Source organism: Schistocerca piceifrons, chromosome X (assembly GCF_021461385.2).
Source record: "Schistocerca piceifrons isolate TAMUIC-IGC-003096 chromosome X, iqSchPice1.1, whole genome shotgun sequence".
NCBI lineage: Eukaryota > Metazoa > Arthropoda > Insecta > Orthoptera > Acrididae > Schistocerca > Schistocerca piceifrons.
The window spans coordinates 598,319,157-598,607,514 of NC_060149.1; the positions used below are offsets into that span (position 1 = coordinate 598,319,157).

Consider the following 288,358-nt stretch of genomic DNA (forward strand, 5'->3'; position numbering starts at 1 on the left):
ACATTGCTCAAAAGATGATGTTGCAGTTCGACTGGTTTTGTCGCAAAAGAGTAACTTTTGTACGTCTGACAGTATGTCAAAAGATGCACAATCTTTATTTTGTTTCTTCAACTGGTCTCTCAATATGATCAAAGCATTAATTGCCTTTAACGATAATCTGTTATGTTGTTTAGTTTTTATAATGTTCATAGAACTGAATACTCTTTTCACTTCTGCATTTGAATGCGGTAGGCATAGAACACTCATTGCTAGTTGTGAAATCAAAGAAAAAGGATTCTCACCTGCGGCATTTTTATACTGCAAAACCTCAATCCAAAATCGAACAGTGTTAGCAGTGTTATTCCACCTAATGAAGTTGATATTATGCCATTCTTGCAGCATACAGTCTATGAAATCGCCACTAAAACCTAATTCTTTGGCTACATCCGCTACAGCATTATTTTTATTCACTTTTAGTGTTTCTTCAACATTCAGCATTGACATTTTTTTCAGGATCATAACGTTACTTGGCAGTCTTTGTCGAATTTGTTTTGTGAGTTTCAGACTAAACTGAATGCATCTTTTCTTCAAATACACTTCACTTTCTTCAGACAAACTTGACTCAGACAATTTCTGTTCAAACATAAAGCCAAGGTTCGGATTTGCGTTCATACATTCGCTTGGAACTGGTTTTGTCAACAAATCAACAGTTGGAAAAACTATGCTTTATCCGAGCGACTGCATGAGAAATACAAGTGTATGTAGTAATTTAGTGGGGTCATTGTCTTCTTCTTCAAAAGCTTTTATTGCTATTTGTACGTCTTTTAAAGCATGTTTAAGGTAAAACATGTAAAGATGATTTGAGTTGTCATAATACATCTTGTACAAAAGATCGGCAGTGTAACAATTGTCTTGAACCATGGCAAGTGAAAAATGTAGCCTTAGTTCTCCCCAGTGTTCCAGAATTCTTCTTATTGCTGGTTCAATTGAAAGCCAACGTGTTGCACAGACCTTCAAAATTTGTAGTGGCTGTTTTCCACTATTTATTGTCTCATAAACCTTTTCATATTCCTCTTGTCTTTTGGGTGAAATGGAGAACCAATTGTAGCTTTTCCGTGCAAGAAACTATGTTTCTAGGTATGTTATTCACTGAGGCGTGCGAAACAGCAACCTGAAGAGAGTGAGAAATGCAACGGATCAATACCAAATGCTTCAAAACATATTCTCTCTTGAGTTGTTCGAAAAGCCAATTGTTTATTCCAACCATTGCATTATCTGTGCCAATTCCTCCTGTATTAGCGATTGGAAGTTTGAGATCTATCAAAGAATTCACAAGAACAGCAGCCAGATTTCTTGCATCTCCAGTTTCTACTACAGAGAGTTTGAAAAATGCTGGTCTAATGGTTTGTTTGTTTACACTATAGTACCGTATAACGATACCTAGCATTTTAGATATTGATACATCTGTGGAATTATCTATTAGTACACTGTATTTTTGGTTACCTGTATCTTCAACCAATGATTGTGTAAAATATGGAGCCAAAACTTCAGTTATAATGTTAGTGCACTTCGTACGATGTAATTGCATGTTTTTAGCGCCCTCATCAGCGGAAAACACCTTCTTGCACAGTATTCCTAAATGATCTACAGCTAAAATAGAAGAATGTTCAGCAATAAATAAAGAAAAGGCGCCTTCCACTCTGCTTGCTATTCCAACTGTAGTTTTCGGAACAATTTCGCAGATAAGGTGGTTTGTGTTTTTTTTTTCATCAATTTTTTGTTTATGCTTAATAGTTTTCGAATGCTTTCTAATATCACACAATTTAGCATAAATCTCTGTTGCACATACTTGACATCTTGCCTTGGATAAGTCTCCAACTCTGGCTTCAGCCACCCATTGAATTCAGGTTCTGCTTCCCACGCATCCTGATATTTCTGAGCGTACTGCTTCTTCTTCTGCAGTACATCCAATATGTAAGTCACCACAACATAAGTTTCATCAATTTATAATCACTGAAAATATATCAAAACTCAGGCGAACTAGAAGTCATGAAACAATCTACTCACTCGGTAACTCGATATCAGTCCTATTGTTCATTGTTGAAAATGTAATAATGTCTGAGGTACCCCCACCGAATTGTTCTTGCGTTACCACTGTGCATGTGGTAATAATTTCACTGCTAGTTAACATTTCGAAAAATTTGAGGTTGCTGGACAGAAATGTATTTTATTATGCTTAATATTACGTATGTTTTTTGTCAATTTGAAAAATAAAAGGAGTTCAAAAGTTGAAGAACTATAGATCTACATGCTATCGATGATAACAGGCTAGTATGTAATGATTATTGTATTGTTCTATAGTCAGGGTTTTCTTACTCTGTAGGCAATTCCCACATTCAGGTTTACTAAATGTGGAACAATGCTACATGATCTGCTAAGAGCTTAATTTAACTTAAATCTAGAACAAAGTCAGTGTAGTACCCACTCTATAGTCAAAATCTCAGTTTTGTTAATGAAAATACTGGCCCAAAATAGTTTTGATTTGTACTTCAAAAGTCTTTAGTAGTCCAAAAGTCGCCAGATAAGTCGCTAAATAATTTTTGTCGCTAAGACAAGGCAAAAGTCGCCATTTCTAGCGACAAAGTCGCTAAATTGGCAACACTGTACGGAAACACAGAACGACACCAGCGCTACTTGTGGCCTTGCTGTGAACTTCAATACGAAAAAAATATGGCGCGAAAATCTCTTATGTTTATTTCTAAATACGCGAATTAGAGGACAATATTTTTCATTTAATCTTTGAATGTGGGACGCATAGTGCAGTAATAAAGGTTTTTGAGATCTTGCAAAGTAATATATAAAAGAAATCACAATCAAAAACAAACATTAACTACTCGTAGCTGCAGTTTACATTGTGAAAATTTTCGTAAATTACGACGTCACCTTTTGACTGTGAAATTTTTTTGTAAAACTCAATATTGCGATTTAAGCCGTGTGGCCATTATCATGTGGAAATAAATGAGCTTTAGCACGTGGCAGACAAAAATAATCTGACATTGCATGCATATATAAATGATTTTTACGTTTCCACATATCCTAAAGCACACTCGCATGATCGAAAGTGGAATAGTAGGTTACACAAATAAATAACAACACAGCTAATGGATAACCAAGAGGTCATTTACAAAAAAATCTGTGCTACAAACCAAGGATGTACTGTAAAGTCTACAAAATCCGATTTATTATTTTTTGTGTTGATTGTTATTTATGGATATTCAGTCATCTGAAATTGAACTTCTGCACAGTTCAAATAAATTTATGAAACACACAAAATATTGCTTTACAAAACTGAAAAACAAATTGGGAGCAGAGCAGGTAGACACTCCATGAATGTAGCCAAAATGTTTTTGCCAATGAGACATACAAAGAAAATGAACTGCAACACAACTTTTTTTCTTTCTTCCCTATCTTGGTTGTTATTTTGGCAACACCCATCATGTTTAAATAATGAAAGAAGACACTGGTACAACATTTATTTTTAACATTTTTATTTATTTACTTCCTCTTTGAAAACACTGTTTGGTACATTACTGAAAATGAACACAAATTCCCCTTGACAACACTTTATTCATTATACTTTTAGAATCCAATCACCACATCTAGAAAGCGTTAAGTTATGTGCCTGCTGAATTACCAGATTTTGTCATAACAAGTCAAAGGCATGATTTTGATACAAGAACATTTGTATATGTATAGGGAGCTTACTCTCATTGTACACATAATAAACAAAATGCAAAGTCTTTTAACATGATTTGAACTTCTTTTTAAGTTGTTGCATACACAATTTCCTCTTGTTTGTAAATTTCTTTTCTTTCACATACTCCCGGAAATTGAAATAAGAACACCGTGAATTCATTGTCCCAGGAAGGGGAAACTTTATTGACACATTCCTGGGGTCAGATACATCACATGATCACACTGACAGAACCACAGGCACATAGACACAGGCAACAGAGCATGCGCAATGTCGGCACTAGTACAGTGTATATCCACCTTTCGCAGCAATGCAGGCTGCTATTCTCCCATGGAGACGAACGTAGAGATGCTGGATGTAGTCCTGTGGAACGGCTTGCCATGCCATTTCCACCTGGCGCCTCAGTTGGACCAACGTTCGTGCTGGACGTGCAGACCGCGTGAGACGACGCTTCATCCAGTCCCAAACATGCTCAATGGGGGACAGATCCGGAGATCTTGCTGCCCAGGGTAGTTGACTTACACCTTCTAGAGCACGTTGGGTGGCACGGGATACATGCGGACGTGCATTGTCCTGTTGGAACAGCAAGTTCCCTTGCCGGTCTAGGAATGGTAGAACGATGGGTTCGATGACGGTTTGGATGTACCGTGCACTATTCAGTGTCCCCTCGACGATCACCAGTGGTGTACGGCCAGTGTAGGAGATCGCTCCCCACACCATGATGCCGGGTGTTGGCCCTGTGTGCCTCGGTCGTATGCAGTCCTGATTGTGGCGCTCACCTGCACGGCGCCAAACATGCATACGACCATCATTGGCACCAAGGCAGAAGCGACTCTCATCGCTGAAGACGACACGTCTCCATTCGTCCCTCCATTCACGCCTGTCGCGACACCACTGGATGCGGGCTGCACGATGTTGGGGCGTGAGCGGAATACGGCCTAACGGTGTGCGGGACCATAGCCCAGCTTCATGGAGACGGTTGCGAATGGTCCTCGCCGATACCCCAGGAGCAACAGTGTCCCTAATTTGCTGGGAAGTGGCGGTGCAGTCCCCTATGGCACTGCGTAGGATCCTACGGTCTTGGCGTGCATCCGTGCGTCGCTGTGGTCCGGTCCCAGGTCGACGGGCACGTGCACCTTCCGCCGACCACTGGCGACAACATCGATGTACTGTGGAGACCTCACGCCCCACGTGTTGAGCAATTCGGCGGTACGTCCACCCGGCCTCCCGCATGCCCACTATACGCCCCCGCTCAAAGTCCGTCAACTGCACATACGGTTCACGTCCACGCTGTCGCGGCATGCTACCAGTGTTAAAGACTGCGATGGAGCTCCGTATGCCACGGCAAACTGGCTGACACTGACGGCGGCGGTGCACAAATGCTGCACAGCTAGCGCCATTCGACGGCCAACACCGCGGTTCCTGGTGTGTCCGCTGTGCCGTGCGTGTGATCATTGCTTGTACAGCCCTCTCGCAGTGTCCGGAGCAAGTATGGTGGGTCTGACACACCGGTGTCAATGTGTTCTTTTTTCCATTTCCAGGAGTGTAAATGGAATACTTGTCTTCAGAAGTCTCTCTTCAATGTCATGTTTATTACAAATTGTTGTATGAGACAGAACAAATGTTTTTTTTTAAAATTATCATGTAGTTTTGTTGTGTGACCATGACTATTTAGATAATCATACAGCTGATCATGGAGTGCCCTTAGTAAAATCACGACTCTTTCACTTGCATATTTCAAATGAGAATGCTCCTCACTATTCTCTTTAAATGAGGTAAACAAATGATTTTCAGTCACAACAGAGGAGTAGAGACTGGTATTACATGTTTCACAATCATCTGGTACATCTATGGCTTTTAGTACATATCCTGCTTACATAGGCTAAGGATTGTTGATCTTCTATAGACTCGATGATACCATCTGAGTAAGAATAGATTTACTCAGGTGTATCAGTGTCTTTCATCTCACATTCACTTAAATGTTCACTCCTACCACTAGCTGTCAAAAAGTGACACAAACTGCTCAAGGGAGTGTAATCATCATTTTCACAGTTACTTACACTCATGGCTTTGAAAGGCAAAGTCATACGTTTGACAACGCAAGTCTTCAGAACTTGTACAAACTGAAAACAAGTTGGGTTTGTATTAGCAATACCATGTTGTCTTATACAACAAAAGAAATTTTCTAAAGCATCTTGATTGAACGCCTTCAAATTTAAGTACTTAAAGCCAACCACTTCCAAGGTCTTCCACAAGAAAATAATAGACTGTAATGTAATCTGCCAACCTTTTATTAAGCTATACATATTAGTCTTGTTTCTTCCCGTTTTTAAATCTATTATTTGCCAGCTGCCTATTTCCCTCAATATGTTATACCACATTTCTAAATGTGGCGAATTTTCTGATAAAGCACACTTAAATTGTTTTCCATCCCTGGGATATTGCTCATTACTGTTGAGTGAATCAAAGAGATTATCTACCTTTCCCACAAACTCAGCTGTGTGTATAGCTTCAGATGGTAATGTGTGAGTAGAAACATATGTTTCAATTGCAGCTGCAACAGTATGGCTCATTTGTGCAGCAGCAACTTTTACCTTCGTTTTGACATGGGAATCAGAAAAGTTAAAGTGTTGTGCTTTTAATTTGGGCAGAGTTTTGAACCTTTTTTTTTATCCAAAAAGAACACTGTACTGATGTACTCAAACTTTGCTGCTTTGTGAGGTTCAAATTTATTGTCTATCAAAGCATTTCTAGTGTTTTTGAGCAGATGTGGTACATCATAATTGGTAACAATTGGTTGATTATTGACGACAAAATGAAATACACTAGGCTTCAACAAATTTGCGTCACACAGTTGCTTAAGGGCCTTTTGGTTTGTTGCATTCTGGTCACATACAGTACAAACCACTTTGAACCCAATATTCTGTAGTTCACTTATGATGTGAACAATGAGTGATTTCAAATGGGTGTAGTGGAAAGTGGTTGCAGTAAAGTAATATGCTAGAACTTGTTTCCAAGTTCTGTGCATGCCTTTCAGCATAAAAACCAATGCTTGACTAGCAGCTACAGGTGAACGTCCTAAATGACCCAAGTCCTGATACCCATAGATTAGCTGTTTGTGTGCATCATAGTACATACCATCATCCAGAGACATTTCATCAAAAAGTAGGGCACAATACTTGTCTTTTCATGCATATTACTTACTTCCCTTGCTAAAAAGTTTAATAAAGCTGGATTAAGTCCTGTATCAAATGGTATGTGGGAGAGCACTCCCTTGAGCAGCCTGACAGATGGAAGGGAGAAGTATGTGGCCAAATATCTGTACAACCGTGGACTACGCTTATAAATAGATAAAGCAAATGCCTTATCTTGTATAGACCACCGTACTGCTGTGGGCTGCATATTGGCATTTCTTAACTGACTATTAATAAAAGTTTTAGTCACATCATTCAACTCTTCTTCAATTAACTGAAATTTCCTGTCATCATACAACTCTTTTAGAATTTTCAATTTATTCCTCTCATTCTGTAGCTGTTTTCTCAATTTACACACTCTGGAAACTGTAATTCTATGCAATTTATACATTTTGTGTTTTCTTGGAGTTAAATCACGTTTAGAAACGCCAGATCCCATTACACCTGCACTACTTTCACCATCATAAACAGGTGAGGATAAAAAGCTGTACTCACCATCATCTGTGCTCTGTAAATGGGGACTGCTTCGTTGTATTACTGTAGATTTTGCATTGTGACCTGTCTCGTGCACACTTATATTTGCACCCGATGTGGTGAAACTGCCACCACCACCACCAGTGTAACACAGATGGGTGGGGGGAGGATGATACAACACCAATTCCATGTGCTTTGGTATAACACCAGGATTTAGCCTGTGTCTAGTAAAGATCACAAAATCTGCTTCATAAAAATGATCCTCACACACATAATAATAACTACAGTTGACACCTTCATCTGTATTACAGATCAATTTCCACTTCTTTAAAGTCTCACTTTTTGATGCAGCTGGAAATTTATAGAAATGTTTATTCTTGTGTTTGGAATTTATGTTTACATAATAACTACTCCTGCATCCAGGAAACTTGCATGACTATTTCAATTTCAATCTCAAACTGGGTTCTTCTCTTCCTGTATGATCCATCCTCATGTGTCTGAAATGTTATTCAAACCAAAAGTTAGGAACGAGAAAAAATATCAGGTATGGTTTACATTGATTAATGTTAAAGAAAACTCAATGTGAAATTAATTTCACTATCAAAAATCATATTAGCTTATGTCTAAATGCAGCTATCCTGTACTGAAGTATTGATAACTGCTATCATGGCTTGTAATATGATGTGTTATTGCTACAAAATAGTGAAAAAACGAAACAAATTCTCATTTCTACTACGGATATGCACATCACTCTATATATAACTGCGTGGGCGTAGTTGCACTATATTCTATATTCAACACTACTTCGTTAAACAGTGCTATCAGGTGGTAGAAACACTGCTTATTGTACCATTTCAGTATATTTCAGCATCTAGATACCATGGTGATACCAAATTCAACTGTACATTATCAGTAACAGTTACAGCTGTAATTCTGTATTACATTGTGTTGAGCATTAAAGTGCGAGAAGATTTCTACTGCATTGGATATTGCCACAATAATACGTGTAAATGTTCAACTGCTTGAAGGACCTGCTTTGTCAGACTTCGAAACAAATGAGAACACAACCTATGTCGATACAACAGCAACAAACACTTTTTACCTGGATAGAGTGTGTAACGTCTATTAGCAAAAGACATAGTTTGTAGAAAGAGAAAATATTGTGTATCATGTTTTGTTATCGTATGGAATTATGTATTTTTTTATTATTATTTATTTTAGATGATATCTGTGACGGCGAGTACTGAAACCGCACAGACGATAAATATCATACAAAGATGAAAAAATACCACTAGTATAAATAATACAGAACGAACATTAATTTCTCTGTCTTCTTCTTGGAGTTGTACGAGTAAGATAGCCTGTGACGTTGCAGTAAATGCTAATGTAGTCTTCTTTTGTCATGGTCAACAGATGTACGACATTACGTAATCATTGTAAAAGGTGTGTATTAGTTAACATATTTTAATGTTTTGAATAGAGTTATTTAATGAAACCTTGCATTATTATTTCTAGTGGCTTGCTTGGTATATTATCCCATCCTTTTAAGAAATTTTCAGTTATTTAAATATTATCCGTGGTGCAGAGCTGCGCTACGAACGAACGAGCCGCTGCCGCGGCACATTCAAACTGCATTAAAAGACATCGATCAAACCGCAAAGAAGTGGGAAGGTAATAGTGAAATAAAATCATCTTTTTCAGCTTCCGGACTTGCAGAGCAGCGCAGCAGATTTTATGATGTGTTTTGCAGGTTGACGCGGGCTGCTGATAATATATTGCTAATAGTACAAAAAAGATAATTTACCTTCGTAACACAATAGGAATTTTGCTGTGCTTAGTTCTGGTCTGGCAAACCTTATAGTAAAAACGTATTTTTCTCCGACAATAGTCTCATGTTCTTGTGCTGGTCGTGGTAATTATTGGTGTTTTACTCTTAACAAAAATCCACTGCAAAATTTTGATGTTGAACAATCTTCGTGAACTGTAACATCAGTATTTCATAACAAAGTAATTTTCATTTTCAATAACGATAAAGTAGGGAAGATATGCTGACTTTTATAGTGAGTTACAGTAACGGAAAATGTTCCTTTAATAGAAAGCCAGATACAGAACAATAAGAATCCAATATATTCTGTTTTGTTGAAAATTAATGATTATAAAGAAATTCATGGCACAGCATTACTAAAAGGTATTTCGCGGCTCTTTTCGTATACGCGTTATTACGCGAGCAATGATAAAGCAAATAATAGAAAAGAGTTTTTACGAAAAGTGAAACTGACGCGAAAAGTGTTACGTACTGTACAGAATATTTACTGTCGAAAACGGGAAATAGAACACACTCAAGCCATTACGAATCAATTGTAACACGTCCAATATTTGGTATGTAGTAAACGGCACAATAAATGATACTTATTATGTCACTAAGAGTACTTCGTGGCAAAAAGGAAGATGAATCAAAGCCAGAATTACATTCCATTACAGGATTCGGGGAAATACGGAAGCGTCCGATCCCACCCGTCTGCTTTGACCCATGACGTCATAAATATGGCGGAAACAAAAACAAACACACACGCTTTCCACAAGAAGCCTAATGACACTAACGGGACAAGCGCGGGAAATGGGGTGTTTTGGGTGGGGGACAAACTAAATATAAACAAATTTAGACGCCTTGCGTAGCTACAACGTGTAAGTGAAGACAGCCATGCATGAATACCCACCCACCTCCCCAGGGGTCGTAACCCATGCAACCCATAGAAGATAAAGATGCTTCAGTAGCTGACTGGTGTTTTTTGTCTTTTTAAAAAAAAATCTCACGGGAGAGAACGAAAAGATCAGAACGATAAATATAATAAACTAAAACAGAAATTCGAGGAAACAGATAATTAAAATAAGTAATAAGTGTTTTTAAATTTTAAAAAAATCTCACGAGATAGAACGAACAGATCAGAAAAGTAAATAAAATAAGATAAAACAAAACTGGAGACAGCCACACTCAAACCAAACTCCGCGCCGTCATGACGTCACACACGACAACACCCTTACGTCACGGGTCAAAGCCGACGCGTGGGATCGGACGCTTCTGTCGACCCGGATTCGGAAACTTGAATACAAACTATGTCAAAAGCTGCTAGCATGGGATTCTCTATGAAATACAAGGAAATATTAACAGAAATAAGAAATATACTTACTCTTTAAGTAAACTGAGCAACGGAAATTGTATTTCTTTGTAGGAACAAATATACAAGAGTCCACAGAACTTAATGTGATGATACAACCTCGTGTTTTATATGAAACAAAAGTAAAAAAGTAAATACTGAATCATCACACCATCAAATATTACGAACGCATCCAAAAATTAAGCAGAATAACAGCAACATACTTACACTGCAACATAAACGAAACATCACGATCACGTTACTACGATACCAAAACAATTATGGAAGACTACGTCATCCAATAGGAACACGAGACTACAAATTGCTAAACTTGCAGCGCTCCAAGTGGCCTGGGACCAAACCAACGTCGTGTTACCGGAAATCCCTATATGAGTTTCACCCCCCTGTTTCGCAGCTCCCACCCGATTCGTGGTGAATTTTTCTTTTACGCCTCAAATCATTTACTGTCACATAAATGTTTAATAAACGTTAGAAATCAATTTCAGGTCGATTCGCGCCGAACGTTTTCATTGGTTGGTGGTGCCTCCATCCTCATTGGGTGACTGCACTTTAGAGACTCTCTGGCATGGAGTATATCCACAACCTATTAATTAGAGGTGGGCCAAACGGTTATTCTGATCCCTCCAAAACCCAGGCGATCATTGTAGGCAAAACCACCCCCTCCTTCCGCCTCCTTGATTTCTATCTCACCGTCTATGGCCATCCTATCGCCCTCACTCCCACCCTTAAGTACCTTGGCGTCACCCTCGACCGTCGCCTCTCCTGGACTCCCCATCTCCGGACAATCCAAGCCAAGGCACGTTCCCGCCTCCGTCTCCTCAAGCTCCTTTCCGGCCGTACGTGGGGTCTGGACCCCTCCACAATCCTCCACACCTATAAATCCCTCATCCGCCCTATCCTTTGTTACGCCCATCCAGCCTGGATCTCCGCCCCCCCTACCTTTTATCAATCCCTGCAAATCCTTGAACGCCATGCTCTCCGCCTTGCCTATCGCATCCGTCTCCCCTCCCCCACGCGGATCCTGTATGATCTCATCCCCTTCCCCCACCTCCTCCTTTTCCTTGAAAGGGTACGGATCCTGTACACCTCCCGTAAACTTGATCCTCCTCACCCGCTCGTGTCCCCGATCCTCCCCCACCCACGCCCGCTGCCGCGCCTGTATTCCCACATCCCACCCGGTCTCCATCTCTCCACCCTCCTTACCCTCTCCCAAGGTGGCTTCCGCCAGCTCCCCCTCCCTGATGATGTCCTCGTCCCCTCCATCTACCCCTCCTATCAACTTTGACCCTGACCCACCCCCCCCTTCCGGTGTCCTTTCCTTTTGGCACCCTCCCTCCCTTCCCTTCTTTTTCCTTTTCCCCCATCCCCTCCCTCCACCCCTCTTCCCCCGGGCTTCCCCTCCCCCTTTTTCCCTCCTCCCCTATCTCCCCTGCCCGTGGCATCTCTGCTCTCCCATCTCGCTCTCCCACTCCCCTTCCTCCTCCTCCTCTCTTGGCAGGTCCCCGGACTCGCACACGCTAAGTGGACATTCGCGCGCCAGAGATCACCGCCATCAGTGTTTCGTGTGTGCTGTCGTGTTTAGTGCTCAGTGTTCACCGTCACACTCCATCATTTCACCAGTGCCGTCGTCATCTTCAGTGTTTGTGTGTCGTCTCATCAGTTCGCAGTGTGGATTATCGACGAGTGTGAACGGCTCCGTGTTTGTCTCTATGTGTGTCTCCTGTTTTATTGCCCACCGTTCTGTCACTTATGTGTCTTCTCACTGTTTTTGCCCATTGTCTATTCTATGGCTGAAGAGCAGCATAGTGTGCTGCTGACAGCCTGCCTGTTGTACAGGCTTAAAATAACAATAAAGTAAAAAAAAAAAAATGGTTATTCTGGAGTAACCGTTATCGTTAACCGTTATTAATAACTGCCAAGTTATTTTTCGCTAGCGAATACCGAATACTCCCACAGTTAAATAACAACATAGTTGGAATCCATCAGTTTAGTTACCAGTATAACTGCGAGTAGTGTGAAATAGCAGGAATGTCGTATGAATCGTGTCATAACCTTAGCTTATTAACTCCGGGTACATTTTAGTTGATGTTAGAACGATTATTAGTGTTTCATATTATATGTTTGTAGGTTATCGGTCGCTATTAGAAATATTATCTTCGCAGCTGCGACAGAGAGTACGCGGAACTTCGCCAAAGCACTGTTTAAGTAAAATGTTAACAACGTGCGTTTTTAAGTATGAAGTAATATGAAAACTGAGTACTGTAGGTTAAATTCGAAGCTTAATTTCTTGTGCTGCTCACATAATAGAATAAAGTGTACAGCCTTGTAATACAACAAAAAATATACGTAATGTGACAGATTCGTTTACTCCTGTGCTGTAAAAGCTAGTGCTACTGGGGAAAGTGTGAGTATGCCTAATCCAAGCTTTATGTCAGATTTGGAAACTGCTCGATTTCTCCAGCGACAGCATGTTTATAACATATGAAGACATGCAGATCGAAAAGGTTGACAGTGTTACATTTCTGGGACAACAACTCGATAATAAATTCAGTTGGGAAGGGCATACCACATTTTTTCATTCTATTATTTCATAAGGGAGCATATTCTGTGGTAACTTATCAAACGTAGCAAAAGTTTTTCGCATGTAAAAGCGTGTAATAAAAATCGTTTGTGGTATCAATTCAAGAACATCGTGTAGGAACCTGTTCAAGGAACTTTTTATTCTAACCACTGCTTCCTAGTATATTTATTCCTTAATGAAATTTGTTACAAGTATTTCCAACCAATAGTTTAATACATAATATCAGTACTAGAAATGGGAACAGCAATCTACATAAAGACCTAAAATTACTTACCTTGGTCCAAAAGGGGTCTAATATTCAGGAACATGCATTTTCGATAAACTGCCAGCAAGTCAGCAACCATTAAAAACTTGGTTTCAGATAAGGCACGGTTTACAGTGTGTTTGAAAGTCTATTTGATACAGAAGTGTCTGAGTCCACTCGTCATCAATATGCCGGAAATGGCTATTTTAAGTGTGTCTATGACGTCACTACATACACATGGCAACAAACACGAAGATACATATAAATAATACAATAACATTTCCCACCAAAAATACAATCAAACCAACGGGACAACTGCGGGAAGTTGGGGGTTTTAAGATGAGGACAAGCTAGTAAAAAAAAACACAAACTGAAGAACAAAAAGAAAAACAGCATTCTGCTACACCAACAAAAATCTACAGGAATCGGACAATTCCCTTGAACAATATAGGTCAACTATAGGTGACCATACCAAAACACCAATACCCACAACTAAAAGTACGAAAATTGGAATCGGACATTTCCCTTGACCTATATAGGTCAACCTCAGATGACGATATTAAAACATCAACACACACAACTATGAAAATGGGAATCGGTCATTTCCGGTGACCTATATAGGTCCACCACAGCTACTGATGCCAAAAAACGAACACCTACAACTGCGAAAAATAAAACCACAATCCCAAAAGTCCACAAATCAATCATCCCTACATAAATTAAATCACATTCAATACTTCATAAATACACAAAACATCACAGCTATAAAAAAAAAATAATAATTACCACCAGCAAATTCCGGCACTGCAACCTAGATCGACAGCCCCCCCCCCCCACACACTCACACACACAAAAACCAACTCATAAATACCGTGCCATAATGACATTCACACACCACAAGACCTTTACGTCGAAGCAGACGGGTGGAATCAGACGCTTCCATTGACCCCTCCTTCTACTCTGTAGATGAATATCGTGACAGAGACTGATAGACCAGCTTAGGTAAAAATTCTGCTATATTTCAGTTTTGACAGCACTTGGTTGCAACAGTCAAGATCGGGTATTCTGTGTACGATAAATTTATTAAAAGTACGTAACTGTGTTTTATTCTGTCAGTGTACCAATTCTGTAAATATTAGCAGTTACTGTGATATATTCACATATTTTGAAAATCTCCTGACAAATGATGAGGATAATAATTATTATATTCCACTGTATTGTGTTATACTTTCTGACATGTTATTTGTCATTCGCGATGGCCAGCGGCTATTTCCGAAGAAGTACGTAAATATTTGTTCGCTCCAGTAACTATCGTCTCTGTAATATCACCGGGGTCTAAGACTGGAGTCACTGTATCAGGAACACAGACACACAGTTATTCCGTTACCAACTTCCAGGTTACCTGTAATGGTAGCCCGATAACTGCCAGAGAGCGAGAACTGTGAGCCAATAACGATAACTGCCAGAGGAAAATACCGATCTCTGACAGTTATTTCCATAGTCGCTCGAATTCCTTATGGTACCTCTCTTTATACAACCCGTCCAAGCTAAATTGACACATGAGGCGGTGGTTTAAGGGAACGACCGTACTTGTTAATGCCTGTACTGCAGCTCCTAACAGCCACCGCTTGGACATTAACTTTATTTAATTGTTTCTGCTAAAAGTAACGAAGGCGCACGATATAGTACACAGTTCTTATCAACAGATGGCGCGCAGTCTCACAGTTATTCCCATGGCCTATAGAACGCCTTCCAAATGGTCTACCCTCTCCTTAGTTCCTAGCCAGATCTCCGATTTGTTGACGGGAAAGCGTAGTACGATCTTCGGTCAACAGATGGCGCGAGGCACTGTTGACATTAGACAGTTATTGAAATAACTGCCTGTATCAGAGGAACGGTTATCGCAGTAACCGTTACTTTTCAGTAACCGGTTATTTCTATCAGTTACGTTATTTTTTGCCACCTCTACTATTAATATTTATGGCCGATTCTACAGTTAGTCCGGTATTACACTATCAAATTTCTTTGTCAAAAATCTTTGTCAAAGAAATTTGATGGTGTAATAGGGAACTTTGTCAAATACCGTCCAATATTTGATCAAATCTAGGGCCTCACTGTAGATTTGATCAAAGAAGTCGCTTGTCTTCTGTTCAATGCAATGTGATATGTTACCACATGGAGCGCTAGCATCGCTGCAGCATTCTGTCGTCTATAGTGTTTTTATGTGTGACGACAACTACAAAATTAATAGAGATGTTTGGAGCTGATGTGGCGCTTTACAACGTGAGGCACGCTGAATACAAAAATAGGTTAAGAAGACTGGAGACCTAACCTAATCCAACCCTCTCCTGTAGCAAGGAATCGGAGTGTTACAGTGAGCCCGTCTTCTGCAGACGTAGCAGTTGTTAAGTGAATATTGTGCTTTGTGATATGAGGATACACTTCATTGAGCACATACGGAACTGTTTGCTCATCCATTCTTAAGTAATTGATGTACGATTTGACGTCCTCCACTATAAACTCACTTAACAAGTTTTGTTGAATGCTTTTATCGTGTCGTAAAACCCACGGCTAATGAGGAGGGGAGGTAGTAATAACGCCCTTGTCAGAGAATATACTTTCAAATTTTTATTCATACGAAAGTTGGAACTTTCTCAAAGAATTTCTTTTGGTTTGAGAAGCTTCACCGGAGAACTTTCTCTTTTCTGTTCATAAGACCGGCAGGGCAATTCACAACTTCCTTCACGAAAGTCGATGACAGCTCTCGGAATTTTCGGTGCTTCGATACAGCAGATGACATCCGAAAGGTGCCACTTTTGCATCAGCTGTTGAGTTTAAGACATAACGCTTGAGTGTGTTAGTGTGGGATTGTGGGGGCGTCGGAGAGGAAATTTTCGGTACATACGTGTACGAGTTTAATGAGATGACAGAAAACTTCGTTCACCATAATATTCACTGATTGTGTGTCACCATCTGTCATATGATTAACTTCGATGAACCACCGCTGTTCAGTTCCTAATAAAGTTCGACCACAATTTAACACTTACACCCTGTTATCAGGGTAAAACTTTTCATTCAACGATGTGTAAAGTAAATCGTTAGTTGAGTATACAGTACGAGACAATCGTTTCTATCAATTCCCTGTCAGGTGTGTGATTAGAGCTTACCGTTAGCGAGAAAGTGCAAACAGCTGTTATGTATTCATAGTTTGTTTTGATGACAGCCTTGAGAGTATTTAGCGATAAGAGAGTTAATTTCGACCAGTAGCGTAACCCAACGCATATATTCCGTGTATCTCTGTAGGAATATTCGCACTGTTGCAGAAGGTAATAAATTTAATTTGAACGATGCACTTTAAAGAATGTGTTTCTAAACAGCGTTCATTATTTTAAGTTGTTTCCAGTTTGTTACTAGTATTGTGACTTGAATGTTTTATTAACCTAGATGTTACGTGACTTCACTAATCTTAAGTTGCGACGAAAGTTTGTGCTTTATTGAAAGACAATTTGATAACACTAGTTGGCATGTACGTCGTTAGATCCTTATTCATTTTTAGCAAAATAAATAATTTCATTGGAGTGAAATATGGTCCAGAATTTGCTTAGAGGTAATGTGGCATCGCGTTCGTGCAAGACATTTGTGGCGTAAGAGATGTAAGTTTGACTGCTAATCGACAAATGAAACATTACTAATCAAATATGTGTGAAACGTTTGATGACACCTCTTTTGGAACACGTTCTTTATTATGTATTTGTGGTGTCCAGTGGAGAAAACAAACGTAAATTATAAAGAACGAATCTTGTGAAATCGGTTTTAGCCCAAAGTTAAAGTATCTCGTGCACGGGTGAGAGTTGCACGGTGGACATAATCCACCCCGATTGTATTTTTCACAGTTGATATACTTTATATGTGCATAATATGCATCAGGATGCTCGTCAGAGAGGTGTAAATTCCGTAACATACGTTTCCCGAATTTACCTTGCAGTTTCAGTTTTATGATAAAAAGTGCTCAAAAATTTGGCAAAGTGCGTTTAAATATGGCCCTAACATTAACATAAGGCGACGCCACAGGTTAACCTGACACCAGGACCCTTTTTTGGCATTTGCACAGCACTCTAGCTTTGTCGTAGAAAAGAGCGTGAGCATGTTTTGGGCATTTACGCTTGCGATGAACTATACGAGGAAGTTGTGTTCATTACACAGGTCTAAACACTTGCAAATGACTTTTATAAGATGTGCAAGCCTGTATAGAGAGATACAGTAAAGTTTAGAAGGAAGAAACTGGTTAGTGGGCTGTAGATGTATTAAATAAAAAGGAAAAAAAACCAAAATGTTTTGCAAATAGAGCAACATACGAGAGCATTTGCATTTTATTACTGTATTCACTGTCAAATTTGTTGTAGAACATTCCCGCTCAAGGCGGTAACTGGCAAGTTAAACTCAGGTGAAGTCTGCGTTGTCAAGCTGAAGAAATCAGTTCTGACTCTTTTTCCTTTGGATATTACTCAGATGATGTTATCTTGGAACAAAAATGTTATCTTAATTTTAAATATTTTCTATTGCCTTGCAGAGTGATTTATGCTATGATGCACAAAAGATAGTACATATATTTGCGGTGAAAAAAAGTTACGGTAATGAATATTTCAGAGTTGAGCTCTACAGTAAATGAAATTAAAAAAGCAGCCCTTTGATGACCTATAAGAGAGACATGTAGAGCAAAGTGCATAAAGCTCTTTGTGCACAGTGTGTGTCCTTGGCTGTTGTTCAGAGTTAGGTATTTGGCAGGAAACTGGAAACCCACATGACTTCAGGGATAATTTAGTTTGCCTTTTCTCTGTGAATAACATGACATTTAGGATTGTAGATGCCTTTCACATTGTGTACCATGTTTTTACAAAATCTATAGTCAAGGAATGCTAATCCAAATGCAACTTCAATTTCTTTCCCACATATGCAAGAGCGGTTGTGAGAAGGTTCTGCTGCTAGGTGTGTCTCCTTATGTGATGGTTTAAATTGGCTAATATGCCATTACCTATATGGAAGTGATAAGCCAGTATTTTTGTTTGTTTACTCATTTATTATCTTGTATGCTCTCTGTGCACACCTTCAGAGCAGAGCCTGGAACTTCATCTAAGCCTACTGACTGACTTTTTAATTTCTGTATTGTCTTCCTGGCTTCATACTTTGTTGTGGGAAACATCGTTGTGCTTGCTGTGTATGTCATTGTGGGTGATATGTGTGTTTAAAGAAGTTTTATTGCAACGCCACTCCATTACCAGAGAAACAATCAGTTACAGAATTTGCTAATTCCTGAGGATGATCTATTATTCTACCACCATCTTTCCTTTGTATGTTGTTATACTAGTGTCTGCCTTTTTCTGTTTATTGTTTTACAACTTCCCATACCACTTTGCTTTTATATTATTTTGTCGTAGAATAGTTTTTTTGCAGCAAGCTGAAGCCCTTCGTATATCTCTTTATATCTGTGATAGTAATCTAGTATCTATGGAACAGAGTAGTGCTTTCACAAAGACTGGGGCATTTAACTGTCTGGGAACACATTCTAATATTCACAGTTATCCTTCTGTTTTCTTTAGATGCTACTGTAGAAATGGCTACTTTTCCAAACGTCTCCTCAAAAATTAATGTAAACAGTGTGCTGAATTTAGAGAACTTCGAATGTACATTTTTTTCCATATACACTTTATCCCAGGTTTGATTTCCCAGAGCCCTAAAAGAAGTAAAAGTGCTCAAAAATGCTTAGAAAGTTATTACTAATTTCACTCCTTAACACTTGTATTGATATTCATGTCTTCAAATGTTATGTTAGTTTTGGGGATGGAGGCTCTTTCCAGAACTTCAGTTCATTTGTTAAAGAAAGTGTCTACATTACCACTAGGTGAGTGGGACACACACAGAATGACTAACTTGACTTGTATTTCGTTGAGGGAATAATGGACAAAATTACATATAGTTATATTGAAGGCACAAATATGAAAAAGTATCTTTGGATTGGAAACAGTGATCCATCTGCATCCAAACTGTTGCAAACTAATGTGAAGTGCATGACAAAGGGTACTATCCATTGTACCAATTATTTTGGTTTATTCTCATTCCATTCATGAATGGAGTATGGGAGGGATGGCTGTGTCTATGTGTAACGTAATTGATTTAAACATGCCCTCATGTTCGCTATGGTAGTGATGTGTAGGAAGTTGTAGTATATTCGTAGATTGATATTTAAAGCTGGTTCTTGAAACTTTGTAAGTAAGCTTTCTTGGGATTGATTGACTCACATATCTGGAGGCCAATAAGAAATATGATTGTCTACATCCTACATGTATGATGATGACATATGCTACAGCTATGACTTCATTATCCTCTCTAGCAAAAGTACCATTGCCCCGGTGTCTTCTATGCCGGGCCCTTGGGGGCCGCTTAACTACAGTACTCCCCCAATGGGTGGGGGCTGCCCTCCTATTGCTTCCCCCACACCCTCATTGGGATGTGTCAACTTGTCATCTGCCAGAGATTTGTCAGCAACCCACAGCCACAGCAGCAGCTCCCTCCTCTGGCATCTCTTGCCCTTTGGACACTCCCTTCTCAGGAATCTGCTGCTCTGCAACCAATGGAAGGAGGTGCCGCAGCTTGAGTGTCATTGGACTTCACATTCCTTGTCTGTCCCAGAATCTGGTTCTGAACCAAGGTGTGTTGAGGCTATATCCTTGCAACTGGTGACAGCTGGTGGCCTTGAGGCATGACCTGCCTCCTCGGTCCCTTTTAGCCCTCATGGTATACTGATAGTATGATCCTCCAAAGGAACTTTAGTATTTTTTTCAGCCAGCTGGCTGAGCTACAAAAAGCTCTTATGCATTTCCCCTTCCTTTTGCATTGCCCTCCAGGGAACTTAGTTCCCAGCAATGTGGAAACCTACTCTCTATGGCCATTGGGGCTATTTGAAGAATTATGCTGGCTATGAGAGAGTATCAGGTGGTGTTTGCATGTATGTTCTGGGGTTAGTCTACAGGGAACACATGCCATACATTATGACTATGGAGGCTGTGGCTGTTCATGTGAGGCCATCTTTGGAATTTACCATCTGTAATATGTATCTCCCTTCAGATGATCAGATGTCCCAGAATGCATTGTCTCCACTGTTTTCTCAGCCCCCCCCCCCCCCCTCCCCTTCCTAATATTGGGTGACTTCAATGCCCAAAACTGTTTGTGAGGTGGAACTACGGCCACTGGCCTTGGTTATGCTGTCTAAAACTCATATGCAGACTTGCAGGGATTAAACTTCACCTCTTGAACACTGGTGTTTCCACTTACTTCAGTGTGGCATATGGGTCTTATATGGCCACTGATCTTTCCATTTGCAGCCAAGGTCTTCTCCCCTCTTTCCATTGGAGAGTCCATGGTGTCACTTGCTGTCCTCTCAGATAGGCTCTCAACAAAGTTGCCCGGGGTGCCATTGCCCTTAGCACCCCACCCCATGGAGGTAACAATGCAGCAGTCGAGAGCACAACTACAGACATTCTACTGGCAGCTGACTTAGCGGTCCCTTATTTCCCAGCAGTCCCCTATTCCTTGGTACCTCCCCTTCAGAAGACAGTACCTTGATGGATCCCAAAATCATCATGGCTATTAGAGATTGCAGATGGGCTCTCCAATGTCGTAAGTCACATCCTTCCATGGAGCACTTCATTGCCTTTAAATGACTCCATACCTGGTTCCACCACCTCGTAAAACTACAGAAACAAGAATGCTGGGAATGTAATGTCACTACCATTGGGTTGTGTATCCCTTCCTTACAGAGTTGGGCAAAGATTCAATGACTCTGTGGACACCAGTCTCCCACAGGTGTACCTAGTATCTCTCTGAAAGGTGTTGTCTGTACTGATCCAGGCACTGTCACTGAACATTTTGCTTTGTCTGAGAATTATCAGCCTGCATTTTGTATCCTCAAACAGCAGAGGGAGAGAATTCACTTACTTTTCACTACATGTCACATGGAGCCATAAAATGTTCTGCTCAGTGAGTGGGAAGAACCCTACCCCTTTGCGCCGACACATCTCCAGAGACAGACCACATGCACAGTCAAATACTCAAACACTTATTGGTGGATTGACAGCATCATGTCCTTGCCATTTTCAGCTATATCTGGGGCAAGGGTGACTTCCATCTCAGTGATGAGAAAGAATTAGTGTCGTGATACTGAAAATGGGCAAACCCCCTTGAGATGGGCAGCTATTGCCCAATTAATCTCACTAATGTTCTCTGCAAGCTGCTCCACATATGGTGAACCAGTGGCTATGTTGGTACCTGGAGTCGCGGGACATTTTGGCTCTTTCACCGGCTGGTTTTTGCCAAGGTTGTTCTGCTGTTGACAATTTGGTCTACCTGGAGTCTGCTGTCTGGTCAGCTGTTGCCAGGTGTCAGCGACTTATTGCTGTCTTCTTCAACTTGCAAAAGGCTTATGACATGACATGACATGACATCACCACATTCTCATTACCCCACATGAATTGGTTCTCCAGGGCCCACTCTTGAATTTTGCCCTGAACTTCTTGCCACACTGTATAGTCTGGGTTTAAGGTGGTGCTTCCCACAGTACCCAACATGTACAAGAGAATGGGATCCCTTCTCGCTGTTCCCAGGACCCTCTCTGTGGTGACTGTGGAGGTCCACTCCATGAGGGGAGTCCCTGTGTTCCCCCTCCTGTATGTGTAAATTGTCATGGTAGTCATTCTCCACGTTCAGCAGATTGCCCAGTCTATAAGAAAGAAAAAAAGATACAGGAGTATAAGTCCCTTGATCGTTTAAGCTACACAGAGGCCCGTAAGAAATATGCACGATTGCACCCTGTGTCCATGACATCTAGTTACGCCTTGGTTACATCTTCATCCCTTCCTCCCCCTTCCTTACCCCCATCCCGGACCCCTCCCCTTCCCCCCCTCCCCTGCAGCTCCCACACCTTCTCCTCTGGGCGCTGCTCCCCCTCCCCAGCCGGAGAAGTGTCCCACTCCTTCGGCGTCTGCCGGTCAAGGGCGCCTCTCCCGGGATGCCCCTTCCCGGCACCTTCCAGGTCAAAGGTCTGCTGCAGCGCGGCAACCGCGAGAGCCGCGGTCTCTCGGCCCCCAGGTCGCCCGGTCTCTTTCTGTTCCTGATCTTGCTGCAGCTGGCTCCTTAATGCCACACAGCCCTCCTCGATCTCAGCCTGAAAAGAAGAAGAAACATAAGTCCCGGGACAAAGAGCCTCTGGTGTCACCGGAGGTCCCTTCCCCGACTTCACAACCGGATTCTGACCTGTCGTTTATGGATGTCGCCCCCTCCTTGTCGGTGACGGGTGGGGACCCGGCGGTATGACTGGATTTAGCGTGTTCAGCCCTCATTTAAACCATCGTTCTGTGGTTCTCCAATGGAATTGTAATGGCTACTATCGTCACCTTCCGGAATTGAAATCCCTTCTTTCGTCCTACTCAGCAGCTTGTGTGGTTCTCCAGGAATCTCATTTTACTGATGCTCACTCACCGACCCTCCGTGGGTTCTGTGTTTTCTGTCGAAATCGGGTCGGACCCTTGCGAGCTTCTGGTGGCGTTTGTACGTTGGTCCGTACAGACATTGCTAGCACGTGGATTCCTCTCCAAACTACATTGGAAGCGGTTGCTGTTAGGGTCCACTTAGACTCTGCAGTCACAGTTTGCAATCTTTATCTCTCTCCTGACAGCACTCTTACACCTGCTGCCTTAACCACCCTTCTTCAGCAACTTCCTCCTCCCTTCCTCCTCCTTGGGGATTTTAATGCTCATCATCCTTTGTGGGGCAGTGCCTTTCCATCTAGACGAGGTCTTCTTATAGACCAATTTATTGCAGACCACGACCTGTGCCTTCTTAATGATGGCTCCCCTACTCATTTCAGTGCTGGTCATGGTACCTTTTCTGCCATTGATCTTTCTCTTTCTTCTCCCTCTCTCCTCCCTTCATTACACTGGTCGCCACACGACGACCTTTGTGATAGTGACCATTTCCCGTTGATTATCACACTCCCTTCCCGCTCCCCGATGGACAGGTTACCTCGTTGGTCTTTCCACCGTGCCGATTGGCCTCTATACACTGCACAGGTCGAGTTTTCTCCCTCTTTGTCGGGTTGTATTGATGACGTCCTACGTGATGTGTCTGACGCGATTGTTCGCGCTGCTAACTTTGCTGTCCTGCGCTCATCTGGACAATTTTGTCGTCGGCAAGTCCCGTGGTGGAGTACGGCCATTGCCATTGCCATCCGTGATCGCCGTCGAGCTTTGCAACACTTTAAGAGGCACCCATCCGTAGCCAGCCTTTCTACCTTTAAGCGCCTTCGCGCTAAAGCCCGTTATTTAATCAAACAGAGCAAGCGGATATGTTGGGAACGATTCGTTTCTTCCCTTGGTTCCACTGTCCCTCTGTCGCAGGTATGGGCTACACTTCGCTCTCTCCAAGGTTGCCATCGGCAGTCCACCCTCCCAGGCCTTCACCTCCCAGATGGCATTTGTACGGACCCATTAGTTCTCGCAGAACATCTTGCGACCCATTTTGCAGTGGCATCAGCGTCGGCCTCCTATCCAGCTGCTTTCCTTCATCAAAAACAGCAGGCTGAAGCTGTCACCTTATGTTTCACCACTTGTGAATCAGAATCTTACAACGAACCTTTCACTGAATGGGAATTTCTTTCTGCTCTATCTTCTTCTCATGATACGGCCCCTGGCCCAGATTCCATTCATAACCAGCTGCTTCAACATCTCAGTGCTCCACAACGGCACCATCTTCTTCGGGTGTTTAACTGTATCTGGCTCCAGGGTGACTTCCCTTCTCAGTGGAGGGATAGCATTGTGGTTCCTGTCCTTAAGCCTGGTCAGAACCCCCTATCTGTTGACAGCTATCGGCCAATTAGTTTGACCAATGTTGTTTGTAAGTTACTTGAACGGCTGGTAGCCCGTCGGCTCACTTGGGTCCTCGAATCTCGGGATCTATTGTCCCCTTACCAGTGTGGCTTTCGAGAGGGACGATCTCCAATCAATCATTTACTTCGCTTGGAATCCGCAGTTCGGCAGGCTTTTTCCCAGCGCCGCCATTTGGTTGCAGTGTTTTTTGACCTTCGCAAGGCCTATGACACGGCCTGGCGCCATCACATCACATCTTACTAACCCTTCATCAGTGGGGTCTTCGGGGCCCACTCCCGATTTTTATCCGCCAGTTCCTGATCCGTCGGTCATTCAGAGTTCGAGTTGGTACTGCTTTTAGTTCTCCACGGACCCAGGAAACGGGCATCCCACAGGGTTCTGTCTTGAGTGTCCTTCTTTTCCTCATTGCTATCGATGGACTTGTGGCCTCTGTCGGTCCCTTGGTCGCCCCTGCCCTGTATGTGGATGATTTCTGCATTTGGGTTAGTTCCTCCTCAATGCCATCTGCAGAACGGCAGCTCCAGGTGGCTATGCGGCGTGCCTCTGCATGGACGCTCTCACACGGGTTTCAATTCTCTCCTTTAAAATCGCGTGTGGTCCACTTCTGTCGCCGTACTACGGTCCACCCTGATCCAGAGCTCTATCTCGCTGCACAAAGATTGCCTGTGGTTCCACAGTTTCGTTTCCTGGGTCTTCTTTTTGACAACAAGCTCACTTGGCTGCCCCATATCAGACTCCTGAAGGTAGGATGCTTCCGTAAACTCAATATCCTTCGCTTCCTTGCCCACTCCTCTTGGGGTGCGGACTGTTCCCTCCTCCTCCGTCTTTATCGTGCTCTAGTTCTGTCACGTTTGGACTATGGTTGTCAAGTTTATGGTTCAGCTGCTCCTTCCACACTGCACTTGCTGGATCCAGTCCACCATCGTGGTATCCGTTTGGCCGCCGGTGCCTTCCCTACTAGCCCTGTTGATAGTCTCCTGGTTGAAGCTGGGATCCCCCCCCCCCCCTTTCTGTTCGGCGGTCCCAGCTTCTGGTGTCTTATGCCCTTACTATCCATTCTTCTCCCACTCATCCTTCCTATTCTATCCTATTCCCAGACCATGGACGTCGCCCGCCCGACTCCCGCCCTCGGGCGGGTTTACCGGTTGGGCTGTGCCTTGCGTCTCTTAACCGTGATTTTCAGCTTCCTTCTTTGTCCTGTCTTCCTCGCTCCCTCCCCTCCACCCCTCCTTGGTTAGTTCCTCGGCCTCGAATTCGGATGGATCTCCGCCGCGGTCCGAAAGATTCCATCCCCCCGGTGGTGTTCCGTTCCTTTTTCCGCCACATTTTATGGGAGTTTCGGGATGCTGTTGTTTTTTACACTGATGGCTCTAAATCTGCTGATCATGTTGGGTATGCCTTCACGTCCTTTGTTGGAACGGAAAATCATCTGCTGCCACCCTCATGTGGGGTGTTTACTGCGGAATTGATGGCAATTTCCCGGGCTCTTACCTTTATTAAACAATCCCAACACAACCGCGTTTTGTTATGTACGGACTTGATGAGTGGCCTTCTTGCTATTGACCGGTGTTTTTCGCGCCATCCCTTGGTCTCTGCCATCCATGACCATCTCGCTGATCTTCACCGTGCTGCTTGTTCCATTGACTTCCTATGGGTCCCGGGCCACGTGGGTATCCCGGGTAATGAGCTCGCTGATCGTTTGGCTGGGGGAGCAGTTACTTACCCCCCGTTTTCTGTAACCCCTCCTGCAGCGGATTTACGGCTTCACATCAAATCCCACTTTGCACAGTCATGGGCCAATTCTTGGGAGGCTACTCCACTGTCTAATAAACTTCGTGCAATTAAGGTGAATCCAGGCCCATGGCGTTCTTCCTTTCGCCTCTCCCGCAAGGACTCGACCACACTGTGTCGTCTCCGCATTGGCCATACCAGGCTGACCCATGGTTTCCTTTTGCGTGATGAGCCACCCCCGCTATGTGGTTGTGGAGCCTTCCAGTCAGTGGCCCACATTTTGGTTGAATGCCCCTTCTTTTGGCTCTGCGTGCTAAGTACAGACTCCCCCACACTTTACCTTTGATGTTGGCTGACGATTCCCGGATGGTCTCTCTGGTTCTAGGTTTCCTCCGGGAGAGTGGTTTTTATTCTCAGTTTTAAAGTTTTTAATCTCCTTCTGGTGTTGGGGCAGGGCGGTGAGTGTTTGGGTGTCTCCCACTGTAGGCAGTGTTCAGAGATTCCCGATTCACCTCCCTGACCGGAATCCTCTTTTCTTCCCCTTTAACTCTGTTTTTACCCCTTCTTTTTAAGGCTTGGTTAGTTTTTCTATTCCCATACGTACTTTCTGCATTATAGCAGTTGTACCTTTTAAGTCACAGGTGGTCTTGCCTATGCTGCTTCAGCATAGTGTTGGGTTCGTTCTCTTGCCAACTTCCCTCATTTGTTTTTACTAATGACAACGTGACTGCCCTTTTACGTTTCCCCTTTTTCCGTTTTATTGTTCTGACTTTTCTGAGATGTCCCGTTAGCAGAATGGAGTCTATTTGAAACAAGGGACTGATGACCTTGCTGTTTGGTCCCTTTAACCTCAAACAACCAACCAACCAACCTACATCTTCAGCAACTTACGCAAACATTCTGGTCACACATTAATACTCATTGCTGCCTTGGTAACACCAGCTGGGGTGCAGACCACTCTACACTCTTGCAGCTGTACAAAGCTTTGACCTTCACCTGTCTTCATTACGGGAGTCTGGCATATCACTCAGCATCACCTTCAGCATTGCTAATGGTGGACCTGATACACCATTGTAGGGTCTGAGTTGCAACAGATGTCTTTTGTGCCAGCCCTGTGAACAACCTACTCATCCTTCTCCTCCATCCTCCACCTGCTGGTCAGATGACAAAAACTGCTGCTCATCTAAGCATCTGAACTATGGTGTCCATTTTCCTGGTAGGAAGATCCACTTCACATGACAGAGGCCCAAGGCTGGGATCGTGATTGCAGTTCACATATAGTGTCGCTGCTTTGAACTCCAGCTACCCCTTATGTCACTTCTTATTAGGTTGCAATCATGTACGCTCCCATGGTATGCGCTCCATCATCAGATCCGTCTCTGTGTATCCTTTGGACCGAAAGACTGTTGATCCCGTGGTTTTTCACTGCCTGTTCTTGGCCATGCTGGATGCATTTCTGGGTTCAGAACCAATATACACCAATGGCTGTATGATTGATAGACAAACCAGTTTTGCCTACACACAATGCAGGATGCAGTAAACTACACTGTTTGCTTAACAGATGCAGTGTATTCCCTGCAGAATTGATGGGGATTTATCAAGCCCTCAGCCATGCTGGTTCTTACACAGGTGTGAAATTCTTAATCAGCAGTGACCCCCTGAGTGGTCTTCAGGCTATCAACCAGTGCTACCCTCTACATCCTTTGGTTGTGACAATCCTGAATTTCCTTTGTGACCTCCACAAGCTGGACAGTCAGCCATCTTTGTCTGGACCCAAGGTCATGTTGGGATCCCAGGGAACAAATATGATGACCAGTTGGCTTCCAGGATGCGAACTTTTGGAGATGAGGATACTGCAATCAAACATTCGCTCACCTACATCGTCAACTGTTGGAGGCTTGGAACATGGATTGTTATGCTCTGGTTCCTCCGAATAAACTCCGAACCATAAAGGGAACCACGACCGTATGGCTGTCTTCCATTTGTGCTTCTTGCAGGGAATCTAATGTTCTCTGTCGGCTTCACATTGGCTACACTTGACTGACACATGGCTGCATCCTCTGAAATGAGGATCCACCCCACTGTCGGTGCAGTGCCTGTCTGGTGGTGTCCCACATCCTACTGGATTGCCTTAATTTGGCCACCTTATGGCGAAACTGTAAACATGCTGACATGCTACCTCTGGTACTAGGAGACAGCACTATATCACTTGGTCTGATTTTACATTTTACTCATGAAAGTGGTTTCTACTCCTCTGTGACATAGGGCACATTAGCCTCAATGGCCACTTGAAGAACTGGAGGGCGTGCCCTCATTGCCTGCTCCAACCCAGAGGGCCCATGGCTGCTCTTGCCTGGTGGTCTGACCTGGCTCCTGCTCTTTCCACCTTTTTAATTCTTATCCTTTTACATCTTTCATTGCTTTACTGTTTCATCATTGTCATTCTCTTTTCTGAGATTTTATAAACTTATAAGCAAGACACACAAAGCATTGAGGGACTGATGATCTTGTAGTTTGGTCCCTTTAACCCCATCAAGCTAGTCATCCATCCATCCATCCTTCTGACTGAATATTTGTTCACCTTTCTTCAGACAGTACTTCATTATAAATAACTGCAGCATGTGTGAAAAGTTTGAGGTTTCTATTTATATTCCATGCAAGGTAATGAATATTCAACACAAATAGCAAGAGTTCCAACACACTATCCTGGGACACAGTTAAAGTTACTTTTACATATGCTGGTGACTCTCCATCTGAGATAACATGGCCCTGTGAAGTACTTTGAACCACCCATCATATGATGGCTTCTTGAATGTGTCTGTAGATGAAAACAGTATTATTGTCCAACAGGGCAATGATGCTAAGAATACTACCACAAATTCTATAAGGTGGTTCCTGTACAACACTACAAAACACTTCACAACACTCTAGTTTCCAGATATACATATGTTGAAAATTTATGGAACATCTTAGGAACCCACATTAAAAACAGATGTATTACAAATAAAACGTATAAGATGGAGCTACTTCTAGGAGCCCGGAGAAAATATTGGCAGTGGAGACCTTGAAAGTGAAGAATAAATAAACAAATGCTCTAACAGTATTTTTGCAGAAGAAAGAAGGCATCTATTTACAGTGGATCTTGGTATGACACAATATGTAGTCATTTTTAAGCTTTCTGTGTCTTTTATATAAATAAGTCACAATTTCAGATTTGTAGCCTTTTCTGTATTTTTATACTTTTGCAGTAATTCATACTCACATACTGTCAATTTGTTTTTATACCAGAACACTTTTTTAGGTTTCCAGATACAACTGTTCAAATTTAACACTAGATTTGGGCCACAGGAACTATGAAGAGAAAAGCCTAAATGTCTGAATACTTGATATGCTACTAAAATGAGTCGCTTCTTAAAGCTGTGTTTTATTTGACACAATGTTTTTTTTGTATGTAAAATAAATGCTAGAGCATCAGGCATCTGTGGTTTACATTGTTGTTAACACTGATTAAACTAAAGCCAAAATATGTGTGTGTCTGACAGCATTCTGCACTTAGCCAGTTGACTTCCATGAGGCCACCAGTGGACACAGCAGCACTATCATCATGTTACCACTGGTGGCTACAATCTTTACTCTGTTTAGTACAGTATATCTGTTCTTGGTGTGGAAAAAAACTATATACTGCAATAAAAACAGTGAAGTGGGGGGCCATCAGTGGGCCCACAGCATCGGGCATGAACGCGTACTGTGTGTGTCGGCGGCCTAGTGCACTCAATGTGTTTGTGTATTTAAAACTAGAGCAGAGTGTAATAAGTAAGGAAGTAATTACATAAGGATACTATAAAGAAAAACCAATACAATGGATTGTTACTATTTGTATGGTGACAGACTGAACAAATTTTATCCCTAAATCACATATTAAAAAAATTGACTCCTAGAAAGTGGTTAACACTGTGTTTATAGTCATACCTTCACTAGAAACTTACAAAGAAGAGCAGCTAGTTGATGCCTCACTGCTGAGAAATATCTCACAATTCTTCAAGTAGCATATGTGCCCTTTTATTTTGGTGTCTGGAACAAGTATACTGTGAACAATATGACATTGCATTTAATTTTCTGGAACTTCCCTGAAACACCCTCTGTCCTACAATTTCCTTTTTGCTGTGATCAGTATGCACTAAAACTTCTGAGTTTAAACTCTTCTATTCATAATAAACAAATGAAATGACCAAAATTTCCTTGTATGCTGTTTGTCATTGCAGGTCTACCATATTGCACATATGCGATTCACTATGAAAAGAAAACCACACCCCTGTTTATTACTTGGGCTAACCTATCATTCTGTAATAGTCTGAACCTGTTGTTGTCCTCAGACCGTCAAAAGCAAAGCTCTGTGTTCTGGCCCTAATTGGCCAATCGGAACTGACTGACTGACTACTAGGTCATCCTCTGCCAATGCCCTCACTGGGTGTGATTGGAGGAGCATGGGGCTGGTGAAAGAAAAATAAATTTAAAAAGTCTTGTGAGCAGTGTACCAAAGAATTCAGTACACCAGTGTTCCTACAGAAAGGAAACTGGTGAACTAACACTCAGAAACTAAAAAAAACAAAAGTCCAAAGCCCTTTGACCATACATCAGTAGTGCTGTCAGACAAAACTGAAGACAGCTCATCTACAGAAGCAGAGAGTATGAAGCCAGCTGGAGGAAAACAACCAGCCCCTGTCCAAACCTCCGAAGATTGTACAGTTCCAGTATTGGCAGCAAGAAGCAGGAGTGTTAGTATAACTACTTCATTGATAAAGGGCTTCCATATTCCAATAGAATATCACTGGTACCAGGATGCACCTGGAGGAACCATATCTCTTGGCACAGATGAGGCCAGAGTCTGTCCCTCCAGAGACTACTCAGAAAATCACCAGTGCCCCCTGGTCTTTGGTGTCACAGATTCTACAGGAAAGGCAACCTCGGTGAGGAGAAGGCCAAAGAAGGTTTAGCGATATTCTTCAGTTGTGTATACCACATCTCCAGTCTTCCCTCCTCAACAGCTTGCAAGCAGTTGCTGCAGTAGTGCTTCTATCATATAGGGTCCTCATACATGCTCTAGCGCTCTATACTTGCTCCCTAATGCACCTCTATACAACAAGACTTTTCAGCACTCAAATGTTACTGTTCGTGCCGTCTATTCGGCATTGTGCCCCAAGCCTTCTCGTGCAATGATCAGTGGGAAATGGATGATGATCTGTGCTCCAGTGACCACTTCCCAATCTAGATACATCCAAAATAAAACAGCCCAGTTGCGGTTCAGTAAGGCAAACTGGTGGCAGCGTCACCAGCTGTTTTGACATAGAGACTGTGTCCGAAGCTGTGTAGGTCACACCACCAAAATAATCCACTATGCATCTGATGCATTCTCACCAGAGGTACTGGGACAGCAGGAAGTTATAAATGCCATTTCACAACTGGATAAAGGCTTATGGATGTGTGAAGGTTCCAGTGCAGACCACCTTATGTGAATCTCACAGCCTTTTTAGTGTTCAGTACTGTATCTGGGCCATATCATGTTGTCAACAGAGAGAGTTCTAACATCTGAAGAACTAAACCAAACAGAAGCCAGAATGCTAGCAATGAATGAAATGTGAGAAGAAAGCCAACTGTGAAAGAGAGGTCCCAAAACTCGCAAATGTCTAAATGTGGCAGAATATCTGCAGGTTAGGCTTCGAAGTTAGCAAACACACAACTGACGTGAGTCGGCAACCACTTTAACTTTGTACCTCTGAAATCAGAGGCTCTTTCCAGTACACATGACACAGGTGTGCCATGTTGACAGCTGCCATAACCAGTTCACTGGCCACTGGTTCTGCAACATGTGTTGCTATGGCATTATTGGCAAGCATGGATGCAAAATCCCCCCCCCTTAATGGTCACATAAGGGCGTAAGTGCCAAGGTCTATGCCTTAAATGTCTGGAGGGGGAGGGGGAAATACTAATTTCGCCCATACAGTTTGAGGCCCTTGGAGCTGGCTCCTGAGGTGGTGACTGGGTATGCTCATGTTGTGACCATAATTGGTTCCTGTGTTTCATGCACTAATTGTCTCTGACCGCAACCTCAAAAAGTTGCCAATCCCTGTGCTGGACTATACCCCTTCTGTCCACCCCCAGCTAATGCCCAAATCTGCAGACTCAAGCCAACACACCCTTCTAGAAATGGGATGTAAAAAGTGGCTGCTGGTATTGGAGGGTGCAAGAGATCCAACAATGTACTGGGGCATCATCCATGCAGGATTTCCACCAGACTATGCCCATTTACCAGGAGGTGTGGTACGTGGCTAAGAAATGTCAAAGAGCTTCCTCTTCCAGCATAGTTTGTACAACCTTCCCCATTCAGGTCTTTAATGTCCTGATCATCTACTCCACCTGCAAGTTGGGTGCTGGATGGAAGGGAATGGTGGTCAGATGCTGCATACCATTGTGGCCAAAGAACACCTGAAACTCTAATGCCGTAAACTGGGGGCTATTATCAGAGACCAATGTGGCTGGTACACCCTCCATTGCAAATATAGTTATGAGCACCATGTAGGTGGATCTTTCTTGTGGTGGACATCAATGCTGTAGAGGGGAAGTTGTACATGGCATCCACCAGTATCAGCTACATTTCCCCAATAAGAGGACCAACGAAATCCACGTGTACTCTATCCCATGGCTGAGGCAGTTGAGGCCACAGCAAAAATTTTGGGTCCAGGGGGGGGAGAGGGGGGGGTGGTACTTGGATCTTCAAACAGGCACAACACTGCCTCACTGCACGCTCGATATGGCTGTTTATTGCAGGCCAAAATATATGCCATTCAGCTAACACCTTCAAACGAGACATCCACTAGTGGGAAGAATGCAGCAACTGGAGGATATGTGGATGGAGTGAAGGCAGAACTACAATGCGGCAGTTGTCACCCTGTGTTGTAAGCAGCAACATTCCCTTAGGTACCTCGAACCACTTTTTCTTACTGAAATAAGGTTGAAAATCAGGATGGGCATCCTTAGGAAGGTGCAGGCCACCCTCTGTCAAACTCTGTATTGGGACTTATGGGCAACCTGGACAGCACATCAACATTCACACACTGTGCAGTGGGCCAAAAATGGATATCATAATATTAAACTTCCTGGCAGATTAAAACTGTGTGCCCGACCGAGACTCGAACTCGGGACCTTTGCCTTTCGCGGGCAAGTGCTCTACCAACTGAGCTACCGAAGCACGACTCACGCTTGGTACTCACAGCTTTACTTCTGCCAGTACCTCGTCTCCTAATTAATTGCTAAGAAATAATGCATGATGCTCCAGTCTCTGAGCTGTCTTGTCAGGGAGTCTGGCCTTAGGATTAAACGACGACACCAATGGTTTATGATTCATGACTAAGTGGAATTTGGAGCCTTATAGAAAAACACAAAACATTTTAACACCATAGACTATTCCCAGAACCTCTTTCTCTCTGTAGGAGTAATTCTTTTGGATGATTGAGAGGGTTTTAGGTATGTAAACAGTCAGTTGTTCTGATCCATCTGGATTTCTGTGGGACAGTACAGTACCAATCCCACACTGTGGCCAACCGAGGTGGCGTACTGGTTGGCACACTGGACTTGCATTCAGGAAGACGATGGTTCAAACTCATGTCCGGCCATCCTGATTTAGGTTTTCCTTGATTTCCCTAAATCGCTCCAGGCAAATGCCGGGATGGTTCCTTTCAAAGGGCATGACCGACTTCCTTCCCTAATCCGATGGGACCGATGACCTCACTGTTAGGTCCCCTCCCCGAATCAACCAACCAACCCATACTGTGATGTGTCAGCAGCCAGTATTAAGATTTTCTTTGGGTTACAGGTAGCAGGGCAAGGAGCAGCGCATTAACAATGTTTCAGATACATGAAAGCTCTATGAAAAGCATCTGACCAAACATATGTCACACCTTTCTTATGAAGCTGGTTGAGAGAATTTGAACCCTCTGAAGCATTTGGTATGAATATGTTGTTGTTGTTTTCATTCTCAACTAACGACTGCTGAGTCCTTCAGGTTCCAAGGGACTGGCAACATATAGTTGCGACATGGTCATCAAGAGGTTTAATGCCCTCATTACTTAAGAAATGCTCTAAATATTTGGACACACGGATCAAAAACGTATATTTTTAAAATTTACAGTGCAGATCACTGTCCTCCAGTTCCTGCAAACACTTCCTGTAAGTTTTGGAAATGTTCTTCCCTGGTGACACCTGCAACAAATCATTCAGATAAGTTGCGCATTTCAAACATTCTGCCCAATAAAACACCTAAAAATTACTGGGGCTGACACAACACCAAAAGGTAACCTGGTAAACTTTTAGAGACCAGACAGAGTATTAATGATGAGTAACTGCTGTGACTCAGCATCAAGGAGCAACTGCAGATAGGCATCTTACAAACTGGTCTTTGAAAAATAGTGTCCAGTAACTCCTTGGTGTGAAGGAATAGGTACATTTCCACCTCACTGTGGGTGTTAATTGTGGATTTAAAATCACCACACAATTGAATTGCTCCACTGGGTTTTTTCAACCACCTCTTGACTCAATGCTACAGTCAAAATAACCCTTAGTTTCCTGTAGTCCTGTGTAATTCAATTTTAACGACTTCTTGCATAACAAATGAAACTTAAGAGTTGCAGATGGCTTAAGCTGAACGTGGGCCAGAAAATCCCTTGCTCTACCTGACTCTGGCTGAAGAAACTACCGAATGCTGAGGTAGCGCAGCCATTACTGTCTGCTGTACTGGACCAGGAATTGTGATGGCCACTATGCCTTTTGTGTGCAGGCCAGTCCAGTGGTGGAGGAAACTGATTCTTGTTATCTTCCTTATTAAATTGCTTTAACAAGGTGGGAGTGAGAAAGCCTTTTAGCAACTAAGGATGACACAAACATGTCTCAAGCTAGGGAACAAGACCCTACTGTTTTGTCTGACAAGGTATTACTGGAACAACTGCAGTCCATTTACGCCATGTGACACTCATGTGCAAAGGCTTCCTAGGCCACTGAAGACAGCTCATATGACCATGCTAACTGTGCCTCATCAGCTAGTGATGGATCAGACGACTCTAAGGCTTTCGCTTGAAATGATTTAGCAGCAGCTCATCGAATAATTACATCACTGACAATGGAATCTGCATAAGATACACCACACTGACTACAATCAAAACTTAAAATATCTAGATAAAATTTGTAACTCCACTATTCATTCTGCACATGACTTGTTAACATGCTTTTGTTGTTGATTTATGTTAAGGTGCTACCACAATGTGTGATTTACACTGAAAAGGTGCACCCAACACTGAACACAATTCATCAAGTTTCAACAAAGTGTGGTCCATGTGAGAACTAAGCTTTAGCACCAAATTATAAAGAAGGAATTAGAACAAAGGGGGAGCCTACTCATATCTACAGAATCAGGAATTTTTCTTACCCTACAGCAGAGCAAGAATCATTTTCAGGTAGTTGTCCCACTTCTCTCTACCTACATCAGAAAGTCCAAAAGCTGGGGGGGGGGGGGGGGGGGGGGGGGGGCTGGGGGTCAGTGGTAACCTGTTTGCTGTGGTTCTTCTTGGGTTGCAAAACTTTCAGAAGATCAACAGGTTATGGATGTAGTTGCTGCTGCTGGTGCCATAATTCCATAAACTGATCACCAAAGATGATGCAACGTGACCGATGCACACGTGAGAGACACTCATCATCACTTTACTGTATCCAAGTCATACCATGCTGCCAACAGTGAGAGTTCAAATGTCCAAAGAGCTAACAGAGTAGAAACCAAATGCAAGCCAGAATGTCAGCAGTGCATGTAATATGACAAGATAGCAAACTGAGAAAGAGCTATTCGTAGACATACAAACGTTAGTGTGTGGCAGATTAATGACAGGTCAGGCTTCTAAGCTAGCGCGCGCACACACACACACACACACACACACACACACACACACACACACACACACACGACATGAGTCTGTGGCCACCTTAACCTCACAGCTCAGAAACGAGGGGCTCTTTCCAGTACACACAGTACACACATGCCCCGTCAGTGGCTGTCAAAACCGGTTCGCTGGCTTCCATTACCACTGGTTCTAGGTCCTCCCATTGCCATGGCATTATCAGCAGGCATGGATACCAAATTGAGGCAAAAAGTCATTGTGTAATTTAGAAGTGCAACAAGATATTGTGGAAACAGTTAGTGAACTTTATCAAGTGCTCCACTAAACCAGCCCATATATAAGAAGTCATTAGGAGCATTTCAGAGAGAAATGAGAGATGACACAGTAATGCTGTAATGAAGAGTGAGAATCTCCTCACCAGCAATAGAGATGTGCAAACCATGGGGGAGTAGACCTATGATTGTTTATTGGGTTACAGTATGGTGGCTGCTAAGGAGCTTGGCAAGGTACAGAGATTGGCCTGCTTAGCCGTAACAGGCAGAATATGCCCCCATTACACCTCTAGGTTACATTTGAGGCAGGGGCATACAGGTTAAAAACTGGAACTAACTGGATTCCCGTAGGATACCCGGAATCTCAAGCCAATATTGTGAGTATGGTAAATTTAGGAATGGTTGAGGAAGTGCTGGCTGACCATACAGTAACTTCCAGGTGCTTCAATAACCTATCAATGCAACAATTGGAAGAAGGGAGCATTGAAAGAACAGAACACGATACTGTTTAAGGAGACAGTCTGGATTCCTATGGCTCATAAACAGATGGAGGTGCTGAGGCCAGAGTATACGGGTTGCAGCCTATACTAAAAAATAGCATTCTCTCTAGGGATGCTGGCCTCAGTACTACATGAGGAAATTATCTGCCATCAGAGTGTGCGCAAGGGAATTTGTGTATGTGCTACAAGGACAGTAGTATCTACATTTATTCAGACAACCAAGCAGCTGTGAAATCTCTCTCAGCCCCTGCAGTGAGATCAAAGTTCATTGCAGACTGCCATGAAGGCCCTGGGAGACTAAGTGAGAGCTGTAGGGTAAACCTGCTGTGGGTACCCGATCGATCACTCAGGAATTAGTGACTATGAACAAGCTGATAGATTGGCCAGGACAGGCATGGTGACTCCACTTATTGGACTGGAACCTATTCTAACCATCACTAAGGTAAAATTAAAACTCTGTAGCTGGATCAGGAAGCAGCGTGTAGCATATTGGAATATGATCCAAAAACAAAAACGTGGCAAGCTAATGATCCCGAAGCCAAGTTTTGAGAGAAGGTCTGTATTTTTGAACTAGATCAGGAAACAGATTAAACTTGTGGTAGGACTTACGACTAGCAATGGAAACTTTAAGAAATGCCTACACACAGTGGGTATATAGGAAGAAGCCCGTAAGTGTAGACCATGTGGTGAACAGGATGACACCCCACCCCATCCCATCCAGTCTTCCAACACAAAGCTCTGGAAGGCAAAAGACACCGAATATTCAGGTCATTAGAGCTTGAAGAAATTGTGTCTAACAAGGAACTACTAAAGGGTCTCCTACTACTTCTTAAGGGTACCAGTTGACTTAATTAGAAACACAGGGAGTGAAACCGCACAATAAATTCAGTTTTGGCATGGGCAACATTGGGCTAAGAACACTGCTTATTTTTGTCTCCCTGCATTAATCAAATATATGGAGGAGAACTTTGTTCAAGTTGTCGTCATTGCCAGCCAAGATTCGCCTTATTCATTACTGGGTGACAACAGAAAAGGGTAATTAGGACTTCATATCCATTGATGATTATGTTTACAACTACTTCCATCTCTATGTTGGTGCTGGCTTCAGAATTACCGGCAGCATGTGACATGGCCCTAGATAACAATAAAAATTATTATAGCATGTTGTAACAGGTGACTTGGAAAGTTAAGGAAGGCCTTGACATTTTAACTGTATATGACAAACAGAACAGATTCCTGACTCATGGAAAGAAGTTGTTTTAACTGTCCTCCTTAAGTCAGAGAAGGATTAGAAATTCCCATATAGCTGTCATAGTCTTGTCTTCAACAGCTGCTTGGGAAAGATCTGAGAGTTGATTGTCCACCTCAACCTTATCTGCATCATAGAATCTAGGCTGTTTCTTAAGCACTTTCAGCAAGAATTTGGAGGCGTCATTCAAATATTGATTACATGACCCTGTTGAAGAAGGCAACTATACAGTTAGATTTCCTGAATACGACACTCTCCCCCTCCCCCCCCCCCCATATCTATCCTAATCCCTCCCTCCCTCCCTCCCCTCCCTCCCCTCCCTCCCTCCCTCCCTCCCTCCCTCCCTCTCTCCCTCTCTCCCTCCCTCTCTCCCTCCCTCTCTCCCTCTCTCCTCCCTCCCTCCCTCCCTCCCTCCCTCTCTCCCTCCCTCCCTCCCACCACCCTTTTCATAATATTGTTAAATCCAGGCTTTGTTAGACCTGTGAATAACTTAAAATTATGTAGTAATATTCACATTCTCTTTCATCTTCTCTACAATTTCCACACTGACTGTCTTTTTCTTCTTCATTTACTCTGTCACATGGTACACCCATAACTGCTCAAAACTTAGGGGTGACACACTTGGTCAGTATCTAATCGACTGGAAGTTAAGGTGGGGAGATAGTTTTCCATCAGTTATAGACACAGGCTATACAAGCAAGGACCAGAATCAAGATGGCAGCAGAAGACAACATTCCTATTACCATGAACCTGCAGTGGTACCTGCTGTGGTATCGCTGAATATGTTGTAACATCTGTTCCACACTAATGCACCCCTTCGATGTGGCTATAAGCTCATCAAGAGAATGGAGCATAGTGGGATTCAGGGTATTATTCAGGAAGGTCAGATTCTTAGCTGGCATTATTTCTAGAGTATAAACGGGCAAGTACAGCAGTGAATACATTAGATTCAAAGCCATGCCCCCATTATTGTTGCCAGAAGTTGAAGTGTCAGTCTTGAGATATCACACTTTAACACTTTGTATTGCCCAGTAGTGTCTCACTGTCCTTGGTTCTAAGCATTCTGTCTCCTTTGGATGCCCCTGATTGTAGCAAGTGGTGATAGCTAAGACTGCCCTGTATACTGAGTATACCAAGTGTGGTTGTATCTTCTGAAAATGAGGTTGTGTTGTGAGAATGTGTCATGGTCATCCTTCCACATCTCCCCCCCCCCCCCCCCCAAAATACAATTCTGTCTCACACATCCCAGTTACAGTTTTAACCATGATGACCTCTGTAATGCTGCAATATGTACCAACTGTCAGTTTCTTCCTCTCCCAATTCTGTATCAAAATCTGCAACCTGAGAATACTCCTAGCCATACTTTGCTTAAACTATTTTCATCTCCTCCTCCCTTAAGTTCACTGCAGTGTGAAAACAAATCCCCAGATTAAAAAAAAAAAAAAAAAAAAAAAAAAAAAAAAAAAAAAAAAAAAAAAAAAAACCGAAAAAACGCACATAAACTGAAATAACAGTCCAAATAATATCCTCCAATGAACTGTTAATGTATCACAAGAATGAAGTCCGTCATCACATTATAACCTCCAAATTAGTTATCTGAAAACTTCTCCTGCCCCTCAGTCTGGCACCATACAATAGTATGGAAATGCTCCAAGACACTGGTACCCTCTCAAGAAAAACACTCATATAAAAAAAACTTCATCATTGGTACATTATTCAGTCAGGTATTCTCATTACCATGGTGTACAACATGAGATTAAGAAAAACCAAATAAAATGCCAAACATTTTTAATGTACTCTCTCTTCCCCTATGCATTGGCTTAACGCCAGGTTGTAACACATATGGCAATGAACTAGTAGATTGCACAGGAGCGATCTGCTTTATTTTGTGTGTTGCCTTCCCTTTCCTACCTCTTCCTTCTTCTTCTTTTTTTTTGGGGGGGGGGGGGGGGGGGGGGTGGGGGTTGAGTGACTGTCACCAGTAATGACAGTAAATAGTTAAACCTATCCTGAAAGGGATGGATACATATACCCAACATGGATGACATTAGTACAAGTAGAAAGTTGTAGCTTCACATTCACTGGTGAAGTCATATCAATCAGTTGATATGGGTCTTGATAATGAGTGAAGAAATTTTTTGTCTTTCTCCTTGAGGTGTAGGGGCTTATTAACATTATCCACTGTCTCACCCACTATTCGGGCAGGCAGTGTTCAGAGATTCCCGATTCACCTCCCTGACCGGAATCCTCTTTTCTTTCCCTTTTACTCTGTTTTTACCCCTTCTTTTTAAGGCTTGGTTAGTTTTTCTATTCCCATACGTACTTTCTGCATTATAGCAGTTGTACCTTTAAAGTCACAGGTGGTCTTGCCTATGCTGTTTCAGCATAGTGTTGGGTTCGTTCTCTTGCCAACTTCCCTCATTTGTTTTTACTAATGACAACGTGACTGCCCTTTTACGTTTCCCCTTTATCCGTTTTATTTTTCTGACTATACTGAGATGTCCCGTTAGCAGAATGGAGTCTATTTGAAACAAGGGACTGATGACCTTGCTGTTTGGTCCCTTTAACCTCAAACAACCAACCAACCACCCAACCAACTATTCGGGCAACATAACACTCCAACACCCCATCTGCTCTTGATGTTCCAGTGCCTTTGTGTTTCCTCATTGTACTTGACTCTGTATTTTCTGTAACATTACCAAGTGTCCATTCTTCCCTACTTTGAACTTCTCTACCTCTAGTGGTGATAGCATTCTTTGGCCTTATATTACCTCCTACAATGGTGGACCCATACTTTAGTGAAGCTTAGAATTATATGTCGACAACAGCATGGCCCAATTGTTATGATGACTATTTACGTAATGGCTGAACATATTCCCTATTGCCTGATGAACTCTCTCTGTTCTCCTGTTTGCTTGTGAATGTAACACATTTGTTCTTAACTTAGGAATACACAATAAATGGCAAAGTTGCTTTATTAACTCTGACGTAAAATTGGTGCCCTGATTAATAATTAACATCTATCGAGCACCAAAGGTCAACAGTTATTTACCGTGGCCTGAGCCACTGTGTCAGCTTGCTGATTTGGGATAGTTGCCATTTCCATGTAGTATGAAAAGTAACCTATTATTGTTAGTACATAGTGATTCCCTGCTAGCATTTGCTTAAAAGGACCTAGGAAGCCCTTACCAATAATTTGAAATTGCTTACTAGCCTCAAGTAATATTTGCAGTGGAAGGTTCCAATGGCTCAGTTCAGACCACTGTGCATGCAGTACAGAGTTCTTCGCATACTGTTTCAGCTCCTGATTACACCACCAGTACTGTTCAGCCACATGCCATCCCATGGTTCTTCGACCCCCATGGCCTGCTAACACTTGTAATGTGCCTGTCTTTATACTTCCTTGTGCAGTGTGAATGAACCACAGCACAACGTCCAAGTTTTGTTTTCTTGCATAGCACTCTGTCACACACAATGCTGACAGTCTTTGTCAGGTGCTTGCACTTTCTTCCAATCTGCAACACTGTGACCTACCCTTCACAACACACCAACCTTCATAGTGAGGCCATCTGCATTCCCACACTTGTTGCCCGGTCGATGCATTACCCCAAAATCAAACTCACTAAGCTTCAGTGCCCAACGCATTAATCTGCTTGATTGATATTTCAAGCCTAACAGCCATTTTTATGCTACATGATCCATTATTGCTTTTGATTTCCTAACAAATATGTACCATTACAATATTCTTTATTCTGTAAGACACTTGCGCAGAGGATGGTGATGGTGGCTCAGTGGGATGCATAGTCTCTCAGGAAGTAGTTGCTACCTCACCATAGCATGCACCATGGTGCTTGACTTGTGGCAGTGCAAATACACAGGGGTAGTTGTGTGCCATCTTAGTGAAGTAGCAGTGGCTGGTGTAGCCTTGCAGATGCAAGACTGACATTAAGTGGAGGCACCCCCATTCAGTCCTCATTATGTGCCTAATGTATGATGACAAGCAGATAGAAGAAGTGGACAGTGTTAAATTCTTGGGATTACAGCTTGATAATAAATTCAACTGGGAGGAGCACACCACAGAACTGCTGAAGTGTGTAAACAAATCTCTGTGTGCAATGTGAGTTCTGTCAGGCATAGGGGATATAAAAATGAAAAAGCTGGCATACTATGCTTACTTTTACTCCATAATGTCATATGGAATTTTTTTTGGGGTAATTCATCAAGCCAAGCCAAAGTTTTCGAGGCACAAAAATGTGTGATAAGAGTTATATGTGGTGTAAACTCAAGAACATCCTGCAGAGGCCTGTTTAGGGAACTAGAGATACTAACTACTGCTTCCCAATATATTTATTCCTTAATGAAATTTGTCATTAAAAATATATCACTTTTTCAAATCAACAGATCAATTCATGGAATCAATACTAGAAATAAGAATAATCTTCACAAGAATATAAAGTCACTTACTCTTGTACGAAAAGGTGTGCATATTCAGGAACACACATTTTCAATAATTTGCCAGCAGCCATAGAAAGCTATGAAATTAAGTTTAAGAGAAACCTAAAGGATTTATTGGTAGCCAACTCCTTCTACTCCATTGATTAATTTCTCAGTAGAACCAACTGAGTTTGTGTGTGTGTAAAAAAAAAAATAAAAAAAATAAAATAAAATAAAAAAAAATAAAATAAAAAGATGATCATTCCAGTTGGGACCTGTGGAAGGTACATTAGCTTATTTGTTTTAATTGTAAATATTTGTCATATATTATTGTTTTCCTGACATGTTCTACATCCTGGAGGACCTTCTCACTATGGATCAGTTGGAATGGAAGTAAATCAAATCTATTCTAATGTAATTCACAATGAGAGAAATATTCATTTATTTAACATAGTCTAGGAGACACTTGTGGAAATGTATCTTTCCTTCCAATTTGATGCAGCCATATTTTGCATCTTTCCATATTTCTTTCACCTTATGGAATTCAGAAAAATGCACTAACACTCTCTGCTTTTGAATAGAAATTTCTGCATGGCACTCCAGTAACCTTGTTGACAGAAAATTTGACACATTTTGTTAGGCTCTTAGTTTAATACCAAATTAGTCTCTAAGTTTTATACACTGATAAGCCAAAACATTATGACCACTGTCCACTGTGATGCTGGATGCAGCCTGGTGGCATTGCAGGCACGTGACGTGATAACAAAAGTATGTAAGCAGAGCAGACATGGATGGGGGGATCATCCTAGCAATGACATGGACAGCAAATGGGGGAAATCCACTGAGATAAGTGACTTTGACTGCTTTTGATGTAAGCAGTATCTCTAAAATAGTGAAGCTGATAGAATGTCCTCAAGCTACTGTCTCAAGCATCTATGGAAAGAGGAAGGAGGACAGTGAAACTACCACTAGTCACTAAATGGTTGGATGTCCACGACTCTTCACAGAACACGGTATTCAGAGGCTTGTGTGCTCTGCAAATTAGGATAGATGGTGATCTGTAGCATCTCTGCCAAAAGATTACAATGCTGGTGCACACTCAAATGTTTCAGAGCACGCTGTTCATTGGTCATTGTTGAATGTGGAACTCTGCAGCAGACCACTACTGTGTGTTCACATGTTGACCCAATGACATCATTAATTATAATTCCAGCAGGCACAAGACCATCAGGATTTGACAGTTGATCAATGGAAATGTGGCAGCTCTTTGGGTGAATCTCATTTTTGCTATACTAGGTCACTGGCCATCTCTCTAAACATCACCATCGAGGTGAATGGCAGCTCAAAATGTGCAGCATGCCACAGACACAGGCTGGTAGGGAGCAGTATTATCCTATGGGGAACATCCTCCTGTGCCTGCATGGCATCTGTGCTAGTAACTGAAGACAAGCTGACAGCTGTGAACAACCTGCATCCCTTCATGCTTGATGTCTTCCCCGACGGCAATGTTGTCTTTCAGCAGTTTAATTTTCCAAGTCTTTGAGCCAGAAACATGCTACAGTGGCTTGAGGAGCATTATAGTGAACTCACATTAATGTTTCAGTGACCAAATTCACCTGATGTAAATCCTATGAAACCCATCTGGGTCACTATTGGGTGCCATCATGTGCACAAATCAGTGGCCTGTTATTTACTTGAATTACATGACCTGTGTATAGACATCTAATGCCACATACCTCCACAAACTTATCAACTAACTGTCGGATTCCTGCTATTTAGAACCAGTGATGTATTTTGTTCCAAAGATGGACAACTAGCCATTAGGCAGGTAGTCATAATGTTTTGGCTCATCAGTGTATACTAAGATAATCATTAATTAGATGAGTTCTCCCACTAACTCTCATGTACTACTTGGGTCCAAAATGGCTACCTTTTACCATATGAAGTTCAGCTGACCAGTGGCAGAGTTTAACTGTTGACAGTCCAGAGATGAAAGGTTGTTGCTACTTTCTTTACTCGGGGCTTTAAATGTTACCGTATTCTACTGTTCTCTAGTGACACATTTACAAATTTATTCCTGCAGTAGAGAGAACTGTCAATGATGGAAAGAAAACCACTGTCTAAAACACTATCAAAGCATTAATACTAAGTGTCAATAAAAGACACATGAAAACATACAAGAGATATGCAGAGACAGGGATTTGACAGTGAAGTTTCAGCCGGTCTGTTGGTTCCCTTTTGATGTAAGCAGTGGAACGTGTAAATCTTGCTAGTGGAGCCTTCAGGTGACCTGTAAGTGCTGTACTCTGTAGAAGCCTCACCCCAAGCCTCTACCATATAGAGCTAATGGGCATTTCAGGTGCAGCCCTAAGACTAGCTACTAAGTGTTCAAAAAACATCAATCCGTATTAACTGTTTGAAAAATGTTGACAGGCATTATATGAATCACTTCTGATTATTTAAATTCAGTAATATATTATTTAGAAATATATTTCAGAACATATCTGTGCCTGGTTTAACAAATCAGTGGTCACCTGGCCAGGGCTACCTGCATATTCTGTCTATAGTCTTCACAAATGCCAGCTGCCCACATGTTGAAGCATTATTGAAATACTTCAGGATAGCTGGCCATAGAAAACAAGCAAACATTTCCACTACCTTCAATCACAGTTCCTCTTATACACTGTTCCATTCATTGAATGAAATTCTCCTTTAATCAGGTCCTCCTCCTTCAAGACTTCTACGGTTTTCAGCAGTGCTGGATCTCCTTCTGTTCAGTAGCAGTGTCATTTAATACAGTTTTGACCAGGATTTCATCCATGCTACTCTGTTCTATCAGAGGGTTCCTTGAAAGGCAGCCAGTATCATCGTGTTTGTGTCCACTTTTGTATACCACTATGACCTTGGGCCTCAGCCCTCATCTTGTCAGTCGACCCAATGAATCCTTCAGGCTATTCAGCCATCATAAAAAGGTGATCTGTCACAATGGTGAATGGTTTGCTAAAGAAATGCAGTCGATCCTATTGATGGCTCAAACTACTTCAGGGTGCTCTTTCTTGGCTGTAGAGTAGTTCATCTCGGACTTACAGAGTACTCTGCAAGCATAAGCTGTCACCTTTTCGGCACCTTTATGAATTTGTACTAAAAATGCACCTGTTTGACAACATTAACATCAGTGTGGAGTCCTGTCTCAGCATGTTTGTCACAGAATCCCAGCACTGCAGAGGATTTAAGCAACTCTGTAAGAAAAAGGAAACATCTTTCTTGTGCTTTGTTCCAGGCAAATTTGGCATCTCCTCACAGTAATTCTTTTAAGGAATGTGTCTTGATACAGAAGTTCCTTATGAGTTGCCAGTACTATGAGCACTTTTGGAGAAAACTTCTCACATCACAGATGTGTTGAGGAGTCGGGAAATATGTGACTGTTTGTATGTTCTGTGGACTGGGATGGGCAACAAAGAGGAACTTTCACAGATTTAGGAGAAGGCTCGTAGTCTGAACACACTTCAGCATGGTTATCAGGTAGCTTAGATGTTCCTCAAATGCCATAAAAAAGACCGTGTCATTCAGATAGCAATGATGCTACCATGTAAGATGTCAAAGCAAGTTGTCAATCATATGTTTCAAGGTGGCTGGAGCATTACACAGTCCAAATGGCATAATTCTGAATCTGTAGAGGCCATCAGGAGTTATGAAGGCAGTTGTCTCCTGGTCAGCCTCATCAGCCTTGATTTGACAGTAGCCTGTCTGCAGATCCGTAGATGAGAAATACTTTGCTCCTTTCAAGTGCTCTAGAGTGTCATCAGGATGTAGCAATCTTTCTTCATGATTTTGTTCACTCATTGGTATTCAATGCAGAAATGCCTTATGCCAGACTCCTTCTCCACAAAGACCACAGGAAAAGACCAAGTCTCTCTCTTAAGGTTAAATTATATGATCTTGCAGCATCTTATCCCCTTTGTCCTGGATTATCCAGTTGATGATGTTCTGTATGTGCACTGGCTAATTGGTGGTTGATCCACAGTGTTGGTACAGTGTTTTATCATAGGCCACTTGGTCTGTCTTTTCTCCACTTCCAATGTGAAACAATCCAAAAATTGGCAAATAATGGGTAACACTCGATGATGCGGTTCCGTGGTGAAGGCAGATCCCATTGGCATATTAATAGTAGGGTCCTCCACTGCATCATCCTTTGGGGTAGAGGAGCACAATTCTTAATGGATAGCACTAAGATGGCCATCCTGGACTGGTTTGGCTGATCCTGTGCACATACCTTTGGAGATGAGTTGTGGCTGCTCATGATAATTAGTGATCCAGAGTTCACCTTGGTTACATATAATGCATATGAGTGTTGCTGGTATGTAGATTTATTTCTTGATCCTGAGTAGCTTATTGTAATTGAAAAAAGCTTCACAATTTAGCTGAACATCTAGATTGATGACTGGAAATCCTCTTGTCGATGTCAATGGGATAACAGTGTCTTAAATGGCAAATGATAGTCCAGAGCAGTCTTTGTTATGTGTGGCTTGTTGGAATATCTTCATCAGTCTGGAGCTCTGATCTTCCCAGCCTATGAAAACTTGTGTGCCTGCAATAAGTCCCATCTGAGAATAAAATTGTGACTGTAATCTGCTAAAATAAGAAATTCAAAGGGTCGTGTTCTGTCAGTGAAAGTTATTCTTGCGATATGTATTCCTGTCATCTAGACGTATTTCCCATTTGTGGCCTTCAGCGGAATTGTTTTTGTATCACAGAACATAGTCTTCTTGAGCTTGTGACAATAATAATTCAACATTACAGAAAAATAAGGCTATGAATTGACTAGTGCCCAGACCTGTTGACCACTGATGATGACATCAGAGAGATTTGCTGACATTTTGGTAACTGCCATCCAAGGAGGATTTTCGTATGTGACAGCCTCAGATGGTCAACTTGCTTAGTTTTCCTGAATTCAGCAGTTAAGTGAGTGGCTGGTACCTTTGTATGGTAAATTGAAGGAGATCACTGCTGTCAGCTGCAGTGAGACATCACGCGGAATCAGTGACAATGAGTGAAAATGTGTACCAAACTGGGATTTGAACCCAGGATCTCCTGCTTATCACGCAAGTGTGTTAACTGCTGCACCATCCAGGAGACACCATTATTGCAACTGTGTGGAATATCTTAGCATGCCTTATGGCCGACCCACATTCTCAGTGAGTGCCACCTATCTGTAGTTCCTGCCCATTGACTCCTCTTTTGAACATGTCCAAGAGAACAGACACCAAACATTCATATAAGCTCTGTACAGTGTCAGGGAACAGCTACAGCTTATTGGCAGGCAACCTCATCCAAGAAGTGGTGACTGGCTTCATCCCACAAGTCAGCTATAATCGTCTGCAGGTGACTGGCATTAATAAGTTTGCTATGGTGGTTGGTGTCTTGCATTGGAGTAGTGATCTAAAACTCATCTTCTTTATCTGTAATAGCATATAGTATCAAGGACATCCACAGTAAGGATGTAATGGCATGTTGTCCTCCAGCCTCCAAATGTCTCTTCTTCTGCAGGGTGTTACGCTTGGTGGAGGCATTGGTTGTACCCAGTTGGTCAGATGCTGGGTCATCATTTGATGGCTGGCACATTAGTTGATGGCCGAGTCTGTTCTTCATGGCGCTTTCTAATGGTGGTGGAGATTTGAGTTAAAGATCAATACAACTGTTCTCCATCAGTCTCTCTTACCTCCCGACATATGGGGTAAACATTCATGGCTGCTATCTCGTGCTAACTCAGTATGACAGTTATGGCTACCATAAACTTCTGAATTTCTTTGCTTACTATCTGGTAAGTGAGGGAGGTGAGATCGTGGTTGTCTTCCACAGTTGACATAGGGACCCCAAATGGGAGTCACTGATACTTCTTTTATCTGATTACTTTCTTTTCCATTTCCTCAATGTGCTGGCACCACATGATGAATTCCCGAGTTGTTGTGACATCCTTTACCAGAAGAGCTTGACACTTGTCTTCTGCAATTCCTTTCATCAAGTTCTGAGATGTTATTGGCTTTTGTCATATTTGGATTCACAATGTTCGTAGGGCTAAAACATTTTTTATATATCATTTCCGCATGACATTGTTCTTACACTGGGCAGAATGCCTGCTGATTGTCACCAAATGTTTTCTACAGTTTGGATTGGAATTCGCTTCGGATGAGGAGCTTTTCTTTATTATTTTCAATCCACAGCTGGCCTGTCCACACAAAGAGACTTTTGCCAAACACATCATGTCATCTCACCTGTTGTATTTGGCAACTTAGTTGAATCCTTTCAGCCATTTCATCGGGTCCTGACCTGCATCCATGTACAACACTGATGAGTGCCTGATATGCAGCTGACTTATTGCTGTTGTGGAATCCATTGGTTTCCTGAATGTATAGACCTTGGGAATTATGCACAGTTTGTTTTCTGGTTTCTATTTGTTTAGACAATGGTCCTTTACATTGCCTTATTAGGGCCACAATGATGTGAATGTTTTGCAGTACCCAGCATCTCCACCAAACAGTGTCACCTCTTAACCACAATCAAGTCCAGATACAAAAGCAGTGTCATCCATGAAATACAACACAGCACTGGAAGCACATTTATTGTAACACCAATGTACAGATAGATGAAGCTTGCTGCTATGTATACAGTCATCAAATATTACAGAATACTCAAACATTACAAACATACTTTGAGAACCTTCCACTAATGGGAAATATTAAATAACAAATAATTCCAGTGGTTGGCTCTGAACTGGCCATCTGCAGTATGCCAGCCAACAATGCTAACTGCTATGCCACATTGCATGCAGCACAGTTCGCATAATTACTACCATGCTTGGACTAGGGAAGCCTGATTATGGGTTGGCAAACCCACTGTCGTTAACCCTTTGAGATCCGGTTTATCACTGTGGGATCAAACTCGCAACCAGCATGTTGTAAAAGAGCCTTGTAGATAGCATCACGACAGAGGTGTGGATACTGATCTTACATATTTGAGGTCTCCAACTATTACTTGACTTTGCTGACAATGTACATAGTATCCCAGACCATATAAAACATGATATTCTTTTCACAGATACAGGAATGCAATCTCCATAAGAACTACCTTGGTCCGTTGTCTCGATGTTGTCCCATCTTCATTCCGTCTTCTCTGAACTACAGTCCACAGCTCGTAGTCTCGTTCTCGTTTACCAAGCACAGGGTCCCGGGTTCGATTCCCGGCGGGGTCAGGGATTTTTCACCTGCCTCGAGATGACTGGGTGTTTGTGTTGTCCTCATCATTTCATCATCATTCATGCATGTGGCAAGATTGGACTGAGAAAAGTTTGGGAATTTGTACGGGCACTGATAACTGCGGAGTTGAGCGACCCACAATCCAAACATCATCATCATCATCTGAACTACATTTGGCCTATCTGAGGTTTCTCTCATGATCATTCTCATGAACACCTTCTGGAGGGTCCCTTACCCACAACTTCACCTAGGTCTGACCTGTAGGCCAAACAACATAACAAACCCATCTGTTTTATAGTGTTTCAAAATTCCCCACCACAGGAATGTAGTGTCTTTACTGTAGAATTAGTTGCTATTATGCAAGCTCTTAGATATAACAGTACCTGCCCAAGTGGCTAATTTGTAGTGATTGGGCAATTTTTAAGCCAAAACTCACTCCAACCCCTAACAATAAATCGTGTTTGAGCTCCAAAATATTGGAAAGCCAATCACATTTTTGTGTACTCCTAGCTCCTTTGAAAACTTGGGAAACAAACTCAAAGATCTTTTGGTTAAGGAAGTTACCAAAAAAGTACACTCTACAATAAAAAATATAAGTTCCTGACTTATGGAAGATCCTATCCCAGCAACTACTAGCACCATGGAGCAGAGAATGACATGCTTACCTGCTACTAACAAGCTACTCACTTTAAAAGATTCTACAGTTGCATGTCTCCATGCAGGTTGTTCTTTAGAGAATCTACAATTCTTTGCCAACTCCTCATTGGCCACACTAGACCATCCCATGAATGTATTCTTAAATAAGCCTGTTACCTTAAGACAGTTATACTCCTTTATCAGTGAGTCACATTTTAATAGAGTACCATGCCATTACTGTAATGGGACAACCCCTGAAGCTAGCTGACTCATTACCCACAGTTTTAGAGGATTACCTCTAAACTGCAAATCTAGTTTTACACTTTTTCTCACTATGTAACTTGTAGGGGTGGTCGAGCGGTTCTAGGCGCTACAGTCTGGAACCGCACGACCGCTACGGTCGCAGGTTCAAATCCTGCCTCGGGCATGGATGTGTGTGATGTCCTTAGGTTAGTTAGGTTTAAGTAGTTCTAAGTTCTAGGGGACTGATGACCTTAGAAGTTAAGTCCCATAGTCCTCAGAGCCATTTGAACCATTTTTTGTAACTTGTATAATGTTATTTAAAGGTCAGGCAACATGGGCTTATTGGCTTCTGGGTGGGGATGGCTGGCTGTCACCTACTGCAGTCTCAGCCCCTAGAGGGTGTCTGGATGCCCCTGGCTCGTGGTTTAGATTAACTTGACCTTTTTAATCTTTTATACTTATATGTTGCGCATTTTTTTAATATAAAATTATTACCTTATTTAGCCTACCATTTTATTTAACTGATTATTGCACCACTCTTTTATAATGATCAAGGGCCTGCCTGTAAATCACAGAGGGTATATCTCTCACCATAGACATTCCCTGGTGGAGCCGTTTTGGTTGTTTTTGGCTGGCATACTTCCATCACCTTATGGTACTGTACCTTTCTTTTATAGCTGATGATGTCCTCTCCCTATACTTTAACTATTCAAGACAATCATACTAATGGTCATTTTGGCTGTCCATCTTGTTCCTTTTTGAAAAATTTTATTGACACTCAAGGATGGAGGGACTAATGACATAGAAATTTGGTCTTTTAAATCCTTCAATATAATCTATCCAAACTAGAGATGGGTTGTTCACGAACTAACGGGTCCAAGGGAATGGTTCACCAACATTAACAGAATGAGCAAGGAACAAATTCTAAGGAATGGTCTTTCACAGTTCACTTCAGTCACGGCTTTCTATTTATAGCTCCTGGGAATGGGAAACGGTCAGTCTCGTTCCCGCAAAGGCACATCAGCCGGTCTCATTCCAGCCTCAGTCCCGTTCCCATCTGTGTCGGCCTTGGTTGCGGCTTTCTACTTACAGTTCCCGGGAATGGGAAACGGTTGGTCTAGTTCACGAATGGCACATTGGTCGGCCTCATTCCAGCCTCGGTTCCGTTCCCGTATGTCTCGGTCTCGGTCTCGGTCTCGGTCTCCTCAGTCTCCTCGGTCTCCTCGGTCTCCTTCGTGTGGCCACTCGTCGTAGTTCCACTCTCAACTGCTCATAGTTAGTTCAGTATCGAGTTGGTGTTCATTTCGTTCGCTTCGCACGCCAATTCTAGATCTGTTTCAAACCTTTTTTGAACTCTGAACTTCTGGTTCTCTTTGTATTCTATTCAGCGTCCACGACTGCTAGTTAAAATGTATTTTATAATTACATAAAGTACATAAAAATTATGTGGTATGTAATACATACATCTTTTCTGGTAACAAAATGGCGTATTAGCTTACTTCACTATTTCGATAACCTGCAGAAGAAATACTTGTAAAAATGCAAGATTTTTTTTTGTTATACACATGCATAGGACATCGGCACGGCACACACGAGTGGCCATTTTCTGTCATTTTTGGATCCAAGGTAAAAGAGCATGTTTGTTCTTATGGAAGGCAGACTGACTTACAACCAAATGAAGCCCTGCTTTGTAATCGAGTGTATGGTGTCACATTTTGTGAAGAGAATATGATAACTCCTACAATATTATTTCAGTGACACAGGGTCGCACATGAAAAATCGGCTTCGAGTACTAGACTGCTCATTGTCGCTTACCAATCATCATCTGTTGTTTCAAAGATGTTTAGATTAGCTTATTTGTTATTTCTTCACTGCCTAATTAGTACATGTTTGTTTATTCTGCTCATAGTGGTCAACAAATTGTGCATAATTGGTGAGCAGTCTGTACTTGAGGCTGGTTTTTCATGCACCACCTTATATTATTTCACTGCGATCAGCCACATAACGCTACAGTTGGCTAAATGAGATGTTTTGCAGAACTGGGAAAATTACAAGTGTGTGAGAATTCTGTTATGAATAAAAACTCTGTACTCCAGGGGGGAGGCAAGTCCCCCTCTTGGCGCCTTCCATCTTCAGTCACCTATGCTACTAATTTTCAGTTTTTCATAAGAACGACATACCAAGCACAATGAACAGTGAACGAGTAAAAATGAACAGTTCCCAAAAAAGAGCAATCACCAGTGAACTAGTTTCCAAGGATGAATGACTTTGCCCATCTCTAATCCAAACCCATCAATAGAATCCATCCAAAGAACAAAAGTAATGATACTACTTCCTCAGTATAAATACTGGCTGTTTTACATGATGCCAGTAAATGATTAAACAACATTATACACACATTCATACATACTTATTTCATTAAAGTTTTAAGATCAATTTTTCATGTACATTCCCCATTTACTATACCAGTTATTCCTGTAGCATGGAAACTGTTTATTGTCAAGTAACAATAACTTGGAACAAATATGAATGTTTTGATATATTTGCAATAGCACACATGTTGCTTTTGTTGTTAAAATCTGTGTTTTGACTATTTGACAGCAAGGTTTTCAGCTAAATCTATTCTCTGATGTACTGAGTGAAGTGACGCAGTGATTAGCACACTGGACTCACATTCGGGATGACAACAGTTCAATTCCGCATCCAGCCAGCCCAGTTTAGATTTTGGTGATTTTCCTAAATTGCTCCAGGCAAATTCTGGGATGGTTCCTTTAAAAGGGTGTGGCTTATTTCCTTCCCCATCCTTGACACAATCTGAGCTTGTGCTTGTCTCTAATGACCTCAATGTTGACAGGATGTTCAGCCCTTCCTTCCTTTTCGTCTGTGATGTGCATAAAATGTCACATCAGTGTATTCTTTATGCAATATTGAAAACTTTGATTTAAAAGTGAATTTATATATCCTAGGGACCATTCAAGTTATTAACCAGAGCCTTGAATAGTGCTATCTTATTGTAAAAACAGACATAATGTCTGATGGGATACCGCAATCACTGGTTGTACAATGTTACTTATAATCCTTGTTGATTGCAAAAATGTTTATTCACATGACCAGTTTTGGTTCCTCTAGAACCATCTTCAGATCTGAAATGATAATGAGACTAATTCATTATTTCATAAATGAAAACCCTTTTTATCCTATCTGATCAGCATCAAATGTACCAGAACGTACCTGCAATTTTGATTACAAGAGTAACCCATCCACACACAGCAACCTTCACATGCTGCATCACATAAAATTGGTTGGCAGAATGCACATCATTTATATTAATTATAAAACTATTACTGACAGGTGGCGTCTGGTACATTTGTAAATTACATTGCACATACTGTATTAAGTAGATTTTTGTAATTTACTTTTATCTCTAAAAATACTTAATTAAAATCTGTAGACATCGAGGTTAAAATCTGTACTTGTCAAAATTAAAATACACAATAAAATTATCATTTTTGTATGATGTAAAACAAAGGGCATTTCTATATCCATGGCACTGGTGTAGACTTGTTTTCCTCCATGGTCTGCTTCCATGGTTCCCACTATTTCGGTGTCGTGCCACGTGCTGTTTAGTCGTCTGATGTCCATCACCGTGGGTAAGAGGGCCATGCAGGAGGGCCCTGTCAATGACGTTAGGCGCTGCACGCATCTTCCAGCTTTTTCATCGTGCACCATCTCTCATCCTCCAGCTTGGACTTCTCTATACACAACAGTGATCATCTCAGTAAGTTGTCATAAATACTAAAATAGGTGTTACGATTAAACTTGCTTTGCTCTTTAAGGATTAAATCTGGATCTTTCTTTTTGTGGGTGTATATTTCAACTTCTTTCAAAATGTTAAGAAACCATCCCTTATGAGCTCTATGTAGGATGTCTAAATTTTGTTCAACGTTTGTGACTGAGTGCTTTAAGGCAGCCATATGTGCCCCAAATGCTGTTTTGTTTTGAGAGTAGGTGTGCTACCTGAATCTGATTTCAAAGTTCCTTCCAGTCTGCCCTATGTATACTTAATACCGTATCTGCATATGTAATGTAACAAATGTGCCAGATGCCACCTGTCGGTAATAGTTTTATAATTAATATAAATGATGTGCATTCTGCCAACCAGTTTTATGTGACACAGCATGTGAAGGTTGCTGTGTGTGGACAGGTTACTCCTGTAATCGAAATTGCAGGTACGTTCTGGAACATTTGATGTTGATTGGGTAGGATGAAAAAGGTTTGCATTTGTGAAATAGTAAATTAGCATCATTATTGTTTCAGATCTGAAGATGGTTCTAGAGGAACCAAAACTGGCCATGTGAATAAACATTTTTGCAATCAAGAAGGATTATAAGCAACGTTGTCCAACCAGTGATTGCGGTATCCCATCAGACATTACGTCTGTTTTTACAATAAGATAGCACTATTCAAGTCTCTGGTTAATAACTTGAATGGTCCCTAGGATATATAAATTCACTTTTAAATCAAAGTTTTCAATATTGCATAAAGAATACACTGATATGACATTGTATGCACATCACAGAAGAAAAGGAAGGAAGGGCTGAACATCCTGTCAACATCGAGGTGATTAGAGACGAGCACGAGCTCAGATTGTGTCAAGGATGGGGAAGGAAATCAGCCACACCCTTTTAAAGGAACCAAATATTTTCACACTCGGAGGGGAACACTGGACATTGAAATTTCGTGAAAAGATCTTGCTGCAATGAAAAACGCTTTTGTTTTAATGATTGTGACCCCAACTTGCATATCAAATCCATGACACACTCTCCGCTGTTTTGTGATAGTACAAAATGAGCTGATTTTCTTTGAACTTTTTTTATGTCCTCTGTCAATCCTACCTAGTAAGGATCCCATACTGCACTGCAGTACTCTAACAGAGGACAAACAAACATAGCAAAGGTTCTCTGTGATAGACCTGTTGCATCTCCTAAGTTTTCTGTCAATAAAACACAGTATTTGGTTTGCCTTTCCTGCAACATTGTTCTATGTGATTGATCCAGTTTGAGATGCTCATAATTGCAATTCCTAGGCATTTAGTTAAAATGACCGCCTTTAAATTTGTATGGTTTATCATGTAAACAAAATTTAATGAATTCCTTTTAGTACTCATGCAGATGATCATACACTTTTCATTATTTAGAGTCAGTCCTCACTTTTTGCATCATACGGGTAACTTGTTTAAATCATTTTGCAATTGTTTTTGATCTTTTAATGACGTTGCTAGATGGTATATGACAGCATCATCTGCAAACAATCTAAGAATGTTACTCAAATTGTCTCCACAATCATTTATATAGATTAAGAACAGCAGAGAGTATGTCACTCTGGGGGTCTATTGCCAATTCTGAACCTAAAATAGCACCCAGAAATGAAGCATTGCATTAAAATTGGAAGAAAATTCTTGATGCCCCATTCAACAGTTAGTGTGTAGAGTAATACTGACAGAAACCACACTGGATTCAATTGAGAAGCATTCAGACTTTGAGAGTTTATACTAAGCAGCTTTTGACCACTCAGTCTAATGCCTCCTCTATAGAGCTGGTCAGTGCTACACTGCAATAACTATTTGGACTGGTGTGGTCTTTCCTGAGTCTCAGGAGGGGGATCATGATTGCTTCCCTCCAAGGACCATTGTGTTGCCACTCAGACTACATTATCTTGAAAGACAGGAGAAGATAACTATTGGACTTAATATTGAAATGCAGCAACATATCATAGTCCTGGCATGTGTTCCTATTGATCCTTCTCATCAATTACCATGAGTTTTTTTGGTGGTGCAAAACATTTAAGGAATCTTAAGAAGAATTCAGAACTGCATTTTGCTTCCTCTGGTAATACAGCAAGCTTTTTTCTGAGCAATGTGAAGGGCTGCAAGATTGTAAGTAGATGGATTAAGATGGAACTTTAGCAGTGCTGCCCTTTTGTCACTGATAGTTAAGTGACATTCTCTGCTCCATCAAGGGACTGGCTGCCTGCCAGGTTCAACGAATGACTTCAGGAAAGTGACAAGTTCTACATGTCTCAGACTGGTGCTCAGATATAGCCAGATTGCTGTAAACCATGTAGCTGGCTCTCTTCAACATTCTTTAGATGGCTTGATGACAGGTGCTGATGTGTCTGGCAGGTAAATGCAAATGGGAAAGTGGTCCCTGGAATACAAGTCCTCTGGCGCTTCCCAAAGGGCAGTTTTAGCTAGTGCAGGAAAGCAAAGTGACAGGTCAATAGCTGAGAATGGTCCATTTGCAGTACATAATGTCTAATATTCCCTGTACTGAAGATCATTTGACAAGAGGAATGTCTTCACTTCTTGACCCCTAGTGTATGTAGAGCTTGTGGCCTAGTGATATTAATCACTCATTATAAGCCATACATATGGAGAAATGGGAGCTTGCATGGAAAAATTTAAGTGTTTCTTTTTCCCACAAACTGTTTGACAGTGGAGTAGTAGAGAAATAGCTTGAAGGTGGTTCAATGAACCCTTTGTCAGGCACTTAAGTTTGCATTGCAGAGTAGTCATGTACATATCATGTAGATGGAATAGACCCAGGAGAATAGTATATCTCAGGGGACCATGTTAAGTGTTACCCTTTTTGCAGCAGCCATTAAAAATATTGTGTCCACTATCAGGATCTGTATCTAGTGCTCTCTTTTTGTGGACAATTTTGCAATCTTTTGTTCATCCTTTTGTCTCAAGGATGATTGCTTGACACCTGCAACTAGCATTCAGAAATCTAGAATTATGAGCTGAAATCACAGACCTCAGATTTTCATATAAAAGTATTTTTGTCAATTTTAATAAAATACTTCATGTTTTTAACAATCCAAACTGGATACTATTCTTAGTGTCAAAGAATCAAAAAGTTCCTAGACCTCAGCTATGACAAGAAACTCACTAGGTTGCCACATCTGAAGCATCCCTGGGCAAGAACTCTCTTCTTAAAGTGCCTGTATTAGATACTAAGGGACAGAAATATCCTCCCTTTTCATATTTTACAAAACCTTTGTTTGGTTACATCTGGACTATTGCTGTACAGTATATGATTCTGTAGGACCATCCTAACCATAAAGCCCTTGTACTCTGTTCACCACAAAAGCATTAGACTAGCAACGGGAGCCTTTAGGGGAAGCCCCATACACCATCTCTGTACTGAGACTGGAGAACCACCTGTAATCATCTGACAGAAAAACAGGGTTGTAGCAGGTGTCCTCACTGCCTAGTAGTGAGGCCAAGACTTGTGTGGTTACTGTACCATTCACATATGATGTGCAGGAAGAATGTATAAACACCTCTGTGTGCGCTGTAATTAGTCTAATTTCGTCTTTGAAAACTGTTGGAAGGGATACACAGAGGTTGTACTATATTCCTGGATTCTTCTTTTAAAGCTGGTTCTTGAAACTTTTAAGTAAACTCCTGTGGAATAGTTAATATCAATCTGCAAGTGTCTACCAGGTCAGTTTTTACTGCTCCTTTGTGATGCTCTCCCATAGTTTGAATAAACCTGTGGCCATTCATACTGATGTTCTTTGTATGTGTACTGTTAGTCCTATTTTGTATGAGTCCAACATATCTCATAAATATTATAGGGTAGGTAGCATGAGTATTTTGTAAGCAATCCTGTTTGTAGACTGATTACATTTTTACTAGTTTACTACCAATGTACTGAAGTCTACCACTTGCTTTCCCTATAATGAAACCTATCTGGTATACAATTTCATATCTCTATAAACGGTTATACCCAGGTATTTGTATGAGTTGACATTACATTTGTGTCTCATTGTTATTGTAGAAGTTGGATACTACATTGTTACATTTTTTGAAGTATGCAGTTTTACATTTCTGAACACCTAAAGCAAGTTACCATCTGTGCACCACTTTGAAATTTTGTCAAGATCTCGCTGCATATCTGTGCAGCTTTTTTCAGATACTCCTTTGTTATAGATGACTGGTTCATCAGCAAAAAGTTTGAGATAAGTATTTATATTGTCTGAAAGGTCATGAATATAGAACATTAGTAGCAAGTATCACAAAACGTTTCACTATGGTACACTTCGACATGGACCGTTTAAGGAATTTTGGGGTCCCTGTGAAGTCTGATTTTGCACTCCATTCCCCCGCCCTCCCCTTTTCTTTTCTTATTTCTTTTCTTTTTTTTTCAAGAATGTGCTTTTATTTACACTTTGTGTATATGATTTTTATGATTATATACACTGAGGTGACAAAAGTCATGGGATACCTCCTAATATCATGTCAGACCTCCTACTGCCCAGTGGCATGGACTCATTGTGTCACTAGAAGTCCCCTACAGAAATATTGAGCCATTCTGCCACTATAGCTGTCCATAATTGTGAAAATGTTGCTGGAGCAGGATTTTGTGCACAAACTGAACTCTCAATTATGGCCCATAAATGTTTGATGAGATTCATGTCAGGCAGTCTGGGTGGAATTTTTATGAAACCAATCAGGAACAACTGTGGCCCAGTGACATGCCGCATTGTCATCCATAAAAATTCCATCAGAGTTTGGGAACATGAAGTCTATGAATGGCTGCATATAGTCTCCAAGTAGCCAAACATAACCATTTAAAGTCAATGATCAGTTCAGTTGGACCAGAGGACTCCAGTCAACTCCATGTTAACACAGCTCACACCATTATGGAGCCATCAGCAGCTAGCACAGTGCCTTGTTGACAACTTGGGTCCACGGCTTCATGGGGTCTGCACCATCCTTGAACCCTACCATCAGCTCTTAACAAATGAAACTGGGACTCACCTGACCCGGTCATGTTTTCCAGCTGTCAAGGACCCAACCCGATATGGTCATGAGCACAGGAAATGCACTGCAGATGACGTCATGTGTCGGTCATCTGCTACCATAGCACATTAGCACCATATTTCACTGCACTGTCCTAATGGATATGTTCGTTGTACATCCCACATTGATTTCTTCTGCAGTTATTCAATGCAATGTTGCATGTCTGTTAACACTGACAATTACGCAAATGCCACTGCTCTCAGTCATTAAGTGAAGGCCGTTGGCCACTGCATTGTCCATGGTGCGAGGTAATGCCTGAAATTTTGTATTCCCAGCACACTCTTGACACTGTGGATTTCAGAATACTGAATTCCGTAACAATTTCCGAAATGAAATGACCTATGTATCTAGCTCCAACTAGCATTCCACATTCAAAGTCTGTTAGTTCCCATTGTGTGGCGATAATCACAGCAGAAACCTTTTCATATGAATAACCTGAGCAAAAATGACAGCTCTGCCAATGCACCACTCTTTCATACCTTCTGTATAAGTGTGTTTTGCTATGCGCGGAGACATTTGTCACCTCAGTGTATGATAGCTTACCTGTGACTTCACATGGGCGTAGGAGTTGTTGGTAAAAACACATTTTAATTTAATAATTTTTTTTAAATATAGAGTGTAATGTGCTAAAGTTTGAGTTGTGCAAATGCTATATCATCTCTCTTTTTTATTTATTTTTTATTTTTTTATTTTTATGGGAATGTGACAGGGCTGCTGCCCTGGTAAGATTGTCAGTTGGCTTTGCTGTGTTAGATGCATGCATTAAAATATGTACAACAGTACCAGAAATATTTGAAAACTGCTTCCCCAAGAAAATAGTTAAATATACTCGTAAGAAACCTTGTAACAAACCATGGCTTACTAAGGGTATAAAAATATCTTGTAACCGGAAAAGGGAAATGTATCTGACAGCAAGAAAGAGTAGTGACCCAGAAACTATCAAAAATTATAAAAACTACTGTGTTATATTAAGAAAAGTTATTAAAAAATCCAGGAGTATGTGTATCATGTCTGAAATCAGCAACTCTGATAATAAACTTAAAACAATTTGGAATATTATTAAAAGAGAAACAGGTCAACCAAGAGCAGAGGAAGACAGTATTACCATCAAACTGAATGAAAACTTTACGAACAAAAAGTCAGAAGTTGAAAATATTTTTAATAATCATTTTCTAAATGTTGTGGATATAGTAGGATCCAGGTGTTCTTTAGAAGATGCTAGGCTGTTAATGGAAGAGGCCATACCTATGCAATTTGATACAATTGAAATCTCACCCACTTCTCCCTCTGAAATTAGGAAAATAATAAACTTGCTTAAAAGCAAAAACTCACATGGAATTCATGGCATTTCCAGAAAAATACTAAAAGCTTGTTCTCAACAGATAAGTAAGATTCTCAGCCACCTGTGTGATAGCTCTCTGGAACAGGGCATTTTCCCTGATAGACTGAAATATGCTATTGTTATACCTTTGCATAAAAAGGGGGATAGATCTGATGTCAACAATTACCGTCCAATCTCCCTTCTAACAGCTTTATCCAAAATTTTTGAGAAAGTAATGTATTCAAGAGTAGCTTCACATATCTGTAAAAATGAAGTACTAACAAAATGTCAGTTTGGTTTCCAGAAAGGTTTTTCAACAGAAAATGCTATATATGCTTTCACCAGTCAAATTTTGAATGATCTGAATAACCGAACACCTCCCATTGGGATTTTTTGTGATCTCTCAAAGGCTTTTGATTGTGTAAATCATGAAATTCTGCTAGACAAGCTCAAGTATTGTGGCATGAGTGGGACAGTGCACAAATGGTTTAATTCGTACCTAACTGGAAGAGTGCAGAAAGTTGAAATAAGTAGTTCTCGTAACATGCAAAGATCAGCACATTCCTCAAACTGGGGAACTATCAAGAATGGGGTTCCACAAGGGTCAGTCTTGGGTCCTTTGTTGTTCTTATTATATATTAATGACTTGCCATTCTATATTCATGAAGAGGCAAAGTTAGTTCTCTTTGCTGATGATACAAGTATAGTAATCACACCTGAGAAACAAGAATTAACTGATGAAATTGTCAATACTGTCTTTCAGAAAATTACTAAGTGGTTCCTTGTAAACGGATTCTCACTGAATTTTGATAAGACACAGTACATACAGTTCCGTACAGTGAATGGTATGACGCCATTAATAAATATAGACCTTAATCAGAAGCATATAGCTAAGGTAGAATATTCCAAATTTTTAGGTATGTCCATTGATGAGAGATTAAATTGGAAGAAACACATTGATGATCTGCTGAAACGTTTGAGTTCAGCTACTTATGCAATAAGGGTCATTGCAAATTTTGGTGATAAACATCTTAGTAAAATAGCTTACTACACCTATTTTCACTCATTGCTTTCATATGGCATCATATTTTGGGGTAATTCATCACTGAGGAATAAAGTATTTATTGCACAGAAGCGTGTAATCAGAATAATAGCTGGAGTCCACCCAAGATCATCCTGCAGACATTTATTTAAGGATCTAGGGATATTCACAGTAGCTTCTCAGTATATATACTCTCAGGAACCTGATGCGGCGGATGTAGCAAAGACATCAAGGTGCGATGAGGGCGACCGTGAAGCAACTCAGCCGGCGAGCGACCATCTCGGGGCTGAGAGCAATACGAGGACAAAAAGAGCAATAACGCGTCCTCCCGAGAATGCGACTCTTTCAACTTCAACATCTGTGACTTGAAAGTCCTGACCAATCATTCAGCGGCACCGTTTGACTGGCAAAAACGGTGCGGACGTCAGATGTTGAATACCATTGGCCTTGCAGAATGACTGAAATTCTGCGGACATGAATTGTGGGCAATTGTCGGAAACAATAGTCTGTGGAAGACCTTCAATGCAAAAGATAGCGGATAACGCTTGGATGGTGGCAGATAATGACGTGGAAGACATCCGGACAAAAAAAGGAAAATTACTGAATGAATTTACCACAACCAACCATCGAGCATTCCAGAATGGACCAGAAAAATTGATGTGTAAGCGTTGCCAAGGGGAAGTGGCTTTTGGCCATGCAAAGAATTTCTGCAGTGGTGGTGATTGTTGTTCGGCACACACCATGCAAGAAGAGCACATATTCGTAATCGCGGCATCGATTCCGAACCAAGTACAGTGCTGACGAGGAAGTTGTTTCGTTCTCACTATACCCCAATGTCCTTGGTGGAGAGGCTGTAAGACAGAGGACTGTAACGAATGTGGGACCACGACCCTGGACTGATCATTATTAGAACGCAACAGCAAAACACCACGTTGTACAAAAAGTCTCTCCTTGTGAGCAAAAAATCGGCGAACCAACGGATCCCCAATCCGTGACTTTGACAAGGGCCATTGCGTAGCAATGAAATGCAGAACGGTAGTAAGGACAGGGTCAGCAGCTGTGACTGTAGCTACATGACGAAAATCAATCGGAAATGATTCGACCACGTCATCGGTTTCCGAATCAATGAACATGCAAGCAAGTTCGGAGGAATCGAATGCTCTATCCTCAGCAACAGGCAAACTGGACAACGCATCGGCGTTCCCGTGCTTAGCAGTGGACCGATACAAGATATCGTAGTGATACTGCAAGAGGAAAATAGACCAGCGAATGAATTTCTGCGCTGTACGTGGAGGTACAGGCTTGGTCGGATGAAAAAGCAATGTCAAAGGTTTGTGGTCTGTGATGATGGTAAAGTGACGACCATACAAGAAATCATGAAACTTTGTAACACCAAATACGAGAGCCAATACTTCTTTCTTGATCTGTGAATAATTTCTTTGCACAGACGAGAGCAATTTGGACGCAAAGGCAATAGGGCGATCGTGCGAACCATCTTTGTGCACAAGCACAGCACCAATCCCAAAATCCGATGCATCCACCATCAACAAAAGGGGCTTCTGGGGATCGAATGGCATAAGGCAAGTATTGGAAAGCAACGCCGATTTCAACTGGTGAAAGGCGCGTTCGCATTCCGTCGTCCAGACGAACGGAACACCTTTACGGTGTAAGCGATGAAGCGGAGCTGAAATGGAAGGGGCCTGTGGAACATATTTGTTATGGTAATTTATTTTTCCCAGCACACTCTGTAACTGCTTCAAATTCTGCGGCAAAGGCAAGTCTTGTATGGCACAGAGGTGCTCTGGACTGGGATGTATGCCTTGGGCATTGAGTACATGTCCCAGATAGGGTAAGTCACGAGCAAAAAACACACATTTGTCCTTCCGCAAGCGAAGACCATTTTGTCACAAGACCTGAAATAATGTTCTGAGATTGGCTAAATGTTCTTCTTCCGTCTTTCCGGAGATCACAATATCGTCCAGATAGTTTGCTGCAGTAGGGACCAACGCACAAACAGTTTGTAGATATTGCTGAAACAATGCAGGGGTGGATGCACACCCGAATGGAAATCGTTTGAATCGATACAAACCAAGATGTGTGTTAACCACCAAAACACGCTGGGATTCTTCGTCCACCAGTATTTGCAAGTACGCATCTGCGAGGTCCAACTTCGAAAAATATTTACCCAGGCACAGTTTGTCAAAAAGATCTTCCGGGCGGGGTAAAGGAAAAGTTGCAGTCACTAGTTGTGGATTCACTGTTGCCTTGAAGTCCACACAAAGTCTCAATTTTCCCGAAGGTTTTGGCAAAATTACTAAGGGTGATTCCCAGAAAGAATCCTGCACACGTTCAATTACACCTTGTGATTCCAAATCGTGTAATGTTTTTGCGACCTCATCACGCAATGCGTGGGGAACATTGCGCGCTCTGAAAAATTTCGGTTGCACGTTTACTTTCAGTTCCAAATGTGCTTTATAGTTCTTAGCGCAACCGAGGCCCAGTGCAAAAATGTCTGCAAATTCGTCACATAGACGAGAAACACGGTCTGAAGACACAGTCTGGTTCACTGATTGGACCCGATTTACTAGAGACAAGTTAAACAACTGAAACAAATCGAAACCAAACAAGTTCACTGCAGAAGAAGAACGAAGGACGTAAAATGACACAAGTTTTTTTTGTCCCTTGTATGTTGCAAGAAGGCTGCACTGTCCTAACACAGGGATCTTGTGAGCCGAATAGCTAGTTAACTTAACAGTTGCGGCACGCAATGGAGGTGTGCCCAGCAGTTTGTAAGTGTCCTGATTGATCAGTGAAACTGCAGCCCTGGTATCACTTTGCCATTAATGTCCAAGTCCACAAAAAGTTTACTGTCCTGCTGACGACAAGAGCGACCGTCTCGTGCAGCATGAACTGACACTGGTACAAAATCACTTGCGACTTGACGGGAGTTCCGGCGATGTCGACGCACACTATTTGTGGGACAAACACAGTCACTGTTAGAGAGAGTGGCACTGGGCGGAGTGGCATGAACTATATGAATTTCCATGGGCGAAGTGTCTCTAGCCTGAGTATCCTTGGTTCGATTCCGATTCCGGCGCAAAGCAAAGGGCCTGGAATGGTTTTGAGCTTCCGATCTGAGCTTTTTCTGGCAAACACTTTGAACATGTCCTTTTTTATTACAGAAAAAGCAAATAGCTTGGCGTGACGGGCAATTCTCACGCGAATGTCTAGTAGCACACCACGGGTACGATTTTAGCACTGCATTTACTTGCCGGCGCGGTACACGTGACTGAGAGCCTGTCGGCAGCGGCGCGGCCGGGCGCGAGGACTGTTTACTGTTCCGTGCAGCTCGCCCAGCGGGCCGGTTAACCTGACACACGGGTGGTGAAGTTTCAAATGATTCCTGAGCAAAGTCAAGTGTGTCCTGCCGATCCAATATGTCCATCACTTGTTGAAGGGAGGGACTGACTAGTTTCAAAATCTGTTTCCTTATACGAACATCAGAAACGTTCTGTGCAATTGCATCACACACCATAGTATCTGAATAAGGGAGTACACATTGACACTCCAAAGCACAATCCCTAGTAAGGCCTTGCAAGGTTGCAACCCACTCCCGATTAGTCTTACCTGCCGTACATTTTGTACGAAAGAAGGTATACTGTTTGGCAACTACATTGACTGCTTCTTTGAAATATGCATCTAATGCAGACAAAATTTCGTCGTAGGACAGAGTTGCTACGTCGCATCGGGGAAATAATTTGACTATCACACGGTACGTGTGCACCCCGATGGAGGACAATAAAAAAGGCTGCCGCTCGTTACCTTGAATTCTGTAGGCGGCGAGATGGAATCCAAATTGGCATGACCACTCCGTCCAACTTTCCATTGCAGCATCAAAAGGACGAAAAGTTGGTGCAACTGCATGTTGTGGCTGCGTTAGCGGTGGAGCAGCGGCTGCCCGCATCGTTTTGCATTGCACGTTGACCCTGGACGAGCTGTCCAAGGGCATCCAGTTAGGCCTGCGTCTGCTGATTCTGTAAGCAATAAAATTCGGACAGTACATCTGGAGATGGTGGCGAAGCCATTACACAAGTAAATCAGGGCAGTATAGTTACGAACGCGGTGTTGCCTCATTGCCAATGTTGTGGGTTGGCAGGAGAGCCAACACCAGGTACTAGAGGAAGCCGAAAGGCACGCATTTTAGCTCACGCAGGCTGGCGCAAGGTCTGGAACAGGACAAAGAATTAAGACTTTAGAAAAACAGATGTAGCTGGTGGAATACTTAATTTTAATCCATTAATGATGAACGTCGCTCTTGACGGTACATGATTCAGTATCAATAGTAACTGGTAATGGCGCCTTGCTAGGTCATAGCAAATGACGTAGCTGAAGGCTATGCTAACTATCGTCTCGGCAAATGAGAGCGTATTTTGTCAGTGAACCATCGCTAACAAAGTCGGTTGTCCAACTGGGGCGAGTGCTAGGAAGTCTCTCTAGACCTGCCGTGTGGTGGCGCTCAGTCTGCAATCACTGATAGTGCCGACACGCGGGTCCGACGTATACTAACGGACCGCAGCCGATTTAAAGGTTACCACCTAGCAAGTGGGGTGTCTGGCGGTGACACCACATCCAGTCCATGGATTGGCAGTGGTAATGCTAAACCACAAGACAGCCATAAGGGTTGGGGGCTGTCACTGCAGGCTACCTGTCAATCTCAGCCTTCACACCACACTTTACACAGCATTGTAGACAAAAAGCTGTACACCACTGGTTGATGATATCAAATATTTCTGGTATTTTTCCACAAGCTGGTGGCTGATTGGGAGAGAATGGAAATCTGTACTGTCGTAGGCTCACATGGAGAATGTCTACCATGGTATTCATCAAAGCTATCCTGTTCAAGGAAAATTAGAATGAACAATGAAGGTGCGCTTGACAGTGGAACTAGTCTGAATGGAGCCTATTAACATTCTAAATTTGAAGAATTTGTTTATTTTTTTTTTTAACAGGAAACCAGACTATAGGTTAAGTAAGGACAGATTTTGACACATTATGGCAGGGCTCTATCAAGCTTGGGACTCCCCATGATGGTGGTTCTTATGGTAGCCTTAAACCAGCCATGCACCTGAAGTTACTTCTACATCTGTCAAGGACTCTCGATCCAAAATAACATGCTATGTCTTCCTTGACTAAAAAGTCCTCAATGTAGTCATAAATTTCATTTGATACCCCATATTACCAGATTTTCAGTAATAAGTGCAGGTGTGGTACTGAATCACATGCTATTCAAAAGTCAAGAAATACTGCATTTTCCTGACTGCCTCGGTCACTAGGTTTCACAGTGTCATGTGAGAAACGCAAGACTTGGGTTTTGCATAACCAATGTTTTCTGAATCTGTGTTCATTGGCATAGAGGAAGGAATTCTGCTTGAGATACCTCATTATATTTGAACTCAGAATATTTTTTTTTAATATTCTGCTACAAATGATGTCAGAGAGACTGGATGGTAGTTTTGCAGATCTCTTCTGCTACCCTTCATATAGGTGAGTCTGACCTGTGCTTTCTTCCAACCACTGAGCATGGTGTTTTACTTATAGGATCTATGGTAGATTATGATAAAAAGAGAGGCTAATTCATCAGAATACCATTGGGCACTGGAGCTTTGTTCAGTTTTAGTTATTACAGCGGTTTCTCAACACCACTGACAGTAATATCTATATTACTCATTTTTGCAGTGATGTGAAAATTAAACTGGAATAATATTAATAATTTTCCTTTGTAAAGGAACATTTGAAAATGGAATTTAGTATTTCTGTTTTTGCTTTGCTACCCCCAATTACATTTTCTGTCTTGTCCATGAGTGTCTAGACATTAACTTTGGTACCAATAATAGCCATAAGTATGGTCAGGATTTCTGTGGGTTTTTTGAGAGGAATTCTGGGAAGATCCTGCAAAGGTAGTAATTGAAGGATTAATGCATGGACATTTTGGGAGCCAAATGTGTTCCATTCAGTATCTCTGGATCATTAGTCCTATGCTTTGTTTTACACCTACTATGTAGTAGTCTCTGTTTATTTAGAAGTTGCTTTACAGTACCTGTATATCGTCCCTCCCATGATATGTGTCTACTAGGTACACATCTGTCCAGTCCATAGGCAACTATACTTTTAAACTTGAACCACACATGTTCTATATGCTCCTTTCCAGAGCTATACATTCCAAGTTTCACAAAGGGATATGACACTACTGCTTTGTTATATAGTTTTCAGAACATTTAAATTGTTCTACTTCTTTTAGTTGATCTTTGCACTTTGGTAATCATTGCTACTACAACATCTCCTTGATCACTGATATCAGTTTCATTGTGGCCACCGAGCGAGGTGGCGCAGTGGTTAGCACACTGGACTCACATTCGGGAGGACGATGGTTCAATCCCGTCTCCAGCCATCCTGATTTAGGTTTTCCGTGATTTCCCTAAATCATTTCAGGCAAATGCCGGGATGGTTCCTTTGAAAGGGCACAGCTGATTTCCTTCCCAATCCTTCCCTAACCCGAGCTTGCGCTCCGTCTCTAATGACCTCGTTGTCGACGGGACGTTAAACACTAACCACCACCACCACCATTGTGGACAACCACGAAGAGACATCATTGCCCACCACTTTACAAAACTGTAGTTATCCCAGTTGATTGTTGTATGATAAAAAGTCTGCCTTGATGATGACAGTATGATTGGAAAACTTGTGTAACAGCCAATTGAGATTTTCTGTGCAGTTTTGGGTTACACGTGGGGGTGAGTATGGTGGTTGATAGAAAGATCCAATTATATATTTATTGTTGTGGCCTGGAAAAAGTATTTTCTTCTTGCTGTGACTGTGGTTCTTTGATTGCTGTGGGAAAAGTCTCATCAAACTAGAAAACATGGAATATTAGTTCACTTTATTACAGATATTAATGAAAGATTTACTTGACTTTGACACAGTTGCTCTTGACCTCAGCGTGAAGGTGCTGCTATACTGAGAGAGAAGGAGTATCTTTGGAAGTGTTTCCCATAGGTTGTTGCAGATTGCGGTGAACCCTCACTAATGTCTGCAGTATCAATTTGCGTTGCCAACTTTGGTGTGGCACTGCGATCTCTAGATGATACCACATTCCTCCTCCTCCTCCTCCTCCTCCTCCTTCCCCTCCCCCTCCCCCTCCCCCTCCCCCTCCCCCTCCTCCCCCCCCCAAACCACCTGCATGGGGGTGCAGGTGATGAGGGGCAGGGAGGGGTAACTATGGCTGATGGTGGCTCTCTGCTCATACCCCGGTATCTAGTGTGCAGGAATCCTGGAACATCAGATGCAGGGTGCACGCCTGCATCCTGAAACACAAGCATTGTGGTCGGCTGGACAGTGAGGGGATGTCCTGAGGTGGTGTGGATGACATTCTAGGGATGTCATGTCCCTGGGCATTGGTATGGGCAGTTGGGCTGGAGCTGGCACTGGTGCCGTCAGTGGCGGCGGCGTGTCGATCTCCATGGGTACCACCATGAAAGGTGCCAGCCATGACTGGCACAGAGACAGCTGCAGTTGCAAATGAGGATCCCAGCAATGTGCTGAGTCTTCAGACAAAGATTCTGTGGGAGAATGACTGTCATACTCGTATGCATGGCACAGTTGGTTTTGTTGGCTCCACAGTAGCCCAGCAGACCCATGGACAGCATAAGACAAATGTCCAATATCTTTGGTAATGACTCCACACTTCCAATGCTGTTGCATGCCAAAGACTTTCTAAAATACTTCATTCTACGGCTGAAACTTTGTCTGACATTGTGGAGTGACTTGTTTCTGTAGCATCTGCAGGAGATGTGACAGGATACAGCATTTACAGCTGTGTAACAGTTCTGACGGCAACTTCCCGTCATGTGGCAAAGAGTGGTAAGAGGACAGAAAAATTTTCAGTACCTGCTCCCATGTGTGGGGGCAACAAAGTTTCTCCATATGACCTTTGAACTTTTGGACAAACCATTCAGCTTCACCATTAGACTGTGAGTGAAATGGTGCTGTGTGTGCCACTGGTGGCACAGAACAGTTGGAAATCAACTGATGTGATTTGTGGTCCATTATCAGAGATAATGACCTCAGGAAGACCTTAAAGACAAAAAATAGAAGACAAAGCCAATACTGTACCTGCAGTAGTGGTGAATGTCATGGGGACAACAAAAGGAAACTTACCTACCACTAAAGGCCATGTCACCTAGGACAGCACTTCCATGCATAGAGGTGGAGCAGAAAGGAGGCATGGGGGGGGATGAGAACTATGCATGCATGGCAGCAGAGAGGGGGCAAACAAAGTCCATGTTGCCGAACTGCATTGCTGCGGACAACAGTCAGGCTTGTTTGTCTACGGTATATTGTATTGTATGTTCAACTCTATGAGGGGAATGATAAATATTAAAAACAATTTCAATCAATGTCAGGCTTGTTTGCCTATGGTACGTTGTATAATACGTTCAGATCTATGAGGGGAATAATAAATATTAAAACCAAAAGTCTACATTGTAATACCACGTCACTTCTATATGAGTCTGTTTCCGAGTAATCTGATTGTAAATTTACAATCATAGGTTCAAAGCTTATATCCATCATCACTTCCCTGTCAACTTCTTCTTTCTGAAGCTCTTTAGCATCTGCACAGACTGTGCCCACACTAAAGTTGGGATGTCATCTATTGCCTCGTGCACAAACGATTCAATGTATGTCATAGCCTTAAAACCCTCTGCCCAGCTTAATTCCATGGGGCTACACTGGCAGTGATGTGAGGGTAAATGCAAAACTATGTGACCCCATTCACATGCAAGGTAGTAAAGTTTGTATGTCCTGTCAGGTGACTTGTATAAATTAACAAGCTGTAGGAGATCGGCACTAGTCTGGGTTATATTTGCTTAATATTTTTATTTTTAAGCCAGGGAAAAAAATCCACTTTTCTGGTGTTTACTCTGTAACAGTTGAATTATAACTGGCAATGACCGACTTCGAAGTAAAGGTATGACAAGAATTGTGAATCACGTCACGAAACTGACAGCGTCCATTTCCGAATGGTAGTCACTGCTGTTTTTCTTACACATAAATACAAGTTTATTCCCAGAAACAAAACCAGAAGAAGAGTCAGCATGCAGAATAATTATATGAGGACCAATTCCTATGAGAACTTTAAAACTGCCAGTACTCATTTTCCAGCAGATCTTCCTGGAATGATTCCAACTGACCCATGTTTCATCACGGTAATACACTATTGAACTACCTCCTTCTCTTGTATTGTGAATCCTTATGTGGGATATAGTTTGTGCTGCACCTATGGCACTTCTTTGAACTAAAGACTCTCTTCTTAACATATCTGGGACCAACGTCCTTTAAAATTCTTCACATTGACAAAGCTCTTACCATTGAAGCCTGCATAACTGTAACATGTTTTTGTGATGTTGGCCATTCATCATTCACATGGAGCACTTTTTTAAGTCGTCGTTAAAACTATCCATTTATGTTACAGGTTCCTTGCGATTTTGATACTTTCAAGGCGACACAAAACCAACTTTTTCTATGGTTCCTACAGCTCTGACACTTTCGTTTACAGTTCTCTTGCTGACACCACATGGTTCTGGAGTCTGCTCATGTGTTTTCAGATATCAACAGAAAGAAATCTGCTTTCAAATTCACATTTGAAGAAGTTATAAATACGGTAAATAATGCCCCTTGCCTGGTTGTGAAGCACTTCACATTTATTGCCGTCACCTGACTTTACTTTTAATCACACTTAAACTTTTACATCTACACATACACAGCTATACTGCTGCAAGAAAAAAAAGGAAACAAACAAAAAAAAGAAAACTGACAGTTGACTGAAAAATTTGGTTGTTGCGAAGTGTGGCAACAGTGCAGCATGTAGGAGCGAGAGTCTCACACTCTCGCTGTAACTCTCTGTTAGCCACTCGGAAAGGGAATGTATATTATTGGCTACCAGTGGCTAGTGGAGGGGTATGTGCAGAATGGCTGAAAATCGAGCCGCCGCCTTACATGACGTGAACAATAACAACCATCACATGTTCCAGAATTGATCCACAAAATATATGAATGTGCTGCCACAGTCCATACAGATGTGGCCACTCAAAATAGAGTTGCAACAGAGCTGACGTATTTTCTGCACAAACTTCTCAACAAGTGGTCATTAGCTGAATCTGAGCATCCATGCCCTGCCATGTACAATGATGGTACGCGAGTTGATTCGTGTGAACTGTGCCACAATGACCTTTGTGCAATAAAGAAAGAACTTCCTGCTGTAGGGATGGGTGAATCACAACCCATGTGTCATGATTCTGCATATGCAATAGCAGAACACCTGATCATGTGAAAAGTGTGTGAAGGTGTGAAAAATCGTATAGCACCACTGGGCAGGGAATTTCTTTCAAACAGTGTGGCCACCCATGGCACATGTATTGCAAAAGAATTTGAAGAGCTCTGTCAGAACCAGTTGCCATTGCACCACACCAAATGTCGACAGGAAAATTCTGAAGACCTTCAGTATCCTGAGAATCAATTTGAAAACATGATTCCTCATACGAATCAAATGCTGTGTCAGTACTGACCAGTAATGAACACAACACATCAACCTTGAATGGCATGCAGTGGTTCTGTACGACAACTCATACTGATAATTAGACAATATCAGAGCTCAGACTGCAGTTTTTGTGCTGTCCAAGGTGGGACAGGCTTGGCAGAATTGAACAAGACCATCAGAGGCTGATGATATGCCAGCAGATTGAACGTCTGGTGAAGTTTTGTAATACCATAGATGACAGCAAGTGCCTCTTTTGCAAGTTGACTTTAGCTACACTGCACTTTGCTAAGAGTTTTTGAGGCAAAAGCAATTAAGTGAATCAAACATCTATAACATAACAGTGCCACTTTCGATTGTTGAAATGCAGACTGGCATTCCTTGGACAACACAAAAGGAACATTTTTCTGGTGCAGCTGGTTAAGCAGAGCAGCAATTTGAACAATATTAGGAATAATTTTTGTGTAATAGGTGAGCTTTGCCTTGAGTTATTGGGGCTCCTTAATGTTATGGGGTGCTGGCAGAAGCCAAGGACAATGTACTGGGTGTGTACCCTGTGCATTTATTATATGACCTAAATAATTCAGTTCTTCCTGGAAGAAGGAGCACTTTTCCTTGTTGCACTTTAAGCCAGCAGCAGAAAGAACTTGACACAAATAGTGTAAATTTGGTAAATGTTTAGCAGGAGTAACGTCCAGACAGTTACTATGAGAAGGGACTTTTGCTATTAACTGTTCCAGGAACCTCTGAAAAAGTGCAGGAGCTGGAACACTTCCAGATGATAATCTTCAAAACTGAAACAAACCTGAGTGAGTGTTTATCACAAAGTATTGCTTGGACTGTTCGTCCAGCAGTAACTGTACATATGCCTCTCGCAAATCTGTTTTTGAAAAATGCCTGCCCTGTCCCAGTCTCTCCATCAGTTCCTCCAGACATGGAAGAGGAAAAGAATCCATGACAGTTTGTGGGTTTACTGTTGCCTTAAAATCACCACACAAAGATAAACCATCTGAAGGCTTTTTCACAATAATCAAGGGTGCTGTCCATTACCTAGCTGAAATTGATTGGACAACCCCATTGCCATGCATGTTTGCAATTCATGACCAACTTGCTCACGTAATGAATAGGAAACAGGTCTTATGTGAAAAAATCATGGCTGTGCATTGTCCTTCACAGTGATGTGCACTTCAAAGCATTTTTCCCTTCATTTACCTGGTTCAAAGAGTTCCTTGTACTTACTACACAAGTCAGAAACATTAGTGTGAGCCACACATCATTTTTAGTGCATAAGTTGAAAAAATCGAATAAATGTAACCCAATATGTTTGCACTATTTTTAGACTTGAGTAAATGAAAAGAAACACACTTTGTCACTCTCTAGAAAGTTTATGGTGAACTACACAAGCCAGGGATTGGAATTTCTTGTCCGTTGTAGGCAGACAAAATAGAAGTAGACTGCTGTAGCAGTGGGCTATGGATTCTGTCGTGTGTTTTTATTTCTCAGGGAAACAGAAGCACCAGTGTCCAACTGCAACTTAATTGTCTTATGTTCCACTTTTAAATGAACAAAACGTTTGTTCACTCAGCTGTGTATTGCAGTGGAAGAATTGTGTGATGCAGAAGTGCTTGGTTTGGCTCATGCCTTAGTGAAAGGTGTCACCTGCACTGTGAACACTTGCTGATAGTGAAGCTGTGGCCACCACTCATTACCACAACGGTGGCTGTCGGCCTTGCCCTGCCTGCTTCATAAACATACAATTTGAATGTGACCTTCACATCCACAATGAAAGCAACTAGCATTACAACACAATCTTTCTGATCACGCAGTGAAAAACACTGAGAATACAAGAATACAATTTTCTCCCAGAGTTTTGTAACACTTGTTATCTACTATGAGACTGAAAGTTTTTACTTCTGCTGTGCTTACTGTTTGTCTTATCACTATTCTTAATTACTTCAACATTATTCTGTACATGAGACTCAATGTCTGATGCACTACGAACAAAAGAAATATGTGGAGGCTCAGAATCAACCTCAGTTGAGTCCGCATTTTATTTGAATTCGATTATGAACAGAAATGTTTTTAAATCAGGGTCTGATAGTTTGAGAATTGCAGTGCAAATGAATGTGTCTAACACATTCTGAGTAATAGCACCATGTAACATGATGTCACTATAATTAATTCCACATGAGCACTTAAACTTGAAGTGTCTGGTAAGACCTCCGAGTTCCTCTATCCACTAATTGTCTGAGCAGGCTGCTGCTTCAGAAGAAAAGATTTAAACAGTGCAGCAGGCATAATACTCATCTTGCAGTTTCACAAGATCATTGTATGTGAATGTCCACCTGCTTAGTTAAGCTTTTGTACCATGCAGCAGGTCCGGGTTCGATTCCCGGCCAGGTTCGAGAATTTCTCCACTTATGGATTGGGTACTGTGTTGTCCTCATCATCTCATCACCACCGATATGCAAGTCACCCAATGTGGCATCACCTGAAATAAAACTTTCAGTCCTGCAGCCAAACTTCCCCAGATGGGGCCTCCCGGCCAGCAACGCCACACAACCATTTCATTTTTTTCATTGTGTATGACTTACGCAGGAACAGTTTCGGCTCACAGTTTCACTCAGAGTTGATAAACCATGGGACCAAATGGTGGACAATAAGTAAGCATTGCACTCCATCACTCCATACCTGTTACTTTGTAGGCGATGAAGTACACCTCTAATTGTTCCTTGTAGTCTGACTATTCTTCATCTTGGCTGTGGTATGGACAGAATTTTGGAACAGTTACTAACAACAGTGATGCTTCTTTCTGTACTAAGGGTGTCAGTTGTCGAACAGTGAGCAGCAGGCTTTCTATCTGCCATGCCTGAAACTGTGCAAGTTTGGTTAAAGACATATCCTGTGACATCTCAAACATGTTGAAAACTAGTACCCACACAGATACAAGAGAGTACAATAGGGACAACAATAAAAATATGCACAACTCACACACAGGCAGGAAGATGGAGCAGATTAAGCCCAAATTATCATTGCCATTTGTTGTGAACTGATGAAACTACTTTCATCTGGCCATAACTGTGAGTTCTTTGATTGCTCTGGGAGAATGCTCATCAAACTAGAACAAACGAAATATTAGCTCACTTCATTACATTGATGAATAAAAGATTTACTTAACTTTGACACGGTTCTTTGCCACAAGATTGCTGGATAATTTACAACTATCATTGACTATGAAAGCATCACCTGATGTACAGATCAGTGAACTGTTCTCTTGCAGTAAAAAAAATGCAACATTTGCAAAATTACATTTCATCAGAAACTTTAACTGTCACTGCTCCGGAGCCGCGCTGCTGCTACGGTCGCAGGTTCGAATCCTGCCTCGGGCATGGGTGTGTGTGATGTCCTTAGATTAGTTAGGTTTAAGTAGTTCTAAGTTCTAGGGGACTAATGACCACAGCAGTTGAGTCCCATAGTGCTCAGAGCCATTTTGTCACTGTTCTAGATGATGACTGCTGTAGCTGAGGTTTTGAACTGGCAGAGCGCTTGCATGCTTGACACTACGCTGACTTCAGTGCAAGGGTGCTGCTATACTGAGAGGGAGGGTATGTCTTCTGGAGTGCCTCCTGTTGGCTGTTGTGGATTGCAGCAAGCCCTCAGTAATATCTGTGGTATCGATTTGCATTGCCAACTTCGGTGTGCCACTGCAATCTCTGGACAATACCAGTATATGCCCACCTTTGATACAGAGTCCTGCCCAAACTGTCTCCCGTTAAGCTTCAGTTTCAATCTCAGTCGACCAGAGTTTTTTATCTGCTACAACAAATACATCACCTCCATTTTCCATTAGCCCATTTTTTTTATATGTGCTTCAATTTTCCAGCAAAATCTTACTGCTAGAAATTTCAGGTTCTAACCAGCTTTCCATTCCTAGTATTGTGTGAGCATTTCTGCTTTTTTGGTGTGCATTAAACACTGGCTTTTGTTGCTACTGCTTTGGCAGTTGATCTCTATGATTTTAATGCTTTTGTCTGTGAGGGATGTTTGTTTGGATCTTACTCAGATACTTCGGTATCCCGTACAGGAGCATTATCTGGACCAGACTGAGGGGCACTTAATCTAAAAAAATGCTTTTGTGCACCCCACATACAGTCAACTATGTGGGTAACAGCCTCTATGTATAGCACAACCTGATGCATTAAACACTGGAATTTTGCTGCAAATGCTTTGGCAGTTGATCTCTATGATTTTAATGATTTTGTCTGTGAGTGATGTTTGTTTGGATCTTACACAGATATTTTGGTATCCAGAGCAAATTTGATGTAAAAGGAGATTAATTAGTGTGTAATGACAGCCAGAAAAACTTTTCTGTTGGTCATGCTTATTTTTTCAGAACAATGCCAAAAATCCTATCAAGCTATGAGGCACATTCACACATCTTTTTTCTGAAAACAGATTGGTTTTATTCGGGATTCCAGTACACCATGTTATTCCCCACTCTTTTGTTTACAAAACCCTATTTTTCAACATAATCTCTGTTCAATGTGAGAGCCTTATGCCACTTTACTGGTAGATCTGGTATGCCCTCAAGGTACTGCTCTACTGGTCGATGTTGGAGCCAAAGTCATGCTGCATCAATAAGTTCTCCATCATCCATGTACTGCTTCCTGTGGAGTGCAGCCTTCATTGGACCAAACAAATGGAAGTCTGAAGGTGCGAGATCTGGGCTGTAGAGTGGATGAGGAAGAATAGTTCAATGAAGTTTTGTGAACTCTCAAGTTCGCTGACTTGTGTGAGACCTTGGATTATCATGGAGGAGGAGTTCATTTGCATGTTTGTGGTAATGAACACACTAAAGTCCTTTCTTCAATTTCCTGAGGGTAGCACAATATACTTCAGAGTTGAACATTGCACCATAAGGTAGGACATCAAACAGAATAACCACTTCAGAGTCCCAGAAGATTATCACCATGACTTTACTGGCTGAGAGCAATGGCTTTGAACTTTTTCTTTAGAGGATAGGTGATGTGGCACCACACCATGTATTGCCGATTTGTTTCCAGTTCGAAGTCATGAACCCACGTTTCATCACCAGTGATGATGTTTGACAAGAAATTGTCACAATCAGGCTCATAACCTGCAAGCAATTCTGCATATGTGGTCTTTCATTGGTCTTTATGATCTTCCATTAAGCAGCGAGAAACCCAGTGGGCACACATTTTTGAGTACCCCAACTGGTGGATGAGTGTGTCAGTACTAGTAACAGAGATGTTCAGTTGAGCAGTGAGGCGTTTGACTGTGATCTGTTGATCACCTTGAATGAGAGTATCTGCACATTCCAATACTGCGGGAGTCACAGCTGTCTGTGGCGAGCTGGCATGTGGGAGATTGGCCAGGTTTGCATGACCTTGGTGCAATGTTGACAGATGCCTCATCCAAAGACTCGCCGTGCTTTTGTTCACTCCCAGATCTATGGCTGTGAATATATATGATACTCTGGTTTTCTCATACAATGAAGGCTTTCACGACTGGATGTTCCAGCTGCCAAGAATTCTTCTGGGTTGCATGACCGTGGTCCATGGAACTCTTCTATCCCTGATGTTTCATCCAAAGGTACATTGGACATCTTCAGAGGTGGTCCTGGTTATGCTGAGTCTTGCTGACTGATGAGTCAGACATCGAAGAAATACCATGGCAAGTGGGCGTGGTCTGGATTTTGCGTGATAGCAGAGATAAACCTTGTCAAGGCTAAAATATAACTATCGATCATAGTATGTCAAGGATAACAACTTCTCATCGATTCTGTAGCGCCACTACTGAGTTTCATAGCTTCTTCTTTTCTTTTAAAATTATCCCCATGTTTCTATATTTTGATGGCTTCTTTGTATAGCCATGGATAATAGTTCATCATAGTACATAAAACTTCAGTTTTTGAAAATTTCACTACGTGACCACCCAACTAAAGAGTATGTTGTGCAACATCTGACTTATCTGTTTTCCCTAGTTGGCAAAGACATTTATGTTCCTTCAACCGTGTATTCATACTTCTCTCTGTAGTTCCAATGTAGACCCTACCATATATACACTGAATCGTCCACAACAGAAAAGAGGTGTAATTAAAAGTCTAGTGGACAGAGCCAAAAGTATTTGTGCGCCAGAATACCTGGACACTGAGTTAAAACATCTAAAGCAGGCTTTTGAGAAGAATGGGTACTCTAGTAAGGAAATTGATAGAGTTTTGCGACTGAATAACAGGAGGCCTAAGGACAGTGATAGGACACAGCGATGGAAGATCATGGTTTCTGTACCCTTCATCAAATTGACAAGATTTTAAGGAAACATAACATTCGACCTATGTTCAGACCAACTAAGAAAATAGGCGAAGCACATCGTTCCGTTAAAGATAAATGTCCCCCTCTGTCTGCAAGTGGTAGGGTTGACATTGGAACTTGAAAGAGAAGTGTGAATACACAGCTGAAGGAACATAAAAATCTTTGCCGAGTAGGGAAAACAGACAAGTCAGCCAGGGCGGAACATGCTCTTCAGTCGGGTGACCACGTAGTGAAATTTTCGGAAACTGAAGTTTTATGTACAATGATGAACTATTATCCACGGCTATATAGAGAAGCCATCGAAGTTTAGAAACGTGGGGATAATTTTAACAGAAAAGAAGCAGCTATGAAACTCAGCAATATATGGACAGTGGCGCTACAGAATCAATGAGAAGTTTTTATTCTGGACATACTATGATCAATAGTTATATTTTATCCTTGACAAGGTTTATCTCTGTTATCACATGAAATCCAGACCACACCCACTTGCTACGGTATTTAGGCTGTTCTTTGATGTCTGACCCGTCAGTTGGCAAGACTCAGCACAACCAGGAGCACCTCCGAAGATGTCCAACGTAGCTTTGGACAAAATGAAGATTTCCATGGACCACTGCTCCGGTTTTCTGCTAAAAAAATTCAATGACAACTTTCTGCTTGGAATGCACTTCTGTTACAGACCCTATTTTGAAGGTTATGTATAGCGCTGCCACATATAAAAACTTCATGAAACCATAGGGGCTAATTTCAACTGAAATTGGATGAAAAAAAACTGTGTTGCATTACTTACTGGATGCCTCTTGTAGGTTAGCTAAACTAGATAAAGGATTTGACTTCATGAAAACAACTTGGAAAGATCTATACTCTACTATTTCCTATCAGGAGAATAGTTTGTTGCATAAAAATAATTATTTGGCATGATGATGTTTTTAGCAAAGCCTAGTAGGTAACAGTGTGCATCCTACTTTCCAGAAAATATTGCTGAAAGAAAGAGACTTTTTATGTAAACTGTTAAAAAGAATTTTAGATATTAGTATCATTTTAGCATCATGAAATTAGTCTTGTATGGGAAATAGCCACCAGTTATGAGAGCCAGATAGTGGTACCTTCATGGGGTTAATTCGGTTATTGGCTAAATATGACCCATTCTTAAGAGAATAGACAATTTATGCTAAAAGTGTTCTGAGAAACATGAAAAGATAGTGCATTATTTATCTCAGAGAGCACAGAATGAGCTTTTATCTTTGTGTGAGGATAAATATCAGAGGAAAAGTTAGAAGAAAGTCAGACAGCTCTGTTATTTTTTTCATCTTTTTTCCCCCCTCATTTGTCAGTGACACTACTCCAGATGTGTCTAAGACCAAACAGAATATTTCAATTTTTTGGTATGTTTTTTCAATAAAGAGGAAAATGTAAGGGGCAATAAAAAAGTTTCCATTTGAGGCCATTGCTGCAGTGTGTATGCAAAGTAGCATGACTCCATTGTGGATATATAAGCACCAACTTGTAGGTATTGGATTAGTGTGACATTTGTGTCTTTCTGACATGCATGTGGTAACTGTTGAAACATGAACTATGGTGGTGTTATTGCCAAATGCATTCAGACAGAACCAACATGCTGTTATTCCTTTCTTGGTTGCCAAAGGACAAACATTGGTAGACATTAATTGGAGATGGGAGAATGTGTATGGGGCAGCAAGTCTGTTACAAACCACCATTGTGAAATGGTGCATCAAGTTCTGTGCTGATCAATTATTTTTCCAAGTTTGAAACAGATTTTAGAGGGACATTTTAGACCTTATAAATGTAAGAAGTTTGATTCTACAGTCAAAAGTTTTTCCCTTGACACTGAAATGAGAAATATTAAAGCTTTTTTGATTGCCATAGGTAAGGGTGTAAGAACTCTCCGGCCTGAGTTCTTAAGCAGAGCTAAAAAAATGGATTCTGAAATTGGGATTCAGGTACCACTGCAGGTTCATGGTAATAGGAATGTTGTCTTCTGCTGCCATCTTAATTCTGGTCCTTGCTTGTATAGCCTGTGTCTATAACTGATGGAAAACTATCTCCCCACCTTAACTTCCATTTTAGACCTTATAAATGTAAAAAGTTTGATTCTACAGTCAAAAGTTTTTTCCCTTGACACTGAAATGAGAAATATTAAAGCTTTTTTGATTGCCATAGGTAAGGGTGTAAGAAATCTCCGGCCTGAATTCTTAAGCAGAGCTAAAAAAATGGATTCTGAAATTGGGATTCAGGCATCTTTTTCAAAAAGAGAGAGGAACAGAAAGGAAGGTTTTCTTTGATGAATCTCATAGGATAGTAGAGGAGGAGCTGCCACACTCCCACAAGAAACTGAAGAACAACAATTTTAAAAAGTGGTTTATGACATAATTATAGACATGATTGTTCTCAGGTGGATTGTGGATATGAGGAAATGAGATACATTTGTGCAAACTGTGAAGCCATTCTCAGAATAAATACAACTTAAGATGATGGTGACATGTTAAAGAAATTAATTAGAACTTTTCCTGATGGTCTGAGTGATAATGCTATCAAAAAAATGTGAATTTTAAGTGAGTGAGTGTAGCTACTTTTCTGGATTTGACAAAGACAACAGAAAAACAAAGGGCTTTCATCTCTTCTTATAAATGAAATTTATAAGTTGAAGTTTCCTGAACTCTGTGTTGCACTCAGGATTTTCAGTACCCTACCAGTGACTGTTGCTTTATGTGAGAGAGCATTAAGTAAATTAGCATTGATTAAAAATCATTATAGGCCAACTAAATCATCTGGCACTGTTATCAATAGAACATAAACTTGTTTCTAAAATGAGATTAGGTGATGTGGTGGATAACTTCATCAACTGCAAGAATAGAAGATTCAGTGTTCCACCTACAGTTGTCTATAATTGTTCAGCTGACACTGAGAATTTCAGCCAGGCTTTTTAAATCAAGATAATGAAGTATGCTGCAGAGGTTTATCACTAAATGTTAGGTATTTTTCGTTTAGTAGCTGTTATTATTGTGTGTACTAATATTTGTATCTGTTCAGATTTGGTACATTCAGTTGATAAAGAAATTATTGACAATGCATTGTACAGGCAGCATTTATTTACTGATTAAATGTAAAACAACATAAGGAGAATCAATATTTGTGATAATTAACTCCTATGGGCTGAGGCGGCTTGGAGAGCTCTCAAAAACCGTTATCTAGGGGCCCACAAAACCTATGGGTGGCCCTGCATCCAGAATTATGGATGTGAAAGTATATGCTCTTAGATCCTTTGTTCTTGAATGTGGAATGTGGCTTGGTGATATTTCTGGTTCTTAAGTATCAGTAAGGGGGGCGGGGGGCAGAACTGGTGCAAAGGAGTACGAGATTGGAATAATAGAGAATTGTGAAGGTGGTTCGATGAATCCTCTGTCGGGCACTTAAATGTGATTTGCAGAGTATCCATGTAGATGTAGATGTGACACAGTTGCAGACATGTGCATCAGGAATTGCCCCCCTCCCCTCCAGCCTCCACTGCCCCCCCCCCCCCCCCTCCCTTCCACAAAGTACCATAAAGGAGGACCAATGATACGCATGGTGGTAGCATCTCCATGTCTGGATCACTGCTGATTGTGATGGTGCACCACCAGCCCTTGACTAGTGTGCACCATACAGAAGTGGTGACCTCAGCAGCTGTATACTGTAGCAGGAATCATATTTGGTGGCTCAACCCCCAAGGCTAGACCGCAGAACCAGGACTGATCAGCACTGAGGGCTGCGCCAACTGATGTTGATGGGACAGCCTGAGCAGAAGCAGGAGAGTACATAGCTTGTGACCAAGGAGCATTTCGGCCAGACTGCAATCCCTGAGGGAATTCAAAAAGCACTTCAAGGCATCTTCCTCAGAATAGTCCATGTCATACTTCTTCATTTGAACATTGAACTTGCAGAAGAGCCATTCCGCCTCTCCTTTAGGTTGGGAGTGGAACAGAGGAGCAGTGACATGATGAATGCCTTGATGAGAACGGAAATAATGGAAGATCTGAGTCACAAACTGTGGACTGTTGTCCATCACAAGTCATAAGGCAATCCTTCAATAGAAAAATTTTGGAGAGGGCCTGAATCGTAGCTGCAGCTGACATGGGAGGACAATGTATAATGTACAGAAACTGCAAGAAAGCATCAACAACCAACAACCAGTAAGAATTTAGGAAGGGAACCATGAAATCAACATGGATGCCTTCCCAGGACACTGTGGTGCAGGCTATAGACAGAGTGTCATCCATGATGCTGCACCAACCATTCTGAACAACCTGATGCATAACCTGATCAACAGATGTGATCCAGGAGCCCATAACAGGAAACCCTTCCATAGTATGTTGTGCCTCAAGTGAAAACAAAGGAGCTCATCCTGATCAAAAGAATGATCTGGTCCCATCAGAAGCCGGGACATCAAATTGGTGTTGGCATGCTGTGCAGTAGGAGAAATCATAGGGGAAAAATTTAGCATGGAGAAACCAGGTCACTGTCAATGCCACACCAAAACACATGTTGATGAGCCAATGACTTGGCATGAGAGATCCCCAAGCACCTCCCACTGTAGTGTGGCTGCAATCACAATCCTGGATGACAGCCCATCCACAGCTAAGAGTCCACCACCATCAAATACTGAAAAGTGCTGACAGATTATGTAAAGGATCAGAAGCACTCCCTGGATGCCTCCCTCACCAACCATTCTGAACAACCTGATGCAAAACCTGATCAACAGATGTGATCCTGGAGCCCATAACAGGAAACCCTTCCATAGTATGTTGTGCCTCAAGTGAAAACGAAGGAGCTCATCCTGATCAAAAGAATGATCTGGTCCCATCAGAAGCCGGGACATCAAATTGGTGTTGGCATGCTGTGCAGTAGGAGAAATCATAGGGGAAAAATTTATTTCATAGTTCTAGTGAGACAGAAACAATACCCAGTGCAGGAGAGGATTAAAAAATGAAACCAAGGGCTTGTGGTGAGTAATGCGGTGGAACTTAGATCCATACAAGAACACATGACTCTTTTTGAAGGCATAGACGATAGCAAACACTTCCTTTCTAACTTGGCAGTAGTGCTCTTCAGCAGAGTGTAACATTTTTTATGCGTAAGATACAAACATTTGGAACTATCGCCATAGTGATGTGTAGGGACAACCCTGAGCCCATACTTAGAGGCATTTGTAGCCAAGACTAGACCAGGTGGTGACAAGATGGAAGGTAGCCAAACAAGGAGAAGAATGTAATTTGGATTTCAGATGTGTAAATGTGTGCTTGCAGGCCAGTGAGCACAGAAAAGCACCATTATTGTGGAGCAACTTGTGGAGGGTATGGGCCAAAAGGGCCTGACCTGTTATAAATTTGTGATGGTAGGTAATTTTCCCTAAAAACACTTGGAGTTCTCAGACATTGTAAGGGCAAGGCAGAGCTGTGACAGTGATGACATGATGACGTAAAGGTCCAAATACACAATGGATGGCTGAAAAAAGTGGGCTTGGCGAAGATGCACTTCAGTTCTTCAGTAGGTAAGACCGTGAACAAAGAGAGTAAGTTGCTTAAATGCTCTTCCATGGGTGCACCTGTCATGATGATGTCATTGAGATAGTTGATGCACCCCAGAATGTTCATTGTCAGTTCTTCTAGGAAATACTGAAAAATTGCACAGATGCTAGCCACACTGAGCGGGAACCACTGATATTGGTACGACCCAACGAGCATGTTAATCACAAGAGGCCTTTTTGAATCCTCAGCCAACAGAAATGTAAATAGGCTTCAGATACATCAGTTTTAGAGAAAATCTGGTCCCTGTAAAGTCTGGCCAACAACTTGTCCTGACGGAAAAGAGTAGATGCCAATGATAGATTGAGCATAAACAGAAACTTTTAGGTTGTTGCGGGGTTGAAAACCCCTGCCAGGTTTTACTCCTGGGACATAGACTCAGCCAGAAGTTGGAAATGGTGTGAAGCAAGACTCATCTGACCAAATGGCTTTCTTTCATTGCTCCTTAGTCCAGGTTTTATGGCACCAAACTTCACTGCTGTAGGCATTTGGATAACTGATGAATGGTTTTGGGATTCCAACTCGCACTGCAATTCCCAGCTTGTTTTGTTTTGGTGCTGACAGTGTTCGTGAGTGCAAAATTTAGTTCTGCTGTGACTTCTGGAGCTGACATCATCTCATTTTTCATCACAATCATTTTCAAAGACCATCTGTCATGATTACTCAACACACACTTTCATCCATGCTATGAATGAGTGCATGATGCTTTTCTGTTTCCCCTGTGTGTGGCACAAATCTGTAATGCAATGCCTCTTGAAACACCAAACACTTAATCTCTCTTGGTTAAGGAAGCGCCCACCATATGAGCACCAACTGTCTGCCCACATTTGAGTTCAATTACCTCTGATGTAATGCAATCACAGCTGTACAAAACACTGTTCTGTGTGCGGCCCCTCCTGCTGGAGGTTTGAGTCCTCCCTCAGGCGTGGGTGTTTGTGTTGTTCTTCATAATTTAGTCTAAGTTAGTTTAAGTAGTGTGTAAGTCCAGGGACCGAAGACCTCAGCAGTTTGGTCCCTTAAGAATTCACACACACACACACACACACACACACACACACACACACACACACACACACACACGCATGCACCACAACACAATGTTTAAATAGTTCACAGCACATCATTGAAGTACTGAGAATTTTTAGGAGGCAGCACATTTTGTTAAATTGATGTTTACACAACTGTTCATTAGTTTTATTATTCAGATGCAGTCTGTGTGCATCGTGGGAGCTGGGGCTGCTGGTCTGTGTGCAGCAAGACTTTTGAGTGCCGTTCATGGCTTCAACATAGTGGTTTTTGAGCAGTCTACAACAGTTGGTGGCACTTGGCGATACACCGATGACCCAGCTGTGGATCCACATTCCAGTATGTACTGCAACCTAAGGTAATAATCTTAGAAATCTTTGGGAACAAGATCATTATTTGCTCTCTCTCTCTCTCTCTCTCTCTCTCTCTGTGTGTGTGTGTGTGTGTGTGTGTGTGTGTGTGTGTGTGTGTGTGTGTGTGTGTGTGTGAGGGGGGGGGGGGGGGGGGGGAAATCATCTATTTCAACATGTGACATTCATTAATAATAACTTGCTTTGAGGAATAAGAAGCAGAGTCCTCAACATAAAATATCTGATACTTGCTGCAACTTTGTGTTGTGGTGGTGTTGACATTCACTTGGGAACTGAAAATCAGTTATCTTAGTTTTCTGACATACCATTCCTATGTTATTTTTACTCCCTTGAATTCTTCAAGACAGCCAGCAACTTACGAGTAGTGAATAACAATACCAAGTTTTCCTTTTCTGCCAGAACTCTAGAATTTAGGATTCACCTGATGTAACATCTTACTTGTCCTAGAGTAACATCTCTCAGTTTCCTCACTGCTTCAATTTACAGTGAATCTGTGACAATTCAGACGGCCTATATTCTCTCCTTTCATCTTCTGACTGTCAATGTCTCACAGTATATTTTCTTATTTATCCATCCATCCATACTTACATACATACATTCAAACATACATAAATCTATATATCCATTCATCCAATCCATCCATCCATCCATCCATCCATCCATCATATTAGGTAGACTCCATGAAGACAGATAACAATCAGGAATGTGGTATGAGTCCAGATACACATTAATAGATAGAGAAGCAAGTCTTAGAAAATTGATCTGTACGCTTTATTAACAATAAACTATCACTGTATTGCATTTACAACAGTTAAATATAACCTAATAAATGAGGAGGAATGTCACTACTTTTAAATAAGCTGCTACTTCCCTCATTATGTTAAACAGCTACTGTTTATATTCTGTTGTTATTTTAATATTTACTTGATTACATTAGTATTTTTCAAAGACAAAGTGATCTTCAACTATTACAACAAAGGCCTCGTTACAATATACTACTAGTTGTCATGCAGCTTTGCAATGAACAGTGCTACTCACTACGTAACAGAAATGTTCAGTCCTTGAAGTTAGATGATCATATGATTTGTACGATTTGCTGAGTGGGTACATTTAAATTTTTTTGAATTGATATGTATTTGACTTTTTTTGTTTTATTTTTGATGAGAACATGTTTAAGGCTTTTATACCTATGTACATGACTCCACTCAGAACCCTAGACAAAAAGGTGTAAAATCTACATGAAAATTGTTTATGTGTACAATGGTTGTGCAAATTACAAATCAGCTGAAACTAATTTTTATCATGAGCAAACAAAATCATTAAATATGAGTTCAAATGTCAGAACTGTGAAGTGCCATTTGCTGACTTATTAATATGTGATGTAGGAGTTCAAAACATACTTGACTTTAACAGGTGTTAGTTAACAGGCCCATCGCTGGAAGAAATGCTGAAAATATTTAAGGCACATGGTCTAGCAAAAGCATCAGGTACTCAGTTGCAAAAAAAAGTTATAATTTCAGGAGAATGCTCACCAAGAGTCACTATTGTCAGAATCAGAATTGTCAGTATTTGCTGCTGCTTCCAAGCCAGCAAGGGCCATATAAGGAAAACAGCCACTCTTATCATAATGTTGCAGCATGTCCTGTGCCCCTGACTGTTTATTTCTATGCCTTATTATATATTAGTTTTTGACTAATTGCAATATATATGGGTGGTACTAAACAGGAGACTCCATTGGCTGCACTGTGGCATTTCCTGAATACATCCTCAAATTATGCCCTCTTCTTTTGATACCAGAAAGCTACATATGATTTCATTTAGCAAGCAGAAGGTTCCAATCAAACATATGTTTGTTATTGAAGCAATGTACAAACAAGTATTGTGCACAAACTTAATGGTGGCAATACTGGTAGTAATAAGTAAATTTAGGGATGGCACTTTTTCTATTTTGGGGTTTACAATTTGAGATACAGTAAATTTCACAAGATACACCTTTCAAAACCTTAAACAGCTTGTACACTGAATTTCTCACACTGTTTATGGCAGGTCAAGGATGAGCTAATAGTTTTGAAGCCCATATTAACTTAAAACCAACAGAAGCATCTAAATATCATAGAGCCAGATAGTTAACATTTTGAAAAATGAATGAAACAGAGAGTCCAGTAACTAATAATTTTCAGTAGTTGGGCACAGTACTGGTGATAATTACAAATAAAAACCTCAATGAGTTTTTAAGACATTGTGTCAACTTTAAGGCAATTGTATATTCTCAGTTACTAATACAAACAAATCAATATCAAGACCAGACAGGCTCAAAGTACAATCAACAAATATGAACTCTTCTAAAAGAAGTCATTTACTTATGGCATGGGCTAAGTGTTTGCAGCACTGAATCACTTAAAAAAGCTTGTAGCAGCAGTTTATCAGCTTCCTTGTCCTGGAAATGTTACAGAATAATGACCATTTGTAAGAAAATTTATTTGAAAGTCTGTGGACACATTAACACCTGTTCATTTATTAAGCCCAAAGGTGTAAAATTTGACCATTCATCATTATACAAGCAGACTTTCCAGATACACTTGGGGAAATTCTGCTTAGAACCTTGTTTAGCACACTACATCTGGAACATCCTTGATTGTGACAGAAGATAAATCACAATATTGAACAGTTAAGGGTATTTCACACATAAATCCAGATGGTGCATAGCAACCATCATCATTCACATCAAAGATTCTCAGTGAAACACAATGTAATTACTCACAAGTAGTAAAAGAGGTATAGACAATAATATATGCAATTTAGAAGTTTCATGTGTATTTATACAGCGACAAGTTCACTTTGACCACAGGTTAAAGTAACCAGAGAAGACAGGTCAACATCTACATCTATGTACTCCACAAGCAACCATACAACGTGTGGCACACGACACCCTGTACCACTACTGCTGATTTCCTTTCCTGTTCCACTCACAAATAGGGCAAATGAAAAAAGGCTGCCTATTTGCCTCAGTGTGAGCCCTAATTTCTTATATCTTCATGGTCCTTATGCAAAATGTAAGTTGGTGACAGTAGAATCATTTTGCGGTCACCTTTAGATGCCAGTTCTCTAAACTTTGTCAATAGTGCTCCTCAAAAAGAACATTTCCTTCCATCCATGGATTCCCATTTAAGTTCCTGAAGCATCTCTGTAACACTTACATGTTGTTTGAACCCAGTGGTAACAAATCTAGCAACCCACCTCTGAATTGTTTCATTGTCTTCTCTTACTCTGACCTGGTATGGATCCCAAACACTTGAGCAGTACTCAAGAATCGGTCACACCAGTGTCCTATATGTGGTCCTGTACAAATGGACCACACCCTCCTAAATCCTTCCATTAAACTGAAGTCAACTATTCACCTTCCCTACCACAGTCTTCGCACGCTTGTTCCATCACATATCGCTTTGCAATGTTACACTCAGGTATTTAAATAACATGACCATGTCAAGCAGGACACTACTAATGCTTTATCTGAAAATTATGGGTTTGTTTTAGCCACTCATCCACATTAACTTAAATTTTTCTGCATTTAGAGCTAGCTACCATTCATCACATCAACTAGAAATTCTGTCGAAGCCATTTTGTATCCTCCTCAGACACCTTACCATACACCACAGCAAACAACTACAGATTACTGCTCACCCTGTCTACCAAATCATTTATGTATATAGAGAACAACTGCAATCCTATCACACTTCCTGCGGGCACTCCTGATGATATCTTGGTCTGTAATCAACACTCACCATCGAGGACAATGTACTGTGTTCTATAACTTAAGAAGTCTTCAAGCCACTCATATATCTGTGAACCTATTCCATATGCTCATACCTTCATTAAGAGCCTGCAATGGGGCACCGTGTCAAATGCTTTCTGGAAATCTGGAAATATGGAATCTGCCTGTTGTCCTTCACCCATAGTTTGCAGTCCATCTTATGATGAAAGGGAAAGGTGAGTTTCACACACATTATGCTTTCTAAAACCATGCTGATTCATGGACATAAGCCCCTCAGTCTCAAGAAAATTTATTGTATTTGAACTGAGAATGAGTTCAAGGATTCTACAGCAAACTGAAATTAGAAATATTGGTCTGTAATTTTGTGGATCCATTCTTTTAGCCTTCTTTTATATAGTAGTCACCTGGGCTTTTTTCCAGTGGCTTGGGACTTTGCACTGGGCAAGAGATCTGCAATAAATGCAAGCTATGTAAGGGGCCAATGCTGTAGAATACTCTTTGTAAAGTTGAACTGGGATTCCATCTGGACCTGGTGACTTACTTGCTTTCAGATCTTTCAGTTGTTTCTCTATGCCAAGAATGCTTATTACTATGCGTTCATATGGGTGTCTGTTTGATGGTCAAATGATGGTATGTTTGTATGGTTGACCTGCATGAACAATTTCTTCCTGCATGAACAATTTCTTGGACGTGAAATTTAAATCTTCAAGTTTTGTTTTGCTATCTTCAACTGCAACATCAGGCACTGGACAGAAACTCAGACCCCTGTAGCAATTTTACATAGCACCCTCGGGTTCTCTGCCTGATCTTTTGCTGAGGTATGATAGTGGTAGTTGTTGTATGCTTTGCACATAAATCTTTTCACGGATGCGTGAATCTCTTCTAACCTTTGCTTGTTGTCATTTGTACATTCTCTTTTGAAATGCTTTTACTCAGTTAATACTCGGCAGAAATCAAACCTGCATTTGGATCGGACTTCCTTAACTCTTGTGAAGAGAGGTGTGCAGTATGCTGATACATCCATTTTCAATAAGATGCCACTCGAATTCAAAAATCTTAGCAGTAATCCCCGTGCTTTCAAATCAAAACTGAAGAGTTTCCTCATGGGTCACTCCTTCTATTCTGTCAAGGAGTTGCATTAAAAATTAAGCTGATTCTTGTATTGTTGATAGCATTTACTTAAGCTTATGGATTGACTTTTTTCGGGTTCATAAACATTTAATTTTATCTGTTATTACTTTTATGCTGTAATTTCATGTACTGACATGTTCCATGACCTTGGCAATTTGCTCCTCAATTTGGTCCTACAGAACTTGACATGTAAATAAATAAATAAAAAGAAAGTGCTTGCTCAGCATTTTCCAATTTTTTTTATTAAACCAAGGTGGGTCTTTTGCATCCTTAATACACTTACTAGGCACCTATCCCTCCAGGACACTATTTACAATCTGCTTAAACTTTGCCCATAATTCCTCTATGTCCATCTTATTGGAACTAAGTGATGTCAGTTCACTGTCGAAGTGAGATGCTAACAACTGCTTATCAGCTCTTTCTAGCAGAAACAGTCTTGTAGTCTTCTTGATTGGTTTATTAACTTTTGTAATCATAGTTGCTATAATGATGCCATGATCACTAATCTCCTTTTATATGCTGACATTGTTGATAAGGGCTAGCCTATTTGTATCTACATATTATAAGATATTTCCATTGCATGTGGGCTGCCAAGCTAGCTGCTCAAGCCAGTTTTCAGAATGCATGTTCAAAAGTGCTTCGCATGACGGTCTGTCTGTACCTCCAGCGATGAACCCGTAGACATCTCATTCTGTAGTCAGTAGGTTGAAGTAGCCTCCAATTAGTATTGGATGATGTGGGCATTTACACACTATTGACAGTAGAATTTCTTTGAATGACCCTAGAACTGTCACAGTGGAATCAGGTGGCTGGTAAAAGCGTCCAACAGTTAACTATGTTTCACCTACACTTGTTATATGTGACGAGATAACTTCACTATCACATTCAGCTTTGACCTCAATAGAGACAATATTTTTGTTAAACTGCAATGAACACTCCCCATCCTATGACCTCTAATCTACCTTTCCGATATATGTTCCATGACTTGCTAAATATCTCAGAGCTTTTGACTTTGGGTTTCAGCTAGCTCTCAGTCCCAAGAATAATTTTAGCATGAAAACTTTCCTGGATGGCAGTAAATTCAGGAACTTCATTACAAATACTTGAACAATTTACTGATAAAATTTTCACTGTCAATGTGTCTTTACTCTGAATGCAGTCTAACTTCCCTTGCTATGTACCAACTGGCGAATGTTCATGAGAGTATCTCAAATTACTGCTTAGCCAAAAGAACCCTCATGTGCATTCCACAAGTACTCTGCTAGCCCAGTAGCTGCTTCCTTTGTGTAGTGCACCCCTGACCTATCAAGGGGTGTCCTACAAATCCCCACCCGATAACACAGGTCTAGAAATATGCAGCCAAGACAATCAGTGAGTCAATGAAGCCTTGGCTGAGACTCTCTACTTGGCTCCAAACCAACAGACCCCAATCAACTCTGGGAACAATGTTGCAAACTGCAAGCTCTGCTTGCACCCCGCACACAAGGCCAGTACCTTTCGCCACCTCCACCAGCTGTCCGTATGAACTGTGGATGGTCTCTGAACCCATGCAACAGACGTTGTTGGTGCTGATGTGGGTCACAACTTGCAGATGACTGCACCCTACATTGTTGATAGCCACAGGCAGGGCCACCTCCACATCTAAGATGTTTCCATCCTTGGCCTGGAAGTCAATGATAATGCTCTTTTGGATGTCAGATAAATCACTCCATTTCCACATTATGACAATGACTGCACTGTTTTCTGCATCCTCCTGACATGCTTTCTTTACCATCCACTGCTAGTGCTGCCACCTGCTGTCTGTGAGTGGTTATTTTATGCTGAAGTTGAAGTCGAAGAATGGTATATGTCAATGTTTCTCAAATTTCACCTGCCTCATAGCAAAAAGTGATAACAGAACCATCATTGACAGTAACTGCTCCATCTTACCCCAGAAGGAGCATCTTAAGAAGGAAATATTAAGAAGAAATCAAAGATGAAACAGCTGACTTGCAGATACCTTGGCAATGGTGTACTATAATGAATGTATGAGTAGATGCATGTGAAAATGAACCAACTAGTCATAGTGCAACTACCCTGCCCCATCACCTTCTTCCATGTAACTCATCTAAACTTCATAATAAAACATACTGAGAATACATATGGAGGAAATGAAACTTCTTAGACAGGTGGGACATGTCTGTGCATGTTTTAAAATATGATGAATGTCCCCATTTTGTGAGGCTATGATCTCATTAAAAAGGATGGTGTATGTAATTTCTTAGCTAAAGATAAAGTGGATGTACTTGTATTTCTATCTCCTTTACAGCTTTTTAAAACAAAAAAGCCGTGAAACAAAATACCCTGTCAAGATAATGGTGTTGTCTATGGAAACTTGAGAGCATAAGAATTTGTCAAAGTTGCAGTTTGAACTATTTGTCATCGTATATATGAGCAAATCACATTACAGAATGGGAAGTACTCCTCATGAAGTAGATAATGCTTTCAAATGTATTTATGATTCAAAGAGTTTACACTTTCTTCATACTCAGTATGAATGATCCTCAAGAACTCTGCATTACCTACTTCTTCAAATGACAGACCTGGAAATGGCATTTACTTGATGAGGTAAAGTCAAGGGCATAATAGCGGCAAGGACTACCTGAATGATGATGGAGTAGCCAGAGGGTTAGCCAACAGACTGGAAGGTGACTGGATGACGAGTGTTTCATTGGAATCCCATATTACACTTTTTTTTTTTTTTGCATTAATTTATTTCACCTGTATAAAACATGAAATTAATAGAGTTGTTATTATTAGGATACCTTGGCTCTTCAAAAGGTCACAGCATATGGTTTCTTCACTACTAACTATCTCATGCAAAGGACTTCAACTTCAATGATTATACGGACTCTGCGAGGAAAGAAATTTATCAGATCGACAGTAAATGGATCATTTTGTATTTCCCTCTCTTCATGGAGCCAGGGTGGCCATCTTAGATTGTTGGCACCAGGTTAGGCCAGTCTAGGTGCATTGTCCATTTTGGAATTACTCATCTGTTCTCAGTAGAGATGAAGTCTGGAACATGAGAAGTTCACTAGAGAAGAGCAGTCTTATTCTATTCAGTAAATAATGTTTGCAACACGGCTGATATGTGAGTTGGACACTGGCCCTGCTGCAAATAAATTACTTCCTCAGAATATAGTTCACATACTGGTATCATAATATTATTCATCATTTTTGTAATTGTTTTTCAGTCCCTTTCTTAGTGTTTTGATTTAATAACATGCTGGAAACTAAATGAGGGTTTGTAATAGTAATATTTTATTTACTGAAAGAGTTGTTAATGATAAGAAAGTGGAATGTAAAACCTACATGCTTAACTTAATAGAGCATCTCAGTTTGCCTAAATTTGTGTAATATGTTTCCAACTGTATGGAGTTTATGAACTGAAGAAACTAGCAAATTCTGCATGCTTCCGGTCAATAATGATTTGTTTTTCTGCTATGTAGGAGGGAGAGTTATTTATGGAGTTAACAATTTCATAAAATAGAATTTTGATATAAAAATATTATTATTTATTGTCTTTGTATCTGCCTGGCATAACAAGGTTGTGAAATCAACCTGTAATTGCAAATGTAGCTACTCCACCTGACAGTGGCTCTGGCGTGACTACAGAAGCCAGGGAGTTGGATCCCAGAGCGGAAAACAAACTCAACATGCGGGTCAGTCTATGAGGAGCAGAGAGTTCAACTGCTACATAGAGATGGGCATGGAGGAAAGCACGAAACACGACCAGTGTGAATGACTGAGCTGTTATCACATGGCACTAAGAGCATAGCATGGTGTGAAGGCTAAGTCTGAGTTGGCTGATGGGATGGGCCCAGCCTACCACCTCTGACAAGTAAACACATGGATCAGTGGTTCTGCACATACAATGCTCCATGATAGCTTGACACTATTCTTCTGGGAGACTCTCACCAGCTCATCTCCATCCATATTTACTGGGCAGGGTAGGGCAGAGGGTAGCACAGTGGACTCACATTCAGGAGGATGATGGTTCAAATCTGCGTCCAGCCATCGTGATTTAGGTTTTCCGTGATTTCCCTAAATTGTTTCAGGCAATTCCAGGATTGTTCCCCTGAAAGGGCACGATTGATTTCCTTCCTCATTCTGAGCTTGCACTCCATCTCTAATGATCTCATTGTTGACAGGACATTAAACACGAATCTCCTCCTCCTTCATCCATCTTTGTCTCCACTGGCAGGGATACTAAATCCCTTCCACCTGAACAGGCCAAGTAGATCTGAAAATGGCCATGTTTCTGCCACAACCTCTGTTGCAAAACTGGAGAAGGAGCAAGAGTTCACAGCAGTGGGACCGTCAGAGTAGGCAATGCCAATTGACTGGTTCTGCCAGTATGACAGTAAATTATGGAGGGTGGCATAATCACTGGCCTGTTGGCATCAGCTGGGTGTGAGGACTCATCCATGGGCTAGTGGGGAAAAGAGGGCACTGGTTGCAAGTCCATTGGCTCTGCATCAGGAAACTGCAGGTACCCAGTTTTATGGGGTGAAAGGAGGACAGCAGAGAGTGTGGTGGGGCTGGTAGCAGATGTGCATGCTACCGCCATTGGAAGCCTCCTACTGGGAAAATACCATGGCTGACCCCTGTTGCCTGACTGCTGCAGAGATGGTGGCATTGTGGATCCAACAGGTCACAGGTGCAGCTGATTAGAATAATGGGTTAGCTGCTCCAGACTGACATCCATCATATGCAGATGCTGATATTTATGGCCCACCACAATTCATGGCAGCCAATTCTGCTGCAGACTGAAAGATGAGGCCAAAACAGCAGCTCCCCAAGTGATATGTGATGGCCTGTGATGATCTGAGGCATTTGACTTGTGGTGCAGAAAATCTAAGAGATCTTGTTAAAGCAGTGAACATGTTGTAAATACTTTATAAATTGCATGACACACAAACACTAACTTTATACTTTATTCTGACTGATTTTGGTCACAAACTACATTCATGGTCCTGCGTGAAACAAAATCAAAAATCATTCAAAATCCAGAGGAAAATGACTTACAATGTCACAAGATTATTTAAAATGTGACAACAGAAAGGTAACTTTCATTGAAAAATTAATACGCAGCCAACATTACACACCAAAACCAAAAGTATCATTCATTTTGAACTTCATAAGTATATTTGTATGAAGAGCAACTAACTGAAGACAACCAACATGAGACATATACTGGCATTAATACTGAACAGGATATAAAATCTGTTAAATCTGAGCTTAAGAGGGTAATCAATAAGCCAAAAATTGATTATTTTAGGACACTCCTCAGAGACATTCACTAGACTGATGTTTACTGTGCTCATGGCATGAATGAAATATATAACACTTTTGCTAATAAACTGCTTACCTTATTCGAACACTGTTTTCCCCCAAAACTTACCAAGGTTAGAGCAAAGTCTACAAAAAAGCCGTGGATTACTCAAGGAATAGGGGTATCTTGTAAAACAAAAAGAAAACTGTATCTGTCAATCCGAAACAGTTCCGATGTTGATGCTATAGCACATTACAAGAAATACTGCAAAATATTAAAGACTGTAATACGGATGTCAAAGCAAATATATTACAAGGAAAAGATAGTCATATCAGATAACAAAATAAAGACAATATGGGATATAGTGAAGGAGGAGACTGGTAGAACCAGACATGAAGAGGAACAAATAGCATTAAGAGTAAATGATATATTGGTGACAGATGTGTATAGTGTTGCAGAACTTTTTAATAAACATTTTATAACTGTTACTGAAAAGATGGGGTTGGCAGGTTTGGTAGATGCTGCTATGGAATACCTCAGACCAGAAATTTCAAGCAACTTCCATAATATGAATTTGACTTTCACTATCCCAACAGAAATAATGTCCATCATAAAATCTTTAAAATCAGAAACATCTAGTGGGTATGATGAAATATGAACAAAGTTAATTAAAGAACGTGATTCTGAGCTAAGTAACATATTAAGCTATCTGTGTAACCAGTCATTTATCAGTGGAATATTTCCTGACTGGCTGAAATATGCTGAAGTTAAGCCACTGTTTAAGAAGGGAGATAAAGAAATAGCATCAAATTTCCGTCCAATTTCACTGTTGCCAGCATTCTCAAAAATTTTCGAAACAGTAATGTACAGTCGGCTTTATAACCATCTTATCTCAAATAACATACTGTCAAAGTCACAGTTTGGATTTCTAAAAGGTTCTGGTATTGAGAACGCTATCTACACTTACAGTGAAAATGTGCTTAATTCATTAGACACAAAATTGCAGGCAACTGGTATATTTTGTGATCTGTCAAAGGCATTTGACTGTGTAAATCACAATATCCTTTTAAGTAAATTAGAGTATTATAGTGTAACAGGAAATGCTGAAAAATGGTTCAAATCTTATATCTCTGGCAGGAAAAAAAAGGGTGTTATTAGGAAAGAGACATGTATCAAGCTATCAGGCATCATCCAACTGGGAACTAATTACATGTGGGGTCCCACATGGTTCCATTTTGGGGCCCTTACTTTTTCTTGTGTATATCAATGACCTTTCATCAGTAACATTACCAGATGCCAAGTTTGTTTTGTTTGCCAATGGTACAAACATTGCAATAAATAGCAAATCAAGTTTAGTCTCAGAAAGATCAGCCAATAAAATATTTGTGGACATTAATCACTGGTTCCTAGCCAATTCTTTGTCACTAAACTTTGAAAAAACACACTACATGCAGTTCAGAACTTGTAAGGGATGTCCCACGAGTATATGTCTAACATACAATGACAAGAAGATAGAAGAAGTGGACAGTGTTAAATTCTTGGGATTACAGCTTGATAATAAATTCAACTGGGAGGAGCACGCCACAGAACTGCTGAAGTGTCTTAACAAATCTCTGTTTGCAATGCGAATTTTGTCAGACATAGGTGATATAAAAATGAAAAAGCTGGCATACTACGCTTACTTCCACTCAATAATGTCATATGGTATTATTTTTTGGGGTAATTCATCAAGCCAAGCTAAAGTTTTCCGGGCACAAAAATATGCAGTAAGAGTTATATGTGGTGTGAACTCAAGAACATCCTGCAGAAGCCTGTTTAGGGAACTAGGTATACTAACTACTGCTTCCCAATATATTTATTCCTTAATGAAATTTGTCATTAAAAATATATCACTTTTTCAAACCAACAGCTCAATTCATGGAATCAATACTAGAAACAAGAATAATCTTCACAAGGATTTAAAGTCACTTAGTCTTGTACAAAAAGCTGTGCATAATTCAGGAACACACATTTTCAATAACTTGCCAGCAGCCATAAAAAGCTTAACAACCTATGAAATTCAGTTTAAGAGAAGCCTAAAGGATTTATTGGTGGCCAACTCCTTCTACTCCATTGATGAATTTCTCAGTAAAACCAATTGATTTCTGTGTATATATGTATAAGTACAATATAACTTCTGCACAATTTCAGTGCAGTAATGTGTTCATTGTAAATAAGTATTATAGTAGTTGTATTACATGTTTATTACCTTATAAATAAATAAAAAACTTTTTTATTTTAAATTCAGTGCATTAGTATTTGTAAAATGACTTTCATATATTGTTCATTAAAAAATGACGATCATTCCACTTGGGACCTGTGGAATGGTACATTAGCTTATTCGTTTTAGTTGTAAATATTTGTCATGTATTGTTGTTTTTCTGACATATTCCACATGCTGGAGGACCTCCTCAATACGGATCAATTGGAATAAAGTAAATCTAATCTAATCTAATTACAGGGCCAGAACTCATAGTAAACAGTTCAAAGATCAAGGACTAAGATGAAATTACATTCGTATCTAAGATGAAGATGACATTAATCATACATCTCATAACAAAATTGTACTCCAACCAAACATTTTTCAGAAAGACAAAATAATAAACATTAAAAACTACATTACTTAACTTTTTTACATACTTCATTACTCTACTGTAATAATATTCTTTGTCATCATCATGGCATCTTTACAATAAAACATAACAATGTTGTCAGAATGGGGTAAACACCATACTGTAAATATCCAGTTCATGCTAACATACACAACTGAAAAGGTTTAACTCAATTTAAAGATCTTTTTTGGAAAAAAGTACTGTCCAGTGACACAATAACTATTAAACTCAGTATGTGAAACATATTGATTGAAGGTAATCAGAAATTATTGTAGTCACAATGATGTGGAACAGTAAGAATAAGTATAACCCATTAGGTGGGTAACTCATGTCATAAATGGGATCATAATCCTTCAGAAGTGATATACTAATAGCATACCAATTTAACAAAGAGTATACATTACCATAAACATAAAAAGATATTTGAAGGTTACAAACAATTGTCATAATAGTTGTGTCAAGAGTGCCATACTAACAATGCCATTTGTTACCAGAAATGTACAAAAACGAAGAACAAATACGCACTGCTAAAGGAAAACATAGAAATACACTGAAGAGCCAGATAAACTGCTACACCTGCCTAATATCATGTAGTGCCCCCATAACTATGCCGAAGTGTCACAACATGACATGGCATGGACTCGACTAAAGTCTGAAGTAGTGCTAGAGGGAATTGATATCATGAATCATGCAGAGCTGTCCATAAATCCATAAGAATACGAGGAGGTGGAGATCTCTTCTGAACAGCATGTTGCAAGGCATCAATAATGCCCATGCCTAGGGAATTTGGTGGCCAACAAAAGTGTTTAAACTCAGAAGAGTGTTCCTGGAGCAACTTCGTAGCATTCTGGATGTGTGGGGTGTGGGGTGCCGCATTGTCCAGTTGGAAATGCCAAAGTCTGTCAAAATACACAATGGACATGAATGGATGCAGTTATTAGATAGGTTGCTTACATACATGTCAACTGTTAGGAGTCGTATCTAGATGTATCAGAGGTCCCATATCACTCCAGCTGCACATGCCTCACACCATTACAGAGGTTCCACCAGCCTGAACAGTCCCCTGCTGACATGCAGGGTCCATGGATTCATGAGGTTGTCTCCATACCCGTACACTTCCATTTGCTTGATACAATTTGAAATGAGACTTGTCCAACCAGGCAACATGTTTTCAGTCATCAACAGTCCAATGTTGGTGTTGATGGGTCCAGGTGAGGTGTAAAGCTTTGTGTTGTGCAGTCACCAAGGGTACAAGAGTGGGCCTTCAACTCTGAAAGCCCATATCGATGATGTTTCGTTGAATGGTTCGTATGTTGACACTTGTTGATGGCCCAGCATTGAAATCTGCAGCAATTTGTGGAAGGGCTGCACTTCTGTCACATTGAATGTTTCTCTTCAGTCGCCATTGGTCCTGATCTTGCAGGATCTTTTTGCAGCCGTAGCAATGTCAGAGATTTGATGGTTTACCAGATTCCTAATATTCACAGTACACTCGTGAAATGGTCATACAGGAAAATCTGCACTTCATTGCCACATTGGAGATGCTGTGTGCCAGTGCGCCAACTACAACACAATGTTCAAACTCACTTAAATCTTGATAACCTGCCATTGTCGCAGCAGTAAACAATGTAACAACTGTGCCAGACACTTGTTCTCTTATACAGGCATTGAAAACTGCAGCGGCATATTCTGCCTATTTACATATCTCTGTATTTAAATATGCATCCCTATACTAGTTTCTGTGGTGCTTCAGTGTATTAGCAAAATATAGTCAGTGAATGTAGGGCAGTCACATAGTATAATTAATCAATTCATGCTGACCTGCACAATGTGATCAAAAGTATCTGGACACCCCCAAAAACATATGTTTTTCATATTAGATGCATTGTCCTGCCACCTACTGCAGGTACTCCATATCAACAACCTCAGTAGTCATTAGACATCATAAGAGAGCAGAATGGGGCACTCTGTGGAATTCACAGACTTTGAACGTGGTCAGACGATTGGGGGTCACTTGTGTCATACATCTGTAAGCGAGATTTCAACACTCCTAAACATCCCTAGATCCACTGTTTCCGATGTGATAGTGAAGTGGAAATGGGAAGGGACCTGTACAGCACAAAAGCCTACAGGCTGACCTCATCTGCTGACTGACAGAGACCGCCGACATTTGAAGAGGATCGTAATGTGTAATAAACTGACATCTATCAAGACCATCACACAGGTATTCCAGACTGCATCAGGATCCACTGCAAATAGTACGACAGTTGGATGGGAGGTGAGAAAACTTGGATTTCATGGTCAAGCGGCTGCCCATACGCCACACATCACGCCGGTAAATGCCAAATGACACCTCACTTGGTGTAAAGAGGGTGAGCATTGGAGAATTGAACAGTGTAAAAACATTGTGTGGGGTGATGAGCCACGGTGCACAATGTGGTGATTCAATGGCAGGAGGTGGGTATTGCGAATGCCCAGTGAACGTCATCTGGCTGTGTATGTAGTGCCAACAGTAAAATTTGGGGCGGGGGTGTTATGGTGTGGTTATGTTTTTCGTGGAGGGGGCTTGCACCCCTTGCTGTTTTTCGTGGCACTATCACAGCACAGGCCTACATTTATGTTTTAAGCACCTTCTTGCTTCCGACTGTTGTAGAGGAATTTGGGGATGACGATTGCACCTTTCAACATGATCGAGCACCTTGTTATAATGCACAGACTGTGGTGGGGTGGTTACACGACAATAACATCCCTGTAATGGACTGGCCTGCACAGAGTTCTGACCTGAATCCTATAGAACACTTTGAGATGTTTTGGAACGCCGACTTCATGCCAGGCCTCACCGACCGATATCAATACCTCTCCTCAGTGCTGCACTCCATGAAGAATGGGCTGCCATTCCCCAAGAAATCTTCCAGCACCTGACTGAACTTATGCCTGTGAGAGTGGAAGCTGTCATCAAGGCTAAGGGTGGGCCAACACCATATTGAATTCCAGCGTTGCTGATGGAGGGTGCCATGAGCTTGTAAGTCATTTTCAACCAGGTGTCCGGATACTTTTGATCACATAATATACAAAGCCAGAAAGTAGAAGACATACTCTTAGATCAACAAAAAGTTAAGTGACCTCAGTCATCCTATTTGTCACTTAATCAGAAACTGAATATACCTTCGTCTAAGGTAATCAGACAGTATCACATTCATTAATCGCATGAGGATCAATAATAAGACATGACCATAAGGGAGGTTAACCAGTTGAGAACCAGCATCATAAGCATATTAGCTGTGATGTACCTTATAACATACCATCAAACAAAATATATAACATACGTATAAAATAATAGGGATTATAAGCAATTTCTGTAGTGCTTACAACACAACATCATGAATACAATGTCTCCTGTCATCCACGAGTGGCTCAGTTGTTATTCCACCCACGTAAATCGAGTTAGTACCGTTTAACTATGCATGTTAGGATGAATCGGATATTTGCAGCATATTATTTATGCTATTCAGATAACTTTTGTTCTATTCTGATAACTTTGTTATATTTTATTGTAAAGATGTCACACTTTAGTCTTTATGATGGCAAGGATGTTATTATTGTAGAGTAATATTGAGTATGTGAGAAACCTGTATGTAATGTAATTTTAAATGTTGATTACTTTGTCTTCTTAAAACTATTGGGTTGGAATACAATTTTGTCACTAGATGTATGATTAACATTATCTTCATCTTAGACATGAATGTAATACCTTGGTAGTCCTTGATCTTTGAATTGTTTAACATGAGTTCTGGCCTTGTAATGCCAGTGTATCTCTCCTGTTGATTCTCTTCATTTAGTTGCTTTTCACACAGATATCATACTTGTAATGTTCAAAATGAATGATACTTTTAGTTTTTATGTGTAATGTTGGCTACAGATTAATTTTTCAATTTAGTAATTTCTCTGTTGTTATAATTGGAAATTATCTTGTGACCTTTTAGGTAATTTCCTTTCTGCATTTTGATATGATTTTTGTTTTGTGTATTATATAGGGCCATGAACATAGTTTATGACTGAAACTGGTCAGAATAAAGTACAAATAATGTTATCATTCATGTCTCATGCATCTTATAAAATCTAAGAGACCATGAGGCTAGTGCCCATGCACATATTCTATTGGATTGTATCCATTAATCAGCTTTGCCCAGTGTATAGTTAGAAAACTAGACAGCACATCATCATGGGATGAGGCACACAAGACTTCTTCATCTGGGTATTAAAAGTTTGCATGACGTGCTCTACCTCTGATTTAGAAGCCGGATGAAATGGGTCAATAGTCAGATGCAGTATACCAGCGTGATTGCAAAAATTCTCAAAGTCCCATGACACAAATTGCCAACTGTTATCAGACACAAGGTTCTGGATGAACCATTGACAGCAAAAATGACTGGCAATGTGTAAACAGTTGCCATCAAAGTTGTGGAAGAGGGTTTGGCAACATATAGGAAATTGGACCATGCATCCACTATGAACAAGCACATGCTTCCCATAAAGGGGCTAGCAATTTTGGTGTGCACCCTGTCCCAAGGAAGCTCTGGGATCAGCCAAGGGGACAACAGATGTGGCTGCACAGTCTGGTTCTGTGAACAGGTCATGCAAGCCCCCATGAGATGTTCAATTACACGGCCAGTTGACACATGGCTAGCAGACATGCTGCCATGCCAAAGCCTTCATACGAGACATTCTGCATTGCAATGCATGCAGCAGCTGGAATATGTGAGGATTCTGTGTGAGAGGGATGACCACATAATAGCTTTGCAGCTTTGCTCCTCAGTGACAACTTGTAGTGGGGCACATAGTAGGGGTAACATACACCACACCAAACCCACTCCCAAAGTAGTGTGCTCAGCCCACCCTGTCTGGACTGCTGAAACAATTTTCTGAAAAAGCAGATCAGTGGCTGTGTTGGCCACAATGTACAGTGCCATTAAAGCAAAATTCTGCAGTGTCTGCTGCAAGGTATCATCCAATGTGAAAATGAGAGCCTCCTGTTGAACAGACTCCAGGCTGGCTCACACCTGCAATTGCGATAGCATCCTGGATTTTAGACTGCTAATGAATGTCATAGCAGTAATTCTGAGAAAGAGTGCCTGGCTCTGCAATAGGTGGGCAATCCTCTCTGGTAGCATAAAACAAGAGCCTGATAATTAAATCATAAGTATGTGATTGGTGATGAGTAGGAAATTTGCTCCACATAGAAAAACATAAAAATTTTTAATGCACAAAATGGTAGGCAGCACCTCCCTTTCCATCAGTGAACTGTTATGGTGTGGTGCTGAAAGCATCTTCTATGCATCAGTGAGGAGCTACTCAGTGCCATTTGGGTTTTGATGTCACAGGACCACACCTATGCCATACTGGGATGTGTCAGTGGTCAGGGTTAATGGTTTACATGGTGTAAAAGGAGCCAAACAAGGATTGGAGCACAAACACTGCTGTAGGAACTAATGCCTCTTGACAGACAATATAAATTCGGCTCCCTTTTGGTGAAATCAGTTAAGATGATGGTAGATGTACATAGTCCGGGGAGTGAATGTAGCATAAGAATAAATCTTGCCCTGTAAAGTACTGGAGCTCTGTCAGGTTCTTGGGTTCTGGTAGGTTGACGATGGCTGTGACTTGCTTGTCTGCATGGCCAAGGCCATCTTTGCTAAGCACATGTCCCAAAAAAAAAGCACTTTTGGGGAAAAATACTAAATTTTTCTAGTTTGCAAAAGAAAGCAGTTCTCCAGAAGGCAATGCAAGATTGCTTGCAGATTCTGCAAGTCATCGTCTCATGTGGAGCCCATGACCCAAATTTCATCAAGGTACCTGACAAAACAAGGTATGTCCTTAATCAAGTGCTCCAAATATCTTTGATAAATTTCTGAGGCAACAAAAGCCCAAAGGGCAAGTGATTAAACTAGTGAAGTCCGAAGGCACTGTTGGGTGCTAAGAAATGCTGAAAAACATTGTCCAGTGGCAACTGCAGGTATGTGTTGCACAGGTTGATGCAGGAAGAAACTAACCCGCTGACAACTTTGCAAACATCTCCTTCAGATACAGAATGGGATATGAATCTGCAATACATTTTGCATTGACTATCTGCTTCAAATTGCTGCAACAGCACACAGTTCTGTTTGGCTTCTATATCATCACCAAAGGGATGGCTCACTGACTGGATGAAATAATGACTTGCTGCCAGTGCTGCAGCTCAGCTTTAACCTTGTTACCCATGGTGACGGGAGTAGGGTGGGGGTGACAACATTTAGTTATTTGTGATGGCTAAAGGAAGACCTGTGCAGCAAAATGTTCTGCCTGACCAAAGGTATTCTCAAACAGCTGACTGTACAACTGTAATAGAGTCCATATCTTGAAAGGGAACTGTTTGGGTTACTAAATTGACTTCATAAATGATTAGGAAGTGAAAAACAGAAGTAGTGTAGCTCAAAGATATTCTGTGCTAACTGTGAATTAACCACTAACAACGTAACCCAAGACCCTGTAAGTGTCCAAGTAAATTAGGCTGATCATTACCCCTAAGTCTGTCTAAAACTCAACAGGTCACTCATCCATGACCAACACCCCTGCATCTGCAGGTGTTGCTGTCACTGCTGTGAGTGCTGCCACAAGACACACCTACTGTGCCAGCCCATCTGTGCCATGGTTTTCATTTAAAGCTGGCAGCTGTAATCCACCTCCTCCTTTTTTGTTGTTGCTACTATCCACTATGGTAAAGTCTTTTCAGAAAATTCAAGAGGAGTACAATTTACAATATACTTCTTGATTATCTTTTCTTGCGCAGTTGGCTCCAGTTCTTCATGTCTAGGAGCCTGATTCTTCAAGCTGAAATTTTCACATTTTAGGTTCTCATGGTTCAATTGATCTAAATAATTTTTGCTTTTACTTTAATTTATTGTCACATTTTACTATATCACATTTTCTTGTGAATTTTCATATTTACAGAAGTTCTAATTACATTGTTTGCCCAAAATACAGAAATACATCCAATCACATCAGAGGTATGCTTACTACTACTTCACTCTGTGGTAATAACAATATTCCAAATGGTCTACTGTTTTTCTTGATAAATGAATTTCTATTAGTTTCGATTATTATTTTATAAATGATTCCAGTAGTAAACATAATAAACAGTACTAGATTGCATAATTAATAATAGAAATTTTAAGTGTGCCAAATATTTTGTAATCTCAAATGTTTCTAAAAAAACAAAAACAAACAAAAAAACAAAATAAACAATTGTAACTGTACATTCAGAGGTAATACATATTGATTGTAACAACAAAAATAAAGTAATTCCTTTTCATAGATTTTAACTTGAAATATAACATATTGTGTATAAAATTATATGAAATTTTTCAGAAAAATGGCTGAGATGATATTGACCTTTGCAAAATTTGAAAAATATTACTGGTATTGACTACTACTGTTGAGGACATGTAATGCTGGAGGAGGATGTCCCTTTACAATATCCCCCTCACACTATATGGAAATAATGTGTTTACAATATTTTGTGACCTACTATAAGGTTTGCCAAATGGTGTACAAAATGATGCCAAAAGATAGAATATAGAGGTATGGGGTACCTGATACATAACATATTACAGAAAACGTAAGAAAAATATCTACCATAGAAGTCACAATTTATACATATCTGAGGACATAGTATTCAGATTTTAAGATCTGTGGAACATTCTGTCACAAGGCAAATGATACAAAGTCAAAACTATAACATTACAACACTAAACTATAGAAATAATTGCAGAGAGAATGTAAATTACTAGACTTATAAATTGCAAGTTTACATCTATAAAGTCACACCTTCAAAATCATCAAAAGGGAAGGAAAAAATTCAGAGCCTAAGTGTACGTGAGCCGACTCAAAAATTCACAACGATGCGTACAAACCAGAAGAATATACTCAATCATGAGTGGGAGTATAGCACAAAAGCAATCAGCTACATAAACCAGAGTACGTACAGATAATAAAATAATGAAAAAATAAAATAATGAAAAAATATTAGGACCTAAGCTTACGATGTGGGGACTGACTCATGAATCCAAACCACGCTGGGTATACAGCAGCAGAAATGTTTCGACACAACAAAATAAATAAAGTTCCCAATCACATATCAGTAAGTTCACTTTGAATGATGACATAATCAAGTAGATTGAGGACCAAAATCAATGTGTGAAATGAGAAATGTACACATCTTGTTATACAGTCTATACTCGTAAATGTCTTCTACACTATTTGCTAACTGTTCATACAAAATAACCTTCACACATAGAAGCCTAGAAGATTCATTTACAGTAGATGAACAAAAATACATACTGGGTGTTGAGATAAGAAAATTCATTGAAAAGTATGACTACTGAACTAATAGTGATTAATTGTATCAGATTCTGATAATTATTTACAACATGGTTTAAAGAATGCACTTTTGAACTTCTTAAGTTTTCACACAGCATTATTAAAGCTACATAATGTATTGGGATGTTAATCCCCCACTTGAAAAATCATACATTTACATGAAATAACACTGTCCATAGCAGTGACTACTTTAACAAATAGTTCCACAAATTCATCATATAGGATAATTTCTTGGCTAACAATTTACAAATTTCTGTCACAACACTGATGTAGTTGACAGATGCTCGAGTACATTACCCATCACCTATGATCCCTTGTATGTCGAGTGGAGCAGCAAGGGTGTAGCCATGCAGGAGTGTGGGAGTGGACCCACCCACATCTTCCAGTTTTCTACCTAGATTTTTCATCACATGCTCCAGTGGATAGGTAACTTCCTGTCTAGCTCTCACATCAAATCCTGAAACATTGTTTTGTGTACTAAGTATATTGTTCAGTACCTCACTCACATCACATAGTATATCTTTTGCCTATCTATATTGAAAAAATAAGTATACAGTGTTTACCTAAGTACACAAGGTTTACATCAGAGTGGATTAAAAAGTGTTCACATATGAAACTTTAATAAACAGAGCTAAATGCAATGAAAAAATGAACTAATGCGATATACACAGATATACTACGATACTATTCCTAATTTTTACAGTACATATGAATAAAACGAGTCTTCACTCAATTTACCACAATACCCTGGACTTTACCCAAAAAGAGTTCATGACAAATTTCATTATTCTCTGCAGAGTACATACGAATAATAATAATATTTAATACTAATAGTATTCTAAGATAAGAAAATTTATTACTAGATATTTAATGGCATTGTCCCATTTCAAAATTGTAAAAGGATATACTCATTTAGTCTCATGGCATATATGTATCAAATTCTAAAGAACAAATCTATTACAGAACATATTTATTTAATAAAACTGCAGCCAAATAGCCATATACAGTTAGTTTGCTTAACATTTTACATTTACATTTTACATTTTTGCATATTCATTTATAGATTTCACTCTTTTACTGCACAATTCTATGTGATGTTGTTCACATGCTTCATTACACATTTCACACATACATATTGGGTCACGATAAGTTTTGTTTTTGCAGATTAGATGATGAAAGCCATGTATAGATAATCTAGTTACAATATGTCGCAGTTCAAAGTTTGGTGCTGTCCATGAGTGGTTTGTCATGCTACGGTGCCATAGAACTCTGCCCATACTCTTTCTTGTTTATCCTCCATGATCTTCAGTTGATTTCTGGAAGCCCTGGTGTGTAGCATCATATCTCAAAGTTTGATGTCTTCAATTAGGAATGTCTCTCTCACTAGCAGGTACACTAGTCTAGATCTTGTTGTCTTTGAGAGACCTAGTGCTCTTTTTAGATAAGTCGATTTTACCTTTTCTAGTGCTTCCAGATTTTTTTCTGTCGGGTGGTCCCATATAACCTCCATCCCATAGGCAAGGATTGGCAAGATTTTTGCGTTGAATAATTTCATGGTTGTTTCTAGACTGAGTAGGCAGATGTTTTTGATGTCCTGTACTGCTATTATTGCTTGGGCTGCACGTTCTGTTGTATGTTTTGTGAAGCATTTGGCTGTTGGTTGCAATGTCCCCCTAGGAAATTAAAGTCTGATGAGATTTTTATTTTTTGTCCTCTGATGTTGATTTCCGCTTTCTTGTGTGTTTTGCCTTGTTGACTGAAAATCACCATTTCTGTCTTTGTTATGTTTATGTGTAGTTTGTGTTCACTGCATCATTTATCTATTTTCTCAATGATTTTCTGGAGCTTCTGTATAATTGTTGATCCTACAGCTATGTTGTCAGCGTGCGCATATATGTATACATCTTCTTCATTTTCTCCAATTTGCAGTACTTCTTCAGTGGCAAGAATGTACAGCAAATGGATCATTGGGTCACCCTGTATGACTCCGTTCGATTGCAGAATGAGGTTCGAAAAAGGGAGGGTGTCTGATATTATGATTAAGTTGTATTCGAGTGTTGACTTGATTATTCTTGGACATATGCTATTTTCTCCCATTGTGTTTCCCAGTTTTCGGACTATGAGATCTCTTTCCAGTAGGTCAAAGGCTTTGGTAAAGTCTATGAACACTGTGTAGAACATTTGTTTCTTTTGTAGCGCTTCGTTGAAGTTGTTTAGAAGAAGCCTGACTGCCGTTAAGTGTTGATCTTCTAGATCTGAAGCCCATTTGTCATTCTGGGAGGTGACTGTCCACACAGGCTTTGATTTTTTGTGTAATTATCTTTGAGAACATCTTGAACTGGGTATTTTCCAGGGCTATGCCTCTGTATTTGTTTGTGTCCATTGGGTCTCCTCTACCTTTGTAGAGACCTTTTATTATCGAGTGTCTCCATTGGGTTGGAATTCTTCCAAGTCCCAGGCATTCGTTGAATAGTTTGATCCATACATGTTGGAGAGCCTCTTTTGCATCTTCTATGTGTTTATTATATATATTATTAGGTCCTGCTGTTTTCTTGTTCTTCAGTGTTTTTGTTACTTCTTTTACATCTTCGTCATTTAGAGGTTCCCGTACATTGTCTTTTTCCTTTGTTTGAGGTTGTTTCTCTTTCTTTGAGGGTGTTTTGATTCCTTGTTCATTCAGTATCTTACTGAAGTGGTCTTCCTATTCCTTCATGTCTACATTTGGTGTATGAGCCAGTCTTCTTGGTCTTGGTGCTATGTATGGGTTTTTCTCTGCTTCATCTGCTTCTCTTTTTGCCTCTCTTTCTATGTATTCTTTTCTCTTCTCTTCTATTAGTTTTTTGTAGATTTTCCTCTCTCTTGTATATAGCTTGCATCTTTCCTTGCTGTGTTGGTTTCTTAATCTGTGGAGCGTTTTTAGGATAGTGTTCCTTTTGGTGTAACATTCAGCATCAAATCATCTTTTTGCTGTCCTTCTTTTTCTGTTTGTTTGTATCACTGAATTTTTTAGGAGGACTTCTATTTTGTCTGTTGCTTTTTCAAGGTCTCCTTCCTCAATTAAAGTTTCTATTTGTGTTATTTGTACTTGCTGGTTTGTTAATTTTTCTTTATCTATTTTTCTTTGTGTGATTTGGTGGGTCTTTCTTGCTGGTGGTGACATGGCATTATTTATTTTTATCTTCATTGGAATGTGCTTTCATATAGGAGTGATGAAGTCATGCCATATTGGTTGAATACTTCCTTTTGTTTCTCCTCTTGTTAATGCGATATTGATGTTCCCATTGTGGCATATATATGTAGGTATCTGTCTATCATTCAGTAGGGTGAAACCATCTTCTTCTAGGGTTTCAATGACTAGTCTTGTTTTATAGTTTTCCATGTCTATTCTGCAGTTGAGATCGCCTGCAATAATGGTGGTTTGCTGTCGCATTGTTTGATGTGTGTGACTATTTTGTCAATTATTTCTACAGAATTTGTGTGTGGTTGGAAATAGGCTGCAATTATATTAATGTCTGATGCTTCTACTAGCATACTATTTTCTTGTTTTATGATTTTTTTGATGGGGGGTCATCCAAGGTTTCAGTAGGATAGATATTCCTCCCATGGGTCATCCTCTTTCTCCCTTCTTTGCCATTAGGTGAAAATTGTAGAAATCTTTATGTTACCAGCTGTCTATCAGGAAGGTTTCTGTTAGAATTGCAAGATCCAAGTTTTGCAGAATGTCTGTTGGTGTTAGGTTAAGAGCACTTTTTATTCCCTCTCTATTCCACAAGACTGCTTTTATTTCTTGTTCTTCTGGTTTTCTTCTTAGTTTAGTTGAGCTCTGCTCCCTCTTCCATTGATCATCTTGGAAAACAAAATCTGCATACTTTTATGTTTTCAGGCCAGAATTCTGGTTCTTGTGTGATTTGTAGATCTTCAAATGGAATGCCTACTTTGAAAGCTTTTTTGTTGCCCAGTGTGTGCAGTTCTTCACCTTCTAGTTGTCCCAGTATTCCATTCTTGTTGAGGTATTTCACTACTGTATCAGTTATGGTGGTTCTCGGGAAACATTCCACGTGGGAAAAATATATCTAAAAACAAAGATAATGAGACTTACCAAACAAAAGCACTGGCAGGTCGATAGACACACAAACAAACACAAACATACACACAAAATTCTAGCTTTCGCAACCAAAGGTTGCTTCATCAGGAAAGAGGGAAGGAGAGGGAAAGACAAAAGGATGTGGGTTTTAAGGGAGAGGGTAAGGAGTCATTCCAATCCCGGGAGCGGAAAGACTTACCTTAGGGGGGGAAAAAAGGACAGGTATACACTCATATGTCTGCTTACAAAGGTCTGCTTGTGTCTGTGTATGTGCGGATGGATATGTGTGTGTATGTGAGTGTCAGTAAAACCAATTGATTTCTGTGTATATATGTATAAGTACAATATAACTTCTGCGCAATTTCAGTGCAGTAATGTGTTCATTGTAAATGTGTGTGTGTAAGTACAATCTAACTTCTGCACCATTTCAGTGCAGTAATGTGTTCATTGTAAATAAGTATTATAGTAGTTGTATTACATGTTTATTACCCTATAAATAAATAAAAAAATTATTTTAAATTCAGTGCATTATTATGTGTAAAATGACTTTCATATAGTGTTCATTAAAAAATGATGATCATTCCACTTGGGACCTGTGGAATGGTACATTAGCTTATTTGTTTTAGTTGTAAATATTTGTCATGAATTGTTGTTTTTCTGACATGTTCCACATCCTGGAGGACCTCCTCACTACGGATCAATTGGAATGAAAGTAAATCTAATCTAATCTAATCTATTCCTAGTATTGATATTATGTACTAAGCTATTGGTTGGAAATGGAGATGTGTTACTTGCAAAAAAATTCATTAAGGAATAGATATACTGAGAAGCACTGGTTAGAATACAAAGTTCCTTGAACAGGTTCCTACAAGATGTTCATGACTTTACACCACAAATTCTTATTATCACACACTTATGCTCCATAAAAACTTTTGCTCGGTTTGATGAGCTCCCCATAATATGATCCAATATGACATAACAGAATGGTTTAAGAAATGAAAGAGGAACCCACCTGTTAGAATTGTGCACAGAGCATAACTTAATCGTAGGTAACACTTGATTCAAGAATCATGAAAAAAGACTGTATACATGGAAGAGGCCTGGAGATACTGGAAGGTTTCAGATTGATTATGTAATGGTAAGACATAGATTTAGGAACCAGGTTTTAAATTGTAAGACATTTCCAGGGGCAGATGTGGATTCTGACCACAATCTGTTGGTTATGAACTGTAGATTAAAACTGAAGGAACTGCAAAAGCTGGGAATTTAAGGAGATGGGACCTGGATAAACTGGCAGAACCAGAGGTTGTAGAGAGTTTCATGGGGAAAGCATTAGGGAATGATTGACAGGAATGGAGGAAAGAAATACAGTAGAAGAAGAATGGGTAGCTTTCAGGGATGAAATAATGAAGGCAGCAGAGGATCAAGTAGGTAAAAAGACGAGTGGTAGAAGAAATCCTTGGGTAAAAGAAGATATATTGAATTTAATTAATGAAAGGAGAAAATATAAAAATGCAGTAAATGAAACAGGCAAAGAGGAATACAAACTTCTCAAAAATGAGATCGACAGGAAGGGCAAAATGGCTAAGCAATGATGACTAGAGGACAAATGTAAGGATGTAGAGGCATATCTCATTATGGTAAGATAGATACTGCCTACTAGAAAAGTAGAGAGACCTTTGGAGAAAAGAGAACCACATGTATGAATATCAAGAGCTCAGATGGAAACCAAGTTCTAAGCAAAGAAGGCAAAGCAGAAAGGTGGAAGGACTGTATAGAGTGTCTATACAAGGGCGATGTACTTGAGGACAATATTATGGAAATTGAAGAGGATGTAGATGAAGATGAAATGGGAGATATGATACTGCGTGAAGAGTTTGATGGAGCACTGAAAGACCTAAGTCGGAACAAGGCCTCAGCAGTAGACAACATTCCATTAGAACCACTCACAGCCTTGGAAGAGCCAGCCCTAACAAAACTCTACCATCTGGTGAGCAAGACGTATGAGACAGGCGAAATATCCTCAGACTTCAAGAAGAATATAATAATTCCAATCCCAAAGAATGTAGGTGTTGACAGATGTGAATCTTTCCGAACTCTTAATTTAATAAGTCACGACTGCAAAATAATAACTCAAATTCTTTACAGACGAATGGAAAAACTGGTAGAAGCAGACCTCGGGGAAGATCAGTTTGGATTCCGTAGAAATATTGGAACACGTGAGGCAGTATTGATCCTACAACTTATCTTAGAAGATAGATTAAGGAAAGGCAAACCTACATTTCTAGCATTTGTAGACTTAGAGAAAGCTTTTGACAATGTTGACTGGAATACTCTCTTTCAAATTCTCAAGGTAACAGGGGTAAAATACAGGGAGCGAAAGGCTATTTACAATTTGTACAGAAAGCAGATGGCAGTTATAAGAGTCGAGGGACATGAAAGGGAAGCAGTGGTTGGGAAGGGAGTGAGACAGGGTTGTAGCCTCTCCCCGATGCTATTCAATCTATATATTGAGCAAGCAGTAAAGGAAACAAAAGAAAAGTTTGGAGTAGGTATTAAAATTCATGGAGAAGAAATAAAAACTTTGAGGTTCGCTGATGACATTGTAATTCTGTCAGAGACAGCAAAGGACTTGGAAGAGCAGTTGAACGGAATGGACAGTGTCTTGAAAGGAGGGCATAAGATGAACATCAACAAAAGCAAAACAAGGATAATGGAATGTAGTCGAATTACGTCGGGTGATGCTGAGGGGATTAGATTAGGAAATGAGATACTTAAGGGAGTAAAGGAGTTTTGCTATTTAGGGAGTAAAATAACTGATGATGGTCGAAGTAGAGAGGATATAAAATGTAGACTGGCAATGGCAAGGACAGCATTTCTGAGGAAGAGAAATTTGTTAACATCGAGTATCAGGAAGTCATTTCTGAAAGTATTTGTATGGAGTGTAGCCATGTATGGAAGTGAAACATGGACGATAAATAGTTTGGGCAAGAAGAGAATAGAAGCTTTTGAAATGTGGTGCTACAGAAGAATGCTGAAGATTAGATGGGTAGATCACATAACTAATGATAAAGTATTGAATAGAATTGGGGAGAAGAGGAATTTGTGGCACAACTTTACTAGAAGAAGGGGTCGGTTAGTAGGACATGTTCTGAGGCATCAAGGGATCACCAATTTAGTATTGGAGGGCAGTGTGGAGGGTAAAAATCGTAGAGGGAGACCAAGAGATGAATACACTAAGCAGATTCAGAAGGATGTAGGCTGCAGTAGGTACTTCGAGATGAAGAAGCTTGCACAGATTGGGGTAGCATGAAGAGCTGCATCATACCAGTCTCTGGACCGAAGACCACCACCACCATAACAACAACAACAATAACAACAACATAATAGAATGAAAGTAAGCAAAGTATGCAAGTTTCTTTTAGTTTATATCCCCTACATCTGACATCATTCTCATGGCAAATACAGACTTGTTTAGGCGCTTAAGCAATTCTGTGGTACGCCCTTCCCAACTGGATTTATTATTGAGTTGTAATCCCAGAAGTTTAACACTGTCAACCTCTTTGATCTGCATGTCTTCATATGTTATACTCATGCTAGAAGGAAATATCTTACAGGTTCTGAACTGCATATAGTGGACCTTCTCAAAGTTTAATGACAGTGAATTAGCTTTAAACCACTTATTAATGTCAGTGCAAATTTGATTAGCAGCAATTTCTGAATCTGTTCTTGACTTGCTAATTATTGCAATGTTTATATCAGCTGCAAACAAAACAAACTTAGCATCTGGCAATGTAACAGACGAGAGGTCATTAATGTACACAAGTTATGGACCCGAAATGCAACCTTCAGGAACACCACATGTGATTAATTCCCAGTCAGATGAAGACTGACTGCTTACTGCACAGGTATTTCGTAACCATGAACCATGGACCTTGCCGTTGGTGGGGAGGCTTGCGTGCCTCAGCGATACAGATAGCCGTACCGTAGGTGCAACCACAACGGAGGGGTATCTGTTGAGAGGCCAGACAAACGTGTGGTTCCTGAAGAGGGGCAGCAGCCTTTTCAGTAGTTGCAAGGGCAACAGTCTGGATGATTGACTGATCTGGCCTTGTAACAATAACCAAAACGGCCTTGCTGTGCTGGTACTGCGAACGGCTGAAAGCAAGGGGAAACTACAGCCGTAATTTTTCCCGAGGGCATGCAGCTTTACTGGAGAGCTGCATCAAACCAGTCTCAGGACTGAAGACCACAACAACAACAACAACAACAACCCTTTGTTTCCTGTTAGATAGATAAGGCTCAAAGCATTTTGCAGCATTGCCAGTGACACCATAATATTCTAATTTACTTAAGGGAATGTTGTGATTCAAACAGTCAAAAACTTTTGACATGTCACAGAAAATGCCAGTAGCCTGTAATTTATTGTCTAATGTATTTAAGTACATGCTCACTGTAAGTGTAAATAGCTTTCTCTATGTCAGAACCCTTAAGAAATGCAAATTGTGACTTGGACAATATATTATTTGCAGTTAGGTATTTAAGGAGACGCTTGAGCACAACCTTTTCAAATATTTTTGATAAAACCAGCAGAAGTGAAATTGGTCGATATTTTGATGGTATCTCTTTATCCCCCTTCTTGTAAAGAGGCTTAACTTCAGCATATTTTAGGTAGTCTGGAAATTTTCCACTGATAAGAGATTGATTACACAAATAATTTAAGGTAGATCTCAACTCCCATGAGCACTCTTAGATTAACTTTGTTCATATGTTATCATACCCACTGAAATACTTAGATTTTAAGGATTTTATGATGGATGCTATGATAGGACACACAGTCATCCTCTCAGGTCTTGTCATAACGTAAACAATAATAACTTTACAATGCAATATGTACACATTTTACAAAACGTAAGTCACAGTAATTTTACAATACAATACATACACATTTTACACAAACAGTGCAGTTATCTTTTATATCCGTACAGCATCTGAAAAAAATTAAGGTATGCCTACACTCACACCGGCTATATGCCATGATACTCCCCAGTCCTAGGGAATCACAGTCAGCCTTTTCTTTCTTTCAATAGACGTGACATTCAGCAGTAATAAACTATTTTACACTGATCATAATACTGCACCTACAACTAAACCTCCCAAACTGCCATACACATCGTCAAATACGGGAAGACTCTTACTCATTTACACTGTTATCCCACTGAGGACAGGAGCTCAATATTAGTGTGCGAAACTGATCTCCAACCAGGTAATGTATCACCACCTATTGTGTCGACGTAGTAAACATACAATTCATATCCTCCACGACACAAAATCATCCCTTTTAGATTATTCGTACATATACTCCAAAGACGGACAGCACGATATATATCGTCCTCTCAGCACCAGGGCATCTATGCCCGACGTATGCCCCCAGCACCTCAGAACTGTTTTACAAATTCGGGATCGTTTCGTCTCGCCACAAACGTGTTACTCTTTATGCTTCCTTGTTTGCTCGCTTTTCTATGGGGATTACAAGAACACATGTATTTACTCCATAATACTATACTTTGAAAGTGATTTGGCTAAGGAATATGGTATGTAATCAGTATTTGCGACTCCCTCACACCGCCCCAACTAGATAACTCTATAGTATTTGTAGCGCATTCTCTCTCAATACCAGATCAGAGGTTCTGCGGTATATCGACTGAAAAATGGTTCAAATGGCTCTGAGCACTATGGGACTCAACTGCTGTGGTCATAAGTCCCCTAGAACTTAGAACTACTTAAACCTAACTAACCTAAGGACATCACACACATCCATGCCTGAGGCAGGATTTGAACCTGCGACCGTAGCGGTCATGTGGTTCCAGACTGTAGCGACTTTAACCGCTCGGCCACTCCGGCCGGCCATATCGACTGAGTTATAGGCGATGACTGATAGAGAAGGTACACAAACAGTAGTAGTAGATGGTGTGTCGATTGAGGTCGTAAGAAGAAAAATGTCCACTAACTTCTCAGATCTCTAGTGTGACACTATCCGCTAGAAATGATGTCAATGATTTGGAATCAGGTCTCTCTATTCAAGCACATACTTCCATCGGATCATACCCACAAGTGAATCATATTGCTCGCACTCCCATATCTCGAAACGAGTCACGTTTCCTGAGCCTAGCTGCTACAGTAAAATTACATCATGGTTTTAGTCACTCCCTATGCATCTTGCAACTGATCCCATTTCTACTGCTTTCCACATGTGATCGGTCCAATTTAAGTCAGAACTGAGCAGAAGTCGGAGAAAGACATATCCAACACCTTCTGTAACCCGTGTAGAAACAGAACGACCTGAATTACTGCAGCAGGACCGTGGTTTGACCATTTGGCGGAAATGTGCGCAATGTGGTACATCCTCAAACTATATACAAGTACTACAGCTCCGCGTCCATTCAAATCAGTCAGCCCAACATATCATAGTTATTGTCTACCCCCCCCCAACAGGGAAAAATTATGAACTATAAAAGCTCATACGAATTAGAAGTCACCTAGAGACCCATGTGGGCGCAATGACGCAAAGCTGCGGTAGGCCTCCATCGTAGAGAAGAGAAGCAGATTTCCCAATACTTCCCAGAATGGTGTAGCGTGCAGCTATCAAAGTATTCCTAACCGTATACACCATCCCTCACCGAATTTACATATCAAACTGCTGCTACTACTGCTGCTTCCTGTATCACATGATCCTATTAAATACACAGACATGGCAGAGGCTACTTTAAAGTTTGATCATCTATACTCTAAGCGAATGATCATATCCTATGGAGCATACTAAACTGCATGAGATGCTTCCTCTGCTCCTGCTTCAAACGCTGTTTTCTAACACGCTTTTGTACAATGCCAAACATTTCGTTTTTCTGCCACGACTTCGAGGCTTGTGTCAGGTTCTAAACTGACATTAAGAAGTTCTGATCCATGGCCTTTCGCAGGAAACTAGATGTTGCATGGTGTAAATCATATTCTTATGGCAGAGAGCATAACATACCACACATCGGTTGATTTTAAATAAAAGACAGTTACAACATAAGCAAACTGAGAGAGTTTTACAGCGTTGGCATAGGTTTCCAAACTACAGTCCAAAGGTGATTCACGAGTTCTACATTTAGACTCATCTCTCACACTGATGGAATAGCTGATTTCTTGGCATTCCCTTTCGACCGATTTCTCATATTGCACTCATGTACGCGATCACTGTTTCACTGCTAGCAACTCGCAGAAGTTGTCACTCATAAACAAAACTCATCCCCCAACTCAAACACACGTTATCAGTCAATCATTATGTGGTAACCAATAGTGCACCAGAGCACGCATGGGATGGAAAAGACACCGCCGATGTACTGTAATAATAAGCAACACAGTTGATAGCGCGAAGAGTTTTAGCAATTTCACAGTAACACCAACACTGGCCAATGATGTGGCAGCATGTCTCTCCAGTTTCAGTATCATTGCTAAACCACCCCATCTCTACTTGGCGAGTATTATTGCAAACATGCATAGATGACTGCTCAGTACGTTCATTCAGTGTTAACTCTCGAACACATAAATCATCAAAGCATACCAGACAGCGCTCAACATATTTCTGACACCTCGAGCATAGTGCTTAATTTACGATCCATCTCTCTGCTTATGGGAGTCGCAGAGCATTGGCGCTGTCTAGGTAAAATTAGAGAGTGAAAGACCATTCTCACACTGTCATTGACCAACCTGCCCTGCAGCACTGTTACTGAATTAATCTGCAACCGCTCAGAAGAAGAAGACTGCTACACTCCACGTCTCGTGAATGAATGGAGCTTTCCGATTCCTAACATGTCCAAGTGCACTAGATTTCTCGAGATGCGACCATGTCGAGGAGATTAGCACTCCTTATCGATGTATAGTAACAGATTCCAAAGTGCCGTGATGTAATAATAGACAGTTAAGAAGAACAAGAAAGGAATGATTTTTATACGCAGTCGAGCTCTAGATGGATGGAGTTCGACGCATTTTTACGTAAATCAACCAAGCTAACAACTCTAAAGTATTGTTCTAGAGTCTAGGATCGGCACCTGCAAGGTATTGGTAAGAAAGAGAACATAAACACATGCACTCCTAAGGCTACACCGTTCTGTACTTAAAACGGGCCTATAATATTAGATCGCCTGCATTTCCGGCCTGTCAGTCGTATAGAATGTAGCATTGTTAATATTCCATTGTGAGAAATATATTTCAAGTGCATGACACACATCCTTCTTCCCAGTTTCTCTACGATGAACTAGCTTATCGAACCGTAAAACGAAAAAGAAAAAACTTCCATAAAACACGTGCTCTGTGTGATACGAGCACAATATAGCTTCGCGGAGACGTATAGTGTCCACTCTTCACGTCCAATCACGGTTCAGAAATTATACTATGCCTGCGTCAGGCCTGTATAAAACTATCGTTAGTAGCGGGGCATGCTTCCTACAAGAAAACAGATAAACGCATAGCAGCAGCGTCCAACATGTGAAAATTACAAGTCATTCCATCCCAAACTCTTTAAACAGCACATCTATCGGGCAAATGTATATACAGGGATTGCAGCGCCTCACAAGCTACTACCCCTAACCTAGTTATGACGCTGAAGTCTCGATTTTACACCCAAGATGCGATAGGGGGGATCACACAAATGAAAGTTCGTTTAGAGGAATGTGTCAAATTTAATCACGCATGAGATGAAAGTCCTCTGATGACCGACAGGTTTACCGTTAACGATAGCAAGTAGACAGTGCTTTAAAACACATACAGAACACATGGCTGTATACGAGTAGAATACAGGCTATGTCACGCGACTGATGCATCCGGACAGAACACTGGAAAAAAAATTGACCTGTACCAACTTCTCCTTCTCTAGAATGAGTCAGTCAACCATTAAATCGTACCTAGTTGCAGCACTGTCTCAGTCGATCACCCAGTCCACTCTCTGTTATCATTTAGCGCAGATACAAGTAAGTTTAGAGGTGAATGGTTCTCTGTCCTCCTGAAAGCATCAAATACAGTAGTCAACTCGCGTGTATCACTGGTACCTAAATAGACGTACAGTATAATGCTGCCTCAACGGGAAAAAATTGACTGCCTCCCTGATTCCCTTCATTTCGATGTCGACATACTTATTCCCATGTACAAACTGTTCGGCGCGAATCAGAAGATATGCATGTACTTCCTCAATTTCCCTGCATTTCAGTGTATATTCAATCAATTTATACCTATTCCCCCATCATTATTTCGCAATTCTATCGATTTTATGTCAGATCTGTCCATGCGATCATGACATAACCGCTTGTTCTGTGTTCTAAAGTTGCTTGTAAATGTAGCACAACTGCCAACACCTATCCCAGATGCACTGATCGGGAGGCATAATATAGCACTGTACTCGACTGTATGCAGTCACCTCCACATTCGGAGAGCATTTGCTCTGTTTTCTGTATGTCTGTGTATATGCACCTCTGATCTGGTATCAAGAGAGAATGTGCTACAAATACTATAGAATTATCTAGTTGGGGCGGTGTGAGGGAGTCGCAAATACTGTTACATACCACGTTCTTTAGCTGAATCACTTTCAAAGTTCAGTAATTTTATCACAAAGTTGCATCGTGGGCAGATAATACACATTTGTAAGATCACTGTCACGGTATTTGTCCGGAAAAAAACCCACCTCATTCAGAGGTCATGATGTACCTCTAGTTGCTGCGATCTGTTTTTTCTTTAACATCTTTCTTTAACGTCTCTCTTTCTGGTACACAGAGGTAGGACTTGCAAGAAAAACCTAAGAGGCATGCACACCCAAATTTGATTTTCGGTCATTAATATTTCGTATCGTAGGCACTCAGTAATTGACGGAGTATTATACTTAGTAGTAAGGCATGCGTCATATGTTCGCATTTGAGCATCAGGTTTTATAAAGTACGTGTTTGTGGAAAGGAAATGACTAAGTCCTGTCGTACAGAGGGTATGCATTTGTCTTTGAATACTGTGGTAGCAAAGGGAAGAGTATGTCAGGTCATAAGATAGGTAGTGATATTTCTATATCCAGAGCCACTGCCGACAACAGTGTGTATTTCTGATACTTCGCTCATTGTCGAATGCCATTCAATTGAGACCGAGATCGTAACATTTGATTGTAAGTATAATGATAAAACATATATGTGAGTGGTTTTCTGGAATGATTCCGTTTATGGATAGCCTGTGGTGGGAATGATTCTCCTTTCCCGTTAACGACAGCAACCATCCAAATGCATAGGCCTGTTGAGTGAAGGAATGTATCTGAGTTAACTTTACCATCCTCTAGACGACCGAGTAGCGAACTAATACTTAGTATGTGTTGGGTTGATTTTGTGATCATGTGGAAATTTGAGAAGATTGTCTATGGAGGTGCATTTGCGCTGGACTGTTATTCCCTCCCATGTAAATTGTTCAGTTGACTGCTTCTGCACATTTAGTGCCTTTATTTATTTGCCCTAGTGCTAAGAGGAGTATATATACAGTGCTGTCTGTCTTCAGGGTATATGTACGAATGATGTAATAGGGATGGTTTTGTATGGCGGGGGATATGAATTGTATGTTTACTACATCGACACGGTAGGCGGTGATATATTCCCTGGTTGGAGATCGGTTTTACAGACTAATATTGAAGCTCCTGTCCTCGGTGGAATAACAGCGTAAATGAGTAAGTCTTCCCGTATTTAACGATATGTATTGCACTTTGGGAGGTTTAGTTGTCAGTGCAATATGGTGATGAGTGTAAAATAGTTTATTACCACTGAATGTAGCGTCTGTAGAAAGAAAGAAAAGGCTGACTGTGCTTCCCTAGAACTGAGGAGCATCGTGACATATAGTCGGTGTGAGTGTAGGCATACCATAATTTTTCCAGGTGCTGTACAGATATAAAAGATAACTGCACCGTTTGTGTACAATGTGTGTATATTGTATTGTAAAGTTACTGTGGCTTATGTTTTGTAAAATGTGTATATATAGCATTGTAAAGTTATTATTGTTTACGTTATGCCATGACTAGAGAAGATGACTGTGTGTCCTATCGTGAGGGACGTATAGATAGATCGATAACGGCTAGGGTATGAGAGAGATTTCTTACGTGGAAAATTATATGCGCTATAGGTATTGAGATTCGTGCCGGAAGCACAGTTGTATACAGGAGACATTAACTGTACATTGATCGGTGTCAGACTGTAGCAGCAGTCATAATATTTAATTGTGGTTATGCTGGTAAATATCTTCCTGGCTTCCAATATTCTTATGATTCTCGTATTTAGTTGATAATCTGTAGACAACTTTGCGGGTTTAACTGTCAATGCAATTTAGCGGTCTGTACAAAATAATTTTACCTCTGAAAACCCCAGAAAGAAAAGGTGGATGGTGTTTCGATAACGGCGGGATCAGTAATTCGGCGGGTAAATTCGATAAGAGCCAATCAGAATGCTCGATTCATTCACATCGTTTGTGCTCTACGTAGCGGAGGGAACGTTTGTGTATGTTGAGAGAAGGAAGGGTATCACGTTAGGAGCGCTGGGATGAGTGCATTCGATGTAATTTTCGTAAACAGAGTCTGTTAGGGTACGAATTTCCGTGCATACAAGCTGAGAGATCTAGAAAGCAAGGTTAACTCTTTCTGGGACACTATACAATTCCCGAGAGGTAGACTTGGGTCATATTTTTTTTGCAAGGCCATATGACGTAACAATAACATTGAGAACATCTTAGATTGCGAGTCGCCACGCTGACATTTTGCGGCGAGGCTATAGCCACGTTGGGTAGTTTGGTATGGTTAAACGCGTGTGTCGTGTCATGCTAGGAGCAATGCGCCCTGTGCTATTCTGTCATCAGCGGTAAAGACATGTGCTACTCGGAGGTGTCTCGTGTGAGCAGGCCTTGGAATTCTGTGATGTCAGTATAACCGTGACTGTATAACCGAAAACAGAGGCAGGCAACTTGCACCTGCATTCGGCAGCGGCACGCGGCTGCCCTCCCGCATGTTCATGTTGGCCGTGGTGTCTAGGTGAACACTTATTTAGATAGGAATTTCTCAGGTAACAAGTATGAATGAAATGTCGCCACCTCATGCTTGCGGGACCCGAGCAGGGGCCTGTGCGTGGCTTGACAGCTAATGGTCGCGTCACTTTGTTGGGGTTTCCTGTGCACTCTGCTGGACAGGAGGTGGAGGAGGGTGTTTGCACGTGCTGATTACATTATTTTGCGAATCTGTAGGCTGTGCTATGCATTATTTGGACAGTTTACAATTACTGAACATGTCTACACATCACTGTGCTGCACTGTTTAGGAGAAGTCTGCAAGTGTGTACTGAAATTATTTCGGTAAATTAGGAGTTGTTTGTGTGTCTGGAGAGCGTTATTTAGAAGTAGTTTACAGGTCTGTCCGCTGTGTGAGATGGCCCCAAGCATGTCAGAGCGTGTGTTTTGTGTCAGTGTGATAAATATACTCCATCCCTAATTAAATTATTTCAAAATAAATAGAGTGCACTCCTTCCTTACTCTATACAGCAGCCCAGAGCAGGCTGAGTCATTTTCGCTCCATTTCCCCCCTCCAGACTACCATCTTGGGTTACATCACATGAGGCAAGACACAGCATCTGGTGGCAATACTGTGCACTAGGTCAGTTGGACTCTAGATCAAGTGGTGGAGAGGCTCCCTGCAAAATAAAGACTTGTGTCCAGAGTCGTTTTCCCGCCATTTGCCCCCAACCACCTTGGATTACGTCACAGGATGGATGATGGCACCCACTGGTGGCAGTATTGTGCACTATGTCAATTGGAGACTAGATCTCATGGTGGAGACACTGCCTGCAAAATAAAAGCTTGTGTTCAGAGTCGTTTTCCCGCCATTTCCCCCACCATCTTGAATTACATCACGAAGTGGACAACAGCGCCCTCTGCTGGTGGTACTGAGTAGTAGTTCCAGACCTTGTGGTGAACACACTGTTTGATGCCATATTGGATAACTGTACTTGCATCATCACCTGACGTCACAGTAGGGCCCTCTTGCAGTGGCGATGTGTAATAAGTCAGGTGGAGTCCAGACCTCATGGTGAACACACCTGCATGAAATTGTTTAAATAAAGACTTATTCCCAAGTCCTTTTTTCCCATGAACCTTATGAGGAGGTGGCGGTCGAGCGACTGAGGTTAGTACAAGTGTCCTTTCGTTCGCGCCATTTTCTTAGCTTAGCAGTGAAACCCCAAGTGACATTTGTCGATCGTCAAAATTCAAACTTGGCGCCAACTCATAGGAGGAAGAGGGGGTTGGGTGGCTTTGGTTAGCGAAGGTAGGCCAAGTGAGCTATATTCGCGCAATTTTCTTTGCTTAGTAGAGATAACTGTAGTGTGATGCATTATCCTGTTGGAATTTGAACGTGCTGCCATATTTCTGGGGTAGGGGGGCGTGGCACTTTCCAGCCAAAATTCAAACTTGCCGCAAAAATCCGCCATCTTTAATGACGTCACAGCCGACATCTTGGATGATGTCATGTGCTGTTTCCATGTCTAAACACTGCCATCTCGGATGACATCATCCCTGCCATCTTGGATACATCTGGCAACAATGCAGATTGGCCTTGTCCCAATACTCGTGTGGTCCAGTGGTTAAAGTTTCTGGCTCATAATGCTGAGGTCTCACATCGATTCCTGCTTTTGACCTCAAATTTTTCTGTTGTGGTAAGTTTTGGAAGGAGGTGCAGTCAGCCTTGTTAGACCAGCTTAAAAGCTTCTTGAATATAAAAGCAGGGAAACTGACTTCTAAGTCGCTGAAGGAACGAACGCCGAAAGGCTTGAGACATGCAGCAAAAGAATCAGCCGTTATTTTTCCATGTTAGAGAGTCAGGTGCTTGACGTGTTATGACTACAGATGTTACTCTTTTCGAAGTTCCAGACCACTCCTATATGATTTAGATCTAGATCAACGTCAGTCACAGTGCACAAAACTGCATTTGAACATGTGCTGTGCGAGTCCCCCCTGAGCTTCGGCCTGTCTCAGCTTGGCCCGGTTCTTCTCAGAAATATTCAGTACATATCCTTTAGCATGAAATATATTTGCAGTTATGAATACGAGCAACAAACAGCTGTACAAGTGAATGACGACAATGAAAATTTGTGCCGGACCGGGACTCGAACCCACATTTCCCACTTCATGTGAATGGTCACCTTAACCACTGTGGCTCTCTGCACATGTCTCACAGCTCTTGTCCGCAGCTCGTGGTCCAGTGGCTAGCATTGCTGTCTCTGGATCAAGGGATTCTGGGTTTTATTCGCGGCCGGGTTGGGGATTTTCTATGCCCGGGAACTGGGTGTTTCTGTTGTCATCATCATTTCATCATCATTCGTGACAGTGGTTAGCCTGGACTGTGTAACAAATTGGACTTTGTAAAAATTGGGACTTTGTTTGGGCGCTGATGTCAGCACAGTTGAGCGTCCCACATAACAATCATCATCATGTCTCACAGCCCGACTCAATGTTCCATGTGTCGTCGTTCTTCCATCAGGACTGTACATGTACACACATTATGTAATTCCCATACAGGGGAGGTACGGCAAGAAAAAAGGAATAAAAGTGAGATAGTGTTAATACTTTCATCCTTCTTTACCTCCTCTGCATTACTGCAGATGACATGTCACTAAGCATATTTGTCTGTGCATGCAGTCACACGTGAGGTGCCTAGTTGTTTCCACTGCCCTGTGTGGAATACATAAGTTCTTGTACACTTCACTAACCTGCTGTGTTCATGATGATGATGTCCCCAGCGCAGAAAACAGCACGCAGGTCGTCGATTCTTTTTCTGAAATTAACTTTGCGAGGAACTGCTGCTACGAATAAACTATAACTCATTTGGGATGCCACTCGCGTTTTTATTGATATAGACACGATAAACTATTCTTGATCACAACGTATTGAACATATCTTTCCACAGTCATTATATCTGCCTAAAATAACATGAAATATATCCTGCCACAGACAACATGTCTGTCTACTGGAACCGTCAGAACTGGAGATTAAAATCACATTAATCCAATACTACTATTACAGACAACATGTCTGTACCTAGCGACGGTAAATAAAATTGCATGAAACAAATACTGCTATAACAGACAACACGTCTGTCTACCGGAACAGTCAGAACTGGAGAGCCGGACTGTCCGAGACACTTCGCGCGCCAAGCCAGCAAGGCGTGACCCGAACGCCACCGAAGTGCATCGGCAGTAATATGGTCAGTCTTTTGTTTTAGTAATACTTTGATTTTAATAATTTTGAAATGACTGATTGATAGCTGGCTGTTGAGAGATGTTTATTTAAAAAAATGAAGTAATTTGGATGACAGGTTTAATTAATAATAGCAACTAAAGTTTAACGTTTTGGCGCCCTACCGCCGAACACAGCAGCCAATCATAGAGCAGCAGCATCATGCTCGCGGTCTTTCTCACGGGAATGGTACCGAATCTAACATCTGTCACCGGTACCTCATCTCACATTGCATCATCTCTCTGCTTCTTGCATCTCCACTGTCCTGGGAATAGCTTCCTGGAGCCTAATATGATGGCTGAATAAGCCAGAAACATTACAGAGGGCATTTTAATTGAATGTCGCTGTCCAGTATCGGCATATAAATACGAAATTGCAGTGCCTGTGTTGTTAAGAATAACGATGCAATGTTGCTTCGAACATGCATGCATGTCCAAAGGAACATTGAATCGTTCCTCTTTGTGTGTATGTCTGAAGTGCATCGTACTTCGTAACAACACAGGCACTGCAGTATCGTATTTCATTTAGCACTGCATCGGTCAGCACTGCATTCTTCAGTTCGACAGAATCGTAGTCTCAGCACTGCCTGCCCTTCGCTGTTTGTTCGTGGTATAAAGAGAGTTGAGAGGTCCAGTGGCTGTTTGCACAAAGCCTCTGTAAATGAACAGGAATGACAGAAGAGGAGGATGACAATTCTCAATATATATTATGTAGTCGCATAATCGACGGGTACTGCAAGTTTCCTGTGGGATGACATTACAACACCATGCTGAAAGAATTTAAAAACTTAGTTGATGATGAAAGAGAAAAAATTACAAAGATCAACAGACAGGATTCATTGTTATGTACATCAAGAAGAACTTCGTGCTAAATTTGCAGCCACGATGAAACTGGTGATACGAATAATAATAAGTTTTCTGAAGTCGCGCGCGTTATTCCACTGTGTGTTGCAACAGTTTTTGATGGAATTGAACGGAGGGTATGGGGACTTTATATATTACTGCAAAGTACGTTGGTTTAGTGAAAGAGCATGCAAGAATTGATTTTTCGATTGAAAACCCGCTGTTGTTGAATTTATGAAGAAAAAAGGAAAAAAAGCGAAAATCAGAACGTTCAGGATGGAGTATACTGACCTCGCATTGTAAGTGGACTTGATTGCACACTGCCCACAGTAAGAAATTGCAAGATAGGAAACAACTTATTTCTCACTTGATGGGGGTACATTTAAAACGAAAATTCCATTTTGGAATGGACAAATTCTGAAAAAAACCACCGTCCATTCCTCAAAGCTCCCTGACATTAAAGAAAACACGAGGTTTGAAGAATTCATTATGGCCGTAAAGAATTGGAAGGGTAGGTCAGACAAAAGAGCTCCTGTGCAAGTGCAGATGGAACTGATTGACCAGCAATGTAAATCCAGTTTAAAAGACAAATTCTTTTACATTAAAACTGTCCTGAATGTGTACGTTGTTTTCTGCAGGAAGGGTACCAATGTCTCCAGAACGATGTTACAAACGTGAAAAACTATTTCGGTCAACAGATGTGAGTGAAAGGCTGTTTTCGATTATGAGACTAAATAAGTCTCGATTACATGGCAACATGAGTGCGAAATTCTGTGACATTGTTTGCGCCTGTTCATATGCCATCGATCTGTACCAGATAAAAATTATATGTCTTCATTGCGCCAAACACAATAAAATAGTGTTGAAAATTTGTTCAGTTTATCATACATGTTGTTGAGAAAAATGAAATATGAAAACAAGTCATATTGAGTGCCATCTATATGCGGCGCTTTTGTAGTTTACCCATATTTCGTCTCCTCGCGCTCTGACAGCGTGGCGTGATGGTGGGTAAGTGTTCCGACCAGGCGAGAGAGCTATGCACGCGTGCAAGAGCACTGCTTGCATGCCAAATTCTTGCCTGTCCCTGGCCTAGATCGTACGTTGGCAGTAGGTAGTGAACAATTTTCTTGTAAAATTTGGTTGATGGATTGTAGAGGAAAGGGCTTCTTAATTAATGACGAAAGTTCGGTTTTCCTTATCTCTATGTACTTCTGATTGTTTCTGTTAACAATCCGAAGTTTTGCTGCTAGAGGCTCTACGAGAAATGAACACGAATCGAAACTCTGCGTACACAACAATGAAATTCTGACTGGCACTGCTGCTTGACAAATCCTTCACACACAGTCACTTTGAAATATTTATTCACAGTGTTGTGGGTGTGAATACACGGTCTGTCTAAACAATCTACTGGTCGCCTTAATTCTGTTGCTTCATTGCTTCCTAAGAAATCTTCGTAAAAATGTATGGTTTCTCGTCGGCAAACAATTAATATTTTACTGTTGAAGCTCTTTAAAATCTTATCCGCTAAATGGATTAGTTTTTCTGACAGTATCTTTGCTACCCAGGAAGATCAGTTCAGTGTGACAAAAGCTGTGGATTATTTGCAAACATTGTATTTCCTTATATTGTACATAAAAGAACAGAAATTTGCTGTCCTATAACACGTTTATGATCAATAAGAACTGTGCGCATTTTACTTGTTCGGCTTTTGGGTAGATCCTTGAATACTGCTCCACTTGGCATCATGCTCCTTCTTCTGTAATTTCCACACCATTGACGTACTTAACTTTTGCCTGTCAACACTTGCTTACAAATACCGTCACCTCCACCCTCGGCACTGTCATAGCTTTTTCGATCTGTCAGTAAAATTATTGACGTTATTAAGAAGTTGTCATGGCTACCCACGAATGTATCTTCCACGACCACTTTTGATCACCACTTTTCATGCTCCCACAGTGAAGTAATAATGCATGCTACTTTGAATTGCAATGGCCAAGTAACCAGTTCGCCTTGCCAGAGTTATTCGTGAGACTGGATGCCGCTTTCCATCGACGACATTCGCTAAGTAGCGGTCTTAGCTAAGCCTGGAGAAGTAAGATGGCTCCTCAGTTGTGGTCCTCTTTCACGTGCTTCGCTTCTGAAACTTTTAGTGCATTTACCAGCCGATGTATGGATTTCATGGATGTACGGACTTCCTAGTAACGTGGGCTGAAAACTTCTCACTCTGATCACATTCTCTTGTAGTGGTTCTCAGTCCGAAGACGGGTTTCATTCTGAATAACTATAGCAACCTACATCGTTTTGAACTTGCTTAAACACATGGGTCAGCGGTTTTGCCCACACTGTGTTCTGCAGGCATAGTCTGTGACGGATTGCAGCACATATCTGCTGCAAGACCCCCACCAGCTCAACTGTGTCCATATCGATGTCCGCTCCCAAAACCGCTTTTTGTAAACGGATTTCCCGATACCCCTTACGGACGGTCACGTAAACGCTTCAAAATCCGCATCTGGTAGTTGATTTTCAAGTTGTGCAATCGATTTTCGCTCCCACGTGAAACCAACCGGTTTTGAAGAGTGCTTGGGCTGTGAGGTTTCGTTTGTTTTCAAAAATTTGTGGCCAGAGTGACTTTTTGTGCCGGTCGTTGTGGCCGAGCGGTTCTAGGCGCTTCAGTCCAGAACCGCGCTGCTGCTACGTCGCAGGTTCGAATCTTGCCTCGGGCATGGATGTGTGAGTTAGGTTTAAGTAGTTCTAAGTCTAGGGGACTGATGACCTCAGATGTTAAGTCCCATAGCGATTATAGCCATTTGAACCATGTGCAGTGAAGGATAAGTAGAAATATTAGACTGAAAGTGTTACACCTCGTCTATTTGAAGAGAAATAGCAATTGTGCTGACTAAATCATAAACTGTTTTCCAGACGACTTATTTAACAGGGATAACAACCCACTTCAAATCTTAACAGTGAAAAAATGTTTCCGAAATTCGGTTTTCGTCTTCTGGAAAATGAGTCGTATGTATTATTCCCACAAACAAAGTTGACACTCGGTGCAGTGGCTGATGGGAGCGACTGTAAATGGGAAATGCCTTTACGGTCGCTCCCATCAGCCACCACGGCAAGTGCCATCTTTGTGCGTATAACGCAGTGAGTGACATCTTCCAAAACCTGCTTTAAAAGGTTAATATTTTGGATACTGTTTCACAACAGATACACTCGTTAATGACCATTGTTATTACCAATATGTTTCTTGTGTCAAGAAACAGAACAAAATATGATCATAAAATGGAAGGAATAAGAAAAATATACTAAGACTTCAAGTGTTGAACATTAGTTAATAAAGGAGTCAAATACTTAGCTACACATTTTCCAAAGACTTGCCTGGGCACATGAAATTTCTGTGGAAAATGTAGTTGATTTTGAGATTAAACCAACTCTTCCACTGAGGAGTATCTTCACAGGAATTCTTAAAACTAATATCTAAAAATGAAGTCTGTTGCATTGTTTTTGTTATAATATGATCTACATTAGTTATTTTATATCATATTGCTTCATAATTGTCTTTCAATTTTATTGTGCATTAACAATATTCATTGATGTGTTACATAATCTAATTGTATGTACATTTATGTACTCTGTTTCATTTCAGAACTAATTTGCCAAAGGAAATAATGGGATTTCCAGACTACCCATTCCCTGAATCAGGTGAATCTTTCGTGCATCACACTAAGGTTTTAAAATATTTGGAACATTATGCCATCCACTATGAGCTTCTCAAATACATAAAAGTAAGAAACTTTTGTATAAATCATGATTTCTAGAGTTTTAATGAATCAGACTGTAATTCTGGTTAGTTTGCAGGTGCCTTTTTCTGTTATTGTGGAAATAATTTTCAGTTCCTTTTCTTTGATATGTGTATGGTGCCATTAAAACAGATAATGCATCAGCTTTTTATGTTAATGATAAGTGCATTTCCTTCTAAATAAATACAGTTTTTAAATTAAATATATGCACCACTCCATAGAATAGTGTCACATTCTTCTGGTTTGATAATCAGTTCAAGGATATTTCCAGATAATGAGAGCAAAGGACAAAAAATTATGAATAATTTCAGCAGTGACCATGTACAGTGTGTGTGTCACTGTAATTTCAATCATTACTATTGCAGCACTAGTCAGTCTCTGCTGGAAATAAAAGTTCTTATACCCTTAAACTATCATACCAGTTAATTTGAGACCATTTTTTCGACCAGGCAAATAAAAATACAGTTTAAGCAACATTTTGTGTGCAATAGAAGGAGAAACATTACTTCCTTTGGCACTGGATGTCATGTGAATGGGAAATCTTTTATATTGTCTGATGCCACACAAATATTGCAAAAGTAAATTTGAAAATAGCTTCTGACAGGCATCTAATGACTTTTAAGGCTTGGTATAATTGCCAGTCAACATAGTCAAATTAAATTTATGTGCCACCCCATAGAGCAGTGTCAAATTTATGTGGTTTCGTAGTCACTTCCGAGATATTTCTGGACAATGACAACAAAACACTAAAAAGTATTAATATTTGTAGCAATGGCATCGTAAGGTGTCTTTGGTACTGCACTGTCATTTCAGTTTTGTAACACTACACAACATTACTCAGAGACTGACAACCTGAGAGCCACAAATGGGCTATACCTAAATTTTGTCCATTGTACTGGAGTAACAGCAACTGCTTCAACATGATGGTGTAGTTATAATTATAGTGGAAATTTACGAGTCTCAAACCGGGAAGCTCTTTTTGTATAATTATCAAAATTAAATTCAGCATGCACAACCAAAAGATGTAGGAACTTCAGTCAAGAAAATGTGGAGGTATATATTAAAATAACCAAGTCTTGCCATGCAATCAGTCAGCAAACATACTTCAATCACAACTGCAATAACTTTTCAACTAAAGTCATGAGTAATTTGAATGAATACTTCCTTTTTGTAACAGTACTTGAATGAGTCTCACAAATACAGATCATGGTAACAAAAGGAATCAAAATGTCTAGCATTAACAACAGCAAACTGCATATGGATGCAAAAGTTAATTGAAAACCCAAATTGCTTAAATATGTAAGCATATACACATACAAAAAAGTGGTTAAAATAGCAGAGTTTACTACAGACAGTAGATTCATTTCAACTATGGAAAAAATCAAAAGCTGTTTGGTCTGTTATGCCCCTCGAAACTAGTGATAATGGTAGAACTGCTACAGATCCCAGTACCATATGTGAATCCTTGAATGACTTCATTATAATTTGCAATAAAATGGGTGACTGATCACCACTGCGTGCAAATTATTATATTCTGCTTGGACAAATACAAGGATTTTTTGGGATTGTGCCCATATTTTACACTTCCTCTCATAATTTTGTGTGAAAAATTACAAACAATAAAGGTAGAAAAATTATGTAGCTTGTATCCGATACATATAAATTTTATTTGTAGAAATGAAAGTATTCTACTCTTCTGAAAGGAATTCCTTAATACTACAAAAATATTTTTTTTTTATAAGAAACTTTTCAAGGCCATTTCAAAGCAGCTTCTGCTTGAGCTTTTTAATGTTTTGGAACCCTGTTATAGGATTCAATCTGTATGTAAAAGAGGCTGTTGTCTGCTCTTTTGGTGTTTTGTCTTTCCAGGTAACAATCATATTCTTTCCTAGTATTGTAAATGTGCATACCTCTATTTAGACTATTATATTGTTTGTACTTCAAAATTAGTTGAACAGTGTTATAAACATGCAGGGTCTTTCACAGGTAATGACACACTTCTAGAGGTTGTAGTGTGGATTTAGTAGATAACATTTTACGTAAGAACCCATCTCCGGAAATGGTTCATTCCCATGTTACATGGAAAACAAGAGCTACTCAGTTCCACACTAGATGTCTCTTATGCAGTGTGCCTGTTATGGTAGGCTACCTACATTCATGAGTGGTATGATAGCATGATGTCACATGATGTCCTTTGTTTCCATCTGCCTTGTTTTCATGCTTCCTTGCGATGCGTCAGTTGACATTATGGTGACTAGGACCACAGTAACAGGATGCCCAAGTACAAGTTCACAAAGTACACTGATGTGCTGTTAATTTACAGTGAAATACACTGTAACGGAAGAGAAGCTCAATGTCTGTACCATGAGCACTTTCCAAATTGTGTGAATCAATTTCATCCCATGTTTTCCAGAGTTGAACAATGATATGGGAAAGAGGGAAATTCACAAACGACAGAGAAAACGATGGTGCTTTAAGAAGGCAGCACTACTTCATCAAGTTAAAGAGAACCGGTTGACAAGTACTCAAGCCATTGCATATGCCTTGCATGTGTCACTCATCTGTCTAGCATGTTGTGTTTGAACAGCAACTCCTCCCGTATCGCCCTCAGAAAGTACACGCAGATTTTGTGCCACTTGTTAATTTCTGTGCTTTGTTTTAACACCATTGTGTGGGTTTTACTCAGTTTCCAAGGGTGTAATTTTGATCACTGACAAAGCAATTTCAAGAGGGAAGTTGTTTTGAACATTCAAAATACCCACATTTGGGATCAAGAAAATCCCAAACCCATATGTACACAAAGATTTCAGCACACCTTCAGTATCGATGTCTGGGCAGGTATCTGTGATGGGTGTGTGATTGGGCCATGCATCTGTCCTCCCCACCTAATGGGTGCCAGGTACTTGGCATTCCTGTAACAAGTGCTGGCGGAGTTTTTGGAAGAGGTGCCATCAGACGTTCAGCACAAATTATGGTTCCGGCATGCTGGTACAGCAATACATTTTGCAGGTTACATCCAAGACTATCTGAACAAAACCTATGGGGACAGGTGGATCAATCGAGGTGGACCACATGCTTGGCCACCAAGTTCCCCAGATTTAACCCGTTTGGACTTTTTCTTGTGGGGGCACATGAAGAGTCTTGTTTCAAATGGTTCAGATGGCTCTGAGCACTATGGGACTTAACATCTGTGGTCATCAGTTCCCTAGAACTTAGAACTAATTAAACATAACTAACCTAAGGAAATCACACACATCCATACCCGAGGCAGGATTTGAACCTGCGACCGTAGCAACTGCGCAGTTCCGGACTGCGCGCCTAGAACCGCTAGACCACCGCGGCCAGCCAAGAGTCTTGTTTATGAAACCCTTGTTTATTAGAGTAAGATATGGTTGCACTGATCATGACTGTGGCAGGAGTGAGTACACTGATCATGGCTGTGGCAGAAGTGAGTAACCATACACCACACATGTTGGACAGAGTTTATGTAACCTTACTGTGCAGATACACTGTGTGCACCAAACATGGTGGTTGTCATATTGAACAGTTGTTGTAATATCACAGTAAATAGGAGTGAAATCTGTACATCTTGTTATCCTTGTAACATGAAGATGAACTGATCCTGGACATGGGTTCCTACAAGGGTCACTCCAAAAGAAATGCACACTATTTTTGTAAAAATACAGTTTTCATTCTGCATGTGTGAAAGTTTTACAGTGTGTAGATACATCCTTCCCACTTGTTTTCAAACTTAGTTCAACCTGTTCCCGAGAGTGGCGCCGTCACAGCATGACTTCAAGATGGCTGCTACACTTAACATTCATCAGAAGCACCGTGCTGTCATAGAATTCCTGTGCTGTGAAATGAGACAGTGGGAAACATCCACGAGAGGTTGAAAAAGGTGTATGGAGATGCTGCTGTCGATCACAGTACAGGTAGTCAGTGGGCAAGCAGGTTATGTGATGAAAGCGGGCACGGCGATATTGAGAATTGTCCTCGCAGTGGCAGGCCTTGTACTGCACACACTCCAGACAATGTGCAGAGAGTTAACAAATTGGTGACTGCTGACAGATGCATCACAGTGGACGAATTGTCACGCTATGTTGGGATAGGGGAAGGAAGTGTTTGCAGAATAGTGAAAGTGTTGGTATTAAAAAAGGCTTGTGCCAGGTGGGTTCCCAGGATGTTGATAGTGGCTCACAAAGAAACAAGAAAAATGGTATGCAGCGAACTTTTGGAACAGTACGAGAATGGTGGAGATGAATTTCTTGGAAGAATTGTGACAGGTGATGAAACATGGTTCCATCATTTTTCACCAGAGACGAAGAGGCAATCAATGGAGTGCCATCGTGCAAATTCACCCAAGGAAAAAAAAATTCAAAATCACACCTTCTGCTGGAAAAGTTATGGCTATGGTGTTTTTCGATTGCGAAGGACTCTTGCTTGTGGACTTCATGCCAAGTGGAACCATCATAAATTCTGATGCATATGTTATGACAGTGAAGAAACTTCAAGCTCGACTGAGTCGTGTCGACCACATCAGCAAAAGCAGGATGTTTGGCTGTTGCACGACAATGCACGGCCACATGTCAGTCAAAAAACCATGGAAGCGATCACAAAACTCGGATGGACAACACTGAAACACCCACCTTACAGTCCTGACCTGGCTCCATGTGACTATCATCTCTTTGGGAAACTGAAAGACTCTCTTCGTGGAACAAGATTTAAAGATGATGACTCCGTTGTGCACACTGCCAAACAGTGGCTCCAACAGGTTGGTCCAGAATTTTACTATGCAGGTGTACAGGCGCTGGTTCCAAGATGGCATAAGGCAGTTGAGAGGGATGGAAATTATGTGGAGAAATGAAAATAATATTCCTAAAGGATGTAGCTACACACTGTAAAACTTTCAAACATATAGAATAAAAGATGGATTAAAAAAAATAAATAGTGTGCATTTCTTTTGGAGTGACACTCGTATGTAAAACTTGACCTACAAAAGCCCCTCTAAAACTTCTAAAAGTGTGTAGCATGAATCGTGAAACATCCTGTATAATGCTGATGGTGTTAGCAGATTCTTACCTTTGAGAATCCTTTTTCTTTTTTTTTTTTTTTAAAAAAAAGGGGGATGAATACCCTATTTACTTGCTTGTGAACAGCACACTTCCATACGTCCATTCCATACGTGAGCTGTGGATATACTAAAGCACAGTAGATAATGCCTATTTGCTCATAATTAGGAAATTGCACCATTATCCTCATTGCATGAATTGGTTTTTATAATTTTTGGCAAAAGAAATCAATATGATGCTCCCAAGGAAAGCCTCTTTTTATCATCCAATTTTATTTCTGTACTGTCACCAGACAAAACACTCCATTGCACTTCATGTAGCCTGTGGTGTATTTGAAAGTCTATTAGACTTGTTTTACTGTTTTTTTAAGCTTAAATGATTGTTTTGGAACTAATTTTTCAATTGAAGTAAGATGCCAGAACAATTTTGGGCCAGGTCATTCATGCTGGATCCCCAGTTAGTAGCTATAGTTCACCCACATAGTTAAGTACCTTGCTGTTTCGTTCTGTGGGCAGACTGTTAATATATAATGTGAATAATAAAGGACGGCAATAGAGGGTCAGTTTTGATCCTTAGGGCACACCACACTTTACTATAGCTGGACTGGACCTGTACTGCTTAATAATGTTGCCTACTTTGGTTGTGACTTGTGTGACCTGATATCTGTCTTGTAGGCATGACTGTAAGAGGTCTTTGGCTATTCCTCTGATACCATAAGTTTCCAGTTTATAAATAGCAGCTTGTGAGATACTGTGGTAAATGCACATGATAGATTTAGGAACAAATGTGCCACCCTTTATTTCTGATCTAACTTTATAAATATTGCTGTTGTGTAGACTTTCCTAAAACCATGTTGGGTTTCTCTTAGCACTTTTTCTTTTACATGAAAGTTTTCTAATCTTATTGCAATAACCTCTCCTAACACTTCACTCACAACTGGAGTTAAGCTGATGGGTCACTAGTTCTCGTTGTCACTACTATCTTTTTTGTGCAGTCACTTGACTATTGTACATTTTAATTCAGATGAAAACACAACTTTAGTCAGACTTTCATTGTAGAGGTGGACAACAATTGTACTATTGTTATAGAACTCGATAAGATCATCAAAACATGAGATAAAGAAATACCTGTAATATATATTTGAACAAAAGATAAACAAATCAACATTAAGTGCCTTGCTTTTGATGATGGCCTAGCAATAATTACCCGGATTGCTGAGGAAGTCAGCTATGCCATCAAGAAGATTCATGAGACCTCCATCAAGACTGGATTCCAAATCTCTTACAAAAGAACAATAGCTAGATTCGAAGAGCTCAAACCTGGGATCACTTGCAACCAAGTATGGCAGCACACGAGTTAAACCTTTATGTTGGTGAAATTATTGAAAATTCTAGCAATGAAAGACTATCTAACAAACTATGTACAGTAAAATTGTATAAAGACTACACAGTTACCTCACAAGAAATATCTATCCATCAAAGTGGAACCACACAGTCTTTATTACAGAACCACTGTAAGCAATGGAGACTTCGTCATTAACTGCCAATGTCAAAGATATCAAGAAAATAGAATGACAAATACTGAGAAAAATATTTGGACCCAACATTCAAGATGGTATCTGGAGGCACAAAAGCTCAGAAGAACTATATTTGCTGAATGAGCATTTCACCTCACTTGCACAGAGAATACATATGAAATACTGTGGTCATACAGCACAATTGGATGACTCTTGCTTGACTCAGAAACTCTTCCACAATATCAGTGGAACCCAATAAACCAGACAGCATTGTATGGAGGGGGGATGGGGAGAGGGGAGTTTGCTGCCAGCTGAAAGAGATCTGCATGCATGTGAGAGCTCTGCACAAGTGCAGAGTTGTTGGTTGTTGCTATTATATAATATCACTGATTTATTTGCAAGAGAATGACTTCTGTATATGTTTGCATTTTTGTTCCAATCATTAGGGATAGTATATGTATAATTATTGGGAGTGCCAAGAAACTTATCTACTTAAAGCTTTTAGTTTACAGAAAAAGGTCATTGGAGCCATGGCGGGAGATAAAAAGAAACAATGCTATTGACCTTACTTTGAAAATCTAAATCTAATGTCCATTCCAGCCATGTATGTTTATGAGACTCTCATTTTCACAAAGTGAAACCCACAACTGTTTTGGGCTATTGCTTCTTGAATCAACATGAGATTAGACACAGAGAAAGTTTCACATTACCTAGCCACAGACTAAAACAATATGAACGAACTCCACATTACAGACATGTAATATATAAATAAAATATGTAGGTAGAAATGTGACCCAAATCTAAACAGTCCTGAGGCAGACCTGGAAAAATACATGGAAAGTAAATTTTACTTATTTATTCATTCATCTAGCAATCATTTCACAATGATATAGGATTTGTTGTCATAATACAGTGAAAATAAATAGCTCCAATATACACCCGTATGGTAAGTACAAGGTGGTTTTGCTAAATGAGCGCAAACTGCAGGAAACTGCTGGTCCCTGAGAGGATAAGCAGCAAAATAGGTCATATCAATGTATGGCCAGAAATGCATGTCATGATAGGTACACCCACTTGCAGGTGGAGGTAAAGGATCTTCACCAGTGTAAGTTTCAATCATCAAAGGCACACATGAGAACAGACCAGGTAAATGAGGATGTTTTGTCTGTACTAGTGTATTAGCTTCACACTCAATAGGGAAGCAAACTGGAGGACCATCTTGTAGTAGCCACATTACCCTTCATACAACTAAAGGCATATCAACCAGCAGGGAAGCCTGGGTCACCCGCAAAAAAATGCGGGCCTCATCTACAAAACGTTTTGGAAGGATGCTTGGTCCCACAAGGTGGTTGCCAATAATTCCAGTCCACACATTGAGGCTGAACCTGTGCTGCTGGTTCACTGTCACCATATCATGTCTTCTGTAGCCTACAGGCGAGTGGTTAGAAGGCTGACAATACTGCCCCTCATAAAGGTAGACTCAGCTGTGAATAGGATGGATGACAGAAATTCCAGTACCATGATGGCCTGTGCAACAAACCAGCAACAAAATGTCACTGTGGAGGAAATCCATATGTAATAGCACTTGCACATGCTGTAAGTGATATGGATAGGGGCAGTTGCAGAGAATGTTCCACATGATTGTTGGGCTTAGCCTGTGCTGGCTGGCTACTTGCCAGATGCTTATACTTGTCTCACTAGAAAAAGCATATTTTATCTTCACCTTCAGTTGGGTGTACCTCCATTGGAACACAATTCTCGTCAAGTGCCATATGACCTCTCATGCTGCTTATCCGTTCAGGGATCGTTTCCTGTAGTTAGTCCCATTTAGCAAAATCACCCTGTGCAAGTACGCTTGTGATGATGGAACAGGTGGTTGGTCTTGGCCGTGCTGAAGGAACCATGCCAGCATTTGCCTGAAATGATTTAGCAAAACCATGGTAAACCTAAATCTGTATGACCATACATAACAAACTCCATCCTCCCAGATATGAAGTCACTGTGTTAAAAACTGCACTTCCTTGTTCAGATCGTCCCTGCTCTTCAGTATTCTATTGATTATACACAATTTATACCAGATATCTTACAATAGAAACATTGTTTTGCACTGTACCACTTGACATATTGTGGATACCTCCTGGTGACTCCAAGACCCAAATGTGTACAACTCCATGTCCTCCCTGCAGTACATCTGCAAAACTGAGTCAGCACCCTCCCAGATGAGTGAGGTGTTGAGCTAAGGAGAATGACAAGGCATTACTATCATGCACCAGAGATCTTGCCATATTTGCTTGTAAAAGCATTACATTGTAATTATGTATGATAATATGAAAGGGTGTTGTTGTTGTCCCTTTTTGTTATTAACTCCTACTTTGAGTCCTTTAAGTAATCTTTAATTAACTAATTTTAATTACTTATGAATTGTTTTTTAGCTGCCTTTTTAAATAAATGTACTTTACTAACTTGTTAATACCTTTTGAGAATTTGCTATACAGTTTTATTCACTGGCGAAAATTGCTGTTTTAAGTTTTTTGTTTGGTTTTTCTTGGTAAATGCAAGTCCAAACTGGCTCTTCTTCAATGATTATGTATTGAATCATTAACAAAATACTTATAACAAAACATTCTCAGCTGTAAATAAGCAATTTTGATGGAACTTTGTGGGTATGTAAATGTGTCAAAATAAGGCAATATGTATTTTTTTGTTTTTGCCCAATTTCACTTTTAAGTGATGAAGCACACTCCAAAATGATATTTAGCATATTAGGTTTAGAGGGAATATCTTTGAAACCATGACATATAAAAACGTGTTTCATACCAAAGTTGAAATCAAATGAAAATTTTTGATAACTGTGCAATCCACGTTTGTAATAATTTGAAATTTTGAAAAATACCCCACCATAATTAATTAATTTTGAAGAATGAAACATTTTCTTACAACATAAAGTAAAGTAGCTTTCATGCCACATACATCCATGTGTAACAAAAGCTGAATTCTGAAATACAGTTTTTGGAAAATAGACTGTACACAATGTGCTGTCAGAGTATTTTCAAGATACCTAATTAAAATAGCTAAATGCTCATTATTATTCTAATGATTTGTTTTAATTATTGTTGTTTGATTATTATTGTTTACATTTTGAATTGTTATTTTAAAATTTAAATTTATGTTTCTTGTTTTTTAATTTAATTTAATTTAATTTTATTTTATTTTTAATTTTGATAACTGAAAATAATAAATAACTCATTATTATGATACAAAATCATTACAGTAATAATTACTTTTAAAGAAATAAATGAAACAGAAGGTTTTTATACAGCATATTACTAAAGTGAACAATTTGTTTACATAATAGACACAATGGATAACACAATATAAAATAAAATTCTGCAGTATTTAAAATTGTCACGGGTGATCCTCTTAATAACCTCATTTGTCTCAGGCATATTTCAGTACATTGGTAATCCCTGGCAAGGATAATTGATTACATACTAGTGACTGTAGCTTGATTATATTGTTTCTCAAGTGGAGACATCATAATCATTCAGCAAAATTATATTTGAGAATTTTCTCACAAAGTTCGTCCAACATCGAACACCTTATATGGCTCATGATTGTACCTGTCCCATGAGGCTTTCTGCGATCACCAGATGAACAGGTTCCTTGTTCTCATTTATAATGCTCAAAATCTTTGTTTTTCACACTGACCACACCCCTCTTCGTAACTTAAAAAAAAAGAAAAAAAAGACTAATAGAGAGTTTGGACCAAGAATTCCAGGACCTGTTTCGAAGCCCCAAGCGTTCTTGTGATGACATCAAAATCTGGTAAAATAATAACTGAGCACGTCATTAGAAATTTGACAGAAGTTTTCTTTCTCAGTGTGTGAGAAAAATATGTATTATTGTTAGATGCTGTGGATGGTCACTAAGAAAAATCTGTTTTGGCATCATACATGGGGACAAGGAAATTGTCCGTCTGGCGATCCCAAAGGCTCGATGGGACAGATACAGCTATTGGACGTATAAGTCATACAATGTTTGAAGAACTTCCAATTGAGAAACAATATAATCAAGCTGCAGTCAGTAGTACATAATCAATTCTCTTTGCCAAGGTTTTCTAGTGTACTGAAATATGCTTGATACAAATCAGGATATTCAGAGGATTGCCTGTCACAATTTTCAAATCCTATTGAATTTTGTTTTATATTGTGCTGTCTGTCCAGTGGCGGATACAGAAAAACCTCAAGGATGGAACACTAAAGATATCTTGAGCTACCTTAACTTTTACCGTAGTAAAAAATAATCAACTCACATGAAAAGTTTAAGAAAGTTCTATTTAAACTGATTATACACATATACAAGACAGTGCCATCTTGTGGTATAAAAAAGTTAGAATTGTGGTTCTCTTCCTTGAATGACAGACAGAGTAATGTATTGAGATCACTAGAATGGCCACAACTTCTCTCGTAGGTATGTGTTAGCAGATTGGCCGCAACTTCTCTCGTAGGTATGTGTTAGCTATCCATGTGCCAGACAGAAATGTATAAAATACGATGAAGCAGATGCATGTGCTACATAGGAAAGTGCTGCTACTTGATAACTTGATTCATTGGAGTCGACTGACAAAAGACTGGTGGGAGTGGTGTGGGTGGCAATGCGTGCAGCAGCCCCACAAGGAAGGGGGGGGGGGGGCAGCCCCATATGTATCCGCCACTGTGTCTGTCGTGTGTATTATGTGAAGAAATTTCGTTTATGTTATGTGTGTGGTGTAAAAAAAGTGTTATGTTTCAAGTATTTCTTTGTAGATAATCATTATTGTAATGATTTTGTAAAACAATGGCGAATTACTGTTATTTATTATTTTCAGTTACCTAAATACATGTATGTGAAATGATAAACTAATTTAAAAAAAGAAAAAAACCACATAGGTTTACAATGTAAAATAACAGTTTAAAACATAAAAGAAAAATAATTAAAACAAATAATTAGAATAATAATGCATGTTTAGATATTTTAGTTATGTATGTTGAAAATACTCCAACAGCACATGGTGTACATCTTATTTTCCAAAACTGGTATTTCATAAACCACATGGATGGATGTGGCATGATAGTTTCTTTAACTTTTGTTGTAACAATAGTTTTCATTTTTCAAAATTAGTTAATGGTGGAGCAGTATTTGCAAAATTTCAAATTATTACAAAAGTTGATTATAGAGTTTTCAAGAATGTTAATTACTTTTCATCTTTTATATGAAGCACCTGTTTTATATGTCACGGTTGTGAAGATATTCCCTCTAAACGTATTATGCCAATTACCATTTGGGGTGTGTTACCCCTTAAAAATGAAACTGAGTAGAATCAAAATTATATGTATTGCATTATTTTGACCCCTGTACATATCCTCCAAGTTTCATCAAGCCTATTTATTTACACTGGGGAATGTTCCCTTGTTAGTAACGTTTTCCCTTATATAGATTGACAGATGTACTTACTTTCCCTGATATAGATTGATAGATGTACCTATTTGTTACAATAATGATACACTGGTTTTTAAATAGTCCTTTACAGTGAGCATGACTTATTTTTAGTTATTATTCTTATGGCTCTTTCCTGCAGTTTGAGAACTGTGTCCCTGTTTTGTGCCTTTGATCCCTACAAAGAATTCCATAGCTAAAAGTCGAGTGTATGCATGAATAGTATATCACTCAATACATTGGCTGTAACAAACCCTGCTAGAACCCAAAGAGCACAATGGGCTGATAACACTCTTTTTGCCATTATCTCTGTGTGTTCATTCCATGTTGATTGACTATCAGTGTTCATACTTAAACTATGTGTGTTTGTTACACAATCTATATGTATATCATGAATGCTCAATGCGACATGTATATCATCAATGCTCAATGCGACAGAGTTGTATTCCTTCCTTGTGCTGAAGTGTATACTATTTGTTTTCTTTTTGTTCTGTGTTAATTTATTACATATCACCAACTTGTGATTTGTCTTCTCTGTTAGCAGTGCTTATGTTGTATCAGTGACTATGATGTTGCCGACATTAGCAATGAGAACTTTCTCTTTGTGTCTCTTATTAATTGAAAAGTCAATGATATATATCAAGAACAGAATTATGCCCAAATACACTACTCTGATGCACACCTATATTTACACTCATGCTCATAAATTAAGAATAATGCTGATACATGATCAAACAATGCTCTGGTGGGTGGTTTGTGGGTTTAAATCACCTCAGGGTATGACCATGGGGTGCATTTGAGCTGCGGTCATCGCATGGAGGCACTGGCAGCCATCCACATATGCAGAGGTGTGTTGCTGCAAGTCAGAGTACGGTGCAGTGACTTAAGTGTGCAGACGTGCTAATGATGACTGTGTGCTGAAAATGGGTCAAAGAACACATATTGATGACGTTGTAAGGGGTAGAATACTAGGGCGACTGGAGGCTGGTCAAACACAGCAGGTTGTTGCACAGGCCCTCGGTGTGCCACAAAGTGTGGTCTCAAGATTATGGCAACGATTCCAGCAGACAGAAAGGTGTCCAGGCGATACAGTATGCAATGTCCACAGTACAACACCACAAGAAGATCGATATCTCACCATCAGTGCCCATAGACGGCCACGGAGTACTGCAGGTAGCCTTGCTTGGGACCTTACCGCAGCCACTGGAACAGTTGTCTCCAGCCACACGGTCTACAGACGACTGAACAGGCATGGCTTATTCACCCAGAGACCCGCAAGGTGCATTCTACTGACCCCTGGTCACAGGAGAGCCCATAAAGCCTGGTGTCAAGAACACAGTACATGGTCATTCAAACAGTGGTCCCAGGTTATGTTTATGGACAAGTCCAGGTATGGTCTCAACAATGATTCTTACCGGGTTTTCATCTGGCGTGAACCAGGAACCAGATACCAGCCCCTTAATGTCCTTGAAATGGATCTGTATGGAGGTCGTGGTTTGATGGTGTGGGGTGGGATTATTATTGGTACACATACACCCCTGCATGTCTTTGACAGAGGAACTATTACAGGTCAGGTGTATCGGGACGTCACTTTGCACCAGTATGTCTGTCTTTTCAGGGGTGCAGTGGGTCCCACCTTCCTCCTGATGGATGATAACGAATGGCTCCACTGAGCTGCCATCATGGAGGAGTACCTTGAAACAGAAGATATCAGGCAAATGGAGTGGCCTGCCTGTTCTCCAGAAATAAACTCCATCGAACATGTCTGGGATGGTCTCGGTCGACGTATTGCTGCACGCCTTCAAACCCTTAGGACACTTCAGGAGCTCCGACAGGTACTGGTGTGAGAATAGGAGGCTATACCCCAGCAGCTGCTCGACCACCTCATCCAGAGTATGCCAAGCCATTGTGCGGCCTGTGTACGTGTGCATGGTGATCATATCCCATATTGACGTCGGGGTACATGTGCAGGAAACAGTGGCATTTTGTAGCACATGTGTATGGGGATGGTTTTCTCAATTTATCACCAATACCGTGGACTTACAGATATGTGTCATGTGTGTTCCCTATGTACCTTTGCTATTAGTGCCAGTTTTGTGTAGTGCCACGTTGTGTGGCACCAAATTCTGCAATTATCCTTACTTTATGAGCATGAGTGTATATATTTTATGTTTGACAATTGTGTTATTAAAAGTTTATCATCAGTAGATATGTGAACTATCTCTACCCTCTGCACCCTGTTTTCCAAATAAGACTGGAACCATTCATTCACTGTTCCTGTTACACCTAGTGTTTTTAGCTTGTTTAGCAGTATTTTATGATCAAAAGTACAGGGTGTACATTAAGTCTGGTAATACTTTCAATTGTTTATTCCACAAGAACCAAAAATTGTACAGATATCATACATATGTCATTTTGAAGAGAAACCCTGGAAGTTTTTTTTTCATGTATACCGTCATAGCGTAGTTTGGTAATTTGCCGATAGTCAGCACTAGTCACAAACATGGCAAGTTCAGGTGCGGAGTGAGCTGCACTACAGAAGGGGACAGCTGTTTCATGAAATGGCCTCCCCAATCACCAGATTTCACTCTGTGTGACTTAAAGATCTGGTGTATGTACCGCCTCCACCATGTGATGTAGTAGATATCCGGAAGAGAATACGGGAAGTGACTGCCACAGTCGACGATCCCATGCTAGGATGGGTATGGCAAGAATTAATTTACTGTGTTGACGGGTCACTCATGGTTTGCATATCGAATGTTTGTAAAGAAAACTTTCAGAGTTTCTCTTCAAAATACACTATGTATGACATCTGTAAATGTTTAGTTCTTGTGCAATAAATAATTGAAAGTGTTTCGGACTTTATGCACACCCTGTATGAAGACCTTCACAAGGCTAAAAATATGCCAGTGGCACAGTCACCCTTGTCAAGGACTTCAAGTACAATCTTTTTTAACTCTGTTATGGTTGTAAGTGTACTTCTCCTATTTTACAAACTGTACTGTGCCTCATTATGAAGATTGTATTTATTTGTGTAACTTATTAGTCTGTCTCTCATTACCGAATGACTCAGTTATTTTTGAGAATGCAGACAGCAGTGAAACTGGCCTGCTGTTTTCTATACACTCTGGATTATCTTTCTTTAGTAAGGGCACCTTCCCTATGAACCATGGACCTTGCCGTTGGTGGGGAGGCTTGCATGCCTCAGCAATACAGATGGCTGTACTGAAGGTGTAACTACAACGGAGGGGTATCTGTTGAGGCCAGACAAACGTGTGGTTCCTGAAGAGGGGCAGCAGCCTTTTCAGTAGTTGCAGGGCAACAGTCTGGATGATTGACTGACCTGGCCTTGCAACATTAACCAAAATGGCCTTGCTGTGCTGGTACTGCGAACAGTTGAAAGCAAGGGGAAACTATGGCTGTAATTTTTCCCGAGGGCATGCAGCTTTACTGTATGGATAAATGATGATGGCGTCCTCTTGGATAAAATATTCCGAAGGTAAAATAGTCCCCCATTCGGATCTCTGGGCAGGACCTACTCAAGAGGATGTCGTTATCAGGAAAAAGAAAACTGGCGTTCTATGGATCAGAGCGTGGAATGTCAGATCCCTTAACCGGGCAGGTAGATTAGAAAATTTAAAAATGGAAATGGATAGGTTAAAGTTAGATATAGTGGGAATTAGTGAAGTTCAGTGGCAAGAGGAACAAGACTTTTGGTCAGGTGAATATAGGGTTATAAACACAAAATAAGGAGTGCGGGTTAGCTACTACAAACAGCATAGTGAACGCATTATTGTGGCCAAGGTAGACACAAAGCCCATGCCTACTACAGTAGTACAAGTTTATATGCCAACTAGCTCTGCAGATGATGAAGAAATAGATGAAATGTATGACGAGATAAAAGAAATTATTCAGGTAGTGAAGGGAGACGAAAATTTAATAGTCATGGGTGACTGGGATTCGTCAGTAGGAAAAGGGAGAGAAGGAAACATAGTAGGTGAATATGGATTGGGGGGAAGAAATGAAAGAGGAAGCCGCCTTGTAGAATTTTGCACAGAGCATAACTTAATCATAGCTAACACTTGGTTCAAGAATCATAAAAGAAGGTTGTATACCTGGAAGAATCCTGGAGATACTAAAAGGTATCAGATAGATTATATAATGGTAAGACAGAGATTTAGGAACCAGGTTTTAAATTGTAAGACATTTTCAGGGGCAGATGTGGATTCTGACCACAATCTATTGGTTATGAACGGCAGATTGAAACTGAAGAAACTGCAAAAAGGTGGGAATTTAAGGAGATGGGACCTGGATAAACTGAAAGAACCAGAGGTTGTAGAGAGTTTGAGGGAGAGCATAAGGGAACAATTGACAGGAATGGGGGAAAGAAATACAGTAGAAGAAGAATGGGTAGCTCTGAGGGATGAAGTAGTGAAGGCAGCAGAGGATCAAGTAGGTAAAAAGACGAGGGCTAATAGAAATCCTTGGGTAACAGAAGAAATATTGAATTTAATTGATGAAAGGAGAAAATATAAAAATGCAGTAAATGAAGCAGGCAAAAAGGAATACAAACGTCTCAAAAATGAGATCGACAGGAAGTGCAAAATGGCTAAGCAGGGATGGCTAGAGGACAAATGTAAGGATGTAGAGGCTTGTCTCACTAGGGGTAAGATAGATACTGCCTACAGGAAAATTAAAGAGACCTTTGGAGAGAAGAGAACCACTTGTATGAATATCAAGAGCTCAGATGGAAACCCAGTTCTAAGCAAAGAAGGGAAGGCAGAAAGGTGGAAGGAGTATATAGAGGGTTTATACAAGAGCGATGTACTTGAGGACAATATTATGGAAATGGAAGAGGATGTAGATGAAGATGAAATGGGAGATAAGATACTGCATGAAGAGTTTGACAGAGCACTGAAAGACCTGAGTCAAAACAAGGCCCCGGGAGTAGACAACATTCCATTAGAACTACTGATGGCCTTGGGAGGGCCAGTCATGACAGAACTCTACCATCTGGTGAGCAAGATGTATGAGACAGGCGAAATACCCACAGACTTCAAGAAGAATATAATAATTCCAATCCCAAAGAAAGCAGGTGTTGACAGATGTGAAAATTACCGAACTATCAGTTTAATAAGTCACAGCTGCAAAATACTAATGCGAATTCTTTACAGACGAATGGAAAAACTGGTAGAAGCAGACCTCGGGGAAGATCAGTTTGGATTCCGTAGAAATGTTGGAACACGTGAGGCAATACTAACCTTACGACTTATCTTAGAAGAAAGATTAAGAAAAGGCAAACCTACGTTACTAGCATTTGTAGACTTAGAGAAAGCTTTTGACAACGTTAACTGGAATACTCTCTTTCAAATTCTGAAGGTGGCAGGGGTAAAATACAAGGAGCGAAAGGCTATTTACAATTTGTACAGAAACCAGATGGCAGTTATAAGAGTCGAGGGGCATGAAAGGGAAGCAGTGGTTGGGAAAGGAGTGAGACAGGGTTGTAGCCTGTCCCAATGTTATTCAATCTGTATATTGAGCAAGCAGTAAAGGAAACAAAAGAAAAATTCGGAGTAGGTATTAAAATTCATGGAGAAGTAGTAAAAACTTTGAGGTTCGCCGATGACATTGTAATTCTGTCAGAGACAGCAAAGGACTTGGAAGAGCAGTTGAACTGAATGGACAGTGTCTTGAAAGGAGGATATAAGATGAACACCAACCATAGCAAAACGAGGATAATGGAATGTAGTCAAATTAAATCGAGTGATGCTGAGGGGATTAGATTAGGAAATGAGACACTTAAGGGAGTAAAGGAGTTTTGCTATTTTGGGAGTAAAATAACTGATGATGGTCAAAGTAGAGAGGATATAAAATATAGACTGGCAATGGCAAGGAAATCGTTTCTGAAGAAGAGAAATTTGTTAACATCTAGTATAGATTTAAGTGTCAGGAATGCGTTTCTGAAAATATTTGTATGGAGTGTAGCCATGTATGGAAGTGAAACATGGACGATAACCAGTTTGGACAAGAAGAGAATAGAAGCTTTCGAAATGTGGTGCTACAGAAGAATGCTGAAGATAAGGTGGGTAGATCACGTAACTAATGAGGAGGTATTGAATGGGATTGGGGAGAAGAGAAGTTTGTGGCACAACTTGACTAGAAGAAGGGATTGGTTGGTGGGACATGTTTTGAGGCATCAAGGGATCACAAATTTAACATTGGAGGGCAGCGTGGAGGGTAAAAATCGTAGAGGGAGACCAAGAGATCAATACACTAATCAGATTCAGAAGGATGTAGGTTGCAGTAGGTACTGGGAGATGAGGAAGCTTGCACAGGATAGAGTAGCATGGAGAGCTGCATCAAACCAGTCTCAGGACTGAAGACCACAACAACAACAACCTACAAAAGTAATAGGTCCATTCAGTAGCTCTTCTTGTGCTATATTATTTGGAGTCATAGTAAATGTGTCCACAGTCTTGTAGACAGGCATTCTTGATCTTCTTGTGTATCTTCTCCTCGTCCAAACTATCAACCTGTTCCTAACATGTAACTAGTGGTTTTTTTTCAAATTGTAGCATAACAACCATATATGGGGATATTAACGTGAGTCTAAGCAGTGTATTGCAGCAACACTGCTGGCATGGGAAAGCTGGATGTTGTCACTGTAATGATTCAGCAGTCTTGGGAGGCAGGTTAGCGTACTGAAAAATAAATTTGCCAGTACTGCACAGACTAGTAAAGCAAGGGGTAAGGCAGATTTACACACCGACAGTTGGAGAGGTGTTTTAGGATGCATGATTGGTAGGGGCACATTTGCATAACAAGCATGCTGCTGCTGACTGTAAGTACTGGACATTTCTGTAACATGATTATTCTTAGTCTTACAGCCATACCAGGACAATGGGGCTGTGCTGGGTGAGGCTGTCACATGGACCTGCCAGTAGAAATCACCAGTTCAAGGCTAAGGCAGGGCAACAGCTCCATGCGCTAACTCCTTCCATGGACTTAGAGCCATAGTGCAGCTGGGCATCCCAGGTCAACCCCAGCAACATGGCCAACTCCTGCCCATGGGGCAGTGGGTTGCTCCATGTACATCCCAGCCATCAACTGCCTTTGCGGGATAGACATCTCCTCATGGTGGGCATCCACCACTGTAACACAGCTGGGCATCAGCCAAAGCCATAGTTGATATACTGTCATGGAGTATACAAGCTGCTGGCACAGAAATTGCATGGCCGTCTTATGTAATGATGCCATCGGTGCTGAATGGAGGATCTGCATCAGCATTACAGGGTATGCAAGCAGCCAGCCCAAGTGACCATCCAGCCACTGACCTAGTGTATCAAGCAGTTCAGATGCTTCAATGAAGAACTTGTTACATTTGCAGCTGCCTTTCTCTGGAGCCTCCTGGGCCCCCACCTTGCTGTCAGCAACCACTCACACCAGCCTGGCTCATAACCACCCCAACCTGCACTGGAGGCACTATAAAATAAAAGGAATGGAAGCACCATTTCAACAATCGAGTTAATCATCTATCCTCTGAGGCATTCCAAGTCCATGGGAACACATCCACCCCTAAAGCCACAGATAAATGACTGTTGCAAGATGACTTATGAATACATTTGATGCTGAAACAGACATCTTGTGATCAATATAGTAGTTCTAGAGAATAATTTTCTGTGGGAAAAAAATACCGATTTGCCACTATGTCTCATTAGTCATGATTGCTATTGTCCTCAGTGAATGCTAGTCAGTAGAGTCAATGTATATCATAGAGACTACTTGATGGCTGCACTCAGGGATACCTTACTATGCTTCAGTTTCATATATTATCAAACCCCTACCTTCACAAGAGCAATGATGCAACCACAAATTGCCTGTTGATGACGCACGATTGGATCAAAATTGCGGTGGTGCAGATGTCGGACCTTGAATCGTGTTCTGTTATTGACTGTTGTGCAAATGATGCACTCGCAAACATAGCTCACTACATTAAACTGTATGCCTGTCCAACAACATACGTCTGCCAAATGCAGGATAATGTCTAATGAGGTAGGCTATTTTATAAGAAAGTTATTCCAGAATGACATTTTACTTCAGATAAGGACAATTAGATTTTAACATGCCATCAACAGCTCTGTCATTAAAGATGAAGCACAAGTTCGAATTACAAAATGATGGGGAATAAAATAGGTGATGTGTTTTTGAAGGTAACCATCTCAGCATTTGCCTTGAGCAATTTAGGGAAATCATGTAAAACTTAAATCTGGAAGAGGATGCAGAAGGCAATGGAAACCACTGCATTAAAGATATGTAACGTGTATCCACAGGACATGTGGCCTATATTTGAAGAAGTGTCATGATGATCTCTCCATTGGCAAAAGATTCTGGAATAGTCCTCCATTTGGATCTCCGGGAGGGGACTGCCAAGTGGGAGGTTACCATGAGAAAAAGATTGAATAATCAACAAAAGGATAGCGTTCTACGAGTCGGGGCGTGGAATGTCAGAAGCTTGAACGTGGTAGGGAAACTAGAAAATCTGAAAAGGGAAATGCAAAGGCTCAATCTAGATATAGTAGGGGTCAGTGAAGTGAAGTGGAAGGAAGACAAGGATTTCTGGTCAGATGAGTATCGGGTAATATCAACAGCAGCAGAAAATGGTATAACAGGTGTAGGATTCGTTATGAATAGGAAGGTAGGGCAGAGGGTGTGTTACTGTGAACAGTTCAGTGACCGGGTTGTTCTAATCAGAATTGACAGCAGACCAACACCGACAACGATAGTTCAGGTATACATCGCAAGCTGAAGATGGACAGATAGAGAAAGTGTATGAGGATATTGAAAGGGTAATGCAGTATGTAAAGAGGGCGAAAATCTAATAGTCGTGGGCGACTGGAATGCAGTTGTAGGGGAAGGAGTAGAAGAAAAGGTTACAGGAGAATATGGGCTTGGAACAAGGAATGAAAGAGGAGAAAGACTAATTGAGTTCTGTAACAAGTTTCAGCTAGTAATAGCGAATACCTTTTCAAGAATCACAAGAGGAGGAGGTATACTTGGAAAAGGCCGGGAGATACGGGAAGATTTCAATTAGATTACATCATGGTCAGAGAGAGATTCCGAAATCAGATACTGGATTGTAAGGCATACCCAGGAGCAGATATAGACTCAGATCACAATATAGTAGTGATGAAGAGTAGGCTGAAGTTCAAGACATTAGTCAGGAAGAATCAATACGCAAAGAAGTGGGATACGGAAGTACTAAGGAATGACGAGATACGTTTGAAGTTCTCTACCGCTATAGATACAGCAATAAGGAATAGCGCAGTAGGCAGTACAGTTGAAGAGGAATGGACATCTCTAAAAAGGGCCATCACAGAAGTTGGGAAGGAAAACATAGGTACAAAGAAGGTAGCTGCGAAGAAACGATGGGTAACAGAAGAAATACTTCAGTTGATTGAAGAAAGGAGGAGGTACAAACATGTTCCGGGAAAATCAGGAATACAGAAATACAAGTCACTGAGGAATGAAATAAATAGGAAGTGCAGGGAAGCTAAGATGAAATGGCTGCAGGAAAAATGTGAAGACATCGAAAAAGATATGATTGTCGGAAGGACAGACTCAGCATACAGGAAAGTCAAAACAACCTTTGGTGACATTAAAAGCAACGTTGGTAACATTAAGAGTGCAACGGGAATTCCATTGTTAAATGCAGAGGAGAGAGAAGATAGGTGGAAAGAATACATTGAAATCCTCTATGAGGGTGAAGATTTGTCTGATGTGATAGAAGAAGAAACAGGAGTCGATTTAGAAGAGATAGGGGATCCAGTATTAGAATCGGAATTTAAAAGAGCTTTGGAGGACTTACAGTCAAATAAGGCAGAAGGGATAGATAACATTCCATCAGAATTTCTAAAATCATTGGGGGAAGTGGCAACAAAACGACTATTCACGTTGGTGTGTAGAATATATGAGTCTGGCGATATACCATCTGACTTTCGGAAAAGCATTATCCACACAATTCCGAAGACGGCAAGAGCTGACAAGTGCGAGAATTATCGCACAATCAGCTTAACAGCTCATGGATCGAAGCTGCTTACAAGAATAACATACAGAAGAATGGAAAAGAAAATTGAGAATGCGCTAGGTGACCATCAGTTTGGCTTTAGGAAAAATAAAGGGACGAGAGAGGCAATTCTGACGTTACGGCTAATAATGGAAGCAAGGGTAAAGAAAAATCAAGACACTTTCATAGGATTTGTCGACCTGGAAAAAGCATTCAACAATATAAAATGGTGCAAGCTGTTCAAGATTCTGAAAAAAGTAGGGGTGAGCTATAGGGAGAGATGGGTCATATACAATATGTACAACAACCAAGAGGGAATAATAAGAATGGACGATCAAGAACGAAGTGCTCGTATTAAGAAGGGTGTAAGACAAGGCTGTAGCCTTTTGCCCCTACTCTTCAATCTGTACATCGAGGAAGCAATGATGGAAATAAAAGAAAGGTTCAGGAGTGGAATTAAAATACAAGGTGAAAGGATATGAATGATACGATTTGCTGATGACATTGCTATCCTGAATGAAAGTGAAGAAGAATTAAATGATCTGCTGAACGGAATGAACAGTCTAATGAGTACACAGTATGGTTTGAGAGTAAATCGGAGAAAGACGAAGGTAATGAGAAGTAGTAGAAATGAGAACAGCGAGAAACTTAACGTCAGGATTGATGATCACGAAGTCAATGAAGTTAAGGAATTCTGCTACCTAGGCAGTAAAATAACCAATGACGGATGGAGCAAGGAGGATATCGAAAGCAGACTCGCTATGGCAAAAAAGGCATTTCTGGCCAAGAGAAGTCTACTAATATCAAATACCGGCGTTAATTTGAGGAAGAAATTTCTGAGGCTGTATGTCTGTAGTACAGCATTGTATGGTAGTGAAACATGGACTGTGGGAAAACCGGAACAGAAGAGAATCGAAGCATCTGAGATGTGGTGCTATAGACGAATGTTGAAAATTAGGTGGACTGATAAGGTAAGGAATGAGGAGGTTCTACGCAGAATCGGAGAGGAAAGGAATATGTGGAAAACACTGATAAGGAGAAGGGACAGGATGATAGATCATCTGCTAAGACATGAGGGAATGACTTCCATGGTACTAGAGGGTGCTGTAGAGGGCAAAAACTGTAGAGCTTCATGAAACTACCATAAAGAGTTCTCAGGTCTTCAGTAATAATTCTTCATTTATTTTGCAGAAGTTAGGAGTGGCACAAGTAACACATAAACCTGTGCCCGCCCCCCTCCTTTTTTTTAAAAAAAATTGCTTGGCTGGTAATACTAGTAGTTAAAGAAGTTTCGGAAATAATAAGTAAATAATCGTCACTAAGTGGTCAACTATGTGTTGCTCTTTTTGGAACTGTGAATCTGCACCTGAAATTTCTTCAAAAAGCAAGGAAAAGTCATTGTTAGCTGAACTTATAACCACTTAATGGATACAAGTACTAATGTTAGTAATTGACCATATGCAGCCTAGTGCTTGGGGGAGGGGGGGCAGTCAAAAATTGTAGAGGGAGACCAAGAGATGAATACAGTATGCAAACTCAGAAGGATATACATTGCAGTAAATATTTGGAGATTGAGAGGGTTGCAGAGGATACAGTAGCATGGAGAGCTGCATCAAACCCGTCTTCAGGCTGAAGAACACAACAAAAGCCCCAATGGTTGTAGAAGTTGGGGAATTCGGTAGCTTTACTAAAGTGTACACTGCCTAGATAAGATTCAAATGAAAATTGCATGTTAATAGTAAAGATTATAAAAAGAAACTGAAGAATGTGTTTGGAAATCGAACATGGCTTCAACAGTCTCCAGCCATATGCCTTGATCGCTACATCCGCAGCACTTTCATTGACTAGCATTTACCGCTGTTTTCAGTTACAGTCAAGGCTGATCATAACAATGTTGAAGGGGCTGACAGTTTACGGAAGTTGTAGCCAGTGGTGTACCAACTATTTCTTTAGAGGGGGGCAAAGAAACCCATTTACTGATTTTGTCTTTCAGCAAAACTGTTAAGAATACATGTACATGGATACCGATAGAGTGGGAATGAGTGTTAGGTAATCAGCACTATGTTTCCAGAATGAGATTTTCACTCTGCAGCGGCAAAGGTCCCGAGTTCGAGTCTCGGTCGGGCACACAGTTTTAATCTGCCAGGAAGTTTCATATCAGCACTATGTTGTTCTACAGAGAGAAACAACAGATCAATATTAATATGGATCCAGTTTTATAGGTCATGCTCTTGAAAACAATTTCATTGCTTTAATTTTTAAAAAGACGCCATTTGTCTGGGAAGACACTGATTCTACTTTGTTTTGAGATTATTTACGAAAAGGAGTTCATATTTGCTATAGACTGCAGTATGAACCAGCCAGAGAGAAACCTTGTGTTGTTATTACTATTTTACAAATTCCGTGCATCACATCTTAGTGAGAAAGAGAAAAACATAATTTATTTGAAAAAGAAGAAGGCATTTATTTTGTTTTTATTTAGACTAAAAAATTTTATGTACAATTTCCAAATGTAGTTTTCCTTTTGACAGTTTGGGAAGCAAATTCTTTCATGACGTCCATAAGATTAATTTTTCAAGCCCTGTCTTGATGGACATGAAGGAAGAGTAGGTGGGCAAGTCTTGACTGAGTCACTGTTGATCTGAGGCTAGTTTTAAGTCATCTCAAGGCGCTAAATGACTGTATGTGGGGGTCATTAATATACAACATGAACAGAAAGGGTCCTAACACACATCCTTGGGGCACACCTGATATTACTTCTATCTGTCAATGACTGTCAACCCAAGGTAATGTGATGTGCCCTCCCTGCCAAGAAATCCTAAAGCCTGTGACAAATTTTGCTTGATAACCCATACAATCATAGTTTCAGTAATAATCATAGGTGTGGCACTGACTCAAATGCTTGTCAGAAATCAAGAAATATTGCATCTGCCTGACTGCATTGATCCATGGCTTTCAGAATGTTGTGAGAAAAGTAAGAGTTACAATTCAAATGATTGATTTTTTTGGAATCTGCACTGGTTGACATGGAAGAGGTCAATATGTTCAAAATCTCACATTGTGTTTGAGCTGAGAACGTTTTCAAAGACTGTAGCACAAATGGGTTTCGGGGAATATTGGACAGTAGTTTTGTGGATCACTTCTGCTACCCTTCTTGTAGATAGGTGTGACATTTGCTTTCTTATAATAACTGGACATGCTTTTTAGTTTGATGCATCTCGATAGATTATAGTTAAGAGAGCTGCAAATTCAGTATAGAATCTGACAGGAATTGCATCAGGATCTGGAGCCTTGTTCAGTTGTGGTGATTACAGCTGTTTATCAATACAGTTGACAATAATATCTATATCCCTCATCTTTGCAGTAGTGCAAGAATTAAACTGGGAATGGCCATAAATTTCCTTCATAAAGAAATATTTGACAACAGAGTTTAGCATTCTGCTTTTGCTTTGCTACCTTCAATTTCAGTTCCTGTCTCACCTGTGAGTATCTGAACACTAATTATGACACCACTAATAGCCTTTAAATATGCCCAAATTTTTTTGGATTTTGTGAGAGCTCTTTCATTAATATTCTGCTATGGTCATCATTGAAGCTTCAACACACTGTGCTCTTAATAGACAAACACGTTTCATTCAGCATAATCCTATCTATAAACCTATACTTTGTTTTACATCTATTATACAATAGTCTCTGTTTCTCCTCACATCATGAACTGTTCTGCTAGGCATCTATCAAGAGAATGGTCAGCTTTCTTCTAAACCTAAGCCACAGTTCTTCTACATGCTCTTCTCCAGAGTTTAGTGTTTCAAGTTCCTTACTTAGATATGGCACTATATTGCTTCTTTATCTAGTTAACTAAACATATAAATCATTCTATTTGTTTTAGTTGCCTTTTGTACTGTGGTAATCACTGCTGCAACAGGTACTTCATGTTCTCTGATACCAATTTCAGTGTGACCATCCTCAAAGAAGTGAGGTCTGTTTGTTGCTATTATATCCAATATATTTCCATCATGAATACATAACTGAACAATCTGTTCTAGACAGCGCTCAAGAAGGTATTTAGTAATCCTTCATAGGGTGTCTTGTGATTCCAGCTACTTACAAAACTGTGATTTTCACAATTGATTATTGGATGATTAAAGTCTCTTCCAATGATGACATTGTGATTGGGGAACTTATATACTAGGGAACTTATGTTTCTCTAAAGTTTTTGGTTATGCCTGGAGGGGTGTTTGGTAGTTGATAGAAGCATCTGATTATAGGTATATGCTCACCCTGATACTGAGTCTTACACAGAAAATCTCACAAGCAATTTCAGTTTCTACCTCGGTGAATTTGAGTTCTTATTTACTGTGATAGTGACACCACCTCCATTTACCATCAGTCTGTCCTTTTGATACACACTTAAATTTTCGCCTAAAATCCCACTATAATCCATTTCAGGTTTTAGCCAACCTTCTGTACCAAATATTATGTGAGCTGCACTGCTTTTTAGGAATGCTTCCAATTTTGGAACTTTGTTTCAAATGCTTTAGCAGTTAGTCACTAGGATATTAGTACTCTCACATGCATGGGCGTCCCTTTGGATCTTATACTGACACTTCCACATCTTTACCAGCTTGTTGCCATCTGGGCTGGATGAAGTACTGTCTAATCTTTAAATACCCTTGTGTGTACCCCACACAGCCAGCTACCTGGGTAGGAGCCTGTCATGTGTAGTGTACACCTGGCCCATTTAGGGGGATCCTAAGTTCTCAACCATATGACATGAGTTCAGGAATTCACAGCCTAGCCTGCCGCAAAACCTTCAAAGTCTCTGACGTTTTGTTTGTAGGGCACTAAACTGCATGATCATCAGCACTCATAAAAGGTCCCAACTTTTTTACACAGTCCAATTTTTTTCACAGCCCATCTAGCCACTGTCACAAATGATGATGATGATGATGAAATTATGAGGACAACACAAACACCCAGTCCCCAGGCAGAGAAATTCAAAGTCTCTGATTTAGTTATACCATCCATCCTGTAACCCAGAACCATGGGTCATGATCAGTTCTGGTTACCATGCTCTGTGCTGTAAGCTTTGTTGAAAGTCCATAAGCAAGGCTAGGCTTCTCAAACTTTATTGCCAGTCACTGGAATGATCCAAGAATGATATCACATCCTAGATGAAAGGTGTCATTGCTTCCAATTTCTGTCACAATTTGCAGTTGGTTGCACCCTGCTCCCTGAATGGCTGCCAGAATAGCCTCTTTGACATGTTGTATGATTCCCTCAGACATACACGGGTGCATGTGGTGTTACTTCTCATGCTTTGCTGCCATTTCCATAAGGGATACCATTTTTCACCATATGTTTGAACTGCCAACGATTATTGAACCTGTACCCTTCTTACATTTGCCTCCTCTTGACACAGGACAACAGGTTTTCCAACTGGTGAAGTGAGTTTCAATGGATCAGTTTTGTTTCAGTGGAAGACAGCACCTCAGACTTCTTGATTAGGGGAATGGGGGTAAGACTCCAAGTTTCCCTTGTTGATACAAGAATTCTTAGCTCATTAAATAAAGACCTGCTTGATGTTATTCTGTTATCACCCTCTATGGTCAAAATGGCTAGCTTTGTGCTGAAAATACTGTTAGTCTCTGTAAATATTATCCAGTATGATGTCATGAAATAAATTTCAATAAAATAAACAAGTTTCAGTATGCTTCTGGTACTGTCTGTGAATGTCATTCTAGTGAGAAAGGTAACTGGATTCAGCTTTTGCAAGCAGTCATAAATATGTGCTTTCCAGAAGAGGTGCAGCCAAAAGCACCATTGTAAAAGTCTCTACAAGAAGTAGGTTCACAGTTATGGGGCATTGTTTGATATTTTCTATCTATGCCATAATGGGGTTATTATATGGCAGCTGAAAACAAAAAGTCATTGTGTTTACTTTAAGTTCTGTTCCACAGAAGAAATATAACTACAATGAAACAGCTCTCCTGTGAAGGTTTCTTGTCATGTTAACACTTGAATACATCATTAGTGCAGTAAAATTTGGTGTTTGAAGAGGTTAATGATTTGACTTATTATTTATAAGATAATTGATTGGGTTTACCTTATTTATTATTTTTCAGAGTTTCTCAAATATGTGACATACTGGTTTTCTTTCGGAAGTGATTATTTATCTTTGAACTTACTTGCAGTTCAAGACCAGAGTAAAACATGTGACACCGAAACATCCTCAGGATAACAGGACAGCTTGGATAGTAACAGTGGAGGACTTAAGAACGTGTACCGAAGAAACGTCCATATTTGATGCAGTATTTATATGCAATGGGTAATTTTTGGTACTCTTTTGCACTTTGCACAGCATTTGCTCTGCTCTGAGTGACTACTGTTGCCTTTTTCTGTCATATCTGTGTACAGTGCTTTAAATACTAGCTGCATTTCAAAAATGTTATGTTTTTGAAGTGAACACTTTCTCTGAAGAAAATTATTTACATGCAATGTTTGTATAACTTTAACAGCTGTGTTTAACATTTTACCCAAGTATATGTGGTGTTCACCTACATTTATGAGTGTATACTCTCCGTACCATAGTAGGGGACATTTTTGGATACATTTTCATATGAAGAGTTTGAAAAACTATGGTTCTGACTGCAAGAGACATACACTTTTAATACATGTAAGATGAAACTGTGTTAAACATTCAGGCCTCTTGTATCACAGTCAGTTGAATTAAAATGATTAGCTGATGCACCACCCTTCTTTTAAATGAACTATAGACATTAAGGTATCAAAGAAATCCAACATAAAAATTCTAATTAGATAAAATAATATCAATTGTTTGACATACAGTAAGTTTTATGTACTTCTTACAAATTTAGTTCTTAAGACATGATGTTTTTTAATCTCACACAATCAACATCAAACTGGCAGTTCTGAAATCTTTACCCTGCAGGAAAAATATTTGTGTTCATCTTCAATACCTAGATCATTATGAAGTTGTTTCTGCTAAATAGTTATTGTTATATTGTGTGGATCATAATTGTGATCTCTTGCTGTGATAGGAAATGATCGAGTTTTACTATTATATTCCATCTTGTCATTGGAAAATATGGCAATATGCTGACCATTCAAATGACTTCTTAGATTTCTTTTTATTTGAATGATGCACGCACACACACACACACACACACACACACACACACACACACACACACACAATGTGTCCAAAGTCAATTTTATTATACACTAAATTCTTCGCTTCACTGGGTACGTGATGTGGTAAAGATTTTTATGGCTGAGTACATCACTCCTTTCTATGCTACACCAAGGCCGAGTGACAGTGTAAATCTTGTATATTTCTGCTGTTTATGAAGATTACTGTTGTTTTCAAACTGTGATTGATTTTTGACAACCAACTTCATAGGTAGAAAATGTTCTGTAAGGCTGTTGTAAATCTGCTGAACTGTTTACAGAGTTGTCAATAAGAGGTTCTAGAGCCAACACCACATGTTTTCATATTACAAATTTCTGTGCAGCTCACACTTTCTTCCTTAATGATGAGGTTCCCAGAATATGATGCCATAAGGTAGTAGAGTAAGAAAGTAGGAAAAACAAGTCAATTTTTTGACATTTTCACCTCCAAAATCTCAAGTTGACCATAACACAAGAGTAACAGAGCTTAGACATTTAAGATCTACAACATGAGAATTCCAGTTCAGATTCTTAGCAATTTAAACACTTAATAATTTAGAATATTCTCTTTCATTTGTTGATTTACCCTCATGAATTATTTCTGATGGTGTCACTGTGCCTTGTGCATCACTGATTAGATTAGATTAGATTAGAGTAGTACTTGTTCCATAGATCATGAATACAACACTTCGTAATGATGTGAAATATGTCGGGTTAATAAAAGGTGTCTATACAAGATACTACATTACACAAAATATTACATGACCTTTTTTTTTTTTTGTGCGGGTTGCGGCAATTACCTACTTACTATATCCAAAAATTCATCTAGTGAGTAGAAGGAGTTGCCATTAAGAAATTCTTTTAATTTTCTTTTAAATGCTATACAGCTATCTGTCAGACGTTTGTTGCTATTAGGTAAGTGACGAAAGACTTTTGTGGCAGCATAATTTACCCCCGTCTGAGCCAAAGTTAGATTTAACCTGAAGTAGTGAAGATCATCCTTTCTCCTAGTGTTGTAGCCATGTACACTGCTATTACTTTTGAATTTGTTTGGATTGTTAATAACAAATTTCGTAAGTGAATATATATATATTGTGAGGCTACAGTGACGATCTGTAGCTCTTTAAATAAGTGTCTGCAGGATGATCTTGGATGAGCTCCAGCAATTATTCTGATTACACGCTTTTGTGCAATGAACACTCTTTTACCCAATGATGAGTTACCCCAGAATATGACACCATACAAAAGCAGAGAATGAGAACAGGCATGGTAAGCTAATTTACCGAGATGTATATTGCCAAAATTTGCAATAACCCTAATAGAATAATTAGCTGAACTGAAATGTTTCAGCAGATGTTCAGTGTGTTTTTTCCAGTTCAACCCCTCATCAAGCATTCCATGACTTACACAATCAGAGGCCTTTGAGAGATCACAAAAAATCCCAACGGGTGACTTACAGTTACTCAGAGCATTTAATATTTCATTAGTGAAAGTATATATAGCATTTTTGATTGAAAAACCTTTCTGGAAACCAAACTGACATTTTGTTAAAACTTTATTTTTACAAAGGTGTTAAGCTACTCTTCAATACATTGCTTTTTCAAGAATTTGGGATAAGGCAGTCAGAAGAGAGATTGGGTGGTAGTTGTTGACATCAGACGTATCCCCTTTTTTATGCGGTGGTTTAACAATGGCACACTTCAGTCTAACTGGGAAAATGCCCTGCTTCAGAGAGCTATTACATATGTGGCTACTGTGTTTTATGTAATTTCAGTCACAGGGAATCAGTTATTAATTTTTAGGAACATGTCATTTATATTTTCTAATGTTGAAGTTACTCCATTAGGCTCAGTTGCAATATTTGGAGTGTCACAAAGAGAACTATTTCTGAGTCTTGGATGTATAATGGAAGATCATTTACATATTACAAGAACAAGAGTGGGTGTATACTGAGTCCTGTGGAATGCCTGTAGTGATTATTCCTCATTGTGAAGATGATGTTTCATTGTGTACACTCTGAGGGTTTCTTAATACAACACTCTATGGCCTTTTAGTTGGATGGGATGAAAATCATATACCAATAAGATCTCTTTTACCATAATCTTTGAGCTCCATTAGGAGGATACTATGAATTGCACAATGAGCTGCATTTGGCAAGTCACAGATAATACCAGTTGGCAGTTTTTGTCATTTACATTTTGTGTAATCTGATTTGTGATTTGGAAAAAATGTCTGTTCATTGGAGAGCCCCTCTTGAAATTCTAGTTGAGACTGACTAAGTGTCTTATTTCAAAGTGGTAGGTTATGGTTCTTGCATACATAATTTTTTCCACTAAAAGTACTCTCAAGAAGGAGGCAAGTATTCTGATTGGTTGGTTATTATTAATATCTGTCATGTTCGATGCCATGAGAATGGTTGTGCCCCATCACTGATGTAATCCAGAACTGAAAAATGGTCAGTATTGGTCATAATATCATCTGTCTGTTACAATGCAAATCTAGAGTTGAGCTAACAGTGCAGCTATAATCAGTACATTATAGTTAGTCGTGTAGGCTCTCTGTAATTATTCAAGGTTCATAGACTACTTGTACATGCATAATTTTGATTGGAATATGTTGTAATTACATTGAGTCTACATGACTGTCGGTAATGCAGTGATGATAGCTGCACTGTTAGCTGGCTGACATTCTTTCTGTCCTGGATTAATATCTGTGTTATTATCTTTTTTGTAAAGGGGTCTGACGAGAGAATGTTTGAGCCTGCCACAGTAAGTGATATGTTGTAGATGTGACTGAATACATCACATATATGTGAAGAACAGGAGGCAAGTACATTACTTCAGATATTGTCAAAATCATGAGAGTTTTTCATTTTGGGGGAGGTAATTACATTCCTTTTCAAATCCAGTTTTTTAATGTCTTATTAGTGCAATACTGGACGGTATTCTTGGGAAAACAGCTGTTAAAGGTTGTTAGAAACCGTTATGTAAATATATTAAATTTTGAACTGATATCTGTCACATTATACACATCCCTCCAGACAGCTCCCTGTAAGGCTGCCTTGAAACTTTCAGTTGCCTGTTCATTAATTTTTCTGTTTTGTATAGTACCACTTCATTGTAATTAAATACATTATTTAGTATGGCCAGTTGCAATCATTGTTAGAGAGACCATTCACAGCTGCATAAAGTTTTATATCACTGATTAAATGCACCTATGAAAATATTGTCAGTTAATGTAGTTATTTCCTGTGTCATTCTGGTGGGAACATTAATGACAGAACACATCTTACAAGTGTTAACTAACACTTTCAAATTGTTCCTTTTATCTGCATCTTTCAGAAAATTAGTATTACACTCTTCACAGACTGTTGTTTGCTTTCTTCTGTCTGCTAGGTGGTGTAGTAATGACTCAGATTTATGCAAGCAGCTTTTGAGAGTGCAAATTCAGAACAAGCAAATCTGACAGAAACTTGTATCCATACTCCAAACTTAATGGCACTTCAAAGGTACCAAAAGCAAGATATAGCAATTCAATGTTTGGTACTGCTAGTAGGTAGTGCTTACATTGTCTGTATGTCATTGTCAGAATGCCTATGTGAAACATATATACTACAGTAAATGTCATGCACATATAATTGCAACGCATAATTAATGCAAATGTATTGTTCAGAGCACTTTTGACTTATCAATGGAAGTGCATCTGTGCTGTGTTAACAGCTTTGCCCCTGAAAACATTAAACAGCAGACATTAGCCAGTGTTATGTTAATGTACTTCCCTATTTAGAATATCTTGAATTTTGTTGTGAAAACAACTTTGCTGTATTTTAAAATGTATTTGCTTTAATGTCTCAGCAAATGAAATGTGTGCTGTCATGCTATCATTATCTAAAACCTTATTATGAAATCTACAGCTGTTTATTGCATATTATGACTGTTCAATTTACAGTGACCTCAGTGACATCTTTGTGTGACATCTTTCTAAAAACAGTATAGTGTGATTAATGTGTCTGCTTCCATCAATGCTGATCTCTTTTTCTTTCTATTCATTGTAAAATTTCAAACAAAGCAATAGGCTCATGAAATTAGTGTCTTATGTTTAACTGTGCTCTGTTGTTTTATTACAGACTAAGTATGTAACTCATTGTGAGACTAAGATGAAGTGAAACAATAATTTATACATTCTTTATCCTTTAAGAGAAGCATTGCATTTCATATTTTGCTGTGTGTGACTGGGGTAAGGTGGTAATTCTGTGAGAATTTTTTAAATCTGTACTATTTTAACTTTTGCCTTAATGCTTGGTAACTTGAACTCTTGGTGCAAATTAAAGGTAAGGGTTTCTCCCCAGGTGCAGGGTGGCCAAAAGCAAACTGGGCCAGAAAATGTTTTTGAATCTGTCTCGAAATGTTAACATAGTTAGCATAGAAGATAAATGCTCTTTATAGAATAAGCATGCCTAGTTGTATCTGCATTTACATCTACTTAAATAATGTGCAAGCCACTGTACAATGCATGGTGGACAACACATAAACTAAAATTCCGCTCGAACAGGCCTTGGAAGGCTCAACGTTTCCTACCAGCTGCCATGTCATCCTTAGCCCACAGGCATCCCTGGATGCGGATACAGAGGGGCATGTGGTCAGAGACCGGAGCCACTACTTCTCAACCAAGTAGCTCCTCAGTTTGCCTGACAAGGCCTGAGTGTGCCCCGCTTGCCAACAGCGCTCAGCAGTCTAGATAGTCACCCATCCAAGTGCTGAGCCCAGCCTGATGGTGCTTAACTTCAGTGATCTGATGGGAACCTGTGTTACCACTGTGGCAAGGCTGTTGGCTGGACAATACATAGTACCAATATTTTAAGTTTTCTTGCCTATTTCTGTAGTGTATTGTAGAAGGTAAAATGACTGCCTAACTGCCTCCTTGGACACACTAATCTCTCTTTTTTTCCCTCATATAATCATTGGCAGCATAATGGTTACATAGTGACCTTAGAATACTGGATCTATTTTGCAAATAGTTATGTTCCATGATCATTTCTACACTTTTTTCTGAGCTATATCACCCTGTTTCAATCCTAACAACCCAACTCTGAATTCATTCAATGTCTGTTATCATGCCCACTTTTTAACAAGTCCAAACTCTGGAACAGTCACTTATAATTTGTTGCACTAATGTCTTGTATGTGACTGCCTTTGTGGATGCACTGAACTTTGCTAAAACCCTTCTAGCATCTCTGAGTCTTCCATTCACCTTCTTTAATACTGATTTTACATGATGTCACCATTTCATATTGCTTCTTAACATGACTTGCAAATACTTATATGATGTGATGTGTTCAAGATGTTCACCACTAATCTTGTAATCAGATACTTTCTCTGTGTTATAGCTATTATGTTACATTTATCTACATTTAAAGAGACCTTCCATTCATTACATGAAGTGGAAATTTTGTCCAGGCCTTTCTGCGATTCTTCAGGATCATTTACTGATGATACGTGCTTTACAGAACTGTATAGTATTGCTGATCAAATCTGATAAACTTTTTATATACAGGATGTCACAGAAGGAATGGTCAATATTCAGGGATGTGACAGAAACAATCATTCGAAGTAGAAACGTGTAGCAAACATGGACTCAAAAATGCATACATTAAGAGCTATGAGCACGTATTCATCTTTGTTACTGTGAAACACATCTATTCTACTGGCCAAGTGCTCATTGCTCTTAAGGTGTGCATTTTAGTGAACATATGTGCTGGACAATTTTTTACTGATACCTGTCATGTTTCTGAATAGTGACCATTCCTTCTGGAACACCATGTATACATTGAAAGTATTAAAAAATTTCATTACACTTCTCTGTCACACATCTGCTGCTATTTTCATTTCTGTGGAACAGTCACCATTTATTGTAACATATTGGGTTCTGCAAGTCAGCTATTCCTTGAGCCAATCACATCACATTTTTTCCAAGAGAGTCTGTGTATCTTGTTTAGTTGGTACAGCACTGAATGCCATATAAAAGTGTTCACTTGTATCCAATGTTTGCAATGTGTCATGCATGAAAGAAACTAGGTGTGTCTCACTCAAAGGTTTTTTGTTCTGGATCCTTGCTCATCCTTTGAGAGAATCTTGATTTCCTCTTGGAACATCATAATTTTTAAGGTAAGAATGTGTACTATGAGCCTGAAACAGACAAACATTAGCAATACTGATCTGTAGTTATGTGTGTTCAATCCACTAGCCTTCTTATGAACATGAATGACCTGTGCTCTTTCCCTGTCACAAGGGTCTGTTCACTACAGAAATTGGCTCTGAGCACTATGGGACTCAACTTCTGAGATCATTAGTCCCCTAGAACTTAGAACTAGTTAAACCTAACCAACCTAAGGACATCACACACATCCATGCCCGAGGCAGGATTCGAACCTGCGACCATAGCGGCCCCGGTTGCAGAGTGTAGCACCTAGAACCGCACGGCCACTTTGGCCGGCTCACTACAGAAGTTATTCTTGATAAATATGATCTAGGAAAGGAGTTAATTCCATTGTGATTTCAATGTAAAATCTAACTGGAATTCTGGGGGGCCAGTGCCTTATTCACTTTGAGTAGTTTCAACTGTTTTGCACTACTGGTGGTGCTAATAATGATATCATTCATTTGTGTCTGTGTGGCAGTCTGACACTGGTAAGGAAGTATCCTCTTTTGTGAATTCATTTTTAAATGCAGAATTAAAAATTTATGCTTTCTATATGCTGCAATCAGATTCAGGACCATATGGATCCACAAGAGACTGAATGTAAGGTTCAGTTCCTTTCATTGACTGCATATACGACGTGACCTTCGTAGGATTTTCTGATAAATCTTTCACCAGTATTTGATTATGAAAGTTGTTGCAGGTTTTGCACATGAACCTTCTTACAGATGCATGAGTTGCTATAAACTTTTCTCTATCAGACTCTCTGCAACCACTTTTTTCAGTGAGAGTATAGTAATCACTTTTTCAGTTTAAAATTATCTCTTTGCTTTTTGGGTTACATTGTAATGAAATGGTGCAAACATTTGGAAGTTATGGAAATTTGTATTGTGAATAGATCACAGCCTTTAGCTATTCATTCTGTCAACTATCTGTTCTTTCTAGAGTTGACTGTTGTTGTTGTTGTTGTTGTGGTCTTCAGTCCTGAGGCTGGTTTGATGCAGCTCTCCATGCTACTCTATCCTGTGCAAGCTTCTTCATCTCCCAGTACCTACTGCAACCTACATCCTTCTGAATCTGCTTAGTGTATTGATCTCTTGGTCTCCCTCTACGATTTTTACCCTCCACGCTGCCCTCCAATACTAAACTGGTGATCCCTTGATGCCTCAGAACATGTCCTACCAACCGATCCCTTCTTCTAGTCAAGTTGTGCCACAAACTTCTCTTCTCCGCAATCCTATTCAATACTTCCTCATTAATTGTGTGATCTACCCATATAATCTTCAGCATTCTTCTGTAGCACCACGTTTCGAAAGCTTCTGTTCTGTTCTTGTCCAAACTATTTATTGTCCATGTTTCACTTCCATACATGGCTACACTCCATACAAATACTTTCAGAAATGACTTCCTGACACTTAAACCTATACTTGATGTTAACAAATTTCTCTTCTTCAGAAATGCTGTCCTTGCCATTGCCAGTCTACATTTTATATCCTCTCTACTTCGACCATCATCAGTTATTTTGCTCCCCAAATAGCAAAACTCCTTTACTACTTTAAGTGTCTCATTTCCTAAACTAATTCCCTCAGCATCACCCAATTTAATTCGTCTACATTCCATTATCCTCGTTTTGCTTTCGTTGATGTTCATCTTATTTCCTCCTTTCAAGACACCATCCATTCCATTCAACTGCTCTTCCAAGTCCTTTGCTGTCTCTGATAGAATTACAATGTCATCGGCGAACCTCAATGTTTTTATTTCTTCTCCATGGATTTTAATACCTACTCCGAATTTTTCTTTTGTTTCCTTTACTGCTTGCTCAATATACAAGTTGAATAACATCGGGGAGAGGCTACAACCCTGTCTCATTCCCTTCCCAACCGCTGCTTCCCTTTCATGTCCCTCGACTCTTATAACTGCCATCTGGTTTCTGTGCAAATTGTAAATAGCTTTTTGCTCCCTGTATTTTAACCCTGCCACCTTCAGAACAAATGTATATGCATTACATACAGTGTAATGTGTCATTTCAGTGTAAATGACACCAGACTGTTCAGCAGAGTGCAATATATTTTTCTTTACAAACAAAATGAGAGTATAACAGATGTTATAACAATGCCAATTCCTGTACCAGCACTCATTCAGCAACACACACAATTTCATCATTGACTCTGTTACTGTACATATGCCAGTCTCTTTTTATATCATCCTATTTCTGTGTGGTTTGGAATAGAGAGGGAGGAAGTGGCAAGTTCAAGTATGCCTGGATGTTTCCTCTGGAAATGTGCTGCCTCCAAAAGCCAGGTATGTGGATTTGAATCCCAGTTTGAAACCGGAGGTTTGATCCACATGGATGTTGTACATTCTAAATATTTATCAGAAGTGAAAGAATTCATTCCATCACAAAACACTACTTTTGAGGTTAATGGTGTCACACAGAGTGATGTTACTGTGTGTATCCTATTTGATTCCATAATTTTTCTCAACAAGAGCAATTATCAGTAATTTTTTTCATTATAGAACTTAATTACAATATTTTTGAATAAAACTATATGTGCTACTTCTCTTGCAGGCACTATTCTGAGCCATACATCCCTTATATTCCTGGACTAGAAAAATTCAGTGGTGAAGTCTTCCACAGCCATGTGTATCGTAAACCAGATGGTATAAGTGGACCTGTTTTAGTGTTAGGAGCATCATCATCTGGAATTGATATCAGTCTTGAATTAGCTGCTGCCATGGAACAGGTATTGCAATATACATATATGAGATAAATTTTGTACATTAATCTCCTACTTACATAATAAGAGTTTAAATTTCCTTTGGTCTATTTAACATTTTTAAGTCATAAATAATTATACAGTTTTTAATGTGTTATACATTACACATGCCATAAACCTGACACCAAACTTCAGCTCGTAATAACCACATGTCCTTTTGCACAGAAAAAGAAAGAAAGTGAAATAATTGTCATAGAAAATGCAGGACCACGGGCACCCCAAGCTAAGATGGAAACTTCTGATTTAAAGGCGAGCAGAATGTCATGTAATAGGTTTAAACTTCATATTAGTTTGTAACTAAATATTTTTCTTTCAGCTGGTCTGAGTCTTATATTTTCCCTACAAATATAGTCTGATGAGGCAAATATTATTACATTTTCCCCAAAAGTATCCTTAATATAATTTGTATGTGACATCAGCACCATTGAGTCAGAATAGCATGACCACCTGCTTAATAGCATATTGGTCAACCTTTGGAAAGCAATACAGAAGAGATAGTACATGACATGGACTTGAGAAGTCTTTGGTAGATTTCTGAAATGTGGGTACCACCTGGTGTCGAAACACAGGTCACACAGTTCCCATAATTTATGAGGTGGTGGTTTGTGGGCACAGAACTGGTGCTTGATAGTGTCCCAAATGTGTTCCACTGTGTTCTGATAAGGTGAATTTTGAGGCCAAGACATCAACAGTGTACACTATCTTGCTCCTCATGCAACTATTGCATGATTGTAGCCATGTGACATGGACAATTATCCTGCTGTAGGCTATCATTGCTGTCATGGAAGATGTCAAGCAAGAAGGAATATAGGCAATTCACAATAATTTTCACATGGTTCACAGCTGTCATGGTACCATTCATTACCATCAGAGGTCCCACGGAAGCCCAGGTGAATGCCGCTGGATGATTTCTTATCTACACATGACCATTGACCTGGTGTAACAAGAAACATGATTCACGTGACTTGGCAACATGTTTTCATTAATCCATGGTCCTATCTCAATGGTCCTGTGCCCAATACAGTTGTAATTGATGATTTCATTGGGTCAACATGAGAATACTTAGGGGTCATCTGTTAGTGCATAGCTCTGTTTTCAATTATTCATGCTGAATGAAGTGCTGTGCAAAACTTGTACCTGCATCATTGTTCTTTGTCATCAAATCTCCCACAAATCACAGCCGATCTTGCTTTACAGTGCAGGCAACTTCCACGTTCTATGATGAGATATGGACATTCAACACCTTATTGCCTTCTCATGGTTTCACCTTCATTCAACCACTTCACAACAGTAGCAGTGGAACAGCCAACTGGCTTTACTGTTTATGAGGTGCTCGTTCCCAGGCACCATTCTATAACAATTTACCTTTTGTAGAAGCCTCCATATGGCAATAGATTTCTATGTTTTGCAGCCCTTATCATCACTCAGATGATTCTACATTCATCTCTGCTCTGTTATCCATAGCACATCACTTGCCTGCAATGCCACAGTCAGAATTCAGTGTTGTGGTGGGGGGGGGGGGGGCAGTGGCCATAATGTGACACATTTGAAAGTAGTGGTTGCTGCCTCTGTTGTATTCAGTAAGCTACACAAATCATTTGAAAGATTTTAAATAATGAACACATAAAGGAGCTTAGCTAGCTGCTGCTTGGGCCAGGCTTGGTTAAACTGGGGTTCAGGAACATGGGGCTGGTCAGTGCCACCAGGTCCCCATTTCTCTGCATGGTTTGGAAAGCACTTTTGGTGATGTGTCTGAATACCACGTGTTTCAGGGTGTAGGGATCTTAGCTTAATCACTGGAAGTGTGAGGTGTGGTAAAAGCTTCAAAAAATAATCTTATTCACAAGGTGGGCTCTATAGAACTTGATGTCTGTCAAATGAAAGAAGTAAGGAAACAGTAACATGTGAGGTACTTGCCACATCTCTGTTGTATTAGGCTACGTCCGATATGTTGGGCTTTATCTGTGTTGACACATATTTCAAAAATCAACCTGGAAAGTTCCTTAAGATTAAACAAAGTATGCATTTAAAGCTGTACACAACCCAATCTTATATCTACATTTGCGACATCCCTAAGGAAACCCACACCTACAACTCAATGCACACAGATGTGGACTGCCAAGGTTGACGCAAATAGCTGTAGTTGCAAATGCATTTGCAGAAGAACACAGAGTCCACCAGAAAAATGTATACTCACTTTAAGGAACAAAAAGTATTACTTATGTGTTTATTTTACATTTAATAATTGATCACACATGTTGTACAACCCTCATTTTAGCACATGGTTACTTTAAATGTTCAAAATGTTCTCCATTGGTGGCTATACACATAACAGAACGACAAGCAGTTGCCGCACCTACATCAGTCAATGTTACAGTGGAGATCAGTGCACATGTTCCTGTAATCTTCTGGCAAAGTTCCTCCAGCATGCATGGCTTATGTCGACAGATGTTATCTTTCACAGTTCTCGACAAGTAAAAGTCCATAGGTGTAGGATCTGGCGACCTTGGATGGAAATCAATGGGCCCTCTTCATCCAATCCAATATCCCAAAAAATTGTCACCCAGGAAAGCTTGTACAGCTAGGTGGTAGTGGGGTGGCACCCCGTCCTGTTAGTAGAAGACCTCTTCATCAGCTCCATAAAGCCCACTTATACCTGGCAAAATTGATGTGCATAACATTTCCAGGTACACTTCTCCAGTAACAGTAGCATCAAAGAAAAATGGTCCTACTAAGTCCCTACATGATAGTTCACATCACACATGAACCCCTGGTAGATTTACCACTTTATCCACATAAACAGGCAGATTTTCCAGTGCCCAGTACAGATTTTTATGCCAATTCATGGTTCCATTAAGTTTAAATTGTGCCTTGCCACTTTGTCACAAATTGTTTGTCATCAGTTACCATTTGGTGATACTATTAATAAAATTGCATTAGGCGATCAGGATCATCATCATTAATCGCATGCAGTAATTGTTGAATGTAAACTTCCCACTTTGAAGCTTTCAGAATTCTTCATACTCTTGTACTGCTAACCCTCACTGTGAATGCACATTGCGTAGCAGACTTCTGTGGACAATTAACAAACATTTCCTACACAAGAGCAGACAAAGCAGGACTTTTAGCTGTACGCTGTCTTCCTGATCTTCCTCTGTGAATATCACAAATTGTTCCATGCAATTCAAACTTGTCAATGATGTGTTTAACTGTTAGGTGAGTTGATGGTTCTGTTTCAAACTCCTGCCTCCACTGACGTTGCACTTCAATGGCATTATCAAACTCTAGAAACCACTTCACAATATATTTTTGTTGCTCAAATGTCAAGCATGCTCCAGCCATTTTGTTTTCTCAATACCAAGATGAAAGTACTAACATCTGTTGAGTCATAGACCATACTAGAACACACTCATAACTCAGATCATACTATAATATTGATATTTCGATAGAGCCTGACAAGGAATGTATACATTTTTTTGCTGGACTCTGTCTTATCCACACTAAGCACTTGGTTTGAGCAGCAAGGTGTTCAGTAAGATATTACTATAGCATTACAGGAATGCAGTACAAACATCACCATCTGGAAGGACAACATATCATTTGAATAGAAAAGAAAAGACAAGAAACAACAGAGCTTAATCAAAACATGTAGCCTTAAAGCCACTGAATTGCTATCAGTTATAACTGGTCAACAATGAGAATAGTTTCAAGGCAGAGAGAAATGGGGGAAAGGATATCCTTGCCAACAGATGGCTTCCATGAACAGACACAAACTCAGATCTTGAACGAAGGGGCTAAAGCCATTTGTACAGGAAAGCCCAGTATGCATATGCCTGCAGGAAATACACTTTAAAAATTCAGATGCTCCTGTACTATGAGGTCTTCTACAGATAACCAATAGCAAATTGCAGTTCTGCTGCATTTGTCAACAAGAGATATTACAAGCTGTATCTGTGGCTACTGATGCATCTCTTGAAAATGGTCATATCTTTGGCATGTCATCCACCGTATCACCAAAATGGAGGCTGGAGGTTATGAGAGTGTTAACTTACAAAGTTTTGTCATGCATATATCTCCTGAGATTCCACAAATACCTGCTCCAGAGGTTGAGGGCATGAGAAGCTCACTCTGTAACAGAGGTTGAGTGACACGTTTTGACTGGGCATTGGGGACTCTTTGTGCAACTTAAGATTACCTGCCCTTGCAGACAGTGGTCATTAGGGTATTGCAGTTGGTCTTGATTTGAGTGATAAGGCCCCAATCTGGTTACACTTCATAAAGTCTCCTAAAGGAAGCTATTAGAATGTGTGCTCAAAGGAGTGAACTAGACAATATAAGGCTAGTTGGCAATATTTGAACACCAAGATAGTGCCCTGGACCAAGTGGACAAAATTGTAAGCTTGGCCCAATAGGTTGGTGATTTATTCATCTCAAAGACCCCAGAGCAATATAAAAGCCACACAATCCTCTGGGGAACAATGAATGTCCTTTGCCTTCATTATAGGTGGACAGCACTATGAGAATTCCCCCTTACATTACTGTGAGAGAACTGTCTTCATAAGGCTTGTTTTTAACTCAGACCTTCCAATACCTTTTCAGATAAATTCATTCAGAGGTATAGTGTCCACCACATAACTATTTTCTAGTTTTAATCATGTATTCATTACCTTAAATAACATGTCATCCAGAGTAAAGGATCACATTGATTACTCAATATATATGAGTAGTTTCTTGATTTCATGATTATCCTTTAGTCTTGTAATATATGTGTCACTAGCATCAGGTGAACACTGAAGAGGCTGCAGAAATGGGCAGGGACTACTCATTTGATGTATTCCAAAGCCAAAACTCTATGCATAAATGTCTCTCTAACACTTTAAGAGTTTTTATAGTTTCTGGACCTTGCATTTGATAACAGAATTTAATGGCTACCACATTTGAAACCTTAAAACTAGGCCATGGAAGCCTCTGACATACAGAATTGTGTAATTGGCAAAATTTGAGGCTCAGATAGAACACTATTGTTGTACATTATAGATACTTTATTCAGTTCAAGTTTGATTGTGGTTAATAAATCACCATTACCCATCTGATGATAGCTGTGCATGACAAGTTTCTAATGGCTTAACTGTCAATGAGAGATTGAACCCTAATCTTCACTATGCTTCATGCAACATTTCTAAAATTTAAATCTATTTTGCAGTCATCTGTATAATAATAAATTATGGTATTTGCCTACATGTATACATGTCACACCCAAAGGCCATGAGGCTACTTGGGATTTGAGCAGAGCAACATCTAACTAACTTTGAGGTCGCAGATATGAAGGTTTTATCATGGATTGAATTAAGTCATCTTTGCCCCTCGTGTTGGGTAGGACCATATATTTCTCAGTTTATTAGAGTGCATTACCCACAGTACATCAACTCATATTTTCAGGCTTATGTTTCATGAATTCCATAATATACTATGATCTCAAAGTTTTATATGCAGCTGCGTGGGATTAGCCAAGCGGTCTAGGGCGCTGCAGTCATGGTTTGTGTGGCTGGTCCCGGCGGAGGTTCGAGTCCTCCCCTGGGCATAGGTGTGTGTGTTTGTCCTTAGGATAATTTAGGTTATGTAGTGTGTAAGCTTAGGGACTGATGACCTTAACAGTTAAGTCCCATAAAATTTCACACACATTTGAACATTTTTTTTATATGCAAATAAGTATATGTAGGAGGAAAGGATACATTGTGTTCTCTAGTTCCTCAAGTGATATGCCATGCATTCACCACTTACACCCAGCATATAAAACAGTTTGAATTATACAGAACATATCTTACCAGTTAGAGCACCAAGGAATGGCATTGGGACTCTGCTGGGGACATAATGTGTGGGAATCCCAGAAAATGAAATCGTAGATAAAGTGCTGAAGGACTATTACAGGGAACTGATCATTGTATGTGTTAATATGCTATCAGACCAGATATTCATCTGCCAAAATACATGGTTGTGTGTGAGTTACAGTAATCTTAAACATTTTAAGTCCATAACAAGGCTGTGGGTTACATATATTCAGTTGTGAACAGGAGCCAAATTTCCTTTTGCACCTCTGAACACTGATCATTCTTCATTAATGCATGGTTTCCTGGTCTAGTTTGAGGACTTATCAGTGTGTGATAATGTATGGCTTTTGGTGGATCATATTTTAATGGATAGTATTCATAAGCTGACTGAAGGGCAGCCTTTGATTTAAGTGGTAACTTGTTTGCCATTACAGATAATGACAGGACATGCGTGGTGAGTATTTTAAACTTTTGTACATTGTTAGTAATACTCAACAAAATAGCAGAATGGAGGTTTTAATATGTGTTTCAGGATGTTTTATAAACATTTATAAATGAAGGCATTAGGTATGTATGTGTACACTTTGAGAGAAAAATATGAATTAATGCTGGATTGTATTACATATAATTGTAATTCCACCAGATACAGCAAAATGCTTGGAAGATCAATTGAGCAGAATGGAAAGTATCTTGAAAAGAGATTATAAGATGAATATGAACAAAATTTAAATGAGGTTAATGGAGTGAATCCAAATTAAATCAGGCAATACAGAGGGAACAAAATTAGGAAACTAATTCCTAGTTTTAATCATTGCTTTAAATGTTATATAACCTCAGCAACAAAATAACTGACAATGGCTGATGAATAGAGGATATTAACTGCAGACTGGTAATACCATGGAAAACATTTCTGAAAAAGAAATGTTTGGTGACAGTGAATATATGAAATCTTTTCTGGAAGTCATATATGGAAGTGAAATGTTGATGATACGCACAACAGACAAGAGGAAAATAGAAGGTTTTAAAGTCTGATGTCATAGAGGTATACTGGAGATTAGTCGAGCAGATTGAGTGACTAATGGAGAAGCATTGACTGAAATTGAAGGGAGAAAAAGCTTATGACACAATTTGCCTAAAAGAAGGGATAGTTTGTTAGGACAAAAGCAATATGGCACAATTCATCTAAAAGAAGGGATCCTATAACATCAGAGAATAACTCATTTGAGAATGGTGTGAAGTATTGGGGGAGGGAGGGGTGTTGGCTAAAAATTGTAGGAGGAGACCAAGGCTTTACTACAGTAAGAAAGCTCAAATAAATGGATGTTGCAATAGTTACACAAGATGAAGAGACTTGCATGAAATATACTCGCATGGCGAGCTGCGTAAAACCATTCTTCAAAATGAAAGTCACAACAGCAACACAGGATAAAACTTCCTGGCAGATTAAAACTGTGTCAGACTGGGACTTGATCCTGGAACTTTTGTCTTTCATGGGAAATTATTCTACCAACTGTGCTGTCCTAGCATGGCTAAAGTTCTGCCATCAAAACTTTGCTGCCCCTGTACCTCATTGTCTACCTTTCAAATTTCACAGAAGTTCTCCTGCATACCTTGCGGGCCTAGCTTTTCTCAAAGAAAAGATATTGTGGAGACATGGCTTAGCCATAGGAAACTTCATAAAGTTAAAAAAACAAATTGTCTATGCTCAACTAAAAGTATTCAATAACCGGCACTGGTGACCTCAACATTTAACCCCCCCCCCTCCCCTCCCCCCCCCCCACCCCTCCCCTCCCTTCCCTCTCCACCCCCCCATTCCAAAAAAGGCAAAAAAGATGTTGGATGTGTTGAATAGCAATTGAGTCATCTGTCATTCACTTAAGCTTCTTGTTGTGTTAGACTTAAGTAGTTTATAAATGCTTTTAATTGAGAATACTATGCTAAGTCATGTTTCAGTTCAGTGGTTTTTGCAGTGGAGGTTGTTCCCTCACATCTTGGTGTGTGTGTCATCAAAAAGCACATGATTTATGTATTACAATTTGTGAGTCCTCTCTGCATAGCTCTTACGAGTGTCAGCAATCATTTCACTATTTGTAATTTGAAGAAACTAATTGTTTAGTGGATGTTACTAATGTCAGGTATGATTGGTAAGTCAGCATGCTAGCTAGTCATCAGTAAGGTTGGGGAGGGGGGGGGGGGGGGGCGTGTGGTTTATGTCTGTTGTGGTAACTCCTTTTTATTGCTGTTATTTTAATTTTCTTCTCATTTTGTTAATGCAGATTAAAGTATCATTTGATCATGGTACTGAGATTTTTCCATCTCAGTTGAAAATAACTTCTATGCAGGACTGTCACAGTGTCTGCATCATTTTGATCCACAGAGTTCTCTACAACCTCTTACTTACTAGGATCATTCTGATGATTTTCAGAGTGGCTGGGACAGTCCTTTGTCACACTTCCAAGAAATATATGATAGTAGAACCTATATGAATATGTTACTGAATGATTCAGCAGTTTGTGATTATCTGAAACAGTGGTAAGACTTCAATTTTCATGGCTTGTACAGTTTCCATTCATATAGTGATGCAGTTGTAATACAGAACCATTTTTGTGTAACAGTTATTTATGATTTCAAAGTGGGTTTGCAGCACAAAACAAGATATTGTGGAATTGTTCTTGAGATCTGGGCTTGTTGTACTTCCATGGCTAAAGCACTTCATTAGTTTATGAAATTCATGCATAAATTTTAGTCATTAAAATAAAATTACAATGAAATGAATGCCCTTAGCTGCATACAGGCGTTGATATAAGTCAACAGGGACAGTGGAAAATGTGTGCCCTGACCGGGATTCGAACCCAGGCTATCCTGCTTACATGCCAGATGATGCTCTATCCATCTGAGCCACCGAGAACTCAGAGGATAGTGTGACTGCAGGGACTTATTTCTGGCACGCCTCCCGTGAGACCCACATTCCCAACTTAGAGTTCAGGCACTGTTTGTGCATCTGCACAGAAGAAGATGGTCCAATGGCCAGTATATATATATCTACATCTACATCTACATCCATACTCCGCAAGCCACCTCACGGTGTGTGGCGGAGGGTACCTTGAGTACCTCTATCGGTTCTGCCTTCTATTGCAGTCTTGTATTGTTCATGGAAAGAAGGATTGTCGGTATGCCTCTGTGTGGGCTCTAATCTCTCTGATTTTAGCCTCGTGGTTTCTTCGCGAGATATACGTAGGAGGGAGCAATATACTGCTTGACTCTTCGGTGAATGTATGTTCTCGAAACTTCAACAAAAGCCCGTACCGAGCTACTGAGCGTCTCTCCTGCAAAGTCTTCCACTGGAGTTTATCTATCATCTTCGTAACGCTTTCGCGATTACTAAATGATCCTGTAACGAAGCGCGCTGCTCTCCGTTGGATCTTCTCTATCTCTTCTATCAACCCTATCTGGTACGGATCTCACACTGATGAGCAGTATTCAAGCAGCAGGCGAACAAGTGTACTGTAACCTACTTCCTTTGTTTTCGGATTGCATTTCCTTAGGATTCTTCCAATGAATCTCAGTCTGGCGTCTGCTTTACCGACAATCAACTTTATATGATCATTCCATTTTAAATCACTTCTAATGCGTACTCCCAGATAATTTATTGCATTAACTGCTTCCAGTTGCTGACCTGCTATATTGTAGCTAAATGACAAGGGATCTTTCTTTCTATGTGTTCGCAACGCATTACACTTGTCTACATTGAGATTCAATTGCCATTCCCTGCACCGTGTGTCAATTCGCTACAGATCCTCCTGCATTTCAGTACAATTTTCCATTGTTACAACCTCTTGATATACCACAGCATCATCCACAAAAAGCCTCAGTGAACTTCCGATGTCATTCACAAGGTCATATATGTATATTGTGAATAGCAACGGTCCTACGGCACTCCCCTGCGGCACACCTGAAATCACTCTTACTTCGGAAGACTTCTCTCCATTGAGAATGGCATGCTGCATTCTGTTATCTAGGAACTCTTCAATCCAATCACACAATTGGTCTGATAGTCCATATGCTCTTACTTTGTTCATTAAACGACTGTGGGGAACTGTATCGAACACCTTGCGGAAGTCAAGAAACACGGCATCTACCTGTGAACCCGTGTCTATGGCCCTCTGAGTCTCGTGGACGAATAGCGCGAGTTGGGTTTCACACGACCGTCTTTTTCAAAACCCATTCTGATTCCTACAGAGTAGATTTCTAGTCTCCAGAAAAGTCATTATACTCGAACATAATAAGTGTTCCAAAATTCTACAATTGATCGACGTTAGAGATATTGGTCTATAGTTCTGCACATCTGTTCAATGTCCCTTCTTGAAAATGGGGATGAACTGTTCCCTTTTCCAATCCTTTGGAATGCTACGCTCTTCTAGAGACCTACGGTACACCGCTGCAAGAAGGGGGGCAAGTTCCTTTGCATGCTCTGTGTAAAATCGAACTGGTATCCCGTCAGGTCCAGCAGCCTTTCCTCTTTTCATCGATTTTAATTGTTTCTTTATCCCTCTGTCATCTATTTCAACATCTACCATTTTGTCATCTGTGCAACAATCTAGAGAAGGAACTACAATGCAGTCTTCCTCTGTGAAACAGCTTTGGAAAAAGACATTTAGTATTTTGGCCTTTAGTCTGTCATCCTCTGTTTCAGTACCATTTTGGTCACAGAGTGTCTGGACATTTTGTTTTGATCCACCTACCACTTTGACATAAGACCAAAATTTCTTAGGATTTTCTGCCAAGTCAGTACATAGAACTTTACTTTCGAATTCATTGAACGCCTCTTGCATAGCCCTCCTCACACTACATTTCGCTTCGCGTAATTTTTGTTTGTCTGCAAGGCTTTGTCTATGTTTATGTTTGCTGTGAAGTTCCCTTTGCTTCTGCAGCAATTTTCTAACTCAGTTGTTGTACCACGGTGGCCTCTCACATAGCCCTCCTCACATTACATTTCGCTTCGCGTAATTTTTGTTTGTCTGCAAGGCTTTGTCTATGTTTATGTTTGCTGTGAAGTTCCCTTTGCTTCCACAGCAGTTTTCTAACTCAGTTGTTGTACCACGGTGGCTCTTTCCCATCCCTTACAATCTTGCTTGGCACATACTCATCTAACGCATATTGTACGATGGTTCTGAACCTTGTCCACTGATCCTCAACACTATCTGTACTTGAGACAAAACTTTTGTGTTGAGCCATCAGGTACTCTGAAATCTGCTTTTTGTCACTTTTGCTAAACAGAAAAATCTTCCTACCTTTTTTAATATTTCTATTTACGGCTGAAATCATCGATGCAGTAACCGCTTTATGATCGCTGATTCCCTGGTCTGCGTTAACTGTTTCAAATAGTTCAGGTCTGTTTATCACCAGGAGGTCTAATATGTTATCGCCACGAGTCGGTTCTCTGTTTAACTGATCAAGGTAGTTTTCAGATAAAGCACTTAAAAAAATTTCACTGGATTCTTTGTCCCTGCCACCCGTTATCAACGTTTGAGTCTCCCAGTCTATATCCGGCAAATTAAAATATCCACCCAGAAGTATAACATGGTGGGGAAATCTACTCAAAATATTTTCCAAATTATCCTTCAGGTGCTCAGCCACAACAGCTGCTGAGCCAGGGGGCCTATAGAGACATTCAATTACCATGTCTGAGCCTGCTTTAACCGTGACCTTCACCCAAATTATTTCACATTTTGGATCTCCATCAATTTCATTCGATAATATTGCACTTCTTATTGCTATAAACACGCCTCCCCCTTCACTGTCCAGCCTGTCTCTGCGGTATACATTCCAATCTGAGTTTAGGATTTCATTACTGTTTACGTCTGGTTTCAGCCAACTTTCTGTCCCTAGTAATATATATATATATATATATATATATATATATATATATATATATATATATATATATATTACTAGGGACAGAATATATATATATATATATATATATATATATATATATATATATATATATATACTGTGGCTAAACATGCCTTGGTGCACCGCCAGCACATCTTGGCACAGTGTTACACCGTCCGGGTTATCTGGATACTTCCCACTAACACCAACCTGTCAGAACTCCAGAGATGGGAACTTGCCCTTCAGTATATCCTCTCTTCTCGTTATCCGCCAGGCCTCAATCTCTGCTAATTTCAATTTGCTGCTGCTCGTACCTCACCTGTCTTTCAACAACATCTTTGCCTCTGTATTTCCGCCTCAACTGACATCTTTGCCCAAACTCCTTGCCTTTACAAATGTCTGCTTGTGTCTGTGTATGTACGGATGGATATGTGTGTGTGTGCGAGTGTATACCTGTCCTTTTTTTCCCCCTAAGGTAAGTCTTTCCACTCCCAGGATTTAAATGACTCCTTACCCTCTCCCTTAAAACCCACATCCCTTCATCTTTCCCTCTCCTTCCCTCTTTCCTGATGAAGCAACTGTTTGTTGCGAAAGCTTGAGTTTTGTGTGTATGTTTGTGTTTCTTTGTGTGTCTATCGACCTGCCAGCACTTTTGTTTGGTAAGTCGCATCATATATATATATAAAGATGGTATCTGTTCTTTCTGACATGTCTGAAAGAACATGGATCTTAATGTCTATATGGGGATATATTGCTGTTTACAGAGTAGAGGGAGCATTAAAAAGCAGACAGAAGAAGTTCTTTAGCAGCTGAGTTTTGGGTGTCTCTCTCTCTCTCTCTCTGTCTCTCTGTCTCTCTGTCTCTCTCTCTCATGAATTTCAGAGAACACCTTAATGCTTAACTGCAATAAAAAAGAAAAGAAAACCAGTAAATACAGTTTTGGACATGGAACTCATGTAAAAATAAAATCTTACTGCCTGAAGGTGGTTAAGCATTCAGAAGTTATTGAATATTCTTAGCCCAGAAAAGGGCAGTTAGTTGGAGTCAGTTAGCAAACTGCATAGGTTGTTATTCAGGTGTCCTGCAATTCTAATACTGCCATTCCTGTATGTTTGTTTCATCATGTCACTAGTGACTCATTCAGAAGAAACTGCAACATTCATTCAGTGAATAAAGATGGAAAAGTGATATGTGTTTTGTTAATAGTTCCTTGAGCACTGTACAGAAAGGTGTGAACTATTCATCAGGTTTCATTTTCAGTAAGCTTCTAGTAAAACTGAAAAAAAAGAATAGTGCTAAACTCATTCAAATGCAATTTTAAAGATTTCCTTGTGGCACACCCTTCTAATCTGCACAGGAGTTCTTCATGGTAGTTGAGAACTTTTCTCTGTAATGTGTTCCTTATTCATATACACTCTCACGAATCTTTATTTTAAGTCTTATTAATTAGTCAGTTAATTTGTTTGTAAATTTTCTCATCAGAATTCTGCAAATTATGTACTGACTTGTTCCATGGCAAGTAGCCTTGGCTCTCATAGCACCATGGAACCTGCTTGATTAATAAATTAAAAAAAGAAAATTCATTAAGTTCATTGTGCCATGACCCAGTCAGAAGTAATGAATTGCCTCTTGCCAATGCAGGAAAACTATGTCACAGGGTGAAAGATGGTGTCATCTTGATGACCAGTTACTGTGGGGTAAGAAGACATATTCAGAGTGTAGGAGCACTCATTCAGTACACTGATGCTCTGAAACAGGGCAGCCAGAGTGTCTGAGGACTATGGTTTAAATACTGTCCTTCCCAGTGTTTCATGCTGTGGCCTCATGGTGGCCAAGTTGCTTGGGGCTGTATCTGTTACACATTAGCAGCAGCATGCAGCCGTCCTTAGCTTTCCATAGTTGCTGACATTAGAGACTGTCACTGTGTGCACATGCTGCCATCCTGACAGACAGTCACTGACATCAGCGTGTCACACTCCCATGGCTCACTGTGTTATTGCAATGGCATGGAGGGAGGGGGGGGGGGGGGGGGGTAACAGCTTTCACTGCAGTGGTACCACTATAGGAATAAAGGACTATTGCATTCAGGGATGTTTTACCAGCAGTACACCATATATTTCCTGTTAACACCACCATTCACAACTCATGTCCAGGTGATGGAAGCAGCACCTCATTCTGACCTATGAACAGCTGATTCCTCCACCAGTGTTGGGCTCAGCTTCCACCCAAAACAATTTATTGTGTTCCATAGATCCCACGAAGAAAAGTAACCTTCAAAATAGACATTAACAGAAATGAAACCACTCTTAGAAACTTATTTTGTAGTCTATTTTGACAGTAAAATGTAACTATATAGCTTGATATTATTTGCACTTATGCCCACTAAATTTAACCTTGTAAATTAGAAGGAAAGGGACTACTTTGAAATCATTTCCTATTCCCTCACTTATATTAACTATCTGTTGTTTATCTTCTATTGGCAGCGTAATGTTTACTTGATTCAACTGAAATCTTTCAAATAAGATATTCACAATGAACACTGTTGTTATCATGTATATAACAGAAATTTTTGATCATTTAATGTAGGTAATCAGATAATTTTTTACAATAGTGTCCAATGAAGTATGTTTTCAATTATCTTTGAACTGGTGCAAATTCACAGTTTTCTGCCTAATTTTAGATTGAAGGTTGTTGTGAATACCTTTGCATCAGTATACATCTCACTGTGGATCATAGAAAAGGGGTTGGAGTCCATATTAAAGTATTTTTTTTTTTTTTTCTTGTGTCTGTGCAAATCAGAGTTCAGCTGAAACTGATTTTTACTATCAACATCAAAAATCATTGAGGGGTTAATGCACTGGGAAGTGGGTTCCAAAATTCAAAAATCCTTAAAGCATCCTCTATAAAGACGTGTTTATCTACTTTACACTACATACATATTGCTCACTTCTGCTGAATAGATACTCGTTTTACTTTAGGTATATTGTGCTAGAAGATAATTCCGTAAGACAATATGAAGTGAGAATGGGCAAAATAAGCCTGCTCGCATGTGTTTAGGTTTGCACAATGAGTGATACTTTGTAGAGAAAAATATTCTGAACTGATAGACTTATCAAATTTGTGATATCTCCATGCCAGATTTTAAATACAGTAAATAAAATTTCACCTCTGCCACAATGTCCTGCATTAATAGTACTTTATTACTAAATAACATTGTGGTATGGCTGGAATTTCATTTACAGCATGCTGAACTGGTCTTCTTGAGTACTTATTCATGTGCTGTCTCCAGTTTAACTTGCTACCCAGATGGACCACCAGAAATGTTATTGACAATGTTTTGTTTAGTGGATGACCATTAATATTCACTTTTGGTATTAGCAGGTAATTTTTTGTTCCTTTAAAATTGCATAATGTGAGTCTTTGTGAGATTAAAATATAAAATGTTTACTGTGAACTAGTTTTAGCCCTGTTCAGCTATCATTTGTGCTATGCCTGATAAGGTTGAATTTGGACCTTTGGTTAGTGTGTCTGTGTCATCAGTTTTTGAAATGTCCTGTAAATTCATTGGAAGATTAAGAAAAAGAGTAGAACCAGTAACAATCCTTGTAGGACCCCATATGTTATGTTCTTAGATTCTGAGATTTGTTTGGCTCTCTGCTGTCTCTTATGAAAGTAAATTTCCATCATCCAAGCAAGAAGGATGTCATTAATGCCGAAAGAGATTACTTTAATAATAGTATTTTGTGGTCACAAAATATACCAAAGAGTCAATTTCTCTTGTTAAGCTCACTAATGACATAATTTGTGAAATTATTTATTGCTTGTCAGTGGTAGTTAACAAGTCATTCACAGAAAGATGAGCCAGCATTTTATCATAAGCCACTTTGAAAATACCAGAAGGAGTTAAAGGAACCTGTAATTAAAGGTGGTATGCACATCTCCAAATTTATGTGGGTGTTGCTACAGCTTATTTAAGTTTGTCAGTAAACATGTCTAGAGCCATTGACTGATTACAAAGATAGCTTAAGGATAGTCCTGTTAAATCAAGACAAGATTTTACTATTCTGCTAGAAACACCATCACAGATGGCAGAAGTACCAGTTTTAGTGACCTGATTAATTTTATTATTTACATATGGGTTGTATAAAAAGTGTTTGTTGGTGATGCATGAAGTGTCTGCCAATATAAATGTAAAACATATGGATGCGGTTTTTTCTTTGATGCCACTGTGAAGAAGCAGTAATTGAATTTGGTGGCCAATGATTGAAACTGTCTTGTTTTGCATAGTACATGTGTTTTGCTTATTTAATAATGGATTGGAATCTTTACATTAAGGTAGTAATGAATTTTCTACTCATGACTCCAGCATGTCTCCTGAATTAAATGGACCTCTCTTTTCATAGTACAAGATATGTTAATGCCAAGAGATATTCATCCTTGGTCCTAGGATTTACTTAATCTTAACCTTGTTTGATTTAGAGGAAAACAAAGGACTTTAGGAATGTGTTTAAAAATGAGGTGAAATTTATATCCACCCTGTAATCTTTATAGATCTGTTCCCAGTGTTCTTGCTGTAATTTCTTTCCAGTCACCATGATTGCATCATTATTTATGATTATTTGACCATACTTTTCGTTTGTAATTGGAACCTTACTTCTCAGAATATTTGGTTGTTAACATTTGACCATTAAGATCTGATTAACCATTGACTATCTCTTTTACATCTAAATCACAGAAACTTATTGGTTCTAAAAACATCAATCAGTGATTGTTGCACTGTACTCTCAAATCCTTGTTGGAACTTTATGGTTGAGATGGGATAATGGTTCATCTTCTGTGAGCACCTCAGTCTGAGAACACTTGACCATCATTGGTTGTGTTGTGAGGGAATTGCTGGTATTGGGGTGAGCTGGAAGTGGCTTAAGGGGTGGGAGTCGTTCTACCTCCATTGGCTCCCTTCACTAATCATTGGAGATCCCCTGTCAACATCTAACTTGAGAGAAGATGTTGTAGTGGCATCCAGCAGGCCATTGGGCAGGCTTATCCTCGCGCAGTCCTGTGTGTCATGCCCGGACAGCTGCTGAGAGGTAGGGTGGAGGAGCTGTATGTCTTGTTGCAGCTGGAGATGATTTAAGTGCCTGACTATATGCTCCTTGCCAGCCACAACTGCAACCATTTGAATTCCCCATCCCCACCCCTACCCCATCCCCCATCCTCTGTTGTCACTGATGATACCTTGGACCCATCAGGTTCTAACCAAAATTGTGAATCCATACATGTGAGCTCATGCGATAGTATGGCTGTGTGCATGAGCAGTGGGCCCACTGGGTTAGATGTAGCAGGTCAAAGAGGATGCAAGGTTTGCACCCGTGAAAATTTCAGCCACACTGTCCATTGACAGGAGTGGGCTGATAGGTGGTGAAGAAGTTCAGTTTAGCTGTCGTCATTATCTTGCGTGTCTGTTGTTTGCAGGTTCTGACCATCCACTCAGCTTCCAACTTGGACACGGGATGGAATGGGGTGGTGGTCTGGTGCTCAATACTATTGTGTTTACAAGAATCCTGAAACACAGATGCTGTGAATTGAGAGCCATTGTGAAAAACCAGGCTGGAAGGTGCTCCCTCTATCACAGATATGATGAAGGGACACAGATGGTAATTACTATGGTGGTGGTAACCATCAGTACCACATATGAAATGTTATAGAGGGCAACAGTAACTAGCAGCTCCATTACTCCTTGGAATTATCCAGGTGGTCAGGATAGGTTTAAGGGTTGAAACACTGCATTGGCTCTTGCTGGTTGTGGACATAGGCCTGGTAGTTCTGGACCATACATTCTGTGGTGGCTTCAACACAGGCCAATACACGTGACACAGCACTCTTGCTTTCCCCAATGTGAAATGTGATGGAGATACAGCAAGCAGGGCTGCAGTGTGGGTTGAATTACAACCCAGCATTCAGAGTCATCAGTGGTAAACAGTATGACACCATCGGCCACATTAAGCCAGTGTTGTAATGAAAAATAGATGCACTATGCTGGGTTGGTGCCTTTAGGCAGGTGCTGTGGCCAAACATACCATACAGCAAACAACACCCTGTGGAGTAGTGAATCATAGCGTGTTTCTGATGCTACTTTGCCTGCCCGAATTGGGAATTCATCAAGGGTGTGTCACTGATTTGCATCTAAGGCAAAACACAGTGCTTCATGCCTGCCAAACTCCACATCTGGACTACACCCCTAAAGGGAATCTCTCTCTACATTTGAGTGTTGTATGGTGGGCTGATAATGGATCTTGTAGCTGTAGTTACTAAAGAATAATGCTCATCCTGGCAGCCACTGCTCCATTTTATTGGGAAGTTTCAATTGGAGGCTGAATAGCAAAATGAAGGGCCTGTGATCAGTGAGTAGGTGAAACTTTAATACCATAAAGATCTATGGTACTTCTTGACACTATACAGGGTGTTACAAAAAGATATGGCCAAACTTTCAGGAAACATTCCTCACACACAAAGAAAGAAAATATGTTATGTGGACATCTGTCCGGAAGCGCTTACTTTCCATGTTAGAGCTCATTTTATTACTTCTCTTCAAATCACATTAATCATGTAATGGAAACACACAGCAACAGAACGTACCAGCATGACTTCAAACACTTTGTTACAGGAAATGTTCAACATGTCCTCCGTTAGTGAGGATACATGCATCCACCCTCCGGCGCATGGAATCCCTGATGCGCTGATGCAGCCCTGGCGAATGGCGTATTGTATCACAGCCATCCACAATACGAGCATGAAGAGTCTCTACATTTGGTACCGGGATTGCATAGACAAGAGCTTTCAAATGCCCCATAAATGAAAGTCAAGAGGGTTGAGGTCAGGAGAGCGTGGAGGCCATGGAATTGGTCTGCCTCTACTAATCCATCGGTCACCGAATCTGTTGTTGAGAAGCATACGAACACTTCGACTGAAATGTGCAGGAGCTCCATCATGCATGAATCACATGTTGTGTCGTACATGTAAAGGCACATGTTCTAGCAGCACAGGTTGAGTATCCCATATGAAATCATGGCGGTGAATCGAGGAAGTACAGTACATACTGACGAAATTAAAATGAGCTCTAACATGGAAATTAAGCGTATCCGGACACATGTCCACATAACATCTTTTCTTTATTTGTGTGTGAGGAATGTTTCCTGAAAGTTTGGCTGTATCTTTTTGTAACACCCTGTATATGATAGCCAATGCTTCTTTCTCAATTTGTGAATAATTTTGCTATGCCACATTTAATGTTTCAGATGCAAATGTAATGGGATGTTTTGTGCTATAAGCATATTTGTGGGGAAGTGCAGCACCAGTGCCACAGTCTGACACATTGGTGGCAAGCATTAAGCATTTTCCCCGGTGGAAAGTTGCTAAATGAGATCCCCATGTAAGACATGTTTTAAGTTGCAAGAAAGCTTTCTGCCACAATTCTGATCATAGAAATTTTACATCTTTTTTAAGCAGATCATTAGTCAAGCAATAAATCTGGACCATGTTGGGAATGAATTTTGTGTAATAATTCACTTTGACCAGGAACACCTGTAGATGTTTGAGGTTGTTTGAAGCTGGTAAGTTTCTGATTGAATCCACATGATTGTGTGTGGGTGTCAGCCCTTCTTTATTTAATATATGTCGTAGGCGCTTGACACTTGGGCTCAAAGAAGCTACATTTGTTGAGGTGTCAATGCAGACGATGGCCTTGGAGCTGCCCAGGCAATGTCTGTAGACTGTACAGGTGATGCTCTCACATGGGTCCAGTAATTACTGGGTCATCTAAATAATTAACACAGTTGGGGATATCCTGAATGAGTTGCTCAATGTATCTCTGAAATATTGCGGGAGCACTTGCAACCTGAAGTGGCAACTTGTTATAGTGATACATGCTGAATGGCATATTAATCACAGAAATTGTTTTCTCTTTCATTAACAGGCAATTGAAAGTAGATGTAAGCAAGCTCTATCTTTGTAAAATAATGCCTCCAGCCAATTCTGCCAACAGTTGCTCTGGTCTAGGAACTGGATACAGACTGAAATTTGGTTGAGCAGTAATGGTAGACTTAAAAACACCACAAATTCTAAGTGAACCATTGATCCATTTGTGTTCTTAAACACTACCATAGGCATTGCCCACAGATAGACAATACCGGGGATATTACTCCTGTGCTTCGCAGTCTAACTAGTTTTGCTTCAACTTGTCGAAATTCGCTGGATGTGATCCACAAAATTTAGGCATTGCTGATTGCTGTAAGGAGATGTGGGCTTAGAACTCTGTTGTACAACCTAATATTGATTTAAATAGTTGCTTGTATTGTGCACGTAATGTATCAGTTTCTGTGAATGTTACTGCAGTTGAAACTAGATCTGCTTGGTCTTGGAGTTGAAAACCAGAAGTGCAATAGTATCTCACCCCAAAATGCAGTTGTATAAGAGTTGACTACTAGCAGGATTGGTTGTTGAGCTATGTTTTTATACTTACCTTGGACTATTATCTGTCCATGCAGTGCCATCAACTGCCCATTGTACATCACCACACAGCACTGAGGATGTAGGGCTGTGGGGAATTGATGTGCTAGTATGTGTCCATATTAATCAAAGACACAGCCGCACCTGTGTCGAACTGGAAATCTACATTGCTTCATTAATTTCGAGCTGCAACTTGAGTTTCTGCATCCTGTCCTCTGCTGCTATTGGACCCAGCAAGATAGTGTACAGTGTGCTGATGTATGTTGTTGTTGTTGTTGTTGTTGTCATTGCTCGCTGGCCAAGGCAGACTCTTGCTAGATGCCCTGGTTTGTATCATGCAAAATAGGTAACATCATGGAATATACAGCGATGCCATTGATGCTTTGGGAGGCAATTTGGACACAATTTGACTGTGCCACCTTTTCTGGGACTCTTTCAAAATGATGAGGAGGAAACTGATGTATGAGCTCCCACTCACTTTGGTACATGACAACTCTGGTGTTGGAAGGTGCAGAAGTTGAATGCGTGCCAGAGGGTATGGACATGTACACCCACTGGACTCTGGCCCATGCCAGTGCCATTCTCCGTACTGCATGAAGTCTGCGGCTGGTCACGTTTCCAGTGGTCATGTATTTAGGCCCCTTGCGGTGCTACCCCAACTGTCTGGTACTCACCGTAGTTTGCACGTGCCTCTTGGCTGTACTGCGTTCCAGTTCCAAGTGTTGAGATACATACTGTCATTGTTTGGAGTTTTCCTGTGTTGTTGTTGTCTCACCAAGGTTATTGTCTCAGTTCTTGCTTGCTTGCCTCGTGTTGTGCCCTGGTTGCTCATAGTGTCTGTTGTCCCCTACTTGTTCAGCTGTCCTGTCTATTCCTTGTTAGTGATACCTACAGAGGCTTTGCATCTCCATTCGCTGCCATGCACTGCTTGCCAGTCGCTCGCAGCTCTAACATTGGCAGTGAGGTAAAAGGTTCAGTAGCATGGAGGCTAAGTTGGTCTGTCTCCTGGAGCAACAGCATCAGCGTATGTAGCAGCAGCAGCAGCAGCAGCAGCAGCAGTGCCAGTTAGATGTCTTGCTGATGGACAATGTCATGGATGACTCCCTACAGTGGTCATTATTCTTGTCCAGGGCATCACCTGCCTCTCTCCTTTAATGAGATATGTGTGCTGCTGTATAACTACTATTCCCAGTGATACCATGTAATGGCATCTCGGCTTGAGTTCCAGCAGTACCATGAACACCCGGTCATTCATACCGTTCTTGGGTCATGAACTTGTGACTTCACTTGCAACAATCAGCATTGCAGGACATCATATGTGGACTCCTTGATTTGCGATGTTGTCGTTCAATTAACACCTGATCCAGAGATCTGCGCAGATGCACTGAAACTCCATAACCTCTTGCTGGAAGACATTCTGTGCATAGCCCACTCCTTTGAAATCGCACAAGTAGTGAACAAGCGTCTTATGGCGAGGCCACAGGTGAGAGCAAATGAGTCCTGGTCGTGGGTGCCTCCCTCGCACCACCAGCATGGTACAGCCCACAGAAAGCAAGGTCATCAAGGCTCCTCCTTGTCTGATATCTCTACGGCTTTGGAACTGCTGGTTGCCCCTCGTCGGTGGTTGCATGGGTCAATTCCAATTTCCCTGCAGTGATTTTCCGACCACTCTTGTGCAGACTTTCTGTCAGAAAGATGGCAATCTCTGATCTGTCTGTCACAGCTGCTCAACCCGCTCTCACCCCTCACCCACAGGGCATCAGGACACAATCAGTCATCCCACTGGACACCCCATTGATGTGGAAGTTGTTCCTCATGCTCCGCATTTTTAATGTGGCCATTCATTTCCAGGTTGATATGGGGGCCATTGTCTCCTTGATAAATCTGACAACATGTACACGCCTGGGTTCCCCAGAGCTGGCTCCCACCTCTTGGGGATTGGTCACGTATGGTGATGGTTCTATCACTCTTCGTGGGCAATTCTCGGTCCCACCTATAAACACGTTCCCTGGCTCCTGACTCTACTGGTGGTTGACCAGCCCCCCCCCCCCCCCCCCCCACCACCACCCCTGCTTCAAACATTTTTGGACTTGATGCTTTCATACTGTTTGGCTTTTCGATTTCTGATGAAGTTAAGGTTGTTTCCACCACTATCCTGTTCCAGGACCTCAACAATCTGTGCTCAGCCTATGCCTCTCTGTTTCAGTCTGACTTAGGGTGTGCTTCGAACTTCCGGGTGCACATTGCTCTCCGGCCAGATGCTCAGCCACATTTCTTCCAGGATCGACCCATTCCAGTGGCCTTATGTCCAGCTGTCAAGCAGGAGCATGATTGACTGCAGGCTGTGGCATCATCGAGCCCACGAAAGCAAGTGCTAGGGTGACCCTGTTAGTGGCAGTCAGGAAACCCAATGATTCCCTTTGCCTATGTAGGGAGTTACAATCAATGCACAGTCACTGGTTGAAACTTATCCCATTTCCCGGCAGGAAGGCCTTCTCTCCAAACTTGTGAGTGGTGAGTACTTCTCTAAGATCAACCTGGCAATTACCCTTATATGAGGAATTCCAGAACGTCGTTGTCATCAACACGCCTTTTGGATTATTTAAATACAAGTGCCTTCCATTTGGTATTTCCTTGGCGCTAGCCATTTTCTAGAGGTACCTGGAGTAGTTCACACAGCCCATCCTGGCTTGTGTCAATTATCTTGATGATATCTTGGTCACTGGCCATACACGCCATGAGCATTTGCAAAACCTTGGTACCTTATTTTGCACCCTGCAGGTCGCGGGATTATGCTGTTGGCTGGAAAAGTGTACATTCTACATTCTTTCAACTGGAAATCAAATACCTGGGGCACTGGCTCAGTAAAGATGGCATTCATCCATCGGATTGCAATGTCATGGCCATCAACTCTCTTCCCTGCCCCAAGGATTTATCTGACCTCCTAGTTTTTTTGGGCAAGGTTAACTAGTACTTAAGGTTTTTACCCCAGGCTGCTGACATTGCACAGCCCCTCAATTGCCTGCATCGAAAGAGGTGCCTTTTAACTGGACTCCAGCCTGTGATCAAGCTTTTCTCAGCTTGAAAACTATGCTCAAATCCTCCCCTTGCCTGACTCCCTTCTCTCCAGACCACCCCCTGGTTGTGGCAGCCGATGCTTCAGCCAGTGGCATTGGAGCAGTCCTGGCTCACAGGAATGAGGACGGCTCAGAACAGCCCATTGCATAAGCATCCAAGAAAGAGGGTATGGCAATTGTGTTTGCCGTTCACAAGTTTTACATCTACCTGTTTGGGATGAAGTTCACTCTCCTCATTGATCACAAGCCTTTGGTTACCCTATTCAGCCCACACGCATACTTCCCTGAGCAAACTGCTCAACATCTCCAGCTCTGAGTGCTGTTACACAATTACACTTACGTTATCCACTATAAGACCACCTCCCACCACTCCAATGCAGATGCCTTGTCATGTCTCCCCTTGGGCCCTGATCCTGAGTTTGACCAGCAGGAAGTCCTCTGATTTGACATTGATTTGGCCCACCAAGATACACTGGACGAATTTCCCATCTTCTTTGCACAGGTTGCCTGGGACCTCATTCTGCGGGAGGTTCTCCACTGCGTGACCCATGGCTGGATCACCTATCTGACTCGCCAGTTTAAAACTGAATTCAGACCCTGGCAGCACCTCTCACACAGGCTCTCAGTTGTGGCAGGTGTCCTTCTGTAGGCTGCGAAGCCTGACACCCATTGGGTGATCATCCCACCTGATTTGTGCCTCCACATCCAATGCAGACACTGGGGGACATCCCGTATGAAGGCATTGGCTCACCAGCATGTGTACTGGCCCAGTATCAGTGGTGACATTGAACGCTTGGTCCATGGGTGCACACTGTGTGTGCGTGTCACCAGGCGAGTCCTTCTCAATCATTTGCACCCTGACCCATGCCTCACTGGCCCTGGGACTCAATTTTGCAGGCCCATTCTTGAGATCAATGTGGTTACTCATTGTGGATGCATACTCCAGATACTTGTATGTGGTGTGCATAGTGTCCACCAAGACTGATACCACACTCACAGCCTTGGCTCTGGTTCTTGCCATCGAAGGCCTGCCTCTTACCTCAGTCTCCAATAATGGTTCCCAATTCATGGCAGCCTCCTTCCACGCATTCTGTGAGGCCAATGGTATCAAACACATCTGCACCCCTCCATTTCATCCCTCCTCCAATGGCACAACAGAATGACTGGTCAGGACGTTTAAACAACATCTGACAAAAGGAGTAAAATCCTCTGTCACCTTATTCCTGAGCACTTATTACACCATACCAATTGTTGGTTATCGTCCAGCCAAACTCCTCCATGGGTGGCAACCACAAACCCTGCTTCATCTGCTGACACCATAACCAACTCCGGCCTCATACCCCTTTGTGGCACCTCATGCCCCCAACCCCCCCACCTCCTTCTGGTGTGCACGAGGCCCTCAAGTTAGCCCCACTACCGACAGCCACTGGCTCCTCGCAGGCATGCCAGCACTCCTTCCCACATCTACAAGGATTGGAAGTGCCACCATGGCACCATCTGGGGCATTTCTGACCCTATGCACTTTTTTATTTTTTTTTGGGGTGGGGGGTCTGGTGTCAGAAGGCACAGGAGTTGAATGCGTCAGAGGCCATGCACCTGAATAGCCACAAGGGGTCTCTGTGCTCTGGTGCATGTCTATGCAGTGAGCCTTGCTGTGCTAGTACACCACTCTCCATACCATGTGAAGTGTGCAGCCAATTGCATTTCCTGCAATCATGTATTTAGGCAGCCATGCCGCACTACCCCTGCAGTCTGGTACTCGCCATAGTTTGCATGTGCATTTCGGCTGTACTGCACTCCAGTTCTGTATGTTGAGATACATACTGTAATTGTTTCGAGTGTTCCTGCATTGTTGTTGTCTCAACGTGTTTATCACCTCAGTTCTTGCTTGCTTGCCCCATGGTGTGTTGTGGTCGGTCATTGTGTCTGTCACCCCCTACTTGTTTGGCTGTCCTGTCTGTTCATTGTTAGCAATGCCTCCAGTGGCTCCCCTGCCTGGTGGCTTCGCATCTCCATTCTGTACTGTACACCACTCACTGGTCGCTCATGGCTATAACAACAATGGTGAAAAAAGTACTTCTGTTTGTGGACATCTACCTGTGATAGGGATGGTGGACCACTAACTACTGCAGTAGCAACTGAAACCCACTTTGCTGGACTGCCAAACAAACGTGTTTGTGGTAAATTGGATAATAACATTGACTGGATGTCATCAGTTGACTGTAGAACACAATAGTGGCTACTCTTAATACTACTGCTGCTACTACTGCTACAAACAAAATTGACACCAGAAATATTGTGAAAGATAAATTGTACTAATGCTATTACTTCAAGAGTGTTGGTAATTTTAGCACATTGCTCAGGGTTGGATCAGCTGACTCTAAAGCCTTTGCACCAATTTCTGTCAGGAGTGAGATGTATAATAACATTAGGCATTAATAATTCCACAAAAAATATGTCACACTGTTTACAGGAGAAATCAAACTTACATACTAAGCCTTGCAAGTCATCTGCCCATGCCTCATATGTTTGTTTACTTTGCTTAACATAATGATTAAATTTGAGTCTAGCTGCAACTAAATTTTAGGCTAGTTGCAACTAAGTGAGTTTGGTGACTCTAGCAATGTCAGAAAACCACTCATATTAGAAAACCTTGAACTACTGGGGTCTGAAAGTGGGCATAGTTTTTCATCACTTCCTACAGTTTATTATTAGAAGACAGAAAGAGTGCACTCTAACATTTTGGGATGATTGTGTGACTTGCCTTTCAGTGGGGGGGGGGGGGGGGGGGGGGGGAGGGAGGAAGAAACTGAGAAAGAAAGAGGGAGAGGCAGAGAGAGAGAGAGAGAGAGAGAGAGAGAGAGAGAGAGAGAGAGAGAGAGAGACAGACGAAAATAGACCTCTCAACACTTATTTGCCTTGTTAAAGCAAGCAAAGGGTGGAGGCAGATGTGATGAAGCTACAGCTGCAGACTTTTGTTGGTTTTTCAATAGCTGTAACAGCAATTTCTCCTGTTGCTGTTGGAATTCCTACTGTTGGTCTTGCTACTGCTGCTGCTGCAGCTGGAATTTGCTCTGTTTTTGTTGATATTCCTATTGTTACAGCTGCTGTTGCTGTTACAACTTATACTGCTGCTGTAACAACTTCAGAAACTCAGGATCCGTACTTCATACTAGATAGTTGCATGGTGAGAAAATCCTTGTCACCACTTTCTGTCATACTGTCTAAGGTAGAACACAGTTAATGATCACTCACACTGTTGGCGTTCCAGAGACCGATGAAACAAACAGGCAGTTCCCATGGTTAATCACAATGTACTTCGTGAAAGGAATAGCTAGCCAGAAGCAATGTCCAGAGTGTTGCAAATGTCCTCATAAACATTTTACTATTGAGCAAGTCTAATGACATACTTACATATTTTTATAAAGCAGAGATAAAAATAATTGAGATTCTATGATAAGCAATGTGAACGGAGTGTGAAATCAGTCATATAATTTTTATACATTAATCAAATAACATTTGAATAGTAACGACTTTCATAGCTAGCAATAACATTCTTAATTTAATTAACCTCACATCTGGTAATTCCTGTCTTAGGAACATAGCTGATAGATATGTGCTGATTGTAGAATATGATGATGCATAATAGCAGGTCATCATTGAATGTGCAGCTTGATGGTGTGCATCTGGACTTTATGGCACTCAGCTGCTGCTTCAACTGATTTCTAGTGATCTCTACAGTGACATTCCTGGTACAGTTGCAGTTGGTCGAAGTGTATCTCAACTTCTTGGTAGGGCAGCTGCATGGACTGGTGAGGTCAGTCTCAATATCTTGGAGGGGTCTTCCCAATGCTGAATTCTTAGGCAACACTCATTGTCTGGGTTTATGATCTGTGATTCTCACATGCTCCGTTAAGGTTGATTACCAACAGCAGTGGCATTACTTGCCTGTACCTGTATTCATATGGCTGTCAACCATTGGGATAACTGTATTACTGCTTTAGCATTAGCACCCAAAGGCAAATTAATTCAAAGAGTCAACACCTTTTCAGTCTATATACCACTTTGTACAGACTACACTCAATTGATTTGTGCTATCCCGCTACGTGGGGGGATGGAGGGACACAATGTAGGGGAGCAGTTCATTCCAGTCTGTGTGGTTTTGATTTACATAATATGACAGCATGTTGAGGATAGATTTAGGGACATCCTCCATGGGATCATTACTTTTTGCATGGACTGGGGTAATTCAGCAAGATCTAATTGTTGATAATTTGCACATCTGCATGAAAAGATATTATACATGATTACTTCTTTCATCTATTATGATGGCTTCAGGGTTTCAAAACATAAAAATAAGATAAGTCACAAAACATTTGGCAACTTTTTGGGCTGAAATAGAAAGTGGTTGGACTATGTGAAGGGCAATCAAGTCAAAAGTTTTAGTGGCTTGTGGGAGTGTTCAAAAAGTAGTTTTTGGCTTTACATACTTGCACTTTGCACACATCATAAGCAATAAATTTCATAACTTTCAACATGATGCATACATATAGCTCACCAATACTGGATGGTTACTCATACATTTGTTACATTCTTCCCAGTATGGCACATTTGTATAGTGTCATGACTGTTATAAAATTCTTTCTCTAAAGGATTTAGGGATAAATATTCTGTTGTCTTGTGGCAGTTTTACCAAAGAACATAAAGTTGGGCTATGCTGCAAACTTCTTGCATTCTTAGTCCTCTTGCAGCTCTTTCTCTGGTTCAGTATTTTGGTGGTGCTTACCATACTTGTATTGTACTGAGTCTACATCTACATCTACATGGTTTCTCTACAATTCACACTTAAGTGCCTGGCAGAGGGTTCATTGAACCATTTTCATACTACTTCTCTACCATTCCACTCTCGAATGGCACATGGGGAAAAGGAACACCTAAATCTTTCTGTTCGAGCTCTGCTTTCTCTTATTTTATTATGATGATCATTTTCACATTCAGAAGAGAGAGAGTTGGTCATTGAAATTTTGTAAATAGATCTTGCCACAAAGAAAACCGCCTTTGTTTCAGTGATTGCCACTCCAACTCGCGTATCATTCCAGTGACACTCTCACCCCTATTGCGCAATAACACGAAACGGGCTGCCCTTCTTTGCACTTTTTCGATGTCCTCCATCAATCCTACCTGGTAAGGATCCCACACCGCGCAGCAATATTCCGGCAGAGGACAGACAAGTGTAATGTAGGCTGTCTCTTTAGTGGGTTTGTCGCATCTTCTAAGTGTTCTTCCAACAAAGCGCAATCTTTGTTTCACCTTCCCCACTATATTATCTATGTGGTCTTTCCAATTGAAGTTGCTCGTAATTGTAATTCCTAGGTATTTAGTCAAATTGACAGCCCTTAGATTTGTACAATTTACCGTATACCCAAAATTTATTTGATTTCTTTTAGTACCCATGTGGATGACCTCGTACTTCTCTTTGTTTAGTGCCAATTGCCACTTTTTGCACCATACAGAAATTCTCTCTAGATCATTTTGTAATTGGAATTGATTGTGAGATGATTTTACAAGACAGTAAGTTACAGCATCATCTGCAAATCTAAGGGGGCTGGTCAGATTATCACCAAGATACTTTATGTAGATCAGGAACAGCAGAGGGCCTATGACACTACCTTGCAGAACACCAGATATCACTTCTGTTCTACTCAATGATTTACCATCTATCACTACGAACTGAGACCTCTCTGAGAGGAAATCACGAATTCAGTCACACAACTGAGATGATACTCCAAATGCATGCAATTTGATTAATAGTCGCTTGTGAGGAATGGTATCAAAAGCCTTCTGGAAAGCTAGGAATATGGAATCAATCTGAGATCCCTTGTCGACAGCACTCATTACTTCATGGGAATAAAGAGCTAGCTGTGTTGCACAAGAATGATATTTTCTGAATCCATGTTGGTTATGTATCAATAAGTCATTTTCTTCAAGGTGATTCATAATGTTTGAGTACAGTATATGCTCCAAAATCCTACTGCAAAATGAGGTCAGTGATATGGGTCTGTAATTTAATGCGTTACTCCTATTTCCTTTCTTGAATATTGGTGTGACCTGTGCTACTTTCCAGTCTTTAGGAACAGACCTTTTGTCAAGTGAGCAGTTGTATATGATTGCTAAGAAAGGTGCTATTGTGTCTGCATACTCTGAAAGGAACCTGATTGGTATACCATCTGGACCAGAAGACTTGCCTTTCTTAAGTGATGTGAGTTGTTTCGCAACACCTAAGATATCTACTTTTATGTCACTCATGCTAACAGCTGTTCTGGTTTCAAATTCTGGAATATTTGCTTCCTCTTCTTTCGTGAAGGAATTATGGAAGACTGTATTTAGTAACTCTGCTTTAGTGGCACCATCATCGGTAAGATTTACATCGATATCGCGCAGTGACGGTATTGACTGTTTTTTGCCACTGGTGTACATTACATATGACCATAATCTCTTTGGGTTTTCTACCATATGTTGAGAAAATGTTTCATTGTGGAAACTATTAAAAACATCTCACATTGACGTCCGCACTAAATTTCGAGCTTCTGTGAAACTTAGCCAGTCTTGGAGATTTTGTGTTCTTCTGAATTTGGCATGTTTTTTTTTTTTTTTTGTTGCTTCTGCAACAATGTTCTGACGTGCTTTATGTACTATGGTGTATCAGTCCCATCCCTTATTACTTTATGCAGTATGAATCTATCTATTGATGTCGATACTGCATCTGGTCTACACTTACATAATTAGCTTGGAAGGAATGGAGACTCTCTCTTAGGAAGGCATCAACTGAATTTTTATCTGCTGTTTTAAATAGATATATTTTGCATTTATTTTTAGTGGTTTTGGTTGATATGGTTTTGAGCCTCGCTACAATGACCTTGTGTTCACTAATTCCTGTATCCATCATGACACTCTCTATTAGATCAGGATTATTTGAGGTCAAGTGTGTTTTTGCAGCTATTTACAATTTGTGTGGGCTCATCAACTAATTGTTCAAAGTAATTCTCAGAGAAAGCATTTAGTACAATTTCGGAAGAGGTTTTCTGTCAACCACCATGTATTTTCGCCAACAAATCGAGGGCAGATTAAGTGTCCACCAATTATAACTGTATTAGTGGGGTACTTACTTGTAATGGTTTCAATTTTTCTTTGAACTGTTCAGTTATTATATCATCTGAGTCAGGGGGTCAGTAGAAGGAGCCAATTATTATTTTGGTACGGCTGTTGAGTATAACCTCTACCCATAGTAATTCGCAGGAACTATCTAATTCAACTTCACTACAAGATAAACTACTACCAACAGACACAAAGACACCACCACCTACTTTATTTAATCCATCCTTTCTGAACCCGTTTTGCGCCTCCGTAAAATTTTGGCAGAATTTATCTTCGGCTTTAGCCAGCTTTCTGTTCCTATAACGATTTCAGCTTCAGTGCTTTCTATCAGCACTTGAAGCTCTGGTACTTTTCCAACACAGCTATGACAATTTACAAGTACAATACTGACTGTTGCTTGGTCGATTCTTGTCGTTTCTTTGCCCTGTAACCTTTGAGACTGGAGCCCTTTTTTATCTTTCCTGAGTATTGTATTCAATTAACTTGAGGTCCTGTCTTGTCAGCCTACAACTAGGGTTTCTAAGATTCATTAAACCACATAAATGTGGCATGATCAGTCATAGCCATAAACTGTCTCCCATATAAATCGTCATCATCATCATCATCTTGGACAGTTTCCAGCCATTGGCTGGGTCTGTCGGGAACACAAGCCTCTCCATCTACAGTCTTTCCACCATTCCCCCTCTTCCACCTTCGTCCAGTTCTCTCCTCTTCTCATCACACATTCCTTCACTCCCTTCACCCATCTATCTCTTGGTCTTCCTCTGGGCCTCTTCCCCTCCAGTTGCAGATCAAACATCCTCTTTGGAATTCTTCCCTCATCCATTCCCTTCATGTGTCCATACCACTGCAGTCTTGATTTTTCTATCCTGTCCTGTACTGGTTCCTCCTTTAGTCTTTCCCTCACATACACATTTCGCAATCTGTCTCGTCTTGTTACACCCAACCTGCTCCTCTGGAACTTCATTTCACTAGCCTGTATTCTACTTTTGTCGCTTTTGTGCATTACCCATGTCTCACTTCCGTATGTCAATATGGGGACAAAGTAGGTTCGGTATATAATTCCCTTGGATTTCTGTGGCACCTCCTTGCTCCAAATAAGCCCTCTAATGCATTTGTAGAACTGCCCTGCTTTTCTGCACCTTTCATTTATTTCCATTGCGTTTCCCCCCTTACTTTCAATCACGCTTCCCAGCTACTTGAAGTTCTCTACCACTTGTAGTTTTTCCCCTCCACAAGTTATATCCACATTTGGCCTATTCTTCTTCCTTGTTGTGACGATTATTTCACTTTTCTTTGCAGAGAAATGCATTCCATATTGTGCTGCCGTTGCCTCCCATGCATCTAACTGCTCTTGCACCTCCTTCTCGCAATTTCCCCATAACATCAGGTCATCGGCAAAAAGCACTGCTTTCATTATATGATTTCCAATTGCATCTGATACTTGCTGTAGGATTTCATCCATAACAATAATAAACAATAAAGGCAAAAGTGCACTTCGCTGTCGCAGCCTATTTTCCAGCTTGAACCATGCAGTACATTCCCTCCCCACTTTCACACAACTCTCACTTCCCTCATACATTTTTATGACTTTTCGTGTTATCTCTTCATCTATCCCTTTTGCGTTCAGCACATCCCAGAGCTTGTCCCTACAGATACTGTCATACGCCTTCTCAATATCCAAAAAGGCCATGATTAAGTCCTTCCCGTACTCATAGTGCCTTTCCTGCAGTTGCCTTACCGCAAATATGAGGTCCGTTGTTGATCTTCCCGGTCTGAAACCGTACTGCTCCTCTTGCAGTCTACATTCAATACTGCTTCTTATTCTCTTCTCCAGGATCTTTTCATAGATTTTTCCACAGTGGCATAGCAGGGTGATTCCTCTGTGGTTCTCACATCTCCTTTTATCCCCTTTCTTGAAGATTGGGACTATAATTCCTTTCTTCCAATCCTCAGGAATTCTGTTCTCCTTCCACACCACCCTCAGCACTCTACTTCTCCTGCTGCTCGTATCATATCCACTGTTACTTCGTCCCAACCTGGTGCCTTGCCCCCTTTCATCCTCTTTATGGCTTCTTCCACTTCATTCCAAGTTAGATCATCAATTTCCCCACTATTATAATCGTCTGCTGCCTTAGGCTCTCCATCGCTGTTAGTTACCCGCTTGGCGGCATTCAACAGATCTTCAAAGTACTCCTTCCAAATCTTTTTGAGCTCATGCATTTCCTCCACAACTCTTCCATTATTATCCATGATCCTCAGGCACTCGCTTCTGTCATTCCTCTTATTTCTTACCATGGTGTAAAGTACTTTTTTGTTCCCTTCACTGTCCTCTTCTAACATTCTTGTCCATTTTTCCATCCACTTCTTCTTCTCCGCCCTTACTATGGTCTGTGCCGCTTTCTTGCTTTCCTTATATTTTACCCTAGCTTCCTCTGTTCGGGTCTGGAACCATTCTCTGAAGGCTTTGTTCTTTTGAAGTACTGCCTCTTTACATATGTTGTTCCACCATGGGGTTTCCTTACTTCTCCTCTTTGTGCTAGTTCTTCCACACACAGTCTCAGCTGCCTCAACTAGAACCCTCTTAAAATCTCCCCATTCTTCTTCCACTGTTCTCTGATCTTCCTTTGGCAGCTTCTTCCTGATCAGTGTCTGGTACTGGGTCCTCTGGTCATCCTCTTTCAGCATCCATGTCTTCAACCTTTTCTCCTGTATATCTGTTGCCCTCCTATCTTTTTTCTCTCTCAGGGTGGCTACCAACAGCCGATGGTCACTGTCTAAGGCCTCAGATGGAATGACCTTAACATCTGTGAGGCTGCTCATCATCTGCCTATCCACTAGTACATAGTCTACTACTGAAGTTTGGGACCAGTCTCCACTGTACCAAGTTATTTTGTGGCTACTTCTCTTCTTGTGCCAGGAATTTGCGATCGCCAGCCCATTCCTCTTGCAGAATTCCAGCAACAATTTTCCTTCTCTATTTCGGTTCCCCCAGCCCTCTGGTCCCATTATCTCCTCGAATCCTTTCCTGTCTGTGCCAACATGTGCATTGAGGTCCCCTATTATAATCTGATTACCTCCATTTAGCTGCTTTTGCATGTCATCTTCAAATTCCTCCTTCTCCTTTTTTGTACACCCCACCTGTGGGGCATATGCTTGGATGATTTCAATGCTTTTTCCTTTCACTCGTACTCTGGCTTTTATCATTCGATCATTGATACCTTCCACCTCCTCCTGCAGACCCTCTCTGACCACTATTGCCACTCCATTTCTACCCCTCTCATTCCCTATCCAGTACAGTTTACATCCTTTACTTAGTGGTTTTTCACCAACTCCCCTCCACCTAGTCTCAGCAAGTCCCAAGATGTCCAATTTCCTCCTTTCCATCATTTCTCCCATATAAATAATATCTGAAATAATTTTTTCCATATTACTAAAGGAAATAGGTTCTGCTCTGTTGTGAAGATTAGCTTGATTCCACTTCTTAGATGCATACTCAATAGTGTGCTCAAATTACCCATGAAATTGGTTAACAAGACACCCATTTGCATAATTACTGGCATCACGGAAGAATACTAACAGGTTCTCAAAATCCAGGCATGCCAAACAGGCAATGGAACTAACTTGTATTTTAATTTTAGAATTGCTGTTTCACACTCAGCAGCCCCGTTGCACAGTGCTCCTTCCTTAGCAGTTTGATGAGAGGTTTTTCAGTTGTGGCATATTCTTGTATACAATGACAATAATAGTTTGACAAGCCCAGAAAAGATTGCAGCTAATTAACATTACAAGGGGAAAGTAAGTCTCTTACTGCTTCTGTTAACTGTGGAACAGGTCAGATTTCATTGGTGGAAATTATGCCCTCCAAAATAATTAACTTAAGGTTGTGCAAACTTGGGTTTTCATAATTTCAGACTGAGATTCATATTTTGTATGCATGATAGGCAGATCCCAAGGACTGCATGACAATTATACAAGGGCATGCTGAAAAGTGATGCCTATGAATTTTTTATGCAAAAAGATTAAAGCTTTTTAAATAAAACAAACATAATTAACATTCCAAATCGTTATTCTTCGTGTATACATACATGCAGACCTCTGTCATTAGAGTGCTCCAAATTGCAGTGCATAACATGGTGAAGTGTAAAGTAACTATCTCAGTGTGTGGAAAACAGTGTGCTGTAAGCAAGTTTTGAATTTGAAGAGTTCATCCACATATAGAGCACCATCTCCTTCAACATGACAATACCAGACTACACACAAATGCTGCAACATATGCAGCAATCTGATATCTTGTGCCCACTGTCCTTGATCAAATTCCATACAGTTCCAACTTTGCCCCATCCAATTTTCATCTGTTTCTAAAACTTAAAGAACACTTTTGAGGACTTCATTTTGATAGTGATGAAGCAGTGGAAGCAGAGGTGAGAGTGTTGCTCAGTCAATAAAATCAAATATTCTTCAGTGATGGTATCAACAAACTGGTCTCTCATTGGGAGAACTGTATTCATCACCAGGGTGACTATGTTGAGAAATAAATGTGTAGAGATGAAGAATTTGTTTTATTTAAATTGCTTTTAGAATTTTCACATAAAAGATTTGAAGGCATTACTTTTCAGCCTGCCCTTGTATTTCCTCTGTACCCAACTGATTGTGTATGATTTCTTCAACAGTCAATTGCTAATGATAGAGAATCCTGTATGATTTTTGAATGATTAGCTTCATGTTGCTCCTGAAGATTTCATGACATGTCAAATTTGTAACAGACAAATCTTGCATTCCTCAAAACCTGAAGTAAATTCTTCATATATTGGATACAACAAATTTCTATCCTTCGTAGGCAGATGTAACTTCTGTTTTAAGGATGTTGTGACATTCACAATATTTCATCATAATCAGTTTTCATGGTGGTCATATTATAACATACCATTTGAATATAACACTAACATTTGTCACACTAATTTGAGAGAAGCAGTGCTAAGTGTTGTGTCGACTAATGTGGGCTGTCAGCACTGACCCAAACAAGGAAGGAGAGAAGCTGCCATGGCCGCTGGCAGGAATCCAAAATGATCTGTACATAACACTTGAAGATTTTTTGAGCACTTGGTTTCTAAAAATAAATGACTTCTTGTGATTCCTTTGTCTCCTACAAGCAAGTACTTTACTCTCTATTACTACTTGCAGAACACAGGCTAAGTATGGTCTTCCCAATACTCAGTAATGATGCTCTCAAGGTCTGTGACCAAACTGGGCCTGACCAGTGATGGGCAGTTGGTTAAGTCAGCATTGGCAGGGGGTGCTAAACTCTGTCTTCTTGGAGGTGAGGTGCTGTCTGCTCTTTCCGTAGGTGCACAGGTCAGCGCTTTCTTGATGCTGTTTCATGCCACTGCGCTGGTTGGTGTGCACTCGATGCTATACAACTGCACACGAAGGTTACAGACTCTGCAGTGATCACACAGTTTACCTATGAATGTGTGCTTTATGCTTCATTCCCCAAATTTATAAAAAACAATATTGTCTTTCTGAGAAAGAGTTCTGGACAAGAACCATGATGGACCATGAACTGATTCTTTATTTTTTCCTGGTAGGAGTTTTTAAATCTGCAACTATTTTTAATACAAGAGAAATAAATCAGATGTCTGTATCAGTCACATTTTCCTTAATGTCAATTACCTTAATCCTGGGGTAGACATTGAGGTTTAATGGGTGTTACTGCTTGATTCAGATACCTTTCTGCTTTGCATTTTATTTTGCTATAAAGTAACTATATGACACATGTTATTCTGAATATGGCACAGAATCTTATAAATTAATCAGTAGTTGGTTGAGTAAGCTGCATACTGCAGGCCATTATCACATACATACATTAAAACAGTGCATCCATATAAATAAATACTGTCAGTAGGTTGTATAGCTTCAGCTAGACAGTGCCTTTTTTGAGTCAGAGCATTTCAAAACTATTCAAAGATACAGGTAACATGTCCAGAAGCATCATTAGCACAGTATATCAGATCAGAGATACAACTAATATGTACATACTGTAACTGATACATTTTTATACAGTTGTTACATAAACATAGTTTTTTGCAGATTTATTTTAGTAATGAATCAATTAATTTATATTGACACAGGGGAAGTTTCAGTAGTAAGTTAGTGTGTATTATCTTGTTTCACTACAGATTACTTTAAAAAATGCATTGCCACTATTTCAACTTTGTAACTGAGGATGATCTGCCCATGTTACTTACTATGCATGAAGTTTTGTGATTCTCCATAAACAATTTCATTTATTGCTTGATTTAATTTTTGTAGTACTATTAGACTGTTGTCTTTATTAACTTAAACGTGAAAAGTTTAGTTTATGGTTGGCTGTGACCATTACGAGTATAAATCTGAAAATTCAAATCTTGTAGGAAAGTTCTTGTAGGATGGAAATATTTTAGGATGAAAGAAGATTACTCACCAAAAAGCAAAACTGTTGATTTATTGATAGCACACACAAAAGATAGAAAACTTGCTGGCTTTCAGAGTTATTTTTTGACAATTTACAGTGAAATAAAATACACACACACACACACACAAACACACACCTGCTCCCCTAGATGGTGCCAGCTAAACTAACAATGCCAATGCTGCTTTTTGGCAGATGGATTGGTTGTGTGAAGGTAGTGTTGGGTGGGGTGGGTAAAGGGAGAGAGAGGCAGGAGGCAGGAAGAGGGACTGAGGGTCGGTGGTTAGCCGCTTGGAAGGAGGTGAGTGGTTTGCAGCTAAGAATGCAGGAGGGAGCAGTGGCCACCCCTCCCTCATGCATTCCTAGCTGGCAAACTGGTCGAAATCTAGCAAGTTTACTTTCTTCTATGTGTGTGTGTGTGTGTGTGTGTGTGTGTGTGTGTGTGTGTGTGTGTGTGTGTGTGTGTGTATTGACAGCTCAACACTTCTGCTTTTTGGTGAGTGGTCTCCTTTATTCCTAAAGTATATTAATTTGAAAATACAAATTACTTTAATCAGTCACATTTATTATTCTTAATTCTATGTGTTTAAAAGGATATTACCCTCATTGTTAGTTGGATTTATTACAATTAAAAAAGCATGGATTTTTTTACGTATGGCATTTGTGGGCAACGTGTGGTGCTGTCTTTCATTTCTCACAGGCTATTTCTGTAGTCATATTTACTGCACATATATTTTCTTTCAAGAATGTATTCACTGGTACAATATGTGTAAATAATAGTGATATGCAGTATGCTGCGTACTTGGGACAACAGCTGAGTAATTTCTATATTGTTTGTAATGGTAAGACTCAGTGCTGTAGTCTGAATAACAAGTAACATATAACTATTTTATAGCATAATATAATCCAGGCAGAGGGCTTGTTACATCAAGCAGTAATACTTGTATAAATGTTACACATACCTGAGGACCAAACTGCAAACTCTTTTAATGTGTTAGTTCAAATGGCTCTGAGGGACTTAACTTCTGAGGACATCAGTCCCCTAGAACTTAGAACTACTTAAACCTAACTAACCTAAGGACATCACACACATCCATGCCCGAGGCAGGATTCGAACCTGCGACCGTAGCGGTTGCGTGGTTCCAGACTGTAGTGTCTAGAACCGCTCGGCCATCCCGGCCGGCAATGTGTTATTGATATTAATAAAATAAAAAAGTGACCAATGAAGATACTGTTTCAATTTGTGTAAGAACTGATTCATCACTCATTTCATATAACAACAAAAAAGTGGCACAATACACCATGCACAATCACAACCACAATATTAACTGCTTGTGTTGGCAGTACATGGGCCTGAAGTCTTACAACTTCTACTGATTCAGAAGTAGCATGCTGAATTAATGAGGAAAAGGTTTACAGGGTAATTCACGGTATGATGTCTACACCAATAATAAAACTATCATGTCTGTCTGTTTGTTTGAACATGTTAATCTCCAAAACTATTAGACGAATTTTCAGTGATTTTGACTTGTAACTTGTGCACAGCTTGGGGCAACACATAGGATTTATTTCATCAAAATCTGGTCACAAAATATATTGCAATTTACATTTTTATCTAAAAACTGTCTGCCTACACCTATCTCCAGTTTTACCAAATGAATTTTCATCATAGGGTTTTCACAGATAATTTGAACATAACTTGGGGCAACATATAGGCTTTCTTTCATCAAAATTGGATCATGGAAAAAAAGGATATCATAATTGAAAGTTTTCTCTAAAGTCATCTGCATGGTTTAGTGGTCAGATGTTTAATCATCACTTTGTGGTGCACCTAAGAACCAATAAGTGGCTTTGATAGTTTTGTAGTACGCCAGATAACCAATAGATGGTGCTGTTAATTTTTTTAACTTAGTGACAGGTGTATTTTTAGAAGTTTATGTCAGTGATAGAATTAAATACTGCAATCTTATCTTTATGAAAAAATTAACATTGCATTTACTTGCCTAGGATATGTGAATTTATGGCTTTCACTTTGTATATTTAAAACTTAATGACATTGTTGTACTTATTTTAATAGGTTTATTTATATTCTTTGCTAGGAAAAAGAATTTATTAAGTTTTCTTTTTATTTGGGGGCTTAATCATTACATTTTGATTTTGTTTTGTTTAAAAATAAAAATGTCTAGAAAATGGCTGTGTCTTTCTGAATACACCAGAATGGAAGGACTATGTGGTCTAAAGAATCCAATGAAGATCATGAGGTGTGACTTGCTGTGGCTTTAGAACATCAGACTTTTACTAGCTCTTTGGAAATTCCTTCTGAAGGCAAGGTACAGTGTAACTCTGACTGACAGTGTTGTGCATTATCTTACTCCTCAGAACCCTTCACTGATAGAGGCTCAAAGTTAGTTCTCTCCAGCATGACATCATAGAAGCAAAAATTTTGACAGGAATTGGTGCAAGTGAGCATGTTTTTATTTCCTGAATTCCACTTATTTGTAACAGTTTACCATTTCACTTTAAATGTGTACAGTTTCCATAAGCTTATGTTATGCCATGACCATAAACAAAGCACAAGGCCAGACACTGTGTGTTGCAGGCATGGAAGTTAGTGTCAATTTCTTTTCACTCTGTCCGCTGTAAAGAAGCAAACTAGCTCGTTGTTCATGTCCCCAGTCACACTACTTCAAATGTTGTATAGAGTGAAGCTTTATAAGTCAAAAATAAATTCCATGCGCGCAAAGTATTGGGTGCAGCTATATGTAAATACTTGGTCAACATCAGGTTTCTCAGATAATGTAACTATATTTTTGAAAAACTGAATTTTAACAGCATTGTGAAATTTCTTCAAGGATTCATCCACATTTTCTTTTTAAATAGCACTTACTTTGTTCTTATCAGATATTTTTCTTTGCTATACAGCTTTGAACTAATTATGACTGACTTTCCTTTTTCTTCATAGAAAATATATCTTAGTTCAAGAAAAGAAGAAAGATACACTTGTGAATTGCCACCAAATGTTATCCAAGTTCCTGGAGTGTCATATGCAACTGAAGATGGTTTTGTTATGGCAGATGCTTTTGTTTGTAAAGTGAAAACACTTATTCTGTGTACAGGTAAATATTCATGTTATAAGTAGTTGCAGATTTTAATTTTTTTGAATTCTTAAAAACTGTAGATGTAATGGGTGACATATGTGAACACTGTTAGATTAAGAGAAAACATGTTAGTGCTAAATAACATTTCTGTAATGTTAGTATAAACAAATGTGCCATTCACTATCCTATAACTCCCTCTAAGATCACATTTTGAAAAATACAGTCTTTTTTTTCAAACAATATAATGTTTGGCAGCTGTGGATTTGAAAATAGACCATCTGCAACTTAAATTCCTCAAAATATTTGATAACACTATCACTACTTGTGTGACTGAACATCATCATCCTTCAGAATTTGCAGTTTTACAGGTTACCAAACGACCTGCTGATTAAATTTTCCTTAGGTGTCACCATGGTACCATGGTCTACTTACAGTGGTGTTTCATACTGTGCTGAAGTGGATTTACTTGCATTATAGTTAGAGGAAACACTCATACAGTGCTTGATCTTCCAGATGATCAGCCACATTGATTATGTGAGAGATGGATTATGATGGAAGTGGGTGAGTGAGATGAGGTTTAGGAGAGTCTGAAAAACCTACTATTACCATACTTCAGTCCAAATCCAAAAGCAAGGTCATGAAGGAAAAAACAACACTTAGCATGGAAAGCTCATTTGTTATGAACATCAATGTACATCCAGAACAGACCTGAACTCCTGTTTATACAAACATCAAATTTTCCAGAATATACAAGCTTTCTACAACATTAACACTTTACTGAGTAGTTACTGCCCAGAAAACTCTGTTCCTGAAATGCTGTTGTTATTTTCCGATGACATGATACTTTTAACACAGTATGAAACAGATTGTTAATGGGATTATTTCTTTCATAAAGATGTTAGTAGCAATAATGATTCAGTAAATGGTAGTTTTGGGTGCTGTTTAGTGTTTTCAAGAATTTGTATAGCAACATGCTTTATTAATAATTAAATTATTAGTAAGAGAAAACACTCACTAAATAGTAGAGGTGTTGAATCATTGATAGGCACGCAAAATTGAATCAAAACTTTGCTAACTAACTAGAGAGTGAGCACGTGCGCCCACACACACACACACACACACACACACACACACACACACACACACACACACACACACACACACACCTTTATTGTTACATTTTTCCAGTTGCACACAATATTGTGATTGTGTTTTGACTAGTGGCTGGGGTGAGGGTTTATGACAGGTGTGGTGGGTGGAGGGAGAAAGATATGGGAAGTGGAAGGAGGGGTATGGGAGGGTAGCTAGTGGCTTGGAGGGAGGGAGCAGGCATACAGGATAGAATTGTGGGAGGGAGAGGTACCAGGTACACAGGCTAGGAATGTGACACATGGGTGCTAGAGCTGGTGAGTTAGTGTGACACATGATGACAATGACATGGAGACAGGGGTTGGGATGTGGTGAAAGGGCAGAGGAAATGGATCCAATTGGATGGAGGTTGTGGGTGCAGCGGGTTAGTGGAGATTGAAGCCAGGAGGATTATGGGTGCAAAAGATGTGCTGTGAGCGTATCTTCCATCAGTGTTGTTTAGGAAAGCTGGGGTTGGAGGGAAGGATCCAGATGGCACCAGTTGTGAAGTAGCCATTGAAATTGAGCATGTTGTGCTCAGTATTGTGTTTCAACACTGTGTGATCAGTTTTGACCTTGGCTCCAGGTGGCGATGGCCTTTCATTCTGTTGGTCAGCAGGTTGGTGGTTATGCTCGTGTAGAATGCTGTACAGGAATTGCAGCAGAGGTGTTATATGACAAGGTTGCTTTCACAGGGGGCTCTGTTCCTGATAAGATTAGATAATCCTCTGACAGAACTAGAATAGGACTTGCTGGGTGGGCGAATCAGGCAGGTCTTGCATGTAGGTCTCCAACAAGCTTATGAGCTCTGTGGCAGGAGGTAGGGAGTGGGAGTGGCACATGGATGGATAAGGACATTGTGTATGTTGGGTGGACAGTGGAATTTTAAGAGGGGAGGGAAGGATCATGGGGGGTACAGTGTCACTCATTTCTGGGTATGATGATAGTGGGAAATGCTGGAACATCCATCATACAGTCCCGACCTTTCACCATATGTCTTTCATGTGTTTGGACTCTAAAAAAAGCTATTCACGGACATCGATTCACAATGGACGATGAAGTGTGTGACTGGGTCCAGGCCTGGATCCGACAGCAGCCTACTAGCTTCTCCAAGGATGGAATCGACCAGCTAGTGTTGGGATGGGATAAATGTGCCAACAGTTTTGGCAACTATTTTTGAGTGTGTGTACTGTGTATAACTACATTTTTGAGTTAATAAAATCATTACCTTTACTTTACACTGGGTTTCATGTGAATGCCCCTTACAGTTTGAGTTTAATGTTCAATATATCCACAACATGCATAAGGTATGTGGACCCTGCTAAATGGTGAGCGGCTCAGACAAATGAATCACCAATGATTTGAGTTTGGCAGCCCAAGGTTTCCAACCATATATTCTTGTCATACTTTGGCAACAACCTTTGCAAGCAACACATTGGAACATGTGCTTTTTTTGGAGAGTGATCATCTTGGATTAATAACTTTGATTGTAAAGTGGTTCAGAAAAGATGTCCCTCCATCCCCCTCCCTAATCGTATATACACATTCTGTCAATACATCAACAGATGAGGCATCCTTTACTTCCCTGTTATAGTAGAATTGCATGCATAATTCTGTCAGATTCAACTTCTGTTTCCCAAGCTCCTCCAAAAACTGAATGGAACCCATTACAGTAATTCAGTTTCGAATATTTGCAGAGGTTTTGGTAACCACTGGGTAGCACTAACACCCTGTGACCTATTAAGTGAGCTCATTCTCCCAAATGTAATGTTTGTAAAGAAGAAAGAAACAATGTGTCATATGAGATTCTCAGTGTGTCAGAATGCATTTATACTAATGATGAGAAAGGAGGGTGCATGAGAGAATGTTATCCCATTTTGGATACTAAAAGGTGTACAAGAAGTGTTAGGAACACTAAATTCTAGTAGAAGGCTTCACGGAGGAACACATCATATTGAAACATCCAATTCCAATGCAATAGCCAAACTCCAAAAAAGTAAGGAGCTTGAAGGATATTCAGTTACTGTGAAATAGACCTGCACACTGAATGACAATAAGGGTGTAGTCGGAAGAAGGTGTTGTGTAATAATACAAAGAGTGTCATTAGTGAACTAAAAAAACGTGCTGCTTTTGTCTTGACATTTGATTCACTATTACTACCCTATGCTATCTTTATCTACATCTACATGACTACTCTGCAACTTGCAATTAAGTGCCTGGCAGAGGGCTATGCAGAAAAGTAATCCCCATTTTAATGTAGCATGGGAAGTAGTGGAGGGAAAAGGAACAGTCATTACACTGACTCACAGTATGCTTAGGGCTACAAAGAGAAAAGAAATCTGTGCTCTATACAGACCATATGTAATTAGTGAATGTGTTGTATGTCAAAACTGAGTTAATTAAGTATTCCAGTAGTTTATTTATGATTTAATGGAGGGTATTTTCTGGATATCAATAATACTTAAGCAAGTTTTCTCCACTTTCTATAGATTTTCTTCAGAAAACAAATGAAATGTTCCAAATTTGAGATGTTTGGCAACACTATATTAATATAAAAAATATAAACAAGCTGTACATCCGAAGTAGTTTGTTGTCTTTTTGTCTTTTGTGTGAAACATCCAGCATGGAGCAGGAAATGCCCTGCCATTGTTGAAGAGTGGAAAGTAGAGGAGATTAAGCTCATGAAATATGTACTCTGTTGTGAACCAAAGAGGTTTACCACAGCACCACAATCCCCAACATTTAAATATAGTTTTTCTCAGGCAAAAAATGCTAGTGAGGATGGGAACTACTTCACTGTAGACCAAGTAGATGTTGCAGCATCTATGACAAACAGCTGCAAGTGCAAGCATAAAGAGAATAAGAATTTGACATTTTACTATATCCTAACAAGAATAAGTGACTGCAGCAAATAATGCTCAAAAATATGGAAATATTAGACATGACACACATGTAACATTAATTAAAAGCAGTCTATCTGCATGAGAACCTGCTTCAAATTATCTTAGGCAAGACTTATATGTAGGGAAGCTAAGGGGAAAATGTCCAGTACTTAAAGTTTAAGATAAAACATCTACCAAAAAAAGACTCTGGATACCAAATTTATTGCACTATATGTGATGTCTGAGGACTGTCAGAGATGGTGGAATGGAATAATATTATAAATATGTTTGTGAAGTTGAAAAAAAACCAGGTCACCAGATTTGGTTCTAGTCTCCCAGGTGACATTCTATGTATCTAATTGTGAATTAATTAAAATGTGCACCTGAGTGTGGCAACAGCAAGTATATAAAAAAATCGGTTTAGGTGTCCCAACTACAAAGAAAGCTGGCAGTTTGACTCTGTCTAATTGGGCTGTAACAAAATGGACTTTTTATTTTTATTTATTACAGACAGTAGATCTACCATACACAAGCTTCATGGATGGACAACATGTCAGAACATCCTCATAACATTGCATTTCTTAATGAATTGAATTTTTGTCTATGTACAAATATTCTCTTTGGTTTTGAGAAATGTTATTAGAACATTGCAAGCTTATTTATTTATGTCTACAGATTGAAGTTAACGAAGCCCACAACAGAAAACTAAAAAAAAGTGTCTCTATACATCTGAAACATTCATACTATTATTGATAGATATATGTGATATAAATTTCACATTTCTGTGGTATGCTCATAATGTTTGCTGAAATCACTAGCATAAATATTTTGTAAGATTAAGTTAAGCAGGACTACTGAAAGGAGAAGTGCCCAAAAAGTAAACAGGCACAAATGAAGAAAGTATTCTTCAACAGGAGAAATTTGTTTGTGTCACTTATAGAGTTGGAATGATGACAGAATTTTCTAAAATTTTCAGTAAAGTACATAATTATTACTACTGGTACTGACTCAAAAGCCTAATTTTTTTGACGCATTGTGGACATTACTGTATCAAAATTTTATGGGTAAATGCAAGTAAGTTGCTGGTGGTTATGCCACCAAGATCATGGCCAATTTCTGCCCCACTCCTGTTACAAGAAGTACCACCACCACAATGACTACTACTGCTGCTGCTACTACTCCTGATGCAGCTAATGATATTAATTAATTAATAATAACAATAATAATGATTCACAGCCTATGTTAATAGAGATATAATAATTTATTTCTAATTAATTTTATTGAAATATTGCAGGTTACTGTTACTCTTACCCCTTTCTGTCTGAAGACTGTAAAATGGATCAACCGGATCACTGCAGAGTTAATCCTTTGTACAAACACTTGATTCATATGGATTTCCACACACTCTACTTTCTTGGAATCCCACTTATAATTGTGCCTTTCCCAATTTTTTATTATCAGGTAAGATGATAACTACTCTATTTTTTTACAAACTTAAACTATGTCAGTTACAATTTACCAACGGAAACATAGTTTTTGTTTTTATAATTTACAGGTGAGAATTTCAAAATTTTGAACATAGCTGCTGTTCAGCAATGGTGAACATAAATGAATGATTTCTGAAAATCAGCCAACAAGTTGCAGATATGAAGGTTTATTAACAACCCTTGACTGTCTTTTCAACAATTGCAAAATTAACTTCTTCAGAAGTGTATGGATCTATTGAAGAAATTTTTGTACATCATAGTTTAAAAGGATTATCAAGGTGTAAAGGATGTACAAAAACACTGGATAAAAATATAATAAAGAAAAATTACTTACACGTAAAATCACATACTGGTGAAGACAGATTTCAGAGCAAAGTAGATCATTTCAAAGTGCAGAAATTATACTTATGTGAAGAATTGGAAATTTTGTAACACTGTCTCAATAGGGTTGGTAACATGATCAGCTGCAGCTTGTGACTCGACAGTTTCATGAAAGTTTTAAACCAGTACTTCAGTCCTCTTAAGGTATCTACAGTTCATTAGTGGCCTCCACTTATCATTCATTTTCATCAGATTTCTATTTTTCTTGTAAAATATTTCATCTCTTTCTATCTGTCTTCATTTTACTGTGATTCATTTTCAAAGGTTCTCCTCCTGCTCCCTACCTTCCATCTTCCTCCATTTTTCTACCTAAAATTTCTCTCAGTCTCTTTTGCATATAATGCAGCAATTCATAGTTTACACTAGGTGTTTGCTATTCTATGCACATATGTTTTCACACAGGTATGCCACCTACTGATGTTTCCTAATTCATGCTCCGTGACAACTTTGTCAGTTGCTGCATGGCACCAGCCATTGCAGTTGCATTGCTTTTTAATTCCATGTACATTTTAATGTGAAGAGTTTTACACTTAGCCCAACTCCAATGGGAATGTTTTTTAATCAGTTGTATTTAGTGTTATTGATGGTCACATGCACCATGTTACGTGACATTAGTTTCTTTGCTCTGAAATTTGTTGTCACCAATATGTGATTTTATGGGTAAGTAATTTTTGTTTATTATATTTTCATCCAGTGGTTTTGTACATCCTTTACACCATGATGATTCTTTTTAAGTATGATGTAAAAAATTTCCTGAATAAGTCCATGTACTTCTGAAGAATTTTATAATTTTTTGAGTGATTTCTTGAAGCCTTCAGCTGCCATTTTCTTTATTTCCTGTATGATTGTACAATTTTGGCCTTAGGCCATTTTCAAGTATCTAAAACAGAGGTTTCATACATTGGATACATTAGTGACACTTGTGATTTTGATGTAAGAACAAGTCATATCTGTAGATATATGAGGTGCATTATAACTTACTTTACAGATGATTTTTTGGTAACATATTATGTCGGATATGTTGTTGCTCCTATGACATCATATCATGCTCATAAATTAGTTCGAGGTATTCACGCTATTTTAGGAGCACGTTACTTTCGAGGAATTGTTGCAAAGCTCTTATATATAACATACTTAACACTAGGAAGATTATAATTATTTTACAGAATTTTGCTACTTAAACTGCATATGCTTTTGTTTTGTTATATTTAATTATCGTTCATCATTAGTGTAAATATGACTGTATGTAATTTCTTTAAAATAACTCGTAAATATTTGTTCTGTTATTGTAGGAGCATGTCATTATATATCACAGTATTATAATGAGATAGTCCTGAGAATCATGAGAGTCTAGTAAAAACTGCTTTATGGTTGTATGATGTTTCACATTACAGTCATATTTATTAATGAGTGTAGTGATAATTTTACATTCTATACTTCTGTAATGCTTCACCCTAGAACTTATAGAAAGTTGTCAAGGAATTTCCCATTTTGCAGGTCTTTTAGCTCATTTAAAACTATGTCTGACTGATCTTCTAGATGTATGTAGCTTTCAGTTTCTTCCATTATATTCACAACTTTTCCTGTCTGTAGCAAGTGATTCAATTTTATTAGGTATTTTGTGGTTGGTGTCTTTTAAGTGTGCAGCAAATGTGGATGGGTTATCGTCACTTATTGTCATGTGTTCTTTAAATCATGTACTAAATTTTGTTCCTGTTTGTCCAATATAAAATTTTGGGCAGTCTTCACAGTTAATTTGGTAGATTCCTGATTGTGAAAATGGTATGTGTCTCAACAATCGGTTTAGATTGATAGTGGTTCTGTAACTGGTGTATTGTTTTGTATCCTTGAAACATCAAATAATTTTGTCAGAAATAATACCTAGATATGGTCATACAAGAACTTTATTTTTCTGTGGTTTGTTTTTGTATGTAGTTAAAGTTATTTCGTCTATGGTACTGGCATGTGTTTGGGTTGTTTTCTGTTTGAATAATGTGTCTACCAACTCTTTAGGATAACCATTGCTTATAGCTACATTCCGGAGAAGATCTAGTTCTTTCTCAATATTTTCTTTTTTCAGTGGTAAGTCTATGTAACAGAATGAAAATATGCAAGCTTGTGTGATCTCAGGTGGCATTACTGGTTATGGACATTTATGTCTGTTGTTATCGGTTTTCGAAAAATATCGAATACGTGTTCAGATTTTTCATTTGAAATTTTTAAATTGAGAAATTTTATGCTCTTATTTTTTTCTCTTTCCATAGTGAAATTAATTTTTGGGATGCAAACTGTTGAATTGTGAATGCACAACATTGCACTCATATGTTGTGCTGTTGAATAGGATTAAGATGTCATCGGCATATCTATAGTAACAAATGATTTTTTTTTGGCTGTTGAGTGAACCTGTTGAAACATTTTTCTTCTAAAGTGTTAATGAAAATATCAGCTTAAGTACCTGCTAGACACGAGCCCATTGCTACACCATCTTTTTGGAGATAAATTTTGTTCTGAAATGAAAAATTGTAGAAGTTATATTATTTCACAAATTTCTCCTTGAGTGATTGTGTTATATTTGAGAAAGTTGTTTTTAATGATTTCCATAGTTTCTGTTACTGGATTGTTTGTGTACATGTTAGATACATCCATTTTCTGGTATTTTTATATTCTTAATTTTATTAACAATATTGTAACAGCTTTTTTTAGTGTATTCTTTCTCATATATGTAATATTGTTTAAGGAGCATTTTGAGCCTTTTACTGACAGCATGTGCTGGGCTATTAACCATGTTAACAATTGGACATATCAGGATTTGTTCTTTATGTATGTATATTGAGAAAGAACTAGATCTTCTTCAGAATGTAGCTATAAGCAATGGTTATCCTAAAGAGTTTGTAGACACATTATTCAAACAGAAAATGAACCAAACACTTGCCAGTCTCACAGATGAAATAACTTTAACTAAAGACAAAAATTAACCACAGAAAAATAAAGTTCTTGTATGGCCATATCTAGGTATTATTACTGAGAAAATTACTCGATGTTTCAAGGCTATAAAACAATACACCAGTTACAGAACCACTAACAATCTAAACAGATTGTTGAGACACATACCACATAAATCAGAGCCATTTTTGCAGTCAGGAATCTACAAAATTAACTGTTAAGAATGCCCAAAATTTTATACTGGACAAACAGGAAGAAAATTTAGTACATGATGTAAAGAACACATTACAATAAGTGACAATAACCAATCCACATTTCCTGCACACTTAAAAGACACCAACCACAAAATACCTACTATAGATGGATCACTTCAAATATTACATAAGCTACAGAAAGGAAAAATCTTGGACATAATGGAAGAAATTGAAATCTATATCCATTTAGAATATCAGTCAGACAAAGTTTTAAATGAGCTAAAAGACCTGTGAAATGGGATATTCCTAGACAACTTTCTACCAGTTCTTGGGTGAAGTGTTACAGAAGTATAGAATGTAAAATTATCACTACACTCATTAATAAATATGACTGTAATGTGAAACATCAAGCAACCATAAAGCAGTTTTTACTAGACTCTCATGGTTCTCAGGACTATCTCATTACAATACTGTGATATATAAGATCTTTGTACCAACTATTCAAAAATGACATGCTCCTACAATAACAGATCAAATATTTACAAGTTATTTTAAAGAAATTACATACAGTCAGATTTACACTAATGATGAACGATAATTAAATATAACTGAGAACAAAAGCATGAGCAGTTTAAGTAGCAAAATTCTGTAAAATAATTATAATCTTCCTAGTGCTAAGTACATTATATATAAGAGCTTTGCAAGAACTTCTCAAAAGCAACGTGCTCCTAAAATAGCATGAACACCTCAAATTAATTTATGAGCATTACGTGATGTCATAGGAGCAATGATGTATACAACATAATCTGTTACCAAAAATCACCCATAAAGTAAGTTATAATGCACCTAGTATATCTACAGATATGACTTGTTCCTACATCAGAAGCACAGGTGTCACTAATGCATCCAATGTATGAAACTTCTGTGTTAGATACTTGAAAATGGCCTAAGGCCAAAATTGTACAATCGTACAGGAAATAAAGAAAATGGCAGCTGAAGGCTTCAAGAAATCATTCAAAAAATTCATCGCAGCTGCATACCCTATAGCATTGAAAATTTTATAATCATTGAAAGCATGGTCGAGGGTTGTTAATAACTGTTTATACCTGCAATCAGTATTCTGATTTTCTCAACTCATTAATGTACAGGTAGATGAAGTTTTGTGAATTATTTTCTTTGGAAGAAGGTGAGTTCCTAGCTTGCTTTCTGATCTAATTGTTACTGGTGTAGACATTCCAGTTTGCTTATAAAGGCACTAGATGCAAATAAATTGTTCTGTTGTTGTGTGTAATTGTTGTAACATACTTTTAGGTTCAGTAGTGCTCTGTTTGTGGCTGCATATGAATGTAGACAGTAATTTTTATGTCAGTCTTTCTAATTATATGCTGAATGAATTCCAAACTCCTTTGACTTTTTCCTACTTTGCAAACTTCATCAAGTGCTGTGCTGATTGATAGTTCGAACTGAATACAAAAACTCATAAATCTCATGACCATTGCTTTCAAGGGGGTCAGCTATTCTTACCTGCATGTTGCTTGTTACAGGAATTTGTCATATAACGAGATGTGTAATAATAGGAAGCCCTTAAATAAAAAACTGCACCATAAAAACATGTGACTGGAAATAAACTAATTGATTTGTAGAAACATTGACAATTCCGTACTTTTTTACAGTTTCACGTCGTATCCACCATAAGTGTTGGGTGTCACATTAAGCTGCAAAATCCTGTATCTGTATTTAATGCCACATATTCATATTTTCTATCCAATGTACCCAAAATTAAGACCAAAAGTACTGTAAGGCAACTGTGGAAAAGTTACTTGGGAAATGGCTCTACTGGGTGGAATGGAGGGAATTGTCCTGTCTGTGTCCAGAGAAACAGATTATCAGCAACTTTTCAGCACCATAGTGAATCATACTAAGAGCAAAACTTTCCTAAATTCACACATTCCTATATTTTCTGCTAGTGCCAGAAATTGGGTTCAGGACTGAACACAGCAACTCACCTTAAAGTGCAGCTATCATTGGCTGATCTGAAGTTGGCTTTCCTGCAAACTCTTCTTTCTGCCTGAATACAGGAGCACTCTGAATAGTCCACTCTCTGCTTGACACAGTTGTAGTATGTTGAGAAATCTTGAGAAAGAAGGAAAGGGGTGGCCTCTGCTATCCTTGAATGACATACATGTAGGCTTCTGAGAGGCGAAACATGCGAGTTTTTGCCCTTGTGTAAAGAAAAGTTATTTAGATTGTAATAACAGTTAGCTTAGTACAGTTTACTCATTAAATACATGTGTTATTGTGTTTTTAGCTTACTATTAAAGGTGTCACATTTCTTTGTGCATTATTCCAGAAAATGAGAAAATATTAGAATGTCAGGTTGGAGTAGTATTGTACAGGGATGGCCAAGTTAGGCTGGTGGCAGAATGTGGGTGCCCACATGTATTATGAAATTTCGTGAAATGAAAATCACAACAAGGGTTTTAGTGCCACGTTTAGAATTTATTGCAAGTCATAGCATTAAGGTATACAACATGTGATACATTCTATGGCGTCAGGAGACTGCTGCAGCCAGACTGAGGGCAGGACGCCATAAAAGGGAAGTTAACAAACACATCTAGCCACGAGGAGAGCTGGTAGGTGAGAGAGTGACTGTGTGTCCAGAATGCCTCTCACCAGCCTGCTCTACATCCCTCACATGACAGTTTCCAGCTTTCTTATTAGTTGGCAGAGGGGTACCCCAAGGCGTCATACTGTCAGCAATAGTGTCCCCTGTCAGCAATACCTGCTGTGGGAATGCTACCCACATGAACCAGGCATGGGCAGGGAAACATCTAGTAATATCTGGTAAGCACATGCCCTGGTATACCCACCATCTCATGATGGAACACAGCACTGAAATCATAAAATACAGGGTGTATCAAAAAGAATAATCCAATTTGGCATGTCTGTATTTCTGAAAGTAATAAACATGTTCAGTGACTTCTGTTTTTGATGAGCAGCAAACTCAAAAAATTTTTTTTCATATCTTTTCATAGGTGTTTGATATGCTCCCCATGAGGTGCACAGAATACCTCAATGCGGTATTCAAATTGTTCCCACACTACAGCAAGCGTGTCTTGAGTTACAGCTTCCACAGCTGCTGTTATGTGACGTCTCAGTTCAATCATTGTTGTTGGTAATGGAGGCACATAAACAGACTCTTTTATAAACTCCCACAAGAAATAATCACATACAGTCAGGTCCGATGACGTTGGAGGCCAATAATGTAAGGCTGAATCATTTGGTCCAGTGCGACAAATCTGTCGTTCAGTAATCCTTTGATTTAATAATTCCCACACATCCAGATGCCAGTGTGGCAGTGCCCCATCCTGTTGGTAAATGAAGTCATTTGAATCAGTCTCCCACTGTGAGAAAGAAAGTTATCAAGCATATTTAGATACGTGCTTCTTGTAACAGTCTTCTCGACAAAGAAAAATGCACCCTACACCTTTTCCTATGGAACTGAACAAAACACATTACATTTTGGAGAGTCCCTCTCATGTTGTGCAACTTCATGTGGTTGTTCCGTACTCCATATTCTGACATTATGACAGTTTACCTTTCCATTTAAATGGAATGTTACCCTGTCACTAAACACTAAGCATGGAAGAAAACTGTCATCCCCCATCTTGCCAAGAACAAAATTGCAGACATCCACACCTTGTTGTTTGTCACCTTCACAAAGAGCTTGCAGTAGCTGAATTTGTATGGCTCCATGTGTAAACATCAATGCAACACATGCCAGATGGGCATCGGGGGTGTACTGAGCTGTCGAGCTGCATGGCGAATCGATTTCTGTGGACTCCTTGTGAAACTACAGTGAATCCATTTGACGTCTAGCAGGGACCATGTAAAACTTGAGAGTTTGCTCTTTCCAACAGCATGTTGTTGACGCACATATCTCAAATAACATAACAGTTATGATTTTTTAAGATCAGATGGTTTGTTTTAATACACCTTGTATAGTGCAGTAAAATTCTGGTTCTGCTAAGTCTAACTGCTCACTATGCACACCCCTCCCCTTACACAGGAGCCATTTTACAGGTCAAATGAATCCAGAAACATCAATAACATAACATCAGTTGGTATCAAAAGATAAAGGGCTCCTTTGGACAGATTTCTGCCATTTACTATGGGTCTTATTCTGTTGGGGACTGCTTGAGCAAAATTCTTTAAAGTGGTTCAAGGGGTACAAATTGCAGTAATATTAACTGTTATTATAAAATCATCTACATGAATTCCATTGTGAAATGAGCCCAAAAACTTTACAGAAATGGAGAAAAAAAGTGTGTCTTTGAGTCATTATGCTGAAGTGACATTGTGAGGGTGGAAGTAGTGACAGGGTGGTGACTGTGGTTAGAGTCGATGAAGGCAGTGTGGAGGCAGCGGCTGATCTGGCATGCTGGCAGTTTCTGGGTGCATTGATGAGTCTGTGGCAGCAACCAATAGCATTGACACTGCTGTAAGAGGGTCTGCACCCATGGTGATCCAGCCTAGCAAGTGGCAGGGGACTGTAAAACACAGTTGCACCAGCGAGAGCTCATATGGGGTGTCAATATAAGGGAGGGGTTTACAGTTAACTGTGGCACAAAGTATTTAGAGTAACAAATCCTACAGCCAAGTTAGGGGTAAGCAACAAATATCTATAATACTAGGCTAATTATTATTTGTGTTATTCTTTTACATACAAATGGTATACAACATCAGCTGTTAGCAACTGATTTCTACACTTGGTAGAGACACAATACCATTGTGAGATGATCAAGTACAGAACAGTTATTCCCATATTACTACATCCAATTACATTTTATTGAAATAATTCTTCAGTGTAAAGTATGTGAAAATGGAAAAGAAATGTAACTAATTGTGAACACTTAATGGTTAAATATAAACCAAGAAGGAGGGCCACGCCTAAAAGGTTCCATGTTTATAACTGTTTCACCCATATTATTCACCAGACAACTGCTGCTCGGATATTGATAGAAGTTACATTTTACATCTACAGTGAATTTGGGTGCACAGAACCCATATAATAAAACTGATAATGAGGAAGAGTTCTAGCACTAGGAATGATCTGCCCAGTCTCCTCCACAAAGACCCTGCTACCAGTGTAGCCACTTCCTGTGTGCGGTGGACCCCTGACCTATTAGGTGGAACCCTGAAACTGACTGCAAGTTGAGGAATCTGCAGCCTACGCAGTCACAGAACTATCTGAACCACTGATTTAGACCCTCCACTTGGCTCTGTACCAAAGGTCCACAGTTGATCATGTCAACAATGTCACAGGTCTCTGTTTACATGTCACAAGCAGGACTGTCAGCCCTTACTATTTCAACTAGCTGCCTGAAACCAAAGAAAATCTCACCCAATCCATAGTGACAGGAATTGTTAGTACTAACATGGGTCACCATGCTGCGCACTGTGCTCTTCATGGTATCTGCAAGCACCCATTCCACATCAGGAATGACTCCTCCTGGTATGCATGCAGAGTGCACACTGCATTCCTTCCCCTCCTGGGCAGCCATATCCCTAAGGGGACCCATTATGCACCTAACATTGAAGCTCCCAAGTGCCAGTAAACCTACCCTCTGTGACTGCCCAGATCTTGCAGGCCAAGAGGCTTCCCCTGGAACACAGCAAACAACTGCCTCTGGCTCAGGAAGTTTATCACATGCAGTCAGCACCTGAAACCTGTTCATCAAATGAACCAGGGGTGCCCTCCAATTGGCCCCTGCAAAGTCTTTTACTGCCTGCCATGCTATGGGATGTGCTGGGCTTCCCTTGGATCCCCACGTCTGGAAACCAGATGTCCACATATGCCAATGTTGTAGAATAATCCTGGAGCTCTGTACATAACCTCAACATGGCCACCTTCAAGCCACACTATGACTTCACATCTCTCTTCTATCCCATGGTTGCACCTCTTATGTCATCCGCTGACATGAATCTGGATGCTGTTCCCTGCTAAGGGCAAAAACAAAATGATTTGCCTCAAGTTCCTCTTCATTATGGCATTTGCCATATTGCCTTTAATTAACATGCAGACTCCTTGTTTCATTTATAACTAAGCTAATTACAGTTTTCATCTCAGAAAAATTGCCTCTCTTTTAGATGTACTGAAAACCTATCCATTGGTTTTAAATTAGTATTAAAATTTATTTTGTTCTGTGGGGTGCTGATTGCAGTATGGGCACAGAGATACCAAATTAGCTCAAGTGAAAAGCAGTTGAGATGCCAAGCTTTAATAAACGTCTGTCAATTTCTCAATGGTATGCTCAGCAATAGATCTTCCAGTTTCCTCACAATCTAAGAACTATTGGACTTTTAAGCCCAAAAGTTGCTTAAAACAATATTTTTCTGGTTATTGGAAGATGGACTGAATTGTTGGTGCAGAGGAGTATACTGACTGTATCAGAAGAAGTCATCATTTCAAATGGAAAAGTGCGTTCTTCAGTAAACAGTGCTCCATTAAGGAAATTGTGAATAAAATGACTATATGAAGTCTTTTAAAAACAATTGAGTTTTTTAATCACAGATGAGTTTACATTTGTAGTTGTTCCTAAATATTCATGGTAAACAGCAGAAGCTTTGTCTTTCAGTGTTCTTGCTCTAGTTTGGTCACCTATTTCTTATGTAAATGGAACTATTAAATTTGTCTGGATATGTATAAACATATAATTAATTTCAGTATTACTGTGTGAACCACTCATGGAGAGATTATTTCAGTCTCACATTTTGTGTCAAAAGGGAGAGAACAGGATAGTTATTTGTCGGCATTTGTGGCTATGTCTTTGCTTGGGGAGCAGGACTACTGTGAAGAGCAGATAGTAGGCTATATTGCAATCCCTTACTTAAATGTCCATACATTATGAAGAATTCTAATATTTATTCTTACATTGTATGAACTATTTCATAGTTTAGACTACATTTAAACTAAATTGTAATAGAAAGTACATTATATTTGTGGATAAATAGTACTTACCTTGCAAAGTTGTGCTCAGTGTCAGGGCTGCTTCCTTTGCTCCCATGTAATCTATTGAAAATATTTTTTTCAGGGTTTTTCCAAATGACAAGTCACTGGAACATTATGCTGCTATTAACCATTTTCTTCTTTTATTTTTATTCTTGAAACACATTTTACAATTAAATAAATACCACTTCTTCAGAAGTTCATTGTGCAACTTTCTTGCACCATACAAAGAACATAGTGGGCCTGAGAGCAGCATGTACCAAACTCTGCAAATGCCAACCCCACTTTGCTGTTTATCTGACACTGTCTTAACAATATCTGATGCAACTCTATCACCACTCTGACTAACTCTGACATACTTGGCGCCAAAAATCATATATATGTTATGCACCCAGATTCCAGTACTTTCTCAAAAAGGAAACAGTCCAAATCAATGATAAAATGACTGTCTTAATTGAAATTGTTTTTCATTTTTAATTTATACATTGTTTTCTGAAAACAGTTATGTAAGTGATGAACTATAAGCTTAATGATTAATAAAGAGAGGTTGAAAATTTTGACAGTATGAGAAAAAGAAGGTTCCTGTTATTTTATAAAATTGATTTTACAATCAATAATAAAATTAATAAAATTGTAAATGGGCTGGCCGGAGTGGCCGTTCGGTTCTAGGCACTACAGTCTGGAACCGAGCGGCCGCTACGGTCGCAGGTTCGAATCCTGCCTCTGGCATGGATGTGTGTGATGTCCTTAGGTTAGTTAGATTTAATTAGTTCTAAGTTCTAGGTGACTGATGACCTCAGAAGTTAAGTCGCATAGTGCTCAGAGCCATTTGAACCAAAATTATAAATGAAGAAAGGTATATTGTTTGAAGACAGCAATGAAAAATATACATTATTGTATTAATTTAGACTTCATTTTGGTTCAAATACTTATAAAATTTTGAGTAATTGTTTTCAATGTATAAGAGCAGTATTATGAAATATGTCAATATAAACAATAAAAATATATTGACAGAATTTTTTTTGACAGTCAGAAACATCGAGACGTATCTATAGATGAGAAATATATAATTTGAGTAAGAGAATCAACCAAGTCTGACCACAATTTCTTTGGAATCAAATATTTTAGTTAACCTGGGAAAGTTCTAATTGAACTGGATTTAATATAAGACTCAGTGGAAAAATTTATCCCAGACCTGGAATCGCTCATGAACTCTATTTCCAATTATTTATCCACCTGATTTTATAGTTTCTGCAGTTATAAACAACAGAAAGCATAAAATACTTGGTTTCAGCCTTTTCAAATATTCATTCATTCATTTCCTTGAGGCTACTATATATTTTCATAGTAACCATTTATCTGCCTATAACATTGCATTCTATTCTAGTCCATCTGTCAATAAAGTACATTTTTGTGGACAATCTCTTTATTCAGTTCCTAATACCTAGCCTTAAAATACATTTATGAAATAAAAGTTGTGTTTGTTGATGTGTATTCTAAATTTAATTTTCCTTTACTCCTGTTTCTTTTATGAAGCATTTATTACGCTTTACTATTTCTGTATTTATCTTCCTTTCTATCTAGCCTATCTAGCCTATTTTGGTCATTTCACAATACATGAGACAACTGGATCAGTGCAGACTTCATTCGGTATGTCATAAGAAGATGGACTGAAATTAAATTAATTTTTCTGACAGAGTCACTTTCAGCAACAGAAGGAGCACTACTTAATCCAACATTATGCTCTAAAAGTTACTCCTCAGTAATTTGATGTGCATGTTCAGATTTCTTTGCCAAAACAATGCTATCAGAAGCCTCAATTCTTATCGAAATATGTATAAAAGAGCACAAAAGTAATCATAAAAACATATTATGAGCTTTTGAAAGTGTAGTGTGCTTTAGGTAGAAGAAATAAAATGATTGCTGCTGCAGAGGAGGATCATCCAAATGACCACCCAGCTCTTAGGCTTTGTGTAGGTAGCCGTCACTGTAATTATACATTATTCATACCTATGGTTTAGCCCATGACCCTATGTATAGAAATGGTTGGAATTTTTGTGCTGCTTTGGCACACAGGCCTGTAGGCTGAAGTTCAGCCATTGCATTGTCTCTAGTATCTTATGGTTCACAGAACTGCTCATGTAAAATATTGGCTACAGAAACATGCTCTTTGTACCACTAGTGTAGCTGCAACTTTGCAACATCACAGGAAATCTGTGGCAACTCTGATCATTCACTTACATCTGGATGTAATGCTGAATAATTGCTGAATAATTTGAAATATTGAGACTAATTATCATTTAAAATGGAACATTAAATGGATTTAATATTTTAAATCAAGGTAAATCATTTCACCATTTGCCACAACTACTGTTAACCACCTTGGCTGCTATTATGCTGATGAGGGAATATAATAAACAACAATATTTCCTTACCCTGGGGATAATTATTTGAATTTTGAATTTAATGCTATTTTAGTTGTTGTTTAGAATTTCACTGGAGGAGCAGTATACATTGGAAGGTATTTCTTTCTTCTTCTTCAATCAAGGTGCAGATACCTGGAAGAACAATAGTTATGAAATCTTAAGGAAACCTCTGAGTTATAGCTCTTCTTGTAACTTTGATTTAATACCTCATAGGAGTAGTTACAGGTGCCTGCTTTGGAAACACCAAGCCACTTCGCAAAAAAGTCTGAAAATACACAAAGGAGGTTTTCTCTGGCATTTAGCCACCAATAAACACAAGAAAAAATGTTAAAGGAAATAACATACTGATTAGTGTATTTTTCGTTATATCTGGACGAGTAAACCAAATGAAACTGTAGAACTGTGCATTTCTCCAAATCAGAAGTTTAGTTTCTGAATCAATAGTATAAATAATGATGGATGACAGTTTCAGAAACACCACAGCTCCATCTGTCAGTAAAAATGTAACTATTTTGGTAATATATGAGGCACTGAGAACCATAAGGGCCTAAAGTATACCATCATCGATTTTGAGATTGTGGCATTTGTTTATGCTCCTGATATCTGTTGCTCTTATGGTGAACCAGTTTTATCTATATCTGTAGCCCCACACTGCAGATGTGAACACTCACAAAAAGCTTTCCCATCGATTTCTTGGATATTCATTTCCATATAGGCCCAAAGCACACAGCATAATTTTGTTGCTCTGTGCTGCTGAGTTGTTATCAAGGGTTGACAACATAATTTAGTGCCTATATCACTTATGTAGTAGTAATATTTCATAATCGGAGGAGTACTGGCATTTTTATCTGAACCTCAGGCCTCAGAATGTGCTTAATGAAAATGATAATGAGGACCATGAAGTGTTGGAGAAGATCATAATCGTGTGTGTGTGTGTGTGTGTGTGTGTGTGTGTGTGTGTGTTTGGCCGCGCTGCATTTAGTATCTGTTCTTTATGTTCTGATTTTAGTTTCACATTAATTACAAACTTAATAACTGTCAAAAGATGTTATTGCCAATATCCTATATGTGGTAATGTTGTGAATTAACGTAAAAAATAAATATAATCTTAAATTTTAATTAATATTTCATAACATAAAGAGGGTAAATTATATTTTGTAGGTAGTATAAGACATTGAGATTTGATATTTGATTAAAAAGCAATTCAGACCTATGACTGTGATGATTTGTTGATAAATTAGATTTTCACAAACATCTACACTGATGAGGAAAAAATTTCAGTACAAAAAAAAAAAAAAAAAAAAAAAAAAAAAAAAAAAAAAAAAAAAAAAAAAGTTTACATAGAATTATGAAATTTCAGGAATATATTTGTCTAGGTAGGCCATTGCTATTGACCATTGTATCGACCCTCGTATTGTACAGGCTTTTGTTTGCTTGGTTGTAACAGCTCAGTGTCGGGTTAGACCGTCAGCGAGAGTGCACTGCTAGTTCCTGCTACTAATAAGGCGACTATGCAATTCACTTGTTACATGTTTTTACGAGCTTCTAACAGGAATGACTACAGTAATGGATAGTAACTGTGACTGTTGTGTGCAGATGCGAGCTGAGTTGGCAACCCTTCGCTCACAGCTCCAGGCGGCTTTGGCTTCTGTCACACGGACGTCACTGTGGGGGATCGAACGCGCGTGTGTGGGGGATGTTGAGCACGTCCCATGTGTCCCTCAATTGGTCCACTGCTGTGGCTGCCCCTGGTACTGCCTGCACTGAGGTTGACCCCTCACCCGTAGTCAAGTGGGAGATCATTCCAAAGTCTGGCAGGCAGTGAAAAACTTTCTGAGGGGCCGATTGTAGGGCCTCCACGGTTTGTTTGACGAACAGGTTTTGGGCATTATCTGTGGCTGACAATGTGTCTGGATGCAGTCGTCCATTCTATTCCAGAGGAAGCTTCTCAGCCCACAAGGTCTGGGCATTCACAGAGGGTGAGTTTGCTGGTAGTTGGGAGCTCCAACCCTAGGCGTGTAATGGGGCCCCTTAGGAACATGTCTGCCAAGGAGGGGAAGGAAGCCAGTGTGCACTCCTTCTGCATTCCGGGGGGAGTCATTCCGGATGTGGAAAGGGTCCTTCCAGATGCCATGAAGAGTACAGGGTGCAGCCAACTGCAGGTGGTGGCTCATGTTGGTACCAACGATGTGTGTTGCTTTGGATCGGAGCAGATTCTGTCTGGTTTCGGGTGGCTAGCGGAAATGGTAAAGACTGTCAGTCTTGCTTCTGAGATTAAGGTGGAGCTCACCATCTGCAGCATCGTCGATAGAACCGACTGTGATCCTTTGGTGCAGAGCTGAGTGGAGGGTCTGAATCAGAGGCTCAGGCAGTTCTGTGAAGATGTAGACTGCAGATTCCTTGACTTGCGCCATCAGGTGGTGGGTTTCTGTGTTCCGCTTAATAGGTCAGGAGTCCACTACACACAGGAGGTGGCTAATGGGTAGCGAGGGGTGGGGGGGGGGGGGGGGGGTGAAAGGGACTGGGTGGTTTTTTTAGGTTAGAGGGTCTCAGGGAACCACAGAAGGGACGTCCATCTAAGATTGGGTAGATAAAACACAGTAAGGTAGTTGTAGAAATGATTGGTATTGTAGTTGTAAATTGTCATAGCTGTGTTGGGAAAGAACAAGAGCTCCAAGCCCTAATAGAAAGCACAGCTCAAATAGTTGTAGTTAGAGAGAGCTGACTAAAGCCAGAAATAAGTTCAGCCAACATTGTTTCAAAGGATCTAACAGTGTTCAGAAAGGATAGATTAAATACAGTTGGTGGAGGAGTATTTATTGCTGTCAGAGGTAGTTTGCCTTGTAGTGAAATTGAAGTAGATAGTTCACGTGAAATAGCATGGGTAGAGGTTATACCTGACAATCAGAATAAACTAGTAATTGGATCGATTTACCGACCCCCCGACTCAGAAGATATAGTTGCTGAACAGTTCAAAGAAAACTTGAGTCTCATTTCAAATAAGTACCCTGCTCATACAATTATAGTCATTGGTGACTTCAATCTACCCTCGATATGCTGGATAAATTGTATGTTTAAAGCCGGTGGCAGGCATAAAATGTCATCTGAAATTGTACTGAATGCTTTCTCAGAAAATTATTTTGAACAATTACTTTATGAGCCCACTCAATGCATAAATGGTTGCGAAAGAATACTTGACCTTTTAGCAACAAATAATCCTGGACAAATAGTGAGTATTGTGACGAATAAAGGGATTAGCAACCACAAGGCAGTTGCTGCTAGTCTGAATACCGTAACACCTACAACCATCAAAAAGAAACACAAAGTATATATATTTAAAAAAAGCTGATAAAAATGCTCTTGATGCCTTTGTAAGAGACAGTCTTCACTCCATCCAATCTGATCACATAAGTGTAGAAAAGTTGTGGAATGTTTTCAAAGGGATAGTATCGACAGCAATTGAGAGATATATACCATGTAAATTAATAAGTGATGGTACTGATCCCCCATGGTACATGAAACGGGTCAGATCGTTGTTGCAGAAGCAATGAAAAAAGCGTGCCAAATTTAAAAGAACGCAAAATCCCCAAGATTGGCAAAGTTTTGCAGAAGTTTGAGATATGACACGTACTTCAATGCGAGATGCTTTTAATAATTTCCACAACGAAATTCTGTCTTGAACTCTGGCGTAAAACCCAAAGAGATTCTGGTCATACATAAAGCACCCCAGTGGCAAGACACAATAAATACCTACACGGCTGATAACAATGGTGAAGTCACTGATGACAGTGCCACTAAAGCAGAGTTATTAAACACGGTTTTCTGAAACTCCTTCACCAAAGAAGACAAAGTAAATATTTCTTAATTCCAATCAAGAACATCTGCCAAGATGAGAAACATAGAAGTAGATACCCTCGGTGTAACGAAGCAGCTTAAATCACTTAATAAAGGCAAGGCCTCTGGTCCAGATTGTATACCAGTCAGATTCCTCTCAGAGTATGCTGATAAAATAGCTCCATATTTAGCAACTATATACAATCACTTGCTCACAGAAAGATCTGTACCTTAAGACTGGGAAATTGCTCAAGTCACACCAATACCCAAAAAGGGAAGTAGGTGTAATCAGCTGAATTACAGGCCTATATCACTAACATTGATTTGCAGTAGGGTTTTGGAACACATACTGTATTCGAACATTATGAAGTACCTCAAAGAAAACGATTTATTGACACATAGCACTGATTCAGAAAATATTGTTCTTGTGAAACACAACTAGCTCTTTATACTCATGAAGTAATAAGTGCTATCGACAGGAGACGTCACATTGATTCCATATTTTTAGATTTCCTGAAGGCTTTCGACACCATTCCTCACAAGTGTCTTCTAACCAAACTGTGTGCCTATGGAGTATTGCCTCAGTTGTGTGACTGGATCCATGATTTCCTGTCAGAAAGGTCACAGTTTGTAGTAATAGACGGAAAGTCATTGAGTAAAACAGAAGTAATATTGGGCATTCCCCAAGAAAGTGTTATAGATCCTCTATTGTTCCTGATCTATATGAACGACATAGGAGACAATCTGAGTAGCCATCTTAGATTGTTTGCAGATGATGCTGTCATTTACCATCTTGTAAAGTCATCAGACAATCAAAACGACTGGCAAAATGATTTAGATAAGATATCTGTATGGTGCGAAAAGTGGCAATCGACCCTGAATAAAGAAAAGTGCGAAGTTATTCACATGAGTACTAAAAGCAATCAGCTAAATTTCGATTATGTGATAAGTCACACAAATCTGAGGGCTGTAAATTCAACTAAATACTTAAGGATTACAATTACAAATAACCTAAATTGGAACAATCACGTAGATAATATTGTGGGTAGAGCAAACCAAAGACTGCAATTCATTTGCAGAACACTTAGAAGGTGCAACAGCTCTACTAAAGAGACTGCTTACACCACACTTGTCTGCCCTATTCTGGAATATTTCTGTGCGGTGTGGAATCTGCTTCAGGTGGGACTGACGGATGACATCGAAAAAGTACAAAGAAGGGCAGCTCATTTTGTATTATCATGAAATAGTAGGGGCAATAGTGTCACAGACATGATACGTGAATTGGAGTGACAATCATTAAAACAAAGGCATTTTTTGTTGCAACAGGATCTTCTCATGAAATTTCAATCACCAGTTTTCTCCTCTGATTGTGAAAACATTCAGTTGGCACCCACCTACATAGGGAGAAATGATCATCATGATCAAATAAGAGAAATCAGGGCTCGCACAGAAAAATGTAAGTGCTAGTTTTTCCCATGTGCCATTTGAGAGTGAAATGGTAGAGAGACAGCTTGAAGGTGGTTCATTGAACCCTCTGCCAGGCGCTTCATTGTGAACAGCAGAGTAATCACATAGCTGTAGATGTAACACATGTAAGATATTAACATCACAGGGTAACGAGTTAATGTAAGTGTGAGATAAGTCACTGCAAATGTGAAATGCTGGTAAATTAATAACCAGCGTAACCACCAGAATGTTGAATGCAAACATGCAAATGTGCATGCATTGTGTTGTACAGGTGCCAGGTGTCAGTTTGGGGATGGAGTTCCATCGTGTTGTGCCTGAGTCAGTTAATACAGGGATGATTAATGCTGTTTGTGGATGACGCTGGAGTTGTCCCATATGTGCTTGATTGGAAACACATCTGGTGATGGAGCAAGCAAAGGCAACATGTCAACACTCTCTAGAGCATGTTGGGTTACAACAGTGGTATGTGGGTGAGCATTATCCTGTTGGAAAGCAGCCCTTGGACTGCTGTTCATGAATGATAGCACAGCAGGTCAAATCAGCAGCTTGATATACAAGTTTGCAGTCAGGGTGTGTGGGATAACCATGAGAGTGCTCCTGCTGTCATATGAAATCGCACCCTAGATCATAACTGCAGTTATAAGTCCAGCATGTCTAGCACACAGATAGGCTGGCTTCAAGTGCTTAACTGGCCTCCTCCTAACCAACACACAGATATCAGTGGCACCAAGGCAAACAGTTTTAATCAGAAGACACAATAGGCCTCCTCCATGCCCTCCAACGAGCTCTTGCTTGACACCACTGACATCGCAAATACCAGTGGTTTGAGGTCAGGGGAATGCACGCTACAGGGCATCTGGCTATGTTCCTGCCAAATCTTTCTGCAATATCACAGAAGGAACATCCAGCTTCTCTTATCCCTATTACATGAGCTCATTCAAACTCAGTGAGGTGTTGATAATGGCATCTTTGTTACCTTTAAAGCATTCTTGACTAAAAGCAACTCACGATGTCCAATCTCAAAGGTAATTAATGCACATGAGCATTACAGCACGTATTTAAACCAAACATGATTTGCATCCTCATAGTGGTGCTAGTAGCATCACTCTTATGCATCTGGTATGAAATTTTAATAGACACTAGCTTTCAGATGTAGAAACATGCCTACCAACTTCTATTTGTGTTCCAAAACTCCTGACTGGTGGTGTAATTTTTTTCCATCAGTGTATTTTTCTCAAAAATTTGTTTCTGTACTTTGGGCACCTATGGTTCTCAGAGCCTCATATGTTTTGATTGTTAGGAAAAAAGTCCTATGCCCATCTGTGGATTTTTAAAAAAGTGAATGCATTACTGCTGATAGTTTCAGATTGAAGGGTACATAGTTGTGTACAATTATAATGGCTTTCATGCAAAACAGGCATTTGCAGTTTATGTATTTACATTTTGTAGCCTTCTTTGTGCCATCTTAGCCACTTTTACAAAAAGATTTTGTCAGTCTCCTGTTGCCTGAGTTCTACTTCATTTTCTCAGATCTCAGCTTCCTTTCTCCAACTGCGATCACACTTCCCATTGTCTATTTTTTGATCATAGTCTGAAGTCTATTTTCTTTCTCTTTGATTTGCTTGGTTCTGTCTGTTTTGTTTTTTAAATCATCTTTTGTAATTTGTACTTCCCTCATATGTTCCTTGATTTCCACAATCCATCTACAGGCCGCACGGAGTGGTTGCACGGTTAGAGGTGCTATGTCACGGATTGCATGGCCATTCCTGCCACAGGTTTGATTCCTCCCTCAGGCATGGGTGTGCATGTTGTTCTTAGCATAAGTTAGTTTAAGTAGTGTGTGAATCTAGGGACCGATGACCTCAGCAGTTTGGGCCCTTAGGAATTCACATACATGTGAACATTTTTTTCCATCTAATGTTGCTCTAACTGTTCTCTAATTTCTGTTATTCTCCTGATGATTCAGTTTCCTGGTGTCTTATTAGATGTCTCAAGAATGAAATCCTTTTTTCCTGAGTGTGTTCATTATCGGTTCAATTTCCTAGTCTCCATTGATAGTATTCTTGGCATTTTTTGATTATAGACATTATGATTATTCTTCTTTCTATCATGAGTAGTCAGTCTGTTTCTGCTGTGTTAATTGTTGTGAACATGGTTTCACTTGAATATGTATTTCTGGTTAATAACTATTTTTGTAGTGTTTTAATTTTGTTGCTATCCAAAGAACATTTTCAGCCTGATTTTCTGCTATATTTTGTGTAGCAATTTAACTTCTTATTGGGTTTCCTGAATGTGTTTGGATAGAAGAACAAGGCTGTCAGTAAATCCCGAGCAGTTTGTTTGAAGGTCCGAGCAGGCACACAGGGGGAGGGGTTTATTAGTTATTGGGAGCTCCAATGTTAGGCGGGTGATGGAGCCCCTTAGGAAAATAGCGGAAAGGTCGGGGAAGAAGGCCAGTGTTCACTCTGTGTGCTTGCCGGGGGATCTCATCCGAGATGTGGAGGAGGCCCTGCCGGCGGCAATAGAGAGCACTGGGTGCACCCGACTGCAAATTGTTGCTCATGTCGGCACCAATGACTCCTGCCGTCTGGGTTCAGAGGTCATCCTCAGTTCGTACAGGCGGTTGGCGGAATTGGCGAAGGTGGAAAGCCTCGCTCGCAGGGTGGACTCTGAGCTAACTATTTGTAGTATTGTTCCCAGAACCGGTCGCGGTCCTCTGGTTTGGAGCCGAGTAGAAGACTTAAACCACAGGCTCAGACGATTCTGCGGAGATCTGGGGTGCAAATTTCTCAACCTCCGCTATCGGGTGGAGAAATGTAGGGTCCCCCTGAATAGGTCAGGCGTGCACTACACGCCGGAAGTGGCTACAAGGGTAGCGGAGTATGTGTGGAGGGCACATGTGGGTTTTTTAGGCTAGAGAATTCCCTCCCTAGGCTCGACAAGATGCCTCCTGAGACGCGGCAAGGTAGGAGCAGGAAAAATGCAACAGGGAATAACAATATTAATGTGCTAATAGTAAACTGCAGGAGCATCTATAGAAAGGTCCCAGAACTGCTCTCATTAATAAACGGTCGTAATGCCCATATAGTACTAGGGACAGAAAGTTGGCTGAAACCAGACGTAAACAGTAATGAAATCCTAAACTCAGATTGGAGTGTATACCGCAGAGACAGGCTGGACAGTGAAGGGGAAGGCGTGTTTATAGTGATAAGAAGTGCAATAGTATCAAAGGAAATTGACGGAGATCCGAAATGTGAAATAATTTGGTTGAAGATCACGGTTAAAGCAGGCTCAGACGTGGTAATTGGATGTCTCCTGATGATTCAGTTTCCTGGTGTCTTATTAGATGTCTCAAGAATGAAATCCTGGCTCAGCAGCTGTTGTGGCTGAGCACCTGAAGGATAATTTGGAAAATATTTCGAGTAGATTTCCCCACCATGTTATAGTTCTGGGTGGAGATTTTAATTTGCCTGATATAGACTGGGAGAATCAAACATTCATAATGGGTGGCAGGGACAAAGAATCCAATGAAATTTTTTTAAGTGCTTTATCTGAAAACTATCTTGAGCAGTTAAACAGAGAACTGACTCGTGGCGATAACATATTAGACCTCCTGGTGACAAACAGACCCGAACTATTTGAAACAGTTAACGCAGAACAGGGAATCAGCGATCATAAAGCGGTTACTGCATCGATGATTTCAGCTGTAAGTAGAGATATTAAGAAAGGTAGGAAGATATTTCTGTTTAGCAAAAGTGACGAAAAGCAGATTTCAGAGTACCTGATGGCTCAACAAAAAAGTTTTGTCTTCAGTACAGATAGTGTTGAGGATCAGTGGACAAAGTTCAAAACCATCGTACAATATGCGTTAGATGAGTATGTGCCAAGCAAGATCGTACGAGATGGAAAAGAGCCACCGTGGTACAACAGCCGAGTTAGAAAACTGCTGTGGAAGCAAAGGGAACTTCACAGCAAACATAAACATAGCCAAAGCCTTGCAGACAAACAAAAATTACATGAAGCGAAATGTAGTGTGAGGAGGACTATGCGAGAGGCATTCAATGAATTCGAAAGTAAAGATCTATGTACTGACTTGGCAGAAAATCCTAAAAAATTTTGGTCTTATGTCAAAGCGGTAGGTGGATCAAAACAAAATGTCCAGACACTCTGTGACCAAAATGGTACTGAAACAGAGGATGACAGACTACAGGCCGAAATACTAAATGTCTTTTTCCAAAGCTGTTTCACAGAGGAAGACTGCACTATAGTTCCTTCTCTAGACTGTCGCACAGATGACAAAATGGCAGATATCGAAATAGATGACAGAGGGATAGAGAAACCATTAAAATCGATGAAAAGAGGAAAGGCAGCTGGACCTGATGGGGTACCAGTTCAATTTTACACAGAGTACGCGAAGGAACTTGCCCCCCTTCTTGCAGCGATGTACCGTAGGTCTCTAGAAGAGCGTAGCATTCCAAAGGATTGGAAAAGGGCACAGGTCATCCCCGTTTTCAAGAAGGGACGTCGAACAGATGTACAGAACTATAGACCTATATCTCTAACGTCGATCAGTTGTAGAATTTTGGAACACATATTATGTATGAGTATAATGACTTTTCTGGAGACTAGAAATCTACTCTGTGGGAATCAGCATGGATTTCAAAAAAGACAGTCGTGTGAAACACGGCTCGCGCTATTCGTCCACGAGACTCAGAGGGTCATAGACACGGGTTCCCAGGTAGATGCCGTGTTTCTTGACTTCCGCAAGGCGTTCAATACAGTTCCCCACAGTCATTTAATGAACAAAGTAAGAGCATGTGGACTATCAGAACAATTGTGTGATTGGATTGAAGTGTTCCTAGATAACAGAACGCAGCATGCCATTCTCAATGGATAGAAGTCTTCCGAAGTAAGAGTGATTTCAGGTGTGCCGCAGGGGAGTGTCGTAGGACCGTTGCTATTCACAATATCATAAATGACCTTGTGGATGACATCAGAAGTTCACTGAGGCTTTTTGCGGATGATGCTGTGGTATATTGAGAGGTTGTAACAATGGAAAATTGTACTGAAATGCAGGAGGATCTGCAGCGAATTGATGCATGGTGCAGGGAATGGCAATTGAATCTCAATGTAGACAAGTGTAATGTGTTGCGAATACATAGGAAGATAGATCACGTATCATTTAGCTACAAAATAGCAGGTCAGTAACTGGAAGCAGTTAATTCCATAAATTATCTGGGAGTACGCATTAGGAGTGATTTAAAATGGAATGATCAGATAAAGTTAATCATTGGTAAAGCAGATGCTAGACTGAGATTCATTGGAAGAATCCTAAGGAAATGCAATCTGAAAACAAAGGAAGTACGTTACACTACGCTTGTTTGCCCACTGCTTGAATACTGCTCATCAGTGTGGGATCCGTACCAGATAGGGTTGATAGAAGAGGTAGAGAAGATCCAACAGAGAGCAGCACGCTTCGTTACAGGATCATTTAGTAATCACGAAAGCGTTACAGAAGATGATAGATAAACTCCAGTGGAAGACACTGCAGGAGAGATGCTCAGTAGCTCGGTACGGGCTTTTATTGAAGTTTCAAGAACGTACCTTCACCAAAGAGTGAAGCAGTATATTGATCCCTCCTATGTATATCTTGCGAAGAGACCATGAGGATAAAATTAGAGAGATTAGAGCCCACACAGAAGCATACTGACAATCCTTCTTTCCATGAACAATACGAGACTGGAATAGAAGGGAGAACCGATAGAGGTACTCAAGGTACCCTCCGCCACACACCGTCAGGTGGCTTGCGGAGTATGGATGTAGATGTAGATGTAGATCTTGTTTTTGTGTCTTTGAATTTTAGTGTTCTTAAGGTTAACCTTGTGCCATCCTGTAATTAAATATTTCAACACACAGGTGAACAGCTGTTGTAACATGCAGTCACCCAGTTGTACGCCTGTGGTTATGAGAAATGGTTTATAAAACTCTCCTCTTAAATTGACTTTAGATTTTGTGTGGGTTAAGGTGAGTTCTGCTTATGTGACTAAGTTTTAGAGGAACCCATTTTTAAGATGTTTAATGTCTTCTGTCTTCTTAAAATATACAAATGTTAGTGCTAGAGGCTTGTCATGTTTCTTGTAACATGCCATGACTAATTTTAAAATAATGATTTGTGCTTCACAGCTGCTCCAGAGGGTGAAGCCTGTCTGGTATTTACCTGATTCTCACTCTACTTGTTGTTTAATTATCCATGTAGAATGCTGGGAAAAATATTGCATGTGCTGTCCAAGAAAGATACCTTTGTAGTTACCTCAATTGCCCTTATCTCCTTATTGTGGAGAGAGTGGATTATGGCAGATATCCATCCAGTTTTTCTGTTACCTAAATTTTTATAGAGCCATGTGTAGGGATGTCCGAACCATGTCATGTTGATATTTACAGATGTCTGCAAAAGCTTGGGCTTCTCGACAATAATTGTAATTTTTCTGCCCCTTGAGTGTTGCTTCCACATGTACAGCTGTTGGGGGATGTGTGTGTGTTCATGTTTGGCTTGCATTGGGATGTTCATGTTAAATTTTAAAAGTTCCCTGTGTTAGTCAAGGCATTCATTTAATGCTTTTCTCATAATTCTAGCATATTCTTTATTAATATGTGCCATTTCGCCATTCTCACTTTTCAACTGTAACATGGGGCTGTGCTTTTGTAGTGGTCCTAGAAAGATTTTGTATTAAGCCTTTGGAATTAGTTTAATGGTGATGATCCCTAACCTAACCTAACCTAACCTAACCCTTGAGATGATCAGTTATTTCTTTTAAGATCTTTTGATTGGCCTGTTAATCTAGTGAAATTAAGTTTTAAAACGGTATAATTCTTCCAGTTTCTTACTTTTCATAATTTTAAAATAGATGATCACAACAGTGTAAAAATCTTAAAGGATGACGTAATGAACGACTACCTACGCTATATCAAATATTTATAACACAGTATAGTGATCCACATTATACTCTGTTATGCTAATTAATTTTTAGATATTTATTGTGAATTTTTCAGGTGAAATTTTGTATGAAAGTGCTTGATGGCACATTAAGATTGCCAACTCGTGCTGAAATGGAACGTGAAACTTCTGAAGATTTACAACTACGGTTATCATTGGGAATGCCAGAACGTTATCAGCACAAAATGGGTAACCTGCAATGGAATTATGTTGATAATTTATCTCAGTTGGCAAATGTTCCTCCTTTGCCTCAGTATTACAAACAAATTTATGAGAAGGTCAGTGAGCATAGAAAAACAAACATTTTAGGTTACAGGGAAGCCAATTACTCAACAGAAACTTGTGATAGAATATGATAGTAACCTTGAAAATGATTTACTTAACAAAAGTTAACACTTTATGTTAAATATACTGTTTAAATACCAACTTCCTTTTATGAATGAAATTATGTATATATTTTGCTTCATTAAAATTTCACAATTTTAAGTTCTGATCATTTGTCTAGTTACTTGTCTCTTCCTCAGATTTACTCATTTTTTCTCTATATCTGTGATTTTACATATATTTTCAAATGACATCAGCAGAATGTACCTATTAGTAGTTTAGAATTCACTCTCTTATTTATTTATTGGTTAGTTAGCCAGAACAGATTATGGCCTTCAGGCCTTCTTTTACATTGGCTCAAGAAGTACATGTGTCAAAATCTGTAACAAAAACTTCTCAGCTTCTACGGATACTTGTGGTCCAGTTATGAAATTTCATCATAATTACTAACACAAATAACCAACAACAGTCAATAATAATGTAGAATAATAATGATAGAAGACATTATGAATAATATGTTAATATGTTTATTTATTAGCCATTCAGCATGTTTGGCTTTGTCAAAATACATTTTACATATTCATAAAAGTATACTTGTTACTAATTTTTACATTATATATGATGCATTATACAGGGTAAGCACAAAGTCTTGCCCTGATTATAAAAATTTATAACAGAGTAACTGTGTGACATAATAAGTTACATTTGATGCCGTTACACAGGTTAGTGTTACTAGTTCTTTTAAGACCACTTACATTAGTAAACCTCAACTGTGTTCCCTTGGTAGCTCGGAGAATGTTGAGGTGGTATTCCAGTTCTCACCAGGTGTTTCGTAACGTGTTCTGTCACAGTACCCACAGCAGCTTGTATCCTAGCCTTCAGTTCATCGACGTCAGCAACTGGTGTGACGAAGACCCTGTCCTTGTTATAGCCCCAGAAAAAAAAGTCAAGAGGTATAATGTCTGGAGAGCAGGTTGGCCAGGGTGTTGGACTGTTCCTTCCAATCCACCGATACGGACATTACTCCCCTCTCCAGACATTACGCCCCTTGACTTTTTTTCTGGGGCTATATCAAGGACAGAGTCTTCGTCACACCAGTTGCTGATGTTGATGAACTGAAGGCTAGGATACAAGCTGCTGTGGGTATTGAGACAGAACACACGTTACGAAACACCAGGCGGGAACTGGAATACCACATTAACATTCTCCAAGCTACCAAGGGAGCACATGTTGAGAGAGGGCATGATAGTCTCCACACCTGCCTGCAGATAGCCAGTATAATTGGTTTTAGGCAGGAGTAATATGGTAAAAAAACAAATGTTGCAAATGTGGCTCTGTGTCAGTACTATGCAGGTGACCACATAGTGCATGAAAGAGCGTGTGGAATGTAACTTCACCATTAAGCATAGTGCAGTTCAAATAAATCCAACTACAAACTAATATGTCAAGAGCAACTGAGGTTGAGTGATCTTGATCAATAATGGGATGTTTCTTTTAGCCTCCCCCTCTCCCCACCCCCAGTTATGACACATCACTTGTAAAATCATTCAAAGGTAGCCTGAACTCAATAGTACAGAAATACCATGTGCATTTATGAATAGTAGGGGGTGACTTCATCTACTCACTACCAACTGAGAAAACTATGTATCCATTACCAACCATACAGACTAAGAGTATTGCAAAGTAATACTGAATAGTTTGTCAGACAGCTGCCTCAAACAACTAGACCAACAGTTCACATGCAAGAGAAGGACACCTAAAAAGCAAAAAGAGTATTTGTGTTGGCTGAATGGATATACAGTCCCTAACAACAAACTTTAGTTACAAACTGAGAACATTTAGTTCAAATTTTACAAATGAAGAATAGGTGTGGTTAAACCGTAAATATATTATAAACTGCAGACTAGATGGATACTTACCAAGTAGAGTAATGAAAGACAATAATGGCCCACTTTGGTTAAATGATATCATTCAGAGAATATTGTGAAAACATACACTATTTACATTCTTGTTGCAAAGGATATTTGTAACATAGCTATGTAAGCATACCCACATTTCAAAAATGCCCTTCTGTAGGAATGATCTTTGTAATTGACAATCCTGCTATGTTTCAGTTTCATTTTGAATGCCAAGTACTGAATGACAATATACATAAGGATCTTCACTCCACAATCAAACATTTAACCAGTGTTGAATTCAGTTATCACTTCAGAGGAAGTTGTGTCATCATACTGGTTGATTTTACAGTTTTTTATTATTTTAATCTTTATTAGAAGAGCAGAAATGTGTGACAAGTTTTCGTACAACAATGTGCAATGCAGAGTGGTTAGGGCTTGAACCATGATGTAGCAGCTTGTAGAATACTTTTGCAGAGGGTTGCTTCTGCCAAGATTACAGTGATTCATTGAAAATATGAGGGAATACCTCTCTTGGAAGAATGAACTTAAAAAAAAGAAAGAGACAGTCCAGAGGTATGCAAGAAGTAATGTGTGCTTTTAAAATGTATTTTAAAGCAAATTTTCAGAAGAATTATTCTACGAGGTGCATTCAAGTTCTAAGGCCTCCGATTTTTTTTCTCCAGACTGGAAAGAGATAGAAACATGTGCATTGTTTTAAAATGAGGCTGCGTTCATTGTCAATACATTCCAGAGATGGCAGCACTGTATGGAAGATGGAATTTTACCGCCAGTGGCGAGAATGAGAACTGTTTTGAATACTTAAAATGGTGACGTTTTCCTTACTTGAACAGTGTGCAATCATTCGTTTTCTTAATTTGCGTGCTGTGAAACCAATTGAAATTCATCGACAGTTGAAGGAGGCATGTGGTGATGGAGTTATGGATGTGTTGAAAGCGCGTTTGTGGGTGCGACAGTTTAATGAAGGCAGAACATCGTGTGACAACAAACCGAAACAACCTCGGGCTCGCACAAGCTGGTCTGACGACAAGATCGAGAAAGTGGAGAGAATTGTTTTGGGGGATTGCCGAATGACTGTTGAACAGATCGCCTCCAGAGTTGGCATTTCTGTGGGTTCTGTGCACACAATCTTGCATGACGACCTGAAAATGCAAAAAGTGTCATCCAGGTGGGTGCCACGAATGCTGACGGACGACCACATGGCTGCCCGTGTGGCATGTTGCCAAGCACTGTTGATGCGCAACGACAGCATGAATGGGACTTTCTTTTCGTCGGTTGTGACAATGGATGAGATGTGGATGCCATTTTTCAATCCAGAAACAAAGCGCCAGTCAGCTCAATGGAAGCACACAGATTCACCGCCACCAAAAAATTTTTGGGTAACCGCCAGTGCTGAAAAAATGATGGTGTCCATGTTCTGAGACAGCGAGGGCATAATCCTTACCCATTGTGTTCCAAAGGGCACTATGGTAACAGGTGCATCCTACGAAAATGTTTTGAAGAACAAATTCCTTCCTGCACTGCAACAACGTCTGGGAAGGGCTGCGCATGTGCTGTTTCACCAAGACAACGCACCCACACATCAAGCTAATGTTACGCAACAGTTTCTTCGTGATAACAACTTTGAAGTGATTCCTCATGCTCCCTACTCACCTGACCTGGCTCCTAGTGACTTTTGGTTTTTTCCAACAATGAAAGACACTCTCCATGGCCGCACATTCACCAGCCGTGCTGCTATTGCCTCAGCGATTTTCCATTGGTCAAAACAGACTCCTAAAGAAGCCTTCGCCACTGCCATGGAATCATGGCGTCAGTGTTGTGAAAAATGTGTACGTCTGCAGGGCAATTACGTCGAGAAGTAACGCCAGTTTCATCGATTTCCGGTGAGTAGTTAAGTAGAAAAAAATCGGGGGCCTCAGAACTTGAATGCACCTCGTATTATTCTTGCCATCAGCAGAAACATATAAAATATTAAGAGCAACCACATATAGAGTAAATAAAGAAATTACTTTACTATATAAGGAACAAGGCTCCACTGTTGCTCTGCAGCTGTACTGTGTCACCTGTCCAGATGCAGTAAGCCGCTCTGCATCACTGTTCAGATGTTCTTAGTTTCAAGGACACTTCTTCCATACGTTTAAGTAAACTGCAGCTATCTTATTTACATATCTAGAAACTTACATCATCTGAAAAAAAAAATAAATAAATGCAAGAGCTAAGATTAGGGAACCTGCTGCTAGTTAATTTGTAATTGAGAAAGTGTTTAAGCAGTACAGTAATTTAGCACTGCAGCTATTGAAGTCCTCTATGACAGCATAACTTGAGGATATTTTACCAAGAGTGACTGTGCCTGACACTTAACTCTCTTCAGTGTGCTCTGCAGCTACAATTATGCCTTGTATGATTCTATCAGAAAGGGCTCATTCTGGTATCATTGTTGACTGCATTGGCTTCCATGCTCAGGTGCCAGGCATTATGACAGGAAAAATTGTTGGTCCATTAATAGAAAGAAAATGTAAAATAAAGAAGTTCTGACAAATAATGTTGAAGTAATTTTAGGGACCTCTTTTGACTGTATGGAACATTTCTGTAACATTCTCTCATTTTATAAGTTAATTGAATGTAACCTTTTTAGTGATAATCAAAACGAAACACATTGGTTTATACTGAGAGAGAATATCTGCAAAAGCCCTAACCAACAACACACTATGGAGCAAACTGCCTTTACCAGGAAGCAGAAACCTAACAGAGATGCATGACTCAGTTGAAACACTGACCTACCTGTTGGTCCAGTCTTTAAAGGCCTTTTGCACCTCCTTGACCTGTTAAACTTACCTGCATTGTGGTTGCCAGTATTCCACACTCCACATACACACTCTGATGAGGAATTAATCTAAGACAGCAACACTCTGGGAAAGGTTGATACACCAATAAATTAATAGCAAAGACATCAGGTAAAATCTTAATATATTGTAGAGGCCCAGTGTCCTCCCATCTGGTAGGTGTACTTTCATTACATGAGTTGCATAAAATTAAATATGTGATTATCAGAATTCGCAGAGCTTGTGTGACTGTTACTACTTAAGATTAACATGGCACTACGGCCCTCAATGAAACACTTACTTGCATATAAATTCACAAATCTAAGCTGCCACAACAGCATGATACTGTGCGGGCATATGATTTATGCTCTCTGCCATGCAGGGCATAAAACCACAATGTCAGGATACTTTAGGAGCTGTTATAATTAATAACCCAATATTTATCAAGACACAAACATATCTAAATCTGCAATTGTGAAACAAGAAGTAATCAGTGACAATACAATCACAATACTGAAGCAATAAACAACTAGAGAGCACATATCATCCTTCTTACCAAAATGAATTGGAGTAATGGCATGATGCACATCACAAGCTTTGCTCATTATCTATCAACATCTAAGTCTGTGTAGATAAACACAAATCAAAATACAGTTTATCAGCACCAATAAATTTCACTGCCTATGTGAGTGTACTTGGTTAGACATTGTGAACTAGACATGAGAAATGTCAAAGCTTATTATGCCACTGATGTGGGGCTGATGTGCGTTGCCTGCCTGACCTATTTTGAAACCACAAATTCTTCCTGAACAATGGGCTGCCATCCCCCACTGCTAACTTTTCTGGGTTTCAGAGATATCAGTCAATCCACTTTAGGAATATTAATGCTTTGGTTGGTTGATTCAAGGGAGGGGGACAAATAGTGAGGCCATCTGTCCCATAATATTAGGGAAGGGTGGAGAAGGAAGCCAGCCATGCCCTTTCAAAGGCACCATCCTGGCATTTGCCTGAAGTGATTTAGCGAAATCATGGAAAACCTAAATCAGGATGGCTGGATGTAGGTTTGAACTGTCATCCTCCTGAATATGAGTCCAATGTGCTAATCACTGCACCACACCACTTGGTATTAATGCTTTTCCATATTATAATGGCCTAACTGGGTGGCTCCAGTAGAGACACTCCCAGAATCATGCATGGCACAGTTTCTCCTACATCCTAACTCCAAAAAGCTGTAATTTTATGATGAACTATTTTCTCCTTTTCCCTTCTGAATTGCCTTGGAAGGTTCCACCAGATCTTAACTGAAAGATGTCTATCCCTACAAACTATGGTTTATTTTTGTCACTGTTAATTATTCTTACACTTGACTTCCAGATGCCACAGTCTGAACTCCAGCCATGCCGACGTACAATTTTTTGTGCACATTTGCACCCTCCTGTTTGAAAGTGGCTTTGTATGGAATCTTAGTCTACTAAAATTTCACATCCATCTGCATATGATTCCTTCTCTCCATCATTATTTCAATGTACCAACTCATTAACACTTATATGCACATCATAGTAGGAACACATACCACTGCTGCATCTCACTCAATATCCATTGTTTTTAAAACTTTTATGAGTTTTCAATGACAATACCATAATTTACTCTTTTTCTCATTACCTTACCATATAAGTATCCTTGACTTCCTCCCACTTTTACTTAACCCAAAAAATTTTCTATTCCTCATAGCTGACTGTTTCAATATCTTAGCTGGCATTACAAATTTCTTACAAGTTAAATCAATACTTTATACTACCAGTTGCAAGAAAACATCAGCTGATCGTTATCACTAACAATTTTCCATTAATATAGGTTATATCTAATGTAAACTTAATTTTAACAGATTAAATTACAGTAAGACCACCTCTTTATGTGCTGTATTCACATTTACTCTGTCACACTATCTAACATTTCTACCCTTACTTCACCACACAGTTTCACACACCATTTGTAGGTTGGTGATTGAAAGATGTGGGGGGACTGAATCTGATTGTCCACCTTGATGTGTAACCCTAGTAATAGAACAAGGGAAAGTGCTGCTGTGTGCTTCATAGTTGCGATGATGTTGCCTCCTTCCTTGTTACTGCCACTGTCTGCTCCAATCCTTACTCTGTAGCTTTCTTTCTCAACTGTGGGCTAAGTTCACAAAACTCCAAAATGTGGCCTTGCCTTATTATGCCACAAATGTGGGGCTAATGTTCATTGCACATCTGGCCTCTTTTAACACCAGTCACATTCTCTCTGAACAGTGGGTTGCCATCCCCCATTGCTAATCTTACTGGGCTGCAGTGATGTCAGTCAACTGACTTTAGGAATATTAATGCTTTTTGTATTACACTGAAGAGCCAGAGAAACTGGTACACGTGTCTAATATCATGTAGGGCCCCCAAGAGCACACAGAAGTGCCACAACATGATGTGGCATGGACTCGACTAATATCTGAAGTAGTGCTGAAGGGAACTGACACAATCAAATCCTGCAGGGCTGTCCATACATCTGTAAGAGTATGAGGGGGTGGAGATCTCTTCTGAACAGCATGTTGCGAGGCATCCCAGATATGCTCAATAATAGTCATGTCTGGGTAGTTTGGTGGCCAACGGAAGTGTGTAAACTCAGAAGAGTGTTTCTGGAGCCACACTATAGCAATTCTGGAATTGCCCAAGTCTGCTGGAATGGACAGTGGACTTGAATGGAAGCAGGTGATCAGACAGGATGCTTACATACATGTCACCTTTCAGAGTCATATCTAGATATATCAGGGGTCCCATATCACTTCAACTGCACAAGCCCCACACCGTTACAGAACCTCCACCAGCTTCAACAGCCCCTGTTCACATGCAGGGTCCTTGGATTCATCAGGTTGTCTCCATACCCATAGACATCCATCCACTCAATAAAATTTGAAATAAGACTTTTCTGACCAGGAAACATGTTTCCAGTCATCAACAGTCCAATGTCAGTGTTGATGGCCCCAGGCAAGGCGTAAAGCTGTGTGTCACTTAGTCATCACAGCTACACAAGTGGGCTTTTGGCTCCAAAAGCCTATATTGATGATATTTCATTGAATGGTTCACACACTGGCACTTGTTGATGGCCCAGCATTGAAATGTGCAGCAATTTGTGGAAGGGTTGCACTTCTGTCGCATTGAACAATTCTCTTCAGTCATCATTGGTCCCATTCTCGCAGGATCTTTCTCCAGATGTTTTACTGGATTTCTGATATTCACAGTACACGCGTGAAATGGTCATATGTGAAAATTCTCACTTCATTGCTACCTCACTCAAAGATACAGTGTCTCATCACTCGTGTGCCCACTATAACACCACATTCAGACTCACTTATATCTTGATAATCTGCCATTGTAGTAGCAGTAACTGATCTATCAACTGCACCAGACACTTGTTGTCTTATATAGGTGCTGCTGACTGCAGTGCCATATTTTGCCTGTTTACATATCTCTGTATTTGAGTACTCATGCCTGTACCAGTTTCTTTGGTGCTTCAGTGTATAATGGCCTAACCAGGTGGCTCCAGTAGAGACACTCTCAGAATCATACTTGGCACAGTTTTTTCTACATCCTTACTCTGATAGACTGTAATTTTATGATGAACTGTTTTTCCTTTCCCCTTCTGCACTGCCTTGGAAGGTTCCACCAGGCGTTAACTGGAGGGTGTCCATCGCTGTAAATGTCACTATTAATATTCCCAATCCAGACTTGCAGGCACCATAGTCTGATCTCCTCCTATACTGACTTACAGTTTTTGTCAATGCCTACAGACTCCTGTTTGACAATGGCTCCTCACAGCCATTGCTGGATACCATGAATTCAGATGGATTATCATGCTCCATCAAAATATAAATATCTCGTGATCACTAGCTTGGATCATGATGCAGTTTTCAACAATCTTAGTTTAATAAAACTGCATCTTCACCTACATGTGTTTCCACCTGATTCCTTCCCTTCATCATTACTTTAATCTACAGTCTTATTAACTATGAGATGAACATGTGTAGTGAGATGATGTACCACTGCCATGTCTCATGTAACATGCTAAAATGAAGTGCACACCAAGGGTATTCCTGGAGTAACAGCAGAACTGACAGGTGAAACTGAAACATAGTATGCTGGAATAGCTCCACTTTCTGTAATAGCACTCCTAACATTTTTTTCTTCTGTGCTCTCTATTCCACACGTAATGCATGTACTTTGAATATTCGAAATCTCCAAATTCATACATAAAGTGGAGTTCTCAAATTTTATTGTTGAATGTATAATTTACAATCTGCTAATTGTGATGAATTAGATAGGCTATGAGAAACATTAGACTTAGAAAAATATTTGAAATTAACAGTTCACTAAAACCACATACACTTCTAAATTTGACCCACCAATAAGTTTTATTTTACACTTGATAGACCTTATTTGAAAGCCCTTTTTCCCATCCTTCTAAAGGCAATCTTGTCTTTTCTGAAACCTATGCAGCTCAAAATTGATATTTATTTGAAATTAATGGCTTGTAGAATGTTCAAATCTTAAGATGCAACCCTTTCAAAAATCCATTATTATTGCTTTGTAGCCCTATTTCTTCTGTTTCCAAACGTATATAGTTACCCTGGAATATAAAGTGTTCCAGTTACGAAATTTGATTTTCCAGAAAATTCTTGGTGGGAATTGTAAATGTCAGTGCACAATAAAACCTCCCTGCCATGAGATAGAATAATTATTTGTACCAGTTTAAGGACATTAATCAGGTTTCTAAACAAAATAGTATCTCTACATAATCTGTTAGTGTATTTATCACTTTTTGTATCTTTTATGCTAATTTTCAAACTGCAATAGCTTTATATTTTAACAGTGTAGTATATCTGTCCTATACACAACTTTAAATAGGCATTGCACATGAACTCATTGTAAATCAGTGGTGAATCCTCAGTCAGTACAAACATGATGTTGCTCAATTTTTTCTTTCTTTCTTTTTTTATCTGCATCTAAGAACCAACATGTAAAGTTAGGTGTCACTATTTTCAGGTAATCCATGTAAAGTTCCAAGACAGTTAGTTGACAAAAGCAATCAAATAGCAGAATTACTATGTCACTTATGAGTCAGTTTGTTCATTTAGCCAGTCCATAGTTAGCCATATGCAAGTACACATTATGTAAAGTACTGAGTCAGTGTTGATTATTGCTGCTTGTTTGTGAACTTGCCAACTTGTTGAATGAAACATGTGAATATTAGTCTACAGCATATCATCATCATCATTAATAATATTAATAAAGATGTACAAATGTTAAAATGTAATCCCATGGTGTTGTGTTAAACTCATTTACAAACTGCTTCCAATCATACTCCATCTGTGAATAAAAACTGATCAGATTAAGACAGCCAAAGAACATAATAGCAAGCCCAAATGGAGCAAGAGTCATCTAGTCTTCAGGGTAAGTCTTCACATATTTATGTGGATACTGTGCTCCTCTCCACTGTTTCAGGCTTCTACATGGTTGAATGAGTTTCTTTTTTGTATGTTGTGGAACATAGGAAAACTCATAGAGAAAACTTAATAAATATGGACAGACATGTAAGAAGAGTGATATGTGGGGCCTGCAATAATTGTGAGTCAGATCCTTGTAAAAGATCTGTAAGAAAATTTTAGGAAGTTCCTCTCATAATTAAAGTCAATGAATGATTCAGAACATCTATTCATTTCTTGTGCATCAGTCTGTTTTTGAAACTGAAAACAGCAAGCAAAAAGCAGAAATTTTAAATGATGCATTTAACCCTTTGGCTGCTGTAGATGTTCTCACATGCCAAACTCAGTGATGATGTCATTATTGCTTAATGTTTTGAGTAGCTTGCATCTGGGCTTCTACCTGGGGTGGCCAAGATTACCATTGGGAGTGCCACAGGGTAGTATGACAGAACTGTTCTTGTTACCTATATACATAAATAATCTGACAGACAGGATGAGCAGCAGCCTGCGACTGCTGATGCTGCTGTAGTATATGAAAAAGTATCATTGAGTGACTCCAGAAGAATACAGCATGACTTAGACAGGATTTCTATTTGGTGTGATGAATGGCAACTTGCTCCAAAATGTAGAAAAATGTAAGTTGATGCAAATGAGTGGGAAAAACGATCATGTAATGTTCATATATGGTATTAGTGGTGTACTGCTTGACACAGTCATGCCAATAGAATATCTTGGTGTAACCTTGCGAAGTAATGTGAAATCGAAAGTGCCCATGAAGGTAATAGAAGGGAAGTTGAATGATCGGTAGTTTAGTGGGAGAGCTTTTGGAAGGTGTACCTCATCTACAGATGAGGACTTGTATAGAATACTTGTGCGGCCCATTCTTCAGCACTGCTACAGTGTTTGGGATCCCCACTGGGTCATTTTAAAGGAAGACATTGAAGCAATTGAGAGGCATGCTATTATATTTGTTACCTGTTGATTCGATCAACATACGAGTCTTATGGGAATCCCAGGAGAGAAGACGTGTTCTTTTTACAAAACACTACTGAAAAAAATTATAAACAGACATTTGCAGCTGACTGCAGAATTATTCTACTACTACCAATGTCCATTTCACTATGTGGACTGCAGTACATGATAGGAGAAATTAGGGCTCATCGAGGGGCATATAGATAGTCATCTTTAGTTCACTCCATTTGCAAGTAGAAGAGGAAAGGAAAGTATCAGTAGTAGCACCCTCTACCACACAAAACATGGTGGCTTGTGGTACATTTCTATAGATTTAGTTGTAGAAGTAGCGTGCCTTGCCCTGTGAATAATATTTCTGGAATTCTGTTTGGGATGTATCCTTTTGTCACTCTAAGATTTCATGCTGCTGTGAGGAACACTGTTGCAGGTGTAAAAATTAGCTTCTTACTTTGAGGATTGCCTGTGCATTAACAGTTATTATAAATCTGCAGAGCTTTAAAGATATATTTTCATGAAATAGTTTCTGATGCAGTTTGGAAACCCATTCTTAAAGTTTCATGTTGTTGTTAATCGTTATTAGTAGTTCAGAGTTCCTTCATAGCTAGATGTAAATAAAGAAATAAACAAATTTGATTTTAAGCAAGCAGATATTTTTGGATCGCACATCTTTGGTTACTTTCTGTTTGTGTGAGGATTATACTGTTTCATTGGGCATGGGGAATGGTATTTTTGTATATGAAAGCATCCTGTTGAATTGTGTGGTGAACAAAGTATACTGATCATCTGTGACATTGTCCTCACATATTGGTGTTCACTGTGAACTTAAAAACTTTTTAACTTCACATGTAGAATGATATCCAAGACCAATTAGAGAATTTTTAATCATAATTACACTATAATTCATTATAGTTATGTGACAATTACAATGGTTCTAAGTTTAATAAACTTTTTATGCTGTTAGTGACATACATGCCAGTAGTGCAAAACACAGGCCATGAGCCAAACTGCATCTGCCAGTCATGGGCACATGGTGAGGGCATGTGTCATCGAGCATCCACTGTGATGCAACAGCTGGACAGCTACAGGTGATGACACTGCTACTTTGCATTTCCCCTTCATTTTTCAGTTTATAAAGTCAGTTGATCTAAAATTAAACAAATAGATTATGGTGAAGCAATGTGTAACAGCTGACACATAGGCTTCTATATTTACACAGCCCAACATTATAGGTGTGGAATGGTTGAGAAATAGTCTGTGAACCCTATACCAAGCACCTAGGTGTGAATTTGTGCAGCAGTTTATTACTTTGCTATCATAGGCAGAATAATTGTCTGAGTGAGCATCTAAATGGCGGCCATCATTTTTACATAACATTATAGCAGTATGCGAGATTACTCTGCATGATGTGAGATAAACGGCACATGCTGAAGTGACATCTGTACACCTACCTTATCAGCACATGAAACTTGATAGCATCTGCCTAAGAACTTCCTATTTCTACTGTCTCAGTATGTGAATGTCAATGCATCAGAATTTTCCTGGACTGTGCATATGAAAAAATGATTGTCATGCAACATTGCATGACACGATAGCAAAGATTGATAGGGTATGTCTCAGAATAAACCCTACAGGGGAGTGGACTGTTAGATAATTAATACTAATTACAGAAGACATATAGAAATCTTTTTTTACATTCTTCAGTTCTTAGTGTATATGCTGGTTTTAACATCCCCACACTGCCAGGCAGGCAACACATTTACTTCTGTGCCAAATATTTTTTCCTGATGTTAACAACATAGTGCAAATTTAAAGTCTCTCTGTATAGCAGTGCAAGCATATGAATGGTAATAATATTTCATAATACATACATCACATACAATATAGGAGTTGAACACTCGTTGAAACATCAATAGAGGAGTGATGGAATGCAGTAAAAAGCTGAGACATCATTTTTGAAAATCATTTATTTACTTAGAAAAACAAGTAATTGACTATACATCATTATCACTAATCTTAGTGTCTTCACTGATGAATATAATGCTATTACCATCATTAGACATGACCTCAATGAAACCACCACGTTAATCATCCACAGAGATACCACTCACACCATCATCATCATCATCATCATCATCACCACCACCACCAGCATTCTCTTAAGTAAATTAGAATATTGTGGTGTCACTGGCAATGCTGTAAAATGGAGTCTTATCTACCTAACAGGAAACAAAGATTGTCATTGTGAAATACCTGTGCAGTAAGCAGGCTGTCTTCATCTGATTGGGAATTAATTACATATGATGTTCCTGAAGGTTAAATCATAGGTATGTTGCTTTTCCTTGTGTATGTTCATGATCTCTCATCTGTTACAGTGACAGATACTAAATTTGTTTTGTTTGCAGATAATACAAACATTGCAATAAGTAGCAAGTCAAGTACAGATTTAGAAATAGCTATTAATCAAATTTCCTCTGACATTAATAAATGGGTTAAAGCTAATTCACTGTCATTAAACTTTCAAAAGACCCACTATATGCAGTTCAGAACCTGTAAGAGATTTCCTCCCAGCATATGTATAACTTATGAAGACATGCAGATCAAAGAATTTGACAGTGTTAAATTTCTAGGATTACAACTCAATAACAAATTCAGTTGGAAAATGCATGGCACAGAATTGCTAAAGCACCTAAACAAGTCTGTATTTGCAGTAAGAATGATGTTAGATGTAGGAGATATAAATATAAAAAACTTGCATACATTGCTTACTTTCATTCTATTATACCATAAGGATCATATTCTAGGGTAACTTTCCACACAGAGCAAATGTTTTTAGTGTGCAAAAGTGTGTAGTAAGAATCATGTAAATAAGCTATACAAAACTGCAACCAGTCACTTTTTTGAGTAATTATGTTTTATTCCATGAACCAGTTTTTGAACCTTTTCAGGTCCATCTTCAGGTGGTTTCAGGGAGTTACATCATTATTGCTAGCATAATGCTGGGTGCTGGCTCTATGATGGAAAAATGGAACACACTTTAATGTATCGCCATGACTATAGCTTATCTGTCGATATGGATGTAAATTTAGTTTTTTACTTACTGTGACAGTATTGGCGGATTTTATCGGTTAGTGTCCAGTTGTTATATCACTGCACACACTTCCACACTAACTAATTTACACTCTGACAGCGAGGCTTCTCATGCATCCAGCTTGTGCTTTACAACTGCTACTTGTAACAAAGATCTTGACAGAAAGATATGGGATTGTGTGTACTTTGCACAGAGATGTAGTTTGTCTTTTTTACATGTATTAAGGTCGATATAGCACTGAAAGACCTAAATCAAAACAAGGCCCCAGGCATAGACAACATCCCATTAGAACTAATGACAGCCTTGGGAGAGCCAGGCCTGACAAAACTCTACCATCTAATGAGCAAGATGTATGAGACAGGTGAAATACCCTCAGACTTCAAGAAGAATATAATAATTCCAATCCCAAAGAAAGCAGGTGTTGACAGATGTGAAAATTACTGAACTATCAGTTTAATAAGCCACAGCTGCAAAATACTAACATGAATTCTTTACAGACGAATGGAAAAATTGGTAGAAGCCGACCTCGGGGAAGATTAGTTTGGATCTCGTAGAAATGTTGGAACACGTGAGGCAATACTGACCCTACGACTTATCTTAGAAAATAGATTAAGAAAAGGCAAACCTATGTTTCTAGCATTTGTAGTCTTAGAGAAATAATTTTACAATGTTGACTGGAATACTCTCTTTCAAATTCTGAAGGTGGCAGGGGTAAAATACAGGGAGTGAAAGGCTATTTACAATTTGTACAGAAAACAGAGAGCAGTTATAAGAGTCAAGGGGCATGAAAGGGAAGCAGTGGTTGGGAAGGGAGTGAGACAGGGTTGTAGCCTATCCCCAATGTTATTCAACCTGTATATTGAGCAAGCAGCAAAGGAAATGAAAGAAAAATTTGGATTAGGAATTAAAATCCATGGAGAAGAAATAAAAACTTTGAGGTTCGCCGATGACATTGTAATTCTGTCAGAGACAGCAGAGGATCTGAAAGAGCAGCTGAACGGAATGGACAGTGTCGTGAAAGGAGGATATAAGATAAACATCAACAGAAGCAAAACGAGGATAATGGAATGTAGTCAAATTAAATCGGGTGATGCTCTGGGAATTAGATTAGGAAATGAGAGGCGTAAAGTAGTAATTGAGTTTTGCTATTTGGGAAGCAAAATAACTGATGATGGTCAAAGTAGAGAGGATATAAAATGTAGGCTGGCAATGGCAAGGAAAGCGTTTCTGAATAAGAGAAATCTGTTAACATCAAGTATAGGTTTAACTGTCAGGAAGTCGTTTCTGAAAGTATTTGTATGGAGTGTAGCCATGTACGGAAGTGAAACGTGGACAATAAATAGTTTGGACAAGAAGAGAATAGAAGCTTTGAGAATGTGGTGCTACAGAAGAATGCTGAAGATTAGATGGGTAGATTACATAACTAATGAGGAGGTATTGAATAAAATTGGGGAGAAGCGAAATTTGTGGCACAACTTGACTAGAAGAAGGGATCAGTTGGTGGTCATACTCTGAGGCATTGAGGGATCACCAATTTAGTATTTGAGGGCAGCGTGGAGGGCAAAAATCGTAGAGGGTGACCAAGAGATGAATACACTAAACAAATTCAGAAGGATGTAGGGTGCAGAAGGTACTGGGAGATGAAGAAGCTTGCACAGGGTAGAGTAGCATGGAGAGCTGCATCAAACTAGTCTCTGGACTGAAGACCACAACAACAACAAGGTCGATATAAGGGGAAATATTTTAATCATACTGGTGATAACATGAGAGTACAAAATAAAATAAATAAATAAACAAATTACTACAAGAACAAACATCAGATGATCTAATATATTATTTCTATTTATATGTTACGTATAATACAGGCAGTTTATGGCATTTTTTAAAAACATGATTGGCATTAACATGAATGCCCAGGAATTGATGATACAGAGTTATTGTATCTGCCGTGAGATGCAGCTGTCTGTTAGACTAAGACCTTTATATTTAAATTTAAATTAATAACAAACCTTCCAATGAACTGTTGACTTATTTCTGTTGTTATGTTAACATGATCTGGGGTATCAGCAGGAGTAGATTCTGTTTTTTTTAGCTAAAGGTATATGTATAAAAGTTATAGTGATTGTGATGGACTAAAGCAGTTTGTATGGCTGTACACTTTATTCTTAAAAATGATGAACAATAGTTCTTTAATTGTTGACTTATTTTTATTCTAACATTAAAGTGATCTGGTATATTGGTAAAGGCAGCTTCTGTTTGTTCCAGCTAGAAGTAATATGTATAAAAGTACTGATTTATGTTAGCAGTAGAGGGCTTTAACATTTAGAAGTATAGTACAGGTTTTATTCTGTGTTAGGGTATTACATTGGCACTGGTGTAGTTAGGATGTAAGGAGCGGGATGGGGGGGTCGTTGGGGGAGGGGATGGGGAGGTAGTGTAGGGTTCTTTGGGTGGTTAATTGTTTTGAACTAGTAGATCTTCAAAGTTCTGATGGAAAAATTTGTTTCTCAGTTCAATTTGATCATTGAGTAGGTAGTCAGGTGCTGTATTTGTGTTGATAAAAATTTCAGTTTCTTCAAGAAGGTCAAGTATTGTGCCTTTGTTGGCAAACTCGAGTATTTGGAGATTCTGTTCTATGTTGTTTGCAGAATGATTGTGTTGGACAAGATGTGAGGCAAAGCTGGACTTACTCAGGTTGTTAAGACGGAGTGAATCTGTGTGTTCCATAAATCTTGTTGTGAAGCTTTTAGCAGTTTGTCCAATATAAAAGCTTGGGCATGAGTTGCAAATGAGCTTGTACACACCTGACTTTTGATACTGTTGTATAGTAGTTTTGGTGCTGTGTATGATTTTTTTTGTATTTTGTTGTTGGTGAAGAAACTTATTTTTATGTTGTATGTCTTGAAGAGGTTGACAATTTGGTGAGAAATCTTCCATAGGAAAGGCAGGCTTATAAATATGGTCTTCTTCTTTGTGGGTGGTTGTTCAGCAGTTGGTTGATTTAATTTTGCTGTATAGATTAGTTTATCTATTATTGCAGGGTTGTACCCATTGCTGGAGGCAATTGTTTTGATAATATCTGTTTCTTTTTGTCTTTCGTTTGTGTCCATTGGGATTTTAAGCATGCGATTAACCATTGTTCTGAAGAATACTTTTTTATGTTGGTCTGGATAGCAAGAGTATTTGTGTATGGTAACATTGGTGGTGGTTGGTTTTTTGAAAAGTTGAAATTTATGCTTTTGATTTTTATTTGAGATCAAGATACAGTAGAGCGTCGATTATCCGAACGTCGGTCAACTGAACGACCGCTTAACCAAACTGTGTACTCGCTCGCACCTTTTACTCTCCCACCCTACCATCCATCATCCCCCTCACTCCCAAACCAAGTTTCCTACAGTAGTTGCTGCACTGGGCCACCGCTGGCGGAACATTGCTTCTAATGGAGCCTTCACAAGGCGCTGCTGACCGGCCAAGCCGCCAGTCGCTGTGTTTCAACAATCAGCACACTTCTGTCAGCTTGGCACTAGCAGTAGAAGTAGCGGTAGTATCAAAGCTATTCACAGCAACAGCTGCGCCAGCTTAGAGTTGAGGCGTGCCGCTTCGTGCAGTTTGAAGGGTTACGTGCCGCCAAGAAGAGCTTCTCATGGTGCAAACAGTCACCTTCTGTTCTCTGTTACGACCACTTGTGTGCTGCTGCATGAAGAAGTAAACTTGATGATACAAAATGCTTAAATGTAAACGTGTTGTCCTTTCTATGAGGGACAAGTACAAGATTATTAAAAGGTTAGAAGATGGTGAATCTGCAACCACTTTATCAAATTTTAATTTTGTATACTGTGTGTATTGTTCATGCAAAATGCGTATGTAGTATGTATATATTTTTGTTTAATAAACTGTGCCACATACTATATATTCCTACTGAAGTTGCCTTTGTATGTTACTTTGTAATACTAAAAGAGATGCCTGTTTTTATGAATAAATTTACTGTACAGTACTTCTTTTTGGCAAATAAACATGTACAGTTTGATTATCCAAACAAACCAGTTTTCCGAACACCCATGTCCCCCAATTACTTCGGATAATCGACACTCTACTGTAGTTAATGCCTTCTGCTGTTTCATGTTCTACTGTGAATTGAATTTTATTGTGTGTTTCATTAAGTTCTTTGGCTAGATTATCTATTTCTTCTGTCGTTCCATAGAACAGAATGAGAGTGTCATCAACACAGTGTTTGTAATAAAGCAGCTTATCTTTTATTTGGGTTTGGGATCTAAAAAAGTTGTTTTCAAGTTTATTGATATATATGTCTGCTAGCATGCCTGCATCTACTACTAGTTCAAAACAAGTAACCACCCAACAAACCCTACACCGCCTCCCGATCCCCCCCCCCCCCCCCCCCCCCCCCCCCCCCAATCCATCTATCCATCTTCCTGAATGTAAGACTTGTTTTTGAACAAGAAGTAGTTGTGGGATAATATAAGCTCCAGGATCTCTATGAGTTCATAGACTTCAGCTCTACCCATTGTCCCATGTTTGAGTAAGTTATTTCTTACTAAACTAGTTGTTCCTTTGACAGGTATGTTTGTATATAGGTTGACTATGTCAAGAGACGCAAATTTAGCTGTGACACGGATCGGGATATCTTTTATACTATTGATGAGTCCATAATTGTTTTTGATGGAGAAGCTATTTTCAAATACATATGCCTTACGGATAATATCATTAAGTTTCTTGATGGAGTTCACAATGGGACATGTCGGCCATTCTGGTTTGTGGATCTTAGGCTGTGATCTCAGTTTTGGTGCTGATCAGTTCATCACTATACAGTGCTTTACTTCTAATGGTGTCAACAAGAAGTTGCAGTTTTTAAGCAACTTTTTAATTTTATTATGGAATTTGGGAGTAGGGTCATATGCTACTTCCTTTATGTTGTTGTTTCTGAAGAATTCACAAGTTCTGCTAATGTAGTCTGATTCATATATGACAACAGCTGTGTTGCCTTTGTCTGCTCTGACAATGAGGGCATTTTCTGCTGAAAGTTTCTTGATTATGTCATGTAATGTCCTATGTTCAATATTCATCTTATCGTACATTTTGTTCTGGTGAATGTTTCTCATAATGATGTTGTTTGCCTTACGAGCTATAGCATTTTGCTCATTGTGTTTTAGTTTAGCTGCTGTGCATGCAATTTTTGTGCTAACTATTAGGTCTTTAATGTTGCTTTTATTTAGTGATGGGGTAATGTTGTGCTTAAGGCCTTTATTTAAAACCTTTAATTCATTACTACTAAAGCATATTTCTGTGGTATTTATCATTTTATCAAAAAACTTATGTTCTGTTTGAGAAAAGATACTGGGGGACTTTACTGCATTCTTTGAAATTAGAGCATACCATGAATACATGAGCAACAAGTTTATGACTAAGTTCTATGTGCATATTGTACAGCTTTGAACTGAGAAGATCTTTCTTTTTGTACAGAGACCTGATTTCAGTTTTTAACGAAATAATTTCACATCATGCTTTTGCTATCTTGGCTGACATGCTTTGACTCATTATTTTTATTCTGATATAATTTGGAGTCATGTTTTCTGAGAGACACTTTTTGTTAAATCTTATTGCAAGGATAGTTTTTGTTAGTTTAACTTTACATTGCCGAAATTCGCACATTGTTCTAATTACCTGGCGTGGTAGCAACAGATTGTGCTTATCCATTACGGATATTTTAGAACCGTGACTATTTTTCCTTCAGAACTTTGAAGATCTACTACTAGTTCAAAACACGTAACCACCCAACAAACCCTACACCGCCTCCCGATCCCCCCCCCCCCCCCCCCCAAACGACCCCCCCTCCCTCTCCTTACATTCTGACTACACTGGTGCCAATGTAATACCCTACCACAGAATAAAACCTGTACTATATTTCTAAATGTGAAAGCCCTCTACAGCTAACATAAATCAGTACTTTTATACCTATTACTTCTAGCTGGAACAAACGGAAGCTGCCTTTACCAATATTCCAGATCACTTTAATGTTAGAATAAAAATAAGTCAACAGTTAAAGAACTTTTGCTCATGGTTTTTAAATATAAAGTGTACAGCCATACAAACTGCTTTAGTCCATCACAATCACTATAACTTTTATACATATACCTTTAGCTAAAATAAACAGAATCTACTCCTGCTGATACCCCAATCATGTTAACATAACAACAGAAATAAGTCAACAGTTCATCAGAAAGTTTGTTATTAATTTAAATTTAAATATGAAGGTCTTAGTCTAACAGACAGCTGCATCTCACAGCAGATACAATAACTCTGTATCACTGATTCCTGGGCATTCATGTTAATGCCAATCATGTTTAAAAAAATGCCATTAACTGCCTGTATTATACGTAATATACAAATAGAAATAATTTATCAAATCACCTGATGTTTGTTCTTGTAGTAATTTATTTATTTATTTTATTTTGTGCTCTCATGTTATCGCCAGTATGATTAAAATAAATGCCCTTATATCGACCTTAATACATGTAAAAAGGACAAACTACATCTCTGTGCAAAGTTGGCCTATGCCATATCTTTCTTTCAAGATCTTTGTTAGAAGCAGCAGTTGTAAAGCACATGCTGGATGCTGGAAAAGTCTCACTGTCAGTGTACATCATCATCGTCAGGAGCTGACTGTCTCCACTGCTGCTATGGTAGCCTCTATATAGCCCGAAGACGGCTTCTGATTGGTCGGCTTATGATTGGTCGGCGATTACGTGCTGCTGTCTCAGATGGTGTGACTGTGTACGCCGGTGGCGCCACTGCTTCCGTTTGAACGGAAACCCTGGAATGAACGTCTCTGCTGCTTCTCTGCATCAAGCGCTCATTTCCACGCACAGCTCAGATGGTATCCGCTATCGCGGTTAAAGTTCTTTTGGCTCATTCTTATTTCAACAGCCTCCTTAATAACAGAATCCCAGTACATGGAGGCATGGGACAGAATTTTAGTTTCATCGAACGATATTTTATGTTTGTTTGTGAGGCTGTGCTCCGCAACTGCCGATATGTCCCATGCCTCCACGTACTGGGATTCTGTTATTAAGGAGGCTGTTGAAATAAGAATGAGCCAAAAGAACTTTAACCACGATAGCGGATACCATCTGAGTTGTGTGTGGAAATGAGCACTTGATGCAGAGAAGCAGCAGAGACATTCCTTACAATGTTTCCGTTCAAACGGAAGTGGTGGCACCACCGGCGCACACAGTGACGCCATCTGAGACAGCAGCACGTAATCGCCGACCAATCATAAGCCGACCAATCAGAAGCTGTCTTCGGGCTATATAGAGGCTACCATAGCTGCAGTGGAGACAGTCAGCTCCTGACGATGACGATGGAGGTAATCGTCGAAAGCTCGAGATTTTATCTAGAACTGACGTGGCAAGAATACCGAGAATGTTTTATACATAAATTTGAAAACTGAATAAATCACGGAATAATGTAGATAGAGAGGTTCAAATTGACACACATGCTTGGAATGATATGGGGTTTTATTAGAACCAAAAAAATACAAACGTTCAAAAAAGTTCGACAGATGGCGCTTCATCTGATCAGAATAGCAATAATTAGCATAACAAAGTAAGACAAAGCAAAGATGACGTTCTTTACAGGAAATGGTCAATATGTCCACCATCATTGCTCAACAATAACTGTAGTCGATGAGTAATGTTGTGAACAGCACTGTAAAGCATGTCCGGAGTTACGGTGAGGCATTGGCATCGGATATTGTCTTTCAGCATCCCTAGAGATGTCGGTCGATCATGACACACTTACGACTTCAGTTAACCCCAAAGCCAATAATCACACGGACTGAGGTCTGGGGACCTGGGAGGCCAAGCATGACGAAAATGGCGGCTGAGCACACAATCATCACCAAACGACGTGCGCAAGAGATCTTTCACGCGTCTATCAACACTTTGCTTTTTTTTTGTTCTAACAAAACCCCATGTCATTCCAAGCATGTGTGTCAATTTTTACCTCTCTATCTACATTATTCCATGGTTTATTAAGTCTTCAAGTTTATACTGACTTTTTGATTACCCGGTAGTTTGTGTGGAAGTGTGTGCAGTGATGTAACAACTGGACATCAAAACGGAGGCAGACAGATGGACACACTAGCAGTAATGCTGTAACTTTCTGAAACTATCTGAAGATGAACCTGAAAAGGTTCGAAAATCGGTTCATGGAATAAAACATAATTATTCAAAACAGTAACTGGTTGCAGTTTTATATAGGTTATTTACATTCATTATACAGCCTTGGTTGTAAAATATCTGTAATGGATAAGCATAATAAGAATCATTTGTGGTGAAAATTCAAGAACATCATGTAGAAACCTGTTCAAGGAAGTTTGTATTCTAACCACTACTTCTCAGTATATTTATTCCTTAATGAAATTTGTTGCAAGTAATATATCTCCATTTCCAGCCAATAGCTCAGTAAGGAGTATGAATACTAGGAATAAGAACAATCTACATAAAGACCTAAAATCACTTACCTTGGTCCAAAATGGGGTCCAATATTCAGGAAAACACATTTTCAATAAATTGTCAGCAACCATTAAAAACGGTTTAAACAGAGTTTGAAAGACTTTTTGATAGGCAACACCTTCTACTCTATAGATGAATGTCTTAACAGGAACTGTTAGGCCAGCTTAAGTAAAAATCTCTGTTAGATTTCAGTTTTGACAGCACTTGATCACAACAGTTAAGATTAGGTATTTTTTGTATGATAAATTTATTAAAAGTGCGTAACAATATTTTCATTCTGATAGGGTATTAATTCTGTAAATATTAGCAGTTCCAGTTTACTGTAATGTATTCATCTATTTTGACAATCTTCTGACAAATGACCAAGGTAGTAAGTACTATATTCAAATATGTTATGTTTTTTATGTTATACTTTCTGACATGTTCCACACCAATGAGAATCACATCTTTTTTGGGTCTATGGAACTAAACTGAATCTAATCTAATCTAATCATAATCATTAGCACCATTGACATGAGAAGGTGTGGTACTGATTACCATTGGCAGTGGGAGGAGAACACTGCAGCCTTGGTTCATACATAAAGGACTCTAATGGCACAAATTCAGCACTACCCTCACCACCTGAACTTATTACCAAATCAAATAGTCTCAGTGAAGGAAGAAGCTGTTGCACTGCAGTGATGATGATGATTGCACTGTGAATGGTGGTGGATATGCCAGTGATAATGACAGAAAGTGGGGCAATGGTGTGACCTGCCATCGATGTTCAGATGATCAGAATGTTGGTTGATGTCACGTTGTTTATGCCAATGGCCACAACTGCAGCAGTCCAACATATCGAAGAAATTTCACCTGATGTAGTGGCAGTGGTGTTGAAGGCACTGGAGATGGCAATGGTTGGTGTATTTGTAGCAGCACACTGACATGGTGGAGCTGCTCTTGAAGAATCACATCATCACCAACATTTTACAAAGGTTTCAGGAACAAGTTTTACAATTCACTTACATGTCAGAGTGACCTCTCCAGATGGCCCAACAGGCTCTGAACACACAGATCTGCTGATGTGATCTGTGTGCATATGTCATTCCATGTGCATTCTACTCATCAGTTCTCACTTCCTTCCTTACCGTCTTAGTTTTAAATTTTCCTGCTGTAGCAGAAGCAGTTGTAGTAAAGTGATGACCTGATATGGCCCTTGGTACTGCTTAAAGAATTTTATTGTCCTGTAGTGTGTAGGAATTTGCCAATGCTGATTTTCTACTGATTTGGGTTAGCGACATGTCATCCCTTTGTTCTAGATGATCGAGCACTTTTTTTTTTTTTTTTTTAAAATCTGTCTCCACACAGCCCGAGGCACTTTTGCAACTCTCCATTTTCCCCAACTTTACGTATAATCACTTCAAAAGGTGACAACATCCTTCTACTGTATATGATCTCATATGGCAAGAGCCCAAGGCTGCCAAGCACTTTAGAATTGTACACAGCTATGACATAGGGCAGTCACTGGGAGTTCACATAATAAATTCACATTTTCTGACAGTGCAATGGACACACATTCTGTTCTTCCATTTTATTGATGGTGGGTCAGACTAGTTCTGAGCTTCTGGATTTGTAGTAGATGGCACAGCTGTTTAATTAGCTTGGACATGAAGTTGATACCCTGATTTGTTATTATTGTGCTGGAAAAACTAAATTTTAATAAACAGTTGTTTACCACTGCAAGTGTCACTGTACTCTTACTGTAGCCATTGCAGTGTAATATGAAAAGTGGCCCATGATGGTTAACAGATAGCAGTTACCCACTGGTGTTAGATTGAATGGATCCAAAATGTTCATTCATACCATCTTAGATTGCTTGCTGGTAATCTTTGTGATTACTGAGATCAACATGTTATGCAAATGGAATGCATCTCCTCACAAACTGGAAATGTCTTTGTCCTCCACCAGTATCATTTAGCTATTTGACAATAGTTGTCCTTCAGCTGTGGCTGCTAATACTGGGTTGGTGCATTAGATCATAGCATTTTCCCTAAGTTTAATAAACACACATAACAGAGATTTTAGTTATCAGTAATATGTTCTCCTTCACTATTTACAGCAGTCTGTCAACACTGGGGAAATTTTTTGGTTCTGCAACAGTAGTACTCATGTGGTTTTAAGGCAAAGAATTCATTGAGTCGTGTTCGAAGTGCATTTTCATCTGGAAAGGAGGTTCCTTGAAAGTTGTTTGACAGGGAGTGGAAAAAATGAAAATCTGAGGGTACAAAATCTGGTGAATAAGATAGGTGCAGAAGGGCTATTCAGCCCATCTCCTGTATCGTGTTTTTTGTCAGTCTAGCAGAATGTGGGTGGGTAACACTACTTTGTGCAGTCTTCCTCGTCACTGTTCTGGGAATGCATCTGTAAGACATCTCAGTTGTTGAAAATATATGTCAGAAGTGATGGTTACATCTTGGTGAAACAATTTGTAGTACACCACACCATTTCTGTTCACCAGATGCATAACATTATCTTTTGAGGATGCATGCAGGCCTTTGTATGGGGTGTTGATGTTTTATCTGGGCTCAACCATTAGCATAGAGAAAGCATTTCTTGTCACCAGCAACGGTATAGGAGAGGAATGGTCATTGTTCACGAGCCAATTGGTGATGAGGTGATGAGGAAGAGGAGATGCACATATGGCTACCAACTGATTTTTGTGATTTTGGCTTAGAACATGTCATATCTACACTCCTGGAAATTGAAATAAGAACACCGTGAATTCATTGTCCCAGGAAGGGGAAACTTTATTGACACATTCCTGGGGTCAGATACATCACATGATCACACTGACAGAACCACAGGCACATAGACACAGGCAACAGAGCATGCACAATGTCGGCACTAGTACAGTGTATATCCACCTTTCGCAGCAATGCAGGCTGCTATTCTCCCATGGAGACGATCGTAGAGATGCTGGATGTAGTCCTGTGGAACGGCTTGCCATGCCATTTCCACCTGGCGCCTCAGTTGGACCAGCGTTCGTGCTGGACGTGCAGACCGCGTGAGACGACGCTTCATCCAGTCCCAAACATGCTCAATGGGGGACAGATCCGGAGATCTTGCTGGCCAGGGTAGTTGACTTACACCTTCTGGAGCACGTTGGGTGGCACGGGATACATGCGGACGTGCATTGTCCTGTTGGAACAGCAAGTTCCCTTGCCGGTCTAGGAATGGTAGAACGATGGGTTCGATGACGGTTTGGATTTACCGTGCGTGCACTATTCAGTGTCCCCTCGACGATCACCAGTGGTGTACGGCCAGTGTAGGAGATCGCTCCCCACACCATGATGCCGGGTGTTGGCCCTGTGTGCCTCGGTCGTATGCAGTCCTGATTGTGGCGCTCACCTGCACGGCGCCAAACACGCATACGACCATCATTGGCACCAAGGCAGAAGCGACTCTCATCGCTGAAGACGACATGTCTCCATTCATCCCTCCATTCACGCCTGTCGCGACACCACTGGAGGCGGGCTGCACGATGTTGGGGCGTGAGCGGAAGACGGCCTAACGGTGTGCAGGACCGTACCCCAGCTTCATGGAGACGGTTGCGAATGGTCCTCGCCGATACCCCAGGAGCAACAGTGTCCCTAATTTGCTGGGAAGTGGCGGTGCGGTCCCCTACGGCACTGCGTAGGATCCTACGGTCTTGGCGTGCATCCGTGCGTCGCTGCGGTCCGGTCCCAGGTCGACGGGCACGTGCACCTTCCGCCGACCACTGGCGACAACATCGATGTACTGTGGAGACCTCGCGCCCCACGTGTTGAGCAATTCGGCAGTACGTCCACCCGGCCTCCCGCATGCCCACTATACGCCCTCGCTCAAAGTCCGTCAACTGCACATACGGTTCACGTCCACGCTGTCGCGGCATGCTACCAGTATTAAAGACTGCGATGGAGCTCCGTATGCCACGGCAAACTGGCTGACACTGACGGCGGCGGTGCACAAATGCTGCGCAGCTAGCGCCATTCGACGGCCAACACCGCGGTTCCTGGTGTGTCCGCTGTGCCGTGCGTGTGATCATTGCTTGTACAGCCCTCTCGCAGTGTCCGGAGCAAGTATGGTGGGTCTGACACACCGGTGTCAATGTGTTCTTTTTTCCATTTCCAGGAGTGTATACACACAATTTTTGAACCTTCCCCACTGCATGCAATTATTGCCCGATGGTGGAATGATCACAGTTCATCGCTCCTGCCAGTTCTTAAGTACACTGACGTGAATCATTGTGGTTTAATGCATTTAAATGGTCTTCATCAAATCCCCAAGGTCTTCCTGAGTGTAGAGCGTCACTAATGTCTAAATGACTCTCCTTAAAACGAGAAATTCCTTTTCTTGCCAAGCTCCTCTGTCCAGTGGCATTATCTTCATGCAGGATGCAAATTTTTGTGGCTTCCTTCACTGTTGTCACCTCTATATTGAATTCAAACAGAAGAACATACCAGAAATGTTCTGAGTCCTCCATTTGGCACTCCACTGCCTAGCGTTCACAGCTCCATTCATCATCTCCAAATGACAAAATGAAAATATATAAACTCAAAAAGTAACAGTGAACTAGAAATGAAAAAAATGACAATTGACAAATAAACCCACAGTAATGCTACGAACTTATGCACCAACTTAATACATGCTCATGTGAGTTCTTCAAAACTGTGACCCTCAGAGCTGCAGGCCCCTCAGAGTTTGGAGCAAACTTCGCCATACTACACAGCAGTCCATCATGCATAGTGAACTGCAACTGTGTCTTAAATAACTGGCAGTCTGCATCAGTGGTCTGTTCCTATTGCCACTCTGCAAGGTTTCTGCCAAGTGCTTGTATGACTCCAATCGTTCTGCTTAAGCCACTGGCATTTCTGTTTACTGGCAGGTTTGTGTACTACCTCATAATTACATTCACCTAACTTCAAAGCCCAATGAACTAATCTGCTCGAAGGATCCTACAACCTTCATAACCATTTTGATTCCCCATTTTTCTTTATAATGATGAATTTCCTCCATACAGGTATCAGCAAATATAGGTAATACCATATACGATACCAGCACCTCCTCCATAGTTGAGTAGTTCCATATGGCTTTGTTCAACTGTCTTCATGTATATGTTACTGGGTGTTCGTTGTAATTCATAAAAAAAAAAAAAAATGGTTCAAATGGCTCTGAGCACTATGGGACTCAACTGAGGTCATTAGTCCCCTAGAACTTAGAACCCAACTAACCTAAGGACATCACACACATCCATACCTGAGGCAGGATTCGAACCTGCGACCATAGTGGTCTCACGGTTCCAGGCTGCAGCACCTAGAACCGCACGGCCACTTCGGCCAGCTGTAATTCAAATCCTGACTTACATTGCATGCATCACTGGATAAGAAAACCCCTTACACATAATTTGAAAATATTGATACTGGGCTAATTGTTAGGACCTCTTTCCATTTCTTGAACGCAGTTTGACAGTCGCTTGTCCACTGGAATTAATGGTCTAGCGATTTTAGCAAGCCTTTTGACAAATCGTATGTACGTTGGAAATGCGAAAGTTTGTGTGTTGTGTGTGTGTGTGTGTGTGTGTGTGTGTGTGAGAGAGAGAGAGAGAGAGAGAGAGAGAGAGAGAGAGAGAGAGAGAGAGAGAGGAATTAACACAAAGGCTATCTTATATATATATACCTATATAACCTACATACCAAAGGGGTATATTAATATTGAGAATTTTTGGAAATTATTCAGAACTGTAGAGTAAAGAATGTCAATTAAACAAATCTTGCATTTTTTGAATTAATCTTTAAACCACGTCCGGTGAACCCAAATTGTTTCACAGGCCTCTCTGATGACGTGCAACGTCAAAGCAAGCCATATTTTCAAATGGTTCAAATGGCTCTAAGCACTATGGGACTTAACATCTGAGGTCATCAGTCCCCTAGACTTAGAACTACTTAAACCTAACTAACCTAAGGACATCACACACATCCACGCCCGACCGAGGCAGGATTCGAACCTGCGACCGTAGCAGCAGCGCGGTTCCTGACGTAAGCGCCTAGAACCGCTTGGTCGCAGCGGCCGGCGGGCCATATTTTGTGTGTGCGGGGTGCAGAAGGCGGATGAAGAACGGGGCGGTGGAAGGCGTGAAATAATAGGCCTAATTTGCGCCATCTTATTCAGTGCAAGCAAAACACACACACACACACACACACACACACACACGGGCGCGCGCGCGCGCGCGCGCGCGCGCGCGCATACACACACCATATCCCTGTAGTGCCGCACGACTGTGGCGGAGATTCGACGAATACAAGTGATGTTTCGTGGAAGCACTTTCTTTGCGGAGTAATTGGTATTCGTATTTGGTACATTTTTCTACCAAAGAGTATGACACTAAACTAAGCCGGTTCTGACACAGATATTTCATGAATAACAGAAGACTGACATTAAAAATACGGTACTTACACGATCCTGTTACGTACCCTGGAGAAGTTGGAAAAGTAATAAATAACATGCCAAGAAAACTTTCCTCACCCATCATGTAATATTAGAAATTCAACTTAGCGCTCAACAAAGCGATAATAACAACAGTAAAACATACATAGCGTAACTGATACTGCAGCGCAACACAAGTGATCACTGCCTGCATTGGCTGATGTTTCAAAGTAGCACGAAAAGATCTAAGCATCATGGGCGAGATTCCTTCTGAACTTAGGGGGATCGTCAAAATGTGAATAAAATAGTGGAGTATAGGGCTTAATTTCGGCCGGAGCACGCCAGGACGGCGTTTCGTCACGTCTGAGAGAAAATTTTTTTGGAATCAAGCGGACCAAGTCCGCACCAGAGATTGAAAGTAGTGCACTTATTTTAAAATGTAATGTAAAATAGAATTCGCCGCTGCCCAGGCACCGGTGAACGTAACACTGATTGGCCTGTGTGTCCCGAAAGAGTGTGAGCGAATTGTTTTCAAAAAACTTTCCACACGAATATCAGTTAGCAATAGCTGCAGAGTGCGTTGACTGACCTCTCTGTATTTGTGCTCTTCCCAATTGTAATCCTCTGTGGGTTCGGTGTATATCGAGAGAGATTTCCGTTCGTTCATGTTACACTTTTGAAAAAGTGTGTCTTATGTACGTATACTGTAGTGCCCCTGTTCTTTTTAGACATTAAATTTGCCTTTCCTTGGTAAGCTAGTTGTTCATACTCTCCATTCGTGGCGAATGAATGTTGTAATAAATACTATGTAAGCATATTGACCTCTGAGTTCGCAGCTCGTGGTCGTGCGGTAGCGTTCTTGCTTCCCACGCCCGGGTTCCCGGGTTCGATTCCCAGCGGGGTCAGGGATTTTCTCTGCCTCGTGATGACTGGGTGTTGTGTGATGTCCTTAGGTTAGTTAGGTTTAAGTAGTTCTAAGTTCGAGGGGACTGATGACCATAGATGTTAAGTCCCATAGTGCTCAGAGCCATTTGAACCATTTTGAACCTATGACGTTTCCGAAGGCGCATCGAGATTGGAAACAAATATTTATAGCAGCTCTAAGACGAAATTAATGGTCTTGGGAAATAGGTAACCAGCAAAGTCAACACATCGAACATACCATCCTGGAATTTATATCGCTGATTCAGACGTATTCGTCTAACCTGTAATCCACAAATTCATCGATCTTACGCGAAAAATTCTATTATCGCCCTTACTTATAACAAATTTTCCATCGGCCCAGTTCTCAGAAAGAACTGTTTATTTTGCTATTGGAGGTATCAGATCTTATTTTGTTTTCATTACGCGTGACAAAAGGCAAATATCTGTAAAACACAGTTTTATAATCTTTGGTTAAATGTACCGTACACGCGTATCATTGATTCGGCAGACAGGGCAGTTGCTATGGGGCATATAGGCTACTACGTTATTTCGTTTTACATTTCTGAACATTTAAAGCACGTTGTCAATGTTTGCACCACTTTGAAATCGTATCAAGGCTTAGTATTTGTGCAGGTTCGTTTAGACTTGACTTCACTGTATAGAACTGAATCATTTACGAAAAGTCAGAGGTAACTATTAATATTGTCCGCAGGGTCATTAATATACAGCATGCATGAACAGCGAGGAACCCAACACACTTCCCGCGCACATCCGAAATTACTTGTACATCTGTCGAAGACTGTCCATCCAAGATAAGTTTCTGCCTCCTCCCTACCAAAAAATTTCTCAGTCCAGTCACAAATTTCGCTTGATACTCCATACGATCCTACTTTTGATAATAAGTGTAGGTGTGGCACTGAGTCAAATGTTTTTCGTAAATCGAAAACTACTGCATCTACCTGGCTGTCTTGATCCATGGCTTTCAATGCTGTATGTGAGAAAAGTACGAGTTGGGTTTCACAAAACCGAAATCTGTACTGATTGTTATGGAGGAGGTCACTCTGTTCGAGATAACTCAATATGTTTGAGCTCAGAAAATGTTCGAATGAATTTCAAGGATACCGAAAGGAAGTTTTGTGCATCACTCTTGCTACCCTTCTTGTGGACGGGCGTGACCTGTGCTTCCTTCCAACTACTGGGCACAGTTATTTGTTCGAGGGATATATGATACTTTATTGCTAACAGACGGGCCAACTCAACCGCCAATTAGGCATAGAATCTGATAGGGATTCCATCGGACCCTGATGCTTTGTTTAGTTTTAACATCAGCTGTTTCCTAACGCAACTGACTTTAATATACAGGGTGATTCAAAAAGAATACCACAACTTTAAAAATGTGTATTTAATGAAAGAAACATAATATAACCTTCTGTTATACATCATTACAAAGGGTATTTAAAAAGGTTTTTTTTTCACTCAAAAACAAGTTCAGAGATGTTCAATATGGCCCCCTCCAGACACACGAGCAATATCAACCCGATACTCCAACTCGTTCCACACTCTCTGTAGCATATCAGGCGTAACAGTTTGGATAGCTGCTGTTATTTCTCGTTTCAAATCATCAATGGTGGCTGGGAGAGGTGGGCGAAACACCATATCCTTAACATAACCCCATAAGAAAAAATCGCAGGGGGTAAGATCAGGGCTTCTTGGAGGCCAGTGATGAAGTGCTCTGTCACGGGCTGCCTCGGGTAGTTTGGTTTTCAGCCTAGTCAACAGCGCCTCAAGCGAACAAATGTACAGCTAAATGAAACTTGATAGCTCCCTTAATTCGCCGACAGATAGTGCTTAGCTCTGCCTTTTGTCGTTGCAGAGTTTTAAATTCCTAAAGTTGTGGTATTCTTTTTGAATCACCCTGTATATTTCACTCACATTTTTAGTGCTATGGGAATTAAGTCGGAACAATATGCCTGTGCTTTCCTTTGTAAAAGAACATTTGAAAACAGAGTTATGCATTTCCACTTTTGCTTTGACACTCTCAATTTCAGTTCCTGTCTCATCCTTGAGTGACTGGACACTAATTTTGCTGCCACTTTTCAAAGGGATTGTATCTGATATAATCGAGATACAAATACACATTGGGTATGTAGCGGAATAGGTAGTATAGTAGAGTGATAACCTTGTGCAGTTCATTGATCGCGCGTTGAAGTCTAGCCTTAGTCATATTTTTTTTCGTTCAATTTGAAATGCCTACATCTCGTAATTATAGAATTCAACATCATATTTTATGAGTGATGCACGTGTTCTTGTTTCTAATTACATACTGCACACGAAATTCCTCTTTTGATTTCCTGATTAAATTCTTAATTATCAATATTTTATGAAAGATTGTTAATAAAGGTTGCTTAAATTAATAAAACACAACAGTTAAATTTTTTAGGCAAAAATGAAAAACCAGATACTCCTTATTTGGGCTATGTCCATTGTTTCATATCATTGATGCAATCTCACACGAACTAGAGTGATAAGTGTTGTGGAAACATGAAAAACTATCATTTTCTTAATATCGAGCTCACCATACAAATGCTGCGTTTTTACATTTGCCACTGTTTGAATACAGTATGAGCCCAACAGAACTAATATGGAGCCAAGTTAATGGATTCGGTCCGAAAAATAACAAAACTGTTGAGCTGCGAGACGTTTTGGAGCTAACGCACGCAGTTTTTTCACACGCCACTGTCGAACGTTGGCGACGTATAAAACGACACGTCATAAAAAAAAGAGGAGAAAATGTGGCACCTAGGTGGCTTCGTGGATTCTATTGTTGATCGACTCGTTATCAACGTAGCAGATGACAGTTCCAGAACTGAAATGTGTTTTTCGGCTTCGGATAAGGAAAGAGTTAAGAGATTACTAGACGTCTGACTGTAATTAATACCTTCAGTGGCTTCAGTATTTAACAGTACGGCGAAATCCCTGCCGTACGGCTTTGCACCACATATAGCTCCCTCAGAAAAATTACCCCATGTTTAAGTTAGTAATTTTCATCACTCTTGTTTGTCGTCCCGTCACCTAAGAAGCGTGTGGTAGTGCTGAAGTTTTGCCGAATATTATTCCATTCTCTTTAAAAATTAAATGACATCTGAAGCTATATTGTCTCTTTGCTCGTCTCTTTTTACGTCTGAACTGCTACTGCTCACATCTTTGCAGGTTAGTTGGACCATCTGGCTGGCCAGTGCTGTCGAAATTTAATGTACCAGTAAAGCTGTTGTCCAGCTTTATCACTCAATCTGTATTGCGTGCAATACAGCATAAAACACATCCTTATGATCGTACTTGACTATATGGGACAGAGCTTGGCTTCCGCTCCACGTGAAACGAAATCCAACGAGTTTCAAGGAAACGCGGAAGAATACATTGCGTAATGTTTGCATCTGGTTTATTCTTATGATGAACAGAGTATACTAGTCATTTCCTTTCATGTTCCGCTCGCAAACAGAACGAGGGAGAAACGACTATCTATATGCCTCCGTATGAACCCTAACTTCTCGTATCTTATCTTCGTGGATCGTAAGCCTAATGTATGCTGGAAATAATAGAATCGTTTTGCAGTCAGCTTCAAATGCCATAAATTTTCTCAATAGTGTTCCTCGAAAAGAATGTCACCATCTCTCCAGGGAATTCCACTTCAGTTCCCGAAGCATCTTCGTAACACCTGCGTGTTGCTCGAAGCTACCAGTAACAAATCTAACATCCCGCCACTGAATTGCTTCGATCTCTTCCTTTAATCCGACCTGGTACAAATACCAAACACTCGAGCAATACTCATGAATAGCGTCCTATATGCAATCACCTTTGTAGATGAACCACACTTTCCTAGAATTCTCCTAATAAACCGAAGTCTATCATTCGCCTTTCTTACTACAGTCATCACACGCTTTCAGTGTAGTAGTTAATCTGAATGAAAATAAGTAGTATTATCCAGATGCCTGAGTTCCTTGAGTCTCCTGCTGCAAATGTCCTATCAAGTGCCAAAATCCACCCCTCTCGTAGGCGCCTGTGACCGTGCTTGGCGCTGATCCAAGAAATCACTGAAAGTTTCTCTTTCTGCATTTGCTCCTAACCGCTTGAAATTGCCGACTGACCCGTAAACCCCTTCTTGTCACTTCCCTATGCCGAGATACAACATAGGTAAACAATCGCTGGTGCCAGATACGGGGTTCCCTTAATGATTTTTGAGATTGATAGGTACTTCATACATGCTCAGCCCAAACGTCATGACTTGACTGGCGGCTCTGAGACTTATAAGATGTAGCATTTGCACTCCAGTGAGAAGAGATCGAGTGAGAAGAAAAGAAGAAAGAAGCAGAAGTCTGGTGATTGACACTGGACAAAGGAAGGCGCAGCCTGGACAGCCTGTCTAAATGGCTACACGACACTGCAGTGGTCGTGGTAATGGCCGAGCAACAACGAGATAGAGGAGCGGGTGCAGTCCTTGCAGGACCACCAGGGCAATGACCAGAGGCACCAGCGCAGTCCAGCAGTGGAGGGCGCGAGTTGTCTTCACAAGCGTCGGGAGCGGCCAGGCGGGCAGCAGGCAGTTGACAATGGCCAGGCAAGACACGGCTGAAGGCACAACTACACCGCAGTCACGCTGTCTCGACTCACCTCTGCACAATTCGGCAGTAAACAAAATCATGGCCTCACCTAACAATGCAGTCGCCGATAGTAGAGCAGCATCTAACATTGGGCTGAGGTGATGAAATTCGTGGACTACCTCCGAATATCATGTCGCTCTTTCTTTTGCCTAGTGTTGTGCAGCAACTCGACGTAGCATGGACTCAGCAAGTCGTTGGAAGCCCCTGCAAAAATACTGAGCAATGTTGCTTCTATAGCCGCTCATAATTGCGAAAGTGTTGACGTTGCAGGGTGTTGTGCATGAACTGACCTCTCGATTACGTACCAAAAATGTTCGATGGGATTCATGTCGGGTGATATGGGTAGCTCACTCAAATTGTCCAATGTTCTTCAAACTAATCACAAAAAATTGTGGCCCGGTGACATGACATCGCTGTATGGGAACACGAAATACATGAATGGATGCAAATGGTCTCCAAGTAGCCTAACATGATCACTTACCGTCAATGATCGGTTCAGCTGGGCCAGAGGACCCAGTCTATTCCGTGTAAACACAGCCCACACCATTATGGAGCCACCATCAGCTTGCATAGTGCCTTGTTGTCAACTTTGATCTATGGCTTCGTGGGTTCTGCACCACACTATCAGCTCTTACCAACTGAAATCAGGACTCATCCAACCAGGTCACGGTTTTACAGTCATCTAGGGTCCAACCGATATACTAATGAGTCCAGGAGAGGCTGTTAGCAAAGGCAATCGCGTCGGTCGTCTGCTCCCATAGCCCATTAACGCCAAATTTCGCTGTATGTCCCACATTGATTTATGCGGTTATTTCCCACACTGTTGCTTGTCTGTAAGCACTGACGCAAACGCCGCTACTCTCGGTCGTTAACTGAAGGGCATTGACCGATGTGTTGTCCGTGTTGAGAGGTAATATCTGTAATCTGGTATTCTCTGCACCCTCTTGACACTGTGGATCATATTGAATTCCTTAATAATTTCCGAAATGAAATGTCCCATACGTCTAGCTGCAACTAACATTCTACTTTCAAAGTCCGTTAATTCTCGTCATGCGGCCATAATCACGTCGGGATTCTTTTCACATGAATCACTTGAATACAGATGACAGCTCAGCCAGTGCACTGCTCTTTTATACCTCGTGTACGTGACACTACCACCATCTGCATATGTGCATATCGCTATCCCATGACTTTTGTCACCTTAGTGTACAGTACGTATGGATTAGCCAATGCATCTCTGTTTCTTACTTTTGTCACACTCCTTTTAATTTCGTGCAGGTTCGTGGTAGACTGATATCTTTTCACAGCAAATATCCCTTCAAGTTTGCACGTACTGTCTCATATACATAATTATGCACAACACAGCGAGCTTTAGTTCTTTCAACATGCAAATGCAGTTCCACATTAATTTGTCACTGGAACGCACGCCACTTTTTCGGCAATATTCAGCAACATTCAATGTACCTACAAGCCCGTGACAAGTTCCTTATTAACATTTCTTTTTTCGTGTGACAACATTGTACCTTCATATTGTGACAATGATCTGAAAGTCATTCCCCAGGCTGTCAGTGGTACGAAATCTGCATTAAATAGATTTATAAATAATGTGGACATCCAATATTAATAACATACGTGAAAACCGATATACAGTGTCCTGCATGAAGTAAACAGCTCATGCGTGAATTATCTTCTACATGAGAAGAAGTAGTGAATATTTTGTTAAAAAATTATATATGTAAGCATACTTTGCCTATACTATGCCTATAAATTTTTTACCCGTAGGCAATTAAAGGAAGAATCGATCCCAGATTGGGCCAGTAAAGTAGATTCACTTCATCAGTTTCGTGAGTTTGTCTATGGTGCGATGTCAGCATCAGAACTGGCAGGATATTTGTCATTAGTAGGAAAATTAAGCAGAGCAGTATTCATTCAGTGGATTTGTGATGAGCACATACAGACAACTGTGTGTGCTTGGTGCGAAAACACCTCCGTGACTGAGGCCACTGAGGAAGCTCAAGAGGCAAGTGGACAGGGGTGAGGGCATGGAAAACTACAAACAGATTTTGAAACTGAAAAGGGCGAATGCAACAGAGTTGATAATTCACTGATTTGCTCAATGGAACCTGGAAACAAAAGTACGCTGAGGAAATGGCGAAGAAAACAAGTTACCAGTAGGCAGGCGTGTCACCGAGTGGAAACTGTGGCAGGCCAGGTGGCTAAAATGTAACTGGGTACTCGCGAAGAGATGATTTTGAGGATAATGGTTGCAGGAACTAGCCCAGAAGAAGACACTGCTGAGAAGCGATAATTACAGGAAGGTGTGTACCTACCAGAGGCACTGGTGACAATATGAAAAAGCCCGTGTTTAATTAGTGTGTTAAATACACGAGGGGATGTGGTTTCTATTGAGATGCTGCGAATTGAGGTTGAAGAATATGCTCAGTTTAGCACAAGTCTGAAGCAGTCTGCGCTTAAGGTAAAAAAGGTCTAGAGAGAGGAATACCAATTTATTAAAAGAGAATTTGCGGTTGTATGATTTAAATGCGGCAGACAACCGGCCCATAGTAAGGGTGTGTTCTATCTATAATGGTATGTTTCGTCTGTCAAGAGATAAGTTGACATGTACAGATACAATTCGCCATCGAATAAAATTGATTCCCGAAGCAGAGGGACGCGTCATTTGTTCTCATCCTTATGGAATATCAGAAGCGTAGAAAGCGGCTGTACAATAGGGAATAAATCAAACGTTGGAGGATGGTGTAATAGTATCTTCATCAAGCGGCTGGAATTTTGCGTTAATCATGATTCCCAAAAAGATGAAGAAATGGAGAGCGATAGCTGTTTACAGAAAGCTAACTGACATTACTATCATCGCGATCTTCCCACTCCCACGTTTAGATGAAGTTTTGGACGAAATGGGCAAGGCAAAATGTTTTTCAGCTCTTTATTTTGCTAAGGGATACCAACGGAAATACTCAGTGACAATGCGACCAATTTTGAGTGACTCACTAGGGTGTGCAGATTGTTAAGGATTGGTGGGGTACAGACCTCCTGTTACCATCTCCAGTGTAATGGAGCACTGGATAGATCGCACCGAACTATAACGAATAATACACTACTGGGCATTAAAACTGCTACACCAAGAAGAAATACAGATAATAAATGGGTATTCATGGGACAAATATATTATACTAGAACTGACGTGTGACTACATTTTCACGCACTTTGGGTGCATAGATCCTGAGAAATCAGTACCCAGAACAACCACCTCTGGCCGTAATAACGGCCTTGATACGCCTGGGCATTGAGTCAAACAGAGCTTGGATGGCGTGTACAGGTACAGCTGCCCACGCAGCTTCAACACAATACCACAGTTCATTGTATTGTGACGAGCCAGTTGCTCGGCCACCATTGACCAGACGTTTGCAATTGGTGAGAGATCTGGAGAATGTGCTGGCCAGGGCAGCAGGCGAACATTTTCTGTATCCAGAAAGGCCCGTACAGGACCAGCAACATGCGGTCGTGCACTATCCTGCTGAAATGTAGGGTTTCGCAGGGATCGAATGAAGGGTAGAGGCACGGGTCGTAACACATATGAAATGTAACGTCCACTGTTCAAAGTGCCGTCAATGCGAACAAGAGGTGACCAAGACGTGTAACCAATGGCACCCCATATCATCACGCCGGGTGATACGCCAGTATGACGATGACGAATAAACGCTTCCAATGTGCGTTCACCGCGATGTCGCCAAACCATCATGATGCTGTAAACAGAACCTGGATTCATCCGAAAAAATGACGTTTTGTCATTTGTGCACCCAGGTTTGTCGTTGAGTACACCATCGCAGGCGCTCCTGTGTGTGATGCAGCGTCAAGGGTAACCGCAGGCATGGTCTCCGAGCTGATAGTCCATGCTGCTGCAAACGTCGTCGAACTGTTCGTGCAAATGGTTGTTGTCTTGCAAACGTTCCCATCAGTTGACTCAGGGATCTAGGCGTGGCTGCACGATCCGTTACAGCCCTGCGGATAAGATGCCTGTCATCTCGACTGCTAGTGATACGAGGGCGTAGGGATCCAGCACGGCGTTCCGTATTACCCTCCTGAACCCACCGATTCCATATTCTGCTAACAGTCATTGGATCTCGACCAACGCGAGCAGCAATGTCGCGATACGATAAGCCGCAATCGCGATAGGCTTCAATCCGACCTTTATCAAAGTCGGAAACGTGATGGTATGCATTTCTCCTCGTTTCATGAGGCATCACAACAACGTTTCACCAGGAAACGCCGGTCAGCTGCTGTTTGTGTATGAGAAATCGGTTGGAAACTTTCCTCATGTCAGCACGTTGTAGGTGCCGCCACCGGCGCCAACCTTGCGTGAATGCTCTGAAAAGCAAGTAATTTGCATATCACAGCATCTTCTTCCTGTTGGTTAAATTTCGCGTCTGTAGCACGTCATCTTCGTGGTGTAGCAATTTTAATGGCCAGTAGTGTATATAGTAGCATTATAGCAGCATTGGCAAGGTACAAATCTGCAGCGTGACGTGGGAAAGTCGTTAGCTATATTAATCAAGGGAACTTCAGGGAATAGCTGATGACGTTTATCTGCGGGATACTGTAAATATAAGTTTACAAGCTTGGGAATAAGCGCTCAAGATTGTACAGCTGTAGAAGATGACTTAGAACAGCACGTTAAAAAGATTAGAAATTCGCAAGATGTAATTGGGCAGTTGGCAAGACATGAGACAAGAAACGAGGTGACTTAAATTTCGTGGATGAAATTAATAAAATATTGTTTGGGACATTAGATGATCGGGATGCCTCATATTTCAAATCAAAGACTGATTTAACTGAAAATGAACAGAGAGACCTTTGCTCAAGTCGGCCAAACAGCAAGTTACAGTAACCAAAGATAGTTTGACGAGTTTCAGTGAAACAGTGGCTAGCCTCACACGTAACGAGGAAATAATGGTCAAAAATATGGAAAAGCTCCATAGGTTCGTGAAAGAAAATGCTAATAGCACTGATAAAAGCATTCTGCACTCAGCTGTGATCAAAACTGTTAATGGACAGTTAATACAGTTGGTATCGATATACACTGAGCTAGAAAGGGATTGTGAGATGTTAATTTCTGCCTTAGTAAATGCTCAAAAGGGAGTACTAGGACCAGAGATTAACCCTGTGCAAATAGTTAAATACTTGCACTTAATTTTGGATGATATTACAGACAGAAAGTTCCCAAATGCTGTCACAGAACAGAGCGGATACCATGTACTACGCATAATTGATATTGACTGGTTTATCCCAGGCCATGTGTTAAGTTACGTACTGAATGTCCCATTAGTGGAAAATGAACTGTTTAATTTATACAGAGCGTTATCCTCACCTTTCAAAGTTGTTTATTCATTTACATAAAACTAGAGAAAGATCGTTTGTTAATTGATTAATCGGAGCTGCGCTGTGCAGAACTGAGTAACGAACAACTGTTTTGTAAAGAGATTGATCGCGATCGCAAAATTTGTAAGCAAAAGTTGATTTTAATGTCCACGTATGCTCACGAAATGTGTGAAGCTGGGATTTTGCTACTAGTAAGAAAAATTCCCAAGGACTGTATTAAGAAGTTTGCAAACTAAATGATAGTATTTGGATTTAGCTGAATCAGGACCTATGGTTATTTAGCGCTCTGAAAGAAGAAGACTTGCCAGTTTTTTGTGACTACAAGAAGCCGACATAACTACTGGTCTAAGATGTGGGGAGACTGACATTTTAAGGCAAATGTAAAGGATTTGGGTCACAGGTGTTTATCCAGTGCTAACAAGTAATAAGAATTAATGTGACCAGTGAAGACATAGTAATAGCTTTAAATATGGGGATTGATTGCTGTATAATGAATAAGGAAAAGTGGAACATTTCTGAGCTAAAGTTGGACATGCCGTTGGAGCATGTAATTCAACAGTTAGATGACCTTAAAGTTGCAGGCTGCAAAATAGCTGAAATAGAAGTGTCTTGGTATCGTTATTCGTTCTGGTCTTATCTAGGAGTTGTAGTAGTTACCATCATGTTTATATGATGTTTGTTTAGATAGTGCAGATGCTTTAGAGATTGTTTTAAGTATATGTGGAAAGACTTGGGTAATGACTGTTGTGGTAGTAAGTGTGCAAGGACGACCATAAATAACACCTGTGAATCGTCATCATAGAAGGCCCCTTTCCCTAAGTAGAGGAAATTGCGAAGAGCGAGAAGAAAGCTCGAATACGTTTGAACACAATGAGGAAAGAGACTCGTTACCTGTGCCAGCTACAGGCAGAGATAAGAGATAATGCAAAACTCTATCAGTACATACAAAATTGGTATTGCGAATCACATTAGGAAAATGTAAACAAGAATTTTGTAAGGATACATGTTATTTTTCAGGTTTATTATTGTTATCTTTATACACAATGTTCTAAAACGATATTTTTGTGTATGTCTAACGTGAAGAAAAACGAACAAATGTGTGTACAGTCATGTAACGAAAAAAAGTGAGAGCAAACTTTGGTTTTTGTGTATATGTATCTGTTATGTAGAAATCAAAGATTAGTAACCAATGATTTACATTGATGTTTCTATGTATATGTAAGTACAGTGAAAAATGAAACTATGTTTTATATTTATGTTTACATGTGCATGCAAAAGTGAAAAGAAAAATTAACTTTACAAAGAGCAAAATGTAAGAGCATTACAGTGATTAACCAAGAATATACATAACAGTATACAGTTTTTAGAATTAAGATGATTTAACAAAAGAATTCTCAGTCAGCCTGTTAGGACGCCAAATGCGCGTCGCTCGTTGTCAGCCTGTTTTTCTCACTTGGAGTGCTGCTCTTCTCAAAGTTTGTGCTTTACGGTGTTGCTAGTGACTGCTACTTCTGTTAGCTCGCACCCACGAGGACTCAGACACTGACATCTGTTGTGCAACCAGTTTCATCCTTTGCTTCTTCTATTGTTTAGGATGAGGCTTCAGTATAGCGGTTGGTCTGAATGCAAATAAATAGTATTATTTGAGTCTCCTGCTGCAAGTTTCCTCTCGAGTCCCAAAATTCGAGTCCTCGTAGGTGCCCCGTGGCACTGTTTGGTTCTGAGCCAAGAAGGTTTATCTTTTTGTATTTGCTCCTAACTTCTAGGAAATTATAGACACGCATGGAAATCCCTTCTTCCGTCTCTCTTATGCCAGTACTCGAAGTTGGTTCACTGAAAAGGTTGCCCTTTACTTTTCTAGTGGAGAAGTTTTATTACTTTATTGAAGAAGTAGTTGAGTACTTGTAGTTGCTTGGGTATTCATTTCTTAACATCTTCTGTTAGTTCATCTCCTCCTTCACCCTCTCTCTGTTCATCTCCTCCTTCTCCCTCTCTCTATCCACCTCCTCTCTGCCCATCTCCTTCTGTCCTTCTCTCTGTTCATCTGCTCCTCCCACCCTCTCTCTGTCCATCTGCTCCTCCGCTCCCTGACCATGTGCTCCGTTTGTCTACCCCCTTCTAACCCCATCTCCACCCCCTATCTTTGTCCATCTCCTTCTCCCCAGTTTTTCCGTCCATCTCGTCCTCCCCTCTCACTGTTCAACTCCTCCTCCTCTTTCTATCCATCTCCTACTCTTTCCTTTCTCTGTGCATTTCTGCCTCTCCCCTCCTCAGTCTCCCTCTTCCCCTCCCCTCTCTCTGTCCATCTCCTCCTCTTCCCTTTCCTTGTCCATTCCAGCCCTCCCCCTTCCCCCCCCGCCATCTGTGTCCATCTCCTCCTTTCCCCTCTCTGTCTGTGCATATCTCTCCAGATAATAAGAAATATATGTACTTAATTTGATTGAAATCTTTCCACAGGTTTAGGATGGGCTTTTTACTCACAGCTTTTTCTGCGGATCCATATGTCAAATATATTTCACATACGTTTAACATATTTTACACCTAATTGTACACATACTTCACCTGTATCTTTACCGAATTCACCCTGCAGTTCCATTTTCACATAGCCGTATCTCCTGAAATGTGTGTCGTAAAATGATATAATTTTGTAGATATATCCAGTGGCATATGCGGCTGGTTTCTGCGAAATGTGTTCCGAACAGAATTAGTAGTAAGAGAGCAATAAATTAAAATGTCATGCATGATGTGGAAATTTTTCACGCATCTCAGTATTTGACGTCATGTCTCCTGAACTATGTGTCGCACAATGAAAAATTTTTGAAGCTACATTCTGCGGAATATGTGAATACTGTCTGCGAAATATACTGTGAACAGAGTTGGTAGTAAAGAAGTAATAAATTAATACATCCTGCTTCATGAAGTAGCTTTACTTCTTGAACTACTATAATGTAGTAAGAGATAAACTTTTTTCCTTTCATCATTTTTGTGGGTGTTGTAAACGAGACAAAGTTTTGTAAAGCTCTGAAATTGTGTGTAAAGTTTGTAGTAAGTGCTCTCATTCTCAAATACTGGATGAATAAAGTATGAGTTACACTGTATTTTCACCTCCACTTTGGTAGGCAGGTAATTCATACCTCCACAGAGAGCCTTTTCAAACAGCAAGGGATATGCGTAAAAGTTTGGCTGAAATCTGTCAACTGGTTTACGAGGAGATGAGGAACATACATACATCTTTATAATATGTATGGATTCATGTGTGACATTTTCACATTTCGATAAGAGAATTGCATATTTTTCTGTGAGCTGTGAAAATTGTAGAGTGTGTTCTGTACCACAGTAATGTATGTAAAACAATGTAAAACATGTGTATTACTTTCACCATTAATGTGTCTTCGTAAATTTTAACAAGTTTATGGTACAAAAAATTAAATAATTCTAAATTGTATCTTAAGAGATGGATAAGTAACGTTTTACTATATAACAGCCCCCTCTTCAGGTTGTAATTACAAACTGCAGTGACTACTATCTATATATAAATAACACATACACTGCAACAGATAGGTACAATATGGCATACAAAAAAAAGTAAGCATGGGAGGAAAAAGAGGTTTCACCATATACATATTTAACAAACTCTGAGAAGATGGATGTAGGATGACAATGCTCTGGGCTATTTGCGAAAACATGTGCTGTTTCCACACACACACCGAAAAGGGAGGTAAGGAAAGATAAGTGAACATGTGGCAGAGAAGCACAGCACAGAGTAATGGAAACTGCATATGACAAATCCTGTCAGGCTGTCATACATTTACCAAAGTACGACTTGGGTAACGAGGAGGTGGTCAGCCTCAGCCGGAAGTGGTCGACGTGACCGTTGTCTACGTGCAGACCGCATGCCTCGACGTGACGATATCCCTCCAGCATAAAGAAGGCGCCAGTCACACAACAAAAATGAGCAAACCCATATAGTTAGATTGTAGTGTAATATAATGACCGAAATTTCTCAAAGAAACAAAAAGAAAGGGACTTGGCACTAAATGGTAGCTGTAACAATAAAACATCAAATACGGTAGAGATAAAGCGTAAATTTGGAAAATTAATTACTTCGTATACGTAAGCAGCATGGACCTGGACAATAAGTCATTTTAAATGGTTCAAATGGCTCTGAGCACTATGGGACTTAACTTCTGAGGCCATCATTCCCCTAGAACTTAGAACTACTTAAACCTAACTAACCTAAGGACATCACACACATCCATGCCTGAGGCAGGATTCGAACCTGCGACCGTAGCGGTCGCACGGTTCCAGATTGTAGTGCCTAGAACCGCTCGGCCACCCCGGCCGGCAAGTCATTTTAAAGACGATTTGCATAATACTATTATGTACTTTTAGGAAATATAGTGAATTCCTTGTATTTTGGTAACTGTATTAAAGAACAATCGCATATATCTACATCTAAGTCTACGTAAATACTCCGCCAGGCACCATATACATCATGGCGGGGGAACCTTGTACCATTACGACTTATTTTCTTGCCTGTTCCACTCGCAAATGGAGCGAAGAAAAGCGTGGTCCAGCTGCCTCCGTACACGCCCTAATTTTTTTGGGGTCATTATGTGAAATGATCCTTGGTGACTGTGGTGTGCCTACTGTAAGACCTTCGGTACACACACCATCAGATTATTTGACTTGTCCCTCTAACGAAGTAGACGAGTGTCAGCAATATGTCTCGTGGGCTTATCGTGGCGTGTTTATCTTCTGCCGTTAGGTCAGACGATAGAAATGCCACTTACACGCGTAGAGTAGCAGATTGACGGTGACCAACTTTAAACAGAACTTGATTAATTTTCACACACATTTATTAAAATAATAAAAAACATAGACATTACGTAACTTGATTCTGGATGCTGTTTACAATTGACAATCTGAACTTCCCTTGGTCTTGGTAAGTTAATCTTATTCTCACATATCTCTGATACTTGACAAAGTGTCTATTCATTTATTTTCATGGCTATGTACAGGAATATGGTAATCTTATTAGGCGCAGACTGAAACTTGACTATTGACTGGTACAGACAAATGCAGACTAATGCAGACTGACTAATCGGAGGTCTGTACACCCGTTATAATCCCTCGCGCGTTCAGGTATCACTGCGCAAGTGTGATCCGCGAGGAGAAAAGGTTCTACTTTAGCAGCAATCTCATTGGCTGCGTTACATATTAATACGCGGATCGGCGGAAGCAGAATTTGGTCCGTCTCTAAGACAGCGCCATCTCGTAGTGCGGAGACGGACGAGCGCTGCGCCTGCGCTGTTGTGCTTAGCGGGGCGCGCTCTAGTGGGAAAGCTGTGTACGCGCTGACTACGCGGAACTATGTACACAACAGTGACAGTAGACTCATTCTGCAGACAGCTGGAAATGGTGGTTTTCTGAGTTGCCTCAATACTGTTTCGCGAAAAGAACTTCGTCCTGTGTGTAGATCGAGCCTATCGGGAATGTATCTGTCAGCGCACCTCTAAATTTCTTCGATGTCTTCCTTTAATCTGATCTAGTGAGAATGCCACACACTCGAACTATGCTTAAGAATGGGTCACAGTAGTAGACTTCCCTGCTACCGACCTTACGTGCTCTTTCTGTTTAATATTGCTTTGCATCGTTACGCCTAATTATTTCATTGCTTTGACAGTGTCAATCAACACTCTACTGTCAGTGTATTCGGACAGTAGTGGATTGTTTTTTCCACTCACCTGAATTAACTTACTTTTTTTTCAGTTAGGACAAGCAGCCACTCATCACACCAAATGTAAATTATATTTATCCTGTAGCCAACAACAGTCACTTGCTGACGACACTTCCCCATACACTACAGCGTCATCAGCAAACAGCCGCAGAGTGCTGCTCACCTTAACCAAAGATTGCTTGTGTATGTAAAGAGCAAGAGCAGTACAATCACACTTCCTTGACGATAACCTTGTCTCCGACGAACACTCACCGTGATAATGTACTGGGTTCTGTTACTTAAGAAGTCTTCGAATCACTCACATGTCTGGGAACCTACTCATATTCCGGATGCTAAGACCTTCGGTAACGGTCTGCAGTGGGGCAAGGCTTCCCGGAAATCTAGAAAAATGGAATCTGCCTGTTGCACTTCATCCATGGTTTTCAGGATATCGTGTGAGAAAAGGTAAAGCTGAGTCTGGCACGAGTGATACTCTCTAAATTACTATTGATTTGTGGACACGGAAATGTGTTATACTCGAATTTAGAATACGTTCAAGAATTCTCCAGCGAATTGATAGTGGCCTGTAATTTTGCAGAACCATTCTTTTACGCCTCCTATATACAGGCGTTTCTTGCGACTCTGTGCTGAGCGAGAGATTTGAGACAAGAAGAGAATAGAAGCTTTCGAAATGTGGTGCTATGGATGAATGCTGAAGATTAGATGGGTAGATCACATAACTAATGAGGAGGTAGTGAATAGAATTGGAGAGAAGAGGAGTTTGTGGCACAACTTGACTAGAAGAAGGGATCGGTTGGTAGGACATGTTCTGAGGCATCAAGGGATCACCAATTTAGTATTGGAGGGTAGAGTGGAGGGTAAAAATCGTAGAGGGAGACCAAGAGATGAATACACTAAGCAGATTCAGAAGGATGTAGGCTGCAGTACGTACTGGGAGACGAAGCAGCTCGCACAGGATAGAGTAGCATGGAGAGCTGCATCAAACCAGTCTCAGGACTGAAGACCACAACAACAACAAGTAAGCGGCCAATGCCGTAGAATACTCTCTGTAAAACGGAAATGCGATTCCGTTAGCACTTGCTGACTTTTTTTCTTTTCAACCCTTGCAGTTGCTTCTCAGTGCCGGCGATGCCTGTTTCTTTGTTCTCCACACTGGAGCCTGAGAGGCGGTCAAATGATGGTATGTCTGTATGATCCTACTGCTGAACGATTTTTTAAACGCGAAATTTAGAGCTTCAGTTTTACTTTTGCTGTCTTCTATTGCTGTACTGATCGACGGGTGACTGAATAGACACCTTAGACCTGCTTAGTAATTTTGGTTATGTAGACCGTAGCTACGGGTGAAAATTTGTAGAAAGGCTGGGAATCGAACCCTGGTCTCCTGCCTACTATTTAGGTGCCTTAGTCACTAAGCCACCTTGGCACAGCGGTTCACACAGCTGCATGGATTACCCTGGCACGCCTCCCTCCTAGACCCAAATTCTCACTGCTTCCCAGTCTACTTAGTGATATTACACAGGACCAGAATTATCCCGGGTTCTTGGCCAGTTGTTTCACTGGACAGACTCTAACTATTCAAACTGTAGTGACCACAACAAGAGTACTGTGAAAGGGTCAGTTAATCTCGCACTCGAACTCGGCAACTCTGTACACAAGGTATCGGGACTGCCCGATCCTAAGTCAACGGGGAGGTGGTGTTCCTGGCCCTAACAAAACTCGTCAGTCCTTTGAACAACAGCAACTCGCTAACATCTGTGCAGAATCACATAGTGTTTCGTTCAGTAGTTCAGTTTAGTGATGGAAGCTAAAAGTGTGGCGGAGTCACATTTTGCAACCGATTTTTAGTGATCGTGGTAATACACATTTAACCAGCGATGGTTATAAATTGAAAACTTACAGAAGTGTTCTGGGAAATGAAGGACGTGG

The 288,358-nt window shown here is 40.1% G+C and overlaps 1 protein-coding gene across 4 annotated transcripts; it reads left to right on the top strand.

Annotated features, from left to right (window-relative positions):
- Positions 1-16,476: 16,476 nt before the first annotated feature.
- Positions 16,477-240,593, top strand: LOC124721759 (flavin-containing monooxygenase FMO GS-OX5-like). 4 transcript variants are annotated; one of them, XM_047246863.1, is made up of 8 exons: positions 16,477-16,550; positions 85,535-85,713; positions 130,911-131,049; positions 159,385-159,518; positions 169,146-169,320; positions 209,227-209,380; positions 214,667-214,833; positions 240,164-240,593. In XM_047246863.1, the coding sequence occupies exons 2-8, from the start codon at positions 85,535-85,537 to the stop codon at positions 240,461-240,463; spliced, it is 1,248 nt and encodes a 415-aa protein (XP_047102819.1). In that variant the 5' UTR covers positions 16,477-16,550; the 3' UTR covers positions 240,464-240,593. The 4 variants fall into 4 exon arrangements, with proteins under 4 accessions (XP_047102819.1, XP_047102817.1, XP_047102816.1 ...); XM_047246861.1 differs by lacking the exon at positions 16,477-16,550 and adding an exon at positions 16,572-16,728 and having other exon boundaries at positions 85,522-85,713; XM_047246860.1 differs by lacking the exon at positions 16,477-16,550 and adding an exon at positions 16,573-16,728.
- Positions 240,594-288,358: the final 47,765 nt, after the last annotated feature.

What these genes read in the sequence shown, in the direction of transcription:
- LOC124721759 (XM_047246863.1), top strand. Translation starts at nt 85,535, where the DNA reads ATGCAGTCTGTGTGCATCGTGGGAGCTGGGGCTGCTGGTCTGTGTGCA. An exon ending in TAGCTGCTGCCATGGAACAG is followed by an intron (nt 169,321 to 209,226) that starts GTATTGCAATAT and finishes TTTTCTTCATAG; the next exon opens with AAAATATATCTTAGTTCAAG. An exon ending in AACACTTATTCTGTGTACAG is followed by an intron (nt 209,381 to 214,666) that starts GTAAATATTCAT and finishes GAAATATTGCAG; the next exon opens with GTTACTGTTACTCTTACCCC.